Below are 218,415 nucleotides of genomic sequence, written 5' to 3'. Positions count from 1 at the left end.
GTGGCCACGAGGAGGCACTGCAGGAGTCTCGGTGGTGGAGAGGCTCTCTGACAGCAGCAGATGCTCCACACATCCTGTGTACATGCACAACCACACACAGACACAGACAACACACAGACAACACAAGGACAACATGCAGAAATACTACACTTATACTAAGACCATCTAATAACATCTTGAAACTTATAAAATCTAAAAACGTATGACATCTAATAACATCAAACAACAGCAGCTGTCAGAAAAGCAATTCCTAGGTTATTTTACTGTGCACAGTGCATTATGACACTGAGTTGGGGTTATTCACCCACAGCTGTGACAGTGATTGACAGGCATCAGGGAGTTTCCACTCTTCGTTGGTCCTGTACGCCACATCTCTGGAGGCCAACTGCTGCTTCGAGATCCCCTGCAGTTCAGCCTGGGACTGTGACAGACCCAGTTTCCATGTGTGGCCACAAGGAGGCACTGCAGTCTTAGTGGTGGAGAGGCTGACAGCAGCAGATGCTCCACACATCCACACACAGACGCAGACAACACACAGACAACACAAGGACAACATACAGACCTAGTACACTAATACGAATGACAACTTATAACATCTTACAACTTATAACATCTAAAAACATTGAAAGACTTATGAGGTAGAAGAAGAACTTAGAAATTAGGGAAAAATGAATAAGAAGAGGACAACTAACTCTTGATACAATAAGGTCTGTGGTAAACAAATTGTAGTCCACTAGGAGCAGACTGTCATGGTCCCTGGGGCAACTTTGTAGCCCACAAGTTTGTCTGTAGTTATGTGAAAAATTTCTAAGATATTTAAGTTCAGCTTGAATATTAATAGGAAATTAATACCTTACTAGCACTAGCAGTGTTGGATAAATGTGCACACCTCCTCCTGTGAGAGCTAGTGTCAGTGTTGACAATGATAGGTTATGTGCTGAAATAGCTTGACTCAGTGTCACTTGAGCCCAGCTCAGCATGCATTTGCACATCAACTGCTACCTGCAGGTGTGATTAAACTGATATCTCACCTGTCTGATGTTAAAGGTGATTAAATTGCACTCTGTGTACAAACAACAAATACAAACAAGGCAAATTTAAAAAAGGGCTCTCTTTCTTATAATGCCTCACCTCATACAGATTTGCACCAATCAGCTATCTTAAATGATCTTATCTACCTCGTATAAATCTGCCCACACCCTTACATGCTTTATACTTCCATTTGTGTCTAGTCAGCATTTTTACACCCTTTGCACATCTCGAAACTAAAGTATCAATGCATTTGGACTTATTTTAATTTTAATGGGTGCCACATTTTAATTTTCTAAAAAATAAAATAATAATAAAAAAAGATAAATAAGCTATTTCCAGGGATCCTTTCTAGAATTAACAACAGGGAGTCTTCTGATCCTCTTGAAATTTGATCTGCAGCTTGAAGATTTGCCACTGCTTTTAAATATGCCCCAGCTGTTACACAGGGCATAGCTGCAAATTGACTCAGTGCCATCACAACAGGAAATAATTCATATTTCAATGGGCCACCTATATTAAGGCAAAGCAATATTTTATGCCATGCTTTAGTCGGCTACACTATGTATTATTGTTTTTTGTTGGCTGTAACGGACACGACACATCAGAGAATTTTAGATTTTTTGTGTTCGAAAGCTGTCTCTAAAACAACAAATTAAGCAGCTATGTCACAAGCTTGTTGTGCACCAAACACTGAGGTGTGTGAAGGTGCAAGGGACCAATCAATGCTGCTTGCAGCCCTAGTGGTCATTACAAGCCCTATTTTGTATTGCTATTAATTAAAAACAAAAAAATAATCTAGAGTAAACTTGCCTGAAAATCATGACAGAGGTATCTGGGAATGTACTAAATAATATCCTGTTGGAATATATAAAACAATTAGATTTTGATGTTTTATGATTTTTTTTTAAATATATGCTATATTCTTTATTGGGAATTGAAGTCCTGATTTTGTAGTGCTTTAAAAAAATGCTACAATATATCAAAAATAAGTTTGTTTGAAAATTGAAAGCCTTACTGGGAATGTACCTATCAATATTCTGTTGAACGTTATAGAAAACAATTCAGTAAGCTTATTTGTATCTAATCCATTATTGTACGATATAAAAGTTTAGTTCATTGATGGGTTATTGAGGATTTTTTCATCTATTACTTTACTAGAATGTTGAATCAGCAGAAGAGCAAACAGTGACTACAGCACAGACAAGTGGCCTCTGAAAGAACTGCAGGGATTTAAACCCCCAACAAGCACAAAACAGAGACTATAAAGCCTGCATCTGCAGGGTTTGTATCTCTGACATTTCCGCAACGATAAAACATTAACACTTCGCTTAAAGTAAAGTATTGAACTTTTATCTAAGTAAGACTCGGTATTTTTGCAGATTTCTGGTTAGTCAAGTTAATTCAGGACCGTTAGAAATAAAGGAAGTTGAAAGAGTTTGTGATGAAAATAAAAGCATTCAGGCTTTTCTCTCTGTCTCTCTAAAAGAAAAATATTAGTTGGCATTAATAAGCTTAGTTCTGTCATTTTTTGTTGAAAAATGACATTTGAAGTCTCAGCTCAACTGTAAATGACCTTTTCTTTTCTTTTAGGATTATTTTAGTCAGTGGTTGCTCTAACACTAGCTATATTAATTTACGAGTATACAGTATTCCTCTATAAATTTCTACTCTAGAAAATTATCTTAGTGTGTCGGACATAAAGAATGGACTTAAGATAACCATGTTTATAGTGTCTAAAAAGATAATGTCCAGCCAGGGAATTTATTTTGAAAGGCGCCACCGGATGTTTCACGTTGTACAATGGGTGGCTTTGACACTTTAAAACTCCGACACCTGTTGTTAAGGGAGGAGTGCACACAGACAAGCTAATCACAAGTGCCAGTCTTCATCACATGGAGAGAACAGCCGGGACTGAGTGGATTTAAGCCGGGGACAGTGGAGGGTCTCTGCCGGGTCTGGGACACGCGCTTCGCCTGTGGACTATTCTCTTTCACGCGCTCATTTTAACGTTCTTTGGATTTTTACCATCCGAAATGTTTACGGATAAAACAGCAGGTGAGTATTTTCACTTTGAAAATGTAACGTTTCTATTAAAAGTGGAAAGTTGGTGTAGTATCGCTACGCATACTTTTATGGGGAAATTTAAGCGAATTCTATTAAAAATGTCAAACTTTTATAATAGTTTCAGTAGAAAATAAACTAATCGCGCGGTTTCTTGACGAGAACTTTCTTAAAGTCGTATATTTCCTCCACAGAAGTAGCTCGACATTAAATAGGGAAGAATTAACTTAAACAAAATCAAGTTTCAGATAATCTTTAGTCATATGAACTAGCCAACATAACCTAAAGGTTGGTTACGGTAGAGTTGGTTTTCAAAGTGGAGATTGTTTGACATGATGTACTGTTGGTAATCTGTATACGCCGAATTATTTCGCCCACTTCCACAATACAATAGCTATAGGATATAATTATTATTTCGGTCTTCAAAAAAATAAAAGAAAAATGAATACAATTTTAGGAATTTTAAATGGATTGAAGATGCTCTGAGACGAAAGATGCAGTACAGCCTGTTTAACCATTATTTTCACATTTCTATTGATTTAAATGCTTCAGTGGTGGTGGTGTAATGCCTCTACTGATGAGACGTTTGCTCTGTCAGGTTGTGGTGGGTTGTAAATTCTGTCATTATTTTCCAAAGATAAAGGACTCAAGGCTCATTGATTTAAATACTTCTCACATTATTCCAAACTGTAAGCTTCTTTTTTTGGAGTAGTGTTGGCAAACAGCAAGAAGAATCTGGTCATTACCAGCCTGTTAACAATCCCCTGTCTCCCTGCAGCATCCTTCATTCCTAACGTGGAGTAAATCTTCCCCTGAGACCTGAAGGAATCCATCACCAGGCCTGAGGGCCGCTGGACCAGAAGACATGCTGGCTGCCATGCTTCGCCAGAGCTCCGGTGGAGGATCAGGAGGTGGTGGAGGCAGTACCAGCAGCACCAGTGGAACCAAACTTCCACTGGGTATCTCCAGAATCTCCAACACAGGCTCGGGTTCAATGGGCCACACGAGCGTAGGCCCCTGGGGGCCGGGGAAGTTCTCAAAGAATATCTCGGGGAGCTCGGACTGTCCAGATGTACCAGCCTCAGACCCACACTACATCATGCAGCTGGTCAGTGATGTACGAAAGTTTGCTGATGTGCTTCTGCAACTCAAAGAAGTGTTCAACTCCAAAGGTAAGTTTGCGAGTTTGTGGTGATTACGCACCTTAATGCACTTTATGCACAACTTTTTCTGCTATGATTGCAAGGAGAATTTAACTCAACTTTTTCAAGATTCTGGCTTAACCTCTGGTTTTATGTTTCTGTCCTACAAGTTACAATCACACTTTGCTTCAACTTAAGACAGACATGCGTTTATGTCAGACATTTAAAAGACAGTGGCTAATGTCCACACAAACCCACTAATCAATATCCTCATAATTCCCAAACTTAAAACAATTTTCACAAGAATCATATCTAAGTGGAAACTCTGATATTGCAGTAACCCCTCTGGTTACATCTTAATGGTTTGTTTGCTTTTTAGTACGTGCTCCATGTGAGTGATTCAACCTATTGTGTAATTTTACTACCCCGCTCCATGTGGTGACATGTACACAACAATGTGTTACAACTCATCCTGTATCTTTCAGTAATTACGCCATTATTATGACACATGAGCTTTTTGTTAAGTCTGAACTTGTGGCAGTGTAGAGGGCAGAAAAAAGACAGAATGGTGTTCACAAAGTCAGAGAGGTTTATAATGGGTCATGGCTGCCTGTCAGCTCTTGTTTACACACTGTTGTTTTCAGCACAGTGTACACAGTCGCACGGCTGTCTACCTGTTTTGTCCTGCAGCGGCCTTGGCTGCTCGGTCAGTCAACTGCTCTTATCTTAAAGTTTGATTCTTGCTCTCCCATCTACAAATGTACACTATGGGCCCCTCTAGAAGTAAAGAGATTTCACTTTGATAATACTCAGTAGGAAGCTGCAGAGAAAACCTCAGAGTTTAAATACCCCCAAAAACTGTGACTATTTCATGATCAAAGTGCATTTGAGAGGAATGAATCCATCAAAACTGCAGCTTATGTGCAATTTCTTAATTTATTTGAATATGTTGGCAACTTTCTGTTACCAGAACTTTCCAACAAATCAAATTTTCCCATTTTTTGCAAGTTTTCTTATTAAAAATGAAAACAAGAGCCATTCAACTATCATTTCCATTAGAACAACAACTCATCAAACTTGCAGTGAGTCAAAAGAATGCCATTTAGCAATGTTTCCAAAATCACTCAGCCTTGGTTGAATCTACCAAATATGTTTGTTATGTTATAGAATGATATATGTCTTGTTTGTTTGTAAATTGCAATCACAGTATTTGGGGGGGGGTTGATTATTTTCTTTGTATTCATAGTTGTGATGAACAAAACAGTAAAGTTTCAAATACTTTTTTTGTTAAATGTTTACTATGATTTTATTTCATTTTTTTAAATGTTCAAACAAAGTTTTGATTGATTTTATTCTCAAAAACTTTTAAAAAATTAGCAAAATGCAATTTTTAGTGAAAATGTTTGAATTTTTTAAAATTTTCCGGGATATTTTAAACCTAGATTCTGCAGTTCAGACAGAGTGCGTTGAAGGTTCTTGCTATTTTTCAAATAAAAAAACCACAAATTTTCCAATATCAGTTCTGTAGGACTTCTTCTGAGCCAGGCATCAATATTGTTTGATTTTTGCTGGTATTATATCAGCGTTTAAACCCTGATTTCATGCATTCATTTGGCTCTTATCTAAACAGCAAACCTATTCAGTGGTTTGGCAGAGATTCTGACAGTGTGCAAAATCTACATGAAGGCCTGCTTGCTGTTTTTGGTTTACTAGATTTGGGCTTAACTCCCTTTACAAAACAAATGCATAAAACACGTTTTCCTCTTTGAATAATTCAAGACTTGGCTGAATCACTGTTGGAGTACTGCAGCTATATTATCGAATGACTTCTGATACCAACCCTTTAACATGGAACTCCCTGTGAGCCTGTAATTAACAGACTTCCTCTCATCAGTGATGAAATGGATCATTAACCCTGGGGAAGTGTAAAGGCAGGGCTGAGGCACACTCCTGTTTGTGTACATGTGTGTGTGGGTGGTTTTCGCATTCCTCGCTTGTTATGATTTGCGTTGGTTTTTGAATCAGATCCAGATTTGTCAGTCCCAGGACAGTCTGAGTAAGATGCTGTGTTCCATGACTCCCAGGCTCTGGAAAAAAAGGAATCCCAGGCTGTTTTTTGTGTCTGCAGAGGTCAGGAAGGTGCTTGACCTGGCTGGACATGTCGGCACTATGGAGAGTGAGACTTGCAGCGGCCACTTTTGAAGCTTGAGAGACTTTTCAGTGACCTGTCAGAGTGTCAGGGATCAAAGCAGTAAATCATCATGTGCAAGAAGACATCCACATCTTCAGGAGAAGCCTTCATTAAAAAGTAGCCCTTAGGCTTTTGTTGCCTCATACTTCCTTTGCCTCACTAAAGATTTAGCTGCTATTTTTGTGTTTTATATCATTTGAATAAGTGCAGTGCATGCAACAGATCTTGCCATCTTACCCCGCGGCAAATTTTCATAGCTGTCATTGTATGCATTTCACCCTCACTGCCCGTCATTAAGAAACCGGTTTATAATCTGTATCCTCCCTCAGACAAACATCAGCACAGACAGATAGTAGAGCATGAGAGCATCATAGCCATACATGGGCTTAAAAACAAACTCATTCAGCAACAGTGAGTCCACTCTGCTCCCACTTTATAGCTCGAGTAAGCAGGCGCAATTATGCTAATGTCGTCACTGAGATGCCAACACGTGATTGTAAAGCATAGCACAGTATTCCCATTAGAGGCTTATTTTGGCTAAATACAGGAAAGGGCAGATTTGGGGGAATAGGCTGATTAGGATGAAGAAAACAGAGCTAAGCACTATTTAGGAAAGAAGCAAAGAGACCATTGTGTCTCATACTGATTGCAAACTCCAGAATGGAGAAGCATGGATAATGCTGGTATTTTTACCCAAGGCCTTGTCTTTGAAACATTTTTTGGGTCTAAATACGAGAAAAAAAGAGACAGTTCTATGAGCAGCTGAGAAACAGAGCAATGGCTGCACTCCTTGCTATCAAATGAGTTTTATCAAAGTGCCCTCAAAAATTATGTTAAGCTCAGATAGTTATTAAAAGTGACATAAACATTTATTTTACTTTGCAGAACACAAAAGTTGCTTGTCTCTGCCTGTGTTGGTTTGTTTGTTGGTGCCACGGTGATAAAGGTAATTGTTTTTAACCAGTAACAGCTGTCACAATGCTTCCTACAAATGCACAAACCTCCCTGACAAGTACAGCTGCTACTACTACTAAGTGGTTCAATGCCTCAGAGAGGCATGCAATTGCCAGACAGTGAAAGTACAGTTATTAGTCAGGAAATAAGGCTGGGGTTATTTCTGTGATAGTATGACTTTAACCTTTCATCCCCGATCAGAGTGGGTGTTTCTGCAAAGTTTGTAGGAAGATCCCTTTAAGTGTTCTTGAGATATTGCTTATACAAGAATGGCCTGGACGGACAGAATCCAGAAACATAAAACCTTCAGCCTTGCTATCACTAGCACAGGGGCAAAATACAATCATTTTACAGTGCTCAAAACAGGAGTTGCTTGTTCTTTGCTACCCAGATCAGTGACTTTTTAGGCTTATTGTATGTTGCATAAATATTTCTGGGCTGCACAGTGATGCAGAGGCTAGCGCTGTTGTCTCACAGCAAGACGGTTCCTGGTTTGCTTCCTGGTCAGAGCCTTAATTCGGAGATTGCAGGTTCTCCCTGTTCATGCGTGGGTTCCTTCCGGATACTCCTACTTCCTCCCACCACAAAAGACGCTCATTAGGTTGATCAGTCACTCTAAATTTGACATAGGTGTGAATGTGAGCATACCTGGTTGTCTGTCTCTATATGCTGGGATTGACTGGTGACCCGCCCAGGGTGTACCCCACTTCTCACCCAATGACAGCTGGGATGGGCTCCACCCCCACCACCCCCAGGTATAGAAAAATTTGGATTACATGATTATATTATGGATGCACAATATCATCTGCCTGATACCAGTATCGGCAGATATTAGCTTAAAAAGGCAAATATTGTATCTGCAGGTATCAAAATTTCTGCTGATATTTTGGCTGTGAATATCAGTGGATATGGACTCTAAATTTTTGCCATGTATACTAATACATCAGTGGAGTTTTTGACTGAAACAAAAGATCTATTTTTCCTCATCCTTTAAAGTTTAGTATGTGTATTAAGGACTGAAGTTTTTTGTGCATCCTCAAACCTGAAATTGTTATCAAAGGACCAAAGTTTTAGGTCTGAAAACCAAATTCAAATATCAGTATCGATACTGGCATCTGCTAAAATGTTTCTGTAAATATCAGCTTATTTGATATTTAAAAAATCCGGTATAGTGTACCCTTACATTACATCACAACTGGTGGTAGGAGTCACAGAGTAACATGACGCCATAGATGAAGAAAAGTTAGTCTTGGAGGTGGTAAACCACAGGGTTTTATGTGGTACCACACATCCTAACTTCTATCAGAAGATTTTTAATGCAAGTTTAACAATTATTTACTTTACATGTTTGGAGATATTTGAAATTGTGAAATGTCTTTGGTGAATGGATGCCATCATAAGGTCTTTGTGGACTTGATCAGTAGTGAGGCTGAGAGCAGCATGATGGACTTCTCAGGAGCAAAGCTCTGATCAGCTTAGCCCAGACATTGATGTGATGAGATGGCCTGAAGGTGGTAATGAAGGAATGTTGGGGTGGCATGAAGGAGCTGGACCTGAACACAGATGAGATGTAATGGAGGTACCTGGGGTGGAGGAGGGTTGCAACACTTGGGAAAGGAGAATAGATTTTAAAATATGACAGCAGCAGGGGTATTGGATCAGGAGGGGTAGTGGCAGAAAGAGATTGGCTTAGAATTTAAGTGAATAGATGCCCATAGTGGCTGATAATCAGAGCAGGAAAAGGGAAATGCAAAAGTGACTAACTATTAAGGAAGGAAAGGGTTAATGGAAATGAAACGATCTTCCTGGTTGACCTTCATTAGAAAGCATAAGCCATCTACTCTTGTAATGTACTCATCTGTGGTGGAAGCCAAGTAAACTAGAAATAATATAGAAATGAACAGCAGATCAACCTCAGGAAAGAAAAGTAATCTGCTTTTATGATGCGACTCTTGTCGCCTAAAAGCTGCTGACACAGAGTGTGTTCAGTTTGCACCCACTGTTGGGTAAATACTGATTTTATTTACCAAAACCTAGGCAGATTGAGTTTTGTTGTGCAATTTAGACAGTGTGCAGGAATTTGTTGAGATTTTGGATGGATACATTCCTCCCCAATGTATGTGTGTTATGAGATAATGTTCTTTTTAAAATTTGATTTATGTTCGTTGGATTTTTCGCTTGTCAGTAAGCATCTTTGGTTTGATTGTAGAAGTTTAGCCCTCAGAGGCTTCAGCAGAGCTCTGCTAACAGATTGTTGGGAGTCGGTGACTTGTGCTGTGATTGGATGTGATTTAAATCCCCCCCTCTTATTTATGGCCATATTGTCTCTGCAGAGCTTCACAATAGTTCAAACCTCTCATTAGCCGCGCTGCTCACTGAAACCTCAGTGAACCCTCCTCCACAAGAGCAATATTCAGCTTAGAGCTCCCGCAACACTGCCTGCATTCACAGTCAACGATGTGAGTCTGACACCCATTGTCCCGGCAGGAATCTCCAGACTAGCATGCTGCTGCTAACTGGCAGCTTGTGCAGAAATGATACTTTCCCAAGTCAGAAATAGCTGCAGCCTGTGGGATTGGTCTCTGGGGGGATTTCTTCAGCCAAATCTATTAAGAATGTTTTAAAGAAGTTTGTTTTCGTACCAATGCACATCATCCTTAAATGGTAATTATAGAGTGGCTGCAGTTCAGCTGTGGCCGGAGTCGATGACGCATGACTCAATCTTGTTTTTTACAACAAGCCTGAGGAGAAACTGTTGATGTGCTGTCATTGTCTCTCCTCAGTCTGCAGACGGATTCTTCTTTAAGGTCGTGACCGTGCGAGGTGGGCACTTGTGAAGGACTTGTCAGTAATTGGAGGGGATTATTATTTTAAAGGTGGGTCTTAACCGGGGTCACAGAGGACGTTTGGAGACCAGAGGAGCTGCCTCTTTTGTGGTGGTGGACGGGGCCTCTGAAGCTCTCCATCATAAGATTAGCGTAAAAAACATTTGGCTGTGCTGTTTTGGAGTTGCTGTGTTTTGCAGGAGATCATTGTGCATCTATTTTAGGCTCTTGGGTGTTTTGTTGTGGGTGCCTGTGTGTCGAGGACAGGTGTGTCATCAGTGTTTTCATGCTTTGAGGCTGCCAGGCAGAATGAGCCGATGTCTATGCGTCAGCTGCTTAAGAACAAAAACTGCACGAGCAGGATGCTCGCTGAGGCATAAAAAGAGATCCAAGACAGACTTTGAAGCATCCAATAAGCAGTTTTAAGTCGTCAGCATCTCAGTTTCTTTATTTCATTTTTACAAACTACAAGTATTGGCTTCAATTGAGTTTTCTATTTAAAAATGTACCTTTTAAGTAGACCTGGAGCAGATTTCTTGCTCAAATAGCTTCAGGTTAGTTCTTTACTGATTTGCATGTTTCAAGTCTTTGTTGTTCTCATTGCTGTTGCACAAATACCTTCATCATCACACAAGCGCTGCATAGAATATAAAAGTAGATAACCACACTTGTTTCATCTCCTGCCAAATCTCTCCTTTACTGACTCACATTCCCTCCATACTTGGAGAACAAATGCCGATGTGTTGATATATAGTCTCTGATTTATGGTCCATCAGCTGTTATTAAACTCACACTGCAAGCTTGACTGTTGATCGGATGTATAAAGCTGATCTGAATAGCTGTAAAAGTCATCTTTGTAGGGAAATGTGTCCAGTAATGTCTGTTGAAAGTGTTTGATTTCATCCTAAATTGTTGACAAAGGTAAGTCATTCAGATCTTTTTTTTACACATTGTTGCATGTTGCATCACTTTTATAGCAAAGACACCAGACTCCATAGGGGGAAAAGGGATTTGATCAGTTTATTATTCATACATTATGCTTATTATCAAAGCAACACCAGAGAGAATTAGGTTTGGCATGCTTTGATGCCACAGAAAGTCTCTGAGTGCGACTGCTTAGTGGGAAAACTGTAGAGAAAAATATAGAGTTGCCTCCCCCTCACAAGAAAAATGTATTTGTTGACAAATATTGAGATGGGATAACTGGCTTCTTTTTAGCAAAAGGCCTGTGTGTGAGCTCGTGCCATAAAGTGATATGTATTTCTAATGAGAGGAGTGTGGCCTTCTGCTGAAGTTTCATAGTGCTGAAAGCAGGCACTCCGTGGAAATGGAGTGGATGCCATTCTCCCTATTGAAGTTACTGCATTGTTAGATAAACTATTTTAAGGTTAAAAAAAGTTGCATATTGTAGACCAACAACTCCTGTGTTCTGCAAGGTATCCACTCTGTAATGTGATCAGACCCTTATAATGACAATCTGAACCTGTAGGTGACTAAACAACAACTTTTAGAGCATGCACTTAATCTTCCTGCTAAGTTACAGCAACAACCTGTTTCACTGCTACTAGTTGTAGCCATTTGCAATAGAGATTCCTTGTTATTTTTCTTTTGGCAATTAGGACTCATTAGAACTGGTTTGCTGCATTTCTCCCTAGAATTCAGCACCTTCATCTCAACCTCTTAGTGCCATCATCTGTCCACAGCTCCATAGGTCACTCTGCTAAGGAAAGTAAATATAGCTCAATCACTGTCACCCTTTCAAGGAAGCATTGTGGTGCATTAAATATTCATGGAAGAAAGTCAGAGTTCCTCTATCATTAGTCATACTTTTAATTGAACAGTACGGATGTATGACCCATAAGCCCCGCCCCTTTTGTCAGCTGTGTGTTGTGCTTTGAGTCAGAAGTGTTCTCGCTCAGTTAATCAGTGTGGAGTTTGTAAAGTCTGAGCTCACAGTGAGAACGTGTGAGTTTGTGTTTCAATCATTAACAGGATCCGACTAAATTTGTCCTCAAGCATTGTGTAATGTTCAGTGTTACACTGTAAAACACTAGACCGTTTACTGAGCTGCAATTATGGTTTACCTTTCACAGTACTGGTGGTAGGTTTTCATGATACCTCGATTTTAAACTTTGGTTTGTTGTAGAAACAATAAAACAACAGATAACAGGACAACAATAATGTCAGTGTAAGTTAAGATGATGAGTAGAGATGTTCTGATACAATTTTCTCCTTCCTGATACGATACCAAGGTTTTGGGTATCGGCAGATACTTGCGTTTGGTGAAATGCATTGTTTAAAAGCACGGTTGAATTTCAGTGTTTAAAAACTGTGACAACCTCAGATAATTAGCAGTCAGGGAATCTATTAATGTAGGACCCATTTTGTGTTCCAAACAGGTATTGATATCCTCTTATCAAAGCGTAAAATTCTGATATCATGATGACTGTTGGACTTGATACTATATTACACATGGTCCATAAATGCCTCCAAACATCTGTCGTCCTGCATGCATAAAAGAGTTACTTTTGCTTTTCTTCATTGACATATTCCTGAAGTTTATATCAGCTGTGAAGATGTGGGAATTGTTTTCTCTTAGTAAGCCGACTGAGTGGTTTGTGTTTTGCTGAAGCTTTGTGGGAAAATGATTCCATTCTGGGTCCTCGGGGAAAGCCGAAATCCTATTTTAGTGTTTTGTCTTCTAAATCACCCCTTGTGAAATACCAGCCTAAAATTAGCCCTACTTGGGCTTTTCACAAACCATTCCCAACTTTGTTAATGGCTGTAACTGAGCACTCTGTTTAGATAGACGATCCCACAGGGTCCAGGATGCACTGTAAAGCACTGCTAGCTGCTTCTTTGCTCCAAAAACCTTCCTTTTATGGTTCTTTTACTGGAGCCATATTTAAAGCTGCTGTAAATAAGCCCAAAGCCCAGGACAACCTGCCCTCCTTACACTAAAGTGGACTCTTAAGGATACTTCATGGTTTGGGAGTCTGCTCCCATAACTGACGTTACCAAAGATCTCGATTTAATAATCCTTAACACTTATCTGGATAACTAAGCCGCCTAACAGGATTAATTACATTACCGTAATTGTTATGGTTGATTTTAACTTAAAAGAACAGGCTTTTTTGGAATTGTTGCCCCCTGGGATTAAAGGGCAGAGTGCTGCGACATATGGATGCTCCATTTATCCTCTGTGCCGGAAGAAACAAAACATGAAATCATTAACTGTGCAGGGTGTCATCAGCATAAAATCTGTCACTTAGTTATTTGGAATTTAGGGTTAATGTAGAATGAGGTTTTTACACTTTGATATGATTCTCTTAAAAAAATCAAATTTGGTGTCTGTTTCAAAACCACAGAAACAGAAGTGGAGGTCCTAGGCACCTAATTTAGGTCAGCTTCTTGGTTGAAAAGGTTTAAAGCTACCTTAAAAATCACAGAATTCAAAGAATTCTTTGACAAGCATGGAAAGCATGGAAAAAGTTTTTTATACAAGGAATTTTAGGATGTTGCTGGTTGTTTTGAGAAATTTAAGAATCTAAAATTTTTTTAGTTTTAGTCGTTTTTAGATTTTTAAACTTTCTTATTATCAAGTGTTTATTTTCATTATTTTAACTTTAGGTACAGTGCTTTGAAAGCGCCTTTTTCTAAAAAATGTATTATTATTATTATTGTTATTATTATTATCATCTATTAATTAACATTTAAAATACTACAATTTATGTGCATTTTTGTTTGAGATAAATTAGTACAAGTATGGTGTTTAAATGAAGAAATAAACTAGAGTTTTATGGTTTGCAAATCAGAGTGTCTTAATTCACTGATCAATAATATTTACAGACAGCAAACAAGCGGATCAGACCAACACGCAATTTAATCATATGACTACGTTTGACCACAGCTTCCCCCCTACATCCCTGGGGTGAAAAGGTTAAAGGCGGGTCAAACACAGCCAGCAGTGATGAGTGAGGAGACAGATCCAGGTCTGCCTCATGGCAAATTTCGATTTAAAATGCTGCCTAATGGAAGTCTGGATGAAACAAAAGTTGTGTGTACATACTGCAGTGATGAACCGTCTTTACTCTGAAGCACAACTAGTCTGAAGTACCACTTCTGGGCAAAACATATCTTTTCTAATGTTAGCAAAGATGCTAACAGTAGAAAACATGACGCCAAGCTACACCGGTGCAGTCCAGCAGACCTGGATTTGTCCCCAAAATGAAAACTCCTATGGGTCGCCAAGACTGCAGACCATCGACATTGTTGACGACAAGGGGCCTCAAGACATCATCCAGGTCGCCTCTGATGACCCGTACCACAGAACACCTATGAGAACTACTGTCACAAGAATCTGTGAACTGTATGACAGCTAAAAAGGCAACTAAAGTGGAGCAGCTGGCCCAAGCTACATTTATTACACTGACAAGAGACCACTGGACATCAGTCAGCAACTTCAGCTACCTCGGGGTAACAGCACATCTGATCATTCACTTTACAGCTGAAGTTATTTTGTGCCTGAAGTGTTTGTCTGATCAGCTCATTTGCAGTCTGTAAATATTAGTCCTCAGTGAATTAAGACACTCTAATTTACAAACCACAAATAATTTAAGAACTCTAGTTTGTTAAATATTTCTTCATTTAAACACCATTTTTTAAATCTTTGTGCAGTCATAGCCCCCTGTATGCAGGTGTAAAATCCACACTGACCTGTCTGCTTTAATGGCCTAACTACAGCTGAAGATTTGTGCGTTGTTTTTAAGTTGTAAGCTGAGGGAGCTCCCTCTGTGTGTCTCTCCTTCCTTCCCTCTGTTGAAGATTTGTAGTTATGGGCTCTGTTTTTGCTGGGGCAGCTTTGTTCCAGGAGGCTGTCGATGTCCGCCACACACTAAGATAAAGCTCCCACAGTACACACTAGGAGCAAAGGATTGTGGGCACTCAGAGGCTATATTTCAGGAACTCAGCCGCGAAGGCTTCCTATAAAGCTGGAGCTTTTAGCCTTATGTTAAAGTAATAAAGATATTGATTATAGCATGATTTATAGCTATTTACTAAATTAGAAGACTAGAAGTGTCATAAAGGTGCGCTCATGTAACTCCAAACAAGTGTGACACATTAAACCGACACCCATGTGGTTGCGTGACCACGGGACCGCCCCATGCCCTTTGTGGATTAAAGCTTTGAAACAAAGAAGCCAAATTTATCCCCAGAATAATCTTAAGTAACCCTAGAATCTGGGGTCTCTGCCCTGCGTGGGATTAAAGTCGTGTGGAATTAAGCAGTTAAGCAGTAATTTTAGGTGCTGCACTTTGACGCATTGGCAGTCCTAATACAGATGATACATTTAGAAATGTCTACAAACTAGGGTGAAAAATGCTTTAAATGTCACCAGTACTTGTAAATCAAAGCCATGCATGTATCATATTTTGATGTAATGACGTGCATTGGAGAGGTAACCATGCTCAGACCTGCTTTGGATTGGAGCAGTGTGAGTGCAAGCTCGCAAGGGACTGGCAAGGGGACACACATGTGCTTCCACGCAGCACAGGGAAACTGGTCTAGTATGCGTATCCCTAAGTGTCTGAATCAGCTTAGTAAGGTTAAATTTGGGAAGGAAAGTCAGCCCTATAATGAGCTGGTTTGCTTCTGCAGGCGCCAGATGCTTATTTCAGCGTCAGCATGTCATCAAGGTAAGTGATGGGTTTCAGCAAGATGTTCTTATAAAAGGAAAAATTTCTTTGCCTCTTTAAACAGCACAGGATTTAACTGGGTGTACTCATGGAAAAGGGCACCCTGGCCTCCTTTTCACAAATGCTTTGAAAGTGAAAAATGAATAAGCATTATCAATTTGTGCTCCAGTGTGTCTTTGTGCTCAGATATTACTAGTCTAAAACGCTGGTTGGTGGTGACATTTCTGTGCAGCTTTCATGAAATCAAAAGTGAGTAAATGATTGGTCAACAGACTGAAAGAGTATAACAAAATACTACAGGGCCCCTGCAGGGAAAGAAAGCAGGGACAGAGAAAATAAGGATGTAGGATGAGAAGAAAGCAGGGACAGAGAGATAAATGAGGATGATGGAGGAGAAGAAAGCAAGGGCAGAGAGGAGGATGAGGATGATGGAGGGGAAGAAAGCAGAGACAGAGAGCAGGATGAGGATTATGGAGGGAAAGAAAGCGGGGACAGAGAAAAACATTATGATGATAAAGAAGAAAGCAGGGGCAGGTAGCAAGATTAGAATGATGGCGGAGCAGAAAGCGGGGACAGATAGCAAGATGAGGATATAGGGGAAGAAAGCAGGGACAGGGAGCAAGATGTTGATGGAGGAACAGACAGCAGGCACAGGGAGCAAGATAGGAATGACTGAGGAGAAGAAAGCAGGGACAGAGAGCAAGATGAGGATGATGGAGGTGAAGAAATTGTCAAAAAATGCATTAAAATTTGTAGATATGCATAAAACAATGTATTTTCTTGCTTGGCTGTCAGGCTAAGGGGGGGCCCTGTGTACATTTTCTCTCTGGGAGCTCAAAGTCCCTTACTAGGCCCCTGAATGCTTTCTGTTTCTTGTTGTTCAAACAGTGTGGACTGAAACTTGAGATTATTTTTGTCCTGGAGCTAGAGGGTCTTTAACACCTACTTGAAATGATCTGCATCACATATTTTGTCATATCCTTTATAACGAGAGCTATACTGAAAGCAATTTGGCTTGCTCCCTTCTAGAGCATGCTCATATGTGACAGGGTCAGCCCCATGCTGGGTGGGTGCAGATCATAACCTTTTTGAAGTAGAGAAGGATGTTGTTACCCAAAGCTTATAGTTGCCTTTTCATGCATGCACAAAAGAAATAAAGGAATATTCAGGAAAATTAACCTCGAATTAGTGATAGCTGGTAAAGACATTTTTATTGCTTCAAACTCTTTCCGCTTGCCAGTATGCTCTTTGTCCATTTAGAGGCAAAAGCTGTCATGAGGGAATCATTATGACCTTGTGCAAAAAAAAAACAGGTTTAGAAACTTACTGTGCACAGTCAAAGGAACGGAAACGCTGTTTGATGTGGGGTAAACAGTGTGGGTGTACCAAATGGGGTCTCGTGAGACCTAAATTAGGGTCCCGATGGAGAACAGAGAGGCCAAGGAAAGAAAGTGGAACTATTGGGGTGTGATTGAACTTTTCTTTCACTTGAATCGCCTTCTCTGAAGTGGGTCTGGCTTCTAAGAAAAAATCTTTTCAGCATCACTCCAGCCAACAAATTGGGTAGGACAGAATTCAGTAGCTTCTGATTAGCATATTTCATAATCAGTGATAATGAAGATCAGGCCCCTCTTAAGCTGTTTGGTACCAATGGCTGGACTGGCAGGGAGGGATCAGCACCACCTCTGAAGCTCAGAATACATTCTCATCTACACACACTTGTTTGCTTGTACTCCTATTGCCTCATGCTCCAAGAAAAGTTAATCTTTTTCTAGGATTCTGGACATCATCTTTATGCAAAGACATTTTCAAAGGTGTTGTATTTGTTGCATTTAAAATAACAACCTTGGCAGCTGTGAGGGTGAAGTTTTGGTCTTGTGCAGACATTCTTGCATACAAAGCCCATTCTGTTCGGATTAGGATGCTCGTAAAGCTAAACAGTGTCCTCTTGTTCTCAATGCTGCGTTTGCCCCCCATCTTCACCCCCCTCACCTCCCAGTTCAGCCCTTTGACAGGTGTACTGAAGGGGCCCATCTTTGTACTTGTTGGACAGCTCTGCGACTCTCCAGCCTGCTGATGTTCCTTTATACAGCTCTGAGAGCCACTGCAGTCTCTTCAGACTAATGCCTGAGCAGTTTGGCTGCCAGCTAGAGGTTGCACGGTGGGGGGATTTGCTGTTTCTCTTAAAGAAAGCATAGTTGGAATGCCAACTTTGGGAGCTTTGCATCAACAGTAGGCGGCGGTGGTGGAGGAGGTGGTGGAGATGTGGGGAGGGGTGTCATGAGAGAAAGGTTGCCTGTCTTTCCTCACGGTGACAGACAGCTCCAAAGAGAAATGAAAGGGGGGAAAACAAAATTCTTCACTCCACACCGAGTGTCTCATTTATAAAGAACTGAGGAGAGAAATATCCAGGAGTATGCTTAATTGAAAGAAATCCTCGAATATTTGACTCTTCACCCAAGGAAAACGTAATTGTCAGTCACTTATTAAGTGTTTTTACTGAAGTTAGTAACATCATAATTTTAAAACATTGATATTTTTTAATACCATGTGTTTAAAAGCAATGTAATCCCTGTTTTTTGATACATGATGGAATCAAAAAGCAGAGCTTAAAAACTCCATATTTTTTTTCACCAAAAACTGCAGAGAGAGCAGCAGTGATACACAAATTCACCGGTCAGAAATGCTGTGTCAGTGTCAGTTTGGCATAAAAATTTCAAAAGTTGCCATAAAAGTTGCAGGAAACAGACTTGCAAAAAATTAAGCTGTTATTTCTGTTCACATTATACAGGCACTTGTTGGCGTTCACACGCAAGGACAGTGAGCATAGCATGCGCCTCCACCAGCGTTTCATTAACTCCTTCATCAAAATGCTCTGCTCTGAAAATAATGATATTTATAAGGCAAGGTTTACAGGAGTGCTGGAAGGGATTTACTGTATATTTGACGAATTGTTTCACCTTGATAAGTAAACTGAGCTACATCAGGACAGAAGATAAAACTAAGTTCCTCTCGTTTTCCTCTCCGTCTATGACACATACATGCATTTTTTCCCTCTATTCCCTCCCAATCAAACAATTAATCAATCAATCAGTTTATTCACAAAACCATTAAAAATACAATACAATCCATCCATATGAATCCATATGAAGTAATGTTTCATGTTCTTTTTAACTTGAAGAAGATAGGCCTTCATTGTTATTATTTAAGTGTTTAGCTTTAATGGCAACCTTGGTCCAGCTGTGGTCTCACTTCACAGGAAGCCTATAAAAAGGTTTCCAACTACTTTAGCACCTAAAATTGCCATGAACCAACAATAAACTTTATTTACATTTTACATAGAAGATATGGTTTAACATTTTTAAAAACCTTCAATGGTTTTAATTGTGTCTGGCACTGCTGCAGGAAGCAGCTCATATGATTATTAATGAAGTTCATCATTTCTCATCACTGATCTGCACCCAGAAAGAAGAATTAAAGGGGTTTTAAACAGCCGCTGGTGTAGGTTTTAAAGTTTTACTAGAGAAGAAGACCATACCGAGGTGCCCGCCCTGTTCCATCTGTGCCATGGCTTGAGGGATGTAAAAATTAGCCGGGCATCATAAACAGGAGTTCTGTCAACACTTTTAAAGCATCTTCACACACAGGCAGTGGTGCTGCTGATGAGAATGGACACATACTCTTGAGGCATCTAACATAAAAGTGCACTCATTACACAGCATCGTCTTCAAGACGGTGGTTAAAGCAATTTTGTGACTGTTTTTAATTACCCTGGGATACGGTATTACCGTATTACCGCCCATTCCCACTTCGGTGCATTTTGATTCCACATGTTTAAAAAGAAGCCCTAAATTATATGACATAGGGTCCTTATTAGGATAACGGTGTCATTTACTAATATGTGGTACAAAGAAACACATATTTCCACATTTTGGAAAAATCCATATAATACATTCGCATATAGGCTGCCATTTTTGTGCACTGCACTCTAGAAAGTGATGTCATTTGTTTACTACTCACATTTCTCTGATTTTGCTCAACTAGATCTACATTACACAAACTAATCTATCTTCATCTTAACTAAAACCGCACTTTGGTTCAATTCAAAAAGCTTGCCAAGATCATTCTTCGTAGGACGGAGAACAATAGGACCATATGACCACCCAGAGTGCATTGCATGAACACGGCGGCCCATATAGGAATAAAGCTGATTAAAAAATTCAAAATGTGGAAATCTTGTGTGTTTCTTTGAACCACACACAGTACATCAGACAATATAGTTAATCCAGTGAAGTAAACAAGTCTTAACATGCAAGGTACATTTAAAGTGAAGCAATCGCTGTCACTTTAACAACTTGTAGTACTGAATGAATGTTTAAAAGCAAGATAGGTTGTTTGGAAAGGGACAAACCCAATAAAAATTGCAAGCTGTCTCCTGCACATTGTGTCTTTGCAACTTAGACTGTGACTGTTCAACGGTTTTGTTGATTAAAAATAACTTATTATTTGATATTGGGTGCTGCAGTATTCTAGCAGGTATCATTATAGTTTCTACTTTTATATCAACGTTTAAAAATTTGGCATCATGACAACCCTACATCACATGTTACTCATTAAAAATCAAACTTAGTGCCATGCATTTCCTATCTCCAGCCTCCATTGAATTATTTTTCCCTGCACTTTTTGTTTCTTGAGCTAACAGCTAACAAGCCTGACAAAGACAGAGGCCTGCAGAGAGCCAACATAAAAGCCCCCCACCTAGGTGGAAGGTGCAGTGCGTCCTGCCTCGGGCTCTTTTTAAAATACCCGCTCTTTGTATAAGCAGTCATGGGAAAAAGAGCTTCAAAGGTGAAACAACAGGGAATGCCTCGGTGTGAGTGCAGAGGTCTGAGAAGGCAAAGTTCCCCTGCCTTTTACCAGCTGCATGTAATCTGCTAATCCGCAGAGTGTAGCGCCGGTGGTCTGTGGACTGAGGTGGACCAGGGCCACTGACCACAGGAAGTATATTTGGGAGGGGGGATATCATGGGCCACCCATTGCAGTGACCCTGTCCCAGTGTTAAAGGTTAAGTGGACCCATTTTGCAGGGCACCGTTATGGTTTGGCATTTTTTGCATAGCATATAAATACCAAGAATGTGAAAGAATTTGGCATTTCACCTCCTCAATTAGAGAAGAATCCATTTGAAGAAAACAAAGGTTATTGAGTCATGCTGTGATTGATTATTAGACCCACATTTAGTTAGTTTTCTTTTGAAGAGTCTCAAAGAGCCCCTCAAAACCTCAACTTATCAAAGCTTTTGATGAATCCACGTTTTCTTTGAAACAGTGTCCACCATTTGGATGAGTAGCTGGAATGTCCAGCTGTGGTCTGACTGAATGGGACACATTGAGAGCCTTTGATTGACAGTGGTCATTGCCAACCTGTCCAACATCCTCTTTAGCCCCCGCTGCCCTGAGCTGCCACTATTTGATCAGACCTCTGCAGACCCAGTTGTGACATGTTTAGTGATTTCACACTTGCTTTGTAGCAATAAGCACCCCTCTGCTCCCTCAAATGTTTTGAACCATAAATAATACATTGCTCCCATCATTTGCAATGCATGACTGAGCATAGCTAGGGTCAGACCGAGAGGAATGTTGCCAAGTCACTTTGTGTCAGGCCCTGGTGGAAGTTTGTGCTCCTGAGAGTCAAGCCATCGATGCCAAGTTTAAAAAAAAGTGAAATTCATCATAAGGCCTAAAAAAGCAACCGCTTTTCATAGTATTTCTTACACGGTAGCAAGGTACATGCATCATTAAAGGTAAGTCTTAAATCTGGTAAGAGTCATGAATTTCTTGTGAAAAGTCTGAAGATTTTAACTTTTTAAAATCACTCTTTTTATGCATTAGAATCTTAAGTCTACCTAATACACAACCAGATTGCATACAGCCAGATTGCTTGAAAACTTGCAGACTTTTATAACAGTTGCCATGCACAAATATTAGTGTGCATTTATGCACTCAAAATTGATCAAAGTCTTTTTAAATCTGTCTGTGGTAAAATCTCTGAACCCGCCAAGTTTCTTCTGATGACTAAGCTTCAAGGGGCAATATTTTGCAGCTTCAATTGAAGCCAGTAGATATCTTGAAAAGGGTTTTCCAGGCCAAGACCACTTCCTCTATTTGCTGGTCATTTTTAAAAACTGATTCAATTCAGAATCTATTTGCAATTCAAACCAACAACACAACACAATCCCTATTTCTTGTATAGAGGTAATGATTTCAGTGTCTGCTCCAGTCTGCTGTGCACAAAAGCAAGGGTTCTCAAACTTTTCAGCCCATGACCCCCAAAATAAAGGTTCCAGAGACCAGGACTCCCACCGTACCTGAAGGTTGTTGAAGCATAGTTGAACACAGCCATGCAAATTCAGGAATAGTCATTCACTGACTTACATTCTAAGGATTTTTTAACATTACTTAGATTTCAGCATGAATTATTCTAAAAGTCTCTGATTTTGGAAGGCATCTGGTGACCCCAGCTCACAACCCCACAAGGGGGACCCAATCCCTCAGGCTCAGAACTATTACACCAAGGGACTTTAAATTATCATTTGACATCAAAAGCTTCATTAAATGTGCTCAAGATACTGCTTTTAGCATATTTCTAGTAATTTAGAATATAATTACACTAATAAAGAATGCAGTAATTTATGCTTAAATTGCAAAATCTAATATGAACAAAATGTGTGGGCTGAAGCAAGAAAGATATTAGAAACTCATCAGCAGAAAACATAATCATACATATAAAGCCTTCATGGACAATTCTGTAGGAGGGCAGGTGTTCTGTCAAAACAAGTGACCGTGTTAACTGGTGACTTTTCAGCTTAAAGTGTTTAAACATGGAGCATTTTCAATTATGTCTAAGATATGCTTCGAGGATGTAAATTTCATTGAAAACTTAACAAAGGGGCTCTTAAGTTTTTCGATATCCATTATTAACCCAGGCACATCTGTATAGTCACCAGTTAACGTGGCCACTTGTTAAGCCATAACACCAGTCACTGATGTGAAACCAGACAGTAGATCCAGTTATTATTATCTGTGCTGGTCAGCAGTTGTTGGCTGATATTCACCCCGGGGGAATGTATCTGTAAGATGTGAATATGAACCATTCCTGAAGCAGGCTTCATTTTAGTTTAGCACTGTAAGCAGATGTGTCATGTTAGGCTTCTTCTTATCTAGGATTGTAGAAACTACAGTGGGTCTTAAAAACAAAACAGGACGGGTGCAGTAACTCAGGGCTCCATTGACAGTGCAGCCAGTACATAAATATGTCAGACACAGCACTGTAAACATTACAGATACTAAGAGCTAGTGCTGCTAATGCTGACAGTGCAGCTAATGAGCCATACACCTCCTGCAGCATCAGTGTCTGAGACAGCACACAGAGGAAAATACTTGCAGTGGGTTTACGGTTGAAAATACAGAGGGCAGGTATAGACCATACTCTCTGTTGTAGCCTATTATAATAGACCAGTGGTAATCAAGAACAGTATAATAAAGACTATACCCTATTATAAATAAAGACCAGCATTAGCGCACCACAAGTAAGGCACTAGATACCTTGTAGATTTTGTTGTTCATCGTTAGGCTTGTGGTTGTGTTGCTGCCACTTTGTTTCACCTGTTTTGCTTAAGCGAAGGACTCTTTTCAAGCATGCAAACAATTCCTGTCAAAATACCAATATTACTTGATTATAAGTGGAAGCCAAACACATCACTGACGTGAAGGGTTCTGTGAAGTAAGAGCAAGAAATGACCCAATACATAGGTAACCTCTATTATGTTAATGTGGTATCAAAATAGATATCATTATTGTGTGGCTTTAACTAATATTGAAGTTAAAAATTTGGGTATAACCCTTCTAAATAATCATAACAAATGACTCTCAAATGCTCTGCACTAGCATTTTTGGTATTTAGTTGTCATTTTGTTGCTGCATGCTTCACCAGTGTTTTTCTTATAGATCCCCATCACCCCTCGCTCCTGCATCTCCCGTTCCCGCTACCAAAAAAGAAGCAGGAATGTTGGGTTTCCATGACGCTAATGAAGTAAAAACCTGGCAATGTGTTACTGGCAGCCTCGGAGCGGCTCCTGATCCGCGGCCTCCTTCTCATCAGGATCAGAGTTTGATCCCCCTGCAGCCTTCATTCAGCACAGCTTATTATGCCCAGGAATGTCCCTCTCTCTCTCTCTCTCCTCTTATAACCCCCACTGACACAGGGAAGTGGGGTGCAGGGGTAAATTTGGGACAAAACCCAAGGGAGAGTACTACCCCAAATAACACACTCACCCCCACACACCACCCAAACTCCTCCCCTATCACTCCTGACAATCCTCCCGCCGCTAACCATCACACACAGACAAAGACACATACGCACACACTCAAATCCCTCTTCCCCGTGGAAAGTGAAAAGCCGCCGTTGTGATTTATTGTTCCATAAATGCTTCATGTGGCAGGCCCATGAGGGGACCGGGCCCTGTGTTTGCCTGTGGCCCCCAGGACAATAGTGAGTTTCAGCACTCAAACAAATCCTCGGGCAAAACTCAGCTGACTTCCCAGGCTAAAACAGAACAACCTTTCCTCAAACCTGTTTGTTTTCTCCCAGTTTGGTCTGGGATAATATTTGCGTTTTGAAACATCTTCTGTTGTGCAACTTTTTGCACGAAAACTTCCTTTCAGACCCTCTTTCTCAGCCTAAAACACAGCTGTAACAAAACGCACTAATCAGCTGTTCTTTTTAACTGGTGGGAACTCATCTTCTTCCCTTTGTGTCACTCTCAGAATGGCAGTTAAAGGGTTAAATAATCAGTCTCTGTACATTATCCTGTGTCCTGCTGGGCTGGTGGATGCAACCATAATGTCTTGCTAATTAGCCTCCATTTAGGGCGGTCCAATAGGCCACACAGCTGCCCATTGATGGAGGATTGAAGCCCATGGAGCTTTGCAAAGGAAGACCCTCTGTCTCGTGGGCATTCATGGTTCAGACTCGTCCTTAATAAACCTCTAGCCTGCCCGGGCTCGATGCCTGCACAACTCAGGATTCAGTTTCTCGGTTGATGAATGGCTGTGTAGGAAGATTTAGGTCTTTGTGTGTGTTTTGTCACTAAAAGGATAATGTCCTCAAATGGGGTCTAAACTGACCAGGACCAATTGACGGCTTAAGGGTTGGAGCTGCCCATTGTGAACTGAGATCCTTATCAGATTATTGTATGTTAGGTTGTGAGAAATCTATGGGAACATTCCGCTCATTTAATAGTAAACAATGAGTATTATTTTGTTATTTTTGGGTTTAAACTAGACTAAATACAGTCTTGATACTAGAGCTTTGACTTTTTCCCTGAACCGCAGTATTCAATGTCCTGGACATGATCACAAAGTCCATAAATGTATGCATCAACAGATTTGTGGGGATGTTCCAATACCATTTTTTCGTTCCCAATATGATTCTGATGCCAAGGTGTTGGGTATCAGCCAATACCAAGTACTGATCCGATACCAGCATGAACTTTCTGGACTGACTGTGCAGACTAGCAAATTGTTTTAGACCTATATTTGACTCAGAACATGGTTCAACAAATAGAATCATACAGCATCTCTGTGACCCTAAAGTTGTTTTCCTGCTGATTATTGAGTTTTATTCCTAAATATTAAAATAAGAATAATACAGGGGGCTGCATCACAGGCTTTTTCTATCTCCATTGTACTCTATATGGGCAGCATGATGTGATTACGGAACAGCCTGTAATTGGCTGACAGATCCTCACAAAGCATGACTAATATGGCAGTTAGCATACGCATTGGCATTTGAGCTATTTTTGAAAATTTTGAAAATTTATTAGAAATGAAAAACTGATATATCACATTGAGATAAGTTTTCAGACCCTGAGAAAAAAACACATGAAATTTAGCTCCTCCTGATCTATACTGTACCAATGTTTCTACCACTACAGTCATGGGCGAAAGTATTGGCACCCCTGGAACTTTTCCAGAAAATACACCATTTCTCCCAGAGCAGTTAGCTTTTTTATTCCCCCTGTAATTGCAACAATTTCTGGGAGAAATGGTGTGTTTTCTGGAAAAATTCCAGGGATGCCAATACTTTCGTCCATGACTGTAGTTCGAATCCACCTGTGGTAGATTAAATTGATTGGACATGATTTGGATATGCATATTGGAGCAAAAACCCAAGCCATTAGGTCAAAATAACTCCCTGCAGAGCTCAGAGACATGATTGCTGCAAGGCACAGATCTGGGGGTGACTACAAAAAGAATTCTGTCGGACTTAAGGTTACCGAGAGCACAGTGGCCTCTATAACTCTGAAATGGACCAGGATTCTTTCAAGAGCAGGTTATCAAGTGGGTTATCCAGCCAAACTTAGCAATAAGGGGAGAAAGGTCTTAGTAAGAGAGGTGACCAAGAACCTGATGGTCTATCTGACTGAGCTCCAGAGATCCTGTGTGGAGATGGGACAAAGTTCCAGAAGGACAACCATCACTGCAGCCCTCCACTAATCTAGCCTGAGGCAGAGTGGCTAGATGGAAGCCTTTCCTCAGTGCAAAACACATGAAAGCCCACTTGAGTTTGCAACAAATTCCAAGTAAAATCCAATTCCAGCATGAAGTGACTGCAAACTACAACTGGCTAGCTTTCTGCCTCCAGTTGGACCACATCCACAATCATCGGAGTGAAAATAGGAAACCTTTATTCAAACTTTACTCAGAGAACTGTAATGTGAGCTGAAACAAGAGCGTGTCATATAATACTAGAAAACTAGCCCTATTTGCTCTCAAATCAGGATTGTATATACTCATTTTTCACTGACAGACTCTTCCAAGCCTCTATGAAAGTGAACAACCTTTTCTGTATGCCTCTGTGCATTGATTGTAAGGACGTATTATTGAGTCTCAGTCTGATGTGTGACAGTGCCAGAACTCTCCACCGGCTCTTTTCCTGCCTCGTGGGGAGTTTGGGCAGCGGAATAAAAGCAGAGGAGAAGCTTTTGTCATCAAAAAGCACTCTGTCCTCGGCACGAGAAGGAGCCGGGCATGACATGTGATGAAGATGGATGAAAATGGTTGCTGTGGTGACGGACAGGACTCTCCAGGCCCTGTTGAGCAGCTCTTGGCAGGCTGGGATCAGCGGGGCATGTTGGCAGAGGAGAGTTCATGTAGAGAGGAACAGTCTGGGATCTGTGCTCATCTTATGTAATCATTTCAGACTGTCTGGGTTTCTCTGCAGACTGATTAGTTTCTCTGTGGATCGTTTTTACTCACCTGGAATCACCTCTGACCCTCTTGAAGTGTTATTTCCCACTCCTATTGCACCTTACATAATGACTTCAGATTCCTGAGTGTATGTGAAGTGGGTCATTATGATTTGCGGAGTGCTGATTGTTGCTGGAACACAGTGAAGTAGCGGCTGATTGTAGTGAGACTGCAGTGTCTTATTAATTCAGTAGCAAGAGTAGATTAAACCCAGTACAGGGCTAGATAGAGAACTGGTCTTTGCTGTGGACAAACTGTTAAACAGATTGTCATTGTTATAGTCTAAAAGATGTACTAAATAATTTATCCAATCAGCTTGATTTGAACAAAACGTAATGATGTACTTTAAAGACGAGTTTCCATCTGAAACTTGATCATCTTTTCATTTATAAAAATATTTTGGCCCACTCTCAGTGTTTTAGTCAGTTATGCTCTGCTTGGTGGATGATTAAACTCTGCTTAACTCTGTTAAGATGCTTAACAGCTGTTTCTATGGTGGCTGACAAGGGCAAACTGTTGTCAATGACCAGAACAACACATATTAAGACAGATGCACAGCATGGTTTTTTTTTTTGTTTGTTTGTTTATGTTTTTACTTGTATACTTTTTGTTTTGTTTTGTTTTTCCAGCTGTTTGACATTAATGCAGTCCATTTGCAGAGGGTTTCAGACAGTGCATTTGTTTTGGACATTTGCATTTGCTTTTAATTTGCAGCATTTCTGAATATGCTGCATGTTTGTCTTGAGGTGTGTAATTTCTAAAAGCTGTTGCCTCTGTCAGCCACTGTAGTGCTCATTTCTTTAAACAGTGTTTTGTTCTGATGTTGTGATTTCATCTGCATATCAGGTTTTGTGGAATCTCTGTGCCATCTTTAGTTCTTTGTTGAGTCACTGTTTTGAAGTCCCTGTAAAGTGAAATCTAAAATTTGTGTGTTAACACACTAGATATGTGTGAGATCTATGTGGCCGTTAAAAGTTTTTCACTTCTTTTCTGGCTTGCTTTTATTTGGGCAAGGCAAATATAACACCCCATGACTTCACAAGGCACTATGGGGAATTACCCATCTCCCTAATGCTACAAGGATATAAAATCACAACGCAGTTATTCTCAGTGCGGTTAGCTTTTATCACTGCCTTTACTGAGCAATAACAGCCAGCTAAATGTTGTGTTTTTTTTCATTGTGATGTATATTTCTCAAATATATCAGCTATGGTGACCTATGGGATATTAAAAGTATCATAAAAGAGAGATTTGTGCCAGAAAACAGTAAATTTAATCCCCAACTTCTGTCTTTGATCTGGCACAGAGCCAGGTAGCTGCAATCTGGCCAGAGTTCATCATAAGGTCAGGGGGAAGGCTAATAGCTGGAGAGCTTGTCTATTTTTCACTTGAAGCAGATGCAGCAGGAACAAACATCTTACGTACTAAAGGTGTGTTTTAATCCATATATCCCTTTTCTGTAGTCCTGGATGATCAAAAGAAGCAGGCTGTGACTGTCTCTATAGCCACAGTTCAGTCCCTCCTGTTGTTAACATCCCGTCATCACTGAGGACTTTCATTTTCAAGAGCATCAGGAAATGGAGTGTTGGAGTGAAAAGTGCAGATTTTGTTTTCACTTTGCAGGGACTTTAAATTCAAAGCTTTGTTGGCTGCTGCGAACTGTCAATTCACTGACACGTGTGTACATGTGAAGAGTCGTTGCTACCTTGGTAGGGGCCAGTCAGGATCCAAACATTTTTAACTCTAATCAGAAGTTAATGGATTTAATCATTACTGGAGTGTGATTGTTACTCATAAAATTGTTTATGCCATAATTAACAGAAAAGCTCAATATAGGTAGGGATTGTGGGTATAGGAGAGAGTGATGTAGACATGCATCAAAGGACTTTGCCCGAGTATTGAGCCTCCAACAGATGCTTTGAGGACTTTGGCCTTGGTACATGTGGCACCTGTTCTAGTGACTGAACTAAACTTGCGCCCCAAGCCTGAAGATTTTTAGTATTTTAGTTGTAGATTTACAAAATAGGTCAACCCTTGCAGTGTATATAGTGAAAACCGACAGTGGAGTGGAGCTCTGAAGTTAAAATCATGATGTAGTAGTAGTTGTGCAGAACTCTCACTTGTTTTACCATAAGGATTTATGGATTTAATGAAATATTTAAAGCTCACAGATTGAGCTACATTGTCTCCTTGCAGCTATTGATTTTGACACAAATAAGTTTGACACAAGAAGTAGCATTTTTGTCTGCCTGTTAAGTGCTGTGATTGGTTAGTTTGTGGCCTCAGTGGTTACCTGCAGGGCTTTGTGCCAGGTAGCTCCTCTATCTAGAGAAAAGGAGAGTCCTGTTTTTGTCCAGACCAAAAGTCAAACAATCTTTCAACAAACATGCATTTATCAAGATGTAAGCACCAAAACTTTTTGAACCCCAGGCACCAAACACTCTGAGGGGAAAAGAAAAGTTTGATGCATTTTAATAGAATATCTGAAATCTACTCTCTTATTCCCTGAGGTTTGGGTGAGTTTTGGATGTCACGTGTAGTCCTGGATGTTTGATAACCACTGTGATGTTGTGATGGTCAAAGTGAACTTGTCACCTGCTGCTCAGTTGGCTGGATTTCCGGGTCAGGGCCTCAGCGAGCATTGTGACGGTGGACACACAGACCGTGCGCTGTTAGCCCCGCTGGCGGCTCTGTTTGTCCCGCTTCAAAAAAGAGGGCTAATGAATAAAAGACAAAGTGGGAGACAGCTAAAGTCGTACTGATCCCCTCTTCCATGAGTGCGTAATCCAGGGGTGATCGTCAGCACAAACTGTGGCTTTGACCGCCTGTATTCATTCTCTGTGTTACTGTGTGTTTTTACCTGTAGTTGGAAGAGCGTTTCAATGAGGTCTGACCAAAAATAAAACTGATTTATACATGTGACGTTGATTACAACATTTAAAGCATGAAATAAACAACTTGCCAAGCAGCTTTATTACATATTTAGGGTGATTACAGTGTAAGAAGCTAACAGTTTGAGCCAAATATGTTTGTGTGAGAGAAGTGCAGGGAAATGTGTCTACCTCTCCCTCTGCACTTTTCTCTTGAATCATAGAGTTGTCACGATACTACAACTTTTATGACACCATTGATAATTGAAAATAAAAAAGATTGCATCATTTTTAATGTTGTGGCATGAAAAAAATCATAGTGGAACTTTTTACATCCTTTATCAGTCATGTTTACTGTGTTGTTTTACTTTGCATGTTTCCAGTAAGAAGTAAAAACCTGTGAATCGTCATTCACGTCCTCATGTTCTCATTCATGACCTCATTCCTGAAGCGTGCAGAGAACAAAGATGTCAAGGTTACTCGATAGCAAAGTGCCTTTATTCCCTTTGTGAATGGCTTAAATGACTCACTGTGACTGAAGTCTCATTTAGCACTCAGGACTGCATACCTGAGATGTTTTCTCTGGTTAAATGCCTGACTAAGTGTTAACTAAGTGCATGAATAAACACGATAACAGCTCTCTGCTGCTGTCAGGTTAGCACTGTTGTAGTTCAGTGCAGGTTTGGCAGCAGGCAGACGTGGCTGCCAAACAAAGCTGGACTGTCGCACAGTAATCCTGTTTGCAGTGAGGTTGCAGCATTCGTTTAAGCAGCAGATTTTTAAAAAGCTGAGTTCAATCTGCTCAGGTTTGGAGCACATGATGAGCTATTAAGATTAAATGTTGGGAAACAGAAGAGTCTGAGTTGAATTTTTCTGTAGAATAAAGATATGAAGTGTTGCATCACAATAATCAATGCCATCAGAATCAACACTGACATCAGGTTAATTGGGTTTAAAAAATCTAAAAATATTACAGCAGAAAGGCTTGAACATATGAACAAATGCCCAGGTCTACATTTTCACAGTTAATCCTAGTTTTGTTCTTGGAATTGTTTTGTGTTTTTCCGAGTGGTAGCCTGATTATTGTCCTTGCCAATTATTGATGCTGATATTTGCATCAAGTCGATTATTGGTATCAGGGTTTTGTTCAACCAGTAATCAGCCAAATGCGAATAATTTGAGAATTTGCTACTTCTGCTCCACTGCAAGGTGTTTTTTTCTTTGTGATTTTGTTTTCACTCTCTCCAGCACTCATTCCCAAAGTCTGGGTCAGATCCAAGATTGGGCCGCTGGAGATTTTTTTGGGTCTGCAGTATATACCACTGTGTTGCTGTATGCTGTTTCTTACGCTGACAGAGCTAGTGCTGAGGTTTTTTTTCCTTAAGCGTTTAACATGCAGTTTTACTTATGCCACTTTATGTACATTTTGTTTTTCATAACAAATGCAGGTTTTTTTTGGCCACATGCACTACTAATAATCTGCATCAATATTAGTATCAGTTCAGTATTTCTTTAATATTACGTTTTTGTGGCATTTTGGCTTTAGTTTGAAAGAGCAGTTGTAGAGAGGCAGGAAATATTGCAAGAGAGAATGGGGAAAGACATGCACTGCCTGCTCTGCCCACTGAGCCACACTGGTGCCTGACCCCCCATCCCCCCACCCCCACAAAAAAAAAAAAAAAAAAAAAGAAACAATCATCAAGGCATTGCCAATAAAAGACATTGCATACTTTACTTGCTGTAGTTCTGAAACAGGTGTCAATATAATTTAATTTTTTTAAGTTTTATGAAAGGCATTGCAGTACGTTACAGTATTATTGCACTTCTGTGTCTTTCAGAGCACCAGGACTGCCTCCATCATGCTGTCCATGAGCGTCTCGGCGAGCTGCTGCGAGTCCTGAAGGCCATTATCAGCAAACACCAGAGCCTGAACTCTGTGGACATCCTCAGTACGGCTGGAACCGTCATCGCCACGGTTAAAGGTCAGCAATGATGAGCAGATCTCCTTCACAACACACATATATAACTCACAGCTTTCCTGTAAAACATCCCAGCTACTCCTCCACTCATCCTTTGGTCTGTTCTGTGTCTCTGCTTATCTAACACCCCCCCTCTGAACTCCCCTGACAGTTTTATCTCCTAGACATCCACTGGCTCTGTCCTCTCTCTCACACTGTCCTCCTCAGGATTCTTCCCTGGGAATGTTTCTGAGCTGGGTTCGTATAGCTTCAAAGCTCTTCAGAAGTCAGTGTTTAAAATGCAGCAGCATGAGTTTAAACCCTCTATCTAGAGGGTAAGAAATAATATTTAGGAGTCAGATTCAGGAGACAGGAGACGCGGGTGTCCTTTGTGCTTTGTCTGCAGGTCCAGAGGGAACGACACAGAGGAATCCTTTTCACTCTCATTCCCAGAGATTATGATCAGGCATGCAGGTCGATTCTTAACTTGGCCGGCGCACAAGAATCCCCCTGAGTTTACCTCGTCTCATTTTGCATCTCAAAGAGGAGCTGCACGGTTTTCTAAAGAGCTTTCACTTAATGAGAGAACAAAGCAGGAGGAGGCTCCATGTTTGAAAGTAAAATACCTTCAATGAAGTATTTAGATCTAGTTCACAATCACAAATGGGTGTGTGCATCTGTGTGCCATAAACAATAATTCAGTGCCTCTTTCATGCAGTAACTTGACTATGTGTGAGTCACGAAAGCATGTCACAACACTGAGAACGAGCTTCTTGTCAAGGGAGCCAAACATTTGACAGGTTGATGTTTGGATGTATTTATTATTTACTGCTTTATCGAACTATTGTGTCCAATGTAAATGAATACTTTTGCCCTATTTTCTTATTTCATAAAAGGGAACACATTGACCCATTTAAAGGCAGATGGAACATTTCATGTACTCTTTTAATCCATCTAGTTCATTTTTCATCTGAAAACATACGTATTTGGGTATAGCATCATGTTGTCGATTCATTTGGGTCCAAGTCTTGATTCTTAAGCTCTACATTTAAATTTTACACCTTGTGTTAGAAACTTGCAGAACCACTGCCCACTACAGGTTAAAACCTGGCTACTGCAATGGAATTTTCTCTGGAGGCAGGTGACTTATGTGGTGTTAGGTTTTGTCAGCACACCCTTCAAGAGCTGGGTCACTCATCTCAGCAGTGTTGGAAATCAGGTGGAAAGAGAGAGTTGCACAAATTCTTTAACTGTAACTGTAAAGATTGTAAAGTGTAGAATTGGAGCTAAATGTTGGAAAATATCAAGGCCAGGGGTCTCAGCCCTCACTCTGTGTACTCTTGGTTCAAAATAATACACTCAGCAGTCACAGAGTCATCCTGATGACCACTCAACAGTCACAAAGTCACCCTGGTAACCACTCAACAGTCACAGAGTCACCCTGATGACCACTCAACAGTCACAAAGTCACCCTGGTGACCACTCAACAGTCACAGAGTCACCCTGGTGACCACTCAACAGTCACAAAGTCACCCTGATGACCATTCAGCAGTCACGGAGTTACTCTGGAGTTACTCAAATTTGTGAAAACCTAAAGATTGACTGGCTTCTTTATCTTTCTTTAAATTCTTGGAAGTATTTCGTCCATGATATCAGTTTTAAATTGTTTTTGATCAACATGATTTGTCTGGTTTTAGAAAATTTTGATGAAAATATGAGCCCATATTTATTTACGATTCAAATTTATTACTCTTTGCTGTGACTTGATTAGCATAACCTCTTAGTATTTTTGTACATGTCCTAGGGGTGTAAATTATGAAAAGATACTCAAAGAATAGACTTCTCAATAAGAAAAACACCCAAGTATGCAACGACAGACTAAATTCTTGCATAGTTCAGTGTGTTGAACATGTCAGTGTTAGCAATACACCTGAATGGCCACTATTATAAATAATGTTCAAATAGATTTACATTAATGTACACTGCTTCTGTGCAGTGAAGCATGCTATGACATCTTTTCTGCCACCAGGTGGCCAGAACTGCTGATTTCCTGACCCTTATGCACACATACACATAGGAACAAGGTGATGTCAGCTTTTCACTTGCACCTGCATTTTTCATTGTCATATCTCAGTTATTTTGCAAAAAAGACATCCATATGTTGCTACTTTGATATATGATTTTTTTTTCTGAAAGAAATTTCAATGTTATTTCTTTTAAAAGAGAAATAACAGAGAATTGAGACAACTGAGTGGAAGTCATTGCAGTTAATAACCAATCACTTGGTAAAAATAGTTTTTCTTGTGAGTTTTGTCACTTCCTTTATTCTCTCATACTTCTTTGAATTCAGTCTCACACCAGGATGCTACATACCTGCATCGTCCTTTATTGGAGCAAAGAAGTTCCTCTTAGACGTGATTTCTGCGTGGGCTTTTCTGAGTGTTTCGAGTGTGGTGTGCTTTTCCACTGAAACAATACCATTTTTCCCCCATGATGTAACTTCCACGTTTGGACCCGTGGTTGGGGCCTGAGCGAGTTCGAGCATTGTGTTCCAGCGAGCCTCAGGATGTCCTGTTGGGGGGGGTCGGGGGGCTGGACAGGAGAGGTGGAGATGAAGCAGCTAAAGAGAGATACGTGATTTGAATGGTGGAGGCTACTGTAGCTGACCTGGGGTTTAGGAGAGGCTCCCAGGGGCCCCACGGACCCCATCGAAATCCGTTTTTAAACCTCTCCATCAGCACTCTCTCGGTTGGAATTTAAGCAAAGAATTATTACGCTGGATATATTTTGGCCTTTTTTTTGTTTTGTTTTGTTTTGTTTTGTTTTTTTTGAAAAAGGACAAATTTTTGGATCCTTGAAAGTACTGCATCTTTTCAGAGGACATAAACTTTTCAGGCTGAAAAAGTGGCTTTCAGTCACTCCTAAGTAGCAGCAGCCCATCATGATCAAGACTCTTTATCTCTGTCACATAAAGAAAATGCTGCGCAAGCTATTGAGGTGGGTAGTTTTGCCATTTCGTCAAACAGTTGTGGTCTTTGGCAAGTGTTCAGTCAAAGTATCTGACATGTTTATGGCTGGGCTCAGCTGGCATTTATGTCTTCGTAATTTAGCCTTTAGGTGGGTGCCTTGTTTCACGGAATATAGGGAAAAAAATGTAGGTACTAGAAAGAACTTCTCTTGTAGTTTGCTTAAGGTCTGGGACAGAAACCCCAAAGTCAGTCACCCTGAAGTAGTGGCACTGTCCATGAACTGTTGATTACCCTGGAGAGACACTGTAATATAGTTTAAGATGGGGTTAAATGAGGTTTTACCTTTTTATATCACAGTAAAACTCATAGAAGCTCTATAAAATCACTGGTGCAATGCATCGTCTTTATTTCTTTTAAATTTTTCACATGTAAGGAAAGGCCTAAAGGCTAAAGTGTAAGAAAGGATCCTGTTTAATCACAATTTCCAGAAGAATTCTAAGTAAATGTTCTCAATGTTTAGTTCATCCATAAACCTGCCTTCTTCTTTTTTAACAAAAATATGAATGAAAACAGAAGCATAAAGTCTTCTGATAACGCTCAAGAGCCACATACAGGGTTTGTCTAAGTATCTACTCCTGGAGGACTGGAACACTAGAAATCTCCATTGTTCTCCTGGAAAGGAAAGACTGAGGAAATCATGGATGTCTATGGGAATTTTTTTTAAATTTCAGATCTTCATATTTTAAATTTATAGCTGTTGAAAGAGAGCAGAAGTGGCCTGTTCAAATTCAGAGGTTGGTAAATGCTTGCATTTATGGAGTTCTTTTGGTGCAAGAGAGCAGAGGAGGATACACTGTCAAATTTGTATGAATACCTTGGCAACATTTCAGTATTGATATGCTGCCAATGCACTGGCAGAAATACAGTTTTGGGTGGCTTGGGCTTCTATTTCTGTTCCTGTGGTTTTCAACAGGATTTTTCATAGAATTGTATCAAATTTAAAAGCCTGTGGTATTGTGATGGTCTCTGTTATATGTTTCGTTTTCCTTTTAGTAAATTTGGTGCTGATATTTGTCAGATATTTGTATTTGGTTATCTTTAAATGTCATTAGATTTTGAATATTGTTTGATTATAATGTGTTCATACCAGACGCAAATGGTCGCCTATTGGAGCTTGTTTGATTGTGCAAATATAGGGAGTTTGCTCACCAAATTTTTTAAAATTTGCACATATAACCCACTTCACTCCTGCAATTCACATGGACATGATTGCCCAACGGATGCGAGAGGGGAGGTACTTCCCTCTCCCACATCCAGCATATAGTCATTTGTCAGCAAACATGACTGAGCCTGACTGCATTTAGAGGATTGCTGCTTTGTATCTGCTGTGGAAAGCCCAAAACTGACAGAGACGTAGCGAAGAAAAAACTTGCTTGCCTGACAGGGTTATGCTAACTCAGGCAGTGCTAACTATGGTGCTAACTTGGCAGTAGATGATCAAATCAAGTTGTAGACAGATGTTTTCACAAATTGCCAGGCAGTCAGACCTTCTCACTTACTTTCCTCCAAGCAAGCTCCTTTTGGTTCTTGCACCTGTAAAACAGGTGCGTTGTGCCTGGGGTAGTAGTTTGGGGTAGCCACAGACAGACGACACAAGTTTCTCAACCCTTCTCCACCCCAGCTCCTCCTTACTCTGCTTCGGACTTAATACATGTCATTCTGTTGTCACTGATGCCTGCTCTGCTCTGGGTTTTTTTTGCTTCTTTCCTACATTATGCTTTTCTTATGGACATAAGAAGAGCATGTGTGCTGTTCCTGCTCGATGCTTTCCACGTAGGCTTGTGGAAGGGCAGGGGGCTCCCAGAACAGTCACACTGCCAAACTTGAATAACAAGATAACTGCTAATTGATAACTGCTAATAAAGAAATATTCATAGTCGCAAATCATGAGTGTTTCTTGACAAGTGGTTCTGACTGAAATGGCTTTTTTGTAAAGTTTGGATTGTACTCAATGTAATAGACATTTTCTGATGATAATTGCAGCATACATGTCCATTTAGAGCTGTAAAGTACTAACTTTCCTCCTTTTCCATTCATTCCTAATGGCTATTCCCCACATCCTGCTCTGCAGTGTACATTTGGGGTCACATGATTGCAAACAAATTACTGAATGGGTGTTTTGGTATATTTTGGTATTAATATTTGATAGGTGTAGGTAGTTGGGTATGTTAGGATGTCATTTTGTCATATACTGCATTAAAGTGTAGCTTATTTTGGACAAAAATTTGGCGGTATTAAAAAGTATTAAATTGTTTGGCAGTTGTCCCTGATTCATAACTAAAATTTTCCAAAGTCTTGAAGTCTGAGGGGCTTTTTTGCTCCTGGAGGATTTGAGCTCTAGAAATCTCCATTGTTCTGCTAAAAAGGAAAGACTAAGGAAACATGGAGGCAGCAGAGCTCTTCGTGACATCATTGATTTATTGCTTGATGTTTGTGCTCATTTTTCTGAGCATCTCGCTCCCTCTCTTCTGTTTTTTTTTCTCTCTGCTCGGTCAGAACAGGAAGTTTACTGCGAAGACTGATTACAGTCGTATTTACTCTGCTGTTTTTCTCCTGTTCTGTGCTCAGTCATCGCTGTGTTTGGACCTACAACAGGAAACTACTGCCTCTCCAGATTACAGCCAAATATACACACTCTCAGTCTGTGCTTATCTTTTCTGATTTAAGGTACAATGTTGTTTTTGGATTCCTCTGAGGGGCTTTTCCACTTTAAAATGTTTCAAAACACAAACTGAGCAGCTCTCGGTGGGGTTTGAGGAGTACAGTATGACTAAGGAGAGTTTTATTGACTCCATTCTGACGTCACACACAGGATGATGAATCACAGCATGAAATTCTTGCCTTTAAAACAGCTTTTTCAGTGGCGCCAGTGAAGGATGTCTTTAGAAAGGAGGGTGAGAGTTTGTTTCTTAAGTTTGACTCACTGCTTCTTCACCACTGTCTGACAGGAGTGAACTTTAAGGAGGTGAATGAGGAGAACAAACAGAAGCTCTTTGGAGAGATCTACACGGCTATCGACACATTGGCATTCACCTTTGGAAATGTGTAAGTATGATGTCAATAGTGTAGTGGAAGTGGAAAGTGTCAAAATGCATGGCTGATAGGGGAAAAAAATCCTGAGCCTGAACTTTTTCCTGATTGGGGGACGTATACATAGGAAAGCCAATAGCAACAAAAGTACTGGATCTGACTGCAATATAGTAAAAGTTAATGGTCACAATGTTATGGGGGCATATGAGGCTTCTTCTAGCTGTTGTACAATAACATTTGATCAGCAACCATTCATTAAAGTAGGGCTGTACGTAAACTTTTTTTGCCCATAGTGCTGGTGCTACAGAGGTTGACAATCTTGTAGCACAGAACAAAAACCTGTAGCACAATATATAAAATGTTTTTGTTACATCTCTAAAACCAACATGTAACCAAAATATATGCTTAGTAAGTGAATGTACTTAAAATACAAAACCAAAACAGCCTAAATTACAGCTCTCATTAATGTCTACCAAAGCAAACAGCCAATCACAGAGAAGAGAGATGCTGACGGTTCATCTCCACATTCAGACGCAAAACAAGAGCAAACTGTTGGAAGCTGACTAACTTTACAGAAGTGTGGGGCTTGAAGATGATCAGAGCAGTATGATTTAGAAACCAGACTTTAAGATCAGACAGAGGAGCAAATGAGCTCAGTTTGTGCTGCTATTTGCTGCTGGAATCCTTTTGTTTGTATTCATCAATTTTTTTCTACTTTTGGCAGGACCAACAGACAGCTGAAGTCTTTTTCTGTGTTCATCCTTATTACTTAAACTTTAAAGTTTGTTCTAGAGACTGAAGTATGTTTCTTTGTTCATCCTTAAACTGTGTTTCAAGGACTGAAGTGTTAGGTCTAAACTACATTTTTATATTGGTATTGATATCAGCTAAATTTAATTTGTAAATATCCCCATATTATATAAACCCCAATATTGTGCATTCCAAGTCAAACTAAGAAATATAGTAAAGTTTTATGTCCTTATGTGGGTCTTTTTAATGGATTCCATACAAGCCAATTCAAAAAGATCAAGGGCCACAGTTGGCCCACAGGCCACAGTTTGGAGACCCCTTATATATTTACTGATACTCGGAGTAATAGGAAAATATTCCAAACATTATTAAACACTCATTAAGCACTGTTAAGAGTTTGATCCATATTGTTGTATCACACTGGTTTCTGATATTTATAGAGCTAATCTAAATGAATAAATCCCTCTTTTCTCTCTAACAGTGTAATGATAATATGAGTACTACAGGAGTTCACTGGTAATTAAAAAAAATCTATCTCCAAACTGCATCTTTACCCTAACAATAAACACACTCTTCCATGCTCCTGTGTCTCTCTCTCTCTCCCTCATCTCTCCGTCACACTGCTGTCTGTCTGTCCCTGTCATATCAGACCTGTATGCTACATTCAGACGCGTATTAGCGTGTTAACATAAAAGAAGCAGCTACAATATTAGTGGAAAAAAATGCCTTTTTTATACATTAATCTTTAATCAGAAGTCAGCGCAGACTGAGCGCTCTGTCCTCTCACTGACGACTGTAACCGTCTGTGCGTAATTGGAGAGGACAAGGCTAACGGAGAAGTAAGCTAGTAGAAACATGTTTTTAACATCGTCTAGCCTACCTGCCTTAAAATCAAACTTTGGATTATAGCAGCGCTCCTCTTCAACATAATGACACCTGTACTGCATATGCCCTGATAGGGATTCATCAGCGGTAGATTCACTGAACGGCAGAGCAGGAAATCAACCTAAGATTTGTCTTCCGCAAGACCCGCCTCCACTGTACTTCTGATTGGCTAGTAGGCCTAGTGTGGTTGATGGACAGTGTCAGTTATCTTTATTGGCTCGGGACTTGACGTCAGGCTGTCCCGCATAAACAAGCTCACAAAAGTAGTTTTTTTCACAGCAGTCAAACGCCGCCATGCCGGAAATCCGGCATGGTGCCAGATTACTGTCACCCCTGCAAAATGGGTTATTTTAAAAGATTGCCAAAATATTTAACAGCAGAAGAAGCTGGCAGTTGATTGGCTAATTAAAGAAAATATAAGTTAATCACAGTAAAACATGAATACAACGTTTAGTTGTGCCTGAATCTTTAGATGCTTTGGAGCTCTGGTGTTTGACTTAGGTGAGGCTTACATTATTTTACTTTGGAAAAAGAAACAAAATTATTTCACAAAAACTGGAGTCAAAATTATTAGCCCCTTTGATACTCATAGTCAGTAGTGTCTCCTTTTTGTTGGATAACGGCCTGAAGTTGTTTGTTGTAGTTTTCAAGAAGTCTCTGACATGTCTTCTGAGGAATCCCAGCCCATTCTCTTTTGGCGAATCTCTGAAGTTCCTCCAGATTTGAAGGTCTTTTGGAATGGACCGTGGTCTTCAGTTTACCTCACAGATTTTCAATTGGATTCAAGGCAGGGCTTTGTGCCAGTCATTAATGTTCACTTTGGTCTTCCAGAGGTTCTTCACCAGGAGCAACATATGTTTGGGTTGTTGTTGTGTTGGAAGACAAAGCAACGACCCAGACCCAGTTTTGCTGCTGACTGCTTTAGGTTTTCCTTCCAAATCTTCACGTATCCTTTCTTTATCATTCCTTACCCATTTATGACATTCCCAGTTCCAGACACACTGAAGCATCCCCACAGCATAATACTTCCACCACCGTCTTTCACCATGTGGTCGGTGTTCTTTGGTTGATGCGCCTCTCCCTTCTTTCTATTAACATAAGCAATGTCTCTACGGCCAAAGAGTAGTTTGGTCTCATCTGACCAAAGGACTTCCAGTATTCATAATCCTTCTCCAGGTTGTCCTTAGCACACTTCAGTTCGGCTTGAAGGTGTCTCTTTTGCAGAAGTGGTGTTATTCTTGGTCTGCAGCCTCTCAGTTCATTCCTGTGCAGGGCTCTAGTGATGGTCTTCTTTGAGACTACAATTCCTGACTTGTCAAGTCCTTCACTAGTGTCTTGGCAGTTGTTCTGGAGTCTTTAGACACATCTCTCACTAGTTTTCTCTCCCGAGTCTTTGAAATCTTTCTCTTCCTACCTCTGCCAGGCTTGTTTTGGACTATGTGGCTCTCATTGAATTTCTTTATTTACTTCTCACTCCAGTTCTTGACACTTGAAAAAGTTGTGATAACTTTCTATATCCTTCTCCTGCTTTGTGAGCATCAACAATTCTTTTTCTAAAGTCTAAACTGATTTCTTTTTTTTTCTTTTTTTTGCCATGATGCTTTCTCCAGTGACAGCTCAAGCCTTTACTGAATTTTTTATTCATTGTGTTAGTTGGAAGACAACCCTCAGTTAAACTTGATTTTACAAGCTTTGAGCATTACAAAGTTAAAGACCATCATTATACAACAGTGGTTTGTGCTATGGCTCAACATATAGGTCACTTCTAAAGGGGACAAATAATTTTGACCCTGGTAGTTTTTGTTTATTTGTGAAATCATTTTGTTTCTGTGTGAAAAGTAAAATGATGCAAGCATCCAAAATAAAACTAGGATGTTTGGAAAAACTGTGTTTAAAATTCCTTGCTCTGCTTGACGGCACTTGGTAAAAACACAGGGAAACTTGCATAGGGGGCTAATAGTTTTGTCCCTGTCTGTAATTATTGCATAATTCTTAGCAGTGTTGGGGATAATGTTTTATATTACAGTATCTGCTCATATGACTTAATTTGTATAAATTTGAATCAAGTATATCAAATTTTCTCAGCAAAATGTTCTCCACACATTTTCAAGCCTAATGCAGAGAAGATACTTGAGTTTTGTTTCAAATTCCATCAAAGTGATCCCTTTTTTTCTTTCTTTCGCAATCAAATTGTGATGTATTTTTTCTCCTCAGAGTGTCTGACTTCCTTATGGGAGATGTAGAGAATGGATCAGTGTTGGGGCTCCCCCTGACCAAGAGGAGTAGGGTAAGAAAAGGACTATATTTCTGTTTTTAGCTCTGTTTATCAATCTTACTTAACAGCCTGATTGACACAGTGCAAGGTAACAAATTGGCACTTTTCAGCTCGCAGAGCTGTCCTATAATCCATCAAAGAGGGGTAATGTTGTGTTTCTATTCCCTCCATTCTTAAAATCCATTCATCATTAGTTAATTCAGTGTCACATGAAGACCAGGATGTGCCCCACTGCCCCTTAACTAAAGATATGAAACATTACACAGCAGACTGCAGAGATCAGAGGTTAAATAAACACCGGCAGGTTGACGCATGTTCCAGAAATGGACACAGCAAGTGATGAATCGATAAGATGTATAGTTGTTTTCCTGCTGCCGGTTTCATAACAGCCAAGAAGAGGAAGTCTTATTTAAGCCGTAGTTTAGGTAGGGAATCCATCCTCCTTATTATAGTTTTTAATTTTCATCTGTTTGTGATTCAGTCTTTTGAGAACATCTCGGTGGAATCTGGAGGATCCGGTCCAGAGAAAGATGATCCGCCAGGTAAGACAGATCTCTGTGACACACTGCTGCTGTCCTCAATTGCTGCTCTGCAAAAGTGTGGAGAGAAACGAACTTTGAAAAAAGCTGCATGAAAGTATGATTTTGTTTGTTTTACATCTTTGTTTTTTTCATATGCTGAAGAGTTGAGTAGTGGATACAAACACTGTGCTGTTGTTTTGAGATGGATTGTTTCAGTCCACATAGACAAAAAAGCTGCAGTGGCTGCACTGTAATCCTTGGGGAAAGAATGTAACCAATTAATGTCTGACCAGTCCATGCAGCTGAAAGTTTTTGTTTTGGTCACTGATAGGCTCAGATTTTTCCTTCTAAGTGTTTGGCATTAAAGAGGAAGACAATTTTGTGAAAGAGGAAGCTGACACAGCTGTTACATTATTCTTTTCAAGGGTATCAAACTTCATTGGAAAAACAGAAATAACTAGCCTACTTCTGAATTTGAAAGAAAACACCCATAGCTTGTCTTATTGTGTAGTTGCCTTGTTGGCACTGCCACAAGATCTTGATGACTACTGGTATCAAACATTTATTAATCTGTCTGCATTAATCTTCTTAAAATGGCATTAATCCGAATAACATTCACTGAAGGTCAGTTTGAGCTTTTCTCTCTGACTCACAGCCACAGGTGTAGCCAGATTAACACACATGATATGTAGTATGACGCATGTTAGATAAGTCTAGGTTGTTGGAGGTCGTGTTAAAACTACATTTTCTGCTTTGTATTCTGTGGTCCTTTTAGGTCCGTCTCCACCCATGCGGGCGGAGGAGGTGGACCGGACGCTGCAGCAGCAGGACAACGGAGTGGAAACGGCGCTGCTTTATGCCAAGGCCTGGTCCAAATACACCAAAGAGCTGCTGGCCTGGGTGGAGAAACGCCTCAATATGGGTGAGTGAGGAGTTAAAACAGGAGAGTATTTAAGAAATGCAGAGATAAGTATAACCTGTCTTAGTAAGTGTCAGCTGCATGGGTTGATGTCATCACCATGTAATGAAGTACTGTAGTTGAGTGTAGGTTAAGGGGATTGTTATGAAATGTTTTCATTTAGAACTCATGGATGTTTGCACTCTGAAAATGTAACAAGAGAACAGAAGAAAAGAAAGCCTGTACATGAAAATTGGGAATGTTTCACTTGCATAACATCAAGTGTACATCCACATGTCACAGTAATATGACAAAAACTTCTGAGAAATAATATGCTGCACAGGGATATACTGCACCAACTGCACAAGTAGAAACAATACATATATTGCACTTGTAGAACTGACCTTTTGTCAAGCCTTACCCTCCTTCGTAACTGTTACAAGACTGTCTCTTTTTGCGAGAATTCTTCCCATTTGAAACATTTGAAAAACTGCACAATTTGACTTTATTGTGATTTAATTTGTTTGATTCTTTTGTAAACTTGGCCTCAGTTGAAAAATAAAAAACAAATAAAGTAGGCTATGTGAGGATGTGATAAATATTGATGGACTTCACATTTTCTTTTTTGGTCTTTGCCATATAAAACAAGACGTGTTAATCGGACGCCACAGGACTAATTGTACAACTATAAAACAGAATCCATTTTCACTAAGTGCCTGGTTGATCTGCTGAAATGTAAGGTATTAATTTCCCTCTAAGGTCAGAGAAAGGAGAATGGAGTGGGGTTTAGATTATATCCATCATACCTGAATGCTTGTTGTATCTACTGTAATAGCCCAGCTTCATTTTGTTGTTTTATTTACGTCATGGCTCCAAACATTTCTATGACATCAGCTGAGGATTTACATTGACCATGAGGAACTTCATCAAGACTCCTGTCACCAGTACAGACTTTCTGCCACTTAGTGGCTAGAACTGCAGAGACCTGCGCTGACTGTGACATCTCATGCTTACCCTCTATTCTTTGTGATTGTTGATAGGCTGAATAGCCAGTTTGGTTATCCACAGAGTCCAGTCTAAAGAAGCCCTTTCATAATTGACTTGTGTAGGATTAGAAATACTGATGGCAATTCTTGAGTTGCTCATGCAGACATCTCAAGCACAGTTTATAACCATGTTAAAGTAACAAAATTAAGGCCACAATTTCACACTGAAGTGACTTGGCCAACAGGAAGTAGTCCAGCAAAGGTAGCTATGTGAGGCGTCCCTCTAATTGGTCTGTCAACAGACCAGTAAGAGAACCGCCTAAGGGGCACTTGTGATTACATACAGGGGGAGTAGGTGCTCATTGGAGGTCAGTGTTGTTATGGCTCTGGAGAAGAAACGGTCTTTAAATGTGCATGTTTTTCAAAGTTTAACTACAAGACACAAATGTTACATAAATGTTACATAAAGAGAAAGTTTGAGAATGTTTTTACATTTACAGGAGTTTTTCTGTATTTTTGGTTAAATAAAGCAAGAAATTACCCAGTAGTTGGTGCCCCTGTGACTCCTCTTTTTGTTGCTTGGTTAAATTTACTTTAGTTGTGCTTTTAGTGCGTAGTTTGACTTCATCATAGTCTACGCCAAATAGTTTAAACGTACTTTTAGTCTAGTCATTCTTTTTATAAATAAAACTATGTCATCCTTACTTCTTTGACTCTTTGTGGTTTCTTTTCCTTGGTTCAGTTTGAAATAGGAACATTCTTGACAGATTTTTGTTCTTTGTTTCAACAGCTCTCCTGGCAGCAGCAGGTGGTTAAAAATTTGGTCGATTAGTCCAAATTCAGCACACAAGTTTTTAGAACTGTATGTGTCATGCAGCGCTGAAGAGAGTCGTATTGTGAAAGGATTAATCAGCGTCCGGTCTCCTGAGAAAATGTTCTCTATTACCTGAGCTGGAATTAAAACAATGCATTGTTATCCTAGCTCAGCGCTGAGTGTGCAGTGTGAGGGCCTTTTGTTCTACACACCGGTTAATGAATGTTTTCAGTTTAATACTTAATCAGTTGGCAAGTCAACCCAGTGACATGGGGTGCTCAGTGAAGGCGTGCAGTATGATCAGGCAGTGTTAATATGTCTGCTTGGTTAATGCTTTCTTTACTCATTGATTTTTTGGATCTCTCTCACAGAAAGGATGTGATTCAATAAGAAAATTTGCTAACTCTTCCATAGTTTGTAGTTGTATTTTAGGAAGATGCTGTAAATTAACATATCTGGTGTCTTTTTGCAGATATTGAGTGTGCCAAGAGTTACGCAAAAATGGCAGAATCCGCCAAGACCCTGGCAAGCCAACAGGTAAACCGTTTCTTCCAACATCTTTTGTTCTTTTCCTGCTGCCCCGTTAGCTTACTTATCAAAGATTTCTCCTCCACATTTAAGGAATACATGCCTTTCCGTGAAACCTACATGACTGCTTTCAAAAATGACATCGAATACAGCCAGCTGGTACTTCAAACTGCAGCGATTCTCCAAAGCAACAAATTCATGCAGGTAATCACACAGAGTAAAAGAAGCATCTCTGAAATGGGACTTTGCTTGTCTAAAGGAAACAAAAGTCTCACTGAGAGTGTGTGGGGGTGTTATGTATATCTTTTCAGCCTCTCATCACCAGAAAGAATGAGCTGGACAAACTACGAAAGGAGGTCAAGGAGCAGTGGCAGAGAGAGCTGAAGAAAATGGTGAGTCCATTTACTCAGTGGGGACTACAAAGGGAAACTAATACAGACTCTGAAGATGTTTATTCAGCGAGGCTCGGTTCAAGAATGCTCTTGAAATGCCTGAAACTTCTATACGCATGCATGAGCACAAGCGTATATGCTTTGTTTATGAAAGCTATCAGGAAAGTCACTTTGTTCCACCTATGAGAAATACTGCTCCCACATCACTCATAAAGTAAAAGATGTTTGGTTCTAAGAGTCTTATCTTTATATATATATATATATATATATATATGTATATATATATATATATATATATATATATATATACTTTATGGCGCCTATTCAAAAACCTACCATTTAGGCTTTTCCAGCTGCAGGATAAATCATTGTTTCCAGGAGGCAAATCGCAATCACTTTTTCTGATTGTGTCCTTTAAAGAAATCCTGCACATTTTGACTTCATTAGATAAACGTTAGGGTCTTTTATATTTATGCTGTACAAAGAAACACACTTGAAAATAGATTCACATTTAAGCTGCCATTTTTGTGTACTTTGGTAGTGATGCCTAGTAGTTCTTCTTTCCACACCTTTCCAATGTATTCATCTTGATCTACATCACAGTGAAATCTTCCTTGTCATCATCTTCACTAAAACTCTTGTTATAATTAAAAAGGCTTTACTCCATGAAAAGAACAATGCAACCATCAGTATAACTACTCAGACAATATTACACCACAACAGCAGCATAAGATTCCTTTAACTTCTTTCTTTAATGGAGAAATCTAGAGTTTTTCTTTGTACAACAAACATCTGAACGTCACTTATATTAATCTAATGTAGTCAACATGATGTAGAGTTAAACAAATAAATGTATGGGAAATTATCTTTACATTAAAACCAAGTTTTTTAGGGAATCAGCTTTGAGTACTCAACTATTTATACTTAACATACGGTGTTACTCGAAGAAATGCACTAAAAATGGCTTAACTTTTACGACTTGAGTAAAATAGTTGATAAAATCACAGTTTCATCAATACAGCCTATTTTTGTTTAGATCATTTTAAAGTATAAAAAAAGTCTGCATACATATGACATGTGTATGTGTATTATTATTTTTTTAAATTATTTCTTTCTTTATTATTGTTATTATTTTATTATTATTATGGTTATATATTTTTTTTAATGTTTTTTTAGTTTTGGCACTTACTTAAAAAATGTTTTTTTTTTTTTTTTTTTTTTTTTTTTTTTTAAGACCAAATAGGACATTCAAGTAGAATTGATAGTGGAGTAATACTGATAGCAGCAATACCAAAGAATTTAAAATAATGTTAATTAATTACATAAATAAATTAATTAATAACAATAATAATAATGATAATTATAATAATAGTAGTAAAGTGAAAATAACCCTTACAGCAGTGGAAGTTCTAAAAAAAAACTCAAAGAAATAATACACAAGTCAAATAAGAGGGATAAAACAGGTAAAAAAAATAGCTAAACGTTAAAGGAAAAAGAAATAGATAATTACATTAAAGGGGAAAAACAGTAAAGACAACAAAAGGGATCCAGCAACAGTGTTACCACGAAAAAAAGAAAAAATGATATATGATAAAAAAGAGATTCATTGGAGCAAAAATGGCAAGAATAGTCACTTGAAGGTTGTTCAGAGTGTTGCAGCTTTACAATCTTTTGTCTGTTTTTGGCATAAAATTGTAATGAAGTTTTTGCTCAGTCTTTTGTTCTCCATGTCTGACCTTGCTTCACATCTGTCTCCAGAATGAAGCAGACAGTGCTCTGAAGAAGGCCCGGCTGCTGCAGGCTCAGCGGCAGGAAGAGTACGAGAAAGCCAAGGTATCTACCAGCAGGCTGGAGGAGGAGCAGATGGGAGGAGGTGGAGGAGCAGCAGCATTCAAACAGCTGGAGAAAAGGCGCAGGCTGGAGGAGGAGGCCTTGCAGAAGGTACTGCAATTTAACATTACTGTTGGCCATGAATGCATCATATCACCTTTTTTCTAACATTCATTCTGTAATAAATACTTGATGTAAAGCTTTCCTTTATTGAACTACTCATTTGTTTTAATAGCTTTGTTTAGAACTTACTACAGAACAGAAAATGAGCCCTCTTTAACTACATTATCAATTATGCCAGTGGTAAAGGAGCTAGTTAACCAATTCTGTCTTTGTCCAAGCTCCTTTAGAAGCAGTCATTAACAAGCTCCATGTTGGGAGCGGAGAAGTGAACTTAGTTGCCTTTGTTTGAAAACAGCCAACAGACTTTAATTCTATTGTAGGTTAGCACTATTGAGTAACACATGCAAAAGAATTTTTATTGTTCAAACTCAAAATGTAGTTGCACCTTTCTAGTGCATATATGATGGATTTTCTTAAGGACTTACCTTCTTTCAGCTTTTCCATTTTGAAGACAGTTAAAGAAAAACAGAAAGGACATCAAGTGTTTGGTCTGAATAAAGGGAGTTGTTCTGACACCAAAGCTGGAAAGACATGCATCAGATCAAGATTCTCTCAGTCCCTGGTTGAATTATCACTATTCAGACTATTTATAACACGATGATGATGTTTTCCTTCATTTGCAGGCCGAGGAGGCCAAAGAGCACTGCACCGCCTGTCAGCTGGATGTTGGTGTGAAGAGAGTCGAGTTGGCCAAAACCAAGAGTGTCATCATAACTCAGATCAGAGAGATGGTCTCTCAGTGTGACCTCACCTTTAAGGCTGTAAGTCCTTATGTCTGTGCTCTAAATATTTCAAAAATAATTCGCTTCATCCCAGACAGACTGATGAGGATGCTCTCTGATTGTTTTGTGTTTAAGGTGACGGTGAATTGGTTCCAGCTCCAGCAGGCTCAGGTTGTTTCTCTCCCAGTGAACCATCAGACTCTGTGTGAAAACGCCAAACAGTACGAGCCGGGTCAGCGCTACATTGACTTTGTGAGGAGTTTACCGAGTGACGGGCCCCGACTGGAGCCGCACTCGTTTGACATTGCTGTCACACAAAACACAGGGTGAGACAACAAAACAGTGGCATATTATCATCATTACTGGGCTTGCAAACAATTTAAACTAGATGTTCAACCAAAAAAATTAATTTTCCATTTGTGACTGAAAGTTTAACTCTACTTCAAAGTAACCTTTTAATTGTAGAACATGGATGCTTCAAACAATTCTTATTAGATTGGACAGGGTATAACCATTCTTAACTTGTCTTAAACAGTTTACAGAAAAATCGGAAACCTTACTGGAATCTCAACTTAGATTTAAAGTACGACCTAATGTACCCAACTGAGGGACTGTGCCTAAATTTTTCTGTGTTAGCCTCCTGAGTTATCAGTGTTTATGTTTACTTTCTCAGATTATATCAAGGAAATGACTGAGTTATTTTGGTAAGTCAGATAAGGCAGTGTTTCCTAACCATTTTCCCTTGGAGCCCCCCACCCCCCCACACACACACACGTACTTAAGAAAAGCAGAGCCCCCCAGGACCCAAAGAGAAGAAAAAGTGACACACTGACACCCAAAAAAAGTCTCCAAAGGGCTTCAACAGTTCATACACAGCCCAAAGGTGATGTTCAGGGAGTGAATAAGCCAAGGTGACAGCAGGCAGGTGCCATTTGTCACTCAAAGAGGCCACACCCCTTATTTTACATCACTTTAAGAATGAATTGAAAGCATGTCCACAGGTGAGTTTTATGAAAACTCAGTCCATACAGTTGTCATGGGCTGAGAAATGTATAATACCACGTTCAGGCCTTGTAAAAATTGTGAAATAAGGTCTGAATTTGCCACGAAAAAAACTCTCAGCTTTCCAGATAATAAAGTCAGAAATGTACGAGGAACAAAAACTGAATTTTTTATATTACCAAGATGTAAATTCACAAAAGAAAATCATTCTTAGTTTAGTTTACAGGCCTTTTTTCTTTACTTCAAACATTGTAACTGGAGCAGTAAAAAAAAATTATTTGCTTATTTGTCAACTTGTAAACATGTTCATTTTTGCTGTAAAGTTAGACATTTTAACATGGAGTTCTATGGAGATTTACTCACTGCAAACCCAGCCTCTAGTGGACATTGGAGGAACTACAGGTTTTGGAACTTGTGCTTTAGCTTTAAATGAATTCTCGTCTTTCTTTGCTGCTTTTGAGTCTGGTAAAAAGGGTAGTTACTGTTATCCTCTGTGTTATCTCACTAGTAATTGGGAGAGAGTTTGTTGTGGAAACATGAAACAGTTGTGTTGTTTGGAGCTTCCTGTGGTGATGGCTGGGGTCATAGGAGTGAGGAGCTCGGACAGCCAAGTTTTCAGCAGCTTTCAAACTTTGTCTTACAGCTCTGTTTTCGAAAAGTTCTGTAAAATGAAAACAGAAAGTGAGGATTTTTATTACTTAAAACCTCATACTTGTTTATAGTAAATAGCACAAAGGTGATATATCTAATGTCATATAGAGACATTTGATAGTTTTGGGGAACGCATACGCTCATTCTGAATTTGACAACAGCAACAGGATGAATCGGGAAAGTGGCAAGTAAGCCTGGAAAGTTTATCACATTCTGTTTCTATTTCTATTTTACACTCTTTCTTCAGTTTTTATTTAAGAGAGTTTTTTTGACTCAGGTCCATGGTCATGCTCACACAGAGATACACACACAGATGGAAATAAGGGTGGGCTTTGTTCTGTCTTAGTTTCCCCTCTCACCCCCCAGCTCTGATCCCTCTGATCAAAAGAATCAGCTTTGGAAACAGGAAATGAAACCTCACACACTAACACGCACGCACTCAGAGCAATAGTCCTGAAAAAAAGTTAAATATAGATGGCTGACCTACTTTCAGTGTATTGTGTGATAAATTGAGATACTCTGATAAACAGTGGTCCACATGATTTGTACTTTAGTTTAAGTCAGGCAGTGTTACAATCTAAATGGCCTTTATGTTTGAATAATCAAGCTGATCGTAGATTTCTGAATTAATTGTTTCAAGAATTAATAGAAATTGTTAGCTAAATAAATGTATGGACTGTAGTATACAAATCCTACTGATTTAGATTCAAGATTAACTGTATGTCAAGATGAGACTTGTTTTAAATAATATTAACAAACAGTAAAAACTATTTTAATTGCTTCTGTTAATCATAGCTAGAAAACAAGAAACACTTTTTAAACTAACAAACACAGCCAACCTGAATAATCCTAGCATGGTAAGAACCAATGCAATACATAAATTCACTAGAAAAACCAAAGATGTGAGAAGATTAGAAAATGATCAATTGATCAAACTTTATTTATACAGCATCTTCAAACAAATTTGATTTCAAACCAAAGTGCTCTACAGTATAGGACAAAAGTGACTGACAATAAGGTAAAATGGTAAAAGCATCTGGAGACTAATGCACACCAGAAATAATTTGAAAAAAAAATGTTAAAAAAAAAGGATGATTAAAAAGAGAAATAAAATAAAAAAGAGAAATAAAAGGCAAAGTATTAAAGGAAAGAAGTCATAAAATAAGAAACATTGAAAATCCTAAGATATAATACACCAATGATAAAGATGAAAAATTCTAAATTATTAAAAGCCTAAATAAATTGGACATAAAAAGAGTAGATGATCATAACTAGAGATAAAATCCTAAGAAAAACAACATTAAAAGTTAAATTGTGAATAAAATAAGAAAACTAATCAATAGAGCAGTTATTGTGATGATACTAATAGTGAGAAATTCATTAAGTTGTACATTAGAGCCAGACTGAATAACTATGTTTTTTAGCTTGCGTTTAAAAATCCAGATATTCTCAGCTCCTCTCAGATCATCTATGAATAAATCAGAAGAAGAGAAAAAAAACATTTGCAGCAAGTGTGTATAAATACTTACTGCAGGTATTTAGCCATATTTGTTTCCTGGACTGGAGCTGTTGCCTTCCTAGTCAGTATATCACTGGCATCAGGCCAAAACCTCATATCTCCATTTTTCATGATTTTTTTTTTTTTTTATAAATCAGTGCTTATGGTCACCCTTTTCATCTGGCAGTGGTTTTTAAAACAAATTTCAAAGCAATATAAATTGTCAAAAGAAGCTGCCTATGGCCATTCAGTGTTGAAATAAATGATAATTATCTATTTTATTCTCTGAAAACTGGGGAATTTGAAGATAGGAGGTTTTGGCCCGATATCAGTGATATGATATACGTAACAAAGAGGCAGATTGTGTTATTTTGCGGAAGAAAAACATACCAATTTCAGATCCTAAAGTTGTATAAGACAAACTAACTTTCTTAAACAAGCTGCAGTGATGTGAGCAGAAACCTGAACCAGAGATAAATTGCAACAGGCATGGCTCACTGAATCTAGCATTATAAAACTTGAGATTTCATCACACAAAACACAGCACAATGAATCAATAAGTAAAGTTAACTGGCATTTGGCTTCCAAAAAAGCATTCTTCAGCTTTTGGGTTTACTTCTCACAGTCTCATCACTTTCGTTTCATTATTTTCTCCACAGGATGCCTTTAAACAAGCGCTCTCTGAGTGCCAGCCACTCCTCCCACAGTAACCTGTCCCAGGGGTCTGTGACCTCTGACCCCCTCTGTGTGGAAGACGTGGACAGTCCCGTTAACGCCCAACATGCCAAGATCGCAGAGAGGCGCTCCAACAGCAGCACTGACATCCAAGGTATGAATGCTGGAAAACAGAAGTGAAAACAAACTTCTGTGGGAGATCACTGTCTTAATGGTGAACAGACAGAACTGATATCTGCCATGTTGTAGAAAAAAAATACAAGAGAGGTTACTGGGAGATATCTGCAAACTTTGTTGGAATAAAGACAGTAACTAAGGCCTGAACTGCAGCCTTTTTTTGTTTCCTTTAGTTTAGTTTTACCACCTGGCCCTTTATAAAGCCTTAAAGGATAGTAGGTGCTTCAGTCACTAATAGACTCTCAACTTTAAGACCTATTAGCATAAAAAAGGCAGTTAAGGCTTTATATGTAAACAAAAGTAAAGCCTAATTGGTGCCAATTGGTTGTAACACTGAGCAGAGGCTATAGTTGTGTGTTTAACAGTGGGCATGTACAGTAGCTGTTTAGAACATTAAACATTGTCAGAAAATTCATGTCAATGAGCCTCTAGATTTTAAAGAAAAAAGAAATAAAACAGATACACGCTTGTAGCCCTTGTTAAATGTCAGATTTGTTTAAGGATTATTTCACTGATCATTTAGTGATACATCTTTTGAACTCTCGGTGTGATTTTTGTGATGACCAGTGATGTAAAAGTCCAACTTTTGTAAACAAAAAATGTATCTCCCCCCTTTCTTTTGTGCAGCACTTCGGATTCAGGCTCCGTTTCGCCCATGGGCCTCAACGAGTCAGGGTGGAGGGATGTGCAGTGACTCAGAAAGTGCAGGAGGGAGCAGCGAGTCTCGCTCCATGGATTCACCAACTGCAAGTCCAGGTAGGATGACTTAGTAATTCACAGATTTATCAACCAAAAACATACCTTTAATACTCCCCTGCCTCATCTTACTTTTTTAACCTTTACAAAAGTAATTGAACAACTAAATTAACATTTATTCATCACTTACCTGTGAATAAAATTGGTTTTACTTAATATCTAACTAAGAGGATCGTTATGTAACATCCGTAATCCCCACAGGAATCTTTGTGATGTATCATTCAGAGAACTTGAAACACCTTTACTTCCTGACATGTCATTAGTTTACCCATCCAGCCGTGAAATTCACCTTCTTGCCCTCAGTCGTTACACAACACAGAGTTCTAAACGTCAGGTGTATCGTGTGATGTCACTGATAAAGAAACTACAAACACAGGTGATGGACAGGATGGGCATTCCTCTGCTCTGACTATGTTTAATCATCCCTTTGAACCTGATGTTCATTAAGCTCTGTTTGCATGTTAAATCACTTAGCAACTGCCAACAGTGATGTCTCTTCGTTAAACATTATGCAACTCAGTTAGACTACGATGTACAAAACACTCATAATTAGGTATTGGCACAGGTTGGCTTGTATGTCTCACAGTGTGAAGTCTTTGTTCAGCTCTCCATCCTGAAGTGACTTCAGGGGAGATTTTTATCAAAATAGCAGTTAATATATGTATAGATTTACTCTTTTAGATATTGGATGTCACAGCAATTCAGTGCTTCATTTCTGAGATTTTTAAGGAAATGCTGCAGCCTCAAAAAAATCTTGATTTTTATTATTTTCTTTTTTTCCCCTGCATTTTTAATCCTAACAGAAACCGAATGGTTATTTGTATGTTCCCATGTTTTTCCAGGGACAGTAATAGTAATCTGGAGGCCCTAAGCTTGAACCATGGGACCTCTGTAACAATCATACCTATTCTAACAATGATGCTCTGACAATGCTTTTTAATTCACCCTTATTTACATTTCAAAATTCACATCTTAAAGTTGAAAGTAATTTGAGAAGGATAACTCATATTCAATGCACACCTACTGTATAATGATGTATCTTCAGACCAGGCAATTAGGCAACTGCCTGATCATAAAACCACCTTTACAAGTCATTCAGAAAGTATTCTGACCCTATTTATTTATTTATTTTAAGTTTTGTTATGTTGCAGCCTGATGCCATAGTTGGAAAAAGTATCTCATTTATATACCCTCACCACCCCATCATGAAAAGGTGAAAACAAAATTTTAGACATGATCCCACGACTGCTCAAATTAGCCTGCGACCAGCTCTTGGAGGAGTCTTGGTTGTGCCAAGCTTCTTCCATTTGAGAACTCTGGAGGCCACTGTGCTCTTGGGAACCTTCAGTGTAACAGAAAGGTTTCTGTAACCTTCCCCAGATCTGTGCCTTGCAAATGTCCTGTCTCTGAACTCTGTAGGCAGTTCCTTTGGCTTAGTTTTTGCTCTGTTTTGCATATTCAGCTGCAAGGTCTTGTACAGAGAAGTGTGTGGCTTTCCAAATCATGACCAATCATTTTAATTCAACACAACTGGACTCCAGTCAAAGTGTAGAAACATCTCAGCAACGATCGGAGGAAATGGGAGGAACCTGAGCTGAATTTTAAGTGTCTTTGCAAAGAGTCTGAAAAATAATGCCAGTGTGATATTTCAGTTTTTCATTTTTAATCGTTTTTAAAATTCTGTTTTCACGTTGTTATGGGGTACTGAATGTAGATTAATGAAAATAAAAAGGATTTTTTTTCTACTGTAGCATCAGGTTGCAACATAACAAAATATAAAAACTAAAGAGGGTCTAAAGACTTTCTGAATGCACTGTATTATATTTATTTATTTATTTATTTATTTTGATTCAGCTACAACTGAGATAAATTTTGCAGACATGTTAAGACAAGAAATAAATAAACCACAGGGACAAATAAGAAGTCTTTGAAAACAACATAAAACATTAAATAAAGCAACATTATAGCAAATGAAAATGACAGCAGGCCAATGGAACCGCCATTCAAATGATCACTTTTATGTGTCTCAGCTGACATTTTGCCCAAGAAAGTCTAGGTCTAAAAATGTTGTGTTTGAGTTTTCTGAAAATTGAGATGTTACCCTTACCTTTTTTAAGTTTTGGGCATTAAGGAATTCATTGTCACTTCTGCCTTGACTCTGTTAATTATTTGATTGCCTTTTTACATCTCAGTTTAATGAAAATGAACTACAATCAGAATATTAAGACCAATTTGTGGAGAACAGATTTTTTAACCACAGTGTTGGTATGATCCATCCATCCATCTTATTCTGCTTCTGCCATGGATGGGTCACATCCTCCTCGAGGATTCTGAGACGTTCCCAGGCCAGATGGGATGTACAATCCCCTCAGCGAGTTTATAGGTCTTCTCCCAGTTGGATATGTGTTAAAGACCTCCACAGGAGGCATCCTTATCTGATGCCCGATCCACCTCACTTGGCTCCTTTCAATGCAAAGAAGCAGCGGCTCTCTGAAGCTGAGCCAACCTCCTGAGTAAAAAAAAGAAAACAAAACATTTCAACCACTTATATCTGCAATCTCATCCTTTTGGTTCATGCCTTCTGACAGTACAACACGTAGAATACTTTTAATGCTGCATTAATCTTCCTGTTAGTCTCATGGTGCATTGTGCCCTCCCTCATGAACTAGTACCCAAGATGCTTGAACTTCACTTGGGGCAAAGATCACCCCAATCCACTATTTTTAAGCAGAGAATAGTTTTCTATAAGCTTACCATCAGAATAGTGAAAATAAGAATAGGTTAATTTTTGATTCCACCAAGTAATCATCAGTCTTGCCTCTATCAACTGTTTATTTATGCAGGTCATAATTAAGGAAGTTGTCCCAGTCCTACTCCTTCCTGTGACTATGGTGTAGAGAGTGGAAGTATTAAAAAGAGATTCAATCTGATGTAGCCGGGATGATGTGGATTTATTGGTCTACTGTACGTTACTTTTCAGGAGACTTCAAGAGGAGATTACCCAGAACCCCCTCTACTGGCACCATGTCATCTGCTGATGACCTAGATGACAGGGAGCCTCCCTCACCTTCTGATACAGGTGAGTCAAACTGAACTAATCAAAACTTAAAACACAAGGCTTTCTGCACATTTTTCATCCATTTGTGTTTGGTTGGGTTGTTATTTTTCACGCTCCGTTTTGGTTCTTTCTGTATATATGAGTAGAAAATCAAGCATAATATGGCTGGTTGTTCTTTATTTGTTCTTTCCCTCTGTAGGATTGAGTGAGATGATTATTGAAACAGCCAGCTCCCCAGGTCCCTTCAGAAACACCCAGATGTCCAAAGCTGCTCAGACACACAAACTCAGGAAGCTAAGAGCTCCTTCCAAGTGTCGCGAGTGTGACGGCCTGGTGGTGTTTCACGGAGCAGAGTGTGAGGAGGTAACCCTGGTTTCCTTTCTTCTCCCCTTAGCTCAAGAACAAACAGAACAAAACGCGCTCCAACCATGATCCTCTGTTTGGACCTGCAGTCAATACAGCCAGTCCAAAGCTTTCAGAGAAGGACAAGTTCAAGACGAACGCTGCCAGAGTTTATAATGGCGTCTTTATCAGTCATGGTGTGCAGGAATCAAAGAAAAACAAAAGGCGGAGACCACCTCTGCCCTCATCAAAACTTTAGAAGAAAAGCAAAAATTTAAACTGGCAAAAAGTTCTCCCTAGAGTCTAAACCAATCGACGGCTCTCAGTCGGGAACAGACCGTGGAAACTGAAGACCTTTTGTTGTCTTCTGAGGAGTCGCCTCCATCACCCCTGTGCCCCCCACCAGTTTATTTTAGATCCAGTTTCTTTCCATATTTACATGATGTACGAACAAAAACAAAACAGTTCCTGGAAGAGTTTCACAGTTATGTAACACCTGATGCATTGATGGAAGAGAAGAATGCAATTCTGCAAGGCATTGAATCATTCACTTATTGGTTCAAGAGGTTACAAAAAGGGAGAATCCCTGCTGAGGTGGAGCTGTCGGTAAGAGGAAGAGATGTTTTTAACCTGGCATAGTCATCACATTACTCTTCTGACAGACACCAGACTTTAACAAAATCAATATTGTTTGTACTTTAACCAGATGAGATTTCTTGCAGCTGTTAAAGTCTGGTGATTATTGTTTTCTTTTGGTGAATTCAGAGCTAAAGCAATTCCTTTTTTGGTATTATCTTGTTGCCACTTACTAGTATACTTGAAGATCAAAATGTCCAGCAGGTAAATTTCAATCTCTGCCTTACAGTTTTCTGATGAACATGTTCACTATGTCTTCTATTTAACTGAGACCGATGTCGTCATGTTCACAGTGTTCGCTGGCTTGTCACAAGAAATGTCTGGAGACCCTGGCCATCCAGTGTGGCCATAAGAAGCTTCAGGGAAGACTTCATTTGTTTGGCATCGACTTCACTCAGGCAGCCAAAAACAGCCAGGATGGGATCCCCTTCATTATACGGAAGTGCACATCAGAAATCGAGAATAGAGCACTCAATATTAAGGTATTTTCCATAATATTAGAGTTTTAGTTTTAATGTGTTTATGTCGTCAAAATCATAAAAGGTATAATCTGCCTTAGTAACAACCATCCAGGGTTTGATTGCAATCAAAGGTGAAACCTGCATAACGACAGTTATTTCACTGTATAATTACATGGTATTTTTTATGTCCTGTGAAATGCACACCACATTTTAAGAAACAATTAACTTAGTTTGTTAACAGCTTTCTAGTAACAATGCTACTTGGCAATAACACTTATATAGTTGGAAGCCTGTTTATTTCCTTTTAAATGGTGCCATATTTGTAGGAACATGCATCTGTGGGATGAGCAGCAGAGCTGAGTATGTGAGTTGCGCCCATGAAAAACTTGCTAGATCTTCTCTGCCAATGCCAAACAGCTTACTCTGCCATTGACTCTTGTTTGGTGGATTGGATGATTGAAATAAGAAGAAACAAGACATACTGGCAAATTAACAATTTATTCATTTAACAAACAGAACCCACAGTAGCGTGTGGAAGAGCCATATGCAGCCACAACAGCCTGGCACCCCCTTCTCATGCAGGTCACCAGTCTGGTCACGGGATGGCATCCCGTTCTTCAACCAGCATTTTTCACAAGTCAGCTAATGTGGTTATGTTGGTCACTCCAGCATGAACAGCACACCCAAGCTGAACCCGCAAGTGTTTAATGGGGTTCAGGTCAGGACTGCTTGCAGGCCATTCCATCCTCTCCACTCCCAGATTCTGGAGGTAGTCTCTGATAAACCCCACTCTGTGGGGGAGAGCGTTGTCATCTTGGAGGAAAGAGTTCAGTCCCAGACTGTGAAGATAAGGGATTAACGCTGGTTGCAGGATCTCATCTTGATATGCCTCCAGTGATGACGAGCCTTGTTTTTCCAGTGATGGAGATGCCGCCCCACACCATCACACTGCCTCTGCTGCTCAGCCCACAAATGCATTTTTCTTACCAATGTGGCACCATTTCATTTTAAAGGGAAATATACAGGCTTTCCAACAGTTTAAGATTTATTACCAAGAAACATTGTTACAACAAATAAATAACCTACCAAACACAAATTTCCTTACTTTTTGTGCTAGGTTTAGTTATCGTGGTTAATTCATTCTGTCACTAAACTGACATTTCTGCAAGTAACACTATAATAATTCATCATTAACACAACAAATTTCTGTCACTAACTTTTCTGATTGAATCTTCTGTTTCTGCGCTGCTATTTCTGTTAATATACTGTACATGGGCTGTAATATAAATTTGCTACAGTAATCCTGAAAATTGCATATTTTTTCTGTTGTCATATTATTTTTTCTCTCTGTGCAGGGTATTTACCGTGTGAATGGTGCCAAGTCTAGGGTAGAAAAGCTGTGCCAGGCGTTTGAGAATGGAAAGCACCTGGTGGAGCTCTCTGAGCTTTATCCCCACGACATCAGCAACGTGCTGAAACTCTACCTGAGACAGGTGGGCTGCTCTCTAAAATTCTTATTAGGTTCAAAATGTTGCACTATTAGATTGCTCTAGCCTGCAGCAGTGAAACAGGCTATAATGACTGCAGTAAAGTGTTGCCCACTAAAAGTTGTTGTTTTTGGGACTGAAAGGGTCAGGTTGTTATTTATAAGTGTCTGACAAGTGTCTGTCCTACAGAGACGACCCTTGTTGGAGAGGAAGATGCTTTTTTGGTCACAAAAACCTGTTACATGATTCTACAAACACACCAGACTATAATGTTAAATTCATTTACCTCATAGAAAATTAGAGGTTTCTGGTTTTCTTGTTTAAAAACTTTTTTATTTACTTTAAGGGTTAAAAAAGGGACTCATCTCAAATAATGACAGCCTTAAGAAAAAAAAAATATCAATACCTAAATTAATTGCATTTTCCAGTGATAACAAATAATTACTGTTGTTTTTAAATCTCGTCGTAGTTGTTATCATCACCTAGAGATAAGACCGCTGTTTGACGTGTGAAAAAAGGTCGTTTTTTGAGAAAGCCAGGGCTGTTTTCCTGAGATATCAAGATGAATAAGTCAAGATTTCAAGAAAGCAACCACAATTTCCCACTTAAATTTTCTTGAATGTGTATCTTCTTACATAATGATGGTGTTATTAATAAACTACTCCCATCTGGGAAGATGGTTATCCAAATAAGGAAGCAAGTGATTAATTTACCTCCACAGAACAAAGACACTTCAGTATTTATTCGCTTCTGTTTATTTTGGCACATAGCTCCGAACTCTCCTCTTAATAGTTTACCACATTTCTAATTTAGTCCCAGTTGTTTATTTACTCACGTATTTAGCTGCCTCTGTTTATCATTAACTTCCGTCATTCATTTTTTTTCTGCCGTTTCCCGTCCCTTTTTACCCCTCAGCTTCCAGAGCCGCTCATCCTTTTCCGATACTATAACGACTTTATCGGTTTGGCAAAGGAGAGTCAGAGCATCATTGTGGAGGAGCTCGAGGCGCTGAGACTCAGTCCAATCCCAGTGAACCCAGCACAAGTCAGCGTGGATCTGAACCGAGTCCTCTTCAAGATCAAGGACCTGCTGAAACAGCTGCCACCAGCCCATTATAAGACGCTGCAGTTCCTCATAGAGCACCTGCATCGGTAAATAACCCAGAAACAACCTTTCTGTTGAATACAGTGTGTACAGTTACAGATTTAGTAAAAACATAGTAACATTAATGACGTTTACATGTATTTTCATGGCACCTTTGCCTCAAAAACCTCCTATTAAGTTAGTTATGCAGCTTTTGATTAGACCACAGAGGGTACATAGGAGGAACTTGAATGAAAATCTTCGATTTGTTTAAAGGAATAAAAAATACATTTTAAATAACAATGCTTCCTGTCTCCAGGGTAACGGAGCGATCAGAGGAAAATAAAATGACAGCGAGTAACCTTGGGATCATCTTTGGTCCAACGCTGATCAAACCAAGGCAGGTAGATGCTGAAGTTTCCCTCTCCTCTCTGGTGGATTACCCATATCAAGCCCTTATCATTGAGCTCCTCATCAGACACTACCAGATGGTGTTTGATACCCCCCTCAGCCCACTTAGCAGCTCCTCACCCACAGAGATCGATGCCCAGTCGCGCCCTGACACCCACCTCACACAGCAGGAGAAAGAGCAGCAGCTGAGCAGACACTCAAAGTCGCTGGGAGACATCAAGGAGGTAAATATAAGATTTTGATATTTTTTATTAATGATGTAGGATGGTCAGTCACATGTAAACACATTTGTGCTTTTAATGGTTAACCTAATATATCAGTGTATCTGACTTTTTTGTTTTGTTTTGCTCTTACAGCAGAGCTCCAAGGTGTATAAGAGACATTCCTCCATCATTCCTTCTTCACATTTATTGGCTGAAGTTCAGGAGTCGATGCCAAATCTCGATGGGAGAGACTTTCAAGCCGGTCAGTATTTTTAAAAAGCTAAGAAATAAATAGGAAACTTAATTTTTACTTTCTTTTCAACAAATTTCTGCAGCCTAATGCTGGGCATTTAGTCAAAATTGGATCAGTAGTTTCTCATTGTCATTAGTGGCATTTTAATAGGACTAATATAAAATACTAAAATACTTCCAGTTTGAATAGAATCCTGATAATGAAGATAACTTGGCATAAATAGGCACAGATCAATGATAAGAATGCATCTTCTAAACATAGTTTGCCCACCAGCACTGACTGAAGGTGCTTTGATCTGAGCTGATGCCGGTTCTTTGATAAGTTGTCTTCAGAGTTCATCATTGATGGAGTTTCAGGAAATAAATTATCAAGTCCCTCCAAGACTTTGCAGAACTTTTTCACAATTGCTGTGGCCCTAATCGGCTGACACTGTGGGTTTTTTTTTGTTTGTTTGTTTGTTTGTTTGTTTTTCATTTACGGTAAAAGTTAAAATCACAGGAAGTGTGTTTGCTCAGCATTACATTACAATGACAATTACAATGATTCTATTCTAAATTATGCTGTGTCTAAAGAGAGTAATTGAAGTGTAATGTGTTCAGAATAGGGATGGTCAGTAACAATGAAAAGCCTGTTTAAGCACCAAGTCTAAAAATAAATGTTAAACCCCCAAAAACAAAATTTCCATGTTCAGATGGATAATCAATAAAATTTGCAGAATTATAGGTGCATAGCCTTTCAGTTAATTGAACTTGACAATGCAGTACCTCTGGATTTCTAACATATTGTTCTTACTTCACATTACATGAAGTCTAAATCTAAATCTTCATTAAAATAATCTCAAAAACTTTGATGTACTCTACATCCACTGATACAATCAAAAAAAATTTGATTTTAATTTATTTAACTAGAAAAAACCCAATTGAGATCAAGACTCGTATTTACAAGAATGACCTGGCCAAGACAGGCTTTGCACAAACATACTACTGTCCATGCATCCTCAAAGTGGGAAGCCTCTCTCCTTCACATGTCTCACTCTTTTCTCAGCTTTTGATTCTATCCACTGTCTTGCTAAATAAAGGCGCAAAAGCTCCAAAAATAATTATTTTTTACAAAAGGTAACTTACTTGCATAAACGTATGTGGTAATTTTAATTGGTAACACAAGCTTTTTGTGCCGCACTTTATCTCAGACATTAACAAGGCAGTAAGTCTGAAGGTGTAGAACAGGGGTTATTAACTACATTTGGAGAAGGGCAAGCTTTTTCCGAAACAGGCACTTTGGGTCTGACCTTTCGAATGACCTTTTTTTTAATCGTCTAATTAACACATTTATACTTAAGTATTTTTATTTTCTCTCAAATATACGTAATTTTTAGGCTGTAACAGTGAGATCAGTTCCTATATCCAGTCACAAGGGGGTGATTGAGACATTTTATTTGAATATTTCTGGGTCTGTCATGTCCTCCCATCATTGGGTTGATGCTAATATTCAATATAGAGATATGTGAAAGACCAAAGCAGGGAGATTGCACGTTGATGATCACAGGTGTAGATGATACAGGGGGGCGTGATGGGATGGACGCTAATAAGATTCATCAGAGTTGCGAAAAAGATGCAACGATTGGACCAAGCAGAATTTGCAAAAATTGGTTGAATATGTGTTTATATTTGCGATCGCAACAGTTTAAGATCCTGAAGGGCCTGATTATCTACAGAGGTCTCCTCAGCTCCAAAACAAACATACTTCAAGATTAAAACAAGTTAGACACTGAAAACTTAAATTTATGTATTAAAAGAGGCTGCCAGCAGAGCTCCCACTACTGATTTTAACTTTGTGTTTAGGTTGGTGTTTTGTGTATGTTCCTCTATCAAAAGGTTTTGCACTAAGAGCCAAATTATGTCTAAAAACAGTGAAAACCTTGAATGAAGCAATTTGAGTTAAAAATAGAGATGCAGTGTCCAACATGTGTCTGTGTTTTCTACATAAATTTATCTCCAGTTGTTTTTGAGATAGTTAATCATCCAGATCTGCTGCTGCCAGTTATTTACACTCTTATTTTTGTCTTTTTCAAAGCTGATCAAGTGGATTCAGAGGCCTTCAATGGAGTTTTGTCATCAGGCATCCCTGAGGTCGAGAAACCCGGTGAAGGACTCCTTCGCAGATATCAACTAAACACTGTCACCAGAGTCCAGCTCCGACACCCTCGACACAAACTGTCCTCTCGGCCGGTGAGCATGCCCGCTGAACACTCTCCAAACCGAGGACAAGAGGACGAGAACAACAGCAGAAACAGCTCTGAACCAGATGACAGGAGGGGAGGGAGCATTGATCAGTCCATCGAGGAGGTGGACGAATCTGAGAATGCTAAAACACGAGCAGGGACTCATTACAGGAGTACATTCATAGACACTCAGACGTTACGCAGAACTTGGGACAAACAGTACAAGCATGAAGTTACCCCTAGAAGTGTTAAAATAATGGCCAATTCTCCTTCAGAGAATACAGCAACAGATTCCAGCAGCTTATCAACGTCAGTGCCGTTGTCCTCTTCACCTTTCTCTCTTGGGAGCAACATCTACCCTAACAGACCATACACTGTGGCAGTGCGAGCCAACAGGACTTTAAGGCGGGAGGACAACGTGACCAAATACAGCCATGTGGTGACAGCTTTCAGGGCTCCTAGGACTCTGCAGCCTCCTCCAGGGACTTTCTACAAGCCCCCGCCTGGGAGCAAAACTAAAACTCTGCAGAACTTTGCTTTAGCTAACAGCGCTGAGGAGGAAGAGGAAGAAGATGAGGAGGATGAGGACGAGGAGGAGGAATTGGGGCTGGGTCTTGAGATAGAGGTGTCTGTGGATGAACCTCTGGAGGAGGAGGCTGAGCAGGCTGTCATGTCTCAGTCTCCTAGCTCTAGCCCAGAGGAACTGGGCCAAAACCAGGCCAAACCAGTTTATCAGAGACTGAGGCCCAGACGGCTGCAAGAGGTTGAACACAGAGAGGCTCACTTTGTTTAAACGTGTGAGAGATTTAAAAAAGAAAATGGTGATTAAATGTACAAAATGTGCACAAACACTATAAAAAACATCTGCATGAACTCTGCAGAGACATTTCCAGATGTTTTATGATTGTGTGGATGACTAAAAGTACCTTAAAGACAAACAGGATGCACTTAAAACACTGTACATTTTCAACATGAATCACAGTACTTCTTCACAAATTACCAGTACACTCTTTCACCTGGTCAGGATATTTATAATTCTTTTATAAAACTGTGCAATTACATTTTTATTTTAGTATTTTGTTTAAAAAAAAGTTGTTACAGGCTCACAATCTTTGTATGTTTATATACCAAAAAATTAAAAAACCTATGGTGAATCGTTACAATAGTGCAGGCAAACACAACAGTGAGAATGCACTAATCTGACTTTTACATGAGTCGTGTTTTACTGCAAGTCAGCAAATGAAAACTGTTACATTTAGGTTTTAATGAATCATTCTACAGATAACTTGTGTATAAAGTGATATAATGACATTTGTTACAAGGGTAAACTGTGCATCCACTTGTTTTTATACTGTTGAACTTGTATTTTGTAATCTTACACTGATCTGAAAAGCTTTTAGAAATGCCACCTGATTGTATATTGGCATTATCTTTCTTATTCTAAGATCAAATGTACATTTCTTAATAGCCAAAGCTCTTTTTTTAACTCGAGTAGTTTTAACAATAACCTAAACCTTACAGGTTCTTTGTAAGTAATTGGAAGTGCATCATGTATTTAAATGATATATGTTTTTCATAGTCGTGGAAAAAGTTAACAATGTTGAAAAAGTTCAATGTAAAAAAACAGGTACATGAAAACAAACACCCTTTTGTAACTTATTAAAATATATCTGACAAATTCCATGATTGCCATGTTTGTTTTCTTTTAAGGGAAATTCCACTGTTTTAAAACCTAAGTTCAAATTTTAACATGTATTGGGATTTAATTTACTCTACAGGTACAAAAAGATTTAGAATTGTCCCAGTGAATTTAATGCTTCACCCTGCTGCAGTGGAGCAGGCTGTGATGTCTATGCACTGTTGGTGGTGGTGAAATTGGGGCTGGGGCTTGAGATAGAGATGTCGGTGGAAAAGCTGTGAAAAATCAGTATCAGTGGAGCCCCAATACAGTGAGTCACAATGCAGGTAACACAGAAGGTTCACATACTTTGTAACCAGACACTCCAGATGGCTTGTTTCACACATCCATCTGGAAAACCTTCGATATACAGCGTTTCTTTACTCTCACAGTCTGTAACGGTGCATGCACTAAGGAGAAATGGTCAGGAAAGACTGACCTATGGGGTTCTGGTCAGCTGGCCAATCAAACACAGTAATACCACTTTTAGCAAACCAGTTTTTGGTAGTTGTTGCTTCACTGTTGGCAGGTGCCAAGTCCTGTTGGAAAAGGAAATCTCCATAAAGTTTCTCAGTAGATAGAAGCCTAACATGCTATAATTCTCCTGGTAGACGGCTGACAGTGTTGACTCTGAACTCGATAAAGTTCAGTGGACCAACAGCAGCAGATGGCATGGCACCCCAAACCATCCCTGTGGTAACTGAAAACAGTATGCTTCAAGTACCTTGGATTCTGTGCCTCTCAGATCTTCCTCCAGACTCAGGGGCCCTGATTTCCAAAAGAAATTAAATTTACTTTTACTTTGTTGGACTTCTGACCACAGAGCAGAACAGTCCAGTTCTTTTTCGCCTGAGCCCAGGTGAGACACTGATGACATCTGTGGTTCAGGAGTGGCTTACACAAAGAACACAACATTTGTAGACCATTTCCTTGACCCATCTGTGTGTGGTGGGTCTTGATCCACTGACTCCAGCCTCTGTCCACTCTTTGTGAAGCTCCTTAAAGTTCTTGAATGTGCTTTGTTTGACAATCCTCTGAAGGCGGAGATCATCTCTGTTGTTTGTGCTCCTTTTCTTACCAGTCTTTTGGCTTCCTGTCAACTTTCCATGAATATGCTTTGATACAGCCTCTGAGAACAGCCTGCCCTTTTAGCAGGGACCCTCATTGTGGAGGATGAGAATGATGGTCTTCTGGACAAGTCAACAGTCTTTCCCATGATTGAGGTTGTGTATACTGAACCAAGGTGAGAGGACGAAGGCTCAGGAAGCCTTTGCAAATTTGACTTTTCCACGACATTCTAATAATTACAGATAGAGGATTTTTAATTTCCATGAGCTGTAAAATGTAATCATCCAAATTAAAACAAAAAAGCCTTGAAATATTTCACGCTGAGCTGAATCTAAAATATATATGGACATTTACCTGTCTGAAGTAACACAAACAAACAGATAGAGGCAGTGGTAGACTAGCAACTCCTGTTTTCTTTATGGTTAAAAAAATGTCTGTAACCTTTTTACTTTGGCAGTTCAAATGTTTGTTGTGGATCCAAAATTCATTTTTTTTTTAACCATACAATGACTAAGAGTAAAACAGAGTGTAATACAGAAGTAAAGCAACTCCTGTGTATGTCTGCATGTTGAAATGACTGATTTTGACACCATAGTCTCATAGAGGAAAATAATATTACATCTGTTTCTGGTCTAAAATGTGGAATACAAAGAGATGGTAGATGTTGGGTAAATATGCCATTAAGTTATGCATATTGGCTTTCTACCATTAGTGGGATTATATCAGAGGTAGGATTATACAGTGTAACCTGGGCCAGGGGGTTAGGTCATGTAGAGCTCTACAAATGGATAAGAGTGTTGGCAGTCTCCCATAAGTGAGAAAGGAGATTAAAGCAATCTGCTTAACTATTCACAAGGTCTGGATTCTCGCTGTGTTAGCAACAACAAGGTGCGTCCGAGGAATATGTGGTGTTATGCTTTATTTATTCAACACCAAAATACACGGCAAGTGCTCTTCAGTAGCTGTTCTTCTGGTAAGTGATGTGTCATGCTATACAGTAATTATCAGCTTAAAGTCTGAATATATGATTAATGCTGCAGCTTTAAAATATCACTATAGTTCTGATAAGACTGCTTGAAGTATATGTTGTGATATCCTGAGACTGCATCGTATTTTTAAGTTGTAATGTTAGCCATGATAGCACGGAAAGAGTGTGAAGCTTACGTAAAATTCAGATTATTGTGCAGACAATGTGAAGTGTGTTGAGCTCAGTAAGCTTGTTACATGGCTAATTCTAGTCTTAACCAAGAATACTTACTGGCACAATGAATGAACAGCTTTACAATGAAGCTACACTGAAGTTCATCAGCAGATTTAGCTTTCTTAATGATTTGTTATCGCTGTTTCGCTGTTAAATTTTTTGGAGCTTCATCTGGCTCATTAGATCATTCTGTACTGGTTGATTTGTAGGTTTGTCGGTTGGTACCAGCCCCTGCGGGGGTGAAGAGGAGGAGTCATGGGGGCAGGGAGACAGGTCAGACTACTGTTATGGAAGAACTGGACCGTCCGCAGGAGACAGAGGGTAAAGTCCTCTCATCCATCATCACTTATACACCAGAACCCTCCCTTTTATGGGGAATGTTAGCTAGAATGCTTTGAGAGGAGATTCTTATCAATACACACTGACTGGCTGACATGCTATTCGCTTTTGATACCCACTTATTTACATGACTGTTAAATTTTCTAATAACAACAACATTGATCATTTAAAAAAGGAATTTATTAAGAGCTTTTAATCTGTGTGTGGGTTTACAAAAGGATCATACCTACCTTTCTGCTACATTCTAAATGCTTTTAGTGCCATTCTATGTGGATGATACCCGCTGTAAGTACCTTTCTTTGTAAATTATATCCAGCCATTTACCTTAATGCTAATTGTAAGGTGTAATTCTTAGCAGATTGTACCAAATCATTTTTTAATGGCCCACAAAAAAGAAAATAGAAAGGATTTTTTTGTGTGTTTGTGACCAAAGTGAGACAACACTGTAAATGGAAAACATATTGGCAACCAAAATAACAGTACATATATATTCCCCATTACATAGCAGCACCAATAATTGTGGTGGAGCCAGGGCCAACAATGACCCGTTGCAAAACAACTGTCCTCCCCAAAATCCTTAAAATGATTGCCTATTTGCCTTTTCAGCCATTAACTAGCCATTTTAGCATACTAAATGAATTTACCCTTTCCTCAATGTGCGGTAAGTGGCTCCACCATTCCCGTAAATTTGTGTGGTGCCCCTCAGGGAAAAGTTTAAGGCGTCATTCGTTGAAGATGATACCGACATGTTTTAACCTTGCAAAGCAGATGGATACGCCCCTTTCCTTGTTTCTCACTGGCTAATCCATCTTGCAAACCTCCCGTCTGAACTGTTTGGGTCCGGTTAGAAAGTGACAAAACCAATCAGTGACGAGGGGCGGTACTTTTGGACGGGGTGGAGTCGTGATGTAAGCAAGCAGCAACAAGGGGCCGGTGCAATTATGGCGGTGGACATTAGTGTGGATGCTGCTAAAGTGTCAGTTTTATCAGAACTTGACGACATTTCTTCATTAAAAGAAGAACAAAGAACAGCATTAAGTTGTTTTCTTTTCAAAAACAACAAAAATCATGTACTGACATGTTTATAGTCGCCATGGTTCATGTTATGCAGTTCTATGTGGAGTTAATCCCTTAGTAGCTGCACACGCGCACCTCGGTGGCGGCGACGACATCACGTTTTGTTGCTCTGATTGGTCCGTAAAGACAAACAGAACGTTCATCCAATCACCCTCAGAGTTTTTTTTTTTTTTTTTTTTTTTCCAAAGCCTCTGCCCTTTCCCAAACATTGTATATAAAAGGTTTTTCCAGGCGTGTCAGGTTAGGCATGTTAACTTTACAGCTCAATATTTTTCCTGGGTCTTTCTGATGTTTTATTATTTTTTTTTTTTTCTGATATGTAAAGCAATGATTGGTTGCGGTATGTGTAAGCTAACACTAAATTACCCTTATGACCGACAACAATAAGTTCTAAGCTACTTTTCTAGCCACCTATCCATTTAAATGTCTCTTAACCACTTTAGATAGAAACTGGCATTTTTTAACCCTAACCCATAACTATAAAGAAGAACAGAATATTCTAGTAAAATAGAGTAACTTGTTCCACTGAAAAAAGCAATTACTAGCATGTGGTGCTCTTTTTTCAGACAGCCTGAGACATAGATCTTAGTCATCGCCTCCCGCAGACCGTTGCTGTGAGACGCTGTCTCTGTATGAACAGAAGTGCTGTAATTTAACCAGTACAACATGTTTCCAGTCATGGATTTTTCTTTTATATTCAACTTTATTCATCAACAATGTCTTGCAGTTACATTCATGGAATAACATTGCAGACTAAGCAACATTTCATAAATGAACAGAGAAAAGGTCAGAGGTCTAACATGAGGGTAAATTATATTAAAGTTTTTGAAGTAAATTTAGCACAAAGAGTAAGGAAATTTGTTTTCAGCAAATCATTTACTTGTAAAAATGCTTCTTGGCAATCAATCTTGTACCATTGGAAAACCTGTTTATTTCAGTTTAAAGTGGTGCTACATTTGTAAGGAACATGCATTTGTGAGCTGAATTTATCATAAATTATCAATCGCATGTTTCCTTACTTTTTGTGCAAATTTTACAAGTAGATGTAGATACGTAAATAGTGGCATGCTTTAACTCCGTTAGCTCATGCTCAAGCAAACGTAGCTACACTAGCTACATAGTGAATGTTTCTACCTAAGTCAACGTAAGCGTGACGTAAGCAAGCAGCAACAAGGGGCCGGTGCAGAGGCAGAGGACATTTGCGTGGATGCTGCTAAAGTGTCAGTTTTATCAGAAGCTTACATAGCTACACTAGCTACATAGTGAATGTTTCTACCTAAGTCAACGTAAGCGTGACGTAAGCAAGCAGCAACAAGGGGCCGGTGCAGAGGCAGAGGACATTTGCGTGGATGCTGCTAAAGTGTCATTTTTATCAGAAGCTTACATAGCTACACTGGCTACATAGTGAATGTTCTACGAAAGCCGACGTAAGCATGACGTAAGCAAGCAGCAAGCAACAGCCGTTAGCTCATGCTCAAGCTAACGTAGCTACACAAGCTACATAGTGAATGTTTCTACCTAAGCCAATGTAGCTCAGAAAACTTAAGAAAAATAAGTTTTAGCGAACTAACTGAAGCTAGCATAGCTACATAAGCTATGTAGATAACATCACTTATTAGCTCTGTTAGTATGGATATTTATGAGGTTTTTTAACTTTAACTATGTTAGCTACATAGCTTTGTTATCTACATAGTTTACACAGGTAAAAGAGCTATGTAAGCTTTACTTCCTTACAATGTTTTCATGGGGGACAAGCCTTTTTCCAGTAAGCAGACTGTTGACTAATTTATTTGGGGTTTTAGCATGTATGTCCATTCTGATGGATGTGAGGTCTCACACTAACGGTCTGTAAGAGTGGCCAAACCCTTCTTGCGTTTCCTCAGAAAGTCAAAAAAGCCTAGATTTTAGGACGACCTGGATTTCCAGGCAGCTCTTGTATTTGCATCTTGCATAAAACTAGTGGTCTCATTCAAGTTAAAAGGCTTCTCTCCTGGGTCATAAATACTTACACTGAAAATCCTGAAACCTGTGCCAAAATGTTTTCTTCCAGCTGGTCAACAGGATAAAAACACAGAAAATGTAACTAAGTAGTATGTTCTAAAGTTTAATTCTGATTTCTGACCAGGTGCGTTTCTTCATGGAGATCATGTGGCCTGTGGTGCTCTTCATGGGACTAGTGTGGCTAAGAAGAGTGAATCCACTTTATCGCCAACATGAATGTGAGATAACTCTGAACATGAAAATATCAGAAATATACCCACAGTGTCCTCATTTATAAGTCTACATATTTTACCCTTCTCCTCCTTAGGTCATTTCCCCAACAAGGCCATGCCGTCCGCCGGGATCCTGCCATGGATCCAAGGAATCTTCTGCAATGCCAATAATCCATGTTTTCAGTATCCGACCCGTGGTGAATCTCCGGGCCTGGTGTCCAACTATAACAATTCCATGTAAGCATCACCTCATGAGCTGGAAACAGCAGGTCAATATGAGACACAGAAGAAATGTGATTTCATGAGGGAGTGTAGAGTTATGTAACAGATTTTCAAAAAGTTTCTCTGGATAACTTTGGTCTCGTGGTTTTGTTGATGTCTATACAGTGCCATGAAAAAAATATTTGCCCCTTTCTGATTCCTGCAGATGAATCACACTTAAATGTTTCTGATCATCAAACTAATTTTTATATTTCACCAAGACAACCCAAGTAAATAGAAAATGCAGTGTATGAATGATTGTTTAATTTTTTAAGGGGGGATAAAATCCAAACCTATCTAGCCCTGTAAGAAAAAGTAATTGCCCCCCTCGTTAAATCACGAGTTAACTGGGATGAACCACGTTTTTTGCAAAGCTGAGTTCAAATTTACTGGCCACACCCAGGCCTGATTACCGCAAGAATTGTTGAATCAAGAAATCACTTAAATAGAAGCTGCCAGACAAAGTGAAGAAGGCTACAAGATCTCACATTATGCCACCATCCAAAGAAATTCAAGAACAAATGATAAAAGAAAGTGATTGAAATTTATCAGTCTGGAAAAGGTTACAAAAGCCATTTCCAAGACTTTGGGACTCCAGCAAACCACAGTCAGAGCCATTATCTACAAATTGTCAAAACTGGGAACAGTGGTGAACCTTCCCAGGAGAGCTTGACCAACCAAAATGACTCCAAGAGTGCATTGATGACTCATCCAGAAGGTCACATGAGAACCCAGAACGACATCCAAAGACCAGCAGGCCTCACTGGCCTCAGTCATGGTCAGTGTTCATGACTCAACCATAAGAAAGACACTGGGCAAAAATGGCATCCATGGGAGAGTTCCAAGGCCAAAACCACTGCTGACAAAAAAGAGCTCAAAGGCCCGTCTCACATTTTCCAAAATACATCTTGATGATCCCCAAGACTTTTGGAGAAATATTCTGTGGACTGACGGGACAAAAGTTGAACTTTTCGGAAGGTGTATGGCCCGTTACACCTGGCGTAAAAATAACACAGCATTTGATAAAAAGGACAGCATGCCAACATTCAAACATGGTGGTGTCAGTGTGATGGTCTGGGGCTGCTTTGCTGCTTCAGGACCTGGACCACTTGCTGTGACTAATGGAACAATGAATTCTGCTGTCTACCAGAAAATCCTGAAGGCGAACTTCCGGCCATCAGTTCATGACCTCAAGCTCAAACACTCTTGGGTTATGCAGCAGGACAACGACCGAAACATACCAGCAAGCCCACCTCTGAATGGCTCAAAATAAACAAAATTAAGGTTTTGGAGTGGCCCGGTTAAAGTCTAGACTGAAATCCAACTAAGATGTTGTGGTGTGACCTTAAACGGCAGTTCATGCTGGAAAACCATCCAATATGGCTGAGTTAAAACAATTTTGAGTGGGCCAAAATTCCTCCACAACGATGTGACAGACTCATCACCAGTTATCACAAATGCTTGACTTCAGTTATTGCTGCCAAGAGTGGCACAACCAGTTATGAGGTTGAGGGGGCAATTACTTTTTCACACAGGGCCAGACAGGTTTGGACCCCCCCTAAAAATATAATGATCATTCAGACACTGCATTTTCTGTTTCCTTGGGTTGTCTTTGTGAAATATAAAAATTGGTTTAATGATCCAAAACATTTAAGTGTGATAAATACGCAAAAATTTCAGGAAACAGAAAGGGAACAAATACTTTTTCATGGCACTGTATACTTATCATCATGTATGACTTTATAAAATGTTAATTTGTGTGATTTTTGTTCTGCTTTTATTCTCAGATTGGCTCAGTTTTACTCTGATGCTCAGGAGCTTCTTTTCAGTGACCCAAACTTTCTGCAGCTTGGTCGCCACTGGAGAGAACTGAATGCTTTGAGTAACTTCATGAACTCCCTGCGCACACATCCTGAACGTTTCTCAGGTCAGAGCCTTTTCTCAACAAAACATGCAAACATCATTTTCTGAGGATGTAAATTCAGGATGCCTGCAGCAGGACCATATCCAGACTTTGGACACAAAGTTTGTGTGCAGATATGAATACATGGATAGCATTATGTATTCTTTCAAAGTCTTGTATCCATATCAAGGCCAACTACTTCTTTAAATAACTTTCGAATATCATACAGGTTTTATAATCCTGTGGATAGCATTTTTAACTATTAAAAGGGACAAAACAAAGGGGGAAATTTATTGGATGTATTTTTTTATTAATCCCAAAAAGGGGATGCCGAAGGCTCAGTTTAATGTATAAACAAAATAATGCTGGGGGCAGCCCATAGCTTCAGCAATATCTTTATCTGATTTATCAACAATGTTGTCCTTAAGGGACGATGTTTATCTTTGTGGTGATGCATTGTTCTGTTGTCAATTAACAGCTCACTGTGAGGAAACTTTATTTTATCACTGTTCAGAATTCTTTCATTAGCATAAAATTAATGAGCATCAGCAAGACCAAAACTTCTCCAAAGCCAGATATGTCATCTACACCTAATGGTAGCAGCAATGAAAGGGGCATAGTGAATAACACAGTTTCTCTAATTACCACTCAACAGTGACAGTTATTCTATTATCCATCCACCCATCCATCCATGACCACTCAAAATGCCTCAACTCTTATGCATATTTGCACTAAGTAATCATTTTACTTTAACTTAAATCACTGCGGTAAAATGCGTCACCTCATAGGCATATTTGCAGTAGTTATTCTGTTTCCTCTAATGCTGTAAGTAATTTATCTGCTCACTTTAAGTCATATTCTGTAAGAAGGCTCTCTGTGGTAAAATGCCTCACCTCACATGTTCACTACACAAATTGGCTATCTTAACTTATGTATAAACCTAATAAAAATCTTCCCACATCCTACATACTTTATACTTCTGATCAAGTTTAGTCAGCCTTCTTGCACCCTTTGCTCATCTTTGGCTGTTCATGCACAGTCAGAGTTCATGACCTGGCAGAGCTTGAGCAGTTTTGCAAAGAAATATGGAGTAAAATTGCAGTGTCCAGATGTGCAAGCCTGATAGAGACCTATCCACACAGACTCAGAGCTGTGATTGTAACCGAAGGTGCATCTACTAAATACTGACTTAACGGGGTAAATAAACTTAAAACAAAAAGTAAGGCAATTTGTGTTTGGTACATTATTTCTTTGTTTTAACAATGCTTCTGGATAATTAATCTTATACCATTGGAAAGCCTGTTTATTGCCCTTTTAAATTATGCCAAATTTGTAAGGATCATGCATTTGTGGGATGAGCATGTGTCAAATCTTTTCTGCCAATGCTAAAGATCTTATTTTGCTGTTGCTATTGACTTTTGTTTTGAGCTTCTGGTACCCCCAGGTGCTGCCAATCAGGTGCCTGATTGGCAGCACCTGTGAGCATGGGCCCTGCTACAGTGGTCAGGTGTCTGCTTCAAGAATCGGCATGCCATGTTTGGCTGATCTGGATAGGGCCCGTCGGTTGGGCAACTTCAAGCTGGTGTTCCGCAAAACCAAGTTGAGGCATTGTTTGGAGTGAACCCTAGTACCATCTCCAAACTGAAGGCTAAGTTCCATATAATGGGGAATATCAGAGACAGGCCGGGAAGTGGGCGTTCCAAGAAGACAACACCCCAGGAATACTGTTTTTTCACCCTGTCAGCAAGAACTCTATCCTTCAAGATGACAACACTCACCCCCACAGAGCGGGGTTTATCAGAGACTACCTCCAGAATCTGGTAGTAGAGAGGATGGAATGTCGTGCCAGCATTCCTGACCTTAACCCCATTGAACACTTGTGGGATCAGCTTGGGCATGCTGTTCGTGCCAGAGTGACCAACACAACCACGTTGGCTGACTGGAGACAAATGTTGGTTGAAGAATGGGATGCCATCCCACAGCAGTGTGTGACCAGGCTGGTGACCAGCATGAGGAGGAGGAGCCAGGCTGTTGTGGCTGTGTATGGTTCACACACTATTGAGGCTCCTGTTTGTTAAATGAATAAATTGTTAAATTGTCAATATGTCTTGCTTCTTCAAACTTCAGTAATCCAATCCACCAAACACCAAACGAGAGTCAATGTCAGAATCAGCTGTTTGGCATTGGCAGAGAAGATATGGCACATTTTTCATGGGCACAACCCACATACTCAGCTCTGCTGCTCATCCCACAAATGTATGATCCTTACAAATGTGGCATCATTTAAAAGGGTAATAAACAGGCTTTCCAATGGTATAAGATATATTACCAATAAGCATTATTACAACAAAGAAATAATGTACCAAACACAAATTTCCTTACTTTTGTTTTAAGTTTATTTAAGGAGCCACTTATTTTCCCGTACATATTTTCTTTTAATTGACATTACTTCTGAATCTTCTGAAATCTGTTTTCACTTTGACATTAAAAAGGTTTTTGTTGAAAAATCCAAATTATATTGACCATGATTGTTTAAATAAAAATCAGTTAAAGAACAAAACATCTAAGGGGGTCAATAGGCACTGTAGCCCATAGCTGCCACTGCAACCCAAACAGCATCACCACGTCCAACAGACCCAAGCGTGGTACATGCAAGCTCCAGATAGTGACAATTTTGGTACTACTGACCCTTCCACTTGCCTCCTCATGACTCCCAACCTGATGGGCAGTAAGAGCAGGGACATGACTGGTGTTGTGAAGTGGGGACCTCCCTTCACCCGTGTTTTGTCCAGAGGCCAGACAGCAATGCTCCTACACTCCCAGCTGTCTCCCTCATGAACTGACTGATCCTCTGATACTTTTCAGTACTCTCAATCACTAAAATAGCCAAGTTCAGGTAGTGTCTTTTCACAACGTTATGTTAAAGTATCAGAACTTTTGATTACCATAAATGGGTTAGTTTGGATATTTGTTTTATGAAGGGTATGAACAATACATTTTGAGTAACCTGTCTGTGATGAGGTCAAAACCCACGTCTCAGTCTGCATGCACTCCCACTCATTTCACCATGAGTCCGTGTGTGTTGTACACATTGTAACAGGATTACAAGACATGGGTTTAAGAAGCCCCGTAAGGTAATCTGCTTACTTTCACCACCCCTGCGATGTTTATTTGGTGGGAAAGCAGTTCACGTGTTTCCCGCACTGAGGGTCTGATCTCTGGAGACTCCATGCAAGCACTCTTTGTTAACATATACATGACATGAACATGAACAGTGTATTTATATCATGTTTCCCTGCTGGTTAAATAAACCTCAGGGATGGGAGAGGATCTAGGCTGAGTGCATTCCAGCCTGTGAATGATTACGTCTTCTCGCTCTCTGTGCTGCCGCTCTCATGGACGGACAAACACAGATACAGATCCACATTCCAGCAAAGTTCCCATGAGCCCCTGGGGCAGAAAATTGAATCATGTTGAGAACAGAGTTATGTAACTGATAAAATGGACTCTTTATGAATGGTCATATTAATCAGAAAATGTTGGAGTGGAGGTGTGCATTTCATGTACACATCCCCTGAATGTTAGCAGTGTCCTCTAGTGTAGAACATCTTGTATACTCCATAATTACACACTCAAAAGACAACTTTGACCTACTGGTGGTAACTTGAGTATTGGAAATCTATTTTTGACTGAGGGTCAATGACTATTATCTTGTCTTGGTGTTTAATATGCAGCTACAAATGCTTCTGTGTAGCGTAGCTGGACAGAAGCATTGAAGGCACTGGGAGCAGCTTCTATAATGGGCATCGGGATATTGAAATAAGCACATCAGCTCATTTAAAGCTGACACAAACACTCATAAACAGCCACTCAACTGTCCATCCAACCATCTGCCAACCCACCCATCTATCCATCTGTCACCACTCTGCCGCCACAGAGTTAGTCTGATGAACACTTAGCAGTCACAGAATTACTCTGATGACCACTCAGCAGTCATGGAGTTACCCTGATGACCACACAGCAGTCATGGAGTTACTCTGATGACCACACAGCAGTCACAGAGTTACTCTGATGACCACACAGCAGTCATGGAGTTACTCTGATAACCACACAGCAGTCATGGAGTTACCCTGATGACCACACAGCAGTCATGGAGTTACCCTGATGACCACACAGCAGTCATGGAGTTACTCTGATGACCACTCAGCAGTCACAGAGTGCCAGAAAATGGAACTTTCACTGAACAAGCACCTTAGCCCTGCTAAATGTAATAATATTAATCATGATGATAATTTCTCTCATCCCCTTATTCCCTTGTTCTTTTTCAAATGGTTTCCAGTGGGTACAGAAGACATTATCGCAATGCGAGTCAATCCAGGGCTTAACCCGGATTTAAGCTATATAAGCACTTTGCTCTGTAGAGAAAAACTTGATTCATGCACAGACAGGCAACAAATAATGAGACAATGATGTCTTTCTTTATTCTTACTGCCTATCCTTGTGATGTCAGGGATTTGTCTCAGCCTGCCAAGTATGTGTGCCAACATGTGTCCTAATGTTTCCAGAGTTTCAGTATCCACTCTGACTCAAGAAGCATAAACATGCACAAGCACAATAGATAACAGAAAGAGCTGCAATACTTCACTAAATACAAGTTGATTTTAAAAATTGTTTAAAAAGTCAAGACATAGAGATTTGAAAAATCCATAAATTAATAATATGTGACAGTAAAGGCTGCGTGTTTCTGGGGTATAGACAATAACTATTTGTCTTTTTCTGAAGTTGTTTCCTTTACATCTGCCATCTCTCTGTGTGTTCAGGTTGGGGGATCAAGGTGGAATGGATCCTGAAGGACGATGAACTGCTGACAGCTTTCCTGCTCAGAGACATTCCTCTCTCGCCGCCTGTGGTCAACCAGCTCCTTAATGCACAAATAAGACCTGAACAGGTACAGAGGAACACAAAGTAATGTTCTACAAAGTAATGTCATTTAAAGAAAAATGAAAGATGATTGAATAAATATTAAACCTCTTTAAAGTGACTGACCTTATTCAACAGAGGTCTAGCAAGTTGGCACTAGTAGTGTCAATATTAATACAATGTCTACAAAAGTGATTGTAGTGTAAAGACATCTGTGTCTGGAAGATCCAGTCACTGGTTAATCAGTATTCATGGCTACTATTACACTATGAAAAAGAAAGAACACTCCAAGCAGCTAAGAGAAAGGTAATCTGCCTAGATCAGGCCATCCTCACAGACTGGTTGACCATGCAAGAAAGAAACTAATGAGATAGGCCACCAAGACACTTATGACTACTCTAAAAGGAGTAACAAGCTTCAGCAGCTGAGATGGGAGAGACTCTGCATACAACAACAACTATTGCATGGTTTCTTATGGGAGAGTGGCATGTAGCAGAAATGCAAAAGACATGTGGGACCCTTCATGGTCAAGAGGAAGAAATTTCTTTGATCTTATGAGACCAAAATGGGGCTTTTTGGCCATCAGACAAACATTACGTTTGGCTAACACCAAACACAGCACATCACCACATGCTTGGGGATGCTTCTGGGCAGCCGGCCTTAGAAGGCTTGTAAAGGTAGAGAGTAAAATAAAGGCACCAAAATATAGGAACGTCCTGGAGGAATTATTCAGTCTAAAAGAGAACTACAGCTTGGGAGAAGATTTATTTTCCAGCAAGACAGTGACCTGAAGCATACAGTGAAAGCTACACAGAAATGGTTTAAAGATGACAAGGTTAATGTTCTGGAGTGGCCGAGTCAAAGCCCAGACCTTAATCCAATAGATGATTTGTGGCTAGACTCGAAAAGGGCTGATCATGCCCAATCCCTGTACAGCCTGATTTAAAGGTAAATTTTTATGAATATTTATATATATTCATGAATATTTCACTTATTTCACTTATTTTACTTTACATATTTTTATCTAAATGGCAGTACTTTGTAGAAATCTGTTTTCACTTTGACATTAAAGAGTTCTTTGTTTTTTTTGTCAGAGTGGTCAGATTATATTCACCATGATTGATTATAAAATCAGTAAAAGGGTCAAACATCAAAGGGAGTGAGTACTTTTTACAGATACTGTGTCCTGTGTTACACCCCACACTGCAGTGTTGAACAACAATTCTTTTGCCAAGGGCTAGGAAGTTTTCTACTTGTACAGACTTGTTCTGTCAACGATATCTCTGGGAACATTTACTTACTCAGTTATTCTTTTGTATGATGAGTTGACCTCAGGTATGTTGGATCAGTCTGATGTAGAGGTATCAGTATGAGCAGTAAATCTGGCTGAAAAACAGCTGGAATAAATCTCCAGCTGGCAGTTTACACACAGCAAAACACACGTAAATCATTGCATGCCGTTATATCCAGACATATGTGACATCCCCAACACACCCCTCCTTCTCCTTAGTCTTTGAGCATTTACTGAATCATTAACGTTTGTGTGTCTAAGAAGCTGGTAGATATACTGAAAACAAGTTTTGCACAGAAAGGCCCTGCCTTCTGAGATCTGAAACAGAAACCTTCTGACATTAGTATCGAAACTCGATTTTCTCTTTCCCCAGTCCTTTGCAGGCTTGCACTCACACTGCTTGAGGCGTACCCTTGCCTGAGCATGGTTACCTCTTGTAAATACAGCACTATACAATACTGGCTTTGTTAACAAGAAATGCATTCTCAGAGTCAGCACAATGGAGAACAAGAAAAAGAACATGACTGAAACTTTACTCACTTTGTGGCTTATTTTGTGTTGGTTTGGTCAGATATATCCTGCCAACATGCCTGGATTTATCTATTACGCAAGGCATCACATCAATTTGCATCAATAATACATCACATTCATGTTAGGTACCCTCACATGTTGTTGTACATTAAGAATCGCACCATAATAAAAGATTCTTAATGTAGCCTGCTGTTTATAGAGATGGAAGAAGTTTTCCACTATTGGAAAGATCCTTGAGCTTCTTTATTGTGTGCCGAGATCCTGAAATTACTCCTGAAATCTGGGCCAAAGGGTTAAGAGTAAAATCTAATCTAATGCAATTAATTATTAGATCTGTGTTTTAAAGGGTTAACTCAACTGGTTAAATGACTCATTTTGCTCCCTCTCCCTAAGCTGAACACCTGTGCTTGCTTGTAAATAAGATTTTCTCTTCTTTTAGACAAGCAGAAACTTTTTTTTCCCCAAAACTGATAAAGTTTACTTGAATGCACCAGTTTGACCTACATTCGCTTCCTGTTCACTCTCTGTTTTTCCAGTTTGCCTTTGGGGTCCCAGACCTGCATTTAAAGGACATTGCCTGCAGCCTGACCCTGCTAGATCGATTCCTCATTTTCCCAACCCGAAGAGGACTCTACGCCGTTCGAAACGCCATGTGCATCCTTCCTGCACAGCGGCTGCAGATCATCGAGGACAAGTTCTATGCCAATGTGGACTTCTTCAAGCTCTTCCGGCTGGTCAGTGTTGACTTGGATTAACAGGGTTGATGCGGATGTTAGTTTTATAGGATTAGGAAGCTGTTCTTATCAAAGGAATTAAAACAACAAAGGCAAATATAGAAACTATCCCAACTAAATAAAGCCTACAATAGTTAACACCTATAGACTGTGGAAATGTACCATGGCAAAATGCCAAACCCTGCAGTCCAACTCTTTCATGATTTAAAGCAGGGGTTCCCAAACTTTTCAGCCCATGACCCCCAAAGTAACAGCACCAGAGACGGGGCCCACCATATTTCTGGAGGTAGCTAATGCATGTTATACTGAGCATGATGCACAAAATTACTTTCTAAAGAGATTTTGAACACATAAATTGCATTTAATTGCAAACCTTACTTAACTATGGTTTTGTTTCAAATTCAAATTGCAAATTTTAGGATCTAAATTATTTATTTTCAGATTACTACATCTGAAAGCTGTGAAACAGGATGTAACAGTTACAAAGCACTGTAAAACCATTATGTCACTCTGGTTTATGAGCCGCAGATTCTTTTTGAAATCCCAAAGGGGAAACAGGTTGATGCGTGATGATTAAGATTTAGTTTGGCAAAGTCCACAACGTGCAGTTTTTTGCAGCTGTGTTGTTCTTTTAGCACCATCTATTTTTGCAGTATTGAGTCAGTGCATCTACAAGCTATAATGCACAAGTTGAGCTCTCAGCCTGCATCGATGAACAGAGAAAAAAAAAGTATTGTATTGAAGTAAAAGTACAGTTACTCTGGTTAAAATGTACTGTGGTAGAAGTAAAAGCAGTGGTCTTTAAATTTACTAAAGTAAAAATAAAAAGTATCTAATTTGTTAATTTGTCAGTAAGTTGACTTTAAGTACTGAGTACTGTGTACTACTGAGGAGTTGTACAGTAAAATGTGATCTTTCCTTATGGGCAATGACAGCAAGAGAACAGATCTCCAACCAGGTTGTCCAGGTAAAGGCACACCTCTATAATAGAGTAAAATACACAAAAAACTAACACTTTAATTATGTCTATTTTGTTCTAACCTATATATAGTTGAAAATATTTTACAATATAAGAGAGCTGCAGTAACTCTTGAAAATCTGTGGGTCTCCTGGCAAGAACAAAGCAGGGTCAACCTCATAGCAACCTCATGGTCACAGGCAGTAAATCTAACTCAATGGATAACTTTACCTGTGGTGCAAATGTGTCTGACGTCAAAAACAACAACATTCTACCTGAAACATGACCAAAAGAACCTCAGAAGGGATCCCAGAGAACAGGCAACATCTAAACACAAACAAACACATCTCAACACTTTGCCCAATTGCATGATGGGGAACTCTGACCACAAATCCCCCCAGATTTGAAATTGTAGTGGGCAGAGCTTAGATCAATTGACTCTACAGAGTTGAACTAACACTGGTGGGTCAAAACTGTCAAATAACTCCAAAACTGAAGGCCATTTCACTCAGAATGGAGTTGAAATTACACTTTGAGAGTTAAATCAACTCAGAAATGTTTAACACACTTCAGTTTGCTGTTTTGGGATGTGATGTGCTAATGTGTAGTCAACAGAGGTGGAATAAGTTCAAGAGTGTTGTACTTGGAAAAAAGTACAGTTACTCTAGTTAAAATATACTTAAGTAGAGGTAAAATCACTGATTTCAAAATGTACTTAAAAAAGTACAAGTACCCCAAAAGACCTGCTCATTTACAGTAATTTAAGTAAATGTAATTAGTTACTTTCCACCTCTAATCTCTCCCTGTCAGCATTACTCCAGCAGCCCCTATACTTTAGTGAGAACAAAAGGGGGCCTTCACAAAAGGTTAGCTTGCAAGCTTAGGGTGGACACGCAAGGTGAGGGGCAGGTATTATTATTGTGACTTTAGCTGTGATATTATAATAAGATTCTGAATGGATGAAGACCACAAATAAAGAGCTGGGTTGCCTTGTTTCACATCATGTTGGGTTATGGATAAGAACGTACAAATATATTTGCCAAAATACAGAAAAAACATACGTATTTTTAAAGAGTTAAACCCTTTTTAGGTCATAATTCATGGTCTGTAAGCTTAAAGACATTGGTTGACATGTTTTAAAATAGAGATATTTTGGCAGTTACTGGTTGAGTTCATGAAAAGGAGAAGAGAGTGTAGAGTTGTTATTGGATTAGCACCATTTGGGACGTTGCCAAGTTAAGTATCTTATTTACAAAGAACTTCGATGTCAGCACACTCCATGTACAGAGGCTGCCCTTAAAGCAGGCGGTCATGGTTTGAGTCCGGGTGTCATTTCCCACTCTCTCCCTGGTTTCCATCTCTATACACTGTCCAGTTAAATAAAGGCATAAAAAACATTGATGCCAGTTCTTAGAAAGCTGAGCCAATGGCTGGCTGATGGTCTTTAGGTTAAACTGGCAAGAGGGGAGAGGGTTTTTGGCAGAAGAGGACATTTGTGTTATATTTAATTCATCACTGCAGAGGGTATCAGATTAATACATATAGGTGGATTGTAAAGAACAAATTGGAGGATTTATTGGTTGGCTGCCACATGTGTATCAGTGAGCTTTTAAAGTTTTTTTTTTTTTTTTTAATAAAAGCACAGTCTTAAATGGGTCGACAATTTACTTCAGGTTTATTAAACTTTCTTTATTCAGGTGGTGTTTGACATCACATCGGCAGTTTGGCTTCAGATCACATCTGTATGAAACCTGACAGACTCGCCCAGGTGTGCTCTCTCATTCAGCAGGTTTAAAGCTTGAAGACACAGATAAACAGATGTTGGTATTTTCATAAGAGCTCTGACTCACAGGGTGGGACCATTTATTTCCCAAGGAATGGCAAGAGCCCTCTTAAGTAAACAAAGTCAGGTCTAAACTGTCTGCACTTTTCAATTCTTATCAAGGAATGTTCAAGCACCCTTGCATCACAAGACTTGAATTTCCTCATGGGTACATTTTTATTGAATAATATTCATTTATGTTTTTAATTCAAATAGTACTACTACAACTTTTAAAGCTAAACATTGTGATGCCTTTTTTAAGTTAAAGTTTTTGGCTAAATGAGGTAGAGGGCACCTCAAAGATTCACTTCATAGATGACGCATTGCGATTTGTGAGAAGTTTACAGAAATACATGTTGTGAAATTTGGTTTTCTTTTTTTGTCCAATAGGGATTTTCCTATCCGTGCTTGGTGCGCTCTGATTGGCTGAATCTACACTCGTGAGGAAGGATGTTTTCTCTGGCAGTTTTTGGTCTTGGCCTTGAGCTCCTTCCTGACACTTTAGTCTATTGTTTTGTGAACTGTCTAACAGATCTCTGTTCACACAAGAAGACACTCAAGAGACTTCAGAACCAGCAGATATAAGGGAGAGATACTTAAAAATGATAACGTCAATGAGCTGCAATTTATTTTCTTATTGATGTATAAAGTTTATAAAATATTGCTGTATCACACATAAAACATTTTCTCTCATAGATTTATTTTCATAGATTTCTATTAAAGATGATTAAACTTTGATGAAGGCAAAAGGATCTCTATTAGATGACTACATTAATGCAATACCACATGATTTAACCCTTGAGCACCCCTTGGTACATTTTTTGCATTTTAATGAAAAATACTCAATATTTTGGTATTTCTTAATATTAGGGAGGCCAAGTTTTGCAGGGATTTTACTTCTTTAGTAAAGTTTTAAAATTCAAATTTACATTAATAACAGGGCTTTAAGACAATGTGTAGAAGAAAATGTTCCACCTGTCACCCTACACACATTTCCTACACACACCTACACCCAAAAATGCAATTGCACACCCCACCCACGCACACACATTTGTTTGATATATTAGTTTATATTGTTTCATATTTTGTGTTTTTGACAGTAAACTATTGGTTGATGTTCCCCAAATGGCATGAAAGGGTTAAAGTCACTTTGTAAATACATGTTAATTCAATAGTTATGATCAGGACTGACATTGGTTAAAAGATTTAATGTAGTGAAAGTAAAAAAAAAAAAAAAAAATCATAGTTAATATTTTTATAGCACTTTTTAGGACCTGAACACTTTTTTGCAGGAAGGGTGAAACATCAACATTTTCTGAAGGGGTGCACAAGGGTTAAAACATTTAAATACTATGATACAGTGTGTTACTAACAAAAATAGGTTAACAAATCAGCAGAGAAGCACACACCAATCAATATATATATATATATATATATATATATATAGTGCGTTACCCATTACCCCTACTATATATACACCACATAATACACATGATAATTAGTATTAAAAGTTGAACTGCATCATTGTATAATCCCATCTACCTTAAGAAAAAACACGACATTGATGGAAGCAGACCTGATTTTATTTTGTTTTGTTGGACAAAAAACAAAAAGTACAGCTCTTAAAAAAGGTACAGTTAGAGTTTTTATTCATCTTTCCCAAAAAATGAATTATTCTGAGTCAGGAAGGACTTGGGTTTATAGAAAGTCTGATTTTAGTTTTGAGTGTGCCAGGTGTCAGCAGGCTGACAGTCTAAGTTTTTCACTCAGTAAAAGATTTGCTGAAGTTTTCATGTCGCAGTGATAAATTTGTGTTTCTTCCCAGCTTCCTCTGGAGCTGGACAAACACTCTGAAGGCATCGACATCCGCTTATGGGTCCGGGTCATCTCTGCAGCCTCAGAAAAACTGAGAGAGGTAAGGCTCTCGGCTGACACTCAACTGCAGTCCCACTCCATTCAAAAGTTCACTGCCTGCTAATTTTAGCCGTCAGGAAACAGTTGCTTCCTCTTGCCTGAGTTTTTACGCAAACACAGACGGTGGGGGACATCATTTAGTGCGTATGAGGAAGGCTAAATCTAGAACAGGCTTCGTTAGCTTCAAAAACAGATACATCATCATTACAGGAGCATCCCTGTGGAGAAACAAAAACACTGAGACAGCAGGAACGGGTGAACCTGCAGACATGGAAGAGGTTAAACATCAGTGATGGCATAATCTGTATGTGGTGTCAATAATAGCTTAGTGGTGGTTTGTTGAGTAACATGCATAAAGTTTGGTGTCTATTGCAGTTACGTCTTATGTAACAGTCTACTGTAAGATTTGAAGTTGTGCAACTGTACCTGTATAATTTGTGGTCTACCTGTGTGCAATATCAAGCATGTCAGTGTGTGCTGTCATACTGGATTGTTTGTTGTGGATGTTTCCATGGGACATTTGGTGTAGCTGACGTCCTCTTGGCACAATGCTGTTCTCTGTCTCGAGGATAGACTGTCGGACATCCAAACAGAAGACAGGAAGACACACAGTCATTTTCCTTTTGTATCAAAGGAGGAAGACTCCAAGATCTGTTGATTAATTTAAAAAAGGAAAAGGGAAACATTATTTTGATAAAGAAAAGTTACCATGGGAGCAATTTTTAATCTCAAGGAAACTTAGTGTCACTTTCTTGTGACAAACACTAAGATATTATATAATGTTATGACTTTATAGATATTTTAAGGTCTAAAAGACTATTATTAAGCAAATTTATGAGATCAGAAACCCTCCTATTAAAGTTGTTTTTGTCACAGTATGTTTTATGCATGGTTATAACATGACTAGGCAGTTTAATGTCCTTGTCCCTGCATACATGCAAAACAGCAGATTTGATTCATTGACAGAAGAATGTCTACCTCCGCTACGGTAGATGGCAAAATGTCCCTTTATTCCTGCTGAGCATGTTAACAAGCTAGTCAGCAGCCTATTGGTTGTCTGTTGAATGGTGTCAACAATGACAAACTTTACAACTCTGTACATTTCATATCCATCCTTTAGTTTTCATACAAATGACCTGTGGTTTATGGTGATACCTGGAGGCAGACAAAAACACCACTTCTGCTACGCTGCTCAACTTCTGGGTCAAAGTCAGGTGCTGAGATGGGGAACCATCGACAGCAGCTAAACTGTGAAGTAGTTGGATCAAGATTTTCTCAACAAATGAAGAGACTCTATCCTGTAAATCATGACAAAGTCTAATTTCTTAAATATTTTGATTTGTGTTTTCCATAGATCAATAAAAAGTAATGTGAGGAAGATGCATTTACTTTCTTCTTTAGTGATCATCAAGAGCTTGAAATAAAAGATTGTGTTTTTTTTTTTTTGTAACTTAAAACTCAATCAGGGCCTAACATTAAGAGTCAAAACCAAATATTGAATTCTTCTGTTCTGTTATCGTAGAGAAATGTCTGCCCATTTTAGCCTTTGTTTTCAATTTTTTAGTCATATACAGCGCTGTGAAAAAGTATTTGCCCCCTTTCTGATTCCTGATTTTTTTTGCATATTTATCACACTTAAATGTTTCTGATCATCAAAACAATTTTTATATTTCACAAAGACAACCCAAGTAAATAGAAAAAGTAAATGATGATTTTATTTATTAAGGGGGAAAATTCCAAACCTATCTGGCCCTGTGAAAAAGTAATTGCCCCCTCAACCTAATAACTTGTTGTACCACCCTTGGCAGCAATAACTGAAATCAAGCGTTTTTGATAACTGGTGATGACTCTTTCGCATCGCTGTGGAGGAATTTTGGCCCACTCTTCCTCAGGGAATTGTTTTAACTTAGCCATATTGGATGGTTTTCCAGCATGAACTGCCGTTTAAGGTTACACCACAGCATCTCAGTTGGATTTAAGTCCGGACTTTGACTTTGCCATTCCAAAACCTAAATTTTGTTTATTTTGAGCCATTCAGAGGCGGACTTGCTGGTGTGTTTCAGGTTTTTGTCCTGCTGCATAACCCAGGAGCGCTTGAGCTTGAGGTCATGAACTGATGGCCAGACATTTGCCTTCAGGATTTTCTGGTAGACAGCAGAATTCATTATTCCATCAATCACAGCAAGTGGTCCAGGTCCTGAAGCAGCAAAGCAGCCCCAGACCATCACACTGCCACCACCATGTTTGACTGTTGGAATGATGTTCCTTTTATCAGATTCTGTGTTATTGTAACGTGACTCAAACCTTCCAAAAAGTTCAACTTTTGTCTTGTCAGTCCACAGAATATTTCTCCAAAAGTCTTGGGGATCATCAAGATGTTTCTTGGCAAATGTGAGACGAGCCTTTGTGCTCTTTTTTTTTCAGCTGTGGTTTTGGCCTTGGAACTCTCCCATGGATGCCATTTTTGCCCAGTGTCTTTCTTATGGTTGAGTCATGAACACTGACCTTGACTGAGGCCAGTGAGGCCTGCAGGTCTTCGGATGTCGTTCTGGGTTCTCATGTGACCTCCTGGATGAGTCGTCTTTGCTCTCTTGGAGTCATTTTGGTTGGCTCCTCTTGGGAAGTTTAACCAATGCTCCCAGTTTTCTCCGTTTGTGGATAATGGCTCTGACTGCAGTTTGCTGGAGTCCCAAAGCCTTGGAAATGGCTTTTAATAACCTTTTCCAGACGGATAGATTTCAATCACTTTGTTTCTCATTTGTTCTTGAATTTCTTTGGATGCATGATACGTTTTTCTCTCTGAGATCTTGTAGCCTACTTCATTTTGTCTGACAGTTCTATTTAAGTGATTTCTTGATTCAACAAATCTGGCAGTAATCAGGCCTGAGTGCCAGTGAAGTTGAACTCAGCTTCCCAAGAACTGTGGTTAATCACAGGGGGGCAATTACTTTTCACATCGGGCCAGAAATGTATGGATTTTCCCCCTTCATGAATAAAATCAGCATTTAGAAACTGCATTTTCTATTTACTTGGGTTGTCTTTGTGAGATATTAAAATTGGTTTGATGATCCGAAACATTTAATATGCAAAAAAAAAAAAAAACAATCATGAATCAGAAAAGGGGCAAATACTTTTTCACAGCGCTGTACAGGACTTTTATTAACAGAATTCTGCTCACCTCATAACTACAAAAATATCAATTCATATCAACTCTTTAGAATATCTTCAACATCATAGGTCTGTCATATACATCTAAAAGCTGACACTTAAAGCTACAAAAAAAACTTTCATTTTCTGTGGGTCCTGATGAGCCCTCTGGACAGATGCTTCTTGGGTAATCCTATCCTGAACATGCAAATTATTAGAAAAAAAAAAGGAAGAAAGGGAATTCCAGTCTGCTCTCTGTGAATTATTTCAACACCATCCCAATGGCAGTGATGACTGGCACTTAAAGAACCATGGCAGCAGCTCCTGATTGTCTCTTTTATAATTAAAACTGCTGACAGTAGGTTTAAAACCTTGCTTTCTTTTGACATCTCTCCTAAGTTGTACCAAAGGAAAAGCACCAGGGAGCTCCTGAAGGTTGTGACTCCTCTCCTGCAGAACAACTTGTCCTTCAGGCAGGTGATGACCGCTGCCTCCAGCCTTGTCTGTGGTTACTCTGAGGGCGCTTTCTCCAGGGTAACCTCCTTTAACTGGTACGAGGACAACAACTACAAAGCCTTTCTGGGAATCAGCAGTGGGAAGACACAGAACAACTACGAATACGACAACAGCACCAGTGAGTATATACTGGAGATGTCTTGATAATGGTTGTTTCAGTAAAGGTTTGGATGCTATTAAAGGATGCCTTTTGCCAATCCACACATTAAAACTTTTTGTTAATGTGATATTAGGATGAATAAAAACATCTAAGAGGCTCTGCAAGCACAAACACCTCCTAGAGGTAAAGTTTAGAGACTGATTTATCTGAGCTGAGCCTAGAAGACAGCCAGCAGCTCCAACCTGTAACTCAAAGAGGCCACGCCCCCTAAATCTACATCACATTAAACCTTACTATGATAAAAACAGGTAAGCACCATACAAATTCAACTTATACAAATGTCATTAATACAGAATTTTATAAAGGTGTGTTAGAGCCAATCTGAAAAAAATAAAATAAAATTAAAGGAGGTAAAATTTTGACAAAAGTTTTGTGGGTCTTAATGTCTACAGTACAATCTCAAATTCTATTTTTATTTCATAAGAATACTTAATTTTATTAATTATAGTCACAGCTTTTAGTGATAAGAAATTTATTTTATTTCCATTATAATTTATTAATCTATTCATCTTTTTTTTTCAAATTTTACTATGTATTGTAAATTTCTGATTTTATGATTCCAGAAATTCAGGACTTCATTTCTCATAAATAAATGACTTTATATTCTCAAAAATCAAGGTTAGATTTCCCATAGATAAGATTAGACTTTTTTAAAATTTCTTTTGTTACTTTTTGACCAGCCTCATTAATCTGCCCTGAAAGTATTTGCATATTGAAACACAAACACAAAACAAACAAACAAAAGCAAACATTAGTTTGGTGCCAATTTCCAAATCCTGCTATTGTTTATGCACCCAGGCCCCCTGGGTGTAGGGGAGAGTGGGGTAAGATGGGCCTGTGGGTTAGCTGAGCCACCCCTTGTTTCTAGAAAACCATAGACGAAGTTGATCAGTGACCAGACATTTCTGAATAGGTACCCACTTTACTGTCCAGTGAAGAGAAGGAGCACAGTTAGTAAGATATAAGTACATTGTAAGTTTGCCTAGGCCACCAAAATGGCTAGAGCCAGCCCTGTCCCCAAGCCAGCAAAATATGCCTATGTGCTGCATTGACAAGCTGGAAATTCTGTATTTATCCAGCTCTGCAGGAACTGCTGTCAGTTTTATTCTCAGGCAAAAACTGGATCATCTCATCCCAATCTCCCCTATCTAGTAGCAGAGCTTAATTCAGTCTCTGGCAATCTATGGCTGTTTTGCAAAAGTGTTTTCATTTTCTATGTTCTTTTTAAAATGTGATTGTTACCTTCCCCTTTAGCTCCTTTTTGCAATGATCTGATGAGAGGGCTTGAGTCAAACCCTGCCACCAGAATCCTGTGGAACTCTGTGAAGCCCATGCTGATGGGACAGATCCTCTACGCTCCCGACTCACCGGCTGTCAGGCGGATAATACGAAATGTAAGCAAAGCATCGTGCACTTCTTTGATTCAATGTAATTTACTAAGTGTAAATAGAATTTACAGTATAGTTGTGAGATGTTTTGGGAAGACAGTAAAGTACATTTAGACCTGTACATCTTTTGAATGTGTGTTTTTCACCCATTTTTTTTATTTTTTTGCTGGTCCAGTTTATCATAAAGGTGCTCAGTGGAGTTGAGGTCAGGGCCAATCAAGTTCTTCCATACTGAATTCTTCAGTCCATGTCTTAATAGTCTTTGCTTTGTGCACTGGGGTACAGTCATGTTGGAATAGGAAGGGGTCTTCCTTAAACTGCTGTCTCAGAGTTGGAAGCATAGCATTGTCCAAAATGTCTAGCTACACTGAAGCATTAAAAAATGCCCTGCTGGAGATAAGGGGCCTAGCTAAACCCTGAAAAACTGCCCCATACAATTTTCCCTCCTCCAACAAACTTCACAGTTGGCACAATGCTGTCAGGCAGATGCTCCATCATGGAAATGAAGCTCCTACTGCACAGTTTTGACTTTTTGTCCTTACATTGATGCCAGTGGAAGTTTGGAACTCTTTAGCTATGAAATCAGCAGTGAGTTGGTGACTTTTACACTCCATGCACCTTAGCAGTCGTTGGCCTCACTCTTTGATTTTGCATGTCTTCTGCTTCATGGCTGAATTGCTGTTGTTCCTTAACGCTTCCACTTTCCGACAATATCACTTAGAGTTGACTGTGGAATATCCAGCATGGATAAAATTTCACAAACTGTCTTATTGCAAAGGTGGCATCCATCACGGTACCACACTTCTTTCTCAAAGACAAAAAGGTCTATCTCTGTAACTGTTCTGTTTCTTTCCTTCTTGGGAGATTTTTTGATGAAGACATATGAGGCTTAGGTGGTTTTGCAGGATCACTTCCCAAAAAATAGAAATACAGTATCTATAGGGTCAGTAGAATGACAATGAAAAAATGAGCAATTTCAAAAATAAAGCAAAAAAATATTCTTGATTTAGATTTTTGGATGATTTCCATTACTATAAAACATCCATGTCTTTTACTTTCTTGGGAACAAATGTGCCTGCTATAGAGAACAATACATTTCAGCTTAAAAGAGGATCAGCTCTCCTGGTGTCATGTCCAGCTCTTTGTGTGTAGCTGTAGATACGAGTGGGTCAAAGCCCCTCGAGGAGGGGGGCAGCAGTCATGGATGGTTTGGTTGCTATAGAGGAGCACAAGCTGAACTGCTATGGTGACTTCCACAACGTTAACTGGCGCCACGGCTTTCTCAGTCTTATATAAGTTGTAAGAGTCTGTCCTTAAAGATGTGAGCACGCACAAAGACACACCCCCTCGCTGGTTCTGACCTTTAATGCCCTCTTTGTTTTCCTCTTCCTCAGATTGGGATCTTAATTGCTCCGAGAAAGTAATGAACAAGAAGTTAATCTGTTACTTTGGGAGACCAAAAACACGATGGCTTTGTTGTCTTTCTCTTCCCTCTGTCATGCATAACTTTATTTTTTATCAAACGAAGTTAAAATCATGTGCAATTATTCAGGACTTACCTTTATTCTACCATCAAGCATTTTCACAAATTTAGAAACTTACACATTTAGGCAGCAGTAGATCAGCAACTCCCTGTTCTGCAATATAAAATCAACATTTTATTTCAATGTAGTCTGGTGATAGTGCTGCTTATTTTTTTCAGTACCAAATAAGGGAAGAAATATTTGATTTGTGTTGAGTCATCACAGACCGACTTCACCCACGTTTGCTTCCCATAGCTTGTTGTAGCTGCATAGTCTTTTCTCTTTGCCTAGTTTAGTCATTTTTATGAACACTTGTGCACCACAAGCCAACAGAGTAACACCATCCATGAAAAGCACTTAGGTGTTGTAGGAATCTCTGATACACATGAGGGGTGCTGTGATTGGTTGACAGGTGTCACCTGATGTATACATTGATCAGTGCATGATTAGCCACTCATTTTGTCACACGACCTGACGTAGGGTCACTAAGGTGTCTAGTGATTACAGGCTAGTATCATCAAAATTAAGGACAGGGTGTGTCCTACTGGGGACAAACCAATTTAGATCTAAATGCTGGATGTCCTGGCTAATATGGGACAACTGGCAACCTTATCTGGCAGCTTTGCAGAGAGAGAGACTGTTACGATGCCTGTATGTCCATATTTAGTTTTCAAATCTGTCAAGAAGATGAAAGAAGAACAAGCAACCATAGCAACCAATTGCGCTGACTTGTTTGTGCTCCAGGCTGACAATGGAGTTCTTTCTACTGCTATGGTGTTATTTTTTTAGTGACATCAGCACAGACCCTACATCCACTGTGCAGCTCAAAGGATGTAACGAGCCTGTGCTGCACTGATAAATCCTTTTTTTCTAAAGTCCCTGTAAAGTGAAATCCAAAATTTGTGCCTTTAACACACTACATATGTTGGAATATGGTTGCTGTTAACATGTGGAAACACAGATCTATGTGTGACCAAATTTTGAATCAGACGGTTTGAAAGTTATTTACCTCTTTCCTGACTTGGTCTAATTTTGGCTGAGCAAATATAGCAGCTCACAGTGTCACTGACTGCTATGGGGAATTAACCTGCCCTCCCTGATGCTTAAACATTATAAAATCACTGAGCAGTTCATCTAAATACAGTATGTTAGCTGATGTCACTGTCTTCACTGAAAGTTAACATGCTGTGTTTTTGTTCATTGTGAGGTAAATTTCCTAAACCTATCAGCTAAGGTGGCCCACGAGTGTCTTAAAGTATCATAACAGAGAGATGTGTATCAGAAAAAAGTAATTCCTGTCTTCTGTCTCTTTGGTCTGGCACAGAGCGAGGCAGATGCACTCTCGCCAGAGTTCATGGAAACTTGAACCAGATGCAGACGTAGGCGTAGGCCAACTTCAGACTCACTTTTGTGCATACGTAAAATTTATTAATGAGATCTCTGGAATTAAGCGGCCAAGTGTACTCCAGTCCGGTTGGGTCTCTAAATTGCAAGCACCCTTAAAATAGAGCTCAGCGTTGCCCGCACACTCTTTTAGGGGCTCTTGTTCAGTAAGTAAAATTTGCCATTCAAATCCTCCATAGGCATTTTGCAAAATCCTTATTACGGAACTTTAATGCTTGAACCAGGCTAACCAAATTGACGGGGATTCCATTTATTCATTAAGGATAGTTTTTCAAACTTCTAAACAATATATGTAACTTTTTCAACAGTTTTCTTTATTAAAGTGTTTTCATTTTATGTAATATCTTAGTTTTTCTTGTACATTTCTGTGTTTATTGTCGTCATCAGCAGTCCTTGTTTGTGGGTGGTAGACATTTCCATGGTATGATGTAAACAGTCAGTCATCGCTCTGGCCCACTCACCCTCAGCACATTTCTTGAACACTCCTGCTGTGCTCACACATCAGCTCACCCCAACTTAACACTGACAATATTCTAGAGGGTTGGAAAGAAAATGCCTGGGTCTGTTTAATTCACACATGCTGCTTGTCTTTAGAAATAAGGTTAATTTCCAGGAGTTTTTTGAGTGTGTAAATGGGCTTTAAGACACAAAATACACCACATCCTAAGCCCTAAACTGACCCCTGCAGGAATTAACCTTAAAGGACCCCCCACCCCCCCCATCTGCTTTTTTAAACTGCCCCAGGGAATGAGGAAGCACTCACTTGTGGGAACCTGACTGAGATTCACTGGGCAGCCTGAATGCATTCGGCCAGTTGTCACCAACGGCCCCCATTGTCACCCCTGCTCCATTGTCCCCATTGTCACCCAAAATCAGACACACACAAGAGGAAGGCGTTTAATTGGGTGTACTCTTGAGGGCTTTCATCCCCCACTGCACATGACTGAATGCTGAAATAGCCGGCCTTTGGTATCTGCCACACAAAGCACTGTACCCACACACATACATAGACTTTTTAACGATAAGCGTGCAGTAAATATTTGACGATTTGGCACAGGCAGCGTTTGTTGCACAGTTTGGTTATCAGAACGAGCCCGCGGGAATTCTTTGTGTGAGAATGTGTGTGTTGTCTTTGCTGGGTCTGTTTTCACAGAGAGTTTGATGTGGGAATGGTATGTAGCAGGAGATTAGCGGATCAGTGACAGTGTGTGAATCTGACTGTCTGAATGTTGTGTACACATGTGCACGTGTTTACAGGCAGGAATTTTCCCAACCGTGCTAATTTCTTCTGCAAACATTTGTTTTGCATGGATCCTAATTTTCCTGGTCTTGTGTGCTAAGATATGTGTGTTTAGGAGAATAGATGTGTTTGCATGTTTATTTTTTATAATATAAAACACATTTCCATCTGTCCTGCAGGCAAACACAACATTTGAAGAGCTGGAGCGACTCAGGACAATGGGGAAGGCCTGGGAGGAAGTGGCCCCACAGATTTGGTCTTTTTTCCAAGATGGCATCCAGGTCAAGATGATACGGGTAGGACAATAAGATGAAGTGATTTTTTTTTTGTTTCAACATGGAGTTATATGTTTAAAGAAATCTCTGAGATTACCAAAAACAAGCTGCATTCAATATCAGTCAAGTTTTATTGCACTGAACAGGACCCAGATCTACTTTTACGTAATTATTTATCTGGTCCACCAGTTTAAAAGTCCTCCATATAAATGAGATGATTAACGATGTCATTTTTTTCAGTTAATTTTTCATTCATTATTTTCATATGAATTTTTAACCGTATCTTTTCTAAAATATGCCACATTTTTCTTTTCCATCAGACCTTTCATTCCAGCAGTCTGTCTTTACTTTTTTTCTGTGCTTATTGTGTAAACAATCTAATCTCTGCTATTCCAGTATTTTCTGTTATGTCACTTTTTCAAGTTATTTCCCCCCTCCTCTTACAGATGAGTTTTTGTGTATTTTTAACCTGGGCCCATAATTTTGAGTCTAAATGACCGAAAGTTTGGCAAAGCTTTGAAATTGCAGAAAATGAATGGCTTAGATGTCTTTCATGAAACGGTCAATTTAGCCAAATCCTTGGGGGCAACAGGCCACATCAAAGCCCATCCACCATAGACCAGACATTAGAATTTCTGTCCCGCCCCAGCCTAGACAGCAAAGGGGACATATACTGGTTCTCTGTGTTAATTTTGGCAGCTCTTTTTAATTTTAGCATTAATTTTAGTCTTTAAATGAAATGCATTTTAGTTTAAGTTATATTTGAGTCATTTCTACCCTTTTTAGTTTTAGTCTAGTTTTAATCGACAAAAACTCAAAAACATTTTAGTCTAGTTTTAGTCCAAGCACTTATTTTCTTGCCTATAATCTGTGACCAAATCATGGTAGTGTGTTCTATGCACCCTGCCAAACCTAGGGTCCCTGCCCTCTACTGCTGAGAGATAGAATAGCTACAGCTGCATTGTTTTTTGACAGATTTACCCACATCGGAGAAATAACACAAATGTTGAATGTCAGATGAAAACTACATTACAATTTAGTCTAGTTTTAGTCATCTTGACCAAAACTTAGTTTTTGTCAGTTTTAGTCATCACAGATCTATTTTTGTTAGTCTTAGTCTAGTTTTTGTCATGGAAAAAAAGGCTGTCGACGAACATTTTTAGTCACAGTTTTAGTCACCGAAATTAACACTGTTCTCAGTGCTGGATTTGTCCACAGATTCCCTGCAGCATTGAGTGAATGGGTCCTCTCCAGCTGTGATTTATCGATGATGCCACGGCATGTGTGTTGGATCAGAAGCATTAATGCTAGCGTGCTGGCTAACAGTTACTTTATTTTATTATTTTTATTTTTTTTAGCTGAAAGTGTGTCAGGCTATTATTGGGCCTTATGTTGGAATCGTTCATTCGAGCTATTTTTTAACCCCTTTTCACCACTTTTTCTTACCCATTTTTGCCACTTCAATCCATTTTGCACTTTTATTCCACTTTTTGCCACTTTTATGTTTTTTAGTTTTTGGCAATATTTTACATACTTTGCCACAATTTGCCACTCATGATACATTTTTTGCCACTTTTGCCCAATTTTTGCAGCTTTTTGGAAGTTTTTGGCTACATTTTACTCATTTTTGCCAATCGTGGCCTTTTTATGCTATTTCCTTTTGCCACTTTACCTTTCCACATTTTTGCTTCTTCTTCTTTTTTTTTTTTTACTTTTTCCACTTTTTTGGCATTTTAACCTATTTTTGGTCTCTTTTCACAATTATCCAGCTCTTTTAAAGTTTGTCTAAGTCAAACAGCCCAGTGGATGAGACAAAAGATGCTTGCATGTTGTGACTTTAAACTTTTTTTTTGCTGTTCCTTCACTCTTACATGCAGGTTTTTATCTAAACAAGGAGCAAAGTGTTCTTAGCTTAACACAGAAACAACTGCCAACTAATTTGTGATATAGTGATTTGGTGTGTTACAGTGCATAGAGGTCATGGTTTGGTTTTTAACTCAGTTTTTGAGTCATGGTTCAGTACAGGTTCAGTTCATCGGTCAAAAATGAAAAATTCTCGCACTTATAGACCTAAGTTTTTGGTTTCCTTCATTTATTACTTTTAAGCTGACAGCGTGGCTTACAGATTGAGACTTCTACTGTGAGAACCTGTGATAGTTGGTACAACCTGTGGTGTATTAAACATGAGAAAAGAGAAAGAAAACATTTTAAAAATGAAAAGAAAGAAATAAGGAAAACAGAAATTCATAGTTTTAATATCTTCTGAGAATGATCAAATTAATATAGCATGAAGATGGAAATAAAATGTGTATTTTAGCCATTTTAAGGCATAATTTTTCTGCTTTATGTAGTGTGCCTTGGCATGTCACATATTTGATAGTAAACAGCATATTAAAGGTTATATGCTGATAGGTAGAGAACATCTGTTCTCTACTTCTGCATATCTGTGTACGGCCTTTTGTAATGTATTAGTGTTGCTAATATCCCCAACCTCTGATTTTACATCCAGACGCTTTTTAAAAACATTGAGGAGAAGTTGGTGAGAGGAAGAAAGGCTCTGTTATGCTTTCCACATGGACAGCTGCACAGACACAAAATGATTATATTTTCCCAAACACTAGGGGGCAGTGTCTTCAAAAGTCACGTCTGTAGCATGTTTTGACGTCCGGCGTGTCTGCGTCTGTAAAAATTTTGGATGTTCACTGCCGGGTGAAAATTTGCCACATGGGACCCATGTGAAGGGGCGTGTCTAAAGATTTTACAAAGAGAGACAGTCATGACTCCTCTGATGCATAAATTATTTAGCATTTATTTGACATGGTTACACGGTAAGATGGATGCTGTGACATTTAATCATGCACAGGTCCCAGATATACTGCTGTAGGTGTTTATAGCAAAGTGCTATTCTGTTAATGTCTAAAATAAAATTCCTGATTCGATATAACTAAGTAAAAAAACAGTTAACTGATTGTTGAGATTGAACCAGTAACCCCAGTTTTTCTGGGATGTCCCCTTACCTTTTTTACGGAGTCTGGTAGCTCCAAAAAGAGGTGGTGCTACCTCTATTTTTGGTGAAAAATACTAAAAATCTCCAGCAGAATATTACCTTAGAGATTTTTTTCTGAAAGGCTTTTGCATCTTCATTAAACAGGAGCAGTTCCAGTTTTTTTCCACCTTATTTTAGTCGTTAAAATATATAAATTAATAATGATTACCTTTAACTTAAATTCTACCCCTGTTTGTATGTAAGAAAACCACTGAATACGTATGCTGAAGCTTTAAGTTACTTGATTTTCAATGAAGACATAATTTTGTCTTGGATTGTTTTACAATTGAAGCAGCAGAAAAGTATTCCTTAGAAACTTTCTTAATGTAAAAACATATCAATTATTTTTTTTCTCCTGCATTTGTTGGTTTCAGGACACCATCCGTAATCCCTCAGTAATGGATTTTATTGACCGGACTCTAGATGAAGCTCCTTTCTCCTCCAAACACATCCTCAACTTCCTGCACAATGGCCCACCAGGGGAGCGCCCTCCTGATGTTCCTGATTTTGACTGGAGAAACATTTTCAACCTCACTGACCGAGTCATAAGGATGCTCAACCAATACGGAGATGTGAGTGGGACTTTATCCTTTTAGAACTTCTTTACCTTGAAATCATTCACCTCTCAGGTACCACTGACCAGAATTTGAAAGATGGGGCTCAAAGTGTGGAATTAACCTGACTAGTAAAAGGCCAGTCCAATAACCCAGATGAAAATTAGGTGTCAGAATGTTTTTGCCAACTTTTCTCCCTTTTGACGGAAAGAATGTGGACTAAACTCACTTCACTTGTGAGGTCAAGTGCTAGGAAAGACCTTTTCATGATATAATCCATTTATCACAGGTCTGTCACTTGTTGATTTCAGGTTGCCAAAAGAATCCGTATGTGAGCATTTAGATAGGCTCTCTTCGGTCTCTGTAATTTGTCCCCCCCTCCAGAGACACACAGATCGACCCAGGTGGGCGAGAGCCAGAGCAACAAACAAGCTGTCGAGCCTCTTTTGTCTCCCTTTGATGGAGTGGAGGGTAAAAGAGAAACCCCAAAACATCACAAACCTTCTCCTGTGAGGGCCATGCACATTTAGAAGAGGGATGCATTGGAGACAAAGTTAAACTCAGGACTTTCCCGTCGGAGGCTAATCGGGATGAGAGGCCTGTCGCTCTGGGGGGTGACATGGGGGGCGCGGCTGTGTGGATGGTTGGTGCTTTTTGTTTTTGTCCAAGTTGAAGCTTACAGCACTTGAGTGTGACAGAGAGAGTGGGAACGACTGAGGCCGATTAGATACAGCTGTCACTCCATCCTCCGTCTTTTATACAGCGGGGACAATGACCGTGGGCTTGATGGTTGGTTGGCTGCACGTTGGTGGCATGCATGAGTATCTCTGCTCACAGAGGGGCTGCAGGGTCTGGAGGTGAATTCTTAGGTAAATGAAGGGAGGAGCTTTGAGATTTACATAATTTGTTGGGCATGCTTTGTGTACATTGTGTCTGTGTATGCATATTTGCATGCATTTTGGATGCAAACACTGCATGTATGTGTGTTTTGGGTTTGTTAAGATGTCTGGGCTAGACATCTTGGAGGATAAGTTGTTGTTTTGGGTTGTTTCCTTTTGGATCATAGCCCTACTTATTTGCATGAGTCTACAGTGAATGGCTATGTCAGACACGCTTTGCAGGGAAGAGACATCACAGTGAAACGAGCCAACATTGGCAGCTTTAGGACATTCCTTTATTTATTTATTTTTTTTTAGGATGGCAAGAATGCTTTTATTCTGACTGAAAGATCTCAAAAACTGTGAAAAGGATGGTAGAGACAAATTGTAGATTCCAGGTCCCTTGAAGATGAATTTATGATGACTTTGGTGATCCTTTGACTTTTCTTTGGCATCATCAGCACAAAAAATAATGCTCTTATCCAGGAAAATATTTCAGTGCCAATGTATGCCTGAATTCCTCAGTGCCCCTGGGAGATTTACCTTGAGCCAAGAGCATGATAAACATAAGACACCAACAACTTTGCCAGGCAAATCCTGATGAAATATGAGCCAAAACAAGACAAAAAGACAAATCCAGTCCATTTCATGTTTGTTTGCTTTGCAGATAGAATCAACTATGGTAGAAACCTTGGTGTTACGCAGTCCTGGCAGAGTATTCCTCATCACAAAGATGGATGTGTATGCATATTCTGCTCATTAGCAGTGCAGTTCTCCTCAGTGTATGAGGACTTTATTTTTAGTGATATTTGTTGACTGTTTATTGACTTTCATTTGACTTTGTGCCCTATTCCTAACCTGAAACAATAGATGGACTGTTTCACATATCCATGCCATGGGATATACACATCAATATGGGAAACAGTCGCTCCAGGACCCAAGAAAGAAGAAAAAGAAAGATACTGTCATCAAAAATGCATGCTTTTCTTATCAAAAAGCCTTTGTATAATTTATTTAATAACTGCTTTATCATGGTGTTAGTCAATATTTGCAAATCTAATTTTGACAGCCTCAGAGCAGACAAAGCCTTGCCTTTGCTATTTACGATTCAGGGTCTGGGAGGATTCGATTAGGAGCAGTGAAATCATCATGTTGACTCCACACATGTGCAGATTATTTAGACAAATAATTGTTTGCGACAGGCACCATTTAGGATATGCCAATCCTCGGGGAAAGCAAATCTTGCCTCAAATCAGGCTTAAAATCCCGTAGTGTGTGGCCGGCTTAAGCTACATAGGTAACATAGCAACATAACTAACCTAGCTAGTCTAACTAGCTTAGTGTGTGATATTGAAATGTGGTTATTACCTCTGCCAAGGAGGTTATGTGATTGGGTGGGTTTGTTTTTTTGTTTTTTTGTTTGTTCGTTTGTTTGTTTGTTAGCAACATAACTCAAAAAGTCATGGACGGATTTTCATGAAATTTTCAGGAAATGTCAGCAATGGCATAAGGAAGAACTGATTAGATTTTGGGACTAATCCGGATCACCGTCTGGATCCAGGAATTTTTTAAAGGATTCTGTACTATGTGGAGATAGGGCTAATGGCGGAGGTCTGTGCTGTTACCACTTTAAACCAGGAGATGGCGGACATGAGTAACTTATTCAAAGTTTTTGAGTTTATAGAGTTTGAAAGATGCACAACCGGTCGAGGAGACGAGTCAGAGTGTAACAGAGAGAAAGACAACGAATTATGGCGAGAATACTCACAATGCTGGGAGGAATAGAGGAATATTCACCCTCTGCCATGACTTCTACACGTAGTGAAGCCAATACTTTGCCTCACTGTCTCCACCCCTCTGGGGAGGGAATAATCGGCGAATTAGTTTTGGGAGTGATCTGGATCACCGTCTGGATCCAAGAATGTTTTTAAAGGATTCTTCACTATTGGGAGATAGGGCTAATGGCAGAGATCTGCGCTCTCCGAGAGCTTTTCTAGTTTCATGAGTGCAACTGAAAAACTCCTTAAGTTTAGACCCTCAATTACACTCCTTGCTGGCGTCTCACAATAGTGTCTGCCAAAGGAGGCATTTCAGATCTGCAGTCTGCAGCCAAACCACCCTCTATAATCAACTTATTGAGTGAACATTATGTAGACTCAGCATTTCCAGTTTCATGGCCCCCAATGTAGGGCTTTTTAACATTTAGAAACTAATAAGTTATGCCACTGAGACTCCCTCCATGTTTTATATTTTACATGACTTGGATGATGCAAAACATTACACCTAGCCTTTTCTGCTGATAACCTTGTGTTTGCTAAGCCCAGAGTCTTCTCTACGTCCTTATGGTTGCTTCTGATTCTGGAGATAAAATAAGATGAAAAACCCATTTCATACCTGAGACTTCTGAGCAATAGCTCTTAGAACCAGATAGAGTCAGAATCTCCTCTTATACCTAGGTTCAGCTTATTCTAACCCTGTCCATTAATGAATTTCTCTCTCATTGGTTCTTCTTCAGTGTGTAAACCTGGATAAGTTTGTGGCTCTGCCTGACGAGGATACAGTCACTTTTCGGGCCTTGGATTTGCTGAAAGACTCAAAGTTCTGGGCAGGACTTGTTTTTGTGAATATGTACCCCTGGACCACCAACGTCCCACCTCATGTGAAGTTCAAGATCAGGATGGACATTGATGCTGTGGAGCGGACCAACAAGGTTAAAGACAGGTCAGGGATAACAGTCAAGTTTAAAATATTACATTCAGAGCAAAGATTGTAATTGTTGACACTAAATCGGCATATTAATCTCTCAGGTACTGGGACCCTGGCCCCCGAGCTGACCCCATGGATGACTTGCGTTATGTTTGGGGAGGTTTTGCGTACCTGCAGGACATCATCGAGCATGGCATCATAAAAACCCACACCGGGAAGGAGTGGCCTTTGGGAGTTTACCTGCAGCAGATGCCCTACCCGTGTTATGTGGATGATCTGTGAGTAGAAAACATGAAAACAGAGCAACTACAAATAAAGATCAGCTGTAATGAGAAACAGAACACAGTAATGACAGCATTTTAAAGCACTGGATTTTAAAGATAGTCATTATTTTGCTTTATGAATTGCCTTTTGAGTGAGGGAGATAGATTGTCAGAAACTCCCTCAAACTTCGGTAACTTTAACCCTCTTCTCCATCTTATTTCTCCATTCAGCTTCATGCTAACATTGAACCGCTGTTTCCCCATCTTCATGGTGCTGGCCTGGGTCTACTCTGTGTCCATGATAGTGAAGAGTATAGTCCTGGAGAAGGAGCTCCGCCTAAAGGAGACCATGAAGGCCATCGGGGTTACAAATGGGGTCATCTGGTCCACCTGGTTCATTGACAGCTTCCTAATGATGGGCACCAGCACCGCTCTCCTCACTGCCATCATCATGGTGAGGAAGGATTTACTAAAGACCCCTATTTTCCTAAGCCATTTTCACTTCTGCTGTTTGAAGCCATTCACCCGATTATACCCTTAAATTTCAGATTTTACATGCCAGCTGCTTTTAGATGAAAATTACATAACTATGAGACAACAAGCCCAGGGCAAAGTCTTTAAAAAATATATTTATGATGTCTCTGATCATGTCCACTTGTGTAAATGTGAAGATATTAGTCTGATTGTTGATCATTAACATCTCTCTCTCCTTGAATAATGAATTGATAATAAGCTCCTCTTACTGCGTGCTGATAAATCATTAATGAGTGAACTGTGTGAACACAGTGACATCATGGGAATTATGGGGAATGAGCTCGTCAATCATTAACTGTTAAAGCTTGTAAAAAAACCACAAGTCATCACATGTGGCTGATGCTCAGCTGGTATGTTATACTAAAAAGGACTGTGGAGACCCCTAGTGGAAAAAAGGTTGACCAAACGTTTTACTCCAAGATATGTCATAATACTTTTAATTTCCATGCACTAATATGGCATTTATTTGCCCTAATACCATATGAAATATTGACTTAAACTACTTTGTTTGATTCCTTATCAGGAAATTGGTTATGTTACAAACATTTGGTGTATAGAGTACAACATAATGAAAGAATTTGAGGAAGTTATTTCAGAAAAAAAGGGTTTAGAATGGATTTTTAAAACACATACTTAAAACCTTAAATATTACATAGATTTGATTGCACATTGTACTTTGGTTTAAAACAACAGAATTTAATAAAAAAGAGAGAAGTTATTTTAAATATTACTGGCATCAGACCGTAACCTCTTTCAGTGCCTAGAAAAAGTACACGTGCCCTTGGATCTTTTACCCTGCTGCGCTTTGGCCATCAGACAAGATGCTATGTTTGGCAAACACCAAACAATACAAATCAGCGCAAACACACCATCCCCACTGTGAAGCAAAGTGGTGGCAGCATCATGCTGTGGGTATGCCTCTCAGCAGCCAGCCTTGGAAGTCTTATAAACGCAGAGGGTAAAGTGGATTCAGCAAAATACAGGAAAATCCTAGAGGACAATGTTATTCAGTCTGCAGGTGCACCACGGCTTGGGAGAAGATTTATATCCCAGCAGGACAATGACCCGAAGCATAAAACAAGGTGAATGATCTGGAGTGGCTGAGTCAACGCCCTGACCTCAGTCCAAGAGGATTTGAGACTTGACTTGAAATGGGCTGTTGAAGCCCAATTTCTGTGCAACCTGACAGAGCTTGAGCAGATTTGCAAAGAAGAATGGAGTAAAATTGCTGTGTCCAGATGTTTGAGTGTGATTGAGACCTATCCACACAGACTAAGTGCTGTGATTACAGAAAAAGGTGCATCTACTACATAATGACTTGAAAGGCATTAATATTTTTTTTTGTAGATTTTTTGGTTAAAAAGCCAAATTATATTGACCATGATTGATTTATAAAATCAATAAAAGGGCAGAACAACCAAGGAGGTGAATACTTTTATTAGGCCCTGTACCCCCAAGGAAATAAATTGACTTTTTGTTTGAGCTTGTTAGATAAAAGTGAAATGATTACTTTAAAGTATATAAATAAAGACATTTTCTTTTTGCTGCATTAGTCAGTATATTATTCTCCAGCTGAATCACCCTTTATGTTTCTCTCTGTCCTGCAGGGGGGTCGAGTCCTGAACTACAGCAACCCCTTCATCCTCTTCCTCTTTTTGCTCACCTTCACTACAGCGACCATCATGCAATGCTTCCTTCTCAGCGTCTTCTTCAACCAGGCCAACCTGGCGGCCGCCTGCTGTGGCATCATTTACTTCACTCTCTATCTGCCACACATCCTCTGCTTCGCCTGGCAGGAGCACATCACAAAGGACATGAAGATCCTGGTGGTGGGTGTCACATGTCTAACTAACTCCGTATGCATTTGCTCTGCATTTAAGATAAGCAATCCAAAAGACTATGAACCTGCTCATATGACATAAAAATGTTGATGTTTTAGACTGACTTCAGCCCAGTTCATAGGTTGCATGCCTCATGTAGAGAGGCTATACGTCTTTGCTGTAAGACTCTGAGTGACATAGCTTTCAGCAAAGAAACTGCTGATGTAAAGCGCATTAACTAAAGTAGTAATAAAGGAATATGTGTTTGGATTGATAATAAAAACAATAACAGTATATTTTCATTTCCTACTCCTTCAGAGTCTCCTTTCCCAGGTGGCTTTTGGTTTTGGGACAGAATACCTGTCCAGGTACGAGGAGCAGGGTCTGGGTCTGCAGTGGGACAACATTGAGACAAGTCCACTTGAAGGGGATGAGTTCTCTTTTCTCACCTCTATCTGCATGATGGGCCTGGACACGGTGCTGTATGCCGTGCTCGCCTGGTACCTGGACAATGTCTTCCCTGGTCAGTGAAAGAGAAATAAAAGATTAAATCACAGTGTTTGCAGTGAAGACAAATAATTCTTTGATTTTTTGACATTTTCATTGGACTTTACCTGATTACATTTACTTTTTTAAATTCTAGGGCAGTATGGAATCGGTCGACCATTTTATTTTCCTTTCCTACCCTGTTATTGGCTCAACACTGTGACTCCAGTTTCAGGTAAGACAACAAAAGTAAAAATGTTGTCTTGTGTGCAAGAGTTTTTACCTTTTGAGCAGTGTTAATGACTCTACTTGCCATCGGTTTTCATTCATTGCAATTCCTTGTGATCTCTCTGGAGCTTCACACTGGGATTGGTGTGTTATATGAGACAAGAGCGCCCTCTGCTGGGACTCATTTAGACTTGTGTTATGCTTTGTTTTAGCCCCACTCAAATACATAGAAAGAAGTTATTTCTTCTTCTGTCCTTATGTGATAGTGCTGATTCACTGTAGTGTAATTTTGGCATTTGTGTAGCTCATTAACCCACAGATTAACTAGTTATTTCTTTGTGTTTCAACAATTTTTAGAGCTTTTAGAAACCTGCGTAGTGTTCATTAGACCATATTTTCTTAAATGATAAATATTATCTCCCTATGGGAACTCAGAAGTCCACAAAACGTCTGGTATTAAAACTGAAGTGTATAATTTTCTCTGAAACAAAGATTATTTCTCAGTCCCAAGACAATTTCTAACACATTCCTTTTGTTTCTTTTTGAATGTGTCAATAACTCTTAGACAAAAAGGCTTTTCTTAACCTGGCAAACAAAGTGCAACGACAGCAGCCGAAGGAGGAGAAAGAGGAGAAAAATCAAGAGAAAGACAGGGAAGAAATCCATAGCGAAGACCAAGAAGAGGAGCAGAGACAAGATGAGGAGAACAACCAGGAGAAACCGAGGACTCCGGAGAAAGACCAGGAGAAAAGTGAAGATAATGACAAAGAGCAGGAGAGACCAAACGGCCTGGAGAAAGAGCAGGAGAAAAATCAAGATCCAGAGAAAGAGCAGGAGAGACGGAGGATTTTGGAGAAGATGGCGTCATGTGAACATCAAGATCAGCGGGAGAGGATGGAAAAGGAGAAGCAGGACCATGAGCATGAAGACAAAGAAGGTATCTCAGTCTCTCTCTTTGTGAAATGATAAGTGTGCCCTTGCCCTGAAGTTTCAATGGGACACAGCTTTGATTTTGTTTGTTCAATTGCTAACTGTCATAAAAACACACACTGAGGTTGCAACTTCTACATCAATTATGATTCAGATGAACCATTCATCATATACATTTTGACATAGCTAATTATTTATTTTGAAGTTATTTTTATCCAAGCAAACTCTCAGTCTCTTTGTTTGCTCTCACTTTCTCCCTCTGCCACATTTATCGTGTGTGAACTAAAAGTCCTTGTTATGTGTTTACTCATTGACACATGTGAACACACTGAGAGCTTTAGTTTCACTCTGAGTTAATAAGTGATAGAAATCTTTTTCTTCACGCCTTGAAATTCCAATCCCCTGATCTCACATCTGTAACCTTTTTAGACAGGAGAGGAATAAAATATGACTTTTGTCACCTTTAGAGAAAGAGATGTTAGGTGTTGATAAAGTCTGAATCAGAACTGATTTACTTTTTACCCATCGTCAGTCCAACCTGCCAAAGGGGAAATCAGGAGAGGGAGCTTTTGCCTATTTATTCTGAATAATAACTGAATAAATTCTGGTCAGATGTCTTTAAGTGTTTCTCTGAAGTGTTCAACTGCAACTTCACAGCAACTTCACTCATAGCCATTCTGTAAACAAAATGTGTCTGCATAAGACTATGCATGGTTGTAGCAAAGAAAGAAATATCTCAACTCTCTGCAAAGCTGAGAAGGTAAGCTTTTCTTCAAACCTGGTTACAAGAAATGACCAATCTGCTATATATAGAAAAAGTGAGACACAGCATCGCTCTCACCTCTGCTACTTTTGACAACATATGGCAACCATTCTTATCTTAATCACCAAAAACAACCTAAAACTTCAACTTATTTGTATTAATATTCTGTGCAGATTGTCTGTTTGCTGTTGCTTTATTTTACTGTTTTACTTTCAATGATTTATGTGCCCTTTTTTTCTCCTTTTTACTGTCTCTGTTAACCCTTTGAAAGTGGGTAGTAAAATTGAAAATGATTAGATAAATATATTTATTAAAAAGAGAAGTTTAACTACACTGGAAGGCCGAACATTAGAAGGACGTTTAAAACACTGGGTTGTGTTCTTAAAAATCACAAAATATCTGTTTCAACCTTCTTTTTCTGAATTGATTGAACGTAATTTTAGTTTTAAGTAAACCAGCCTCAATAATCTAAATTGTTTTTTTAATTGTACTGAATTATTTGACGATTGGCTTTTAATCTGAAGTGTTTTGCCAGAATGCCTTTGGGCACTAAGCCCTTTTGCAGCATGAGAGAAGTTATTGACTCACTTAGACAAGTCCTGACTGTGGGGACCAACTTCAACATAATTAGTAATAAGTACTGAACAAAAATGAAGTTCATTCATATATGTTATACAATAAAGCCGTTTACAAACTGTAAACTGCCTTTTTGAAAGCAGAAATACTTTCTTTCTTCCTTTATTTATTTTTTGATCATGTGGATGAGCGCATTGACTAAACCAGTGTTACTCAATCTGTGGCTCTAGATCCACATGTGGCTCTTTTGTGGTGAATTGTGGCTCTTTTATGTCTTAATTGGAAATATTATTTCCCCAGAAAACCTTAAAAAGGGAAACTTACACCTCAGAAATGATCCATTGCAAGTCACAATAATCAGTTTTTTTCTCACTCTTGCACAGTTGGCTTAAATTGTCAACCTTTATTTTTTGTTTATATTTTTCCATTGCCCTTATTTGCAATTTTTCCCCCTTATTTGCCACTTTTAATCTATTTTTACAGGTATTTAAGCACAAGTTTGCCACTTCTTTTGCCCCTTTTCACCATTTTTTTGTCCTGCTTTTAGCTATTTGCAATTTTTTTCCACTTTTTACCATGTTTTGCCCTTCTCACTCATTTAAGCTGCCTTTTTCCACTGAATGACACTTTTTTCCCATTTTTGCCCACTTTTGTCCATTTTAGTCTCTTTTCACTTATTTTTTGCCACATTTTTACCATTTTTGACCAATTTTGCCACCTGTAAGTTGTTTTGTTTTTTTAATCAATTTTTGCCATTTTTCACCAGTATTTGACTCTTAACTTGCTTTTTGCTATTTGCATTTTTTCCCCCCATTTTTGCCATTTTTTGCCTGTTCTTGCACATTTAAGCTACCTTTTGCCATTGGATGCTGCTTTGCCCATTTTATTTATTAATATTTTACCACATTTGACTGTTTTTGACCATTTTTGCCACCTGTAACTTATTTTTTTGTCACTTCTTTGCCGCTTTTTGACCATTACACCTTTTTGTTATTGCCACTTTAACCCATTTTTGGCACTTTTCGACACTTAGATTGTGGCTCTTGCCAAGGTTTTTTTTTTTTTTTTAACAATTTGGCTCTTTGGTTGAGCAGGGTTGAGTATCACTGGACTAAACCATTTGGATAGTAATGTTAGAATTCATAGCTTAGTCATGATCTGCACAAACATCAGAGTTCCAGAGAATGGAACTGAAATGATTTTTTTTTTTTTTAGGGGGGCGGGAGGTAATTAAATGATAAAATGAAAAAAGAAAATGGTAAAAGTGGCTAAGTGGTAAAAATTGGTTGGAAAAAAGTGGGGAAAAGTGGATACAGAGTGTGAAAAATGGGTTTAAAGGTACAAATGTAGAAAAAGCAGAAAAATGATTGAATGTGGTGATAAAGTGGCAAAAACAGGTTACAAGTGGGAAAACTGTGGCAAAAATGGGTGAAAACAGTGATGCTTATTTTTCCTTTCCAGCTCAAAAATGAAGTAACTGTAAGCCGGGACGCTAGCACTAATGCTACCAACCAAACACTCATGCACTGATGGCATCAATAAACCACAAGTGGGGAGGGTCCGTTTACTGGATTTTTCTGGGGCCCAGCCAATTCTGTCATTAAGTATAAATATGTTGTTGAAGCTTTATCTTTGTCTTTGTCTCTGCTGTTGCAGGTCAGCAGTTCTTTGAAGCAGATCCACCTGATCTGGTGAAAGGTGTCTGTATTCAAGATCTGGTCAAAGTGTTCAGTGACAGCTCCACGCCTGCTGTGGACGGACTCACCCTCAACTTTTATGAGAGTCAGATTACTGCTTTTCTGGGTCACAATGGAGCAGGGAAGACCACCACCATGTATGTACACAAACTCTCACATGACACATTTAAAGCTAGATGTAAAAAAACATCAGTCTTTACAGCATTAACAAGCTACATTACTTTGCCTCATTCTCTCTGTCTCTTTATCCCAGGTCCATTCTGACAGGTATGTTCCCTCCCACCTCTGGAACAGCCACCATCTATGGGAATGACATCCGCACAGACATGGACACCATCCGTCTGTCTCTGGGAATGTGTCCCCAGCACAACATCCTTTTTCAGCAGTATGTGACTCTCTGTGTACACTGATTGTTGAGCTGGCATGACTAAATCGCGGTGTAGTAAAAAAGAAAACAATTAAGTGCAATGTTTAACAGGCACATTTTTTCCCCTTCTCTTTTGCTCTCTGGTAGCATGACAGTAGCAGAGCACATCCTCTTCTACTCATTACTAAAAGGCCGTCCTCAAGCAGAGGCCGAGGAGGAGGTGGAGAACATGCTTCAGGATCTGGGTCTGCCACACAAGAGAGACGAACTGACTCAAAACCTCTCAGGTCTGTCTGAGTGCATCCACAGAAAGAAGTGCTGCAAAGAGCATGTGTTGAATTTGTCTGTTTTTTCAAATAGAAGATATTTGCTTTGGAAACATGTTTGTGCACTCATGGATTAAATGCTCACACACTGTGAGCTGTGCCCCAGCAGTACTTCATGATTTGTTATTCCAGGTGGCATGCAGAGGAAGTTATCCGTCGCCTTGGCATTTGTCGGCGGGGCTAAGGTGGTGATTCTGGATGAACCAACTTCAGGAGTGGACCCGTACTCCAGACGCTCCATCTGGGATCTGCTGCTCAAATACCGTGCAGGTAGACTGACCCCTGCTGGCTATAAGAGGAAGTAGATGGAAAACATGTGTTTACGACCTCCTAACATGCCCATAATCTTTTTATTTACCAGTTTTCCTTTCACTTTAACTCTTTTTCACCTCTGCAGCTGATTCTCTTTACACAGTAATGTAACTTGCTGCTTTGACCTCTTAATCAGAAAAGTAACAGCTCTTTCTTCATCCGTCCATAATATTACCACTTCATCTCATTTTTCAGGACGCACAGTGATCATGTCCACTCACCACATGGATGAAGCCGACCTTCTCAGCGACCGGGTGGCCATCATCTCTCAGGGCCGTCTCTACTGCTGTGGCTCGCCCATCTTCCTCAAAAACTGCTTTGGAGCTGGATTCTACCTCACTCTTGTACGACGGATGAAACATGACATTCGAGAGGTGGGGACACATAAAATGCTAAAAAAAAAGTTCCTTTCAATTTCCCAATCAAAATGTAATTCTTCCATTTTTGGGGAAAGGAACCATATATGATCCCTTGGGTCGACGTCCTTAGTTGCCTCCCCTAACTCCCTGTGATACAGTAGTACCAGCATGATTTTTCTCAGGCAATCAGTTGAGATGTTGCGGAAAGTGACATCACACAATCTGACCTATCAGCAGTGGCCAGAGTGTCTCAAACTTCCTGTTTCCTCCATGACTTAAAAATGCTGTTTTGGTCCCAAACAAATGGCCCTAAAATCATAACTAACCATGATAACTTGATGAAACTTCCACATTATAAAGGTGAAAAATATTGCTTAATGTCAGGATAGGTTTTGTTTTACCGAAATTTTAGCATGAAACATGGATAAGCCATATTTTGACATGCCCGTTTAGGGGTGTAAGGTGTTGTCTATCTAAAGGGATATGGCCAACTCATCTATCAAGCCATACTAAGGGTATTTTCTTGACTAATAACTTCTCAAAATGTAGGATTACAGTACTCTTTAATGTAGTTAGATGTTGCCACAGGTTTGTTAAGCATTAAGGAATGATCCAGTGGTAAATTTGAAAAATGTGAAGAAAAATTCAAGGTACAACTAGTTAAACAGTTGTGAATTATATCTATGTGGTTTACATCAGTGTTTTTTTTTTTTACAGATGTAAAGGATGGCTAATAGCCCTGATTTATTTTTTTCAAAAATCATGATAAATGGAGATGTGAACATTTGGCCTAACGCCAGTAGTATCTTGCATGATGGGGAGCATTGTCAGCATTGAGAAAGCACAACAAACACAGCCATAGCAACAACAGTGAATGTGACACATAAAGTCAGATGGATATGAGAAAGGACCAGAAGGACCAGCTTGTTGATTTGTGGCAGCAATGCAAGAGTACAATGAAAAATACCACAGTTAAACTGAGGAAGAGAGGAGTTAGACCAACATTGCCACATCAGTGGATGCAGCATATCTTGAGAGTGCAAAATCTGCTTGTTAGTGAATGACTCTGTTATTGTTATTACCGTTCAGAGATGTTTAAATTAAGAAAAACACAATAGTTTTACTCTTATGTGTGACAAGTCTCTGAGATTCAAAGTAAAAATGCATGTAGGAAATGCAAATTAAACTGTTTTTCATGCACATTTTGTTCTGCAGGGGAGCTGTGACTGTACAAAGGAGTGTTCCTGTAAATGCTCAACATGTTCAAAGTTTAAAGCTGACCAGGAGAAGAAGCCTGACAGACAACTGGATGGTAATGCGATTATTATTGTGTCATTTTAGTCACTGTAAATCTCCTTATACTTGTGTTTTAGTCTATTTTACTTCTCAACCCATGATAAAATGGATTGAAATCATTTTGACATGTTTATTAATATCACTTTTGCAATTGTGATCAGTGTACTTATTGCTGACGTCGAGCCAAAACGTCCTATTTCAATTTTTCAGTGCTATTGGTCACCCCCTACACCTGTCAGTGGGTTTTACACATTTTAAACCAGTCAAAAGATGTTGACCACCACCTTACGTTTTTTTTTTTTTTTTTTTTGTTCCCTGAAAAGTGGTGATTTCAACATAGGAGGTTTTGGCCCAACAGCAGCATTGTATTGTACTTGCAGCTCACAAAAAAGCACTATTCTGCCTTTTATTTCCAGGTAATGTAGAGGCCATCACAGCTCTGATCCATCACCACGTGCCGCAGGCTCGTCTCATTGAGGCCATCGGCCAGGAGGTGACCTACCTCCTCCCTAACAGAAACTTCCAGCCTCGAGCGTACGCCAGCCTGTTCAGAGAGCTGGAGGAGACCCTGGAGGACATCGGCCTCAGCAGCTTTGGAGTGTCTGACACGTCCCTCGAAGAGGTGTGTGGGAACAATACTGGCAAAAATACTTTGACTTTAAATAAACAAAAGTAGTAAAAGTGGTTCATATTTACAACTTTAATGGAGGTTTTAAAAAGCTACAATATATCAAAGCGGTTTGAATGAGACAGTTTCTTATTTATCAAAGTATAAGTGATGTTTTTTGTTTTCAGAGCTCAACATCAGCTTAATAAAAACACAAAAGAGTGTAATGAGAGTTTTATTAAAGCAATCCGTCACACAGTCTCGGTCTGACGTTCACCTTCAAAGTCATTAGCTTCTGTTTGTAATCAACAGCATCTGTTTGTCCCTGTTTACTCACAATAAAATCATTGTTTTACTTGTAGATCTTCTTAAAGGTCACTGCTGATGGGAATGCAACCAACAGGAAATGCATACAAGGTAAAAAAAAAAAAGCAAAAAAAAACAAAAGCTTTTTTTTTTTATTATGCAGGTTGTGTTTGTTGTCCTTTTGGTTAGCAGCATGTCTGAATGTGTCGTTGTGTTTCTTGTAGTTCACTCCTTCATATTTTCACACTACATTTCCAACTTTCTAACTCTCTCAGAGAAGAAATCATTGAAGCACATCTCTCGCTCTTCACTCTGTGGATTCAATAGAGTGGCTGTTAATATGGAGCCTACAGAAGGTGATGATCTGAAATGCTGCTGTTTCAGCTGGAATCAGCATCATTTCTTCTTTCCAACTACAGAAACACATATTCCTGTAGTTTGAAAGAATTCACGATCAATTAAGCATTGGTAAATGAAACTACACAACATTCGTTTGATTTATTAACAGAATGTAGATCTATGAAGGTAGTTTAAAGTCCCTAAAAATCCAAAATGTGGGTCTCAATACATTTAATATATGAAAAAAAAGTTGTTGTAAACATGTGGAAACACTGAGATCTACAGTATGTGTGACTGTTTTTTTCATTTACACCATTGGAAAGTTTTACACCTTTTTCCCGACTTGGTTTAATTTGAGCAGGGCAAATATAAGGACACGCCACATCACTAGTTGTTTATTCTGAATTGTGTCAGATTTACAGTGTTGCTCTTCTCTACACTGAATAGCAGTTTTGTCTTGTCTATTAAATTACATGAATTATATGTAATATTTCAGACAACTAAGCATCTTGTCCTAAACTTTCCTAGAAAGAAATTGTGGCTGAAACATTTTCTTGACAGCAGTATGATCCAGAGCGTGTCAGCTTTGGCTTATGAAGCACAGATTGGCTAATATAGTCATCATACAGGCTAGTGGAGCTCTTCTGCTAAATGCTTTTTGACCACTGGTCACAGGGGAGCATTCGGCTTCCTGCCTTGCCTCTTAAATCTGTAACATAAAAATCAGACTTCATATTAAAACCTATGCTCTTCACCTCAGAGACAGACGGGGTCTTGCAGACCAATGGTCAGGGTCCATGTGATGTCCCAGGAGGCTCTGATGGCTGTGGGTCTTACCAAGTCAGAGGACTTAGTCTGACCATGAAACAGTTCATCGCTCTGCTTATAAAGAGGCTGCATCACGCCACACGCTCCTACAAAGACTTCTTTGCACAGGTAACCAAACTTTGTATACAGTCTGAATTGGATTTTGCAGCAAAGTTATATTAACAGCACTCAATTTTTACATGTGCAAAACTCTTTACTTGAAAAAAATTGTGCTGTGATTGCTTTCTAACATGCATAACATTAAAAACCTCTTTTTGCATCAGCTGTGTTGTTTCTCAGATAATTTCAGAAGATGCATTAATATTTCCCAAAACACTTTAAGTTTCACAACATATGACAATTACAAAACATCATTTTATAAAAGAAACTTTTCAAAAAACATAGTTTAACAGAGTTTGAAATTTCACCAAACCTTATTTTTGTACTCAGTGTCTCTTTTCTTTTGTAGATTGTGCTTCCAGCCAGTTTTGTCTTCTTGGCACTCACCTTCACTTTGATTGTTCCACCTTTTGGGGAGTATCCAAGTCTAACTCTCAGTCCATGGATGTACGGGAGACAGTACACCTTCTTTAGGTGGGCAGAGCGGACACAAGCTCACCTGGCACAATTTGTCTGTTATATGGAGCTTACATGTCAATACATGTTTTCTGTTTTTCTCTGTTGCAGTAATGAGCACCCTGTGGATGCTCAGATGAGATATTTTGCTGAAGTGCTGTTGGATAAACCTGGCTTTGGGACTCGCTGCATGGCAGAGGAACCTTTGGAGTGAGTCACCCCACACTGAACTGAGTACATTATCCAGAACTTCCTGTCTGAAAATTAGGACTGAATTTGGGCTGATATCTTCCCATGGCAGAGATTTTCCATGCAACAACATCACTACAGAGTGGGAGATGGGGCTGGTTGATCCTGCCCTGATTGACCTGTTGGCTGGTCCAAAGTGGAACGCTCTCAGACCGTCTCCAGACTGTCAGTGCAGCACCCCCCAAAAACTCACCATGTTACCTGTGTGTCCTGAGGGGGCCGGAGGTCTGCCACCTCCACAGGTAGAACACCAATATTAAAAATGAGTTTCTGATGTACAGCCTCTAGTGTGTTATTTATGGACAACTCTCTGGATTCTTTTTACTTCCTTACTTTTTAAATTACTGTGTGCACTCTGCTGTGTGATCTCTAAATTGTATTTGAACATTTCTTATTTAAAAACCTCAGTTGTTATCTACATGCAGTTCCCCATCACAAGACTTATTCTCTATCGAATGACAAAAATATGTTTTATTTTGTCTGTCAGAGGATCCAGTCTACAGGAGATGTTCTTATGGATCTTACAGGCAGAAACATCTCTGACTACCTGGTGAAAACTTATCCAAGCCTCATCAGAACCAGGTATGAGTTCCCATGCATCATTGCAACAGTCCAAAAACCAAATACTGAATGCAAATTTGAGAATAAAATGCATTAGCCGAGTTTAGTATCTCTGCTTTTTAGTGTCTTTAGTGATGATAACTTTAAGTTTACACAGGACTCAGACATTTTTAAATTAAAATTTTCAAATGTGCTGGAGATTTACAAAATATTTAAATTTGCTTGAGTGTACACTTGAGAAAATGTTATATGTTATATTAAAAAATGTTTTTTGTGTTTATTTCCAAATGTCTTTACAGCTTGAAAAGCAAATATTGGGTGAATGAACAAAGGTAAATCCAAGTTTTAATCTAGCTTCTTTATCTTGAGATTTAATGTATTTGTGAGTGTTTTTTTGTGAACATCTTAGGTTTTTGAGCCAGAAGAGACTGTATAAGATACACCACCTCTGTCTTGGTTGATAGGACAAACCTGTAGCAAATTGTCAACCCCAGGTGGTGCTGCCCAAACTCCTCCCCTGCTTTCTGCTTTCTTTCACTCTAAATGTGATCATAATTTACTAAATTTAATACCATGATGTATTGAAAAAGGCTTGAAACTAGATTTTGAGACCATAAACTCATTTAAAAAATGTTTACTGAGGGAGTACATTAACTTGTTTACCAATCAGGTGTTCTGCAATTTGACTTTTAACCAGTGCAGTCACCATTGCAGGATATTAGAGAGCAAATAGGTCAAGGTACAGTGACTTTAAAACTTTGAAGTAAGGTATGTGAATGTCAAGAGGATTTTCTCTGTGGTCTCCAGGTATGGAGGTATATCAGTGGGAGGACAGCTCCCTGTTTTAGATCTGCAGCCCAAGACCATCCAGGAAGTGGCAGTACAGCTGGGACGACTGCTCAATGTTACCGGGGTATGGAGTTTTACTATACTGTAATGTTTTAAACTGGTACAAACCTAGCCCAAAAATGTAAGGAAATTTGTGTTTGGTAGATTATTTCTTTGTTGTAACAATGCTTAATTTCCCTTTTAAATGGTGCCATTATATGATATCTTTATTATTGTGTTTTTTTCTTTTTACTTCATGCAGTTCTTTTATAAATGGCATTTTTTATTATAGGGGAAATACTCCAGACAAACTCTGAAGGACATCGGAATATTTCTCAAGCACATGGAGACTGAAAACAATGTCAAGGTAGGTCTGAAAATGTCACATCCATTGGAAAAAAAAGAGACAACTTTGTGTAGTATATGCTGAAGGTTAAGCGTGGCATAACCAGAGCATTTACCATCTTCCTCAGGTGTGGTACAACAATAAGGGCTGGCATGCCATGGTTGCCTTCATGAATGTGGCGAACAACGCCATCCTCCGAGCTAATCTCCCAAAAGATGCCAACCTGGACAGATATGGAATCACTGCCATCAACCATCCTCTGAACCTCACCAAAGAGCAGCTCTCTGAGATCACCGTGTGAGTTATCAGAGCTTTGACATCTATCCAATTACATGTCAAAGGCTGAGACTGCCAACATTTTCTTTCAATGGTTTTGTTGTCCTCTGTTTGTTTTCCAGCCTCACCACCTCTGTGGACGCCGTGGTGGCCATCTGTGTCATCTTCGCCATGTCCTTTGTTCCAGCCAGCTTTGTCCTCTATCTAATTCAGGAGAGGGTAACACAGGCCAAACACCTGCAGTTTGTCAGTGGTGTCAGCCCATTGGTTTACTGGATGGCCAACTTCATCTGGGACATGGTAAATCCACAGTAACACCTTCAAAGATAAAGAGCTCAGCAGTGTAGTTCCCAGAAGTGACGATCCCATTTGTTTTCTCAAAAGCAGATTTGATAATTAGCTGTATTGTCATAAGTTAGACTTTGAACAAACTACCAGAGCGTTAAATGAAGAGAAGTTCATTTTTAGTTGAATGTCAGTTTAAAGGAAGCTCCTTAAACTGTTTGTTTTTAATGGATTTCATCGGAAAAGCTATCATCAACAATCAATTAGGTAATGAAAATTAATTGTAGGATGTGAAGTTCCTCTTTTCCAGAATTTTTTTTAATGTAAACAGTCTTGTACCTTTGCCATTTTATCTGTTTTACAATCCATTTTTTGCCAAATCGTGCTACAGTCATGATTTTTTCAAGTAGCTGGTTAGCTCAGTTAAAGGATTAAAAATATTGATAAGAGGATTTTCTGAAATGTCAGTGAAGATTTCAATGGGGAAATTTCTGGAACCAGAGGCTTGAAAAAAATGGGTGGTCACTGTTGAGGTCTATACACTCAGAGCAAGTTTCAGTTAAAGGCATGTAGCTTTGCTGTTAATATTTTTCTTTAAAGTTAAACACATCAATGGCTGTGGTTGAAAAAACGTTCAAAATTGGGTCTAAAGGGAAAGTTTGTTCATCACTTTTTTGCAGATATTGTGTCAACTTTTCCGTTTAGATCGGAAATTACTAATAAATCTTTTCCTGACCATTTTTCATATCAAAGTTCTGCTATAAATGACATAAAACTGCTCAATTTAGACAAATTGTTTTCTCTCGTGCTGTTGTTACAGCTGAAATCTGATCTAAACAGACAAATTGAGCATACCTGATATCTTCAAATAGTCGCTGGCAAAACTCTTACATTAAAACTCTTGTAGTTTTAATGTCTATTTAACAATGGCCATTGGCCTGATTGGGATCTTTTTGTGAAGGACAACTTTATTCTTTCTCCAGATCTACTGTACAACAGCACAAAGCCCATTAAGCAACTTATTTATAAAATGAAATTGTGTCTTTGCATTTAATTTAATCCACCATCATAAACAGATTTTAGAGAAATGCCTTAAACTTCATTGTCTGCCTAAATAATGGTGCCTATAAAATATACTCACTCCCTTGGATGTTTTATAGTCTTTAATGATTTTATAAATCAACTATAGCAAATTTAACTTGGCTCTTTTGACCAAAAACTCTTTAATGTTAAAGGGAAAGCAGATTTCTACAAAGTTAGACCCTGGACACTGCAGTTTTTCTCCATTCCTCTGGGCAAAAATGCCCAAGGTGTGTCAGGTTGCAAAGGGCCCTTTCAAGTCCAGTCACAATTTCTCTGTTGGATTGAGGTCTGGGTTTTGACCCCAGAACATTCACATTGTTGTTATTAGACCATTTCAGTTTTGCTTTTGCTGTATGCTCTGGGTCATTGTCTTGCTGGAAAATATTTTTTAACCTTCTTTAGCCCTAGTTTTCATGTAGACTAAATATGATTTCTTTCCATGATTTTCCTATATTTTGGTGCATTTATTTTACCCTCTACCTTCACAAGCTTTCCTGGGTCGGCTGCCTAGAAACATCCCCACAGCATGATGCTGCTACCACCTTGCTTCACAGTGGGGATGGTGTTTTTGTGGTGATGTGCAGTGGTTGGTGTTTGCCAAACGTAGCATCTTGTCTGAAGGCCTAAAAGCACCATTTTGGTCTCATCAGACCAAAGAACTCTAGTCCAGATTTTTCTTTAATAGTGGTTTTCTCTTGAACAACCTGGACAAAAGCCAAATTACATTGATCTTGATTGATTTATAAAATCAATAAAAGTAAAACATCCAAAGGGGGTAAATACTTTCTAAAAGGCACTGTAAATGAACAAGTTATCAAACTGAGAGAACACTTTGTAATTTGACAAATTGATGTTATAGCAATATAAGAAGCTGGTCGGTACAAGGGTTGAAATGGGATTTTAGATGTTCAGACCTGATTTCAACCTGTTTCCAACCACTTGTCTACATTTAAATCACTACTAGTGCTCACCTGGAGGCTCAATTCACCAAAATGTCAAGTTTTGGGGATTTTTGCGCCAGCTCCATAAACACTTAAATCTACAATGACTGTGTTCTTTCTCCAGCTGAATTACACCATCAGTGCAGTGATGGTCGTGGAAATCTTCATCTTCTTTGATAAGAAGTGCTACACCTCGAGAAACAACCTCCAACCACTGATCGCTCTGCTCATGCTCTATGGGTGAGTTAGGTTTTCTAAAAAAATCAGCTGTGTTTTACTATAATTTTTGGTACTTTGGAACATATCATCAGTATTTGACATTGAATTATGACCCTCTTATTGCTTTACTGAAGCTGTGTTTATCCCTCTCTGCCTCTCGTAGCTGGTCTGTGACTCCCATGATGTACCCCATGTCCTTCATATTCAGCGTTCCCAGCACCGCCTACGTCTCTCTGTCCTGCATCAACCTCTTCATCGGCATCAACAGCAGTGCCATCACCTTCATCCTCGACCTGTTTGAGGGCACCTCAGTAAGAACAACGGGGTTATTGTATAAAATTGCTCCCTCTTGTGCCATCTGTATCCTCTTTATTTCTGTGCTGGTTTTCTCTCCAGGCTCTGTACAAACTCAACCAGCTGCTAAAGACAGTGCTGCTTGTCTTTCCCCATTACTGCCTGGGAAGAGGTCTCATAGACATGGCCATAAACCAGGCCATGACTGATGTCTTTGCTCGCTTTGGTAATCATGATCACACTAACACATTCTGTATGGAAAATCTGAAGGCTTTGATGAGTAAAATGCATGGCAAAGTCTGAGATCTTGACCAACAGATGGGTAATATTTCTGTTTCCTCAGGTGAAGATTACAGTCCAGACCCATTTGATTGGGACTTTCTTGGGAAGAACCTATTCTGTATGGCCATGGAAGGACTTATCTATTTCATCCTAAACCTTCTCCTTCAGTATCGTTTCTTCCTTGATCACTGGCAAGTGAATTACAACTGAAATAACCAACTTTACCAGATGTATATTGTTTTAAAACAGTGGGTTTAATAAAATGCAGAGATTCTGCACTATTTGTTTAGCCCAATTTTTAAAAAGGTGGTAGTAGAGGTTTTGTTTCTGAGTATTTTATCTCTCTTTTATCAGGATTTCAGAGGGACCACAGCCTTTTATTTTAAATGAAGATTTAGACGTGGCTCAGGAACGAGAGAGGATCTATGAGAGTGAAAAATCAAATGACATATTACGCATACGAGACCTAACCAAGGTAAGACATGTTTAATGTCATCAAAGATGGATCCACAGTACTAGAAAAGATACTCAAAACTTAAATATATCCTTCTTTTATTCCTGTCTTGTCAGACATACCCAGGAACAATAATCCCTGCAGTGGACCGCATCTGTGTGGGCGTCTCACCAGGAGAGGTTTGTTCATGTATTTTACTGAGGAGACAATCTGTCTCTGTCTTATACATCTTTAATGTATTATATCTGGACTGTCTACAGTGTTTTGGTCTTCTGGGAGTGAACGGAGCAGGAAAGACCACAACCTTTAAGATGCTGACAGGAGACATAGAAGTCACATCAGGGGAGGCTTCAGTTGCTGGTCACAGGTCTGGAAATCATGAAACATGAAATATATATTTAATTTCTGAATCATGCTATCAGTTTTATGGCATTTAGTAAAAGTGAGGGATTTTTTTCCGTACAAATTCTCAGTATTTTGACAAGCATCCTGGACGTCCATCAGAACATGGGGTACTGTCCTCAGTTTGATGCCATTGATGAGCTGCTGACAGGCCGAGAACATCTTCATCTATACGCCCGACTCAGAGGAGTCCCAGAGCACGAGATCAGCAGGGTGAGATTTGACTTTTTTGCAAAAACAATCATTTTAAAAAGGTTAATCAGCTCTATACCATTTAAAAGAAGAAGGATTGATTGTTTCTCAGTGTTGTTTAAGTGTAAGTAAACCCCCAGCTCAGAGCTAAGTCCGTCAACTTCAGACTTTTGAAAAATGCACACAAAATGGGCAGTTTGGTACTGAGAGGAGGGAGGGGCAAAGGACGAGGTTTTCCAGATGAGGCGACTCCTCTTGCCAGAAAGTGACGCAGAGTCCCGCAGCATTGCTGCCTCATAGCGATCTTGTGAGGTGGAGGATTTTCCCCCTCCAGAGTCCCCTGAAGCAGGCTTTATAGGGGTGGTGGACCATGGTGGTCCTGACCACTACCTGTCAGAAATAACACCAGCATTTGTTTTGTCACAGTTCAGTCAGATACTTCAGTGTACAGCTGAAAAAAAAATGCTAAAGCATTCACTACTTCTTTGAGGTTGTTGTTTGAAATTAAAGCTATTGCAGTGTAATTAACTGAACTATCTCCAGGCCCCGCCCCTTTAACTCAGCTGCCTTGAATAAAGACAGCTCCATCTAATGGCCAAAAATATTTCTGTATACAAAAGTTACAGTTAATGCAATAGTAGAAGAGCGATCATATGGTTTCTCAAATACTGCATTTTCTCCTGATAACTTGAGCTCTTTTTTATTTGGAGGAGCTTCTTTTTCAAAGCACTAATTGTATGTACACTAGGTACTTAAATGTGGCCACAACTTGCCTTATTTTTGATATCTATTTTATCGTCTTTTTTTAAAAATCCCTATTGGTGCATTTTGTGGAAACTTGTGCCTAAGGCCTTAGGATATGTTTACACTCCCACTAAAAGTATTAACACAGTGAGGCCAGATCCTTTATTTTTGCTGTAGACTGAAAATATTTGGGTTTAACAGCAAAAGATGATAAGAAAAAGGATCAACATTTCTCCCTATTTCCTGGGTATTTACATCTGGATCTGATACACAGCATAGAAGATAGAATTATTTGTAACAAACCACCAAATTCTTGGGTGAGCAAAATTATTGGAACAGATAGACTTAAAATAGATTAAAGTGATTAAGATTTAACATTTAGTTGCAAATCCTTTGCATCAAGCCTGTGACCCACTGACATCACTAAACTTTTCCAGGAAGCCTTATCAGTTTCATTGTGAAGGTTGCATCTGCATAGCTTAGTATGCTTCCTGGAATTAAGGTAATCTTCAGCTCTTTGTTTACAAGGCTGTTGAAAACTGTGAGTCAAAATGTGTCAGTTACAGCCACTGCCTTGCCAAGAAATAAAACTGCTCAAAGGGATACTTTTGAGTGCTGACTCCTCAGTTTTGTTGGTCTTTTTGTGTTGTGCACCTTAAAAATTCATTCACCAGAGCCATTTGATTGTAGAACCAATGCTTATGTACTTACTTGGGCTACAGCCAAAGGGGACATATTATGCAAAAATCACTTTTTCAGGCTTTTCTAACAAAAAATATGTGCCCCTGGCCTGTCCACATCCCATCAAATATCAGAAAATCCATTCCCTTTTACCCTCTCTTTCTCCACCTTTCAGAAAATGTGTGCCGAAATGAACCTCATGACCTCACGTGGGGAGTAAGCACTGCCCCCAGGTTTGGTTGGCCTTCCCTTGAATCCCAGTCAGGTCCTTAACTTTGGATAAAAGTGTCTGTAACATTGTGACATCAGGAGTGCCACATCCATTTCCTGGGAGGGGTGTGGTCAGGGGTGGAGTCAGACAGCTCAGTAACATTTAAAGCCACAGAAACGGCTCGTTCTGAGAAAGACTGAAACAGAGGGGTTTTTAGACATGCAAAAATCCAATACTTGAGTGTTTTTTCAGCAACAAACTTCACAGGCATGTTCTGGGGACCTCTGAGACCAATATAAACTTGTCTTAAAAGGGTAAAATATGTCCCCTTTAAATCCTGACATACTTGGAAACTAAAAAGTGTGTGTAGTACAGTTTGGTCTGTGAAGCTGTTAAATTTATCTTCTAAATAAATAATCTACTTTATGTTTCCTGAGTCAGCCCAAATTATAAAACTATTCTATCTCCAAGGTTGCCGAGTGGGCGATCCAGAAGCTGGGTCTGTCAGAGTACGCTGGTCACAGTGCCGGGACGTACAGCGGAGGGAACAGGAGGAAACTGTCCACAGCCATCGCCATGATCGGCTGTCCTGCTCTGGTGCTTCTGGTGAGCTCAGCACTGAGAAGATTACAGTTACGTCGTTTATTTCTGTCTGAAGAATAATAATGTTTCTATTATGACTATCAGGATGAACCCACCACAGGCATGGACCCTCTGTCCAGACGCTTCCTGTGGAACTCCATCATGAGTGTCATTCAGGACAAACGTGCTGTGGTCCTCACCTCACACAGGTAAACCTTCAGCTGTTTGTGTACATGTTTGCTAGATAATCACAATTTAACTCTTTAACTATGTCATCTTTGCCACAGTATGGAGGAATGTGAGGCACTGTGTACACGCTTAGCTATCATGGTGAACGGATCCTTCAAGTGTTTGGGAACCACTCAGCATCTCAAATACAAGTTAGTCATTTTGCCTCATCCTGTATCATGTCAAATCAAAAAATATACCAAATGATCACCAAATATTCAATAAGCTGTGATACAATAACCTGTTTTGGATCTGTTAATTTAGGTTTGGTGACGGCTATGTAGTGACCATGAAGATCAGGTCAGCTAAAGCAGGCTTCCCTCCTGATCTAAACCCTGCTGAAGCATTCATGGAAAGCACGTTCCCCGGCTCCATCCAGAGAGAGAAACACTACAACACACTTCAGTACAAGGTCCCCTCATCCTCACTGGCTAAGATCTTTCAGATGGTGCTGGCTAACAAAGAAAGTCTGAAAATAGAGGACTACTCAGTGTCCCAGACCACTCTGGACCAGGTAAATCTGCATTAATCTTTAGATTTTCATTCAGGAGGGATCACATTGCTTCGAATAAGTCAAATAGTGAATACTTTCTGTTTTTCAATGTTTGGGCATGGCAGCTGTGAGCTCTGGGGCTTGCTCTGTTGGTCGGTTGTTCCAACACTTAGTCAAGACTTAAACCAGTCCCTGGAGGAAGTTGCCATGACAGGATCACAACACATTTATCACAGCATTTTTAATGATTTAATTTTTCAGTATATGTTACGATTGTAATTATTTCAGATTAATTCTCTTACCCAGATCAGTTTTGTCATTTAATTGGGATTTATCAATGTGCTTGGCACATTAAAACTCAAAATAACTTTAAGCAAGTTACATGTATTTTGTTGGAATTGTTGTCATCTTGGGTTGACTATTTGAGACCCTTAAAAAGTTGTGACTATTGTTTCAACTTCATTTGTCCCACAACTTGACTGGAAATATTTCAAGTGTCAAAACAAGGTAAATTGATGAATTACAGAATGGGAGGGAGGAATAAAACATCCACTTACTCTTTCCTGCTGCCCCCATCAGTCACATCATGCTGTCTATGCTGCTTTGCTGGTTTGACTTTAAGTGGCAATTTCCTAATTGTATCCCATAATTCACGATTTTAATCTCATAATTATTATTATTATTAAATCTCATAACTGTGACGTTTTCTTTTATAGGCATGCCTTTTTTCATCGTTGGGACTTTGTATCTCATAGTTCTGACTTTTTATCTCATGATTACGATCCTTTTTCTTATAGTTATGGCTATTTATTTCACAGTGATGACTTTTTATCACATAATTATGACTTTTATCTAGCAGTTTTGACTTTTTGGCACATAACTAGGACTTTTTCTCTCATGATTATGATTATTTATCTCATAGTCATGACTTTTATCCTATAGTTATGACTTTTTATCTCATAGCCATGACTTTCTATCTCAGAACTAAGACTTTTTCACACGTCATTATGACTTTTCATCTCATAATTATGACTTTTTCCTCTCTTAACAATGAATTTTTATCTTATAGGTATGACTTTCTCTCATAATTTCTATGTTGTTTGTGATATTTTTTACTTTTTGTCTCATAATTATGATTTTTCTTTTCTAATTATGACTTTATGCTATAAAATCTATTTTTTTTCTCATTGTTGTGACCCTTTATCTCATAATAATTATTGGATAATAATCATGACTTTTTATTTCATAATTACAGTTTAGGATCATCATTATTCATTTATATTCATTTCCATATTTTCTAAGAACTGCCTAATTCATTTTTTCTCTTTTAAGTGGTAGAAATGGGCTTCCATATGTTTGTTAGTCTTGGCATAAGAAAAGCATGATTAATATGCTATCTTAGGAACTGAACTACGCTATATAAGTTCACAAAAAGTGGTGTGAGGGTTTAGTAACTCTTTAAATGACATACTTTGATGCAATTTTGCAAATCATTTATTTTTAAATAAGAACATTAAAAAATATTCTTCAGTGCAGCTCTGTCTTCTGCCTTGCACCAAATATGCTTTTCAGGGTTAAATCAGGTTCATTATTTGTGTCCTTGCAGGTTTTTGTGAATTTTGCCAAACAACAGTCAAGAGAAGATGACACCATCGTTCTGCATCCTAAAGCTGCTGGAGTTCAGAGTTACACTGAACAGACAACCATCAAGTCTTTGGAGAAGAAATCTTAAAGCAGTGAGCTCAATGCAAAGACTGCATGTGGTTTCTGTTGGGTCTAAATAATGCAGCCTGAGGATGTGTGCATGCATCTGTGGACTGAGAGCTAGTCGGCAAAACTTGAGAAACCTAGTGAGACTGCAGTCTGGTAGAGACACGTGTCTGCTGATGCTCAGGGGGGGATGCTAAAATAAGAAAAAGCTGCTTGTGTTAAGACTATTTCTTTGTTGTTGTTGATCCATAGTTTGGTGCTTCATCTTGGAAAAGAGGCTGACACTTAAATCCAACATAACAGTGCTTAATGAGTGATTTTTTTAAATTTGACAACATGCTCCACTTTGCTTGTTAAGTACACTGATTTAGGGGGCTTGTATTTGAAAGTGTGAAGCATTTATGTGCCTGCTTTATGTTATGAGTTGCTCACCTTATAGGCCTTACAAAAGGAGTCAAACAGAGCTTTAGAACAGAGATTTTGATTATCCTGTTAAAGAGAATTATAAAGGTAATGGAAACTTGATTTGTTTTGTAAAGAAAGGTTAGGATCCATGTATTGTTTGCTTCAGATGCCAAGCAATGTAATCCTTCTGCCTTTTTTAGATGTCAAACAACTGAAAGAAGCATAGTCTTAGCACTTTATTGATGTGGTTTTAATTAATGCATCGCAGTATTTATACAGATTTGTTAAGCAATCTGCTAGTGCAATACAGCTTATATTTTTTTCAAAATCCCATTGCTGCTACAGTGTTGATTTTTTTTATGCCAATGTCTTCTTTAATCATTATGCTTTGTTTTATATTTATGTGACTTTCTGCATTTCGCCAGCACCTGGTGTCAGAGAAGGTTTATGAATTCTCTTGTTAATAATGATTCTGAGACAAGCAATGTGTCAATAAAATCCTGTTTTTCCTAAAGAGGCATATCTTTTTTCCCCCAAACATCCTCTTTGTTTTGTTTTACACTACAGTTATTTAATGTTACTCATATTGCATTGTAAGAAAACTTTAATGAACCTAAGGATTAGGCTTTAAGGGCCAGCTGCACACAGAACAGTTTTGAGATGCACAGGAAAAATGCTCAAATCTTTGAGCCCTGTTATTTTAACCTTTCTGTCTCACCTGGATGTTTTGCCTTAAAGCGTTTGTAAAACATCAGCCCTGTGGTGCACAGTCGAGCTCTAAACATCCTTTTTTCAGAACAACCTAGGCTTTAAGAAAATGTGTGTTCCAGTAATGTCAATTGGATTTTTAAAAAGTTATGGGGCTATAAAGGCAAAAGGAAAAAAAATAATAGAAATTAAAACTTGATTTTTATGTATAACACACATAGTAAACAAAAATGACTTTTTTTTTTTTTTTTTTTTGCACAAACCAGTTCTCCCATCTCTTGGGGACCTACAAAACCAGACTCTCTCATGTTTGTCACGTGTGCTCAGTGTGAACCTGCTCTCACATGAGAAGAGCCCTTGATAGTCTGCTGGGACAGACAGTAAACCTTCTTGCCACAGTGCCCACAGATGCGCCATCCTGGATAAGCTGCACTACCTGAGCAACTTCCATGAGTTGCAGATACCGCCTCATGCTACCACTAGTGTTGAGGGCACTGGAAAAATGCAAAAGTGACCAAAATCAGCCAGAAAGGATGAGGAGAGGGAAATGGTCTGTGGCCACCACCTGCAAAACCATGCCTTTATAGGGGTTGTCTTCCTAATTGCCTCTCCTTACCACCTGTTGTCTGTCCCATTTGCACAACAGCAGGTGAAACTGATTCACAATTAGTGTTCCTTCCTAAGTGGACAGGTTGACATCCTGGAAGTGATTGACTTGGAGTTACATTGTGATAATTATGTGCTCCCTTTTTAAAGCAGTGTATTTAAAGACTTTATTCACTGAACCCTTGTTTAAAGACCTTCAGAGGTGGAAATGGTTTTCTGATCACTGGAAAGTTTAAGTGTGACATCTCTCAGCAGATGGTGAATCTCTGTGCACTCATGTTTGCTTACATTAGAGGATCTTTTAACCTTTTCTGTTTTGTGAAGTAGATGGTACCATTTGACTTATTTGCACAGACATAGCAGGCTCAAAATTGACTGATGTGATTCTATGGAAGTCCATAATAAAACGTACTTCCTGTTGATTATACCCTCACTAAACATTTTCTTACTAAGTTTAGTGTCTAAATCTGTAATTTCATCACAGCATGATGCTCTTTTAGTAAATTATGGTCCCTTTAAGAGTGGAATAGATCATAAAGCAGGGGATTTACAGCTGAATATGATTGCAGGTTTGCTACGATACTGACTATAAAGAAGTGACAGACAAAAGTGTAAACGCTTCAGAATACTACTCCACAAACCAGTGTGACTATGTCATATTTATAATCTGTGGCTGTGACATTCAACCTCCTGCTCCTGGGCGATATGCAGCTGTTTTGAAACCCGATTGACAATAATAGTTTTTAAAAAGAGGAAAAGGAGTCATTATCAGTAGAAATGATGCATTGCATGTCATTTATCTATTCCTCCTTTCACCCTAAGCTGTACTTACCAAACACAATATATCCCAGGAGTTGTGCTCTGTTAATATTTAGCTTGCATAAAACTGATTTATGATTTGAATAAGAGTAATTTATTTGATAAAATGCCATTCTTTTCTAAGTTTTTTGAGTTGCCAAAATAAATGAATAGAAAGTAAATGCTATTGGTGAAAATACAGAACAAAGAATGACAAGTGACAGCAAAGTAGATGAATAAAATCTCATTTATCTTCACAACCCAGGTTAAAAAGCTGAAATCTGTTGCTAAAACACAACAAACTAAACATCTCTACGCTTTAAATGCTCTACTGTATTGCTTTGATATTATTGCTCAATTTTTGCTTCTTGTGTATATTATTCATAAAATCTTGCATAGTTCTGGTTATTTTAAGACTTTTTGAATGAAAACACTCCTCATTCTCTATAATAGCTCATGTACACTTCACTGTTAGAGAATCAGGGGGATAATGGCCATTCTGTTGGTGGGATAGTCCTTGAACTCTCTGGTGTAGGCTCTGTGCTTCCCTTTGGCCCATATAGTCATCTGAATGAAGCTTAGCAATGTATACAAGGCCACTGGAAGACAAAACATACACATATGAGAACATTTAGGCACATTTCATTGGTTTTGAATGCTGATTTCTGTAAAGAAAACAACCATACACACCTGGCAGACACTGGGTCATAATGGAAAAGCTCACCCAGGTTCCAACCTGAAGATTAGCTGGTGTTAAATAAACAGTCACACACATATGGGGCATTTATGTATTAAAAAAAAAAAAAAAACTATTAATCTCTGTTTTACCTCGTATGTATAGTTTGGACAGGACACAAAGTAAAACAGCCATGTGAATGGGTTCTTAGTCGGGACAGGAAACCGTCTGCCCTTCAACCCTGAGAAATATAAAAAATCCATTATTTGCAGGTCAACTGAGATCCACATTATCTTCCTAACACCATTTGACATTTCTAATTCCACCATAAACTCCTCAATCAGAGTGGACTACAAGACATTTTTCTGTTCTTGAGAGGTGGAAAAGGTCCTTGACTAGGAAGCATTAATATCTTAACCTGTTCCAATGTCATCCTCGTGGAATTGGTGTAGCTTTTTTTGGACCATTTGCTACATTTTGCATCAGTATATTGGTGTATTAAACCTTTAAAGGTGCAGTTTGTAGCTCTTAGTACCATCTAGTGGTGAGATTATAAACTGCAGCAGACTGCTTCCCTTGGTGTCCACTTCCAATGGTGTGAAGTACCTACAGAGGGCACTAAACTTACACATTTTTAAAAATGCTCTTTACAACACTGTTTAATTTGTCTTTTCTGGGCCACTATAGAAGCATAAAAGAGCATCATGGCTTTCTCTCTGGAACTGGGCCCAGTCTGGCTGGACACATAAAGAGCTCACACCAAGGTAATGAGGTGACATTGAGAATTAATTTCAAGAGCCTTCACTTTATGCTTTATGCTTATGTTAATACTTCAGTTCTGCTGATAAATTCTAGTAAATCTGAGCATTAAAATTCTGAGAAAGTAAAAAGAAAAACCTCAATTACTCACCATCTCCTCTGAGATTATTAAGAGTCAAGTGAATAGAGAAGTTTCCTATTTCACACATCTGCAACAGAAATAACTATCACTAAATAAACACAGTATTTACAGATTTTACTGAAAACTTGCAGATCAAATACCAATATACATACCATAAACATTACTAATGCATAGTTGACTTGTCGATCTCCATATGCTGTGGAGAGACAATCACTAGTGTTAATATGCATACAGAAACATTAGCAACATATTCAGTCAGTTTGCAGGATTTTGCTAGCAGTTTTTGATAACTCAAAGAGAGAAAATACCCAGTATTGAGTGTCTGTGACTTTTGTTTTTGTTGCTGTGATATGGAAACAGGAATTAGTACTGTTTGAGGTTTAATATGATAGTCCTTAACTAAGGATGATCAAACCTGACTGTTCAGATTATGCCCTTAGTGACTTTTTTTCTGTCATTAATCCATATTCTTATTTACTAAAGTGGATGTCTTCTAGACTGGGAAAATAGTTTTGCAGGCAGGCGAACTACTGTGAACCATGCTGTTGTGATGGATACAGCATGTAGTTCAGCATTGTCTTGCTGAATTGTGCAAGGCATTCCCTGAAAGAGAAGTTGTTCGGATGGAGGCATACACTATGTTGTTCTAAAACCTCTATATACTTTTCAGCATTGATAGTGATTTTCCAGATGTGTAAACTACCCACGCCATAGCCACCAATACAACCCATACCATCAGAGATGCAGCCTTTTGAACTGTGCACTGATAACAAGCTGGATGGTCCCTGTCTTCTTTGGTCCCCAGGACATGGGGTCAGTGGTTTCCACAAAGAAGAATCTAAACACAGAACAGTTTTCTATTTTGCCATTGTCTACTTTAGATGAGCATCTGCACAGAGAAGATGATGGCATTTCTGGATTATGTTCACATATGGCTTTTTCTTTGCATTATGCAGCTTTAACCTGCATTTGTGGATGGAACAGTGAACTGTGTTGACACACAGTGATTTCTGAAAGTGTTCCTAAGCCTATGCAGTGATTTCCAGTACAGAACCATGCCTGTTTTAATGCAGTGCTGCCTTAAGGCCCTGACGATTGAAAGCAATCAGTATTGACCTTTGACCCTTTCCTGTATGCACGGAGATTTCTCCAGAGTCTCTGAATCTTTTGATTGATATTATGTTCCATAGATGGGGTAAAGTCCAAAGTTTTCAGAATTTTACTTTGAGTAACATTTAAATGAAATTGTTGGAAAACTTTTAACATTATTAACACTATTAGTGGCAAAGGCCACTTACTTTTCCAGCCTTTTGTTGCCCCATCTGTACTTTTTTGGGATGTGTTGCCATCAAATTAAAAATAGGCCATGAATGTTTAATTGTGGTTCCAATGAGATTTGCATTCTGCTTGTATTTACTTTTTATACCGCACCCAACTTTTTTTTGGAATTGGGGTTGAATGATACAGAGGCTCATCTTCTTTGGGATCCCATAGACAACTCTGGTGCAATCCCATCTCCTCCTAAAGCCTGAGCACTGGACCCACACTGACTTTAATGGTTTTAGGCATGCAGTGTGTGAGCCCATAAGGGCTGGAAGTGGTATAAAAACTTAGTAATGGGACAGACTATCTTGACATCATATGTTCCCTGAAAATAACTAAAAAGATGTGCCATTAATAATGAGGAAAAATCCCCCATCAAGTATATTTTTATATTTCTTTCATTACTGTGCCATCTTCTTTACAAATTTCATAATTTGAAAAAATAAGTCTGAACATTTTTTGAATATATCACTAGAAAAAACAACCACTAAAAACAACAAATGCAATAAACTGTTGAACAGACTTGGAAGAGACTTTTTGGACAATCTTTAACGTGTCCATAATGCTCATACATTTCTGATTTTTTTTTTTTTTTAATTCCTGACATTGAGAGCTATTGAGAAATGTAAAATATTCAAAGGCCAGGTTGGAAACCGTTGCTCCCACTGGCCCCACAAAATCAAATAGTCTGCTTAATTTTTATTCATGCTCACAGAAAAGAAATTGATAACAGTATTAGTTCATTTTTAGAACTGGAAATTAATACCAGGATAATCTATGAGTCATGATTATTTGGAGGGACAGTCAAATCTATATAAAAAAGACATTTAACACCCTCCTATTGCAGGAATGGAATAATCCTTGTTTTATAAACAGAAGTTTGACTTGACAGTTAAATGTGGCTCTTTTGAATTAATTATTGAAAATTTGGGCTCAGTCCTTAATTTTATTTTTTTCTGTATCAACCACTGAAATTTTGTTAGTATATGAACCTAAGTGTGTTGTGTGTGTGAGACTTACATGGAGGTGTATATAGAGGGTGGTTAATATAATAGGCCAACCAAGCTGAGAAACCCCAGTAATAGGCACAATTCTGAGAAAGATAAAGAAAAGTAGAGATGCATAAGTACATTTAAAGGCCATTCAAGACCTTTAAAGTCCCTGTAAAGTGATTAAAAAATCCCTGTATTTTTGGTTTGTTGTATGAATGGCTACTGTGTTATGAACCACCAGGCAAAATTTCAGTCATGTAAAACATCTCTAAATTTATAAAAATTAAACATGAAAATCATGAAAAATGAGGCTGTAAGATCTGCTCTGGGATGGTGTGGGAGTGTTGGTTGAATGAGCTGAGAAAAAGGATCCTCTCACATTTCAAAAATGCTACAACCTGAAAGGAGGAATCATCTGTCTGCTATGCTGCTATGTTACAACTCTCTTTTTAAGCACAGGAGGGATTGACCTGTGGCTGCTTTGAGAGAGACAAAGCCACAGACAGGTGTTTTTAATCATCCAGGGCCTGACATATGAACAGCAGAGCTCGTTGGTGGATAAAACTCATGCCAAGGCCAGGCATTAGAAGTGCAAAAATACCTTCGCTGAGAAAAGCTTTAAGCGTGACTCTTTGCTCGTGTTTATCTGGAAATGTGGCCCAGTTTGGCTAAAACTGCTGCTACACTAAAGCTACTTTCACACTAATCATTACACCCGCAGTAACCATTGTAGCTATATACCAGATCACAGTTCAACTGTACCTCGTCTATCGCAACTCATGCCAAAACAGGTCAGGAGAAGAGCTAAAACCTGTCATGAAAAGCTTTCAGTGCTGTTCTTTGCTCTTTATTTAAATTAGAATTGTGGTCCAGTGTGGGTAAAACTGCCCCATACTAATGCTACATCTGACCTAAATGCTACACTTGCAGCAGTCATTGCTGATGCCTATTAATGCAGCTAAACCCTGACAGTAGCTATCTCCTCAAATGACTGATTGGTCTGGTCTGTTCTCAGACCTGGCACAATAATTTCAGATTTGAGCTTTGCAATATAGATTTGCCTGATGATAGATATGAAATCTGACCAATCATCTGCTTTGCATGGCAACTTGAAGTAGCCTTGTACCTGCATTCTTTCAAATAACCAGCAGAGGGAGACTGCATTGGCTGATCCTGTTTTTTAGTAGATTTATTCCCTCTCAAATTTCAAGTCTTCAGTACAAGATTTATAATAATTTAGTGATTTATGGTCTCATTTAAAGTTCAATAGACAAGAAATCACATCACAGTGGCTAAGTCCCGTTCAAACTGTTGGTCTATGATAAAATCTATAAAATGAATGCACCTTTTTTATGTATGACAAATTCCTTGATGAATAAAAATTAAGAAACTGTTTAGTTCTGTTTTGTTTTTTATGGCTTAAAAAAAAAAAATAAAAAATAAAAACACCCTAAAAACACTAGTTCTGCTCATCTCCACACTGTTCTGAGAGTGTTGGAAGCAGGTCTCTGCACCAGTAACAGTCCTCAGGCTGAAATCAGTACCACAGCAGCTGGTTTGGGACAGGGAAAAGAGGCCACACCTTATGAAAGAGGCAAGCATGTCATTAAAGGTTCTTCTTTTCAAGAGCAGTCATGTCCTCACCCTGATTATCGTCCTGAGAGGCATGGTCCCATGGGAGAAACGATGCACGAATATTGTCTCTATCAGCCTTTTCATGTAGTGGAAGGAATGACAGGCACAGGCGAGCCTGACAGACAGAGATGTAGGAGAAGGTCAAAGGGACAAAGATACACATTAAACAGAGGTTCTTACAGTCTTTTTATGATATGTAAATATATATGAACATTTGAGATTTATATTTGAAAAAAAAAATATGATAATGGAGTAGCCAGTTGACTGCTGGTAATCAACAAATATTTAACATGCTACAATTGATAAAAGAAAACAGAATGGAAACCATTTAAATGATTGAGATGTTATGATGTACATATAGCTTACCTTAAAGTATTACATACCTAAAACCACAAAAACTTCCTGTTTTATCGATATGAAACACTGATTTCTTTCAGTTATTAGACAGATATATTTTCTCTTTTGAGTAGATGATTTACTGACTTTAAAAAAATCTTTATTTTTCAGATTCTGGTTTAATTTTACAGACTCTGACTTTAACTGCAGATGTGGGTGGTTGAAGCATAAAATAGCAATAAAAAGTATGTCAGATATTATTCAGAAGTCTTAAATTATGAATGAATAGTACAACCTTTTGGGAAATATGCCCCTTGTCTTTCTTTGAGTATTAGATTAAAAGATGTTAACCCTATTATGTCAGCTTTTTTACAGGTCACTTTACAGACTGATATGCTGTAGATTAGTATGCACTGTATCCAGCATTTCTCACAGTCAGAGTAACACTCAAGTCAGTCCCCAAAATACAGTCCAAGTAGGAACATGGAGCTTATTGTGGTAAATATTGGCTGCAGCGAGTCTGTGAAGAGGTCACAAAAAGGTTATTTATCTAATTTTTGCAGCAATAAACAACAGCAAATGATAGATTTTTGGGGGGGTTTTGGGTTATGTAAGGGTGCACATGGCAATCCGTACAGTGCCTAAGCATGTTCCTACCAAGGTCTAGTTGGTTTGACCACTCTGAGTGCTTTGTACCACACTCAAGCAAGGTACACATCCATGGCCCTGGCACGGATGGAAGAGGCGGGTTTCGGCACAGTGCAGAAGCTTGGGTGACCAATGTGCACATGACATATAATCAGAGAGACCATTCCTATCACAAAAAGATGTTAATTACTAGAAAGTTAGAGGACTGTCTCTGACCAAAATGACTCCACATAGGCCACAAAGTCTGTAAAGGTGCAGTCATGTTCTGTGTGTGTTTCTTTGTTGTGCTGACACCATGCAAACAAAGCTATACCTCTGTCATATCATGATGTGATTACATAGCCATGCTTAGGCTTGTTATTTAGGACTGGACTATAGGAGTGCAGGCCAATACACCACTGGGGAGGAGGGAAACTGTGCTTCAGGGTAGTATGGTGCAACAGGGCCTAGTATAAGCACATCCAAGGAGACTTTAGCACATTTACATGTAACAGTGACTTAATGGGCCCAAGCACGGAGGACCCATTAAAACTGTAGTCATTATGATTCTGTCTAAAGAATCACTAATTCGGGGGGTTTAACATGCTCAAAAACTTACCAAACTTTACAGGAAAATTGTCCCCCAAAGGAAATTTTAGTATTCTAGTGCTTTTGTGCAAGTCCATCATGCAGGGGCCCCATGGTGGCCCCAAACGTAAGATGTGGGATTAGGTAAGAGCTTAATGCATGAAAATTGGTACACATATGTAGCTTTGATGAGATTAAAAATAAGTCTTTGGGACCATCCTGTAAAATTGACAAGAAATGCACTTCAAACAGCTTAAAGTCCATTTTTTTGTGTTTTTCACTGCTTTTTGTGCTTATTTCTATCATCACCAAACCTCACAGGGATAATCACATAGTGATCTCCAATGCATCCATGTATCAATATAATTTCTTGGTCACAGACCCCCCTTCTGCAAGATAAATATTTCCTCCTATGACTGGCTTCTAATTGACATGCACCAGGGTGCATGGGCCCTTCAGTGCTGCTTGCAGCCCTAGTTTGATTTATTTCAATTTTTTTACTGTGTAAATAATGCTAATAACATATACTTGTGGATTTTCATTGGGATTGTAAATTTGTGAAGTATGGGTTCCTACAGACTTGAAGGCTGAGCCTATGTGTCACAATCGGTTTCCATGGCAAGTTTATAATAAGCTCTGCTAAAATACTAGAAAAATTGTTTCTTTTTCTTGGTAAAGAACTATTCATCCATGTCAGATGTCTACAGGAATCTTTGAAATCAATATTAAGGTATTTATTTGTTCTTGAGTAAAAGTCTCCTTGCTGGCTAAAAGCTTCACTATTGATCTCCATGCTGTAGCCTGTTAAGCAACAGTTTGTGTTTAAGCATGCTTGGACCTAAATACTGCAAAAGTAGCTGTGAGAGGTCGTGAGAGGCTTCTATCGTTAGACTAAATGGCTTGCTGGCGCATCTAAATGCAGCAATGATTAAATTCTATTCCCTGTTTAGCCCGAGTTAGCTTTTATCTAAACATGAACCTGTTCTTTTCGAAGTAAATGTTCCCCTAACAAGGCAAAGAACTCAAATAAATGTGCTTCATGCATGCAGGTAAATTTCAAGGTTGCCTTGTCTACTTACGAGACAACAGGATGTGGACTGGAGGTAGAGACATATCTGTGTGAGTAAATGTACGGCATTCGAAAATAGAAGAGGAGGTAGGTGAGAAGAGCTCCAGCACATTCTGCAAGAAACACCTGAAAAAAAATAGGTGGAAACAAGCAGCAATGATATAAAAGAGTTGTATAAACAGGAACCCCAGTATATGGCCCCTTGCATAGTGTATGTACAGTATTTGCAGTTCCCTGCACTGATTTATTTTTAACCACCTTTTTAACATTAGTACAGTATAATATATCAGCAGTGATCTTCTCACCATTGTCCAGCCCAACTGTGGACCAAGGTCTCTGAAGTAAAAGGTGGCAGAGGTCCCAACAGGTAGATTCTGTAAGATTTCATCATCTCTGAGAGGTTTTTCCTCTAGGGAAAAAGAATATGAAATATTCCGCTGTGAGAAATTTATCTGAAGATAAAAGATCAAATGTAAAACTGTTCTTTGATGTTGTCTTTTGCAAAGCATTGCGGTTTAAGCTGATGTTTCAATGTTTCTGCTGCACATCTGATCAGTTTTTCAGCACACGTTCTCCCTACCTGTCGGCTCAGAGAGCCACAGATAGAGTTAATACGTTGAACTAATTGGATGACATTTTTAGCACATCCTCAGGGAGAGCTGGCCCACATAGAGTCTCTGCTCTGCTTTTTAGTGATGTCAAAGTCCTCATTGAACAAAGTTGTAGTTAATATCATCCCTCATGATGGTCTTTACGGTAGGCAATGCTTTTACTTATAAACTGAACTGTCATGAGTTCATTCATCAGTTAAGCATGAATAAAAAAGAATGACAGATTTAATGATTGATTGATGATTGGATGGCTTTAACTGTGACAGACTCGGCAGGAAGAGAATGTGTCTATCATGAGTTACCAAACTTTAGCATTGTGATGCTAATGAAGTACAGGGAATTAAACTGTTGCTGCTTAGAGAGAGACAAAGCCATAGTCTGTGTCTTTTAATCATCCAGGACTACAGACGTGTAAAATACAGATCAAAGCACACCTTCAGCAGGTAAGAAGTTTGTTCCTGCTGCACCTTGTTCAAGTGAAAAATAGACAAGAACTCCAGCAATTAGCCCGACCCCTGACCTTACAGTAAACTGTGGCCAGAGTGTGGTTAGCTGGTCCTGTGCCAGAGCAGAGAGACAGATGTTTTTCTGTCACAAATCTTTCTGTTATGATGCTTTTGATGACCTGTAGACCACCATGGCTGATAGATTTGGTAAATGTTTCTCACAATAAACAAAAACAAAGCATGTAACAAGCTTTTAATTTTAAGTGATGGTAATGACACCAGCTAACAGCAGACCATTTAGATAAAATGCTCCTGATTTCATGTTGTAGAAGTGTGTGTGTGTGTGTGTGGGGGGGGGATTCCCATAGTACCCCATGTCATCATAGGGCACCTTGGGAATTATATCTAGCTGTAAAAATGGTGAAAAAAGTTTGAACAGCCGAAATCCAAAATTCTGTCACACACGGATCTCAGTGTTTTCACATTTACAGCAACCTTATTCCAATATATCTAACGAATTTAGAGAAATTTTAGAGTTTACTTTGCAGAGATTTTATGAACATATACTCACTGGGATCAATCTTTAGGGCCTGTCGCGCTGGGTACCAGTGTGGATCTGAACACAAACACATGAAGGATTTAATACAGCTTGTCTTACACCTCAGGCCTCAAGCCCAATAATAATTTATCAAAGTGGATCAAATTTGAAGCTGGCTGCACTGATGGATGCTGAGGCATCAGGATGGTACACATTTAATAGCCTGTTCCTCGAGGATTATAGTGGCTTTAATTGCCCAATTTTGCAGGAGCTTTTTGTAAGAAATTTGCAATACAAGTTTCAGTGCTTGGAAGGTTTTCTTTTGGTTTTAACAGATACACTATATGAACAAAAGTATTAGGATGCCTGACTATTATACGAACAGGGACTGTAATGACATTGTATTCGAACACATGTATAAATGGGATGAGTACATTTACAGAAAAGTTGTGATTGAAAACTGCCAGGTGAGGAAAAAAAGTACAGGGACTGGTTGAGCTTTAATCTATTTGCTAAATTGTAATAGTTTAGTGTTTGGGAAATGTTGTGTTTTCTTTGCACAAAATCTAAATTTGAGTATTTTACATGATTTCGCTGAAGTATAATGACAATGTAGCAAGTTTAGCACCTTTTCCACCACATTGCAGTTTTGCAAATCATTTCCAACTTTGTTAATCACCTTGTTTCCTTAAATGCATGTCACAAAAGAGACTGGAGTGATGCTGTCATAGTTGAAGACAAGTCCAACTCCAAAATTTCTTTAAATCTTGTTCTACTACTGAATATATTCAAAAACCCTCCCTTTTTGCTGTTCTTTCCTTTGCTCTTTAGAATAAATTAAACATATAACTTAAGAACAATAAAAGGTATATGAAATAAAGCAAAGAATAAATATACTAAATACAATTATTTAGACAATTTATCTCCCTTTAGACCAGCCTCACCAACTTTTCACCCGTTGACCTCAAGATCTATGTCACTCAATGAGGAAAATAAGGTGATTGGTCAATGTTGTGATAGAGTTTGGCCACATTGCAATGTAGTGAAAAAGTGCCAGGACGAACTTAACTGAATTGGCAAACTACAATTTGCACGACTAGGTGGCCGAATTTAAGTCACACAAGTTTATCCAATCCAAACACGTTCTTAACCATCTTAAAACTTTTGCGACTCTTCAAGACCTTTCTCCACTTTATAAGTCCCACTGACCAGAATGTGCACATTAAGAAATAGGGGTCTGGGGGTACAGGTGGCCTTGTTGTTTAAGTTGCGCCCCATGTACGTCGTGGCCAGGGTTTGAATCCAGTCTGTGACTCTTTTCCGCATGCCTCCCCCCAACTCTCTCAACCCTGTTTCTGATTCTTTCCACTGTCCTCTGCTGTCATTAAAGGCATAAAAAGCCCAAAAATGAATCTTTAAAAAAAAAAAATAGGGGTCTGTACATCGCTATGTTCTCTTCTGTATAGCCTTAATGAACAAACTGCACCAAGCCTTCAGATGATAATACAACTATTTGTCTTTAAGTTAATTACTAAGTTAAACTTACCAGAGCATCATCAGGATTTGTTTATTTCATTGCCAGGGAACAACATAAATAACTCTGCAGCAAATGATACTCCTCATATCGATATTTAACCATTAAACAATGAGTATTGTGGTTTTACATTTCACTTGTTCACTCACATGATCTGTGAAAAAGGCTCTTGATGTCTCCTACTGTGGAGTGAGGATCTACCTGAATAGAATACAAACAGAAGTTTGATGTCATATCAGTGAAGATATCTTGTAAAGCTATCGGCAATTAAAAACTCAGGACATACAGCAAAAGCCTACAAGGATTTATTTGAAATTCTAGTTAAGATCAAAATGATTGCAGAAATACCAAAACTGTCAGACTGAATTTGGAGGAATTGTGTAAAAAAAAGATGTAATGCCACTAAAATCTGAGAGTGCAGAGATAAAAAGAACTTGAATATGCAGATACAGAATATCTGAAGAGGTAATGCATTAGGTTAAGATGACAAAAACAGATTGAACAGTTGATATGTTGGCATACCTTATCTAAAAAACAGAGCTGCTCTTTGTTCTTAGTGTCCAGGATCTTCACCTGAAATCAAGCAAACATAACATCTTATCATTCAAGTTTTCATTCATTTATTCAAGGGACTGTAGGAGATTTCATTTATACCTTAGGTTCATCCACAAATTAAAGGAGACTGCCTCTATGTGCAGCGTCAGCAACTAACCCACTGACTGTGAAGCTGGACCTCTCTCAAAACCTCGTCTGCACAAAATCTTCTTCATGCATTAGTGTATTTAAAAGCTGGAAGCAAAGGTCAGATTAAAGAACTTTAATTAAGACTTGGTCTTAGTCTATATGAAGTTGTAACACAAGGTCACAGGGTTCAAAACTTTTTTTTTTCTAAATCTTTCTTTCCTGCAACCATGACTGCCCTGGAGAAGACAACACTGAATTATGACGTTAATGTGATGAACTCGGTATGCACCATTACAGCTGGTGTAAACCCCCTTCACCTCTTGCCTGAGAGAACAAGAATCTTATTGAAGAACTATAAATTTAGCACATAACCCCCCCCCAAAAAAAAATGTGTTTGGTTATTATTTCTTTGTTGTAACAATGCTTCTTGGCAATAAATCTTACACTGTTGGAAAGCCTATTTATTTTACTTTTAAACTGTGCCACATTTGTGAGGACTGAGATGCATTTGTGGGTTGGGCACATGCACCTATAAAAAACAAAGGTGCATTTGCCCAATATCAAACAGCTGATTCTGCCATTGACTCCTGTTTGGTAGATTGGATGATTGAAGTCTGAAGAAACAAGACATACTGGCAATCTAAAAAATGTATTCATTTAACAAACAGGAGCCTTAGTTGCATGTGGAAGAACCATCCACTGCCAGAACAGCCTGGCTCCTCCTCCTCATGTTGCCCACCAGCCTGGTCACACACTGCTGTGGGATGGCATCCCATTCTTCAGCCAGCTTTTTTCACAAGTCAGCCAACGTGGTTGTGTTCGCCAATGTGGCACAAATAGCATGCCCAAGCTGATCCCACAAGTGTTCATTGGGATTGAGGCCAGGACTGCTGACAGGCCATTCCATCCTCTCCACTCCCGAATTCTGTAGGTAGTCTCTGATAAACCCCGCTCTGTGGGGACGAGCGTTGCCTTCTTGGAGGATAGTTTGGTCTTAGACTGTGGATATATGGAATTGTCACTAGTTGCAGAATCTCATCTCAATACCCCTCATTGAAATTACAAGCCTCCACCACGCCATCACACTGCCTTCAAAGATGTTACTTTGACCCAGGGATCCAACTGCCATAGGAAGAATCTGGACTCATCACTGCCAGTCAGGCCCCTGATCGTCAGCACCTAAGGGAACTAGAAGCTCAAAGAGTCAATAGTAACAGCAAAATCAGCTGTTTGGCATTGGTAAAGATGATTTGGCATTTATTTCATGAGTGCAACCCCATAGTCAGCTCTGCTGCTCATCCCACAAATGCATGTTCCTTACAAATGTGGCGCCATTTAAAAGGAAAATAAACAGACTTTCCAATGGTATAAGTTTTAATGCCAAGAAACAAATAAATAATCAACAATTTTCATTACTTTTAGTGCTCAGTTTAGTCTCACATTCGAAAATATTTCAAGTCACATTGCCTTCAAATATAAAATATAATTATGTATTAAATCACAGCAAATATTTGCTCTCATTTCTAATGATGAAATACAGTAATTTTTAATGAATAATGAGTGTAGTTGAGTCTAAAAGGACAGAAGTAATTGTGTTGTTGTCCTGCTGCTCCTCTGCACACATCTTCTTCATTTTAATTAGACTGTGTCAGTTGTGATGTACGGCATATGCAGGCAGGACGGTGGGTGGTGGCTCACAATTTGCCCTGAAAGCATTGTGAACTGTACTGCTCAGCAGAGCTGTCCTTGCTAAATTGGTTCCCTTACTGGACGCTGTAATAACCCGCTAATGGATACGTAAAGATCTGCTGAGTGCACAGTGGAGAAAGAGAGAATGAGAAGTACTATAGAAGCTCAGGGCAGGTATGATCTGTTTGGATTGCTAACACATAATGTTTCTAATCTGTTAAATATTGAGTAGAATTTCATGAAAATTCTTTCTACATCTGTGTCAGCTTCTCCATCATGACTTTTTTACCTCGCAACAAGAAACTACTTTTCCTTCCTTTCTTTTTTCTTCAGAAGCAATACAAACTTTTCTGAAGTTATTACATCCAAACAAAAGCACATTTTAACAACAAATGACCCTGAAATACCCTTGAGAATTCAACTGATCCAAGCAAGAGCATTTCATCTTGTCACTGTGCTATGTGTCTTCGTACTCTGCAGGATGCCATGCACGCTGACGTCTCAGTGCAGAGCATCCTGGGAGATTGGTTTGTTTTCCCTTCCATCTGCTAACCTTCCCCTCTGTGATCCAGGGGCACATGTTGATGTGTCTGAGTGCTCACTCAGAGCATCCAGGGTGTCATTAGGGCCGTGTGTTGTAAAACGGTGTGCACTGGCTTGTGCTGTGCCCTTGTAAATCTGATTATCAGACATTCAGGTCCTCTCAGGGGGATAACAGGGCTCTGCTGACAGCACAGGTCAAACTGAACATGTGCGCACGTGCTCGAGAGGCCTTCAGCGGGCTTCAGTGAGTGTGAGAGGAATTTAAGCAGAGAATTTTTTCCTCTGGTAATGCCAAATTGTTTTTCTTTCACTCTGAATTTTATATTAAGGGAGAAGCAATTGTTTTAATCCTGCACAGATGGATTAATTAGAGTGTTAGATACGAAGTGAAGAGGTCTCTTAGCTGTAATGGCTGCTCTTGATGTAAAAGCTGACGACTGCAATGACTGATGTTGAACCTCTGGATTGACACAGAGCAATAAAAAAAAGACAAAAAGACAGTTTATATTGGTAAGAATGGGTTAAAATTGGCAGAAAAAAGTGGTAAAAAGCGGTTACACAGTGGCAAAAAATGGCAAAAAATGGCAAAAATAGGTTAAGAAAGTGAAAAATTGTCAAAATGGGCAGAAAAAAAGCAGTTAAGAGGCAAAATGTTGTTAAATGTGCCAAAAATGGTTGCCAAAAGTAGTGAAAAGGCATTAAAAGTAGTGAAAGTACATTAAAGGTGGCAAAAAGGGTAAAATGGGAAAAATGTGTGGAAACAGTGATGAATAGGGGTTAAGAAGGGGAACAATAAAGTAATTAGATCATCAGTACCAAATAATGAATGAGGCTTGAGGAAGGCCCATTCACCAGGCCCTTCAAGGGACCAGTCAATTCTGTGTGCGGGCCTGGAGGTAGTCATTATGGCAGGGGGTACTATTTTCGCCTCTACCGTTTACAATGGCAATAGCAGTCATTATTAGTCATTATTATCATTACCTAGCTTCTAAGTTGGTGGTAGGAAGGGAGAGACGGCAGAGTGGGATGCGATTCCCAACAATCAGGGCTTACATGGATGATGATGGCACTGGTGACCACAACAGTACCATGTACAAAAAGGCTACTGGAGAGGCTAAATAAGAATTCTAAGTCGGCTAGCATGAAGATCAAGCTTAGTAAGTCCAGGAGCATCTCAGTATCCAGAGGGAAGACAGTTGAGAGGAAGGTTTTTGTAGATGAGGAAGAAATACTGTTGATTAGGGAGAAACCACTTGGTAGTAATTGAGGACATTAATGATAATGAAAAGGTGGAGCAGGTTAGAAAAGATGAAGTTGAGGGATTAGGGTGGATTGAGTAATCAGACCTCCCAAGGAGGTTGAAGTTATGGTGTTGATGATTGATGTGGTCCATGTCATTTTATGAAATGCCAATATCGAAGGTAGACAAGCTGGAAACAGTTGTTAATTTGTACATAAGGAAGTGGTTGGGAGCTCCTTGATGCCTTGGCAGTGTGACACTGTATGGTAAAGGGATACTTCAGCTATTGATTACTAGCTTAAAAGAAGATTTCAAGTGCACAAAGGTTAGAACAGAGCTGTAGTTATCTGGGAGCAAAAAAGTAATTAGCAGTGTGGTTCCAAATCCAACAAGAAGAAGGAAATGTAAAATACAGGGATAATGTAGATCCATCATGTCCAGGGACATGTCAGGGACAGCAACTTTGAGGCACATGTTGACACAGTGTAAGATCAGTTTGCCACAAGGTAGCTATACATGGCAGCACAAAAGGGTTTTGAAAAAACTAGCAGCAGGAACTGAAAACAGAAGACAGCTCAATTTGTTTTGGAGGGAGAGAAAGTTAAAGGAGGCAGGTTCTTAGGTAGGCACCAGTCTGGCCAGCTAAAGGGTGCTAAGGACTGGCAGATACAGGTAGATTTTGGAGGGAAACTTGCTAACGGGAGATAATTGGCACTTGAGGCCTGACCTAGTGCTATTGTCAGTCAGCGTATGCAGAACAATGTGCTGTTGTGACAGGAAGTCTGGCCACCACCATCATCAAACTGCACCCAACCCAACACTGTTGAGTATTTGTCTATGTAATCATGTAAAGGAAACAGTACATGATCACATTACTAAACCTTTTGTAGTTCTGGTTTCATTGGATAAACTGCTGTATCAAAGTGAACAAGTGACCAGAGGAGGTGGGCAGAGCAACTTGTGGTCTCTAGGTCTGTAATTCACAACTATTAGTGTTTCTGTAGTGCTACTGCTTTTACTTCACAAACCCTGCAAAGTAAAAACAGATGGTACTACAACTACAATGGACATCACTGCACAGGAAAACATTCCAAATATTTTTCCATTTGGTTCCAATTGGTTTGACTGCAGAAATACAACAGGAGATCAAAGGTGGTTTCGGACATTAGTCATTATTTCTGCAGATCTCCCAGGCTGCTCACCCTCATATGTGCATTTCTTTGGACAGAGTTAAATAAAAGGATAGAATTGAACACTTTGATAGCTTTGCAGGGATCTATTTTTGCTTTGGGTGAGCCGGCTGGCTCTTTTCCACTTTTTCCTACCACAGAGCTAAGCCAACTAGCTACTGTGGTTCCATATTAACACAACAGAAAACTAACTCAATTTCTGATAATGGAATCAAGCCTGAGATACATCTCTCCTAAAAAATGCCTCTAAATATTTGCTCATTTGGCCTACAGCCTGTTTGTATCAGTAGTAAGAGCATGGCTCACGTCCCAGAGCGTGTTGTAAATTATCCTGAGTTCATAGGCCTGCTGCACTTACAGAGAATTACTCGTCTGCCTCTTCATTAGTGCTCATCAGGCCGAGTGAAACGAGACTTCAGGCAAAGAGGAAAATCATGAAAGGGAAACGAGCTGCAGCTCAGTTTGGTTTTACTGAGACTATAAACACTCATGACACTTTGGCTCCTTCAGTTCAGTTTTAAAATTCAGAACGCCTTATTTTTGTCTTTGATGAATCTAATGCACTGAATCCTGCTAACTTTGTATGTTCACAACAATCCCTGCTGGAGTTTGCTTTACATTATTACAAGAAAACATGTGGATGTAAATCCCTTGTTGTGCTTTCCAAATACTCTCTGTTTCAACTGCACATGCTGTCCAAAGATACATAAGGTTTCCTGACAGAACAATTTTTGCACAAACTGTTAAAACAATGGAGAAAATGATAAATTCAACCATATCAGTGTCTCAAATACTGCTTAAAGTTGGTCTCATGCTACAGTGAGGCCCTGGCAAATAAAAGTACTACAACTTTTAACCCTCCATCAGAAAGCTGAATTTAAAAACCTTCATTGTTGTATTCATTCATTAGCTTATAACTTCATATTCACACTTACCTCAAAGAAGGTGGTCCGGCTCATAGTGATGGGTTATTCTTACGTCCCCCAGGTCAAAAACGTAACCTCAGACATCAGTGAAAGTAAACAACACCTTCTCATTTTCACTCACACGCCTGTACAGAAATAGTTCCTCCCCTTTCGAGGACAAACCCTGGACTGACCCTTATCTTACCAGCCTCTCTCTCTCTCTCTCTCTCTCTCTCTCTCTCCCCCTCACTCTCTCTCAAAGCTGGGACACAGAATCACTGGAGGCTCTCCAGAAACCTTCATATACCCTCCGTCCTGCCTTTCTTCCCTCCGTCTTTCTCCTTCATCTCTCTTTCCTTAAGTATCTTTGGAGAGAAGCACTTGGCAGAGTCAGGCTTAGATCCCACCTGAGAGTGAGACTGCTACACACAACAACATGAAAGAGGAAAATAAAACAGCGATATGAAACTTTTAAACCTCCTCAGGAACTTTTTATTTAAAACAAAAGAGACATTATTGTAATCTTTCAATTGATTATTTGACTTTGGGTGCACACATACTAGACAAATCCCAAATATCAAAACGATTTAAAAACATGGGAGATCACAGACATAAGGACAGTTTCAAATGATTTAGTATCTTATAATCCTCTGCACACACACGAGACGACTCAGGCAGACCGGGAGACCATACAGCTACTGTCTGAAGCAACAATCTCACAGTGAGGATTTCCTTCACAATAGAAGAAAAAAATCTTATGTGATCGAACGTAACTTCTGAAGAAAAACAAACATGGAGGATGAGTGAAATCCTCAGCAGTCTTACACCTGCCTCCAGTTGGCGGCGCCACAGTACGTGGCTTGTAATTAAGCCCCAGAGAAGAAGAAGCCATTGCTGCTTCCAGACCACAGTGCAGCACGTATGGCTTTACCAAGCGGCAACCTCCATTCCTGAAAATTGAAGCCAATGCGAAAGTGGAAAAAATTGCAATACGTCACATGTTCACTTGAGGCTGACTGCAGGAATACCAGAAGTCCCATCAGAACACATGATAAAAAGCTGTTTTTTTACACAGATTATATCAAGGAAAAAACTCACTGAGCAGTGACTGGCGCATCTCATTTGATTGATAGATAGCTTGTTAGGCAGACGCTACCTCCAGAAGGATGGCGTTAGTGCTAGCTGAGCTGACAGGAAGTTGCGCTCAGTGGGCAGGCTCTTGTCTGCTGTTAGGTTGGTATGGAGCATGCCATGGGTCGGCTTCCAAATCTGTTTGAGTCCGCCTATTATAAGCAGACGGCTGATGTACAGTTGATCACATCGGTAACATCAGTTTAACCACAGACAATAGTATTCTCGATCAACGAAGCACTTTACGTTTTACCTCACTTTGAACATTTAATGTCAGTGCATATTTTACATAGTCATGAAAAACATCAGCTCTCTAAGTTCTGACTAAAAATAAGAGATGTCCTCCAAACATCTCCATTCATTAAGTATGACAGCCTGTTATCATTTACCTGGATGTGTTTAATCTGATGACAAATAAGGAGCAGGCTTTTAGCGCTGTAATTTTTAACTGAGGAATGCACTCTACTTGGTTGTATTACCTGTTTTTCAATAGGTAAACATGCTTGATTTGGCATATGTCAGCTGAATTTTTGTTTAGTTGATTGAAATATCAGATTTGACAATTTATCTAGACATTAAAAAAACTCTTTAAAACCAGACTATGTGGGTTTAAGTTTAAAATGTAGTTTGTTATTTGTTTTTGATGGAAACATGAGTGATGTCAGTTATTGATAGATTATAAATATCTCTGCATTCTAATAATCCCTCTTCCCCCAAGATTTGCAAGGGACAAGAGAAACAACAAAACAACAAATTAAGGACAAATCTATGGCTATCATAGCCATAAGCTTATCTTTCATTTAGTGCTGTATGGCTGTAACATTGCTAATGATGATAGCAATATGTGAAGAATTAGCAATAACAACTATGATTGTGACACATATATTTTTCTTCTAGTTTAACTTATCTTGTTGGGGGTCACTGGGGGCGGGAGCCTATCCCAGCTGTCATTAGGCAAGAGTCCGGGTACACCCTGGACTGGTTGCCAGTCAATCGCAGGGCTGACATATAAAAACAAACAACCAGGTACGCTCACATTCACACCTATGGCCAATTTAGAGTCACTAATTAACCTAATAAGCATTTCTTTGGTGTTGGAGGAAGCTGGGGTACCCAGAGAGAACCCACACGTGCACTGAGAGAACATGTAAACTCCACACAGAATGGCTCTGATTGGGAAGCAAACTGTGAGGAAACAGCGCTAACCCCTGCGCCGCTGGGCAGCCCTAGTTTGACGTCTAAAGAATCAAGTTTAGAAAAGGAATGAGAACTCATCAGATCTTTTTAGAGCAAAGTAGCAAGTTCATAGAAATATGGTGGAGTCAAAAGTACTTTGATTCTCTTAAACAGGGGTTCTCAAACTTTTCAGCCCATGACCCCCAAAATAAAGCAGAGACCGGGGACCCCACTGGACCTGAGAGTGGTTAGAGCATTGTTGAACACAGCCAAACACAGCACATTATAAGAACTGTTCAAACATTACTTTGATTTCAGCCTAAATCTCAGAAAATGACCATGTTTTTATTTTACATTTAACAAATTTTATGCATATATTTTTTGTGAAAATGGGTAAAATATACAATTTGAAATAATTTCAGGAAATGACAATCCCTTCTCAGTGTCAAGGGGGCCCTGACCCTCATGTTGAGAGCTACTGCTCTAAAACATAGCTCACAGGAATGGCTGAGCCCTGAAAGGCTCTGGAAATTGGATGCTATTTATCAATAGCATGGTATGGAGTTTGAGCCTCTAGCATTGGCATTAGCCCCCTAGTTAACATTTCCCCTTTTTTATGAGATTAAAAGTCATAAATTATGAGTTAGAAAGTCATAATTATGGGATAAAAAGTCATAATAATGAGATAAAAAGTCAAAATTCTGAGATAAAAAATACAAGAAAAAATAATATCTATGAATTTTTAATCTCATAATTTTGATTTGTCTCATAATTATGACTCAGTTTTTTATTTATTTTTTTTAATTGCCTAACTTCCACATTTTTCTTTTTTAAGTGGCGGAAATAAGCTTCCATAGAAATGTATATTTCTGCTGTATTTGGTTTTAAATTGTAAAGTTTAATCCTTGTTTGAATTTAGGACAGGCCAATATGTTTTGCAACCACAATTGGCCCAATCATGACTCTAGGCCCCAGAAAACTTTATCCTTTCCCCCCCTGTGTGCAACCTTGACTGTGATACATCTATACCAGGGCTGTCCAATTTGGGGCCCACGGGCCAACTTTGGCCCACAAGCGATTATTTTTGGCCCGCTGCCCATGTTTGAATTTTTAATTCTTTTTTTGTTTTTTTTATTTATGATATTTTCCCACTGCCAGCAGTCTAAATATTTCTTTCAATATTTATTTATTGTCGCACTTCCTCTCCTGACCATAAATTATCATTGTGTTACATTGGGGGTAGGGTGGCGCTGCTGAGCTCCAATCAGCTCAGAAGCCCATGACCAGAGAGTCATGTGAGAAGATGCTGGGGTCAAGCTGGGGTCATGGCAGAGATGGAGCATGTGAGGCAGTGGCACACTGATAAGAGAAAGTTTACAAATAGTTGGGAACATGAGTACTTTTTTACTAAAATTGATTTCAAGGAAGTATGCCTAATTAGTATTTGTGCCACATGGATGTTCGGTAATTTTGTGCTGTGAAACACGATAAAGAATAGTCTTATTCATTTTCAAAGTTACTTTGTATAAGTTTTTATTTTGCACAATTATGCAATATGCATATTTAATTTCATGCACTGCAACACGAATGTTTAGTTTTGGCCCGCGACCCTCCACCCCGATTCATTTTTGGCCCTTCACTGAAAAGAATTTGGGCACCCCTGATCTAGACACTAATGCAAAGGTTTTCAAATAGATGATTTCAGCCAATTCAAGATGGTTTGATACAGTGATGTGAGTTTAGCATGATGTACATGTTTTAACCAGAGCCTACACTGTTGGTTGTGGAGGGGCTCACATTCTGTGTATGACTATTACTACAGCTGTCCCAGTAAAACAAAGTTGACTGTGTTTTGATAAAAGATTTGTGGTCAAAAGCTGTTATATCAGACATTTTTAAACCTTAAATGTGGGTAAATGTACTTTTATAGACTATGAATGACTGATGCAGTTTGTTCCAAAAGCCAAGGCTCAGTTCATCCTATCAAACACACTGCAAAAAACATCTGCAAGTTTATTTTCTGTTTTCCCTGTCAGTGTATTGAGCTTTTTCTCTTAGCCTGCTCTGACCCCTCGTCTTTCAGATGTGCTTACTCAGCTGTGTGTTTGTTCCGCTCGTCCTCAAGTTGAGCGTGCAGACGCTCGGCTGCCTGGGGGGATTCAGTCTGTGGAGAACATAGAGCTGCAGACCCTAAAGGCCTTGAGGCGAATGTAAACCAGCAGAGCTCAGAGAAGAAAGAGACAGACAGACAGAAGAGACATGTGTCAGTGAATTTAAACACATCAGCAGAAGTGTATGCACGCTTTTATTCACAGGCAGAATATAGCAAAGAATTCCCTGGGTAAGTGTATGTTGACATAGTTATGTGAAACAAACACATGAATATTTGAATCACTTTATAAAGTCCTACTTTTAAACTGAGCACCAAAAGGCAGCAATATTTTCTGAAAAACAGCCGTCAGCAAAAAACAGCAGATTTTAAACTTTTTCTCAGTGGATGTATTCAGCAGAAAACTGAAATGATGCAGACTACACTTTAAAATGACATCTGTGCTTTTAAGTAGCAGGATTGCAGGATAAAGAGCTTGCAGACGTCAAAACAGGAGTTTTTGAAGCCTACATTCTTGTAATAAAAGAAGATGACCTTACCTTTAAAAGCTGAAGCTACTGTCTTTTTGTCTATCATGCACTCATTGCGATTAAGGGACTTCCCTTAATTTCATCAATGCAAAAGTGGCATTAAGATAGTGATTGGCTCTGCAAATTTGTCACAGCTTACACAGTTATGAACACATGAGTAAACACACAGCAAGGGAAAACACAGAACAGTACACAATCCACAAAATGCCGAAGTTTGTTGAGCTCTTCAATAGCTGAGAGGACAAGGCTCTTTTTGAAGCATGCTCTTTTCCAGGTCAGGGTCCTGTATCTGCGACCTGATGGTAAATAAACAGAGGAGTGGATGAGTGCAGTCCTGGGCTTTGGTAAGTGCTCTGTGTGACAGAGCTTTGTTGCTGAGATCTGACAGGTTATGTGTGGGCAGTCCAATGATTTTTATAGCAATATGTGAGATGTGGATGAATATTTTCCTGAGCTGGGGTTTCCTACCAATTTGATGCAGAAGACCTCCACAGGGGGATGATCAGGTGGCATCCTGATGCCCAAACCATCTCAGCTGGCTCCATTTGAGGCAAAGCAGCAGTGGCTCTACTTTGAGCTCCCTTTGGATTTCTGAGTCCCTCATCCTATCGCTAAGGCTAAGCACAGCTGTCCTCCTGAGGAATCTTATTTTGACTGCTTGTTAATCTTTTTTTTTTTTTTTTTTACATATTCTACCAGTGTGGACATACCTTTATCATTTCTCATTCTATTTTGGCCGAGACATGCATGTCTCACAGTAAAAGCCTTTTATTCCAAAGAGTCCTCGACCTATGAGATGCAGTGCTCACTCAGGCAGTCTGACAATGGCTGCAAGAGAAACTTTCTCCCTAAATAAACTACTAGATTTTCAAAACACTGAAATTCTAATCTAAGTCATACGGAGAGGCTCTCTGATAGGAACAGTTTAGTCTGATACTGGGGCACAACAGGGATGAGAGCCTGTATTTGACAGCAGATCAGGGGACAGACTCAGGAGGAATAACCTGGCCAGTGTATACATGGAACATGAAATTCAAAGGGCTGAAGCCTCTGGCGCCAGCACAGTAAGAGAGAGGGGGGAAAGAGATAAGGGCTCTTACTGCCCAACAAGAATGAGGAAAGGGAAACTAGTGGCTGACTTAGAGTCAGATCAGCAAAGATTAGAGACTGATTCATGTTTCAGGGATCCTGGGTTATGGCACAGTAAAATGACCTAATCTGACACGGGAGAATGTAGTGCGAGTTATTGCCAAAAGAGCTCCCTTTTCAGAGTGATGCTGAAGGCATGGTATTCTCCAAGTTTTGATATATTCCACACCTTTCAGTAGCTTGGAAAAAAGCGTATTGGGAATGGATTATCTATAGCTCTAAAGAGGTACTATTTTGCATACCATGCTCACTATTCTCTTTTAAACTGAGGAAAAAGTCAACTAGAGCACTAAATTCCACATGTGGAATTAAAAATTTCAATATAAAATACAAAAAGGTTTGTGAAAAATTTCCAGAGCATGACAGAAAAATTGTCTGTCTTACAGACCGGTAATGGCAGAAACTGATGGAGACAGAAACTGACAAAAAGAGCTACTACAAGAGAGACTGACATTATATTCTGCCACCAAGAATCTTCCATTCAGGGGCGGCTCACACACAATTTAGGCCAGGGGTTTTCTAGGTGTTTCTAGGTGTAATTGAGCTGTTGGCATAGTATGATAACATCCGAGGCAATCATTTACAATCCATTAGTAAACACCAGCAATAGGCAAAGAGACTCCGAGCTTACTACCTCTCACCTGACAGCCAAAATGTATATATTGATCTTAGCGCTCAACTTGTCTTAAAGACTATTTGAGTGAAAGGCAAAAAGCAACATATTCATAAAGTGTGATGCAACCCCAACTGTCTTAAAGGTAGAAGAAAATGTGCTGCTGCTGAGGAATGTCAGCCAGCTGAATCTGGGAGTCAGTGAGAAATAAATGAGCATTTCCTGGAAATTTAAGGACTTAAAAAGAGGAAGGAAGAGTGTGGGGAAATTGCACCAGTGTTGGAAGAATGGTTCAGTGAACACACGATTGATAGCTGATTGCATAAACCATGGTATGATAGGGTAAGGAGAGTGCCAACGATAGACTAAATAAAAATCCCTGCTGCGTGCATCTCACACATTAAACCTAGTCAGTCATCGCCTGTGCAGCAGAGGCCTGCACAGAAATAGACATATTCTTCAGCTTTTTCAATCACTTGTCCAAGTGATTGATTCAGTCACAGGCATCACCAATGGGAAATCCGACAGAAAGCTTGGGGCTGCTTTCTGCTAAGCTTGTCTGACACACAAGCACATTGAGGTATTGCACCCAGTGGCAAAGCATTTGCCTGATATGATCGATGCATTAGACACCCTTGCCTTAACAGACAACTTTACCCATGTGGCTAAAGCTGAGGCCCAGGGTCTAAAAACCTACTTCCAGGCTTTTAATGCATTTGTGCACTCCGCATTTAGGGTCAAGGTGCTACAGGACAGAAAGCTTGCCAGCCAGTCCTCAGCAATTTTGCTTGATGTAGCGGCTGCCTGTGTGAAGGAACAGGAGGAAGAGATGGCCTGCAGGCGTGCATCCCAGGACAGTTTCCTGAAACAGGCAACTGCTTATGCCAGTGCATAAGCAGCATGTGTGTACATGCTGCAGTGACGAACTGTCTTTACACCGAAGCACAACAAATCTTAAGTACCACCTTCAGGCATCTTTGCTAATGTTAGCAAAGACGCTAAGAACAACACAGGATCAAGCCATGGTCATACCGCTCTTTTCAGCTGTTCCAGGGTTACAGAGAATAACCACAATATTAGGAGGGTAAGGGTTAAAGGTTTAGGGTAAACAAACACCGAGTCATAGAGGATTACCAAAAAATTACAGAGAATAACCACAAAATTAAAAGGGTTAGGGTTAGGGTTAGAGCAGTGTTTCCCAACTATTATTCCTTGGAGCCCCCCTAGGACCAAAGAGAGAAGAAAAGTGACACACTGCAGTCAAAAATCAACATAGATTTGAATTGTTTCACTGATTAAACCCTTAAAAGAGACCTACACATAAACAAATTAATAACTGCTTTTTATGGCTTTAGCCAATCCTTGCAAATCTAATTTTGGCAGCCTTAGAACAGACAAAGCCTCACCCACCCACCTTAAGATCTTTGGCACCCACCTGGGGGGTCCTGGACCCCAGGTTGGGAACCAAGGGGTTCGAGGGTAAGGGTTAAAAAACACCAAGTTATACAGAATTACCACCATATCACAGAGAATAACCACAATATTGGGAGGGTTGGGGTTAAAGAGTTATGGTAAAATACCACCAGAGAATTGCTGCAATATTACGAGTGTTAGGGTCAGAGCGTTTGGGTAAAATACCACCTTATTTCCAGCAGAATTGCTTGAAAACTAATATATCATTAGTAGCTAAGAATTTTCTTAACATTACTGAATGATTACTTGGTAAAATGCCAACCTATTACACAGTAGTTACATATTGCTCTTGAGCCATTACAAGATATTTACCACTTGTCACAAAAAAATCACTAAGTAAATGGGCCCACTAGAACATGGGTTCCCAACCAGTGGTCCAGGACCCCCTGGGGCTCTGAGGCTGCCAAAATTAGATTTGCAAATATTGACAAAAACCATGATAAAGCAGTTATTAAATAGTTTATACACAGGTCTTCTGATAAGAAAATCATGCATAGGCCTTTTTTGGGGTTTTATTAGTAAAACAATTAAAAATAGAAAAGCACTTGGAGAGCACAAACCTCCACCATTAGTGCTATCTCCCAATAGTGACGTATCTTTTAGAAACCTCCTGGATCCATTCCCATGTGCCCCCCACCACGGCATTTGCTGATGACTCCCTCTCCAGTGGGGTGGACACGCGGTGAGGCAAAGCATTGGCTTAGCTACAGGTGGACTGCGGTGGTGGAAGCATTGCCTGCTGGTGCCAACAGATGCACTGACATTCTCACCCATGGTCTCACTGGCAACTGGAAGTCATGGCAGAGGGTGAATATTCCTCTATTCCTCCCAGCATTGTGAGTATTCTTGCTACAATTCGCTGTCTTTCTCTCTGTATCGCCCCGACTCGTCTCCTCAACCTGGTGTGCGTCTTTCAAACTCTATAAACTCCTAAACTTTGAATAGAAACACAGCCAAAATGCTGCTGGGATTGAAGTTACTCATGTCCGCCATCTCCTGGTGTAAAGTGGTAACAGCGCAGACCTCTACCATTAGCCCTATCTCCTAATAGTACAGAATCCTTAAAAAAATTCCTGAATCCAGATGGTGATCCAGATCACTCCCAAAATCTAATCAGTTTTTTTATGCCATTTCTGACATTTTCTGAAAATTTCATCAAAATCCGTCCACAACTTTTTGAGTTATGTTGCTAACAAACTAACAAACAAACTAACTACGAACCCACCCAATCACATAACCTGAGATCGGTTGGGTTCCTGAAGTAATTAATGTAAAATTTTTGTCACTGTTTCTTCTTTTTTGGGTCCTGGGGGCTTGGCTTTTCTTAGGTACTTGTAGGGGGGGGGCTCCAAGGAAAAATGGTTGGAAAACACTGCAGAATAAAGTTCATTATCCTTTAAATACATTAAAGTTACTGAAATCTTTTGTAAGTTTGAGTCCCGGCTGCTTATTCAGGAAAAGGAGGTGGGTCCTGAGGCTAGACTAGTTGAGAATCACTGGCATAAACAGTCGATTAATAAATGTTGCCTGTATGACTTTTTTCCTTCTGACTTGCATTCAAAAAGCTGCGATGCAGTGGTAATATTAGAAATCATACTGCTTTCACAGTTTAAAACAGCTTAAAATTCTTCTTCAGCAGTAGATTCTTTAGAGCCATGTTTTCATTTGTTTTCAGGACAGAATAAAGACCATGAAGACCCCACAGGCCTCCTGCATTATGGTGTGATACTGTCCTCTTCTGGTCAGTATGGACAGCACCTCTGATTAGAGCACTAACACCACACGGTGGATTGTCAGACATCTTTATAATGAAAGATCAGGTCTATTCTTTGATTAATTTAGCTGGATGATGTGATTTCTCACTGTATTTTAAAATATAGTGGTTTTTGTGATTTAATTTTTCCACAGTTTAATGCAACCCAGCCATAAAGTGTCAAAGTAAAGAAGCATTTTCCTTCTATGATGAATACAGCTGCAGTGTCACCCTGCTAGTCTGCAGTCCTTTCCAACAGTCTGTAACCCTCTCTCTCCTCTGAGCTGACTCCAGGTGTGTGTAGTTGGGGGACTTTTTTTTTGTACCTGCTGTAATTGTTGATCCTCCAAATGACAAACTCTCACAGGCTTGTCAGTGGTGTGATGTGGAGTTTAGAGAGAAAGGAGCTGAAGGCGATGGCAAAATGCAGCTGCCACACTGCAGGGTGTGAGTGTGTATAAGTGGGTGTTGTGTGTACTGCTGTCCACTTTCCCTGAAGAGATCTGAGACTTTCTGAACAAACTGCACGTATACATACTAGTGGGACTCTTAACATTGAAGTGGTGCTGAGAAGTGCTGTGAAGCAGTAGAAAAGTGTATGATATGTTCGCATTCATGTGAGAGTGAAGGGGATTTTAAGTGTTTTTCATTCATTACCAAACGCTGTAAGTAGCACTTCTTTAGCTATCAGGTATGCAAGCCATAAGGACATGTAAAGCAGAGATTGTTTTCCTGTGTAGATGTAGTGTGATGCTTCTGCTATTGTATGGCCTGGCTCATGTAAACCTGCTCTAAATGTGAATGATGCGACCTTTCTCTAGGATGTTGTTGCAGTATTCTAGACTTTAACTTTCTTTGTCTTCAGTAAACAGTAAGGTAACCAGGCTACTTCCACTCTGTCGGTAAAAGTTAAGCAAATCAGATGATTTTTTTCACGTGACTGCTTCGATTTGTTTTTCTGGCAGTGTGATCAGCACAAGTCACATTAAATCTGATCATTTCATATCAGAATCACATCTGGTATTATACATATACATATCTGGTATAACAGCTTGGTCACATTGAATGTGACTTTGATATCACTCTGGAGCAATGCACATCACAATTCTGCACTGGCAGACAACAGAATCGGACAAGGGAAGGAGTCTAACATACGGTGAAAATAAACATAGAAGACGGCAGTGATGAAGACAGTCAGTGGTGAGACAGCAAGGTGCTGAACGTTATAATTCGTCTGTGTACAAGCAAAACAAAAGGAGTCATTCTGTAGCCGACCTGTTTTTTAATGAATTTTGAAAGAAATTACTGAATGTGGCCACAGAAGGATGTGGCTGTAGAGCCAAAGGAAAGTGAAAATTCTCTAAGCTATTTAACTAAAGACTCCAATCATCAGTGACTGTGGTCAGATTGCACATCTGCTTTACAATGAGCTGGGCCATATTTTGTTGGATAAACCCAGCTGTCAGGTCACTTCAGCTTTTGAGGGCCATGACCTGCCTGCATATGGGTCATGTTAGACATATAAAGTGAAAAGCTGAACAACAAAACATAGATCTGTGCAGAAAATCAAAATTGAGCATTGAGGCCTGCAATGTAAACATCCCTCCTCAGCTCCTCTTCTGTGCCTAGTTCAAAATTGATCCAAAGGGTCTGTTTAAAAATGACCTAAAACCGGAAGATTTCCAGGTCTCAAATTAGGCTGCAGCATTCAAGAGCAGTCTTGGTCTTGAGATCGGTCTTAAGACCACATTTTGAATGACTTGGTCTTGTCTCGGACTCAAGAGCATTTTTACTCAGTCTTGTCTCGGTCTCGGACTGGCCGGACTCTGGATTTTCCATCAAGACCGGTCGAGACCAGCACTGATCTGCTATTCTTCACCTTCATCAATGTGATAAAAAGGAGATGTGCTTGCTAAAACAACAAACAGCTACACCTGCAAAAGCTTGGACATCAGTCCATCTCATTTCTAGTCAGAAATACTTCTTAACACTTACTTTAGGTCTCATTCACCTGACAAATCTAGATAAACATCTCATTTTCATATATTTAAATTACCTCTGACTTGTCAGTGGCTTTTAAATACACACAAGGATTTATTTTTACAAGAAGTTAGTTGAACACAATTTAAGATTGAGATTTTTTTGGATTGAGATTGTTGTGTTTTGAAAGACTTGCAGACACCTTGTTTTTATCTGTCAAATATATTAAAAAGAAAACTTAAATTAAAGAGAGGATGTTCTTTAACTGTTCAACCTTGTCATGGTTTTTTAAAACGGATTTTTATGGTCTTGGCCTCAGTCTCGGCTTGTCTCGGTCTCGGGCAAGTCTTGGTCTCGGATAGTGTGGTCTTGAGGACAACACTATGCAGCATGCTGAAGTTTGAGAAAAGGCTGATTTAAAGAATTCAAACAGCCTTTATCATGGCTGACACTCTAATACTTTCCAGTCATTTCCATCAGTTAGAGATCTTTCTAAGCAATTTCTATTCGAACACACCTGCAGCCTTGAGGTAGAATTTCCAACATGGTAACTACCATGTTAATCTTGATTTATACCCCTGAGTCAAATATACGCTGAAGCATACGTCATAAGTTCACATAATCCTGAACCCACACAGCGGTCTGCGTACATAGCCTGACAAACACCCTCTTAAAAATGTAACATAACTACACGACATAGACCACAAGAGCTGTGATTGGTGTGCTGGGTACCATCGGGGACTGCTAGACTACAGGCAGATATGTCTCCTCCAGTGTGAGATAAGTAACAGAAGAATGATTATGATAAGTAACAGAAGGGTGAAGAATGATTATTTTATATGAAATTTCTTTATCCATTGTAGCAATAATGTGTCATTTTCAGCAAGCACTGCACCGTGCAATGCCAGAATCAAGACTGTCATGCAGGTTTTGCATGCCATATTCTGCACTGGACACATGCCCACTTCCATTTATGATAGTTTTTTGCTCTAGTAGATGCTTCGTATCTCAGGTTCTGGGTGAAAAGTCATAATCCTTAATCAGAAGCGTGGTTTGTGCATGTTTTCAGGGTGAAGCACTGTTCAGTGGATAGTGCCAGGTTCAAGGTCTACACTCTGAGTCTACCACCCACTTGTATGACCTCCAGTGCTTTTATCAAATCCAGAAGAGTGAGAGAGAGTGAAATAGAGAGAGGAACCAGGAGAATGTGTTGCCTGATCGTCTGAAATTCCTCAGACTGGGCATGAAGGAAGGCCACTTTTGTTTTGTTTTTAATGTGGTAGTGGATTCAGAAAGAGAATGGCAGGCTGAGGTTTGTGTGGTTTGACTGTTGTACCTGTAAGGTTTCTGCTGTTATGGTGTATCTAGATCAGGTAAGTCTAATGGCTTTGTAGGACATTAGGCCACAAAAATCAAGCACAGCATTAGTTCAGGCAGGCCATGGAGTAGAGTGCTGCCATAATTGAGATAAGCCAATCTCAAGCAAGCACTCATCAGCTGACGGCCAGTTGATTTACTCTAAGTACGCTATTAGCTAATTGCTCTTCTAGGATAGAATTGGGGCTTTTAATATTTTCCTAAAATTTCTACAGAAAACTGCAACATCATCCTCACAATATGCTGAATGATGTGATAAATTAGAGGAAGACTTTTAAATCATGTGCTGTGATTGGGATCTCTTAAAATTCAATGTAAATGTGTAACCTTCGGGGGTGGTTTTCATTATTAAGAGGCTCCAGGCAAAGACCAAGCCCTTTCCTGTTCAGCCTAAAGCAATCTTAGCAAGGGAAAAAAATATTTTGAAGCATCTCTCTTCTGGCAAGAAAGCCAGAGAACTACACGGCATACCCATTCTGAAATATAAACACCCAAATACCCAGCAGCACCTGCTCATCAGCTCTCAGAAGAGCATCAAGCTCACCATAATGTAATATTTCAACATGTCCTTAAGCCAGGTGACTTTTAAAAGTACACTACATGGACAAAAGTATTCAGCCTTCTGACCATTACATCAACATGGGCTGTAATTAAATTTTTATCAAATACATCTACTTTAAAATGGAGTCTGCACCCCCCATCTTTCACTCATCTTGGAAGGCATTCCTCAAAATTTGGAGTGTTTTTGTGAGAATTTGTGCCCACTCATTCTGTAGAGTATTTATGAGGTCAGGCACTGATGTTGGATATCTTTCTAAGGGTTACTATCCTATTTCTAAACTCTTCTTGCAAAACATTAATTCCCTCTCTCTCCTCTTCTGTAGCCTTCCTTCACTGCTTTCTTAACTGTCTCCTCTCCTTTACTAACCAAACCATCTCCTTCTGTTCCCTGGATTTAACTGGCTGCACCTTCTCTGCCCTATTTCAGTGATATTCTCTAAATCTTTCTCCACCATATACATATCATGTCTTCCATCTTCTGTAGCTTGTTTACCACAGTTCCATTAATTTCCTCTAACAATGTTACTCAGTCCTTATTTACTTTCTCCCACTCCTTTCTCTCACACTTGCCTTAGGCCATTTATTAACTGTTGCCTTCTGCTCATCCCTTTAACTGGCAGGCTGTCCTCATTGTCATCCATATCCCTTTCTCCCATGCTATCCCCCTCCTCCGTAGTGCCAGAGTTGCTGATATCCTGCAAACTGTGGTTTTCTACCTGCTGCTAGACTTCAGCCGACTTACTTCTCATCAAGTACTGATCGATGCAGCGACCCTGCACTCCTTTTACCACGTACTTTATTCAGCCCCTGCTGCGCTCTGTGGCCTTCAAGTGATGTTACTTCCTGCTGACCACAGGGACAACCTGGAGCTTTGTTTCCCCTCTCTCTCTACTCCTTTCCTCCACTGGTACATTCCTCTACACCTAGATCTAGTTCTAACCCCAGAGTGATAGGTCTGTGCCCCTGTCCTCCACCATGTTGTTCATCCAACACATAGCCATGTCCGTTTCTTTGTATAATACCAGTGGGAGTTCAGAATTCTTCAGCTTTGGAATCAGAAGAGCATTGGCGACTTTTACGCACCATGAGCCTTGGCAGTCGTTGCCTTCACTCTGTGGTCATCTACTGAGTTGCTGTTGTTCCTAAATGCTTCCACTTTCTAATAATATCACTTACAGTTGATTCTGGAATATTCAGCAGGAATGACATTCCACGGACTGTTATTGCAAAGGAGGCATCCATGACAGTAACATGCTTAAAGTCTCTAAGGTCTTCAGAATGACCCATTTTGTACCAGAAACATTTTGAATTGTGGACTGCACGGCTAGGTGACTGATTTTGTACACCTGTGGAAACAGGTCTGATTAAAACCCCAATATTCAATAATTAACAGGTGTGGCCGAACACTTTTGTCCATATTGTGTGTATCCTCACTATTGGTGCCTTATCCTTTTTTCTGCCACAGTTCATACATTTCTATCCATTGCTTGCCATTTTATGCAGCAGAAATCCACCAGTTCATTGTTTCAGTATGTCTAAAGGTATCTACCTAGCTATGATTCAGTGGCTATTTTAAAGTCTTTCTTTGCTTCATGTGATATGTCTATAAATCTCTCAATGCTAATAAAAAGGCTGCTTTTATCTCTGGAAAGATGAGTTTAGTGTGTGAATGGAGCTCCATATATAAGCTTGCCTTGTCTTCAGACATTTTGATGCTTTTTAAGGAGCTTGACTTGAATAGAGTAGAGCACATTCTTGGGTTGACTAAAGACCTTTCTTTGCTCTCTCCCTCCCAGACTCCTCGTAGGCTACTCGCCCACGTCTGAACTGAAGCTCAGTCACCTTGTGACATAAAGAGTTAGGGGCCCTGAAGTCGTTCTCCCTCCTGGACCCCATGTGAGCCTCTCATGTTGGTGCTTGAAGGGTGACAGAGTCATGGACCTGAATACAAACGAGTCTGATGTATAAGAGTCTGCCGTGCATTAAAACTTCAGGGCACTTTAAATCATTTATTTATTAATTTTATAGTCCAGCAATTACACAGCTCAGTCTCTCCCTCTGCAGAGTCCCTGCTGCAAATTACAATCTGTAAACTAATCTACAGACTTTATATTAGTCCAACATGGTCTGCTGCTCACTGATTGTGTGCATTAGTACATGTTGTCTTTCTCCAGTAGGGGGAGATGGTGAGCCAGCAGCAAGCGGTGCTACAAACACCAGGCATGTCCTAAATTCTTAAATTTGTTTTTACTTTGTGTTTCTGTTTGATTGTCTCTCAACCATTCAGGTTTGTGTTGTAGCTCAGGAGGGAGTGTGTTTAGTCTTTTTTCCTTTCTTTACGTTCAGAGAAAAGTGAGCCAAATGTCTGATGATCTGCAGCAGGTAAGGCTCATCCAGTAAGAGTCTAAGATTAAGAAACTTCATCGGTGCTGGAGATGTATTCCCACTTAAGCCAGTCTTATACAGCCTTTTCGACCCAGTTTAAACCAGCCTTATACAGCCTTTTTGACCTTGTTTAAACCAGCCTTATACAGCCTTTTCAACATGGTTTAAACCAGCCTTATACAGCCTTTTTGACCCTGTTTAAAGCAGCCTTGCACCTTGCATTAAGGACTCATGTTTGATGTTGTAACATTAATGTTTCATGTCAGGTGTGTCATACATCCAAGCCAGTGAGCAGATTTCATCTGACCCACAAGGTGTTTAAGGCCGGCCACACACTACAGGATTTTAGGCCTGATTCGGGGCATGATTTGCCTCCCCTGACGATCCTGGGGGCGTATCCCGAGAGAAGCCTTGTCGCAAATGCCTGAATAATCCTCGTGTGTGGTGTCAACACAATTGTTTTACTGCTCAAAATCGCGTTGTAGCCTCCAAAATCTCGAATCATAAATATCAAGCGTTTGATATTTATGATTCTAGGTCGTAGTGCCATTGACGGAGTACCCACAACAACCAATGAGAGCGAGCAGACGGGGCAGCGTCACAGCCAGATCATACGTACTTTCACCGCTTACAAACAAAAAAAACTGTACCTTCATTTCAGCCAGGATTTCATCCTGAGTCTTTCCCATGTTTTATGAGTATTGCTGCACCTGTAATGCATGCCAGGACAGCCTGTTGTGGAGAGACAGCAAGACGGTATTGACAGACTGTTTTTTTTTTTTTTCTGAAGTCACGTGATCACATGAGGTCGTAGGCAGGTCGACAGGTGTGTGGTCTCCAGTGATCTGCCAGTCTGGCTGAGTCGTCTAGTGTGTGCATTCAGAGGACTGAAGATGAAAAATCTTTGGAAACTGTCGTCATATCTGTGGTCTCTCACAGTTTTAAAATCATTTCAGATTAAAAGATCAGCTAGTGTGTGGCCGGCCTTAAGGAGACAGTAGATTTTGAAAAATAATTACATGATATTTTCATCAATTTTAAAAACTGAGCATAGTTTGGGTAAAATACCTGCCTAAGTATCAATCATATGTTATACCATTGCAAAGATTGGCAGGTCAAACAAGGCCAAACTGGTACTCGAATGAAGAGCCGTTTGGGAGCCGAAAGAGCTCTTTTGACTGAGCTGAGCCAAATGAGCCAGATCACTGAAAAGAGCCTGAATTCCCATCACTATTTCACACTCAGGTAGTTTGTGGTACGTCTACCTTAATTGGTTTGTAAGGAGAAAAGCACTCGGAGCGCGCAGACCTCTGCCGTTAGCCCTATCTCCCAATAGTACAGAATCCTTTAAAAAATTCCTGGATCCAGACGGTGATCCAGATCAGTTCCAAAATCTAATCAGTTCTTCCTTATGTCATTTCTGACATTTTCTGAAAATTTCATCAAATCCATTACTTTTTGAGTTATGTTGCTAACAAACAAACTGATCACACGAATCCCCTCTCCCTCCCCGATGCACTAAAATTTTTTCAGAAATGTCATGGTAGAGTCACCTCAGCTGAAACTCTAGGTTCTAGTTACTCCTAAACTACCAAAGAAACACAAAACATGCTGGTAAATTAAAATTCTTCCCCAGTCAGACGTCAGACAGTTGGTGCTGACCTGTCTTTCAGGAGAAGTTTTGATACCAGTCCTGTGTTTCACTACCAACATTGATGGGAAAATGGCAAAATAGTTGGCACACACATAGAAGTGTTCCTTACTGGAATTGGACAATTCCATTAAAAATAAAGTTCAGCCATGTCACTTTTTGTCCTCTGAGGCTGGAGTGTGATGTACAGACATGTGGGTCTTTGCAGCCAACAACAGAGCAGATTTTATGTTTAGCTCTCCCGCTCCACATTGCTCGAGTGGCTCCAACAATTTTAAGAAATAAAAATTTGAGACTGGTGCAAAAAGTGGCAGGTTTTATATATTTTATGGCACTGTGACATTACAAAGACAGCAGTTTCTGGACAGGTTTCTGTTTTCAGACATGGTCGTACCATATACAAGGACGTGGTTGGTTTATTTCAGATTTTGTGTGTCTGTAGATACTTTGGCTACCCACATTTACAAGGAGAAATACTGAAAAGAAATATTTTCATTACATGTTCCTTTCATTATTTTCTCTTTACTTCATTAGTGAAGAGCCAAAAGAAGTGGGAGGATGCCACAAACACGCTTCACTAATGCACCTTTCAAGGCAAAAACAAGCTTTCAATGTAATTACATACAAACTAGCATACTCTTAAGCAAACACTGAAAAGAAGTGATACAATTTTTTTCTTGATGGCCTTAATGAAATCCATTTGCTAGGAAAATAGCAAACACTACTCTTTGGGTGAGCCTTTATAGAATACAATGACTGATTTATTGATTTTTGTGTTGGCAGGAAAATATGTTCTGATTGAAGAAAACTAATCTGACACCATCTGATTCAGACTGGACAAAAAGCAGCAGGGAATATGTAACCTACATCTTTAAGAATGCAAAAAAAGAATCTGAGTTCAGCTGATGGATTCACAGAGAATGAGATGAATAAAGATCTACTGCACACTTAAGACATGTATGTTCTTATCCTGCAACTACTACTGGCAATTTCTAATAAAAGTGAAACCTTATTGCACCATGAACTTACTCAAGTGGGCTCTTTTACTCGGTATATGTTCTTTATTGATACATTTGATCTCAGCATAAAAAGAATATCAAAACTAACAACTTTATATGTGCATTCTCTATTCTAAACATAGAATACACTAAATAATTTTAAAATATAACCAATTTTGAGAGGCCCCACAAACAATAAGAAATAATAAACAGATTTAACCCACAAATTCCTCATACTCTGTCTGTAGAATTGTGTGCATGTTGTGGTTTTACCCTTGCCAAATGGAGGCTTTTTCTGAAGTGATGTGCAGGAATCCAACCTCTGAGCAGCTACAGACAGTCATCATCAATATAAAATCAAGGAAGAACCATGAGATCATGAGATATAGTCATGAGTATTGGCACCCCTGGAATTTTTCCAGAAAATACACCATTTCTCCCAGAAATTGTTGCAATTACAAATGTTTTTGGTAGACATGTCAGGGCAAGGGGAGTTAGGACACAATTGCGGATAAGGCAGGGGAGTTCTTTAAGGTATCCTAAAAGGATAACCACTAAGATCGCAAACAATCAATAGGAAGAGGGGAAAGAAAACAATAGCTATATGCTGGTAAGAAATAACCTAAAAGCTCCCGTTCAAAATGCAAACAAGAAACTAAACCACTGCTGCCAAGCAGCTGACCACAAACTGAAACAACTTGGGAGACTGAGTAAACTCAAATGACATGCAGAGGCAACTAGATCAGCTTAAACAAGGGAACCAAAAATGGCTGAGTAAAAACCCTCAGCAGTGATACTCAATGATCTTTCAGTGACCAGTAAACTAAGACTTCCTTTAGAAAGGTTCATAAATGCTTGTGAAAACTCTTTCATGCAAAACACACACGAGAAAACCCAGGGAGATGCTCTCAGAATCTCTGAAGGTGAGATAATGAGTCAGCAAAGAGAGCTGGAGCTCAGGAGCATATATAAGCTTCCCACACCTGGTCATCATCAAGGCTAATCAGCCACGCACCTGACTCTGCAGGTGAGTTGAATGATTACATCACCTGCCTCAGTGAGCTGCAGGAGTGAGTATCCTCACAGACATGTGTTTATTGTCTTTATGTGTGGTGGAACATGTATTGTTATTGCTGGTAAAATCAGTTAACTATAGAAAACTGCTGTGTAGCTGGTAGAATACCCCACACAGTATTTAAAAGTCTGCCTTTATGAAATGTATATGCTATATTTTGGCAAAGCTGAAAATAAAAATGTTATGTAAATGTTATGTAAATGTTAAATGTTTGCTTTTCTCTTATTGGTGTAAATAACAAGCATACTGTGTTTGCATGTCTGTCTCGGTGTGTTTATCTATTTGTCTGTCAGCTCAGTATAAAAAGTCAAGAAAGGAAAATAGACATCTGATCTTTTTTCAGTTCAAAGAAAAGAAGAGAAACCAGCAATATCATGGACAATTTGTTGAACTCTCCATGAGAATCTAGTACAGCTCATATGCTCCATAATGTTGTCATCAAGTAAATGCAACAAGAAAGAGTAAAGCTGAGCACAGAGAGGCAGGGACACATAGACAGCCTCGTAGAGTCTCAGGCAAATCTGAGGAGAATTTGCCATGTATCAAAAAAAATAGCCCTCTCTGATTTGAATCTGCAAATAAGTAAATGGACTTGCTTTTTGTTCAGGTGTTTATGGGAATTATTAGTATGGAGTGTAAAATTCTGGTACGACCCTTAAGTAATTTACCTTTTATTATTCATTATAGTTAAAGAGATAGTGTTTCCTCTGGATAGATTTAATACCACTTTGTTGCTCTGTTTTTTGGTCTTGTGCTTTTGTTAAACTGTACATTTGATGGCAATTTTGGTGGCCCCTCCAAAAAAATACTTTTTGTTGTCTCCCCCAAAAGTGAAGTAAGATTTCTGCTCTTTGGCGGAAGGTTTGGGTCCTGATGGACCTCAGCTTCCTACCAGAGTGGAGGGCCTCAAAAAGTCCATCTCCATGGTGAGAGTGGTCAGCTGCAATTTTACCTGCACACCTCAGTGTCCTGGTGGCGTACAGGTCGTGGAGAGATGGAAAACTGCAGCCAACATCGCCTTCTCTGCAGAGCAAATGATGCGCTGCAGCCTGTTTCTGTCCCCCGCCGTGGCTGCAGCGTACCAGACTGCGAAGCATGGATTTGATGGTGGCGGCGTAGAAGTTCACATCATCATCTTTGGCAGGTGGAATTTCTTCAGCTGCAGCAGGAAGTACATCATCAGCTGGGCTTTTTGGATGAGGGAGATGATGTTGAGCTCCCACTTGGGGTCCATAGGTGATTAGGGTCCCCAAGAGGTGCCTCCTTGTGGGGTATTGTTCATATAGTGATGGGATTAACAAACGAGAGCCTGGGTAAAATTGAACAGATGCTTCATGAGTTCTTGCTCCCGTTTGGCTCAAACTGCTGTATGTGAATTAAAGTGTGCTTGCAAAGGCCTCCACTGGATATAGACTTGATGCATATCTTGAGCAGAGCAGAGCGGTGCTTGTGGCACACACATGCCGGACATGCCTGAATTCAGAACAGCCTCTTGACTTTCAAAACTCATCATATCCCACAGTCTAACAAGATTTAAGAGTAAACAAACATGGTGGATGAGCAGCAGGAAAACTTGATGATGGTAGTTTTTAGACTCTTTTTAACAGGAAATCAAATTAATATTTTTTCCTCATTTATTTGCACAGAGTGCATGCTGTCCTTGGTATTTCCTCTACACAACAATATTTCTGATTGTAGGTATTAAAAATGTTAAAATTAAAACATTAGTCACAGATATGAGCACTCATAGGGAAAGCATGTGTGTATTTGTGTGTTTTGTTGAATGCCAGCACGACAGAGTAGTCAGTAAATCCTTTGTAGTCAATAAATATATCACCACTGCAGCCTCACTTATCATTATTTTTGTAAGTTTTACCCTCCTTATATCAGCGTCGGAGTTCACACTGATGCTGCAGCTGCCTTCACTGGCGATATAAAAGTTTTATAGCAGACAACAAACTTGGAACAAAATGCAGCTTGACCCTAAGTGAAGTCAAATTCTCGCAACCTGCAAGCAAAGCTTTCTTTATCCTTTGGCTTCAGATTTTTTAACATCAAATGATTTAGTTTGTGCGGTTTGTGCTCCTGCTGAGAACAGAAACAACTTTAGCTAACAAGTGCTGCTTTAAAGAATAATTCATTGACCTGTATCGTTCCCTGAGATGACTTGTTGGGGGAATTCAAGAAGTAACAAAGAAAAACCAGGAAGAGAAAAAGGAAGACCTTGGATATCCAAGTAAATTGTTTATAAACCAAAACAGAGTCAAAATCTGCCATAAGGTAGAGTTTTTGTGTTAAAATCTTTAAACTGTATGACCAGAAACGAATCTTCATGAACTCTAAGATGCCTTATTTAGGACCAGTTACTGCTCAGCTGCAGTGCTCGGCTACATATGGGCAAAATCACTCAAAGCGTTGTTTTCTGGCATCAGTGTGTTCTATAGGACACATCCGAATATGTGTTTACATTTCATTAAAACAAAGACATGTTAATTAATGATATTATGTCTAATATCTACTAATATCAGGCATAAAACCCATCCAACATCAGTCAAGGCTGCCCACTTCGAAGACCAACTTCATTATAAGGATAGTTGTCTGGTTGCAGACCATAGATTTCTGATGGCCACTCTCATGTTCATCTGAGACACTGTATATCTCAGAAGGAACAACTGTAATTGGCCAGTACAATGTACAGTATTTGCAGTTTAAATTTTTATTTTATTCAGCTTTGTTCAAATATAAATTTTGGCAGTTACATTCATGAAATAACCCCATTGCAAACAACACAGACTGAACAACATTTCATTTACAAAACAAAGACAAATCAGAAGTCCAGCTGGTATTCAATTATGTATGGACCTTGTATAGCTATGCTAGCTACTTAATTGATGTTACTACATAAACCAATGTAGCTAAATTAAATTTAGCAACATGAGTGTTGGCAAATGTAGCTAAAGCTAGCATAACTACTGTATGTAGAGAATGTACCCACATAGCTTATGTAGCTGCTTTTTAAGCTTAGCTTTAGCTATGCTAGCTATGTAGCTACATTATTTACAGTTACCTTGAGCAAACTTAGGTAAAGCTAACTTAGCCATAGATAACATAGATACATAGCTTATGTAGTGGTTTTGTGAGCTTAGCTTAAGCAATTTTAGTGACGTTAGCTTCGGAGCTACATTCAGATTCAGATTGAGACAACTTAATTGATCCCACAAGAACCATTCATTTGCAGCTCACCCATGTCTAAAACACACATCATTGTTGCTGAAACATCTCAACGCTGACAGATCAACAGAGGTAAATGAATAGCTTTGGCTAAGTTAACTTTAATTAATATAGCTTTGATAAAGTTGCTTTAGCTAACTTAGATATACATATCAAAGATACATAGCTTATGTAGCTGCTTTGTGAGCTTAGCTTCAGCTACGTTAGCTATGGAGCTCCGTTATCTAAAGATAGATTCAGATTGAGACAACTTAATTGATCCTAAAGGGCGATTCATTTGCAGCTCACACATATGCACAACACACAACATTGTTGCTGAAACATGTCAACACTAACATACAACAGAGCTTAAGCAATGTGAGCTATAGCTATCATAGCTAAAGCTTGCTTAGCTATAGATAACATAAATACATGGCCTTTGTAGGTGCTGTGTGAGCTCAGGTTTTAACTTTTAACTTCTGGTATACTAACTGTTATTCAGAGAACAATTAGTACCACCAATTGACCTGGGAAGCCATTTAGGTTCAGAAACGGGCTGATAGGACTATGAACCAGGACAAGGGGGCGCACACATTGCGCCCATACTTATGAAGACGCTGCCGAACAACAGGGGGGGTTTTGTGGACTCCAGAAAAATAGCAGCTAAAATATTTTTGATTAAAAAAAACTCTACTTGGGACGCGCCGGTGGTCGAGCGGTTGAGGCGTGCACCATGTACGCAGGCGACCCGGGTTCGAATCCGGCCCGTGGCACTATTCCCTGCATGTCTCTCCCCGCTCTCTTCCCTATTACTGACTCTAGCCACTATCCTCTCTCTAATAAAGGCACGAAAAAGCCCGAAAAATTAAAAATTAAAAATAAAAAAAAAACTCTACTTGTCAATGTCAGTGAGAATGCACATGAAGCAGCATGAATCTGTTTGGATCATAACCTTTAGGCTATAGGAGCGCATGAGTTGATTTTTTTTTTTGTTTGTTTTTTTTTACACTACTGCTGCCATGACTTTGACACTGATCTCCATTATGCTAGTCACGGAGAACATGTTTGATATGTTCACGATCATATTTTGTTTGGAAATACTGACTTTGTGCTCCAGCTCCAAACAGCTCGCCCTTATTTTTTTGTTCATTGTTTATTGGGTGAAATATGTTTTTTTTTTTTCTTCTGCAAGCTAAAATTCTGTATTTCAAATGTTCCATCAGTGCATAAACTGTTATTTCTAATAACTATACAAAGGCTTTATGTCTTTTTACACTGGGCACCATTAATGCTTTGATAGTAAAAAGTAATTATTAAGCTTTGCATGTATAAAACCAAAGACAGTGTCTACATGACAAATGACAAACATTAGCTCTATTTGCCTTATGAATAAATGCTCCACCCAGGTTTTAGTTAAGATCAGTTTAAGCAGGCTTATGCAAAATAGTAATCTTCTGCAGTCTGCTGAAAAAGAATTAGATAAAGAATTAACACCCTCTGATAATACTTAGGAACATTTTATAAGCTCCACCTTGAGATAAAATTCCTGTCTGAGAAAATGACAGAAGAATATTGTATGTGCTACCAAAATCTGTCCTTAATCTCTTTGACTGGGTTTGCATTAAGGGGATCTTATAACCATAGAATAGGTCCATTTACAATACAGGGGCTCAAACCTTTGAGAAAAAACTAGAGCGCTAGGTCAAAGCCTGATCCAGTCCAGACCTAGATACCTGGAGAGATGAAGCATGGGCCTGGTGCAGGCCTTGGCAGGGCCATCAAGAGGCCAGACTAGTTCAAAGCAAAGACTGAAGTGGCGAAGTGCTTAATCGACATATGCGCTCATCCCTGACCCTGACTTAAGTCATTTGCCACTTGGCAGCTGTCAATCAAATATCATGGCATATACAACCAATGCAAAATAAATATTTGCATATCAAAAAGCAATGCACAAGCCTTGTATTAAATATTTTAACAATGGCATCACAAATTGAATGAAACACACAGTTACACTTTCCATCCATCTTTGGGGTCAGTTTGCACTGGCAGCAGGTGAAGCAAGTCAACCCAGACGTCCCTCTCCTCAGCAACATTTTCCATTTCCTCCTGAGAGATTCTGAGGTGCTCCCAGGCCAGATGGGATATATAATCCCTCCAGCGAGTTCTGGGTCTACCTTGGGGTCTCCTCATACTTTGACACCCCTGGAAGACCTCCACACAGGGAGGTGACTAGGAGGCATCCTGATCAGATGCTCAAACCACCTCAACTGGCTCCTTTCAAAGTGAAGGAGCAGCAGCTCTACTTTGAGATCCCTCTGGATGTCCAAGCTCCTCACCCTATCTCTAAGACTGAGCCCAGAGACCCTCCAGAGGAATCTCCTTTTGACCGCTTATTCTTCGGTCATTACCAAGAGTTCATGACCATAGTTGAGGGTTTTTAGATAGATTGACTAGGAGACGCCGACATGACTTATCAAAGTGTGTTGAAACAGACAGCAAAGGATGAGATTAATCATGATTAAAGAAAATATTAGTGCACTAATCATGGGTCTTAATTAATCCCTATTGACAGCCCTGGTATTGGTAATATAAATTCTAACCAAGATAGGCCATGGGTCCTGATTAATCAGTGAAAACAGGCAAATCTTTTTAAAATAGACATTTAACACCCCCATGTAGCTGGAATGGAGTGGTCCTTGTTTCATAAACAGGTATTTGACTCTGAGATTGGCAGTTCAGTGAGGCTTTTTTTTTTTGGAAAAAAGGCTGAAAATTCAAATATTTAAGGCCTTCCTTTCAATTCAGGCATTATCCACAAAAAGAGTTATTACAAACAAAATTGTTGTGAGTTGTTTACTTCTTTTGGCCTCACAGTGTACCTGGAATTTTCCTTTTATTTTAGCTAACAGCTACAACAGCATCATCCATACCTCTTCACAAATGTATCCCCTGAAATTCAAAAATTACATTTCAGAAAAGATGACTATAAAAGGTTTGTATATATATATACTCCTGACAGAGCTGTCATTCAATACCAGCGACCCAGTGATGATCAGGCTGTGAGAACTACATTATGAGTGTTGTGAGGTCTCCATCTGAGCTGTTCTCTGTTAACACTTCAGTTTTTACATTTTAGAAGCTTTTTCAAAAGCTCAACAATGATACTACACTGATTTACAAGTGCTGTGTGGGGGTTGTTAGGGCCTTTCAGCAACAAAGCTAAAAAGCACAACTTTTGGTCTAAAGAAGTGAAATGACAGAGCTGTATTTCCCAATTACAGAAGTACCACTTTGATTTTTTAATGGATATCAAGTGTAACTTTAACATTAACCTTAGTAACATGTGTCAAACACTGAAATGTATCTTTCAGACTTTAAGAAATGATCTAGTTTGAATAGTTTAATGATTTTCAGCAGCTTGTCCATCTACATTAACTCAGATTTGTGAACTTTAAGGGTTGTATTTATTTTTTCTTCTTCTTTTTTTTTTTGCTTGTTTACTGGCTTGTCTGTGGAAGATTTTATCCCAGCATCTTCACTCACTTTCGTCAGTCCAGTCCCAGTGTGTCAGAGGTTTATTTGCAGCCACCTTGAGTGCTTTTTTCCTGCAGTGAAAATTATATTCACATTTTACCCAGACTTTTCCTGCTGAGCCAAGATCTGTAATTTACAGTAGTTCAGTCTTCTCAAACTTGTTAAGTGCATAGGGGCAACTTCCATGTCTTGTACAGCTCATGCACACAGAAAGAGGAGCTTGAGTGCCTGCCCTTTTGCTCTGTAAGGAGAAAGTGAACTTTTTAATGTGTTTTACTGTTTATGCACAGTCTGGCCCAAATTTTTGAATATGAATATCAGGTCAGGAGATATGAGGCTCGGCCAGTGCTATGCCCTATCCTTCATCATCCTTCCTACTGAGTACACACGCCCACGCCCATCAGTGTTCAGAGCTTGGAGAGATGGGGAAGGTTTCATGTCCTGGTGGAAAGAATCACGATTTAGTCTCTTTTGCTTTAGCCCAAACAGTAAGGGTAAGAAATAAGACCTTGAAGTAACTTTACAAAAAAAAAATAATTGTACATATACTTGTCTCTGTGTTTGTAGGTGCTATTACTTAAAAGAAAGACAAATGGCTGCAGATGATCTACAGAGGTTGTAAGACAAGCAGATGTAAGTGATGATAAAAGAGTGAGAAATGTGCTTGAAGGGGTAGTGAGGCTGACAACAGGACTAGAATACCCCCATGGAGTCTAGACACTGGTGGTGGTGTAGATGAGAGATGCTGGATCAGATGAGGAGTAGACTTCTGAGATGCTAGACCAGGGACTGTGAGGTGGCTCGGAGGAGGAGACTGAGGTTTGCAGATGAAATGAGCAGAACTGTGAGGATCTGAACTAGATGCTGATGAACTTAATGGAGGTGACTGGGGTGGAGGGTTGAAGAGTCCACACTTGAAATGACAGGCTGACTTTGAAGGAGAGAATGACAGATTTAACATGTGCATGATGATTGGTCATACGAGGTTATGGCTGAGTTCTTAACAGTGAACACCCATAATCAGCTGATATCCAGAGTGAGAAGAGAGAAAGAATGGAAGAAGGGAGAGATATAAATGAGTGTCAACTAATGAAGGAGTAGAATCAGTCTTCCTGATTGAACTTTTAGGTAGAACAACTTTACAATATGAAAGGAAAGAGACAGGCAGTTAAGTGGGAAACTTCATGGTATGAACTGTGGAAAATATTCAAATGGATAAAACTAGAACAAAAAGAAGATAAACAAAACAAAACCTTTCACAAATGACTCCCATCTCACACCAGTGTACTAATTATTACTGTCATCATGGCTTTCTAAAGTACCTCTGTGCAAAGCTGTATTAAAACTTATTCTTGTGCATTTCTGGATGATTTCTTGTGGGGAACAAATATTTGATTTGTTTGTTTGTTTTTTAACTGTAGGGATTTTTTAAAATTAAATTTTAGATGCTTTTCAGTGTGAATTGTGCCATCTATTGAATTGACAAGAAAAACAACACTTTTGAAATATTATTACAACTCCTTACTTCAGATCCAAACATTTGTTTCTGATTCTGGAGAAAATATAGAATAAACTTTACCTTGCAAAGCAGATGGATAGCCCATTTCCTTGTTTTTCACTGGAGCATCCATTTTGTTAAGCTCTCATCTGAGCCGTCTGGACCCAGTTAGAAAGTGACAGGACCAATCAGCGACGAGGGGCAGTACTTTCAGGCATGGCAGAGTTGTGACGTAAACAAGCAGCAGCAAGAGGCCGGTGCAATTATGGTGGAAGAGCTTAGCGTGGATGCTGCTAAAGCGTAAGTTTTATCAGAACTTGACAACAGTTCTTCGTTAAAAGAAGAACAAAGAACAGCAGTGAGTTGTTTTCTTTTAAAAAACGACAAAAATCGAGTACTTACATGTCTAGTCTATAGTCGCCATGTTTCGCGTTATTCCCATAGCTGTGCATGCGCAGCTCGATAGCTGCTATGTCACGTGTTTTGTTGCTTTTATTGGCCTGTAGAGATGTGACAGACAGGACGTTCATCCAATCACACTCCGAGTTTTTTTCAAAGCCTCTGCCTTTTCTCAAACGTTTCCTATTGAAGCTTTGCCAGATGGATGTGTGAAACAAATCCATCTGGCGTGTCAGGTTAGAATAAACGAAGATTAAGCAAATCAGTTATGTGAGTGTTTGTGTAATGGATTTATCGCTCTTTGAACAGCTGCATAATAAAATATTATAAGGTACACACATTACAGCTGGTCAACATTATTTCAATCAGGACAGACTTATATCGGCTTTACAGTTATTTTCAACTTTGGAAATGTTTAAAACATCTTTGGCAGATAGACTCTGTGATGTCTTCATGAACTTCAAAGGGTAGTGAGGCAGACAACACACCAGGATACACCCCCTATGGAGTCTAGATCCTGGTAGTGGTGATGGAAGAAGAAAGATAAGATGAGGAAGGACTTCTGAGGAGCTTGACCAAGATACTGATGATTTGACTTGGGAGTAGTGATAAAGCAATGCAGGATGCATGAAGGAGCTGGATCTGGACACCGATGAGATGTAATGGAGGTGGCTGGGGTGGAGGAAGGTTGCACTGAAACAACAGACGGTGGAGGAGAGGAGAATAGATTTTAAGAGATAAGAGGTATGCAGGATCATTGACATCTTATAAATCACTTCTTAAAACTCATTTTTATAGACTTGCTTTTATGTGATGTCATCTTCTTTTCTTCTTCTAATTTGGTTTATATCTTTTCACTTTTTTTTTTTTTTTTTTTTTTACCTTATTTTAGTTTCTAATCATATTTCATTTCCTCTCAATCTTTTACTCACCTTTACACCCTGCCAACCTCATTTTTATTCCTTGCCCCTTGGCTGTTTTTTTTAAAATCCACTACTCTTTTCCTCTCTTCGTTGCTTTTATCTCTTTATCACTTCCCTTTTATTGCTGTTGTTTGTCAATTTTACTGCTTTACCATTTTAGAGCTTGTTTTTTCTGCTTTATTCATCTGTTTCTGCCCTCTTTATTAACATTTTACTGACTTCTGTTGTTTAGCTCTTGTTTTTGATTTACTACTCTTTGTTTCTCTTTTAGCTTCTCACGTCTTAAATTTTTGTCCTCTTGGTCTCAGGCTGTGTATCTGGATTCCTGCATTGCCTGGGTTCTAACTTGGTTCTATTGTTTTTATGGTACTTGATGTCTGTGTCCTGCCTGCATCCTGATGAGGTCCACAATGTCTTATTTATGTAGTATCACAGGATGTCTGCACTCTGATTGTTGTCTGACATGCCTTAGTTTGCATGGCATCACATTACATCTAGTTTTGATGTATTTAGATGTTGATAAATTATTATCTCGATTATATTTTTGGTTAGACTCTTAAATTGTTTGGGATTTTGTTGTCAGGTGTCATTTGTTCAGTTTTTTTGTCCTTTATTTGGGTTTATTGCTTTGTTCTTCTGTTTGCTTTGACACATGTCAAAGGGCTTTGTAAACCCATGTTTTTAAAAGTGCTATACAAATAAAGTTATTATTATTATTATCATTATTATTATTATTATTATTAAAGTATGACAGCAGCAGGATAATTGGATAAAGGGGGTGGTAGAAAGGGATTGGCTCAGAATTTAAGTGAGTAGATGCTCATAACAGAGCAGGAAACAGAATGGGAAAAGGCAGGCATGTAAGTGAGTGATTGTTAATGAATGAAAGGATGACTGAATCAAATAAATAAAACAAACTGTAAGATGTTTGATTAAAAGCAACCTGAAAGTATTCTTCCTTCAAGATATGTGAATAAATAAACAAAAAGTTTCTTGAGTGTGTTCATATGATCTTTTGGGGTGTCCTAGAGTTTGGTTGACACAGAAGCCCAAGGGACAGATCCAGGGGATGATACAGTTGCACCAGTGTTTGTGTAAGGGAAGGCACTGTACTGGATAAATGTGGACACAGCAATTAAGTGAACAACACATAAGCAGACAATAGGACAACAAACACCCAATGAATGCATGTGAAACACTTCCTACAACTAGTTCTGCCCAGATCAAAGCCCTCTGAGCAGCAATCACTCCATTAATATCCTTCCATGGTTCCAGCAAGTTAAAAGTCTTGTGGCATTAAGATTGAGCTTCAGGAGGGGAGCAAGACTCTTATCCTCTAAGAAACTCTTGTACTCAACAGGCCGACCACTGGCTGCACTAAAACTTAAGCTAAAGCTAGGAACAGAGAGCAACAGGGGAAGGCAGCTGGTCTGCTGACTTGAATGACTTTGGAACAGCCACTGGGGGGGGTCACACTGGCTTATGTTACCTGTGGACCCCCTGCAGAATCTCCTCAGGTCTCCTATCGGAGGGAATGTGTTCCTGCTAGGGCTACTGGGAAGATAAGTCAGAGTCTCCCCAATGGTCTGAAAGTTCCCCTCCAAAAGTATACAACTCAGGCATCAAAACTGCGCTGAAGGCCAAGTCTTTATTTCATTAGATCCACCAGATGACTGATTCCAAACAAGTCCCAGAAGGAGGGGTTTATGGTAACTGAGCCACAGTCATTATAAGAGATGTCACGTTCAAACTTTCCAGCATTTACAAAAACAGGATCACCTCTGAATGATTTAGGAATAGATGATCTGTGAATAAAGTGTGTAAATGTGACCTTGACATCAGTATTTAAGGGATAAATGTCAACATCTTCCCTCTTCATCCACATGTGTGAAGACATTCAGGGATGTTACCATAATGAAGATTTGTGTTGTTTTCTTTGAGTTGTCCTCGCTTGTTATGCTAAGGGAGGAAATTTGGTTTAAAATACTGAAACTCATTTCACATCTGGCATTAAGATATATCACAGACATGTTTCCCCTCCAATCCTAGCTTCTCATAATGTGGACAGAGCTGAGTCATCCTAGCTCCATGCAGAGCAAAGGTGCTGATAGCTTCCACATTTAGACTCAAACAAGAGCAAACGGCATGGAGCAGTACATCTTTTGGGGTGTTTTGTGTCTGAATATAATTAGAGCTGCATGATTTATGAATTAGACCCTTTAGGCGGAACAGATAGCAGGAGCAAATGATGCGCAATTCCTGGAGCTAAAGCTGCAATCCATTCTTACTTTATCAGGCCCTGAAGTGGAAAAATCTCAACGGTGCAATCATAACTCAGATTAAAAAGATTTTTTTTCTCCATCAGCAGAGCATATTTTTGAGTGGTACAAACCAGAACCTTCATAAAACAGCTTGTGAATTCTCAGCGGGTCTTTGGGATAAAATCAAATGGAGGGCTTTGACCTGTGGGCTCAGTGTGCATGTTAGCAGGAGATGAGATGTTGCTCTCCTCTGACTGCCTGGTTAACTAAGAGCCACCAGAGAGAAAATCAGAGCGTTAAACTGCAGAAAAAAGGACCCTCCAGTCAAAATGAGGAAATAGAAATGACCCGCTGGGTGGTAAGCAGCAGTATGAGTAAAGGTCAGACTCAGAGGAGCGGGAAATGGAACAACTGAGACCAACACGGAGGAATAAAAGCTGCTGGCACAGGATGTTCAGAGAAATCATGCTCTACATAAAGTGAAGAGAAAGGTAAAAGATAACAGAGAGAAACAGACGAGCCAGGCATGGAGGAGGATTTAGAAAGCACGTATGAAGGTGAGGGACAGAGAGAGACATCAGATAAGAGACAGAAAAACAAGTGAAACTTAATGGAGAAGTTAAGGATTCTACTAAAGGAGAAACACAATGAAGCTGGAGGATAAGAAAACAGGAAAAGGACAAAGTGTGGAGAAAAAGACAAATACCAGATAAAAATCACTCATTTTGCACTGAGGGGTCTAAATCCTGAATAAAATGCAAACAAGAGAACAATTAGAAAGAAAAAAGGGTGAAATACTGAAATGATGTTAGAAGACTATTCCCTTCTCATTTCTCTCTGTGATTTTATGCTCCATGTGTGTTCTCTATTTCAACTCCATGTTGGTTGTTCTTCTAAGAAGCCTTAGAGAAATATTTGAAAAATAAATGTGGCAGCATTAAAGGGATACTTCAACATTTTGGCAAATTCACCCATTGCCATAATTCCTATAGTCTTAATAAAAGGTTTGTTACCTTTAGTTGTCGGTGCAAGCTATTTTTAGATTGGCGGTGCCGAGTTCGGACCTGCTGTGCCAACACAATGTAAGCAGATGGTATTCCGGCTTTCCCTTATCAAACTCATCAAATACACAATCCAACAACTCCAAAATGCTCTCGTGGACAAGTTGTGACCTGCACATTCACCACGCTATGAAATAATGACGTATAATTATGTAACATTACGACACATGAAGCAAATATTTGGAACTGTTTCTTGAGTAAACCACTGGGCGGAGTGACACAGTGCAGCAGCCATGTCTGGAGCGTAGTTCCGGCTTTGCATTTAGCTTTATAACATCTCCGTCTTGTAATGTTCCATAATTATTTCATGGATTATTTCAAGTCCAGTTGAACGCAAGTGTTAAAGGCAAAGCACATGATGTATACAAGTTTTTTTTTTTTTTTTTTTTTTAAATTAACATCAACAACCAAAACGTGAGATCTCTCATCATCACCAAGTGCTGGGTCACTTACAGAGAGCTGGACATAAAAATCCCAGAAGTAGAGCAGGACAGTGCAAGTCAACTGTAGTTGGGCTTCAACACTGCTATACAGTAAGAAATATACAGAGGCGCATGTACAAAATGATTCACAAATGTCCATTCACACTTCACGCTTCATTACGCTCTCACTATCTGAAGCTAAGGGTATACTTTACTTTCATCCCATTTCAAATACAAATTTGCTCTTATTTTGAAGAAAAGGAACTTCTGGTGAATTGAATGTCAGGCATTGGCTTATCCAAAGAAAAGGAAATTCGCTCCAGATACAAATGTATTTGCTAAATAGATCTGCATGAAAGTGAAATGTTTGATATTACAAGATGCAGGTTACTTTTGACTTTTCCAGCTGTCTGGGAGTTTTCTTTTTTTTTTTTTCTTTCTTTCTTTTTTTGGTCTTTTTGGTTTTTTAAGAAGAAATGAGACATTCAAAGGCACAGTGGCGCTGTTATTTTCCATCACCGTGAGAGCAGGAAATTGCTACTTGAGTGGTTTCAAGCTGCTGCCCTGCTGTGGTGCACTTAAAGGAGACAAAATAGCACATGAACAACGCAAGTGGAAAAAAATATAGTGTGTTTATTGTGGGCTTTAATCACATCACCAGCTGAATTTATGCTATGGATTTAAGGCTAATCTTATCAGCAAAATAACGCTATTTCTCAACTACTATTTTGTTGAACACCATGTCTTTAATTCTTTGCTGATCAAAAACACAGAGCGCCTTATGGTTAGCCGTTATCATGAACAGCCACCTGCTGTGTCCTTGTTTAAACAGTAGAGCCTCTGAACAGATGCCTCCCTGTGTGAACTCAACAAGCTGCTCTTCATCCAGCTATGACAGGCTGCTGCTGTGATAAACATGCTTCTTACACAAGCCTTTACTGTGAAACCTAGTCCTTAAGGCTTCTTTGCGTGGGCAAAGCTTTTTTTTCCTCTTGTAGAACAAGACCTGCAAGGATCTGGTACGTCAGGGGAGCATCAAGCCGAAAAAAATCCCAAACACTACTAGTCCTAAATTAAAGCTATATTTTTGTAAATGTGTGTATTTATGGAGATAGGTTGCTGGAAAAAAAGATGATTGCATTGCTAACCTTCAATAAAAATGTACAACAACATAATAATGATATCAATAGCTAAACTAACCTAACCGTCTGACTTTGTTTGTTGCTCTTTAAACCTCTTTGTTAGAATTGTACTTCCATACTGACTGCAGGATTCAGAGCCTTAATCTGGATTTTTAACACCAGAAGATTGTGTGTATTTTGTGCTCTGAATCTGCATGTCTTTGTAGAGAAGAAATATTTCTTAAGAAACTCTCTTTAGAAGCTATTTCCATTCTAAAATAACTGAAGGTTTTTTGTCAGTCCCTGCCTGAACCTCACATTTCCTCAGATTTCTCAGAAATTCTTTGATCCTTTTATAGGAGTATAAATGTATTTCCTATTCACTAAAAGGAGAGCTTTTTGCCTGTTAATCTAAAATTCCCCCAATAATGTATAATAAATGTTTAAGTAGTGTGCAGACTTGCAGGGTTGTTATTTATCTTGTTTCTATTTTTAATGTGCATCATATCCTGAGGCAATAAGACCAAACTGCTGACCAAAGTTTGAGAGGAAATGTCAGCTTATCCTCATACGTTGAGGTGCTAGTAATAGTCATGGCTCATCCAGTTAGAATAAAAACACTACTTTAGTGTTTTCTGCAACTTTTGGTCCATCAATTCCAGATTGTCTCCATTTTATATTTCTGTCACCTGTTTACCTGTGTACTGCTCAGCTTTATGGATTGAGTTCCTTCACCCAGGGCATGAATAGTTCCCATAAATGTAGAAATATAAGCTTGACAAGGGCAAACAAAACTTTGTAAGAATAACCAGTCACTGTGCCAAATCTTACCCAGTTTTCACAGTCTGTCTGTATCTGTCTTTGTCAACCAAGAGCCAAGCCTGACTCATAAGAAATGGGAAAATAGAAACTTTATGACTAGCAGCTCCTTTGCCTTGGAATGGGTTTGACAGGCTTCCCGAACCTCCTGATGGCCATACTGCTCGTGTCTCAAAGCAGATCTGTAAAAAATAATACTTTCTTTTGTTTTTTCAATGTATAAAGAACCACTTATGTTCCATTATTCAGACCAGTTCAGAACAGGTGAAAGTTTCTTTTTTTAGTGCTTGTATGAAAAGTTTTATTCTGCAAAGTTATTAAACTTTTTTTCTCGGTCATTGAAACACTTTGCACAAAACTCTACAGAAACCAGCAAAATCAGCAGCGCTTCCTCCCATTCTCTCTGGAGGACCAACCATTGCTAGTTTAAGGCTGCCGCTTGTGATTTTTGCTGGAATTCTTGCCTTGACACCCAGTTTGTAATCCCAAAGAATACCTCTACACTACTGTGTGCAGTGGGCTTTCTATGTGGGAAGTTAGGTTTGGTTGAAAGAGCTGAGAAACTTTCTGTTAGGAGTTGGTTGGTCTTTTGATCCACAGCCTCAAAGACACGAGGATAGTCTTGCTTGAGTTTTGCAGTCACACTTGTGAAAATGCTTCTTCATGTCTGTATCCCTCTTGTTGTTCTTGGGTCAAAATGACCTGCTTCTGAGTTTAAAAGCAGAGAAAATCCCCAAAATTATATGTTTCAACTTGAAATTTGATGGCTTTTCCTAGATTGACCCCTACATTAGAAAAAATGAAGTGTTGACTTTATTCTTGTTTCCATGTAAGCTGCACACAAAAAGGCCTCTCATGATTGAAATCTTACAGTATTGCCATCATGCTACAGATAATGGTACCCCAAACTCAGCTACAGCTCCAGCTACTGCCCAAAACGTGGCAAGTAAGAGGAAAAGGTGTAAATTTTGCCCACCAAGGACTGTAAGACGTGTACTGTGTCAGGGGGTTGGCGCTTCACTACGCCAACCTTGGTCCTGTACTGCTCTGGCCTTGGGGCACCCAGTGCCCCAAGGCTCTGGAGGCAAGGGACACCTACCCCCTTTCAGCTGTGTTACTGCAGCTAATATTAGATGAGGGTCAACCTCCGACCTGGACTTGCACTGTTTGCTGAACAAGACAGTGTGGCATTCCCCGTGACTGAGCATGCAGATGAAAGTCAGTCTTATTGTCCTTGGTCCTTCCAGGCTTACTATGCTCTTGTAAGGCCTGGGCATTGACTGATGGCCAGACGTGCCCAATGGACTCCTTTGTGACAACTTCTCTTTGGCGTGTCTTTCGGTATCATTGGCAAGACTTTGGGTATAATGTTGATGTGCTCAGGAGAGTGAGGATGGGAAGTGCCAGCTTTCCTGGGCCTGAGGGAGCAACAGGGAGTTTATCTGAAGAGATGGGGCATGGGCCTGGCGCAGGCCTAGATAATGGCATTCAGGAGCCCAGAGCAGTATAGGACCAAAGTTGATGGGGCGAGGTGCCAAACCAGCATATGCTCCCATACCAAACCTGGCCTGGACCAGGCCTGGGAAAGCATGCCTGGTGCCTACAGAAGCACAACTGCTACTCCCATATCCATCTGTTGACCCTTCCCATCCTTGCTCTCCTAACACATCAGCACATGAGGCCTAACAATAACACACAAAAATACACTGAAGAGAGGTGGTCACAAACAAGTCCAGCCAGTGCCTCCGGCCATCAGTTGACATTCAGGCCTCATAAGATTACAGTAAGACCAGTAGGACCAGAGACAGAAAGACTATGACTTTCGTCTGCATGCTCAGCCACTGGGAACATCACACTGTCTTGCTCAGAAAACCCATAGCACCCTGTGCAAGTCCATGTATGCAGTTGATCTCAACCTGGCAGTTAGTGGGTCAATGGATTACACAGTTAAAATAGGGGAACTGTCCCACAACTTTGAAGCTCTCGCCATGCACAGACACAGATTAGATGGCAGCATTCACATTTTTTCTCCTTTCCTGGGCTATAGAAATATTATACAAATGCTGCACTAAAACATTCTGCAGTAAAAAATAATACACTTAGAAACCACTGGTAGTGTCATAGAAACATAGGGTGTCTCCTGGATAAATGCAGTCTTTCTTCCATGAGAAGAGCGGACACACAGGTTTTCACATGATTTGCGTTGAATGACAAGTTGTTTCTTCAAGCAAAAAAAAAAATGGTGTTTAAAATTCAGCTGAGCTGCTTTATTTAAGGGGTTTAGTGAATCCAGGACATTTTGGCACATGAGGACATTAGGGGTGCACAGAATTTGAGGACATCACAAGGGTTCGCGTGATGTGGGTCACGTCTCTATTGTTTCTCTACATGTGGTATCATGACCGTCTACTCCTTTGTCCTCATTATGAACTTAAAAATATATGTCTGATTGAGAATGTAGATGAACTTTCCCCCGCACTTTGTGATGATGCATTAGACTGCTCTTTGAATTTCACCAGATTTCATCAGACTTTCTCCAAAAAGTCAACATGCAATTAAGACATTTTATCATCCTGGGGATATTCAATAATCTAGCTCCAAGTTGGAGTATTCTTAAATGTTTGGAGGGTGCTGACTGTCAGGAGGGCATTTTAAGTTCTCCTGAGCTCAGGAAAACACCAAGTTGAGTTTTTAAAAAGTGAATTTCAAGCTGACAGCAATGATTAGTGCTATCACCCTCCCCTCAGCATTTTAGCGCTTTAACTGAAGCCATCATTGCTAACCTAAACGTCTGATTCAGTTTGGCTGAGCGCTGCTGTCAGCTAGGAGTCCTCTGGGCTCTTCTCACGGTAACAGCTCGCCTCATTTCAGCCCAAGGCAACTGCACGCCGGGGGGAGATTCGTGCAGCACTGCTGTCCCGAGTCAAGACACTTACAATGTCCACACGTTTACACTTGTAATGTTTATTCAGCTCACTGCAGAGGCTCAGTGTGATGAAAGGACCATGATCTCTCTGTGGGATGGAGGATTATCATACACAGTTTTGTTTTTGAGGCACTGTCAGAGTGTTTGACACTCATCTTTTGGTCAGGAGGATGTTCTGAATATTAAAACATGTAGGAAAAACTTTTAAGTGAAGGAAACTCAAGCATCAGTAGCAGCTTAACTAGAGCACTTAGCTTGCATTGGCAGGACACTGACTGTAGATTTATCTTACTCATGAATAAGATATGATGTCCTTAAAACAGCTTTATTCAACATTCCTATTTGAAAAAAAGAGATATTAAGTCTTTCCTGTTGAAGCGGGTTGTTCCACATTTATTTGGTAATCACTGACTTGAATCCAGGTCTCTAAAGGTTTTGCAACATTTCTGTTGTAGCTTGATCTCACAGCTCTCTCAGTGTCTTATGACCAATAGGTAGGTTTTTCCCAAAAAACCCCACATGATTTTGATTCCAGAAGTCTTCTTGCTATGTTTGTGGATGGCATGGAATCCATTTCTGTGTTTTGGCAGCTTTAGAGTTAAGAGCCAAAAAAATATTTTGACTTCATTAAAAACTAGAGATCAGCACAGACTCTTAATTCTGCTCTGACCCGCTCCTGCTGGACTTCCGACTATAACTGCCCACTCCCGCTACGCATGCCATCCACTCCCATTAGCACCTGCAACAGGTGTGTCAAACCCCGCCAAAATCCCACATCGATTCTGATGATCCACTTTGAATATTCATAATAAGTGTATTTAAAGGCGGTATTGATATGTTCACTTAAACACCCTGATCAAGTTTTCTTTCTGAAAGAAGCAAATCCTAAGAAACCAACCATATCCCTGTTAAAGTGCCACACATAAAAAAAAGCAGCTGGGAGTCTTAGACTGATTTAACTCCTGGTTATGGCTTAGTAACAGCAATGTCAAAGTAATGATTTCTAACCTTATTCACACATCATTTATTTTGAATTCATACAAAGGTAAGAGGTGTTTCCCAATCTCTGGAAAGTTTATGCAACTGCAGCGCACTTCAATCAGCTCGCTCAGACAGTAGGTTAGTCTTTACTCTAATTACAACATGCTATTACAAAACCTTGTTGTTAGATGCATAATGCAATAAGGCCAATTTGCATGGGTAGGGGTGTTTTCCCCCAGAAAACTGCATAATGGCACAGTGTCTCTGAGCACCTGCAACAGGCTTACATCACAGTAAGGGGAGCATTACAGCTGTGCCTTTTGACTTATTTACAAGGATTTAGTGCGCGCACTTTTTAGTGGAGCTTTAACAAAGCATGGTCATAGAGCACCATTGCCATAATGCCAGTTATGTGTAAACAGACCCAGCAACTTCAGCAGACAAAATAGCAACTAAACCATGTTTTTTTAGTGCATGAATCTAACACTAACATGTCACACATCTCTTATATTATCTTCTTTAATATGAGCATTGAGAAGTGCTTTAAAGAGAACATTTCCCTGTGGGTGTGCCTCAACAAAGTCCAGTTGTTTATAGCTCTATCACTTACTCGTATGAGCTTGTAGCTAATAAAATGTATTTAACTTGGGTATTATGTCTTTTGTGGCTCTGACATCTGACTTTCGAGATCAATGTATCACAGCGCAACATTTGGGCTTTTTTATAGAAAATCTGTACACATTTATGATTTTTTACAGTTCCTGTTTCAACCCAGTACCAACAAGAAGTTTTCTGAGAGGTTTCAAGGAAAATTGGAGCAACGATGTGGCGTACAAATCAACACTTGACAGTCATAAGATTTGAAATGCATTATTTATGGTGAGTCTCCTCAATCAACAACATTTATGTACATCTGAAAAATGAAAAATATTCCTTTCACCTTAGTTGAAACTCAGAAATTCCTTCTCTCTTCTAAGTTTGTCACAAAAATGTTTTTCTTCAGACCTGCAGGGGGCGATAGAAATGTAAACACTATCGTTCTAACATTTTTCCAACCTGTAAGAAGCTTGTGTTTCAGGGTAAGTTTTTAGATGTGTTGTAAAGTTTTAGAAATATTTCAGAAACACTTAAATAATTGAAAGTCTTTGTGCTTTCATCAAACCAAACTCCTCTGCAGTAAAGAGACTGTGACAGTAAAGGTGACCTGGAGCCGATTGTTCTCCCACTGAAGGCAGATTAAAGCTTTATGTATATGGGACGGGGGTGACCTCGCCTGGGGCAAAACGATCTCTGAGCCTCCCTGAAGTGATTGTTACCCAGCAGAGAGACCAACCTGCGCTTGAACTATCATCCATATGAATTTTCAAACCCAGCGTCTGAGCAAACATGGGACCTTCAGATGAACATTTCCCTCGTGTTTAGGCAGAAATTCCTGCTTTACTGTGTGCAAATAATGAGGAAAAGGTGCAGTGATATGAAGCAGCAACTAAACTGATCTGCCTTTCTGCTGTGAGTTTCTTTCAATGGGGAGCAGAGCCGCCTGAATCCATAATGATCCCACTCTCTCTGGCTGCATAACTGCATCCTGTTTCATGTGTCATCGCATACAGAATCTTCCTGCTGTTCCTGCACAGCTGTATAGAAGTGTGTGAGTGTCGAGCAGTGTGCTATAAGTTCCATCACTTCCTTACTTTCTGCACAGCGCCCCCTGGGGACTGTGAGAAGCGGGGAAGCAGGAGGCAAAGACAAAGCGTAGCCTGAAGGCAGAGCTGAGCCGCCTCAGAGAGCAGCGATGGAAACATCACTTCCTTGCATGTGTTTTTCTCATGCTGCTAGCTGTGTAGCATATAATGTGGAAGGTACAGGCATGGTGTGATTTATTAGCTCTGAAGACAAGAGGCAGAGTGTTTGAAGCCTGGGAGTGTGTGATGTAGCTCCCGAGGCCTCGGATGAATAAATCTACATGCTGCGCTGTGTTCATGTGCCTTAAATTAAAGGTGTCTCTTTTAGCACTAAACTTTGAAGCACAATTTCCAACCTTCCATTTGAATTTTCTCTTCACCTCATTATTGACATGATTTACTGATTGCATACCAAAATTTTGACACCTTTTCCCTAAATTATCTCCCTGCTGCTTCAAAGTTTTCAGTTTGATTTATATTAACTGTGTAGATGAAATTCAGTCTTGACACCTGACATGCATAAAAAAACGCAGGAATATTCTTCCTCCCTGTCTGCTCATGTTTCTGTCTCTGTCCTCCTCGGCTGTTGCAGGATGATAAGGCGGCGAGAACCAGCAGAGTAATGATTTCCCTCCATCTCGCCTCCTCTTGTCTTTTATAGTTGACCCTTAAAAATGTCACTGCTGCTCGGGGAATCTCTCAGTCACTCCGATCGACAGTTTATGGATTATTTTATGGAGAGAAGTGTTTCTTCCTCGCCGAGCAGCGTGATGGTGAGGGTGAAGTGGAGTCTCATTGGGGGAAGCAAGTGGCTCTTTCAGATAACGCCCGTGCTGACTCGATTGACTGTTCGATTTAACCCCGTGTCCTCACAGTCTTCATTCTCCTCCAGTCAGTCATCAGTACTATGCTGAATTTTTCCTCTGCATAGTCTTTCCTGTTAAATTTGCATCATAAAAAATATACATGACAGTGAAATTTCCCTCTCCTAATCCCTAAGTAGCCGCTTTCAGAATGGATATCAAACTGAGCAGATGATGAGAAAAGCTGAAAAATAAAAATGTAGCAAAATTCAGAGTTGGGTTTGCATGGGTTTGTGGTGGCTCTTTTGCTAACGCCACTGGAGAAGATAGACTTGTCCTAAAACTAGACCAAAATGTTGAAATTGGGGCTGCATAGCCAGAGAAACTCCTGAAAATGAGCTGTGTCCTTCCTTTTTGCTCAGAGGGTTCAAATAATTCATCACCCAGAATGCACTGGGCTTATTGCCTTTTCAGGCCACTCCCATGGTTCCCTATTAGATAGGTTTGACCACTGCTTCAGGTAGGTAAAAAACATAAATTTAAAGCAAGTTTCCATGTGTTGGCCTGCATGCACTGCCCTGCCTCTTTGGGCACAGTGATGGAAAAACTCAGACCTGCAGCACATCGAATCACTCTGATGGTCCAGGATTTAGACTATTATTAACACATGGCTGACCACCAAAGCAATTAGGTAAACATAATCACATGTATCAATTAATTTCTTCAACATATCCCATGAAAAATAACAGTGATGCTAATTATGCCTGATTTGAAGCTGTGATGATCTTGTGTTACATCTAATTCTGTAAACCTTTAAAGGGTAACTAAACCCCATAGTCTTACCTCCAATTTCCACATACTCTGCCTGTGCCACAATCCACTTGCAATAAGCACTACGGACTACACCACTCCCTCTCGTGTCAGTCTTCACAACTCCGCTGCATGTGTTCTGGTCTGTCACCATTACATCCCATTCCATCCTGGAACAAGCTATAGCAGGACTGTCCAATTTGGGGCCCGCGGGCCAACTTTGGCCCACGAGCTATTATTTTTGGCCCGCTGCCCATGTTCGATTTTAATTTTTTTTTTCATTTATTATTTTCCCACTGCCAGCAGTCTAACTGTTTCGTTCAATATTTATTTATTGTTGCACTTCCTCTCCTGACCACGAATGAACATTGTGTGACATCAGGGGTAGGGTGGTGCTGTTTGAGCTCCCGTCAGCTCAGATCTGGAAGCCCATGACCGGAGAGTGAGTCAGTGAGAAGATGATGGGTTCATGGCAGAGATGGAGCGTGTGAGGCAGTGGCAGACTGATAAGAGAAAGTTTAAAAATAGTTGGGAACATGAGTACTTGTTTTACTGAAATTGATTTCAAGGTGGTATGCCCAATTAGTATTTGTGTCGTATGGATGTTCAGTGATTTCATGCTGTGAAACACAATAAAGAACAGTGTTATTCATTTTCAAAATTACTTTGTATGAATTATTATTTTGCACAATTATGCTATAGGCATATTTAATGTCATGCACTGCAACATGAATGTTTAGTTTTGGCCCGCGACCTTCCACCCCGATTCATTTTTGGCCCTTCACTGAAAAGAATTTGGGCAGCTATAGGGTACTGACCAGTCAGTGGGTCACATATGGCACCATTCACAAAGATATCTTTTTTTTTTTTTAAAGATTTATTTGGAATTTGTATATCAATTTAGTTGAGTTTTTAAGACAAGCCAAAAAATAGGACTTTAAACTGATATAACAAACTGCAAGTATTACCATCCATCCTCTTCTGCTTATCCAGGGTCAGGTCGTGTGGCAGCAGGCTAAGCAAGTCAACCCAGACATCTCTCTCCCCAGCAACATTTTCCAACTCCTTCTGGGGGATTCCAAGGCATTCCCAGGCCAGATGAGATATATATTCCCTTCAGCAAGTTCTGGGTCTACCCCGGGGTCTCAGTCCAGTTGGACCTGCCCAGAAGACAGGAGATGACCAGCAGGCATTCTAATCAGATGCCTGAAACCACCACAACTGGCTCCCTTCGACGTGAAGGAGCAGTGGCTCTGCTTGAGATCCTCCTGGAAGTCTGAGCTCCTCACCCTAAGGCTCTCTAAGGCTGAGCCCAGACACCCTCCTAAGGAATCTCATTTTGGTCACTTGAACCCACGATCTTGTTCTTTCAGTCATTACCCAGAGCTCATGACCATAGGTGAAGGTTGGGACAAAGATTGTCCGGTAAATTGAGAGTTTTGCTTTCCAGCTCAGCTCTTCACCACGACGGTGCGGTACAACGTGTGCAATACAGCAGATGCTGCACCAATCAGCCTGTCGATCTCACTGTCCATTCTACCCTCACTCGTGAACAAGACCCTGAGCTACTTGAACTCCTTCACTTAGGGCAAAGACACCCTCCCCACCTAGAGGGAGCAGCTCACCGTTTTCCAGCAGACGACCATGGCATTGGACTTGGAGGTGCTGACCTTTATCCCAACTGCTTTGCACTCAGCCACAAACCGCCCCAGTGCCTGCTGGAGGTCTTACTGATCTTTAATGAGGTTTTCTGGGATTTTAATTCTACAAGAATGTGGATGAATGCAATTCCTAGTGGTAAAATTACAACAACAATTACTGATAATGATTCTCAAACAAAAAGGTTGTGTGATAAAACATTTCACAATTATGAGCTGCTCTGAAACTTAACAAATTAAAGATCTGACACTAGTTCTAGTCCATCAGAAGAGTGAATGTAGCACTAGTCCGAGACAAACAGGCCATAAGACTTAAGTATATCTATTGCTTGCGAATAATATAAAATCCAACTTACTGCTGCAAGAAAAGAAAGCATCTCTAAGGACTTTTTTAGACTTAAATTTTAACAGACTCCAATTTAAGGCCATGATGAGGGTCAGTTGCTCGCTCAGGGTTACCTGATCAGGACATGTCAGTTGATGAAAATCGACTGATGCAAGATGTAACTGGGAACATGAAGACATCAGGGCGATCTAGACATGGCTGTAAAATAAAGAATGTGTGAAAACAACATCAGTAAATGTCTAAAACAGTTTTAAACCATGAATGTGATTACCTTGCCTTGACTGAAAATTCAGTATTGAAGAGAATGTTGTTTTTTGAACCAAGGCTTAATATTGCATTCAAACAACAGCATGTCCTCCCTGCTGAACTGAAGGCACTCAAAAAAGTCCATGAAACTGCACTGAGACAGAAGTCAAAACATCAGATTTTCAGTTCCAATTCTTTAAAAATGATAAATAAAATGTGCCAGACGGGTAATAAGGGACAGAAACTATTCCTTCCTTACTCTCCTTCAACTCAAGGCAGGTAAACTCAGACAACTTTTAAAAAGAAAAACAAGTTTGATGTTCCACCTCATTCAGCAGTCTTGTTCCATAAGAAGTTTGTGATTTTTTAGAGGTCAGAGCGGCCAAGAATGTTAAAATCAACCAGATTTTTACAGTTTTGGTAACCACACTTAAACTTAAAATTTCCTTTTCAGTCAAAAAGATGTTTACTTACAGAGCACAAGTGGAAAAAAAGCAAATAAACCATGTAATAAGAGTATTTTCAGAAATCAAAGCAAGTGGAAGACCTACTGTATATTTGATCAAAACTTTAGTGTCAAAATGTTATGTGCTTACAAAAGGTGAGCTTTAAAAAATTAAAGCTCAACCAATTCAACTTTGGAAAAATAAAATAAAATGAATATGAGAAGAGTTCTGCAATAAAAACAAATTTGAAAAAGAAGCTAAATCAGTCTGCAGACTTAATTGCAGACTGATGTAGAGACTTAGGACATGTGCCTCAGTAGAAATCAGGCGTTTCATCAGTGTTGTTTTTGTGCATAAAAAATGAAAGTACTGTTTTGTTTTTCTGACCACTTAGATGAAACTCATGTTTTTCTAAGATTTTATGAGTAAACTGTGTCTGTATGATATTAACAGAAGCGGCTGATGTGTGGGTTGTTGAAGATCTGTTATCAGTTTCATGTGAACAACAAAACACTTCTCACCAGCGCTTTTTTGTAATCTGAACAAATGGGTTGAAGCGTGTGGCCTTTTCTCTCTTCACTCTCTCTTTTCTTTCACTACAAACAAACACTTCTCATCGCTCTCCATCACAAAAAGTAATCACAGAGAATATAGAGAATCAGGAGCTGAAATAGAAGAACAGCAGGTAGGTCAGTAAAAATGTGGTTACACAGAGAAAGTAAATTACAACACTTGATCACAAAATAAGTCCCAGAATGCAGAACCTTGATAGCACAGTGGTGATATAGTGACAGGAGTGTTTTTTTCCCTCAAAGCTATAATCTGCGATGATATGACCGAACACACCTATCTATAATGATCCTCACGTAATGTCTCCACCCTGTCACTGAGTCAGGCGCTGGTTAGAGGATAGAGGTAGTGGAGCTTTGGGAACATAGTGACAATTTTTCACATTGATGATAGAAGTCTAATTTTGCTTCAAAACCAAAGTTACCTGTAGGGAACTATGGCTGCACAGAGAGGGAGAGATATGAACAAAAATATTGAGAGGATGAAAAGCCTGCAGAAGGAGGTGAAACAATTGCTATGCACTCTCAGTCTTTGACTAAACAAGAGGCTTTTGATACACAAGTTTTTGTTTTTAATCTTTTCCAATATTGAAATGGTTTAAAGAAATATTACACTATTTTTAAAGGTGGGTCATACTTGGTGATAGTATTGGTACCAGGGGTTGGAATCACAGGATACCTTACAATATGATATGTGATGTATGGTTCATGACATTCCCAACCTGTGGTCTGGGACCACATGGGGGGCACCATAGATCTTAAAGAGGGCACAAGGCTTTGTCTGCTCTGAGGCTGCCAAAATTTGATTTGAAAATATTGACTAAAACCATGATAAAACAGTTATACAGTAGTTTATACAATGATCTTTTGATAAGAAAAGCATGCACATGCCTTTTTTAGGGTTTTATCAGTGAAACAATTCAAATCTATGTCAATTTTTGGTGGCAGTGTCACTTTTCTTCTCCCTTGGGTCCGGGGGGGCTCCGCTTTTCTAAGGTACATGTAGGGGGGGCTCCAAGGAAAAATATTTGGAAAAACCCTGGCCCATGATACCAATATTATCATGATACAGTGATCCTACATTAATCGATATGTAAGAAAATCATTTTCACAATACAATACATGTCCAACTGAAGAACATCAAAAGGGCATTAAAAGGTAAAAGACAGGATTTATCCAGTTATTCACTGTAATTTGAAAACAGTAGATTTAATCCCCACCTTCTGTCTCTGTTCTGGCACAGGTCCAGACAGCTGCGCTCTGGCCAGAGTTCACCATAAGGTCAGGGGCAGGCTAATTGTGAAGTGCTTGTCTATTTTTCACTCGAACCAGATGCAGCAGGAAGAAACATTGTACCTGTTGAAGGTGTGTCTTAATCCATATTTCACTTGTCTGTAGTCCTTGATGTTAAAAAGAAGCAAACTCTGGCTTTGTCTCTCTCAAAGCAGCAACATTTTAATCCCTCCTCTTGGTTAATGTTGCAATGCTAAAGTTTAGTAAAGTATCCAACAATAGACACTTTCTATTCATTCCAAGTCTGTCACAGTAAAAGCCTCCAGTGATTATCATCACTGAAGTCTTTTATTTTGAAGAGCAAAATCAGGAAATGGAGTATTTTCAGCAGCATGTCATCAAAGACATTTCATACACTGGAGACAGACATAACTTCATATAACTCAGAAAATAAGATATTAGGAATAACAGAAGAGTTAAAAACAGGATGAGAAAATGAAACTGAGACTTTTAAGCTCTAAACTGTCTGCCTGCTATGACATAAATGTGACCTTTTCTCTGATGGCAAACAAAGAGAACTGTAACATAGCAGCAGAGCAGACCGATAGTTCCTCCATTCAGGTTGTAATATTGGTTCGTGGGTGTGGCCTCAGCTCATTCAACTGACACACCCACACCATCCTTGGGCAGATAATATTGCCATACTTTTCAAGATTTTGAAGCTTAATTTTATAAACTTAGAGATGTTTTTCATGACCAAAGTTTGGCGGTGGTGGTTCATAACACAGTGGCCTGTCATACAACAAACCTAAATTTCAGATTTTATTTTTTAGCACTTTAGGGACTTTGATAAAAACTAAGCGTAAAAACGTTCAAGAGGAACACCAGTTAACATGGTCACAAATTAAACCATAACACTGGCAGAGCTTTAATAAGGCATTTGACCTGCTTGTTGGTCCAAGTCAACCCACATAGTGTCTTTAATGCAACGTGTAACTACAAGTAGTAAGCTGTGCATGGCACTTGTTTACTTTTGCAGCAAGGCATTGATTTAATGGCATAATGATATCCCATTGTTTGCTCTGCTTTAGAAAATTGCAGTGTGAAAACAGAATGACCAAAATTTTATCAATTCATCTGAATTGAAACAAAGCAAATGAGCTATTGGTGTAAAAGTACCCTAAATTGCCCTGCATGTGCCTTTAGAAAAGGCCATTTACAATCATTTCTGGGTTTAATGTACCCTTAGCCCCGAGCCCTGGTAAACGCTCTTGTATTAATAACAATTTTCACTGTCTGGATACAGAATATGAAGGTATTTAGAAAATGCTATCAGCCCTGAACTCTGAGGAAACTCAGCTGCAGGTGTAAACCTGGGCTTATTTTGTCCTGACAGCGAACCTGCAGGTGGAGCCTGTGGCCTGAATCAGGTGAAGTTTCTCTTCAACCTGTCCCTGTGTTTTTATTTCCGTGTTGAGCCTGTTTCTGCTGCTCTGTATTCCTCTCTATTTTCTGCTCTCTTCTCCGAGCTCTTTGGTAAACCACGGCATGATTCTGCTGCGCACATGAATGCAAATGAGCTCTGAAACCACAAGAGTTTCCAACCATACTTTATTTTTCATACTGCAATGAATTATACAACTCAATGCAGGTTATTGTATGCCTATTTACAATATGCAGGCATGCATCTGTTACATGAGGAACATTTTCCTGCTATTTTTGAAGCTCAATTCCTGCAGGATTATTACATCTGGTCTATTTCAGCAGTGCATGCAAGTGCAACTTTAAATGTTTCCCTTTTGATAATAAGGCATCTAATTATGCACAATAAAACCCAGTCAAGCCTGAACTGAAGCAATTTCTTTTTAAATTCATTAATTATTATTGTTCATTAATTAATGCTGAAGCTTTGGAGTCATTAAAAAGACAAATTGCAAAAAGCAGAAATTTATCCAAAGCAGCTTTCTCTGTCCGCATGCTGCAACCCACGTGAACGCAACCTTAATTGTGCTTGAAGTGATCACAGCAAAGGTCAGAGGATTTGTGGTTTTGGAAGAAGGCTACCTCAAACATATTTGAATTAGTCAGAGTTTAAACCTGGAAAAGAAAGAGTGGTTTTAAGAAGTTTTCTTGTCACAGTGTGTGGGAGGAGCAGGAGGCCGGAGAGTGACTGCAGCCCCACAGGGACATATGATTTAAGGGATTTATAGTGTGAAACTCAGAATATAGATGAGAGGGAAGTCACAGAGACACATGAGGGGATGTAATTACAGCTCCACTGCTGCTTCTTTAAGTCAGACTTTACATTTTTAATCCTTTTTACATAAAACCAAACTCTGTTTATAAATGGAAAACCTGCCCCCCCCCCCGCTATGTTAATTCCATGTATTTAGCCTCTATACCTCACCCCCCAGAGTTTTCTACATCGTTTCTATAATTTTCATGCTGCATCCTCATGGCCATTTTTCTACAGTGGCTCTCAAGAAAGTGGTGCAGCACTTATTTTATTTCAGCCTCACTGTTTGATGTTCACCCCTCTACAATATACCAGACATTCGCCTGTATGACCGTTAATCAAACTTCCCTTAGAAATATGTGACACAAAACTGAGCGAAAGTGCAAGAAGGAGACTAGTGAGAGAGGCCACCAAGACACCTATGACTACTCTGAAGGGGTTACAAGCTTCAGCAGTTAAAATGGGAGAGACTGCGCTTGACAAAAAATGCCCACCAAATCAATGACAAGCACACTATTTCCAACAAGGTCTTCAAAATAAAGATATGTAGTTGTTTTGTTTGAGCGCTTTAATTGTGAAAGCCCTCATGAGGAAATGTAGGCTCAGTACGCGAGTTGACAAATCTCAACAGGAGAGAAATGAAACTTGAAATGAAATGAAACACAGGGCCTTATGACCTTCATAGCAGTGCATTTGATTAAATTGAATTTTCTGTTAATGAGGTTTAAATGAGCAGATTGATCACTGATAATCATTCATGCTAGTCTGGGACATCCAGTTATACAATATCAATCTCTTCTAATTCATTTCAGAAGAGGCGTCATCTGGAGATTTGGGGTACATTTATCAGTTTATTGTTAAATGTATTACATGTGTTTTATTCTCACTTCTGTTCTTTGTTTATGTTACTATGGAGAAACATTTAAATACATTTGGTTTGTTATTGAGAGACTTTGTCCACTCACACAGTCATCACCGTGGTCTGACTGATCCTCAGTATTGGCAGACTGTTGATAGAGTTCTGGATCAAAAAGCTCCAGCAGCCTGCAGCGGCGTCGTGTCCTGAATGATAAACTCTGTTATTTATCAGAGACAGTGGATGAGATGTACAAGAACAGCTCAGATCGCCTTTATACGCTCTGTGTTCAGACTGAAACAGTGAATGCGAGTGATCAGTTAGAGAGAGAAGACAGAGTGTTTCCTCACACACTCCTGACAGCTTAAAGAGCTGCTGCTGCAAAAAAATAAAAAACGCTCTCAGCAGGTCTCTGTAGTGATCGACATGTTTTGGCTGCAAGTCTGAGAGTTTTAGAATTCTGGAGGATTTTAAGAATTAGTACAAAATGCTCTCTGTCTGGACTGTTTAACACTGGCTGAAAGAAAGAGGTTACAACCCAATAGAAAAAGTTTAAAGACCTTTTCCAGGCTTATAAACACAAGCTGAGCCTGATCTTGATTCCAAGCAACAGGGTCTGAGCCTTTGGAAGGAAATATTATCAATCAACATACAGCCAATGTTTTTACACTGGGTCTAGTTCTCACATGACACATGAAATTTGAAAAGTTAAAATATATATTTTGCCAGGCAGTCTATTATATTTAACTGTATAAATCAAATATGGTTAGCCCCATAGCATAATTGCCCACGTCATATTTTAAGGTTTTCAGAACAAAAGGAAGAAAAACATATATTGGCAAATATATATATATATTTTTATTTATACTGTAACAATAAGTTCTACCAGATGTGTGAACAAGTTTCTTTAAAAAAAGAAAAAGCCACAACATGGACTACATATCGCACTAGAAAAGCACTCAGAGAGCACAGACCTCCACAATTAACCCTATCTCCCAATAGTGAAGCATCCTTTAAAAAATTCCTGGATCCATCCCCATGTGCCCCCACCACGGCATTCGCCGATAACTCCCTCCCCAGTGGGGTGGACGCGCAGAGAGGCAAAGTATTGGCTTCGCTACGGGTGGACTGTCATGGCAGAAGCATTGCCTGCCGGTGCCAACAGATGCACTGACAGTCTCACCCATGGTCTCACCGGATGACTGAAAGTCATGGCAGAGGGTGAATATTCCTCTATTCCTCCCAGCATTGTGAGTATTCTCGCTACAATTCGCTGTCTTTCTCTCTGTTACGCTCCGACTCATCTCCTCGACCAGGCGTGTGACTTTCAAACTCTATAAACTCCAAAACTTTGAATAGAAACACACCCAAAATGCTGCTGGGATTGAAGTTACTCATGTCTGCCATCTCCTGGTGTAAAGTGGTAACAGTGCAGAGCTCCACCATTAGCCCTATCTCCCAATAGTACAGCATCCTTTAAAAAATTCCTGAATCCAGACGGTGATCCAGATCACTTCCAAAATCTAATCAGTTCTTCCTTATGCCATTTCTGACATTTCCTGAAAATTTCATCAAAATCCGTCCATGACTTTTTTTTCACAAACTAACAAACTAACAAACTAACAAACCCACCTGATCACATAACCTCTTTGGTGGAGATAATAAAAATGACTTAATCAATAGAAATTAATAGATGATTTTGGTATATAGTGGTTATGGACTGTAACAAGCATTCTGGTTGGCTGAGGATATAGGCAAAAAGGCAGAATGAATCAGCAGCGTTAAGAGAGCAGAATTAGGCAGGTATTGAGGAGGTATTATATTTTCTCTATAAATATATTGTGTTTTGTACCTAAACATATTACACTGGCTGTCCTCAGACTTTGGCTCAGCCCTGGAAAGTTCCCAAGGAGGAAATGTTTACTGGACCATTGATCAGTTCCAGTAATTGTTATATAGTTTTCAGGAAATATGTGTGTGTGTGAGTGCATTTGGGAGTGTGTAGCTACACTGAGGCTGGAGATATAAAAAGCCTTTGTTGAGACAGGTTCGGGGTCTCACTCTTGTACCATTGTCCTGTAATAAACATGGCGTCAAGGCTGCATTCAACTCATTCTGACTCCTGACTCGTCTTTTAATTTAGTATTTCTTGCTACAACAGTTACAGATTAAAGCTTAAAACATAAATCCCTGTTGGCAATTAACAGCAAACCTGACACGCCAGATAGACTCATATATCCATTGCATGAATATATTTGACAATCATCTGGGAAAGCTCCCATAGAAACTAAACAGGAAGGGCAGGACTTTTCAGAAAATTTTCAGAAGGTGATTGGAGGAACACTCTCTCTGTCATATTCACTACGGGCCAATCAGAGCGATAGATGACACAGTGTGCGTGCGCTACTGAGGTGCAGGCTATTGCTGCCTTGCATTGGCAATGGCGGAGCTTACCTCTTACCTAAGGAGGAACTGAAACTCTTTACCTTGCTTGTGAACTCAATATCTCATAGATTCTTAGGGATTTTTCTTAGAACCATTTAGATTCAAAATTTAACTGATTATGTTTTGGGCCTTGTAGGCCAAGGGGCAAGGTCATCACTTTTAGTTTAAAAAAGTTTAAATATGGATTGTGGTAAAACAGGAAGGGAGTGATATACAAATAGTAATCATGGTAGAATGTTAATTCTCACAGATTCTATTCTACCAAAAAAATGACATGGGAAGCATGCCCCATCTATTTAAGTCCTTTTAATCAGTTTATTATAATTAGAGGAAATAGTTGTGTGGTTTTAGGTGTGTGGGCAACACCAAGATATCTTTATGATTTACTTGTAAAAATGCCTGTCCTAAATAACTCTACCAGGGAAACCAACCAACCCTTCTTCTCAACCCACCGGTAACTGTATACCTTGCAGATGCCTGTAACAGCCAGGCAGTAGTTCTAGATTAATTTCACCCATGTAAATTGTAGCACAGCTTCACATGTCCTCATTGACCATCTGTTACCCAAACATCTATATGCTATTCCCTATTAAGGGTTTTATACTTTCTTCTCTGATGTGACTGATAGGAGAAAAATCCCAAATAATCTGTACCTTTCAAGCTCCCCTTCACTCTTTGAATGTGTCCAGAGGACAATCCCGCTCGCTGACTGAGAAATTGGCTCCAGCAGTCCTGAATCTGGTGCTAATTACTCACAGATTGCGGCCGTAAATTAAGTGTTTGTAAACTAGTTCTGAATATTAATCAGAGGTCTGTCAAAGAATTTGATATGCTCTAAAGCGTACAGGCCAGGGTCTGAAGCATGGACTGTGAGACATGGTTTTATATCAGTCAGTTTTGAAGCTCCTTTATTATCTCAGCTTTGGCTCCTGGTTTCTATCAATTAGAGCAGAAACAATATGAGACCCTCCCTCTAATTAAGATAGAAATGAGTCTCAGAACAACTTTTTCCTTGCAAATAAAAAAAGAATTTGCATTTCATCCTCCAAAATTTGCATTTATAGTGTTCTAGTCAGCTTGTTAAGTTGTGTGTTTAATCATCAGGGTTATTTATGTAAAGGAGTGCCTCATTAAAACCTTGTAGTCTTGTATCAATACAGAACACTTTCATCCCTTTAAACAAGAGGAAAGCGGGGAAAGAAGACTTAAAGTTTTGATGAGGTGAAGTTCAGGAGTCCAAATCTGGAATCAATGAGATTTATGACAATAATTTATCTGGCACAAACTGTGCACATACAGGATGTAAATAACAGCTGGAATGATTAATTTACTCCAAAAAATGACACACGGAGTGTGAGCATGAGCTGAATCAGAAACAGGGCGGCGAATATATCGAGTCAGATTTCATTATGAATGGAATTACTCTCTCCTCTGTTATTACAAGTGCGATAAAGAGCAGCCACAGGGTTGCTGAACTCATCTGCTGCTCTTCTGCACTGCCAGTCTTTCTAATCAGATGGCTAAATTATATTAGAGTGGGCAATCACATTGTGTAGAGTGTAGATAAATAAAAATGTTGGAAAAATAAACACAAGAAAGACATTCACCAAAGACAAAATGAGAATTTTGTAACCATAACTGTTTTTAGGATTGCACTGAAGCAAACAAAATGTTAAATATTCACATTTATATGTTTAAATTAAATTTTAAAAATGATTTTTTTTAGCTGCATTGCCTTTAATGTCTCCATGGATTTTCAAAGTGAGAGAAATATGTAATTTTTGCAGCTGTAAGGATCCATAATAATAATATCTTGAATTTATATAGCGCCTTTCAAGAATCCCAAGGACGCTTTACAGGAACACATAGACATGGACAAACTATGTGAGGGGTAGGATGAGTGTAAGGGGTGGTTTAGTGAAGACTGTAGGCTGTGGTGAACAGGTGGTGCTCGAGACGTTTTTTGAAAATGTCCAGAGATGGAGCGCTACGGATGTCTGCAGGAAGAGTGTTCCAGATGGTGGGAGCTGCAGCACTGAAGGCTCTGTCTCCGTAGGTTTGGAGTTTGGTTTTGGGCATGGAAAGTAGGCCGGTGTCTGATCCATGTCTTCTCTTGGCAGCTGCTATGATGCCACAACATGCCTGTTATTGCCATGGAAATTATTGACGTTAAGTCAAAGACTGCTACACAGATAAGTATGACCTGCTACTGGAAGCTAACCTTGCAAATCAGATGGATAGCTAGACTCCATGTCTGTCATCAAGCAAATCCATCTTGAAAAGCTCTAATCCACAAAGTTTGTGCCGAACCTGTGTGGTCCAATCAGCGTCATTTGAGGAGAACCAGGTGGAAGCTGTGGGCGGGGTTTAGTTATACTAGTCATTTGCAATGCTACCTCCGGTGCAGTGATTAGCTTGGTGGTAGCTACAATGCAGCAGCAGTTTTATCAGAACTAGACCACATTATTGTATGAAATAAAAGGTCAAAACAACATTAAGATTTTTTTCGTTCTTCTGCCAAACTGCTTCATCATGAGTTTGAAATTTACATGGTGGTGGTTAGTTGTACTTTGAGTGGTTGTATACAATGACTGCTGCTGGAGTGATTAGCTCAGATGTAGCCACACTGACAGTCTGTGACAGTCTATCTGGCATGTCAGCGTGTCAGGTTAAGGCCCTTATGAATGTGACTGACAGAACACTCTCTGCTCTTCCCTCTATGGGGTGTGCCCCCAAATGGATGTGAAATGTACCTCATATATTTAAAACAGTTAATCTGCTGTGTTAATTGGAAGCTGCTGTTCTGTTGCTGTATTTCAGTCTGTGCTGTTTCTGTGCTGGCTTGAAAGTGATCAAAATTGGTGGAAAGCAACAAAAATGGGATAAAAGTGCCAAAAAGAAGTTTCAAAACAGGCAAAAATGGTAGTTAAGTTTAAAAAAGACTTGCAAAAGGGTATAAAACAGAGTTGGTTTAAAATGGCAAAACAATTGTAAATATTGGGATTATTTAACAAAAATAAGCCACAAGGGCCAAAAAAAGAAGTGACTAAAAAGGCAAAAGGTGGCAAGAATTTTAAAAAAGTTGAAGAAGTGTGAAACACAACAGAATTGTTTTAAATGGTAAAAAGTGGAAATTAAAGGGCAAAAAACAGCAAAAATGGTCAAAGCATTTAAATTTGGTGAAAAGTGGCAAAAATTGGTCAAAAGGGACAAAAGTAGTAGCCATAGTGGAATTTCAGTGGCAAGAAGTAAGTAAAAATGGCAAAAAAAAGTGGCAAAAAGGACATAAGTGGCAAATATGCGTGAAAAACAGCAAAAAAGGATAGCGGCAAAAATGGGATTAAAGTGGGTAAAATGAATAAAAAGAGGCAACTGTTAGCCAGGATGCTAGCACCAATGCTACTGATCCAACACACATGCAGTGACTTCATCAGTAAATCATAACTGGGGAGGTTTCATCCTCCGGGGTTTTCAGGGGCCCAGGTAGATCTCTACACTTATTCTCAGTTAGAACCATGAAGGCCACTTTTAACAGCTTTTCTCCATTTTATGTGGGTTACACTTTTGTAAATACACCTCATGGGGTGCAGTTGATTCAACTGAAAAGACTTATTAATTCAAAACAAGTAGATAGCAGCATTTCTCCTCTCACCATTATTTGTAATTGTTCAGACTGAGAGCAAATCGTATTTACTCTTTGACTATTTATCACCGACTCCTGTCCGAGGTTTACATAAATGAAATGAAGCTCCCTGATAAAGTGGGCTGTGGTTAATTAAAGGGCATCCACTCGAACAAAATATGACTCTGTGTCTGTGAATGCATGTCATAGATCAGTGGTCCAGCAACTGAAAATACCAACACTGTTAATAAGTAGATTAACTAAAGTTGGACATAAGTTGCACATAACTTGAATTTAATCTCACTGTTTTATGCATTCAGTTACTATCAATGCTAATAGGCTTGTAACTTAAATTGACCGAAAAGAAAACAGATTTTTAGATATTTTAGTATGTAAGGAAAAAAAAAAGGAAAAACAAAACTCTCCTATCCCTTTAACTTTCAGTCTTATTTCTTTCTTTTACAAATGCAGCTCTAGACACACACTGCCCCACTTTCCAGACAATACTTTTACACAATAACTCCCTGAAACAGAGCGAAAATAATCCAGACACACAATAGAAAACTTCATTTTTAGGTCCTTTTTATTCTTTTTATAGATTTGAATGTTTTCTGATGTGTCTTTCATAAAGCTTCTAGAAGGCAGCAAATGAATTTGGTTTCCAAAAAGTAACTTTTGAATGAATTATTTTTATTTTGATCTATCTAAATTGAATGCTTCTTCAGTTTAAGTAACTGGCACACTCTTATAAAGTGCTCTGTAGTTCTATGAAAAACAGTTTTTAATATTTGCCAGTACTTACAGTTTCTTTCATATATTGTTTGTTTTAATTGTTTGCAGGATTTTAAAAAATGTTTTGTTATCGCAGGGGCATGTTTTAAAGACACTAGCACTTATTTATGCAAGCCACGAATTTAAAAAAACTGACTTGGTCCTGATCTGTTTAAAAGCCCTTTCATCATGTTAGAAAGTCAACAAAACTACTCTTTTATTTATCATACTACTGTGAAGTTCTAACTCACTTTGTTTAAGTCTAGGTGTCAGGGAAGAAGAGAGGCAACTTTGAGAATATTCTTTATTTAGTGTTACTGTCCCAGTTTCCAGACGACTGTCTAAGGACGGCTTACTTTAAAATTGCATGCCTCACTTTTATTCTTTTTTTTATTTGCTCACTGTCATTGTCAATGAGGGCTCTCCATCAATGATTTTTGAGTATATACATAAAGATATAGATATGGACTTGGAGGTCCCGCTGACAGCCAGTCTGGCCTTCAGTTTCCACATACACCGGCTACACTGTGATCTGACATGCAGTGTTTTTGTTCTGCCTGCAGGCAAGCAACCTCACGCACTGAGCGCTGCACAGCGAAGCCCTGAGCAGGTTGAGATTAGAGGGCACAAGATCATCACACGGAAGGAGTATGTCACCAGAGGATTATTTTACCTTTTTGGGGTTGATTTGTCATTCATTTTAATGTGTCTCCATGATCTTTTTGCTTCATGGGTGAGTGCCTTAGGATATTAAAGGTTAATGTTTGCTACAAAGGATGTGTGGTTTCATGTTAAATCCACCTAAAAAGTAAATTTTTCTTCATCAGCGGTGCCATAGTAGCTCAGTGACCCACTGACCAACTGATGACCTGCTGCTTGTGCCACGGGATAAGACCATATGCTGGTATAGTGATTTCCTGTCAGGAGTCTCTGCATTGTGTTTTATTGTTGATCAGATGCTTTTCTGTTTGGATTGATCTGCTCAATGTGGATTGGCATGGTATAGCAGCAGCCATCGCTGAAAATAGACCTGACCCTATCTCCGGTGGTGCAGATTTGTGCTCTTGGGATATGCCAGAGCCAGACCAGAGTGTTTGCAGCGGAACTGCTTCAATTGACTGGAGAGGGAGTGATTTGCTCCATAGTGCACATTGCAGGTGCATATTATTTTGAGGCTGGTTTGGATCTCCTTTGGGGTCAGGTCATAAAAATTCTGATTTAACTGCAATTAAGTGTCAACAAGGCAAGATAAAAACAAGAGCTATCAAAATCATAAGGTTTTCTGTGCTGTTGATCATTTTAAAACCATGTTTTTGACCAGTTAGTCATACTTGACCAGGCAAATGTTTGCTACGTCACATACATGAGCACTGGTCGTGGGTTGTGAACAATTCAGTTACACAGTGTGAGCTGTGTATGCAAACGATCTGCATCAGAACATGCGAATAAAAGGAGTTTACTTGCTTGATTTTTTAAAAGTTGCACAATAAAAACATCAAATCGCTTGTACACAAGTACCCAAATAATGCTAGAGGAAAGGGGCTTCCTTTTCCCACATCTGGCATTTCAGTCAGTTGTCAACAAACATGCCTGAGCTTGACTACACTGAGAGGATTGCTGCTTTGTAGATGGCTGAAATAAAGTGACAGACAAATGCTTTCACAACTTAGCATGCAATAGAACCTCCTCACTCACTTTCCTCCAAGCAAGCTCCTAATAACCCTGCACTGGTAGAAAAGGCACATTGTGTTGTATAGCTTGGGGTAGCCACAGGCAGACATCGCAAGTTTTCTGCCCAATTTCTGGTTGAATGAATGAACCCCTCATCCGTGGACTGGTCCTTCAGAGATCCTCCATGCTGATTGGCCATCGTGATTTGCTTGAGTTCCAATTTTTCAGCTCTCCCAAATGAGCACGTTGAACGCAGTGGGAATTCACCTCATTCACGCAGATTACTCTCTCAGTTTGCACCACACATTCGCGCCGTTCACGCCGCCTGATGCAAACTTGCAACTACTTGTGCTCTCTCATTGACTTTACTTGTAATTCATTTGCAAAAAAAAATTTACTCGTGTGAACACAAAATTAGACTGTTCTTCTCAAAAGACTTAACTGAATATAGTCTCTTAATACACTAACACAGTCCTTTTTTATTTAAAATTCCTCAAAAATTCCTAAAAATTTCAACCAAACATATGAGACGGGGCACAGATGGCCTAGTGGTTAGGTTACGCTCCATATTCGTTGGACAGCCAGTATTCAAGTCCAGCCTGTGGCTCCTTTCCTGCATGTCTTACCCCTACTCTCTCAACCCTATTTCCGACTCTGACCACTGTCGTCCACTCTAAATAAAGCCATAAAAAAGCCCCAAAATATACTTAATAAAAAAATTTAAGAGACCCCATTTTTTACTTGTTATTGGTAAATGTCAGTAGCAAGAAAAAGCAATGACATATGATCTTTGCTTCCTTATTAAAATGTTTGATTGACTAGAATTAAAGCAGCCCCTTGTTCACCATCGTTTTAATGTAATTTAAGATGACAAACTTCATTTGAGTCTTTTGACACAGTCCCTTGTGGTCTACATGAAACATTCAAAACATCAGGCACTAGTATGGAGGTTTTTGACCTTGTCCCACCTTGAAAAAGCACTGAAAAAGAGGGTTTTCCATAACAAGTCCGCTTAGAATTTACTTGTATGATAAAAAATCATGACTGAATAAAGGAGTCCCTTTTTCATTCCATACTCTGTTGTGTTACATGTTATCCAGGTATAATTAAACTGTTCAGTCTGACATACAAACATGAAGACAGACATGATTTCTCCAGGGTTTGAGCGGAGTTTTTAATTAGCAAAACCATAATCGTTATTGAGCTGTTCATTACTTTTATCCTCTCCCATTCAAACCTTGTTGGTGATGTTTTTCAGCCCATCTCTGGTGTTAATCTCAGCCCTGTTTCCCCGTTGTTTCTGTGTGCCTTTGAAGGTGGTCCAATAACCTGAGACCCGTCCCTAGAGACTCGGCTGGGTCTCATTTCATTTGCACATGATTTGAGTGTCAATCACACGGCAGCGTTTCATGACTGCCAAAGAGCCTCCCTGTCTGTGAGAATGAAGACAGGGTGACATTAAAGCTTCATAACAGACACTTTCTAATTTAACTGCCTGGATACCATCTCCTGCTTTGCACCATGGGAGAGAAACCTGACATCGCCACACCAAGTCAAAAATGGCATTGAGTCACGAAGCTCTGATGTTACTTTTTCCAAGGGACAAAGAAAAAAAACTCCAGCCCAATACTGGATAAAAAACAAGGAAGTAGACTTTCGATTTAATAAGTGAAGCAAATCTTTCTGATGTCCAGCAGAGGGTGAGACCACTGGTCGTAGAAAGCAGAGGGTGCAGAAGTCTATGATAAATTGGTCCTGCTCTCCAGTTGATGTATTCTCTCAATAAACATTTTCTTAATGAGTTTATGGCCTCAGGGTCTGTTTCACAGAGAAAGGATAGGGGCCACTATACGCTCCAAAAACTGTGCATCATTTGCTCTCACTATCTGCTCTATCTTAAGGTCTAATTCACCAAGCATATAGTGTTAATGATGATCAGGCACAACCAGGCCCATGAACTGCTCTGGGCAGGTTGCTCTTGTTTTGTGTCTGAATGTGAAGAGAAGCTATCTGCACAGAGAGCTCAGTTCTGTCCACATAGAGATGATGAGCTAGAAGGACAGGAGGGAGTTTTAACACTTTATTGTGAGGTGATTTTAGTTTCTCTATAGAACAAAGCTTCCTCCATGAATGAAGTTAAAGAGGACATCTCAATAAATGTAAGTATTATTGAAAAGGACTGTTTTTTAAACAAAATCAGGCCCAGGATTGGAATGGTAACAGGATATTTTTTGTGAAAAACAGACCTGTGTCACCCTGTAGGCCAAAGATAACCTCCTCCATTTTAAGAACACAACAGTCAGCGGTAAGCAGTGATGTATCACACAGCTCTGTTGATTGTTTATGCACAATAATCATTTTTCAGGCTTCTCTAATGTCATAAATAAGATGTTTACTTCCTCTGCTGTCACTGTTAGGCTTTTGTTTTCCTCAGTTATTCAATTTTGCCATTCTAATTTAATTTTCCAGGTGTTTGATGCTGAAGCGTATTAAGAAGCTCCCGACACACGTTCTCATGAGCACTGATTTGATTTGCAGCTTAAAGTCGAGTCCCAGAGCCTGACATTTTACCCAAATTAATCTGTGAACATCTTGATGTACTACTGCTAACCTTTGCAACCCTCCAAAGAGCACACAGACACATGCACGGAAAATCAACCCCACACATGAGTAGAAAAGACTGAAATTTCCCTGTACTTTATCCCCTGTATTCAGCTGTAATTCTTTCTGAAAGCAGCTCTTTAGATGAAATTTCAGTCGGGTGGCAGTCAAAGTTAAGCTACAGTAAGTGAGAGTGACATTGACTGCAGGCTCACCCTCCATAAATCCGATAGAAATGGATGTAAGAAAAGCAGCGCAGCAGCTGAGACAGCAAAGGAAGAAGAAATCCAATGAGGATGTCTCTATACGGAGCATATTGATGCGCTCTGGTTAATCTCTGGCAGCGTGCCATGAGAAGGCAGCAGCTCTGAAACTAATGCACACCTGTGGGAATAAATCAATGCTGCCTGTGACAGACGCTCATTTTTTATGGGATTGAATCGTAGTAAAATAATACCATGAGCGTGGAATCCCCAGATACGTGTCATTAAGAGCTGTCTTCTTTCACATTTCTTTAATCTGAACCCTAAATGATTCAGCAAACCTCCCTGTTCTTGTTTTGACACTCAAACAGCTTTGTGCTCTCACTGATTCACTCCTCAGTCTATACAGATTACTCTGACTCGTTCAGTTTAAACCAACAATATGGATCTGAAAGAGAGCAGAACAGAAGATAAAAAAGGCAATCAGAGAAGCTCGTCGACATCTTTTCACATGAAAGAAACAGAGTGGAAAAGCCTCAGTAAATCTCTGTTGTTGTGTGTCTGCATGTGTTTGCTGTGATTTGTGTCCATGGGGAATATTTGCTAATTAATTAACCCGCCCCAGCTCTGGTGGGAGGTCCATCCCATCAGCAGCAGTATATCTCACTGTGATATGACGGACATTCATCACCTGGTCAAGAGACAACGGGCAAAGTCATAGCAGCTCATAAAACAGAGGATTGTCTGTAAGACAAGCAAGGGAACGCGTTGTTCAGCAATTCACCGCCATGCCGCTAGGGAGGTGTGGCTGTGTTTGAGTGTGGTTTCACAGCCGAATCCTTGTTTATCTTCCAGTCATGGCGACCAAGGTAGATCGGGTGTGTTTGTAGAAGTATAAATCAGGCTTAACATGTAGCTGATGTCACTGCTTTTATTGAAAGAAAACAGTCAGTTAAATACTGTTTTATGTTCCTTGTGAGTTAAATTTGCCAAATCTGTAAGCCACAGCAGTCTATGGATTATTTAAAGCATCATAACAGAGATTTGAGTCAGAAAACAGACTTTGTCCCTTCTCTGGCACAGAACCAGGCAAGTGACTTACGCTCATAAGGGCAACATTCAGATTGTAATAGTTTTAAATCTGAGAGGATTGTATTTCTCCTGAATAGTTGTGGCTTCAGCACATTCAACAGACACAACCACACCGTCCAAGAGCAGATTGTACTGTCTCATTTTTCACAATTTTGAAGCTTAATTTCATAAACTTAGAGATGTTTTAGTTGACTGAAATTTGATTTAGGAGTTCATAAAACAGTGACCTGTCATACAACAAACTTAAATACAGATTTATTTTCACTTTACAGGGTCTTTCATTAAAACCAAGTTGCAGCATTGTTTGAAGTGAGCCTTATACATTGCTAAAGTGAAGGCCAAGTTCCATGTAATGGGGTGTCAGAGACAGGCTGCGAGGTGGACGTCCCAAGAAGACTGTTCACTTGCCCTGTCAGCACACAGGAACTGTCAGATGTCTTCTATGGATTTGCAGTCAAGGTTTGCAGGACAATATGGTTGACTGCTCTCTGCCCAGACAATCTGGAACAGACCACAAGCAGCCAATTACCAGTTTCGTAGTGCTGCCAGGAGGCCTGCCCTTCACCATCAGGCCCATTTGTGCTGGCGTGGGCAGCACGTGTACTTGAACCGGAACATGTGGAGGAATGTTCTGTTCAGCGATGAGTCCAGATTCTACCTATGGCAGTTGGAACGCTGGTCATAGTGCAGAGAGGACATGGAGAACATCATACTGATTGCTGCAGTGACAGAGTAACATCTACTGTATTGGTGGAGGAAGAGTGATGGTGAGGGACGGCATCTCTCTCACTGGGAAAAACAAGGCTTGTCATAATTTGAGGCAATCTTAATGCAGAGAGATATCAAGATGAGATTCTGCAGCCGGTGACAATCCCTCTCTCTCTTTTTTGTAATAATCCCATATGTCTACAGTATGTGATGACTAAAAGCCTACAGCCGAAGTCTACAGCTAACAACACAGACAAACAGTCGTTTTGGTTTTTGCAGCACTATTTTTTCATCTGCAGCCCTTTTCTGTCATTAGATTTTGCAGTGAATTTGCAGTGAACTGATGTTAAAGCTGCTGTTTTAGCTTTTGTAGTACTATTTTAGCATTTTAGCATCTGTTTTGGACTTCTGTATTTTTTTTTTATTTCCAACCTGTCTGAATTTTACACATGAATTTCCAAATGTAAATGATTACAGCCATTGCAGGTCTGTTGCCCTTGGGGGTTACCTTAAAAACAAACGCTCAAAGCAAACAGAGGAGTTGTGTGTTTTTTTATCCCCTCAGACAGTCGCATAAGTATTTGTCGATCTGTATTCCAGTGGAAAACACCAAAGAGCAGAGATTGAACGAGTGATGCAATGGAGGTGAAACACGGGGAGCTGCTCTGATGAATGAAAAATGAACGAGCATACAGTTACTCTTCTGGGATTAAAGACAAACTTCATTTCATAATTGATGGTTACAGTTTTAAAGATTTATCATCCTGGTGTGATCAGTCATCTCTGTTCAATAACAAAATGACAAATGATGCATAGAGCCTTGTTTCTGTTACTTTAGATTTCACTCACAACTTTGATCTTCTTGCTTCTTGGTGAAGAATTATCCATACTTTCAATATTTAATACATGCAAATAAAAATGATCGAGGCTGTCTTACTTAGAGCTGCAATTTGGGCTAGGTTTGTCACTGAAATGTCTACGCTAATAATAAAATCACCCATAATTTTTAGCTGAGTATTTATTTTACCTCAGAAGATTTCAAAGCTAGAGAATTTTATTTTTATTCTTATGCATGCCTAAACACTGCAGTTACATCAAACGGCTTCTATTTAAGGAAATGGGCAACTGCAGTCATTATATTGTATCTCATTCATTTTTGTTATGGCTTACTTTTAATGGACCATGGGTCTACCACTAGACATAACTGAGTCAAGAAAAGATTCACTGCTCAGCTTTGTTAATCCTTGCTGCTTATTTGTTGTTCTGTATTGTATCTAAGGGTGTCTTCACACCTGGCTCGTTTTGGGCAGTTGTCCTGAAACAGTGAGAGCACTGGATCAAAGATTTTAACATGAACTAAACTGCAGAAAAGGAACTTGTTTTAGATTGAAAATGAAATAAGAGAGCATAAAAAAGGGTTCAGATGACTTTGACTTGCCCACTGAAGTGTCTGTACATTTTTAAAGTAAAATGAGACATTAAGGAGCAGTGGTGAACTTATTTTATATCACTGTGGCTGCAGGGAGAAGCTGACATTGCTTTAACGAAAGTGTACTGAAAAAGAAAATAAAGCATGAGAATAATCACCATTAAAAGACATTTAGTGTACTAATTGTGGACTTTGATTAATTGCAATTAATGCAGTTAATCTTGACAGCTCTAGTATTTACTAATCAGTAAACCCTGGTTTTGTTTCATAGATGAGGGAAAAAAGCTGTTAAATGTGGCCTTCTTGAATCCTAGTTTGCTCTGTTAGTAACAGTCTAAACATATAAGCAGTGGAGGTGGGTGGAGCTAAGCAGCATCTGCTCGTCATGTTATGTGAACTTCTATACATTCTAGATTCATATCATATAATGTGAAATTTTCTGAGATATTTGCTGTTTTAGTCTTGATGATTACAGCTCACAGAAATCTAAAATCCATCCAACCATCTTCTTCCACTCATCTGGGGTCGGGTCACAATGGCAGCAAGTCAACCCAGATGTCCCATCCCCCTCAACACTTTCCAGTTCCTCCTTAGGGATTTTAAGGTGCTCCCAGGCCAGATGGAATATATAATCCCTCCAGTGAGTTCTGGATTTGCCTTGGGGTCTCCTCCCAGTAGGACATGCCCTGAAGACCTCCACAGGAAGGCGCCCAGGAGGCACCCTGGTCAGATGCCCGAACCACCTCAACCGGCTCCTGTCACCGTGAAGGAGCGGCAGTTCTACTTCGGGATCTGTCCGAGCTCCTCACCCTATCTCTAAGGCTGAGCCTGGCCACCCTCCTGAAGAATCTCATTTCAAATGCTTGCATCCGTGCTCTCATTCTTTTTTGACAATTAGGCTGTTTGCATTTACACGTGCAGCTCACCCAGAAAATTCTGGCAGTTTTTAAGAGTTTTGTGAATGGGGTTCAACGGGATTATGTTGTAGCAATCCCAGCCTGTTTCAATTGTACCACCTAAAACAATAAATAGGAAAACTTCCCAAATTCTTGAAATACTCAGTCTTTTAAAACCCAAATATCTAAAAAATAATGATCTGAGTTAAATAAATATTGGAATTGCCTATTAGTGATCCAAAGGAAAATCCAGGCAATTGCAGCAGCTGTAAGGGCCAAACAGTCTCATAAAAGCAAGTCTAGTCTGTGATTTATATGGAAATCAGCACAGAGCTGGACTTTGTGACATGAAATGAAAATGAAAACTTGTTGCTGATACCAGAGTTCAATTACTTTTGTTTGTTTCACTGAGCCTTGCTCACATGATGATTTCTTCTTCGCTTGTCTCTGAGCAGAAGAAAGGAAATAATAAAAGTTGAAAGCTGGCCTCTGGTGTGGCTTTATGTCTTCAGTCTGAAAGTAATCCCATATTCCCTTAAAGTAAAACAACATGTTCTTGCCTATAAAAACTGTAAGGTACAACTGTATTCATCATTCATTGGGAGCACTTTCTAAATGTGCCCGAAGGTTTGAAAGCATCACACAAAACTGGGCATGAGAGCAAAACAGCACAACCTTTTAATCTTCATAACAAAGATAATAAAGTCAATAGAATTATCTCCTTGTGACACTGCTTCTTCAAGGCCAACATGATCTTTGATGACTCCTTTGAGGCATGAGGCATTTTCCTCAAAGGACTCTGCTCATTAGATCATTGAAGGATTGTGATCAATGTTTTCTCCAAGGATATCTTCATGAACACAGGATTCTGGGTAAAAGCTTGTATCTCTGCCGAGGTTACGTGACAAATATTCACAGTCAATAAATACTCTCAGTACTGCAGATTAATGCAATCAACAGAAAAATGCAAGAAAAAAGAGCAAAGATTTAAAGGCAAACTGAAACATCCTGACCTTGATGCTCTATTTAAAAACTGTTGTGAATACCATTTTGACTGTCATATTTAAACCTTTACATAACATTCCCCAGAGCTGTGATACAACTTGGTATCCGTAATTATCACTGCAATCTTTAGATGCATCCACCTGTAAAAATGCACTTGTAGTTAAACTAGAAGATACACAGTCTGAGAATGTTGTAGTACCCCTATTATTTGGTTTTAAGACTTTGATGAGGCCCCAGCACTGTGCATGGTCAGGTTCTGAGAGAACATGCACAGGGTAGGGGTCAAACTGGATTTTTGGGCCCACTCCATGCATTAACTTGGGGCCCGCTGACCTTGACATGGCTCATCAGTCAAAGTGGATGTTTGTGGACAAGCCTTTGCAGACAGCCTGAAGACATCACTAGTGTCCATCCATCCATTCATCCATCCATCTTCTTCCACTTACCCCAGCTCAGGTCATGATGGCAGCAGGTGAAATAAGTCCCAGATACCCCTCTTCTCTCCTCTTCTAGGTTCTCCTGAGGGGTTCTGAGGTGCACCCATGCCAGATGAGATACTACATAATCCCTCAAGCAAATTTAGGGTCTGCCCCGGGGTCTTCTTCCAGTTGCATCCTCCTTGGAGGCTCCCCTCAGTCAAATACACTTTTTACTACAATTGAAGAGATCTTCTTTAAGGGATCTTGATAGTTTGTGTTCACAAGAATGTTCTAGGCGATAGAGCATAGGGCAGCCTAAAGACATAATGCCTCTTGCTTTGGCTATCACCATCATCAATCAGTCCATCTTCTGTTATCCAGGGTCGGGTCGCAATGGCAGCAGGCAAAATAAGTCAACAAGGACATCTCGTTTCCCAGTTTTCCAGTTCCTCCTAAGGGATTCTGACGTCAGTGCAGCCCCTATTGTTGTGTGTGTGTAGCTCCACCTTTTGGTACGAATAGGTAAGATTGGCACCCTTACAGAAGTGTGCTGAAAAGTGGGACGGTATGGGTCGGTTTTTTTGGGAACCTTTCCAACTTTTGCTCTATGGAAACACAAAAAAATGCGTGCCGTACTGCACCGAGCTGAGCCGGACTGCTTGGTGGAAATGACCTAATAGACTGGTATGATCAGCATGAAGGCGGATTTTAGGCAAAATCCATAAACTCAGGGCTTTCAGAATCAATGAGAATTTATGCTAGGCATAGTTGAGCCTTGGCCGATGTCCGATACTCTTGCAACCTTACACTGAACTCCGTCTGTTTGAATAGGAGAAGATTTTGTCTTTAAGGGAAGATTTGAGCATTTCAACAAGTCCTCACACTTATTTTTGGTTTGATTTTCTGCATGAAAAGTCTACAAACATGTAAAACCAGCCAAACCAAGGAGATTAAACAGATAATGTACTCAATATATTATAACTGATTGTGAAAAAAACACCTAACAGTTTCAGAAGAATAAATCATCCATTAGTTTATGAATCATAATCCTTTTCATTGGTAAAAATGTTCAGTGAGTCCTGTGAAAAGCACATCCAGACAATCAGTTTTTCAATAGCTGCAGGGATGAAAGAAATCTAATATGATAATTTGTTTTTCTATTCAAGCTCTTGCCCTCTTCTAGCGATGGATAATATTCTCAGTGCATCACAAGGAACGTCAGAGCTCGCACATTAAAAGACACATTACTACCACACTTAGACGGGTGACATGATAATTATCTTCAGAGCAGCTGGAGGTCATTTCCGCTGGGGAGGGTAATTTTCAGCTTTTCTCGTGACGATGAAATTCACAATAGAGGGACTGAAAAAGAGCAGAGATATCTCCATCCTGCAGAGAAAAAATGAGCATTTGATTTGTGGCTCCTAAACTCTCACCGTGCTGAGGAGGCAGCGGATGTGTCTCATAAAATATATATTACATCAGGGCTTTGGGGAGATGAGGAAGGGGATTTCTAAATACAATTAGAATTTATCAAAGAAAGTTTAGTTGCTTCTGTTTGTGTGTCAGCTCAGATGCAAGCTGTGCTTCTTTACATCAGAGTAAAGCAGCTCTGGCAGGTGTTTCCTGACTTCACGGAAATTATAGTGTGCGAGAAAAGTTCCACTTTCTCTCTTTAGTTGCTTCATTGGGAATCAGCAGCACAAAGCCCTGAGCAATCACACATGTGTCAGGTGACACAGAAAACAGGTCACACATGATGCTGCAGAAACCGGTCATGGTAAAGTTTTGCTTGGAGAACTTTTACGGCACCTGGTCTTATTCTGTGAGGAGGCGAATTTAAAATCAAATACAATCTCAGTGGGATTATTGACGGGAACCACCCAGTCATTACAGCATGTGAACAAAATGACTTTTCAGGGGAACTTTCATTAATTTAGCTGAAATGGAACCGAGTGCAGCAGCAGTGCAAGGCCACGGCCAGATCAATGAAAAGCAACCACAGAAAAATACCAACTGATCCTCTTTGATAAAATACATCAGGAGGCAGTGTTATGGAACAAAATTTGTTCGACTGGATTCTATGAATTATGAACTACTTCAAGAAAACAACCGGGAACATGTAATGATATGAATGCACCGCTGGAACATCTGCAACAAATTGAATAAATCCCTCACTGTGAGAAAATATGGGTATATTTCATGCTGAAAAAATGGAAATTTGGCTGTTTTGTGGAATAACTTTTGCGTTAATACCTGCTGCATGCGTTTTGAGTGATAAACGTGGGATTTATGGTAGGTATTTATAATCACAAGAGCTTTTATAAACCTCTCTACCCTCTTTAGAATTAATAGGAATTTCAAATTGAGCACATGGAGTCCCCTCTATCTATATTTGGAGGCAAAGGTGGACTGTACTTCAGAATTGTCCATCAACACACCAGCAGATAATAAGAGCATCTTCAATGTCTGAAACTTACCCAGGTAATGGTGCTGGATAGACACTAGATGATTTTAGGCCCACTTTTAGACCTGATTTGTACACCCCCAGTGACCGGAGAGATTCAAGCCTCCTTGATTCCAATTTTTAAATATCAGACATGTTACCTACCTGCAATTCTAGGTATAGACAGATGTGTGAGCATATGGGGGAACACAATACAGAAACAGTCTTCAGACTTCAGAGCAGAGAAATAAGACTGAAACCATAAACCCACTCGTCGTCAAACTGAGAACACTGACATTTAAGGTCCTGGTTGACTGTAGAACAATGATGGAAATCACAGCACAAACATAAACATGAACATAAATGAACTTTCTCTAAGTTGCTCACAGTTTTGGAACAATCAGAAGATACTGAGTTGCTTTTCTGTTAGAATAAATGATCAATCTGACAACACGCTCTGCTCTCTGTGTCCCAAGGCGGGCTTGTTGGGAGAGAGTGGGGTGGTGGTCGGGCAAGAGAGAGAGAGAGAGAGCGAGAGAGAGAGAGGGAGTGGTGGTTCAGGGGCACAGCAGGACAGAATCACAGCAGTTGATAGTCTTCATTTAAAATGTTTAGGACTCAATGCCCCATTGCAGGACTATCCAGCACAAAGTGGGACATCTGGTCACCCTATTTGCCTTCTGGCACAGCACCTGCAGTACTGCTGATGATGCACCAATCTGCCTGCCAATCTTGCGGCCCCGTTTACCCTCCCTTGTGAACAATGCCCCGAGATTGAACTCCTTCACCTGAGGCAGAGACTCACTCACCACCCAGACTTGGAGGTGCTGACCCTCATACCAACCGCCTGCCAGACTCCCCCAGCTGAAGAAGCGAACTGAAGAACATCATCTGCAAAAAGCAGAGATGGAATTCTGACATCCCTGAACTGGAAGCCCTCCACCCCACCAGCTGCACTTCGAGATCCTGTCCAAGAAATTTACAGAAAATCGATGACAAGGACCAGCCCTGGCAGAGGCCAACACACAGTGAGAACATATCTGACTTTGTGCTAAGAAAGTGGACCTCATATTCCCACAGTACACATGACCCCACAAGAGACATGGTCAAACACAGTTTAGACCAATTAGTTTCTTTTGAGGAGAATGAGGAAGTAGCTATGGTTGGGGTTCAGTTGTACTGTAAGCTGATAGCAATGCTTCAGCTTAGCCTAGCTGTTAGCTCTGATGTAGCTTTAGTATAGCAGCAGTTTTACTTGAACTGGGGCACATTTCTTGATATAATAAAGGGAAAAGAGCAGCACTGAATGCTTTTCATCATGTTAAAGGTGTTTTTGCTTTGCTGCCGTGCTACTTTGGCATGAGTTTGCCATCATTACAAGAGAAGGGAGGCTGGTACTGTAAGCCGGTAGTGATTAGCTTGGATGTAGCTGTAGAAAAGCAGCTACAAACCACATTCCATTATTAAAACAAGAGCAAAGAGCCACACTGTAAGCTCCTTGCGGTGGACTACATGTTTTTGCTCTCCTCCCAGTTTGCATTGGGATTGACATCATCCTTCTCTGTTGATATACAGCAGTGTTTGCTTGTCTAGCTTCCTGAAGCTGTGCATGCATCTGTCTGTCGAGCTCAGCTGGGAATGCCTCCTACTCCATTTGGTCTTGTCACTCTGATTGCCTGTGGGGAAAGTGACAGACAGAAAGTCTGTTCAATCAACTTCTCAGGATTTTTTGAGTACTGCCCCTCCCAACCGCTCTCTGTGGGAGCTTTCCCAGATGAATGTGAAATATATCCATGCAATGGAAACATTAAACAGTTTACTGGGCGTGTCAGGCCATTTCCAGAATGTGTTTTATTTGATTGCAAATGTTAAAATGTTTAATATTTGAAAAAGCAAGCGGATTGAATCACTCAGGACGTTGCTCAGCACTTAGCCTCAAGTTGACACAATTATTTCGCTAAAATTACCATCACCTCTCTTTTGTGGTTCCTTAGGCTTTATCCTTCTTAGCACTGATCATTTTACGATATTCCAGGTTTTCACCCTGAAAGTATCCAAATATGCTGGAAAAAAAATCTCATCACAGGTGGTTTTGATAGCCCGAAGTTTAATGCAAACCTGCTGTGATACAGTCTGTTTCAGGACCAGTGGAGTGTAACCATTCTGAGCGGTTGCCAAGTTATGATAAAGATGCATTTGGTCAAACATGTACATTTCAATCTGATACACACATCTCTATGAATACATGAGCAGCCATCCTGCGATGTGCTGTGTACTCAGAAAGAGAGAGGAGATCCATGCTAATCGATCTTCCTGCACTGTTTGAAACCCACCAGTTAATAGAAGGATTTGGTTTTACTATTAGTGGTGAATTTTGTAGGACTTTAAGCTCATGTGCTGTAGGGGAAATCATTAGATGATGGAGGGCAGTGAAGGTAGGTAAAAAGAAATCTATTCATTTAGTAAGGTCATTGTGTTAAAACTGCACTGAAGGATAATTTATGCATGGAAAATATTACAGTTAAACTTTTCACCAAGAGATTCTTACAGTTCAGGTAGGGAGGTGAGAAGTGGTTTATTTCAAGCACAAAAACCCAATCACAGCACCTTGTTTCTGCTGCACTGTGATATATTACCTCCAGGTTGTAGACACGTTTTTAAACCTCTTATTTAATTAGCTCTTAGACTACAAAAGCAGTGACTTTACTAACTTTCTGCGCCAGTTAAATAAAAAAACATGTGTCAGAGGCCTGTCAGACAGCCCTCTGTGATCGCTGATGGAGGTTGATGAAATTAACAGATTACAGGCCTCCTCCAGCCACGTGTCACTGTTTGTTTATGAGTCTGAATGCAAATGTTCCCTGCCTCAGGCGTGTTTCATTATTTGTGGATGAATCTGTGACTGTTTACCCATAAAAAAAAGAGAC

The 218,415-nt window shown here is 39.5% G+C and overlaps 3 protein-coding genes across 5 annotated transcripts; 2 read left to right on the top strand and 1 right to left on the bottom strand.

Moving 5' to 3' along the window:
* The first annotated feature begins 2,895 nt into the window (after positions 1-2,895).
* Positions 2,896-65,415, top strand: arhgap29a (Rho GTPase activating protein 29a). 3 transcript variants are annotated; one of them, XM_041813971.1, is made up of 23 exons: positions 2,896-3,087; positions 3,872-4,265; positions 31,918-32,061; positions 38,015-38,111; positions 41,946-42,018; positions 42,488-42,548; positions 43,303-43,449; positions 45,698-45,762; positions 45,847-45,957; positions 46,065-46,145; positions 47,904-48,086; positions 48,722-48,859; positions 48,956-49,146; positions 52,631-52,800; positions 53,451-53,579; positions 56,560-56,658; positions 56,837-57,000; positions 57,909-58,097; positions 59,432-59,569; positions 60,479-60,714; positions 60,966-61,281; positions 61,414-61,522; positions 63,587-65,415. In XM_041813971.1, exons 2-23 carry the CDS (start codon positions 3,959-3,961, stop codon positions 64,525-64,527), a joined length of 4,089 nt encoding a protein of 1,362 aa, XP_041669905.1. In that variant the 5' UTR covers positions 2,896-3,087; positions 3,872-3,958; the 3' UTR covers positions 64,528-65,415. The 3 variants fall into 3 exon arrangements, with proteins under 3 accessions (XP_041669905.1, XP_041669907.1, XP_041669906.1); XM_041813973.1 differs by lacking the exons at positions 2,896-3,087; positions 3,872-4,265 and adding an exon at positions 10,104-10,203; XM_041813972.1 differs by lacking the exons at positions 2,896-3,087; positions 3,872-4,265; positions 31,918-32,061 and adding an exon at positions 34,690-35,034.
* Positions 65,416-67,936: 2,521 nt separating this feature from the next.
* abca4a (ATP-binding cassette, sub-family A (ABC1), member 4a) lies at positions 67,937-126,156 on the top strand. The gene is made up of 50 exons (XM_041814731.1): positions 67,937-68,002; positions 71,223-71,316; positions 71,406-71,547; positions 73,359-73,498; positions 78,295-78,422; positions 80,753-80,950; positions 85,556-85,645; positions 89,191-89,425; positions 90,722-90,861; positions 95,202-95,318; positions 98,718-98,915; positions 102,291-102,496; positions 102,583-102,759; positions 102,976-103,198; positions 104,886-105,107; positions 105,417-105,621; positions 105,742-105,819; positions 106,378-106,749; positions 109,738-109,915; positions 110,032-110,163; positions 110,293-110,432; positions 110,604-110,741; positions 110,979-111,126; positions 112,330-112,454; positions 112,855-113,060; positions 113,408-113,462; positions 113,627-113,707; positions 114,457-114,626; positions 114,967-115,091; positions 115,185-115,283; positions 115,375-115,564; positions 115,810-115,904; positions 116,183-116,215; positions 116,691-116,796; positions 117,004-117,078; positions 117,185-117,354; positions 117,456-117,633; positions 119,767-119,882; positions 120,025-120,172; positions 120,258-120,381; positions 120,499-120,628; positions 120,792-120,912; positions 121,008-121,070; positions 121,152-121,258; positions 121,365-121,506; positions 123,593-123,727; positions 123,809-123,912; positions 123,991-124,083; positions 124,196-124,445; positions 126,031-126,156. Exons 1-50 carry the CDS (start codon positions 67,937-67,939, stop codon positions 126,154-126,156), a joined length of 7,134 nt encoding a protein of 2,377 aa, XP_041670665.1.
* Positions 126,157-129,122: 2,966 nt separating this feature from the next.
* Positions 129,123-146,232, bottom strand: LOC121527467 (very-long-chain enoyl-CoA reductase). Its single transcript, XM_041814440.1, has 13 exons — positions 146,209-146,232; positions 140,450-140,500; positions 140,077-140,128; positions 138,427-138,471; positions 137,104-137,207; positions 136,809-136,924; positions 134,188-134,293; positions 132,572-132,644; positions 130,381-130,424; positions 130,238-130,295; positions 129,480-129,568; positions 129,342-129,387; positions 129,123-129,250 (listed from the first exon to the last, which is right to left on the bottom strand). Exons 1-13 carry the CDS (start codon positions 146,230-146,232, stop codon positions 129,123-129,125), a joined length of 936 nt encoding a protein of 311 aa, XP_041670374.1.
* Positions 146,233-218,415: the final 72,183 nt, after the last annotated feature.

This window comes from Cheilinus undulatus, linkage group 19, assembly GCF_018320785.1.
Source record: "Cheilinus undulatus linkage group 19, ASM1832078v1, whole genome shotgun sequence".
Taxonomy (NCBI): Eukaryota; Metazoa; Chordata; class Actinopteri; order Labriformes; family Labridae; genus Cheilinus; species Cheilinus undulatus.
Note: the sequence above shows the minus strand (reverse complement) of the source record. Positions and strands in the feature narration are given on the sequence as shown.

What these genes read in the sequence shown, in the direction of transcription:
- arhgap29a (XM_041813971.1), top strand. Translation starts at nt 3,959, where the DNA reads ATGCTGGCTGCCATGCTTCGCCAGAGCTCCGGTGGAGGATCAGGAGGT. An exon ending in GGAGAAACGCCTCAATATGG is followed by an intron (nt 43,450 to 45,697) that starts GTGAGTGAGGAG and finishes GTCTTTTTGCAG; the next exon opens with ATATTGAGTGTGCCAAGAGT. An exon ending in AGACCCTGGCAAGCCAACAG is followed by an intron (nt 45,763 to 45,846) that starts GTAAACCGTTTC and finishes TCCACATTTAAG; the next exon opens with GAATACATGCCTTTCCGTGA.
- abca4a (XM_041814731.1), top strand. Translation starts at nt 67,937, where the DNA reads ATGGGGGCAGGGAGACAGGTCAGACTACTGTTATGGAAGAACTGGACC. An exon ending in CCTGGACAATGTCTTCCCTG is followed by an intron (nt 105,622 to 105,741) that starts GTCAGTGAAAGA and finishes TTTAAATTCTAG; the next exon opens with GGCAGTATGGAATCGGTCGA. An exon ending in ACAAAGACTTCTTTGCACAG is followed by an intron (nt 114,627 to 114,966) that starts GTAACCAAACTT and finishes TTTCTTTTGTAG; the next exon opens with ATTGTGCTTCCAGCCAGTTT.
- LOC121527467 (XM_041814440.1), bottom strand. Translation starts at nt 146,232, where the DNA reads ATGAGCCGGACCACCTTCTTTGAG. An exon ending in GCCGGACCACCTTCTTTGAG is followed by an intron (nt 140,501 to 146,208) that starts GTAAGTGTGAAT and finishes GCTTGATTTCAG; the next exon opens with GTGAAGATCCTGGACACTAA. An exon ending in GAGCCTTTTTCACAGATCAT is followed by an intron (nt 138,472 to 140,076) that starts GTGAGTGAACAA and finishes GTTTGTGTTCAG; the next exon opens with ATCCACACTGGTACCCAGCG.